Below are 260,165 nucleotides of genomic sequence, written 5' to 3'. Positions count from 1 at the left end.
GCGAGTGCAGCCAATGGGGAAGCAGTGCGGTGGGGGGTTTAGTTCATGTTCATGGGGGGTTTAGTTCCCCACCCGCCATGGGCCCCAGTGCAACTGCCCCCCCGTCCCCCCAGTAGTTTCGCCCTTGACCCTGACCCGGAATGGGATAAAGCATTGGTAAACAGATAATGAATGAATGAATAAATGAATGATTTCTTTTTAAACAGGGCAGTTGTAGCTTAGCGGTTAAGGTAATGTACTAGTAAGCAGAAGGTTGATGGTTCAAAACCCCACCACTTACAGGTCGCCTCTGTTGGGCCCTTGAGCAAGGCCCTTAAGCCTCAATTGCTTAGACTGTATAATGTAAGTCGCTTTGGATAAAGCATCTGCTAAATGCTGAAAATGTAAATGTAAACAAATTATGAGATATAGCTGATACATTTCACTATACAGTGGTACCATGAAACTCAACGTCAATTGGTTCTGGGACTAACACTTCTAGTTTAAGGTAAAAGTAGAGTTTAAAGGTACGAATTTCTCGACGAAGGGCGTAGAGTTTTAAATATTGCACACAATCATTCAGATTGATATTAATATTTAAATATAATTATGTTGTTTAAGGCAATATATTTTTAATAAAATGTGTATATTAATAAAATGCTTATAATAGCAAAATGTAAAAAAATAGAAATTTTAGGAAAGTTATCTATACTTGACCTGTGATTTTCACATACTGTGTAATGTTTAAAAAATATGTTTGATTTTGGACAGGCCAGATCATTCAAAATTTGTTTCTTTGGGTGGTGCGTTTTCATTTAAATTAAAAAAAAAAAACATACCAGTAGGTGAACTGGCTACTCCAAATGGTTTTAAGATGAATAGGTAATTGAATGGGTAAGTGTGTGGTGCCCGTGATGGATTGGCACCCTATTCAGGTTGTAGTCCTGCATTTTGCAAAGTTTCTGGTGCCAGACTCAGAGCGAAACTGATCTAGGTTAAGGGTTATTCAAGATAAACACATTACTAATCAGATAATTTACTGTAACACATGTTATACTACACACCCAATATATTTTATACTAGTTATCTAGTGAATTTTATTTAAAAATAAAGAAGTCTGTGAGCTGGAACCGTAGCAGACTTGACTGTTTCAGATTTGATCATATATCTAAAAGGAGTGCAACTGCTGGTATTCAAATAGAAGTGCAATAATTATATACAATAGCTTTTCAGGGAGAAATGTTCCCTTTATGATCATACAAACACATCAGGAGGAACGTTAATGTTGTTTCCTTTCCCTACAAATGAATGCGTTTTAATGGGATCAAAGTAGTCTGCCTAATAGCTTCTGGTACGGGTGATATGGTTACATGTCGATACTGAATCTGAAATGAGAAATCAATTAGCTTTACAGATGGCATAGTTTAAATTACTCTAAATCAATATGTCAGACTGCTTATACAGCATGTGCTTCAAAGTGTGATTAATGTAACACTGATTAATTATCTTCAGCGAAGACCCATCCCTCTGTACTGGACACTCAAGCAAAGATTTGTGACTGTGGCACATGGAGATAACCACTTTCCTAATATTAGTCTTCCTGGATAATTGAAATACTGTATACGATGCTTCCTGCCACAAATCTTAAATAGATTTTTTCTTTTATCACCACTCAATATAAAGACACTGTAGTGTACTCTATAGGATATGACTAATTGGGGCAGGAGCTTTGCACTGTTTTTGCATGTGTGGGGATTTGAATTTTGTATCAGGCATTTATGAGGGTTCTCAATACGTTCTAATAATCAAAATAAATACATGAAATATGGAACATGCAACAAATACGTACTACATTGCTGAGAATCATCATTTTCTTTAGAGGCAGTTAAAACATTAATTTGTAGTTATTATAGCAATTCATACTAGATGGTCCTAAAAAGCTTTGTACATGTGTACTAAAAAGCAATGCTACGATTTCATCTCCAAAAAAGACAATTGGCGATTTAAGGTCACAAAAGTCAACTCCAAAGCTTGATTCAGCTTAACTAGGGGATGGGAGGTTTAATTAAGATAAGCAAACCTATTTTGTCAAATTATCTGCTTTAATGAATCAGATGCTCCTAATTGAACACAATAACACAAAACTTAAAAAACAAATTTTTTTGCAGTTTAAATAAATTTTTTTATAACTTTACATAAAGTGAACATTATTGGTTTTATTTATTTATTTAGATTAGATTATTTAAATAGATAGATAGATGATAGATAGATAGATAGATAGATAGATAGATAGATAGATAGATAGATAGATAGATAGATAGATAGATAGATAGATAGATAGATAGATGTCCAGCACATTCTACAGATGCTCGATTGGATTGAGATCTGAGATAACACCTCAAACTCATTGTTGTGCTCCTCAAACTATTCCATTTTTGCTTTGTGGCAGGGCGCATTATTCTATAAAAGGGTGTACATGGTCTGCAACAATGCTTAGGTAGGTGGTACGTGTCAAAGTAACGTCCACATGGATAGCAGGACCCAAGGTTTTCCAGCAGAACGTTGCCCAAAGCATTACACAGGCTTGCCTTCTTCTCATAGTGCATCCTGGTGCCATGTGATGCACAAGCACCCGGCCATCCACGTGATGTTAAAGAAAATGTGATTCATCAGACCAGGCCACCTTCCTCCATTGCTCCGTAGGCCGTGATCAGGTAAAGCAAACTTTACCCCTCGTGATCTGTTCACACTGATTTTACTGTTCTTTGGGATCCCAGAGACGTCAGTGCTGTGTAGGTACGAGGGAGAGAAATAGAAATGATATATATAATGAAGTTACCAATTTTTATTTAGAACTACATTTTATTTAGAACTACACTGCTTCTTCAAGCAGCAAAATAAATAACAGCATAAAACAGGATTTTGTTAACATTACTAGTGGGTAAAAGATAAATGTGTCCTCCTGTTACACAGACAATACCATCATCTATCCATCATGGAAGTAGTTTAAATCATTTGAGTGGCTTTAAAAGACATAAATTAGACTTTTAACGTGTGATGTCTTACTTAAATGTTACATGGCTACATAAATTATTTTAAAGCAGAGGACAGCTCTTCCATATTTTTGTACTAATGTAATCCTGCGGATACAGACAATTGATTTTGCACTCAAACGTGCAATTGATTATAGGGTGCATTTCAATTACCCTGATTATTTGCCTTCATAAAACTAACCAACCTCTTCACAGCAGAGCTGTGTAAAAATGTGTGCTGAACGTTGAGTGACATAATGATAGTGCTGCTCTCTGTTAAATGGCTGGTGAGCTTCATCAGCATTTATTAAAATTTTTAAATTAAACATTTATTTGTTTATTTAATTAAACATGTTTTGTTAAAAATAGTGTGTATAGATGTGTATTATTTACGTATCTGTTTAATTACGTATATGTGGTTTTTGATGTGTACAGTACAGAGAATAGTAAAATAATAATAATTTTTAAAAAACCTGTTTAAAAAGGGGGGTTAGCCTGTCAGGTAGAAGTTTCTACAGAGACCACATTTAAATTCACAATGCTCTCTGGACACACCGCCAGTCAAACGTAGGGCTAGAATACAGAGCCCCAGGACTTTTGTTGCTTGTTCAACCCCTTTCTTAAAATGGTTTTAGGAATCTGGGTGCCTGACAGAAATTCAGACAGACTGTGACCAGAGGCCTGGATCAGTACCTGCAGTTGTGCAGCACTGACATTACCTGATGGGTCACTGTGCATTTTGCAATAAATACAGAAATGACAAGAGCTCCTATGTCAACTATCAAACCCTTGCAACTCATTCAAAATGCAGCTGCTTGCCTGGTTTTTAACCAACCTAAACACTGCCACATCACCCCATTGCTGCGTTCTCTTCACTGGCTTCCTGTAGCTGCCCGCATTCAGTTTAAAACACTGATGCTCGTCTACAAAGTCAAAAATGGACCAGCCCCAAGCTACCTTCAAGGTTTGATCAAGCCCGTTCTGTACCACGCAACCTCCAAGCCACTAGTCTCGCTCGACTTGATCCTCCACCCAGAACTTGAGGAAGACAAGCATCAAGGCTTTTCTCTGTACTTGCACCCAAGTGGTGGAACGAACTTCCTCTGTCTGTCCGAACATCTGAGTCTCTTGCTGTTTTTAAAAGACGATTAAAAACTCATCTCTTTACTAAGCACTTAAGCTGACATGTACTTACTTACTAACACACGTATTCATTTCCTGCAAAAAAAACACCTTTGGTTCTATCAGGGTTTCAGTAGATTTGTGTTCTTGAACTGTTGTCTACTTAAACTAGAGTAAGGTAATGTTTACTATGGAAGCTCTTCTGTAAGTTGCTCTGGATAAGAGCGTCTGCTAAATGCCAAAAAAGTAAATGTAAATGTAAAGTCTTCGATAAACTGTATGGATAGTGTGCATCTCTTTACAATCAGCTTTTATCAGCAGTTAGCAAAAGCCCTTTTGATCCACTTACGTTTACAGCACACTTCATCTGATCATTGATCAGGATCTTGAGCAACATTTTTTTTCCTGGCATAACGGACTTCATTTCCTAGAAAGCTTTCCATCAAGAAGACATTTACTTCCAAAACCAACTTTGAAAATTGATCAACTATTGACTTCTTTAAGTAAGGCAGCGGTTTATCGAATCTTATTTGCCTAATTGATTACATCTCAAGGCATCAAACAGTACTGATTTCAATCACAAATGCGTTATGCTTTTCTACATTTCATAAAACACAGAAAATCATTGATCTTAGATAGATTTTAGTTTGCTGACATGGTTTTGAGAGGTAATTACAACCAGCCTGGAGATTAGCACCACAAATCTGGATCAAAACAACTGACTGCATTGAGACTTGCATAAGTAAATATGCCTATTTCTATTCAATATATGCTGCTAAATTGGAATTTAGCAAGGCAGCAGAGTTTGTTAGATATACAAACTTTTTACACATTATACTACTGATATTTACTGATATTTACACATATTAATGTCAAATGTTCTTTGAAAATAAAGCATAAAATAAATTAGGGATAAAGTACAAATTATGCATCACTCTGGATCCAGCAGAAGAGCCCCTAATTATGTGATTTTGCTTACTCAGCATTGTTCTAAATCCCTGCATGATAAACTGAACATTTCATCAAGATTTGGATTTATTTCTAATAAGACTCTACATTCATTACTGGTTACATTCAGTGCTGTATGACTCAGGTAAGACCCTGTTTTCCTGTTAAACGATGACTTTCTTACTGCTGCTTAACCTGTCAAACTTACAGCTCAAAGTCTTTACACAGTTAAAACCAAGGTTTGTTTACTTTTACACTTACCTGTGTTAAGCTGTGCTACAATATGTTGCTGCCTCTCAGAAACTTTCTTCTATCAGACCTATTGCTGTCAGTTTCCTCCAGTTTCCGAGTACTTTTAATTGTGTTGAACATTGTGTTACTTACATCTTGGCTTTCATTGCGATTTGTTTCTATTAAAATAGTCTTTAGACCTGTAAAAGCAGTGTACTATTGTCAAAGTACTGACATGGAGAGTGCAGTAACACTATCTGTTCCAAAATTGCTTTTAACAGACAGGGGGTTTGTAAGTCATTAACAAACTGTTGGACACCTGTAAAGGTGGTTTGCATTAATTTTTAAAGCTTAATTAACATCCATTACATCTGTAATTTGCTAATCAATTACCCATTCAGTTTTAATCATCATATTTGTTTACCTCTGGCAGTTTACCACATACAAATGAGGCTGCTCTAAAATGTTTGACTAGTAATATACCTATTACATGTTTATTTGCAAAGGTCCATGCACCATTCTACTTCCATTAGTGTTTTATTATCAGTAAAGAAATGTATTAGAGTAAATACTGTAATAAACTACATTGTCCTAAGCCATACATACTGTATGTAGATGTATGTATTTGATCATGAAATGGAATGTGACAAGCAGGTGACGCTATTGCTCCCTGTGCTGAAGATAAAGTGAACAGAACACAGCCTGATGAAACTTGTCTGTGTGGGGTTGGGGATTGGGGGGGGGGGGGGTGTAAATAATTGGGCAGACAGGGTAAGCAGAGTAAAGTGGTGCAGACAGTAGCCAATCCAGGAGCAGCGCTGTGTGAGGTGACGTCGCTGGTTTTAGGAGAAGCGGCGCATCACTTCAGTTGCACCGATCCAGTGCACACCACCACCTCCACCACCACTACTACTACTAAGTTCCTGTGGGACACTGGAGTCAGTCCGAGCTGCTCTTACTCCGGCTTCACAAACCGAGGATTAAAAACTCGCCTTGTTTCAAAAAATATTTGGCTGAAGTACAACTGAACAGACTGTGGTCAGAGGAAAGTGTAAGAGGAGAAGCGGCGCATAAAGAACCTCTTCAAATTATTTACCAAGCACCATCCATCCATCCGTTCATCCATCCAGATCGTACCTCTTACTGAGATGGAAACTGGCACCAAAACACTTTGCAGTTTGGAAGACTTTTAATAAGGCGTGCAGAAGAACAGACCAGGAATGCCAATTACGCACGGACTTTTCTACCTGTACTGGAAGCTGAATGGTTGTAATTACTAAAAACGTGATTTTCCAGCAGTTTTACCAGCTTGTACCAGTGCACCAATGATGCGTAACTGGATTGCCAGTGTGGATGTACAGCTCCAGCATGTGTGATCATCACCTGTTTCGGTGCGCTGCGCAATCAGCGCGCAGAGGATTTATCCCAACACTGGTTCACTTCTATTTCTAACAAAGTTCATCTACTGCGAAAAAGGTTCCCAAATTACCAATGATGCCACTCTTAACTCTGTGGATATTATTTCCTCTTTTGGGTAAGTTCACATTTCATGCTTGGAATCCATGAAACTGAGACTATTGACTAATGAATCCATGAAATACGACTTACAGTAAAGAGCATGGATTTTTCATTTTTGACACAAGAATATGTCTAGGTAATAAAGCTTCAGCATTTCTGTTAGAATTTTGCTCTTAAATATGCAGTTAAAATGTTTTCTTACCATGCATAGTCTTCTATATTAGTTTTTTTGTTTGTTTTTTGATAAACATGCATTCCATGATCAAACTGAAAAATCAAACTGTAATTAGTACTTCTTAACAATAATAGCATTATAAATTTGTGTATATATATATATATATATATATATATATATATATATATATATATATAGGTAAATCAGTCGAGTGATTAAGTCTATGATTTTAAGTCTATGTTGTGTTTCACAGGAACTGTATATTATGCTTTCTAATAACCTAGCAAATAAAACTTGACATTCCAACAACTCTCCAAAAACAGGCAAACAATAGGGGTTGGTTGCTACATAAAAGGAACTTGTTAATACAATATTAAAATGCTTTCAACTGAAATAATGAAGCAACAAATGTCTTAGTGTCATCACTGCAGTGTTTAGGAATCATTCACGATCCCTTTTCAATTAAAGTACACTAAATATATACATACATTTTTCTGTTATAAAATGGTTTGTCATTACGAATAATATAATCAGAATTACAGACTTTGTTTAATTTGAAAAACATACGTGAATTTCAGGATTTCTTAGTATTTTGTAAGTTCTCACTATTGCTGTAATGACAGCATGCACTCAAACTGACAGGGACTCCACAGATTTGTGCAGAATCTGATCATTCATGTTCATAAAATTCAAAAAGGCATCTTGTGATGGGGCTTTGGAGTTTGTCAGGTAACTGTGGAAGAAAGTCCATAACAGTCAGCACTTCTTTATACTTGTTGGTCTTCAAGTAGTTGTTCCAAAGGTTGTTGAGATTTGTAATAAAAAACAGTGTTACATTTGTGATAAAAATGCAAAATAGAACCATTGTACTAGTGGTCTAAGACTTTTTTTTAAATTTACCAAGTACTTTATTTGATACACCTGTCTGACATATAGATGCAGATTATTTTTCTGGAAATGTGATGACCGATTGTAGCCCATCTTTTTCTCTGTGTATTGTGTCACCCCCTGTACCTCATTTATCAATTAAAAGGGACCTCCATTGGGGCTCTCACTGTGTGTTGATTAGTAAAATGTTCTGATCACAGGATTTTGTTGCCTTTATATTTTTGTTTGGATCATTATTTTAACCCAACATTGACACACAAATGATTAAAAATCCCAACACCACTGCTGCACATGATATACCACTATACGACACACTACCATGTTATTAAAATGTCAGTGTCATTTCAGTGCTGAGAATGACTCACTACCCAAGCATAACAAATAACAAAGTGTACAAAGTGTACAGAGAAAAAGATGGCTACAGTCAGTAATTGTATTACCACAAAGTGTATCTGTACGGTAGTTGTAGCTTATAGCTTAAGTAATCAATAAATGTACACACAGTATTTGCCATGTTTAAATTTCTTCTTTTATTCTTTCTAATTTTCACACTTATATTTCTCTTTTACCAATTTGACAAAGACAACCCAAGTAAACACAAATTGTTTTTGCTTAAATAGTTGTTTAATTTATTAAAGGAAAACTCTACCTGGCCCTATGTGAACCATGAATCCTGTTATCTATCTGAAAATTATAAAGGAGAATGTCTACCCATCAGTGTGTGACTTTAAGCTCAAGCATAGTTGGACTATTCAGTAGAACAGTGATCCAAAACACACAAGCAAGTCCGTTTCTTAATTGCTCAAAAGAAACAATCATGGTTTCGAGTGGCTGAGTCAATCCCAGTGACTTGAATCCCATTGAGATGATGTGGCAGGACCTTAAACAAGCAGTTCATTCTCAAAAACCCTCCAGTGTAGCCGAATTGAAACAATTCTGCAAAGAACAGTGGGCCAGAACTCCTTCACAACTCCTTCACAGCAATCTGTGAAGACTCATCACAAGTTATTGCAAACGTTTAATTGCACTTGTTGCTGCCAAGGTTGGCACAACCTGCAATTAGGTTTAAGTGGGCAATTTCTTTTTTCCCACATGAATGATATATATTTTGAATAAATCTTTATCTTCAATAAATGGAATAATCATTTTTAAAGCTGCAGTTTGGGCTTACTCATTTTTCTTTATCTTTAATTAAAATTAGTTGAAGGATCTAAAAATATCTGCCAAGCATTTAGTATTTAATAGCATTGCAATATGCTCTTTGAAATTTTGTGAAATTATCCTGGGATATCTTGAATCATCAGATTCTGCACAACCTTGCGTATTCCATTCCAGCTTGGGTGCATGCTGTCATTACAGTAATAGTGAGAACTTAATAAATACAAATAAATTATGAAATTTATGTATGTTTTTGTAAGATTTAAAGGGGGTGACAAAGTGTACAGAGCAACAGATGGGCTACAGTTGTTATTATATAGCCTGAATAGTAGATAGTCTGAATAGTACATAAAGTATATGGTTCCTGAGTATAATCAATTAGAATCCTTTAAACTACATAAACATATTGGGCCATTTTTCTGTAGTTTCTTATAAAATGTAGCAGGAAATAGAACGCCATTTTTCAGAAGATGTTCTCTAAACTGGTGTTTCAATGATAGTGGCAGAGTGAGGGCTATCTAACACTGCAGTCCATTTACATTTACATTTTTGGCATTTAGCAGACGCTCTTATCACAGAGCGACTTACAGAAGTGCTTCCATAGTAAACATTACCTTACTCTAGTTTAAGTAGACAACAGTCCAAGAACACAAATCTGCTTAAATGAACCAGAATGTCCCTGGTGTTTAACTGGGTTGAGATCTGGTGACTGAGAGATCATAGCACATAATTAACATCATTTTCAAACCCCTCAAGCCATTTAGATATCAGGTGATCAGGCAATCCTTCACAGTAGTTTTGTCTTGATTGTCTGGCATTGTTCATTACCTAAAGAGCAGTTGCTTTACTCTTGATGCAGTTATATTGCATTATTGCGTATGGATCACACTCATTACACGTGCACTTTCAACCCTATTTACTGATGCCTGTTTCCATATATCTACATGTAAGTGCCACTTTAGTTATTGTTCCTAATGGAACTCTAGCCAGCTTATCAGTCTTTTTTTTTTAAATAAAGCTCCTCCATTTAAACCTGCTCATTTATTCAGGCTTTTACTTCGTCACAAGTGTACATAAAACATGGTAAATTTTCCACCCAACAACTTTAAATGTACAAATGCACTTATGTTGCCTGGATTTACCTGCATAAATACATTTTGTTTTGCACAGATGTACTGCATGTGGCAGTTCGTGCTGAGCTTGCACAGTCCCGTGCATCAAGACTGGACTGTGTCCGGGCTCATGAGCAGTGTTTGGGTCGGTATGACTGCAGCTCCGCTTTCCGCACCCTGAGGCAGTGCGTAGCGGGGACGGCGGGGAACATCAGCGTGCTGACTGAACCTGAGGCGCAGGACGAGTGTCGAAACGCCATGGAGGCCCTGCGACAGAGCTCTCTGTATCACTGCAAATGCAGAAGAGGCATGAAGAAGGAGAAGAAGTGTCTGCGCATCTTCTGGAGCATCTACCACAGTTTACAGGGTGTGTGAAATTCCTATGCTAAAATGATATTTGGTCTTATACTAAAGAGTGCCTGGGTATATATAGCACGTATGCATGAGGAGCACTTGACTGTTAAATGTACATATTTGAACATTTCAAGCTGGAGTATAAATAATTTTGAGGATCTTTACTGATTAAGACCACTCCTGAGTAGCGCATTTACATTTTAATTAGACTGATGCATCTGCAAGCTGCGTTCAAGTATGTAATGATTTGAAACTACACTAGCCTTCTGGCTTTTCCCCTAGTGTTATTTTCTTCTGTGCTAATTGAGCTGTTTGTTCTCATTTTCCAGGCAATGATTTGCTGGAGGACTCCCCGTACGAGCCAGTGAACAGCCGTCTGTCTGACATATTCCGCCTGGCTCCCATCCTATCAGGCAAGCCTGCTGTGGTTATAATGTAACCTGCTGAAATATAAAGTATCACAGATGCAATATCACAGACTAGAATTCTATATATCATAACCAGTAGTTATGAGACACATACCCAGCTATTTTTGGGTCTGTTTATCCTCTATTGACCTTTAACTTTTATTCTGGTGCTTTATCATCTTACTGGTGCCAAAGCTTTAGAACTATGAAGTAGGACTGAGTAATATGATGAAATAATATCAAGATCATTATATAGTTTACTGAGTTTTTTAGGTGTCAGGGCTGTTTCTTCTTTCATTCTTTATTTATTCAGCTTCATCTAAAACACTGAGGGCAAGGTGAGAATACTGATGAGGGTTCCAGTACATACAGATTATTCCACGCTTACTGCCCCTCAGTGCTTTTACAACATTTTTACTAATTGTAAAGAGCAAATGACCAGAATAAAATTACTTATTACTTACGGAATAAAACCTACTAAAATTAGCTTGAAGTAACTCGCCCGCTCATTCACTCATGCACTTATAGTTACCAGGCAAATGTTTATTTAGAGGCAGAGCTTCTGACACTGTAGTGATACTGATGCTAAGCATAAATAACATTGTTTCCTTCTTGTATGAGTCAATTAATCCCCATTTTCTCATTATTGACTTAGCCCATATTTGTCCTTAACAGACTCTCAAATCTCAATAAAACAAAATAGCATAATGCATACTGTACATTATGAAATGAAGTTATTAAAGTTAGTTTTTTGCCATATTGCCTACCCCTGTAAGTTTTTACTATATGGGCCAGTAAGAAAAAAAATTATGAACAATATTAATATTTTGTTTGTGTGTGTATATAGGCATACTGTCTTTATATTTGTTTTTTGTTTTTTTAGATTATATTGTTTTTAGATCTATATCTATCTATCTATCTATCTATCTATCTATCTATCTATCTATCTATCTATCTATCTATCTATCTATCTATACAGTATAAACTGTATATGAATGGAACAATGGAACAATATAAGACAATGGAATAGAACAATTGGACAATATAAGATAATAAGTCGTGGTTTAAATAGGTGCAGCAGGTAGCATTGTTGATGCACGGCACGAGTGACCAAGGCTCAGACCCTGTTTCTGGGTAATTTGAGGCAGAAAAGATTGACGGAAGGCTACTCTAGCCCCTAGATGTGTGTTGCTGTGTGATAAACTGGCACACTGTACAGAGTGTATTTCTTAATTTCCTCAGCCAATTCTTGAGTTGCATTTGAAGATAATAATATATGAAGACGATGGTATGCATGTAGCACTATTTGTTAGGAATAAAATAATGATAATACTAATACTAATATAATATAATGTAATATAAGCAGAATACACTGTATATTCAAAATTAATACATAATAGTTTTTACTATATAATGTATGAGGACACTTGACAGTAATATGTCTCACTTCCTGTTCTATCTATCCAGACAGGGCTTAGTTTAAAACCATTAACGGTGTCATTATGAACTTAGTTAAAATTACTTAAGACTCAGACTGGAGGATTCATGAAGCATTAACAGACTAATCCTTATACATTCTAATCAATAGACATTTAAGGGAAAATGTCTAACAGTTTAGGTAACAATCAATACAGGCAAAAGTTCAACTGCATTATTTCTGTAAGAAGATTAAATGATTACTCATACTTTGGGAGAAATGTATTTCCCAAAACTAGATTAGCAATTTATCAGCATTTGCCTTTTGTCACAGACAGTGCAGAAGAACACAACATAAAACCCAATAGGTTTAAGAAATGTGGTTCGAAATGCTCAGGCCACTACAACCCACGTAATTACTTTCACCCACTAGTGAAAAATAAATAACAAACCACCTAGATTGAAGTGTTCTCGTACCTCGGTAATGTTCAAGTCATTCCTTATATGTGCACCAGAGCACTACAGGCACTTTAAATCAAGCAAGTTCCAAGCACAGAGAGCGGAGAAATGCACTTAGCAAAATTATCTCCATATTTGGAAGAACTGAACTGATCCGTTAATCTGGAGTCAAATCCAATCATTGTTTCATTCTCCAAAGCACAGTTTTGATGAATAAAAGCCACTAAAATGCATGCAGTAGGCTGGTTACAGCAACATTTACAACAGTCACAGCGGGCCCATGCTGGAGCGAGCACCAGTTTTATGAATGTTGCCACATATCTCTTGTTCAACTGGCAGTACTTTAAATGACCTGTGAAGTAAGATTTCCATCCTTAACCCTCTCTCTCCACAAAAGGCAGGATATTTATACTACTGCTATATACCTGGAATAGACAGGCTTTCTGATACACAGTAGTGGAAAAAGAATTTTACCTAAAATGTTTATCAGTATCTTTATGTATAGATATAGCAGGGAGACGGCTCCACTGTGCAAACGTTCATGTATTAATGTATTAAAGTTCAACATTATTCAATAATGAGACTGGAAAAAACACATAAACTTTTATAAGATTATGAAGAAATAGTGTTAAACAGAACTTAGCAAAGTTACATGCTAAACATATAATTCAAATCAGTAATCCGAAGCTAAAGTCATACTTGTGTCAAACTGTGACAAATATCAGTTTGATAAAACTTTGCTAGCCAACTAACAATCCCAAATATCCTTGATTTATGTTTGGCTACTATTAATGTGTTCAGCTACAACTGCTAACAGGTTACTAATTATATAAAGGAAATTATATGCTTCCAACTTTGCAGCAAGACTGTGCTTCTGTTCCAGCATGACTGTGCCCCTGTGCACGATGCCAGCTCTATAAAGACATGAAAAAGTTTAAAGTTTAAAGAAACTCCAAGGGTCTGCACAGAGCCCTGACCTCAGCCTTACTGAACAGCTTTGGAATGAACTGGAACATCAGTTGAGGCTTTCTTACCAACATCAGTGCCCAGTCATATAAATGCTCTTTTGACCGAATAGGCAAAAATTCCCACAGACATACTTCAAAGTCTAGTGAGAAGTCTTCCAAAAAAGTGACCATTGTTATAGCTAAAAAAAGATCACTGTTTTAATATCATTTGTTTTTGAACACGCTCATGGTAAGGTGTCCAAATACTTTTGGCCAAATATTGTATGTGTTTTTTATCATTTATTTTTTAGCATCCTTTTACAGATATTTTCATTGAATATTTCACTGTCAATGTATTTCAATAATCTGAAAAAATAATCAGTCATACCTGCTACAGCCAGGCACCAGCCAATAGCAACCTTTTATAGCTGGGCAGTTTGTAATATTTGGGTAGTCATATCTCTCAGGTGCCTAACAACAACATTTTTAAACTTCAGCCACTTTATCCATTTCAAGAATCATTTATCGGCAAATTTGTAAGTACTATGTGTGTGTACATTTCTGCAAATATTTCATTATATCTTTTCATGGGACAACACTATAGACATGAAACTTGGATATAACTTAGAGTAGTCAGTGTACAACTTGTATAGCAGTGTAGATTTACTGTCTTCTGAAAATAACTCAACACACAGCCATTAATGTCTAAATAGCTGGCAACATAAGTGAGTACACCCCACAGTGAACATGTCCAAATTGTGCCCAAAGTGTCAATATTTTGTGTGACCACCATTATTATCCAGCACTGCCTTAACCCTCCTGGGCATGGAATTCACCAGAGCTGCACAGGTTGCTACTGGAATCCTCTTCCACTCCTCCATGATGACATCACGGAGCTGGTGGATGTTAGACACCTTGAACTCCTCCACCTTCCACTTGAGGATGCGCCACAGGTGCTCAATTGGGTTTAGTCCATCACCTTTACCTTCAGCTTCCTCAGCAAGGCAGTTGTCATCTTGGAGGTTGTGTTTGGGGTCGTTATCCTGTTGGAAAACTGCCATGAGGCCCAGTTTTCGAAGGGAGGGGATCATGCTCTGTTTCAGAATGTCACAGTACATGTTGGAATTCATGTTTCCCTCAATGAACTGCAGCTCCCCAGTGCCAGCAACACTCATGCAGCCCAAGACCATGATGCTACTGCTTGTCTTCAGCAAACTGTTTGCTGCCTTTCTTGTGCGTCAGCTTCCTTCTGGGATGACGACCATGCAGACCGAGTTGATGCAGTGTGCGGCGTATGGTCTGAGCACTGACAGGCTGACCTCCCACGTCTTCAACCTCTGCAGCAATGCTGGCAGCACTCATGTGTCTATTTTTTAAAGCCAACCTCTGGATATGACGCCGAACACGTGGACTCAACTTCTTTGGTCGACCCTGGCGAAGCCTGTTCCGAGTGGAACCTGTCCTGGAAAACCGCTGTATGACCTTGGCCACCATGCTGTAGCTCAGTTTCAGGGTGTTAGCAATCTTCTTATAGCCCAGGCCATCTTTGTGGAGAGCAACAATTCTATTTCTCACATCCTCAGAGAGTTCTTTGCCATGAGGTGCCATGTTGAATATCCAGTGGCCAGTATGAGAGAATTGTACCCAAAACACCAAATTTTAACAGCCCTGCTCCCCATTTACACCTGGGACCTTGACACATGACACCAGGGAGGGACAACGACACATTTGGGCACAATTTGGACATGTTCACTGTGGGGTGTACTCACTTATGTTGCCAGCTATTTAGACATTAATGGCTGTGTGTTGAGTTATTTTCAGAAGACAGTAAATCTACACTGCTATACAAGCTGTACACTGACTACTCTAAGTTATATCCAAGTTTCATGTCTATAGTGTTGTCCCATGAAAAGATATAATGAAATATTTGCAGAAATGTGAGGGGTGTACTCACTTTTGTGATACACTGTATATATATATATATATAGCTTACTGTTATTTTAATAGGGCTTAAATAATATAAAATAATATGTTTAAATGACATACTGTACTTCCCAAGCTTAAGGATATTTTACAAGATAATATAATATATATATAAAATCATACTGATTACGAGATAGAACTGGAAGAACAATTATGCTTTTAGCTGCTTGGCAATGTTCCAAGGTCATTACTAAATAACTAATTTCTGTACATATTGAACAATTAATGGTTTACATGACCTGGAGGTCAAGTTGTATCAATTTCCCACTTAACCTACACGTGACACGCTCAAATTCTGATTCTGCTACTCTCTATTCACGTCTTACAGAACATCTGTCACATCTTTGCTACATACTTAGTATAGTGATATATATTCCGGGATAATGAAGCAAGCCTTGAAAACAGGTCAATACACCACATCTTTAGAGGAAACCTAAGGCGAAATGAAGTAGCGATGGAGTCATCGGAAGATCTATTTTCACAGACTCTCTTTTTATACATGATCAACAAAAATGCCTTGTCCTCTAATTGCTAGAGTAAAATCGTCTAATGCAAAAAAAGACACCATTGTTTAAGTAAATGTCTTTACACATCCTTACAGGAATATAACAGAGTAAGATCAATACAAATAGCTGCATTAAGAAGCAGTTAATGCTGAGCAAGACAATTAAGTTGCAAACCATAACACATCGAACTTAACAAACCTGTTCTCCAGACAGTCATCAAAGACATAATGAGCGTTTATTCTAAAGCCTGTTTTACAGTTATACAGTTACAAGATAATGTTTAATTTATCTGGTTTTCTTCAATTAATTTCTTTAAAATGTGATTGATTTCACAATCATAAAGACATGAATACTTTTCATGTATTTGAACTAACTGACTAATCATTTGTTCAAGGCTGGAAAAAAATAGGTGAACATCTAAGCAAATGGCAATTAATTAAATTCGACTGGAGGTGTGGGCTGTATATAAGATGTGTCTATAAAAATCAGGAACACTTGCCTTGATTAAAACAAATTCCAAATCAAAGTTTGTAAGGTAACATGATGTTGAAGCACAAAAACAAACAAAAACAACAGTTGAAATCAGAATCTTTATTGTGCCAAGTACCAGATATACAAGGAATTTCTCTTGGTGTAGGTGTCAACATATAAACATCTAATTAAATAATAGAAAAAGGTACAGTGTATCACAAAAGTGAGTACACCCCTCACATTTCTGCAGATATTTAAGTATATCTTTTCATGGGACAACACTGACAAAATGACACTTTGACACAATGAAAAGTAGTCTGTGTGCAGCTTATATAACAGTGTAAATTTATTCTTCCCTCAAAATAACTCAATATACAGCCATTAATGTCTAAACCACCGGCAACAAAAGTGAGTACACCCCTTAGTGAAAGTTCCTAAAGTGTCAATATTTTGTGTGGCCACCATTATTTCCCAGAACTGCCTTAACTCTCCTGGGCATGGAGTTTACCAGAGCTTCACAGGTTGCCACTGGAATGCTTTTCCACTCCTCCATGACGACATCACGGAGCTGGCGGATATTCGAGACTTTGCGATCCTCCACCTTCCGCTTGAGGATGCCCCAAAGATGTTCTATTGGGTTTAGGTCTGGAGACATGCTTGGCCAGTCCATCACCTTTACCCTCAGCCTCTTCAATAAAGCAGTGGTCGTCTTAGAGGTGTGTTTGGGGTCATTATCATGCTGGAACACTGCCCTTCGACCCAGTTTCCGGAGGGAGGGGATCATGCTCTGCTTCAGTATTTCACAGTACATATTGGAGTTCATGTGTCCCTCAGTGAAATGTAACTCCCCAACACCTGCTGCACTCATGCAGCCTCAGACCATGGCATTCCCACCACCATGCTTGACTGTAGGCATGACACACTATCTTTGTACTCCTCACCTGATTGCCGCCACACATGCTTGAGACCATCTGAACCAAACAAATTAATCTTGGTCTCATCAGACCATAGGACATGGTTCCAGTAATCCATGTCCTTTGTTGACATGTCTTCAGCAAACTGTTTGTGGGCTTTCTTGTGTAGAGACTTCAGAAGAGGCTTCCTTCTGGGGTGACAGCCATGCAGACCAATTTGATGTAGTGTGCGGCGTATGGTCTGAGCACTGACAGGCTGACCCCCCACCTTTTCAATCTCTGCAGCAATGCTGACAGCACTCCTGCGCCTATCTTTCAAAGACAGCAGTTGGATGTGACGCTGAGCATGTGCACTCAGCTTCTTTGGACGACCAACGCGAGGTCTGTTCTGAGTGGACCCTGCTCTTTTAAAACACTGGATGATCTTGGCCACTGTGCTGCAGCTCAGTTTCAGGGTGTTGGCAATCTTCTTGTAGCCTTGGCCATCTTCATGTAGCGCAACAATTCCTCTTTTAAGATCCTCAGAGAGTTCTTTGCCATGAGGTGCCATGTTGGAACTTTCAGTGACCAGTATGAGAGAGTGTGAGAGCTGTACTACTAAATTGAACACACCTGCTCCCTATGCACACCTGAGACCTAGTAACACTAACGAGTCACATGACATTTTGGAGGGAAAATGACAAGCAGTGCTCAATTTGGACATTTAGGGGTGTAGTCTCTTAGGGGTGTACTCACTTTTGTTGCCGGTGGTTTAGACATTAATGGCTGTATATTGAGTTATTTTGAGGGAAGAATAAATTTACACTGTTATATAAGCTGCACACAGACTACTTTTCATTGTGTCAAAGTGTCATTTTGTCAGTGTTGTCCCATGAAAAGATATACTTAAATATCTGCAGAAATGTGAGGGGTGTACTCACTTTTGTGATACACTGTATATTATATACACCGATCAGCCATAACATTAAAACCACCTCATTGTTTTTACACTCACTGTCCGTCCATGTTATCAACTCCACTTACCATATAGAAGCACTTTGTAGTTCTACAATTACTGACCATAGTTCATCTGTTTCTCTGCATGCTTTGTTAGTCCCCTTGCATGCTGTTCTTCAATGGTCAGGAACCCACAAGACCACTACAGAGCAGATATTATTTGGGTGCTGGGTCATTCTCAGCACTGCAGTTACACTGACATGGTGGTGGTGTGTTAGTGTGTGTTGTGCTGGTATGAGTGGATCAGACACAGCAGCGCTGCTGGAGTTTTTAAACACCTCACTGTCACTGCTGGACTGAGAATAGTCCACCAACCAAAAATATCCAGCCAACAGCACCCAGTGGGTAGCGTCCTGTGACCACTGATGAAGGTCTAGAAGATGACCAACTCAAACAGCAGCAATAGATGAGCGACCGTCTCTGACTTTATATCTACAAAGTGGACCAACTAGGTAGGAGTGTCTAATAGAGTGGACAGTGAGTGGACACAGTATTTAAAAACTCCAGCAGCGCTGCTGTCTGATCCACTCATACCAGCACAACACACACTAACACACCACCACCATGTCATTGTCACTGCAGTGCTGAGAATGAGTCACCACCTAAATAATACCTGCTCTGTGGGGGTCCTGTGGGGGTCCTGAAAATTTGTGCAATGGAGATTATTATTCCAAGTAGATAAGGTGCATGTGTGCGTATGTGCATTGACTACATAAGGGAAAAAATGTGGGACCAAAACCAAAAGCACAATCTTAAGTGTTGAAAAAGGTGAAAAAGAACCAAAAGGTAATAGCATAATGTCCACACAAATCTCTTGCTAAAGTTTCTGTCTAGATGTCCGGTATTACAAAATAACAAAACAAAAATGTTAATAATTATAAAAGATTTTAAGCATGCTGTGAAGCATGGTGGCGGGAGTATCCTGGTTTGGAGCTGCTTTTTTGATTCTTGATTTATTAACCAAGTACAGTTATTGAGTGTATCAAAATATATGATATATTTTTTACCATGTGTGATTCAGGCTTGCATTATACAGAAGAGCTCTCTCTGTTATCACTCTCATAGAAAAGTCACTCTCACAGCAGTGGCGGTTCTAGACCATGTGAGGTGGGGGGTGCAGGCAGGGGCCAGAGGCTATGTTAGAGGGGCCAATTACTTTCTGCCCAAATGTGCATTGTGGGCATTAAGAGGAAACCGTCGATATTCAATAGAATTCAACATTTTATTTATGCAGTTTTCAGTCTACATTTTCTTGAGTTTGATGTAAACAGATCAACAAAGAATCACCATTTAAGGCATTTGCTCTGCTTAAATGTCATTTATTCAGTCCTTTTCTTTTTCATATTCAATTTGAGTTACATATACTGTATTCCTAGGGGGGGCGTAGGGGGGCCAAGCTGGTTGTCACAGGGGCACTGGCCCCCGCTGGCCCCCCAGAACCGCCACTGTCTCACAGTTTGTGTTGGGTAGCTACTTTTGGCTCTTTGATGTGACACCACCCCCAGCAGTCCACATAGCTTTCGTCAGCATTAGGTTTTAATAACAGGTTCAATGCAGTTATAAAACAAGGGATACAAATAAAGACAAGAGGAAGTAAAAGAAGCTTCATGTTCAGGGAGAAATGCTACTAGGATCCAGCTGAGCAAACTCTCTTATTAGAGAATGAATTGAAGACTAGTTGCTAGAAAGTCACCGAATTATAGACAGCTTAAAGAGTAAAGAATTGTGATCTATTACACATTTGTCTTTATTTGGAATGAATTGCCAAGGGGGTATGTCAGACTAGCCACTCGGGTGGCCTTTTTATAGATAACTTTATCATATCATTAATCCAAACCAGTGTGTGACAAACATACCTATAATCTTTAAACACATTTAAAAGGAAGTGTTTGAATTAAAAGATGCCTTCATCGTAAATCACCGGAGAAGCCGGCCTTTAGCTAAGAGAAATGATCTGTCATTGAATATGAATTGCTCTGTCATTCAGACACCTACAGTGGCATTATACCTCAATGATGAACGAGAGAAAAAGAGAAATACAGTGAGGAAAGAGACTGAGAAAGTAATAAGAGACTCATGAAATGACATGGCAGGCAATTTTCTGTTCAAGTGCTTTATAATAAGATTTTCAAAGATTTGTTTTTATTTTAAATAAGATTAAATACATTAAATTAATCACACAAGTCTACTTCATCTATGCATTAATGCCTTTTTTGCATTATCAGTGTATTGAAACCATTTATTCTTTCATCTGTTTTACCACCGCTTTATTCAATTCGAGGTCAAAGTGGGAAAACACCCTGGACAGGTCGCCAGTCCAAACACACTCACACACACACAATCATTTTAACGTAAATTTATGTGGGTTTGATGCCCAGGCAAGACGGTCCGGGTCCTTTCTGAGCGAAGTTTGCATGTTCTCCCCCTGTCTGCGTGGGTTTTCTCTGGGAGCTCTGGTTTTCTCCCACAGCCCAAAAACATGCAGTCAGGTTAATTGGAGACACTGAATTGCCATATAGGTGAATGGGTGTGTGTATGTGTGTCTGCCCTGCGATGGACTGGCACCCCGTCCAGGGTGTTACTGTGTGCCTTGCGCCCATTGAAAAGCCCCCCCCCCCCCCCCCTCCCGTGACCCTAATTGGATAAGCGGTTAAGAAAGTGAGTGAGTGAGTGAAATTTAGTATTTCCAATTAATCTGACTGCATGTCTTTGGACTGTGGAAGGAAACCCCCGGACCACTCCACCTGGGAATCAAACCCAGGACCTTCTTGCTGTGAGGTGACAGGGCTACCCACCATGCCATTAATATTTAAATCAGTTTATACATTTGCATTGCATCCTTATATCCATTTGGTGTTACCCTTTGCATATACAGTGTATCACAAAAGTGAGTACACCCCTCACATTTCTGCAGATATTTAAGTATATCTTTTCATGGGACAACACTGACAAAATGACACTTTGACACAATGAAAAGTAGTCTGTGTGCAGCTTATATAACAGTGTAAATTTATTCTTCCCTCAAAATAACTCAATATACAGCCATTAATGTCTGAACCACCGGCAACAAAAGTGAGTACACCCCTAAGAGACTACACCCCTAAATGTCCAAATTGAGCACTGCTTGTCATTTTCCCTGCAAAATGTCATGTGATTTGTTAGTGTTACTAGGTCTCAGGTGTGCATAGGGAGCAGGTGTGTTCAATTTAGTAGTACAGCTCTCACACTCTCTCATACTGGTCACTGAAAGTTCCAACATGGCACCTCATGGCAAAGAACTCTCTGAGGATCTTAAAAGACGAATTGTTGCGCTACATGAAGATGGCCAAGGCTACAAGAAGATTGCCAACACCCTGAAACTGAGCTGCAGCACAGTGGCCAAGATCATCCAGCGTTTTAAAAGAGCAGGGTCCACTCAGAAAAGACCTTGCGTTGGTCGTCCAAAGAAGCTGAGTGCACGTGCTCAGCGTCACATCCAACTGCTGTCTTTGAAAGATAGGCGCAGGAGTGCTGTCAGCATTGCTGCAGAGATTGAAAAGGTGGGGGGTCAGCCTGTCAGTGCTCAGACCATACGCCGCACACTACATCAAATTGGTCTGCATGGCTGTCACCCCAGAAGGAAGCCTCTTCTGAAGTCTCTACACAAGAAAGCCCGCAAACAGTTTGCTGAAGACATGTCAACAAAGGACATGGATTACTGGAACCATGTCCTATGGTCTGATGAGACCAAGATTAATTTGTTTGGTTCAGATGGTCTCAAGCATGTGTTGCGGCAATCAGGTGAGGAGTACAAAGATAAGTGTGTCATGCCTACAGTCAAGCATGGTGGTGGGAATGCCATGGTCTGGGGCTGCATGAGTGCAGCAGGTGTTGGGGAGTTACATTTCATTGAGGGACACATGAACTCCAATATGTAATGTGAAATACTGAAGCAGAGCATGATCCCCTCCCTGCGGAAACTGGGTCGCAGGGCAGTGTTCCAGCATGATAATGACCCCAATCACACCTCTAAGATGACCACTGCTTTATTGAAGAGGCTGAGGGTAAAGGTGATGGACTGGCCAAGCATGTCTCCAGACCTAAACCCAATAGAACATCTTTGGGGCATCCTCAAGCGGAAGGTGGAGGAGCGCAAAGTCTCGAATATCCGCCAGCTCCGTGATGTCGTCATGGAGGAGTGGAAAAGCATTCCAGTGGCAACCTGTGAAGCTCTGGTAAACTCCATGCCCAGGAGAGTTAAGGCAGTTCTGGGAAATAATGGTGGCCACACAAAATATTGACACTTCAGGAACTTTCACTAAAGGGTGTACTCACTTTTGTTGCCGGTGGTTTAGACATTAATGGCTGTATATTGAGTTATTTTGAGGGAAGAATAAATTTACACTGTTATATAAGCTGCACACAGACTACTTTTCATTGTGTCAAAGTGTCATTTTGTCAGTGTTGTCCCATGAAAAGATATACTTAAATATCTGCAGAAATGTGAGGGGTGTACTCACTTTTGTGATACACTGTATGTGCAGAAAATGTAAACTTTAGTTAAAGTCTTATTTATTTCATCACATATATCACATAATTATTCCTTCTGATCAGCTCATTTTCCGGTGCACATAGATACATAACATGATTGGCATGAAGAACGCAGCGGTAGGTGAAAAGACCCAGGCCGGTGTAAAGCCGATTAGGACCAGCTTTGCTAATCGACTGTTCTCGGCTGCTGAGACTGTAATGGATCTCACAACAAGCCCTGTTAATTGATTTGCTCATGTCTCTGCTTTAGTCTGCAAGCTTGTCAATAATGGACTAGACACAAATGGCTTTGATTTATACAACCAACCTGCACATCCTCCAATCTTGTTAATAGCATTTGTACGGGTATTTGAAAAAAAAGCATGTTGGCACAACTTGTAGAGTGGCCACACAGCAACATGGCTCCACCCCTCAGAAACATGAATGTGGATTGGCTGCTCTAAATTTTGTCTAAATGTAGGTGAGTGAGTGAATGTGTAAGTGTGTAATGCCCTGTACTGACTTTACTACACCCCAGTGTGTACTTCTCCTTGCATTAGGTGTTTCTGGGTTGTGCTGGAGATGCTGACCAGAATGAAGTGGTTATTAAGAATGAATGAATTAATTAATTAATGATACGTAACATTTTACCTACACATCAACATGTAAAATAAAAAGCAGTCTCTAACTAACTATTTACTAGATTAGGGTTTCCAAGACGAGGTTTTTGATGGAGGTTTATAAGCCTAATGGAAATCTTAATGCCCCTTTTTTCTCACTTTGTCATTAAAATGTTGTATGACATTGTATGTCATTGCTAGCTTGTAATAGTTAAATGTAAATTACAGTTCACATTTAAAGTATTTAGCAGATGCATTTTTACAAATCGGCTCACAATTGTGACTCAATACAGTCTAAGAAAATACAGGTTGCAACAATGGCAACCTGGCTTGAGTGGGGCTTAAGCTAGCAACCTTATAATTAATAGACCAGTATCCAAACCAGTGAGCTACCACTACCCAGTAATCCATGATAAATCATCAGCAATATATCCTCCATGGCTAAATACATTCTAAACAAACACAGTGGTACCTTGAAACGCAACGTCAGTTGGTTCTGGGAGTGGCGTTGAGTTTAAAATGTGTTGAGATTCAAGGTATTTATTCCCATAAGGATGTATGAGAAACCTGATAATGCGTTCCATGGTCCCATGGAACTGCATATAATTCATTATATGAATATTATATTGTAGCTATTAATAATAATAATATAATATTATATTCCATTACCAACAATTTATTCCTGTGGCAAATGTTGTTAACAATACCATACCAAATTTTTTGCTTCTAACTAATTCTGATCTGGAGTTATTGAAGTTGGCAATAAAAAAACTCTCTCTTTATTGGTTGTAAAGGTATAAGTGACAGCTTAGTTAAGGAATTACCAGTTCCAGCTTTTAACCGTGAAAGCCGAGAGAATAAATTATCCGCACAGTTGGAAATGGATTTCTATATTCCGGAAATATTCTGGAAGTATTCTGGAAACATACAAGATGGCCGCCAAGAAATAAAATTAATACATTATATCCCTAATAAAACAACATACGCTGCTTAGGTGGCGCGGCGGTAAAAACACACGCTGCAACCAGATCTGGGATCTCGAATACATCGTATCGAATCTCAGCTCTGCCTTGCCCGCTGAGGCTGAGCGGCCACATGAACAACGATTGGCCTGTTGTTCAGATGGGCGGGACTAAGCCGGATATGGGTCTCTCCCTGTCAGACTGGTGCAATTACGACTTCTGCTGGCTGATTAGAGGCACCTACACAGAGATGAGGAAAGAGTGCTCTAAGGGTGTGTCTCTCCATACACAACGCTAGGTGGCAAAACACTCTTCAATGTGTGGGTGATAAGATGCATACGGCTTGCTGCCCACGTGTCGGAGGGGGCGTGGGTTAGCTTTGATCTTCTCGGTCAGAGCAGGGATCGGCATAGGCGGAGAGGAAGCATGATGCAATTGGAGAAAATAAAGGGGGAGAAAAAAGGGAGAAAATGTATAGAAATAAAAAAAACAACATACGAGTATAGGTCTCAATTTGAAGAAGAGAAGCCCAGGTAAGCAGCGTTAAAAAATAAAGGAAAAGAAAAGAAAAGAAAAGGCTTCCAAAACATGAGACAGAATGAGCTGATAGCACCCTGCATGAACAGAAACTTTCTGGTAAAGTTTTCATGAGACAGAGAAAGTTCTGGAAACTATTGTATTCAGGTACATCATTGAGAATGCTACAGTTTTATTCTTAAAGCTACACTAGAGGAAGATAAACTCTGACTGATCATTACGTCAAAGGGATTCAGCTGAACAAAGAAGCTGGGAACCCTGACCTAGACCTAAACAAATGTATCTGAACCATAAATATTTTACCTTTTAAATATAACAGTTAAAAGTCTGATGACAGCTCAGGTGGCGCAGCAGTAAAACACACTAACACACCAGAGCTTACATTTCGAACTCGTCAGTTCGAATCTTAGCTCTGCCATATGGCAGGCTGGGCGCCTACACAAACTACGATTGGCTGTTGTTCATACAGGGTGGGAGCCGGAGCCCGGACCTCATAACTGATGCAATTACAACCTCTGCTGGCTGATTGATGGCGCCTGCACAGCATTGAGGAATAATGCAGGGGGCATGTGTCAGTCTCACTCTCCTTAATCATGAGTGGAGATCAGCATTGGTAGATAGGAAGTGTAATGCAATCGGGTAATTGGATACAACAAGATTGGGAGAAAAATTGGGAAAAATGCAAACAAAAAAAATAAGTCTAAAGACAGTTTTGTCCAATCCAAAATGTACCTGGATGAATAAATAATCAGTGCAATTTTATTCAAATACAGTCATATGTATCTTTACTGTCAGGCTTTGCAGATGTAAGCCAGCCAGCATTTCTGCTATCAGCTAAAGAGAAGCAATCAATGAGCAACCCTTAAAATACTCATTTTAAACAAATGTAAATTTTATAAATTACAAGAGGACCTGAGTACACTATGTACTTTTCTTGTTATTTGAACTGTAGCTTACTGTAGCTCATTAAATAATATGATAATTATTATAAGGTTCTGAACTATACAACGACTATAATCTCTGCAAGCTTTGCTTTCATTACGACAATTATCAGCATTATCAAATGTAATGTGCGTGCTCTGAAGTGCTTTTACAAAATACAAATTGTATATTGGGCAGCACATGATGCAGCTGGTAGAATAAGTGCCGCACAGCAACTTAGTTTCTACAGTCCAGGTTTGATTCTTTGGTAGAACATAAGCATGTTATCCTTATGTCTTCATGGATTTCCACACAGTATGTCACATTGTGTTTATTTCCCAAAAAGAACATGCAAAAGATGAATGGTCTTATGTAATATACCCTGATCAGCCATAACATTAAAACCACCTCAACTCACTGTCCATGTTATCAGCTCCACTTACCATATAGAAGCACTTTGTAGTTCTACAATTACTGACCGTAGTTCATCTGTTTCTCTGCATGCTTTGTTAGCCCCCTTGCATGCTGTTCTTCAATGGTCAGGACTCTCCCAGGACCACTACAGAGTAGGTATTATTTGGGTGTAATTCTCAGCACTGGAGTGACACTGACATGGTGGTGGTGTGTCAGTGTGTGTCATGGTGGTATAAGTGGATTAAAGACAGCGGCGCTGATGGAGCTTTTAAACATCTCACTGTCACTGCTGAACTGAAAATAGTCCACCAACCAAAAATACCCAGCCAACAGCGCCTCATGGGCAGCGTCTTGTGACCACTGATGAAGGTCTAGAAGATGACCAACTCAAACAGCAGCAATAGATGAGCAATCGTCTCTAACTACAGCTACAAAGTGGACCAACTAGGTAGAGGAGTGTCTAATAGTGTGGACAGTGAGTGGACACGGAATTTAAAAACTCCAGCAGCGCTGCTGTGTCTGATCCACTCATACCAAAACACACAGTAACACACCACCAACATGTCAGTGTCACTGCAGTGCTGAGAATGATCCACCACCTAAATAATACCTGCTCTGTGGTGGTCCTGTGGGGGTCCTGACCATTGAAGAACAGGGTGAAAGCAGGCTAAAAAAGTATGTAGATAAACAAATGGACTACAGTCAGTAATTGTAGAACTACAAAGTGCTTCTATATGGTAAGTGAAGCTGATAAAATGGACAGTGAGTGTAGAAACAAGGAGGTGGGTTTTAATGTTATGGCTGATCGGTGTATGTGTGATTAGCATCCTGTCCAAGGTGGCACCAGACCCACAGAATTCATGACCAGGACAAACCAGTTAAAAAAGATAAATAAATAAATAAATAAATAAAACATACATCATTGTTTTTGGCTTTTTTGTTGTTTTTTTGTTTAGTTAGGGTTTTTTATCTTTGTTTGTGTGTTGGTTTTTCAAGGTTTTGTCAGTAATTCGCTTTCTTCCTCTATTCTTCATTCTAAAGAGAAAAGCAGCATGTTTAGGTTCTCATAAGTATAGCTTTTAAGAAAGACTAACCTCCTGAATAATTTACATACCCTAGCTGAGCCTGAACAGGGTAACAAGTCTCATGAGAACAGTTTTCAGAACTCTTTTTGTCTTCTCATGCAAGATGCTGATAGCTGAGTGCTGACTCTCTCTCTTTCTCTTGTGTTGAAAGTTGAATTTCGTGAGCATTCCGTGTGCAACTGTCAGTCGGGCACAGAAAAGTGAATGGATCTAAAAGGCCTGAGAATATAATGATAGCAGCAATGTGCGGATTATTAAAAATACAGTATATACTGAATGAAAGTGAGCGCTTGTTAGCCTAAATAATGGTGAGTGTGAAGTTGAAAGGATTTCATTTTTCATTTTAAGTTGAAAAGCTATTGATGCGTCTCAAATTTAAAGCAGAATTTTAATATGAATAGAGCAGGATTTGATTTTCTCCATACTTACTTTTAAGGCTTGTGCTTGTGCTATGCTTGTGACGTACAGCATAAATTATTGCATTGTCTTAAATATTTAGCAGGGTTTAAATCATAACTCTCATTTTCTGTAGAATTGGCAGTTTGTTTGAGGGGAATGTATTCATCTTACTCTCTTGTACAGTCATGAATCATAGCCAGGCTATACCAGTCTGGCTATATAAGAAAAAAGATTTTATAAAATATGGAAATACGGCCCTGACAGCAGTTATTGTTTTGAAGTGCAATTCAATTTCCAGTCTCGTTTCCTATCACAGCATTGATAGACACCATGTTGTTCATGAATGTCAGCCAGTCAGAGTGTGAGTGGGTGAAAGGTAGAAAATTTTAGAACCTGGGAAAAAAGTTGAAACAAGCATTACAAGGGAGCAGTTTCAACACTTTAATGGTTTCAGGTACCCAACTTTATCTATTCAATTTCAGATCTCATCAATCATATGACAGCTACCAGTCTTCTGGGGTGAGGGCTAACGTGTGCCTTTACAGAATAAAGCTCGTGACTACACCTTTACAAACGTAACATCATAGGCAGAGGCTTAAATGAACTTAAATAAAGGCACCAATACTCATCAAATATACTGTTCAAGATTTTTTGCTTTTGTTCCTTGGCTAAAAACTCATTTCTTACTGCTACGCTACATAATAGCTAACAATACTGTGCAATGAAAAGCAATTTGTCACATTTCTTTCAGTTTTTATGTATTTGTCACTCACACTCAAATGTTCCAGAAACTTGAACATCATTTAACCAATCTGCAATTAAAGCAAATACAAGAAAATAAAAGAATATTGTTTTTCAGTCTGCAAATGGTACAAAACAATTTCCAAGGCACAGGGACTTTACCGAATCACTGTGAGAGCCATTATCTGCTAAACGACAAAGCTTAGTACAGTAGGAAATCTTAGAAGTGACCAGCCTACCAAAATCAAATGCTGGCCAGGTTATGCAACAGGAGAACAATTCAAAGCTAAAAATCCAACCATAGTCAAAGTTATGACTTAATTCCCATTAAGATGCTGTTAATGGTTGAATGTTAATGCTAAATGTGACTAAATTGAAGCAATTTTGCAAAACAAATGGGATGGAGCAAACTTTCTCCACAGAAATGTGAGGAACTATCATTATTATCACTTGTTATCGAAAGTGTTTGGTTTTAAGCTAAAATTGATGCTGCTAAAGGTGGCACAACCAGCTAATAAACTTAAAGGGGGCAAAAACTTTCCACACAGAAGTGATATTGGTTTATTATTGGATAACATTTTTTCCAATAATAAATAAAATAAAAATAAAAAAATTATCTCTTGTGATTTATTATATCAGACAGTGGTAGCCTAGTGGGTTGAGCTTTGGGCTATCAACTGAAAGGTTGAGAGTTTAAATCCCAGCTCTGCCATGCAGCCACTGTTGGGCCTTTGAGCAAGCCCCTTAACCGTCTCTGCTCCAGGGGCGCTGTACGATGGCTGACCCTGCGCTCTGACCCCAGTTTCCAAACAAGCTGGGATATGCAAAGAAATAATTTCATTGTACTGTACATCTGTATATGTATATATGACAAATAAAGGCATCCCTATCAGCTTTTTGAGGTCTAAATGTGCACTGGGTGATACATATGCAATATTAAATTACATAATTGCACCCTTTTAAACAATGCACAGGTAACTTTAAAAGTGCTCCTCAATAGATCTTCCTGTCCAACATTACTATTAAGATTGTCATCATTTCTCTAGCAGGACAGCAGATGGGGTAACTTTAAGCCCATCACACCATAGCACCAAACCCACTATTTTTCTTCTGGTGAGAAAAAAAGCAGTATGTTAGCCTTGATCAAGACAGATTATTTCTTTTTTAATCCTACAATTTGGCCCTGAACTTACACATTACCCTTTACAGTGAACTTTCTGACATGAGCTAATATTGTCTCTGTCAGCACAGTGTGGAAAAAGAGCACTGGACTGTATAAAAATACCTGATTAAAAAAGAATCTGTGTAAGTCTTACTGAATAATGTCCTGAATAATGTCCTTCGTCTGTGAGGACATGTTTACTGAGAATACACAGTACTTCTGTAAGTCCCTCTGATATAATCATCTGCCAAATGCAATAGACTTAGATATAAATGGCTAGTAAGTGTTAAAATAAAGTAAATATTCTGTTAAGAAGAAATTGTGTGTTTGATTTAGTTTTCCTGATAGATCAATTAACCAAAGCGATCTAGATTGAATAAGAAAGCTGACCATTCTAAAACCATATTGAGTGTTGTGATTTGGAGGTAGACAATAAACATAACATATCAGGAGTCCCTTTAGAAAAAGCCAGAGGTAAAATAATTACATTTGAGTATTAATGCTTAGGCTAATATTAAAAAAACATCAACTGTGATCTACACATTACAAAGGTCTACTTGCTTAGGGCATTTTCAAGATTTGTTGGCAGTAAAACACACTAGCACACCAGAACTCGTTGGTTCGAAACTTAGCTTTGCAATCCGGCTGGGCTGGGCACCTACATGAACAACGATCGGCTGTTGTTCATAAAGGATGGATGCCGGATAGGGACTCCTCATAACTGATGCAATTACGACCTCTGCTGGCTGATTGATGGCACTGGCACAAAAGTCGAGGAATAATGCGTTGATCAGGGTGTGGCTCATCGTACACAAAGCTGATCCACGTATGAACTCACCTCGTGCAGGTGAAAAGATGCAGTCGGCTAATGCACACGTGTCGGAGGGGGCGTGTGTCAGTCTCGTTTTCCTCAATTAGGGTGGGATCGGCATCGGTGGAGTATAATGCAACTGGGTAATTGGACGGGCTAAAAGTCGGGAGAAACGGGAGAAAATGCATAAACAAAAAACAAAAAAACAAAAAACAAAAATTCAAATTTATAATTTAATCCACAATCTGTAGTATGGTCCTAAACTGCAACTTGTTCATCAATGATATAATACCCGTTATGAAATTGAACGGTGATTTAAATCCCTCTGGTCATGTAAAACTTGCTGTGTAATAGTTGTAATGATTCCAGTTAAAGATTTTTAGAGCACTTTACAGGCTTTGAGTTTACAATGCACAAGATCATAACTCCTCCTGAGTTATAGCAATGTCGCTACATGCTGATTAATAACCAGTTATTAGCTTGAGTTAAATTGATGCAGTAAATAAAGTGGAGTTAGCATGGTGCAGACGTGGCAACACATTGTAATAATAATCAATATTGCATCTATCAAAGTGGAGCTGCTGTAATTGCATTGCAAGTTGTGTACTCGCTGGTAGTTACTTTGATCTTTAGTTCATAAAAAAAGATTAAAGAATGAAACATCATTTTAAAATCCATTTTTAGAGACAGTTTTTCAGGGTTAGACCAGATTTTTAGACCTTTAGACCATTATGACAAGCGTAATGTGATGTGCATAAGGTGTTTTTCGTGTGGAAAATATAGCAACATCTAAAGAAAACTGATTAGTATGTTGAATTCAGTATAAAATGATTAAGGTTTAATTTAAATAACACATAGCAGGAGTGGAAGTAAAATTCTCAAATTTCAGAAATTAGAGTATGAAGAATGAAGAGTCAACCAGAATCCTTTGGAGTTGACTCCACACACCAAAAAAGATTCTTTAGTTAATACACAGATGACAAACTAATAGTGATCTTCTATACAGTTATAGAAGAAACATTTTTAACTGATTTTGCATTGTTCCCTTATTCTCTCATCCATCTACTTGTTTCCAATTCACAGAAACACCCACGCATTCACTGGCGTGTTTTTTATCAACCAGTGGCAGGTTGCCACACAGAGCCTTATTGCATACATAATCACTCTTTGCTCCATGCTCCCTTCCACTTATGTTACTGCCTCAACCAGGAGAAACACATTCATTTTCTTCTTACCCAGGAGACCACTGTACCATGGACCACTGGATGTGTCACCTTACACCCAATATCACATTTATGCTTTATGTGCTTACTGGTAATCTCATTCCAAAACCATTGGGATTTATATGAAATCAGCCCTTTCTATTTTATTTGCTACCCTAGCAGACCAACAATCATGGAAAGCTCTCCACTAGAGACCAAAACTCGACCGTTAGGATTCAATTCCATTAAGCCACTGGATCATTAATTAGGTTGTTTATTGATGCTGGGTAAAAAGACCTGGCTCACAGTAAGAATTTAAATTCACCCAAAAGCAGTTTGTGCAGGCCTGTCAGTTCATTTTACACCATGCTTTGCACATCATTTCATTATAGACCTCACTTGTTGTCATGCTAAAATAAGTAAGGATCTTCCCTTACTTGAACTATGAAGCTGTTAAAAACAAAATTAACGCTATAGCATCATGAGTTGCCTTTTCTGGCACAAAGGGAACCAGCACAACCCAATACAACAGCTCTAGTTCAAAGTTTCTCCTTTACTTTTGACTCAGTGGTAGCCAACTGCAATATTTTCCTGGCATCCACCAAACCCATATTCATACATGCCAAGCATGAGTCTTTGTTTTCCATCATTCTTTTGATGTGCTTTACACTACTTCATGATGCCTGGCATTGCATGTGATCTTAGGTTTAAATGGTTATTTTGCTGATGATGTTTCAAAGGTGGTTAGAACTCAAATCAAAGCAAGAAAATCAAGAACAGATTAACCTTATATGCATTAAGTACCGCTTTACAATTGGATTGGTGTTGCTCCATGACATTTTCACTTTATATAACAGCATTTATTATTCAGGGATGCTCTAAAAGTAAAAAAAAAAAATGTTGTATTGTATGACTGTGTTGTTTGTTTGTTTATTAGGATTTTAATGTCATGTTTTACACTTTTTGGTTACATTTATGACAGGAATGGTAGTTACTCATTACACAAGGTTAATCAGTTCACACAAGGTTATATCAAACACAGTCATGGACAATTTAGTATCTCCAATTCACCTCACTTGCATGTCTTTGGACTGTGAGAGGAAACCGGAGCACCCGGCGTAAATCCACACATACACAGGGAGAACATCTATGACTGTGCATAAATAAAAGTCTCTGGACTCTTTAGTATGACCCACTTTACTGCCAGTGTTTCAGTATAGATTGCATGGTTGCATACTTGATTCCATTAAGTTTGTACTAATGAGTGTGGTTGAAATAGAAGGGACGTATACAGCGGACGTATTTAGCCAGTTTTTCCTAGGAAATGACTTTTGGTCAGCACTGTTGAGAGTGTCATCAACGGATCTAATTGAAATCAGCCATTGAAAAGTGACAATAAAAATACACAGTGACACAAAGTAAGAAATAAGATCTACGAAATTAGATAATAAAGTAATAAAATCACAATGTACATGGAGTCAATATTTGGAAAGTGTTATATATTTTTGCCTTTCAATTACTTTTTAAAATAGAAAAAGAAAATAGTAAGAATTTAAAAAGTCTTTATACACCTTATGGGCGGCACGGTGGCTAGGTGGATAGCACTGTCGCCTCACAGCAAAAAGATCCTGGGTTCGATCTCCAGGCGTGGCGGTCCGGGTCCTTTCTGTGCGAAGTTTGCATGTTCTCCCCATGTCTGTTCCGGGAGCTCCGGTTTCCTCCCACAGTCCAAAAACATGCAGTCAGGTTAATTGGAGACACTGAATTGCCCTATAGGATGGGTGTGTGTACAGTGTATCACAAAAGTGAGTACACCCCTCACATTTCTGCAAATATTTTATTATATCTTTTCATGGGACAACACTATAGACATGAAACTTGGATATAACTTAGAGTAGTCAGTGTACAACTTGTATAGCAGTGTAGATTTACTGTCTTCTGAAAATAACTCAACACACAGCCATTAATGTCTAAATGGCTGGCAACATAAGTGAGTACACCCCACAGTGAACATGTCCAAATTGTGCCCAAAGTGTCAATATTTTGTGTGACCACCATTATTATCCAGCACTGCCTTAACCCTCCTGGGCATGGAATTCACCAGAGCTGCCCAGGTTGCTACTGGAATCCTCTTCCACTCCTCCATGATGACATCACGGAGCTGGTGGATGTTAGACACCTTGAACTCCTCCACCTTCCACTTGAGGATGCGCCACAGGTGCTCAATTGGGTTTAGTCCATCACCTTTACCTTCAGCTTCCTCAGCAAGGCAGTTGTCATCTTGGAGGTTGTGTTTGGGGTCGTTATCCTGTTGGAAAACTGCCATGAGGCCCAGTTTTCGAAGGCAGGGGATCATGCTCTGTTTCAGAATGTCACAGTACATGTTGGAATTCATGTTTCCCTCAATGAACTGCAGCTCCCCAGTGCCAGCAACACTCATGCAGCCCAAGACCATGATGCTACCACCACCATGCTTGACTGTAGGCAAAATACAGTTGTCTTGGTACTTCTCACCAGGGCGCGGCCACACATGCTGGACACCATCTGAGCCAAACAAGTTTATCTTGGTCTCGTCAGACCACAGGGCATTCCAGTAATCCATGTTCTTGGACTGCTTGTCTTCAGCAAACTGTTTGCGGGCTTTCTTGTGCGTCAGCTTCCTTCTGGGATGACGACCATGCAGACCGAGTTGATGCAGTGTGCGGCGTATGGTCTGAGTACTGACAGGCTGACCTCCCACGTCTTCAACCTCTGCAGCAATGCTGGCAGCACTCATGTGTCTATTTTTTAAAGCCAACCTCTGGATATGACGCCGAACACGTGGACTCAACTTCTTTGGTCGACCCTGGCTAAGCCTGTTCCGAGTGGAACCTGTCCTGGAAAACCGCTGTATGACCTTGGCCACCATGCTGTAGCTCAGTTTCAGGGTGTTAGCAATCTTCTTATAGCCCAGGCCATCTTTGTGGAGAGCAACAATTCTATTTCTCACATCCTCAGAGAGTTCTTTGCCATGAGGTGCCATGTTGAATATCCAGTGGCCAGTATGAGAGAATTGTACCCAAAACACCAAATTTAACAGCCCTGCTCCCCATTTACACCTGGGACCTTGACACATGACACCAGGGAGGGACAACGACACATATGGGCACAATTTGGACATGTTCACTGTGGGGTGTACTCACTTATGTTGCCAGCTATTTAGACATTAATGGCTGTGTGTTGAGTTATTTTCAGAAGACAGTAAATCTACACTGCTATACAAGCTGTACACTGACTACTCTAAGTTATATCCAAGTTTCATGTCTATAGTGTTGTCCCATGAAAAGATATAATGAAATATTTGCAGAAATGTGAGGGGTGTACTCACTTTTGTGATACACTGTATGTGTGTGATGGACTGGCACCTCGTCCAGGGTGTTCCTGTGTGCCTTGCGCCCATTGAAAAGCTGGGATAGGCTCCACTACCCCTTCCCCACCCGACCCTAATTGGATAAGCGGTTAAGAAAGTGAGTGAGTTTATACATCTTATAATCAAAAAGTAGCTTTGATCCTGGCAATTCCTTATCTTTCGTCATATACTGTAGAAAAAACCTAATTTTTTTGGAGAAAAAGTTTGGAAAAAAAAATTAAATAACAAGTCTCAACACAACCCAAATCATGAATTAGCTTTCTGAAAACAAATAAATGTTTAGGAACAATAAATATTCATTTATAACAATGGGGAACATTAATCAAAGCACAGTATATAAGGTAATATTTTCATTTTGGTTTTATTAAAAAGTACAATATTGATATAAGTTCAAAACATTGTGATATTAGTTATAATACAAATGTTAGAAATTAGTTAACATAAATTAAAATATTATAACCAATTTATGGATCCCTAAAGATGAGCCGAAGTGTGTGAATGGTGATGGTAAAGCTAGAAGTGTTCAGCCGATCAGTGATGTGTTTGCATATTCTATCTGTGTCCATATGGGCTTCCTCTGGCTACATTCCACCTCCCAAAACATCTAAAAAGTGAATAGGTAAATGTGATTAGGTAAATGTGTTAGTGTGTTTTCCTCGGCAGGCCTATCCAGAGTACTTCTGCCGTGCATCATGTATTTGCAATTGACACAGAGCCCACTGTGTTGTGACCATGATGAAATGGTTATTGAAAATGAATATAATTTATAAGAAACATTGTAACAGGGCAGAGTGTGCCTCACTACGAAAGTGCCAGATGGAGCCTCGCACCTGTGAGATTTACAAAATAAACCCAATTTGCTGTGTGCTTAACCAAGAAAGAAAAATACTGTGGCTAAAAAGCAACAAAATAACAGAAACTAGTAACAAACCACAGAATTGTAGTACATAAGGAAAACCAAATCAAAATCCGCTGCCCAAAGTGGAGAGAGATGAGAAGGAAATTACAGAATGAGAACTACTTGTCACATAAATGCCAATCCAAGCACCAAGTTTGTAGAGATTGTAGAAAGGAAAAGCCAGCAAAGATGCAAACAAAGCTGAGATTTTAAAGACACTTCTCCAGGTGAAGCAAATTACGCTTAATGAGGTGCAGAGACTGCCTATTAAAGGAACCAGTACTGTCAGTCATCTCCATTACTCCTGCCGGCCATTAGTGGAATGGCAAGTGGGCATAATATTGTAATCCATGCCTCACTGCTGAGCTACTGTATATGGCAAGTGGGTCCATCCAGAATAGTGTGTTCAAAATTTAAGAAATGAACATACTATAGTTTAAAGATCTAATGCAGTATGCATACAACTTAGATTTGTAAAAAGCTTTTAATATTTAATTTTTCTCAGCTTATGGTCCAGTGTTGGCTTAATTTATCTGCTGATTAAGAACTAGTTAATGCTTAGAAACTGTAATAGATCATAACATAATAACATAAAAGTATATCTGTCATAACTATTTTGGGGGGTGGGGGTGGTTATGAAAACCATTTATTTACTTTGAACAGATATGTGGTCTTGCTTTACGTTTGTACACGGATGAACTGACAATTTTTATATTCATGCAGTCGGAATGTATGAGGAAAAATACACATACTGAAAAAAAACTTTCACCTGCTGTTTCTGTAAGATAGCATTAAGCTGTCATGCTGTGCAATCATCTTAGAAGCAGGATTACTCTATACATGCCTCATAAATACAACCACACACTCTCACTCACAACCACATACACTAGCTGTGGGCACTCCTCTGACCCCCACCAGTATGACTCAATGTTACAAAGGAATTTTCAGAAAGGGTAAATTATAAGGCTGCAGCCTAAATTGGGTGCTGCTCCTCTAGTTTCAGTGTCCAAAACTGCTCAAGGCCTGACAATTATGTGAAATTAGCGCTATGCGAGAACAATGTAAGAAACTAGAAACCTGCAGTCAAAATAGGAGTATTTTCAGTGTGCTTCAGACAAACCGGTTCTTGATATGGTAAATCTTTTGATTATAGAACTATAATTGCAAACAATATTTGCATACAAAAATAATGCCCAGTAATAAGTTTCAATCTGTGTGTAGCTTAGAGCAGAGATTGCTTTCTATATACTAATATATTTACATTTATATACACAGTTGCTGTTTTGATCTGTCAGGATAAAACTCCGCTGCTGGGAATCCTGATTGCGTTTAATAAGGATGTATTTGCCTTGTTTCTGTATTTGCCTGCTCCACGCCCCCTCCGACTCTTCTTTCTCGCCTGTGCCTCAGTGGATGCACACATGGGGCTCATTCACTTCTGCACAGATGACTCTGTCCGCTTACCAGGGTCCTTGCACAGCATTTGAAGTTCCCACCCACTTATTCAGGTCTCTTCTCACCCAGCAGACTTGTTGCCTATTTTTTGCTGCTGCAGGCACTGCTGCCGACCGGTAGCAGAGCCAAGATTTGAACCGGGGTGTTCAGAATCCCAGCGCTGGTGTGCTAGCAAAATACTAATCAAATGTAAACACAGGAACAAATGTTTAAACATTTAGTTCTGAAACCCTATGGCTTATATAAGCACTGTTAGATTGATGTGATTAATTTGTACCAGATCTACACTTTTGGGTCAAAAGTATGTGGACAACCCTATGTTGACAATTATTCAGGTGTTTCAGCCATATCAATTACAAATAGGTATATAAAATAAATTGTATAAAATACATTAATTAACTCCATATCAGCATTTTAAATGGGTGTTTGTATATTTTGTCCTTACCCAACTGAAACATGACATTTATTTAAGCATCGCTCATAATATAAACAGCATTGATAGCACTGGCAAACTATAAATAGGTCTTGTCCAAACTGTTATTTATACTTTAATTTACATCATGCATACAGGCCTAGTGCAGATTTGCTTGAAAATCAGAATATTGTAATTCTGTTGCCATGGTTTACAGATTGAAACAGATCTTATTCAACTGTCCAGATTTTAAGCCAAAAGTTAGCTGGTAATCAGCCTAAGTTCATTTGTAAACTGATACTCAGCATCCTAAAGCATCTCCATCAATAAATCAATAGCTCTTAATGCTCCAGATATTTTTTTCTATAGCTCAGCCATTGGCAGGATTCATTCCACGATGTTGGGTTTAATGTCCCCAGGCAGTTGTTTATTTAAATGACCATTTCAGCTTACAGTGCTGTTTAACTAGCACAGCCTCTTCATTAAAGCATGACAGGATGGCCAGATGAGGGATCAATCTCATAGCTAGCCTGAATGTGCTGAAACAGCACTCTCACTGATAGATGAAGACTTGGAAAGCATATTGACTCAATAGCTTTTTTTTAAAGATGTATATGTGTGTGAAACACTAATAAGTAACGTACGTAGAGAAAAGTAAGATACGGCTTAGAACTGGACATACAAAGTTGATGATTAAAGTGAATCTGCACTATCTGCCATTGCAGTCTACGCTTACTTTGCATTTGGTTTTGGTGTTTAATTTAGTAAAGCTGTAGCTCATCATACAAATGGTGCCTGGTAGGGCCAACTGAATTTTAAAGCTGCTGTCAAGTGATACAAATAATTAATCTGAGCTGTAAAACATTTTGGACCAAAGATTTTATAAATAAAACTTCATAAATAAAAATATAAGGCATTGTAATACAAATATACAACGATCAGCCACAACATTAAAACCACCTCCTTGTTCTTACCATATAGAAGCACTTTGTAGTTCTGCAATTACTGACTGTAGTCCATCTGTTTCTCTACATACTGTTTTAGCCTGCTTTCACCCTGTTCTTCAATGGTCAGGACTCTCCCAGGACTACTACAGAGTAGGTGTTATTTGGTTGTTGGATCATTCTCAGCACTGCAGTGACACTGACATGGTGGTGGTGTGTTAGTGTGTGTTGTGCTGGTATGAGTGGATCAGACACAGCAGCGCTGATGGAGTTTTAAAATACCGTGTCCACTCACTGTCCACTCTATTAGACGCTCCTACCTAGTTGGTCCTCCTTGCAGATGTAAAGTCAGACACGATTGCTCATTTATTGCTGCTGTTTGATTTGGTCATCTTCTAGACCTTCATCAGTGGTCACAGGACGCTGCCCACAGGGCGCTGTTGGCTGAATGTTTTTGGTTGGTGGACTATTCTCAGTCCAGCAGTGACAGTGAGGTGTTTAAAAACTCCATCAGCATGTCTGTGTCTTATCCGCTCATACCAGCACAACACACACTAACACACCACCACCATGTCAGTGTCACTGCAGTGCTGAGAATGATCCACCAACAAAATAATACCTGCTCTGTAGTGGCCCTGGAACAGTCCTGACCATTTAAGAACAGCATGAAAGGGGGATAACAAAGCATGCAGAGAAACAGATGGACTACAGTCAGTAATTGTAGAACTACAAAATGCTCTTGTATGGTAAGTAAAGCTGATAAAATGGTCAATGTGTGTAGAACCAAGGAGGTGGTTTTAATGTTATGGCTGATCACTGTATTTTCTAACTTTTGAGAGATTTATTACAGTTTTGCTAAATATAAATTAAGTAGTCCTTGTAACAGACAAGTAACGTTAAAACTTTATTGTCTCCATAAATAGTTCTAATAAAAATTTTATACTGGTTTTCACAATTTTAGAACACATAAGTAAAACATTTTTGTTGCCTATTCATTTAATCCATCTTTAATTAGCAGTACGAAGAATTGTGGATAAAAAATATTATCATCATCAGTCGTCATCATCTGTTGCCTCACAGCAAGAAGGTCCTGGGTTTGATTCCCACAGTCCAAAGACATGCAGTCAGATTAACTGGAGATACTAAAAGTCCCCCTAGTGGGTTAACATGTGTGTTTGCTCTATGATGGACTGATGATCTGTCCAGGGTGTTTTCTGCCTTTTGCCCAGTGAATCGCACCCATCGTGACCTGAATAGGATACAGCGGTGGTAAAACGGACAAGGAATCTATTGTCTGCTCCAATGAGACCAAAACAAAGTTTTATTGACAAACACCACATTTCAGTTTAGTGCCTCTGTACAAACAGTGCTGCAAAAAAGAACCTCAATCCAATGACAATATTTGTGGAAAGGACTGCATTTTCCCATTTCTAAAGAATATCTCTGAGGAGTGGTACCCCAATACACTGACACGAATATATTCAGAACTATTACTCTCTGCAGTCACAAAGTAATTCAATTTAGCAAAACTTGACATTCACTTCCACCAAAAGGACTCTGTCTGGTTTAAACATGGTTTTGAAAGGCAAAATAAATTAGATGCAAAACTGACTGTTGCTAACTGCCCAAGCATTCATCATACAACAGAATATCTAATAAGATGCACGTCCATTATCTCCACAGTTTTGTGTGGACTTCTGACTTTTTGTGCAATTCTCTGTCACTTTCATATGCATGATAAAGAGAGGCACAATGTGTATTCTGCCACGTACAGGTTGCATAGCCGGTGCCTTTGGGCGTAAAAGCTTAGAACATCTAGCCCTCAATGATGGAGCTAGCAGGACAATAGCTAATGTAAGACAGCTTGAATGATAGAGAAGAAAAAAGAGAAGAGTGACAGCAGAAAAGCATCAGATCTATTATGGAGGTTGAGTCCTTGAATGATTTGATTTGCTGCAGTGTTTTTATTTGAGTTGGGTAGAATTGGGGATAAGCAGTGAGACTATTAGGCATCACTCAGAGGAGCATCAGGTGCCCTCATCAGCACTTTCTGCTTCCGCTGCACTCTCAAGTCACTCAAGGAGCCAGCTGTGAAGTGCACTTATTATTATAAATCTACATTAATTCTGTCTATTATTTTACAGCCTGAGCACACAGCCAGCCAGCCTGCCGCACCAGCACTGTGCCAACACACACACACACACACACACTTGTGCATGACTCGTGTTATATTGGAGTGGGTTGGCATAGCCAGCAACTCTTTCCAGCTTTTTTCTATACACCAAGATGAAAGAAAAACAAGGCTGCAGAATAGCAGAGATACTCCAAGTATTTCCACGGTTTTACAACAATAGCTTATGACATAAAAACATCTGCTGGATCTGATTTAGGAAAGATGAAGTTTGTGTAACCTTGGAATTAATTAATTAGTGCGACCAGCTAAAATGTGTGGATTGTAAATTTGCCCTACCATTTAGTAGGCCACACAAGTCCAAAGTTATAAAATGGTACTTTTTAATGTAAACTATCCCCTCATCAAAAAATATAAAATAATTCTTTTCAAAATGCATTTCCCCTCAATTTTTCTCACAATGTAGTTGTATTTATTTACCCAATCGCATTCCGCTTCCTCTAATGTGGCTGACCTCCACTCCTGAGGACCTCTAACCGGCCTGCAAAGAGGACACAAAGAATGTGCACTGAAAATGAGGTGGTTGAAATATCTTGTTTTTTGGTCCACTTTACAAATGTATTAGTGAAACAACACAACAAAATGTACTGTTCCACTGCTGCACAGTTGAAGTTTGTGAAATACCTGGATTGTTTCAAAATGATGGCAGAGATGTACAGAAATATGAAAGAGCAAACCCAGCATGCTAACATCAAAATCTTCTACCAGCTAAATAGCCAGTGGAGGGAGTAATACTCCTGGAAGAGTGGATTAAGAATGCACAAATACAAAAACAATATGGCTCAAAAATAACCTAAAGGAAAATCTGTGTCAGAGTGCAGAACCCAACTGAAATGTAACGACATGAATAAAAGAGGGTCATTCATCTAAAAAGAAAGTGACATTTGTTTTCATTGTTTGCTTTGATTATCAGATGAGTACAGATTAGTACAATACAAAAAAAAACTTTATTACTTTATTACTTGTAATTAAACACTTATACACTTTTCAGCCTTGAAACAGAATGATTAATCAATAAGTTCGGGACGAGCAGTACAAATGGTTGTGTGTTATTAATTTTGGCAGAATGCTGGAAGAATTTATTCTTCTTTTATTTTTTTTATTTATGCATTTTCTCCCAATTTAGTGAAGTCTGTTTGTCTTCCGCTGCTGGGGGATCCCTGATTGCCGTCGAGGTGGATATATTGCTGCTCATGCCTCCTCTGACCCGCGTTTGAAGACCCCACCCATCCCGCCCTAGCAGAAACGTGGCTGCTGCAGTCACTGCCAATTATGCCCAGCCGACCGGTGGCAACGCCAAGTTTCGAACCTAGGAGTTCAGAATCTCGGCGCTGGTGTGCTAGCGGATTATCCTGCTGCGCCACCTGGGCGCCATTCTTTTTTTATTGAAACATCCTGTAGGGACAGTGGTAGCCTAGTGGGTAGAGCTTTGGGCTATCAACCGGAAGATTGGCGGTTCAAATCCAGGCTCTGCTATGCAGCCACTGTTGGGTCCTTAAGCAAGGCCCTTAACCCTGTCTGCTCCAGGGGCGCCGTACGATGGCTGACCCTGCACTCTGACCCCAGCTTCCAAACAAACTGGGATATGCGAAGAAAGAATTTCATTGTACTGTACATCTGTATATGTATACAAGACAAATAAAGTGTATCTTCTTCTTCTATAACATTTAGTTGTGATTTATAAAACAAACTGGTATTTTAAAAGAATTTACAAACTTGGCTTATAACTGTACTACTAACTAAATGAGTAATGATGTAATAGACAAAATAATGCAATAAACATTCATGCAGTAATAATTAAATTCCTAATCATGATCTTGACTGGACTTAGTAACGTTTTTTGGAATATATTCTTTACCTCAGGTTCAGACAGCATGCACATGTAATAATTTCTCCCTTAACAAATGATAATGTACAATAAATCTAAATTCCACATTAAACAGTATAATTAACTGTTTATATTTTATTTTTAGGGGTCTGCTAAATTAGTAAAGCAGTAATTACATTTACATTTTCAGCATTTAGCAGGCGCTTTTATCCAAAGCGATTTACAGTACTGTCACAGTATATTGTCCAAGCAATTGAGGGTTAAGGGCCTTGCTCAAGGGCCCAACAGCAGCAACCTGGCAGTGGTGGGGCTTGAACCAGCAACCTTCTGATTACTAGTCCTGTACCTTAACCACTAGGCTACAAATGCCCCTAATTAATGCTTTTAAAGAAAGACATCTGCTGCGTCTGTTTCTTGTATTACTGAGGTCTGCATGTATATGACCTAATAATATGGTATATGCACTCACAGGCTGTGCCTTTGACATTTTCATGGCATAAATGTTCAGTAAGATGGAACATGTCTAGTCTTAATGACTCCTTTGGTAACTCTTGTGGTGTTTCTCTGTTTGCGTAGGTGAAGCTGCCTTTAGCAAGGACAACAACTGCCTGAATGCAGCCAAAGCCTGCAATCTGAATGACACGTGTAAAAAATACCGCTCTGCCTATATCAGCCCGTGCACCAGCAGGGTCTCCACCACCGAGGTGTGCAATAAACGCAAGTGTCACAAGGCCCTGCGCCAGTTCTTCGACAAGGTCCCCGCCAAGTATAGCTATGGCATGCTGTTCTGCTCATGTCCATCTGAGGACCACTCTGCATGTTCGGAGCGCAGACGCCAGACCATCGTGCCAGTATGCTCCTATGAGGACAGGGACAAACCCAACTGCCTGTCGCTCCAGGCCTCCTGCAAGACCAGCTACATCTGCAGGTATGCCATGAGTCAGCTCAACGAGTGTGTGTGCCGCAGGTGGTAGTGACAGTAGATCAATTATAAACAAATGAATAGTGAGTCTGTTTCTAAGGGGAAATGATGGTTTGTTGCTCATAGCCTGTGAGGAGAGCCAGTCCAAGATTTTTACTCGTTCTGTGTGTGCTTTCTAGGTCCCGTTTAGCTGACTTCTTTACCAGTTGCCAGCCAGAAGCCCGTTCAATATCCGGCTGTCTGAAAGAAAACTATGCTGATTGCCTGCTGGCTTACTCTGGTCTTATAGGTGAGTCAAAATTGAAGAGAAATCATTTTACCTCATGCAGGTTTACCTCACTATAGCTGTCCGAGCTCCAGCATACACCATAAACTCAACTTCAATCACTTTTCATCCACTGCCTACAGCAAATGGTGTTTTCTGCAGTGTATCAAACAGTTCAAAACAGAGCCAGGGAAAGCAGGTCGCAGAAAAATCTATTTAGATTTTATTTAATATTAATTTATACATTATTAATACATGGTTAACACACAAATTAAGTCTACAGATGCAAAATACATTGCCATAGTCACTTATTATTTGCTAATATGCTAAAACACAAATCTGAGCAAAATTTATAAATACAAACCATGCAGCACCACAGTTGGCATCAAATGTGCTTCAAAGCATAAAGCAAAAGTGTGGTTAAATCATATGAGTATTTCACTACATAACCAAAATTATGTGGATGTGACACCCCATTTCAAAACCACAAGTATTAGTATTAAGTTGGTCCCCTTTTGAAACTATAACAGCCTTTTACAAGGTTTTGGAGTGGGTTTTCAAAAAAGATGTACCCATATGGAAGGGTTTTCCTCCAAATTCAAACTCATCAAACCATGTTTTCATGGACTTCGCTGGAAATTGATGGACAAAGAAATTTGATGGTTTGGCACACTGTTTTGGGTGTTTCCCCATGGGACCATTGATTAAAATGTAATGGAATATTAGCCTTAAATGTTATTCTATATCTTTTCAATGGTTACCCATTTATCTTTCAATACAAATGCATAACCCAGGCATGGGTATTTTTTTTTGCACTTTTGTACATTATTTTGCTGAATGACATTTTATGAAACCACCATGCAAGTGCATTTGCTGTTTCACATTTACATTTGTGGCATTTAATGGAAGCTTTTATTTAAAGCAGCTTACAATTATGACTGCAATTCAAGCAATTGAGGGTTAAGGGCCTTGCTTAGGGGTCCAACAGTGGCAAATTGGCAGTGGTAGAGCTTAAACTTGCAACTCTCTGATTGGTAGTACCTCAACCCCTGAGCTACCACTGCTAGATAATTATGTGGTCTTTAAAATACAGTCAGTTCCGAAGTAATAAAACCCTTGTGGAGTTGGTGAATAGCTAAAAGGTTAAAAAGTCTTTATGGTTAGAATATAAGAAAAGTACATTTATTCCAATATACCAAAAGAAAACAATGTAAATAAATTCCAAGTATTGGCGCCCCTTCACTTAGTTCTTTGTGTAGTTTCCCTTTGCCAACATTACAGCACAAAGTTTGGATAAACATGGAGAATACAGAGCAAGAAATCTGTTTGCACTCCTTAAGACAAAATTCAAATCCTCCAGACACCCTTCTTCTTTAGCTCATTCCACGTTTTCAGTGGGCCAGGGGTTGAGATAGCAGTTGCTAAATCTTAATTCTGTGGACAGTAAACCATTTTCATGTGAAAGTAGATAAATGTTGTTTACACTAGTACTTTACGTAGTTCCTATTGTCATTTATCCTAACAAGGTTCCCAGGGTCTATGGGAATTTGTGAAAGATATTAGTGTACAGTATAACCACACTTTATTTATCACTTTTTTGTCTTACTCAGCTGCAGAACCTAGTTTAAGTCATAAATCATCCATAATGTTGGCTCATTAACACCTAAACCCATTGCCTAATTCATAGGGTAAAAACATTTGTTTCATTTGTGTTTTTTTTATTTTCATATATTAATTAATTACTAATGTGATTTGGACTCTGTGTGACTTCATTTTATAGCTCATTAAAACAGGATGGCAACTGTGACTGCCCAAGTGTTCTTAAAAGTCAGAAACACTTAAGTAAATTAAGTAAAATATAAATGAAAATCTTCATTTTGCTTGGTGTTAATAATTATAACAAGTTACACATATACACATATAAATAATATTAATTAATAAATAAATAGTACTTAAAAAATTATGTGTGTATATATATATATACCGATCAGCCGTAACATTAAAACCACCTCCTTGTTTCTACACTCACTGTCCATTTTATCAGCCCCACTTACCATATAGAAGCACTTTGTAGTTCTACAATTACTGACTGTAGTCCATCTGTTTCTCTGCATGCTTTGTTAGCCTCCTTTCATGCTGTTCTTTAATGGTCAGGACTCTCCCAGGACCACTACAGAGCAGGTATTATTTGGGTGGTGGGTCATTCTCAGCACTGCAGTGACACTGACATGGTGGTGAAGGTGGTTTTAATGTTATATAATGTATAATGTTATATATACAGTGTATCACAAAAGTGAGTACACCCCTCACATTTCTGCAAATATTTTATTATATCTTTTCATGGGACAACACTATAGAAATAAAACTTGGATATAAGTTAGAGTAGTCAGTGTACAACTTGTATAGCAGAGTAGATTTACTGTCTTCTGAAAATAACTCAACACACAGCCATTAATGTCTAAATGGCTGGCAACATAAGTGAGTACACCCCACAGTGAACATGTCCAAATTGTGCCCAAAGTGTCAATATTTTGTGTGACCACCATTATTATCCAGCACTGCCTTAACCCTCCTGGGCATGGAATTCACCAGAGCTGCACAGGTTGCTACTGGAATCCTCTTCCACTCCTCCATGATGACATCACGGAGCTGGTGGATGTTAGACACCGTGAACTCCTCCACCTTCCACTTGAGGATGCGCCACAGGTGCTCAATTGGGTTTAGTCCATCACCTTTACCTTCAGCTTCCTCAGCAAGGCAGTTGTCATCTTGGAGGTTGTGTTTGGGGTCGTTATCCTGTTGGAAAACTGCCATGAGGCCCAGTTTTGGAAGGGAGGGGATCATGCTCTGTTTCAGAATGTCACAGTACATGTTGGAATTCATGTTTCCCTCAATGAACTGCAGCTCCCCAGTGCCAGCAACACTCATGCAGCCCAAGACCATGATGCTACCACCACCATGCTTGACTGTAGGCAAGATACAGTTGTCTTGGTACTTCTCACCAGGGCGCCGCCACACATGCTGGACACCATCTGAGCCAAACAAGTTTATCTTGGTCTCGTCAGACCACAGGGCATTCCAGTAATCCATGTTCTTGGACTGCTTATCTTCAGCAAACTGTTTGTGGGCTTTCTTGTGCGTCAGCTTCCTTCTGGGATGACGACCATGCAGACCGAGTTGATGCAGTGTGTGGCGTATGGTCTGAGCACTGACAGGCTGACCTCCCACGTCTTCAACCTCTGCAGCAATGCTGGCAGCACTCATGTGTCTATTTTTTAAAGCCAACCTCTGGATATGACGCCGAACACGTGGACTCAAATTCTCAGGCGAAGCCTGTTCCGAGCGGAACCTGTCCTGGAAAACCGCTGTATGACCTTGGCCACCATGCTGTAGCTCAGTTCCAGGGTGTTAGCAATCTTCTTATAGCCCAGGCCATCTTTGTGGAGAGCAACAATTCTATTTCTCACATCCTCAGAGAGTTCTTTGCCATGAGGTGCCATGTTGAATATCCAGTGGCCAGTATGAGAGAATTGTACCCAAAACACCAAATTTAACAGCCCTGCTCCCCATTTACACCTGGGACCTTGACACATGACACCAGGGAGGGACAACGACACATTTGGGCACAATTTGGACATGTTCACTGTGGGGTGTACTCACTTATGTTGCCAGCTATTTAGACATTAATGGCTGTGTGTTGAGTTATTTTCAGAAGACAGTAAATCTACACTGCTATACAAGCTGTACACTGACTACTCTAAGTTATATCCAAGTTTCATGTCTATAGTGTTGTCCCATGAAAAGATATAATGAAATATTTGCAGAAATGTGAGGGGTGTACTCACTTTTGTGATACACTGTATATACAGTGTATCACAAAAGTGAGTACACCCCTCACATTTCTGCAGATATTTAAGTATATCTTTTCATGGGACAACACTGACAAAATGACACTTTGACACAATGAAAAGTAGTCTGTGTGCAGCTTATATAACAGTGTAAATTTATTCTTCCCTCAAAATAACTCAATATACAGCCATTAATGTCTAAACCACCGGCAACAAAAGTGAGTACACCCCTAAGAGACTACACCCCTAAATGTCCAAATTGAGCACTGCTTGTCATTTTCCCTTCAAAATGTCATGTGATTTGTTAGTGTTACTAGGTCTCAGGTGTGCATAGGAAGCAGGTGTGTTCAATTTAGTAGTACAGCTCTCACACTCTCTCATACTGGTCACTGAAAGTTCCAACATGGCACCTCATGGCAAAGAACTCTCTGAGGATCTTAAAAGACGAATTGTTGCGCTACATGAAGATGGCCAAGGCTACAAGAAGATTGCCAACACCCTGAAACTGAGCTGCAGCACAGTGGCCAAGATCATCCAGCGTTTTAAAAGAGCAGGTTCCACTCAGAACAGACCTCGCGTTGGTCATCCAAAGAAGCTGAGTGCACGTGCTCAGCGTCACATCCAACTGCTGTCTTTGAAAGATAGGCGCAGGAGTGCTGTCAGCATTGCTGCAGAGATTGAAAAGGTGGGGGGTCAGCCTGTCAGTGCTCAGACCATATGCCGCACACTACATCAAATTGGTCTGCATGGCTGTCACCACAGAAGGAAGCCTCTTCTGAAGTCTCTACACAAGAAAGCCCGCAAACAGTTTGCTGAAGACATGTCAACAAAGGACATGGATTACTGGAACCATGTCCTATGGTCTGATGAGACCAAGATTAATTTGTTTGGTTCAGATGGTCTCAAGCATGTGTGGCGGCAATCAGGTGAGGAGTACAAAGATAAGTGTGTCATGCCTACAGTCAAGCATGGTGGTGGGAATGCCATGGTCTGGGGCTGCATGAGTGTAGCAGGTGTTGGGGAGTTACATTTCATTGAGGGACACATGAACTCCAATATGTACTGTGAAATACTGAAGCAGAGCATGATCCCCTCCCTCCGGAAACTGGGTCGCAGGGCAGTGTTCCAGCATGATAATGACCCCAAACACACCTCTAAGACGACCACTGCTTTATTGAAGAGGCTGAGGGTAAAGGTGATGGACTGGCCAAGCATGTCTCCAGACCTAAACCCAATACAACATCTTTGGGGCATCCTCAAGCGGAAGGTGGAGGAGCGCAAAGTCTCGAATATCCGCCAGCTCCGTGATGTCGTCATGGAGGAGTGGAAAAGCATTCCAGTGGCAACCTGTGAAGCTCTGGTAAACTCCATGCCCAGGAGAGTTAAGGCAGTTCTGGGAAATAATGGTGGCCACACAAAATATTGACACTTTAGGAACTTTCACTAAGGGGTGTACTCACTTTTGTTGCCGGTGGTTTAGACATTAATGGCTGTATATTGAGTTATTTTGAGGGAAGAATAAATTTACACTGTTATATAAGCTGCACACAGACTACTTTTCATTGTGTCAAAGTGTCATTTTGTCAGTGTTGTCCCATGAAAAGATATACTTCAATATCTGCAGAAATGTGAGGGGTGTACTCACTTTTGTGATACACAGTGTATCACAAAAGTGAGTACACCCCTCACATTTCTGCAGATATTTAAGTATATCTTTTCATGGGACAACACTGACAAAATGACACTTTGACACAATGAAAAGTAGTCTGTGTGCAGCTTATATAACAGTGTAAATTTTTTCTTCCCTCAAAATAACTCAATATACAGCCATTAATGTCTAAACCACCGGCAACAAAAGTGAGTACACCCCTTAGTGAAAGTTCCTGAAGTGTCAATATTTTGTGTGGCCACCATTATTTCCCAGAACTGCCTTAACTCTCCTGGGCATGGAGTTTACCAGAGCTTCACAGGTTGCCACTGGAATGCTTTTCCACTCCTCCATGACGACATCACGGAGCTGGTGGATATTCGAGACTTTGCGCTCCTCCACCTTCCGCTTGAGGATGCCCCAAAGATGTTCTATTGGGTTTAGGTCTGGAGACATGCTTGGCCAGTCCATCACCTTTACCCTCAGCCTCTTCAATAAAGCAGTGGTCGTCTTAGAGGTGTGTTTGGGGTCATTATCATGCTGGAACACTGCCCTGCGACCCAGTTTCCGGAGGGAGGGGATCATGCTCTGCTTCAGTATTTCACAGTACATATTGGAGTTCATGTGTCCCTCAATGAAATGTAACTCCCCAACACCTGCTGCACTCATGCAGCCCCAGACCATGGCATTCCCACCACCATGCTTGACTGTAGGCATGACACACTTATCTTTGTACTCCTCACCTGATTGCCGCCACACATGCTTGAGACCATCTGAACCAAACAAATTAATCTTGGTCTCATCAGACCATAGGACATGGTTCCAGTAATCCATGTCCTTTGTTGACATGTCTTCAGCAAACTGTTTGTGGGCTTTCTTGTGTAGAGACTTCAGAAGAGGCTTCCTTCTGGGGTGACAGCCATGCAGACCAATTTGATGTAGTGTGCGGCGTATGGTCTGAGCACTGACAGGCTGACCCCCCACCTTTTCAATCTCTGCAGCAATGCTGACAGCACTCCTGCGCCTATCTTTCAAAGACAGCAGTTGGATGTGACGCTGAGCACGTGCACTCAGCTTCTTTGGACGACCGACGCGAGGTCTGTTCTGAGTGGACCCTGCTCTTTTAAAACGCTGGATGATCTTGGCCACTGTGCTGCAGCTCAGTTTCAGGGTGTTGGCAATCTTCTTGTAGCCTTGGCCATCTTCATGTAGCGCAACAATTCATCTTTTAAGATCCTCAGAGAGTTCTTTGCCATGAGGTGCCATGTTGGAACTTTCAGTGACCACTATGAGAGAGTGTGAGAGCTGTACTACTAAATTGAACACACCTGCTCCCTATGCACACCTGAGACCTAGTAACACTAACGAGTCACATGACATTTTGGAGGGAAAATGACAAGCAGTGCTCAATTTGGACATTTAGGGGTGTAGTCTCTTAGGGGTGTACTCACTTTTGTTGCCGGTGGTTTAGACATTAATGGCTGTATATTGAGTTATTTTGAGGGAAGAATAAATTTACACTGTTATATAAGCTGCACACAGACTACTTTTCATTGTGTCAAAGTGTCATTTTGTCAGTGTTGTCCCATGAAAAGATATACTTAAATATCTGCAGAAATGTGAGGGGTGTACTCACTTTTGTGATACACTGTATATACAGTGCTCAGCATAAATGAGTACACCCCCTCTGAAAAGTAAGATTTTAATCAATATCTCACTGAACACAGGAACAATTTTCTAAATTTTGACAAGACTAAGTTTCATAGAACATTTCTTTAACCCATAACATAAAAGTAAGGTTAATAATATAACTTAGATTACAAAATATTCAGTTTTACTCAAATGAGTTGATGCAAAAATGAATACACCCCACATCAAAAAGTACTACATCTAGTATTTTGTATGACCACTATGATTTTTATGGACAGCATTAAGTCTTCTAGGCATGGCATGAACAAGTTGGCGACAAATTGCAACGTCTATCTTTTTCCATTCTTCAAGAATGACCTCTTTTAGAGCCTGGATGCTGGATGGAGAGTGATGCTCAACCTGTGTCTTCAGAATTCCCCGTAGGTGTTCGATTGGGTTCAGATCAGGAAACATACTGAATCACTTACACCCTGTTCTTCTTCAGAAATGCAACAGTGGCCTTAGATTTTCATGTTGGAAAAGTGCATGACAACCAAGGGCATGAAGTGATGGTAGCATCTTGTCCTTCAATATAGAGCAGCACATCTGTGAATTCATGATACCATCAATGAAATGCAGCTCCCCAACACCAGCAGCACTCATGCAGCCCCACATAAGGACACTGCCACCACCATGTTTCACTGTAGGCACCATGCATTCTTCTTTGTACTCCTCACCTTTGTGACGCCATACAGTTTGGAAGCCATCAGTTCCAAAAACATTTATCTTGGTCTCATCACTCCAGAGTATAGAGTCCCAGTAGTCTTCATCTTTTTCAGCATGGGCCCTGGCAAATTCTAGGCGGGCTTTTTTGTGCATGGGCTTCAGGAGAGGCTTCCTTCGTGGATGATACCCATGCATGCCATTCTTCTGCAGTGTACGCTGTACTGTGTCACGGGAAAAAGTCACCCCAGTTTGGCTTTTTACCTCTTTAGCTAACTGCAGTAAACTTGCATGGCGATTTTCTTCAACCCTTCTCATCAGAAGACGCTCCTGTTTGGGTGTTACCATCCGTGGATGGCCTGGACGTCTCTGTGAGATGGTTGCAGTTCCATCTTTGTAAAATTTTTGTATCACTTTTGCTATAGTATTCTGACTGATCAGTAAAGCTTTGCCAATCTTCTTTTAGCCTTCACCTTTCTTGTGTAAAGAAACAATTTTCTTTCTCAGGTCTCGTGACATTTCTCTTCCATGTGGTGCCACTGCTGACAGCATGAAATGGGATGGGGTTTTCTTTGTTAAGTAATGCCCTTTTAACTGTCAAGTGTCTGCTGGACACCTGTTTAATGAATAATTAGACTCACATGTGGTTAAATTCGTGTTAATTAGAATTTTGTAGTCTAAACTCCTAAGACTTTCATTGGGGTGTACTCATTTTTGCAACATGGTCTTGAATGAATTTGTTGAGAAAATAACTTTTTTGTGTGTACAAATGAACAAATCTTGTTTGCAATCAATGGCCCACATTTGTAGGAGTATTTTGTAGTATAGTACCCCATAGAAAATGTTGATTCTGTAAAGAAACTAAAGGTTTTCTGACAAATCTGTTGGGGTGTACTCATTTATGCTGAGCACTGTATATATATATATACCCATCTTAGTCAATGGTACAAAAACTCTCGTGCTGACTGTATGATCAGGTGATTTTAATAAACTGAAATTTTTATTATTTGATGGGTACTGGGGTTTAAGGTAAAGGATGAGTTAGTCACCTTCAGGTTGACCATGTTGACACTGTTTTTCGTGAACCAGGTACAGTGATGACCCCAAACTACCTTCGCTTGAGCATCAACGTGTCCCCCTGGTGCGACTGTAGCAGTAGCGGCAACAGCAAACAAGAGTGCGACAAGTTCTCTGAATTCTTCACCAACAACCGCTGCCTCCGTGAGTCCACCTGCTCTATTAAATTTAACACATCAGCTGGTTCACTCTGGCCTGACTGACAGCTCACTCAGCAGTCTCATGAGTCTCAGTCAGTCTTCTCATCTGTTGTACTACACTGTGTTTAATTGACAGCAGTCCTGCAGAACCACATGCACTGAGAACTGCTGTCTTAGTGCTTCCTTGTGATTAATCACCTGTAAATCTCATCTCTAAGCACTGTTTGAACCCAACTGTTTTGGTGAGAGACAGACCGCCAGCGGGATGACAAACAAACCACGCTTAAGTGGGGCGGTTTCTGAAGGCTTTGACAGAAAAAGGCAATAAAGCATTATTTGGGTGTCTGGAAAAAAGAAAAGTGGAAAAATAGATGTTATTTTGTCAGCCACTTATTCAACAATGTCTTGTTTAAATGGAGGAAATATGAGAAGATACACAGAAATGTAAAAATGGATCTGACTTCACAATTTTCAGGTCTTGGTTCAGACAGCTATGTCAGATCAGAAAGCCTCATTTATTATTTGGTTTTCTAAGATATCTATTTTTTCAGAATGAAGGTGTTTACCAAAGAGTTAAGTGTATTTAAGTCAGGTTTAAGTGATTTCTGCAACTGTTCTTTTGTGGTGACAAAATGATTAAAACACTTTTTTTTCCGAAAGAAATGTTTCTTTGGATTGGTGCCCTGTCTTGGGTATACCTGGATTGCACCCAGTGTTTAATGGTAAAACTAGACCTGTTGTGACCCTGACTAGTATAAAGCAGTTAGTAACTAAGGGGCTTTGTAGATAAGGTTCTAAACTCATGTTTGAGTCTTAGCTGAGCAATCAGCCTGGTCACGTGCTCTACAGGCTCAACTGCCAATGTCTGAATAAGAGAAGACCAGATGGGAATTCATCTCATTGCCATGTGGTTGTGGTGCCAGCACTAGCAGCAAAGGAATACAAATAATACTAGGAATCTGTTGTTGTTCTCTTAAATAAATAAAAACACTCCATATCAAAGTGTATATACAAGTAGAAGTACAAGTAAATGCAATTTTTGACTGGGAACTGTAACTTTTTGGGGGGTGGCACGGTGGCTAAGTGGGTAGCACTGGTGCCTCACAGCAAGAAGGTCCTGGGTTCGATTCCCGGGTTCGCAGTCCAGGTACTTTCTGTGCGGCGTTTGCATGTTCTCCTCGTGTCTGCGTGGGTTTCCTCCGGGAGCTCTGGTTTCCTCCCACAGTCCAAAAACATGCAGTCAGGTTAATTGGAGACACTGAATTGCCCTATAGGTGAATGTGTGTCTGCCCTGCGATGGACTGGCACCCCGTCGAGGGGTTGACTGTGTGTCTTGCGGCCATTATAAAGCTGGGATAGGCACCATTTTAAGTGAGTTTGCACCCTGCTCTAGCATTCCTGGAGGAAACTAAAAACAGCAACATCTTAGCTGTTAAGCAGTAGATCAGAAGCTCACAGAACAGGGGTTCTACGTGCTAGTGAACATAGCATTGCTGACCAAAGAATCGCTACCAAATGCTGAACTGCCTCTGGATGTTTGTCTAGAGCCTCAGGTATTGGAACCCATGTCTGTAAAACCACACACAATCATAAAAATGAACCATGCAAAGTATTTACTGGAATGGTGTAAAACAAACCCTAATGGGTTTAAATATGATCTCTGAAGTATTTTATCTCTTTCAGATTGTGTTGTGTCTCATGGTTGCTTTATAACCAAGACCAAAGGAAAGTCAAACAACCTTGTTGTTCCAGATATTTTAGCTACAATGCAGTGCTAAAAATGCTAATATTACCCAGCTTGTCTCATATGATTGATTACATTTAAGTTACAGGAAAGACGGTTTGAATATTTCTTTGTCAAACCATTCCTCTTTTTAGCATATAATAAATCTTCAGTGGAAAGATATTTTACATATTTTATCATTTAATCTTTAACCTCCTCTTTCTTTAAGAAAATATATTTGGCAAATCTCACAAATTAGAATTCTCAAACAAATAAAATGCATAAATCCGAGTCTCTTCAAATCACAGGAATATACCTAAAAACACACAACTTTCCTTATAAAATTATATAAATGCTGTACCAAGAACAACATGTGCAGCTATAGATTAATGAAGCATTGTGCCAGGAGGTGGACATTGCATTTCCAGAAGCAGCCATGCACAATGAAACTAAAATGCTTATCAGTCACAGTGTCTTTAAATATAGGGTGCTGTGCCTTTAGAAAGAAGAGACGTCATCTCAGAGGTCAAAGAGGGCTTCACCACTGGCACATCACACATCTGCTGCATTTACTCATGCAGACACTGTTGCATATTACAAAAATTTTAACGAGATGAGAACGTAGAACGACCTTTCAAGGTGGTTTTAAGAATAAGGTTGTTCAAAGGCATCTCTATTATAATGATTCTCCTTTTATTATATAAAATTACCCAGCACTCCTGAGGCTTGTACATTTAAACAGTAATGTTCCTGTCTCGAGACTGTGGATCTTTATCATCTTATCAGCTTAAGCACAGAATGGAGTGGACAAATCTATTCATATTAGCTCTGCATAAAACAAACTGAGATGAATGTAATTCTTTTGTTGCTGGGTATCTGTACGTGGCCAGCGTTTTAACTTCCATCTGGATCTGTGTGTGTAGGTAATGCTATCCAGGCATTCGGGAATGGTACAGATGTTGGAGTGTGGCAGCCTCAGCCACCCATCGCACCAACGTCTGCTCATTCTAGCACCCCTCAGAGAGGACGGGACAAGGCAACTAATGTTCTGGATGAGCGACCACTTTCTAATGAACTGGACCCCAGCGGTGATCACCACCTGTATAGTTTCTGCGGAAACCTGCAGGTAATATAGGACTAGAAATGTTCTTATAATACTTTCAAGCACTGTTATTACATTACATAAAATTTGCCCAGAGAAGGTGCAGAGAAAGTGCAGTTTTTTGTTGTTGTATAATTACTCCTGCCAGTAGCTGTCACTGTGTATCAGACAGAGGGGACATTAAGAAAGAGAGAAGAAGGAAGTTATTCTTTCATGAAATTACACCTACAAAATACAATGCTATTGAAATAAAAAAGGAGATAATAGAGAAATTTGAAAGTTATTGTTGTTTCTGGTAGATACAATGTATTATGGTGTATGGTACAGCACACGTACTGTACTGAAATGTGATGTGTGTTTATGTACAGTACAGTACTACTGTGTATTGTTGTCTATTATTGTTTATTACAGGAATGTCTATTCTATAATTTAAGATTTAAGGGCAAATATAGTTGTATTTATAACAAAAAAAGACCATTTAAGACATTAGAAAGGTTAGGTAAGGGGGTGGTTTGGGAAGTCTGGCACTAATTAATTCTATTTACATTATTTCTTATGGGAAAAATAGGTTTAACTAATGAACATTTTGACTTAAGAACAGCCCTTTGGAACCAATTAAATTCGTAAGTCAAGGGTCCACTGTATTGGGATATTTTGAGCATATAAGATGGGGGACCCACATTAATATAATTATTACAAAAAGAGACAGTGCTTTTAAGACACAGACTGACCAATGTCACTAAAAACCTACACACACCAATAACAGTGGTTTTTCACAGCTGACTCTCATACTTTACTGATATTATACTTTACTGATTGTGTATGATATTGTTCACTTGTCATTTTAAATTCACTGGTGAAATCGCTTCACATTTTGATTGATTGGTATGAGCCGTCAGAATGATCATATAATGATACCCCCTTTGGATATGAATAAAAGATGTTAAACTATCAAAACTGTCATGTCACAGCTAATTAACTGTTGCATTAAGACGAGGACCATCCTTTATCCAGAACTCTTCATCCATAACACTGCACACTTACACCAGCAAAACCTGAGATTCAACCCAAGCATGGCATATCACAAACTCATCATCTGCTTCAACTGCCTTTGCCAAGCCTGGTGGGCAGCTTTACACAGCTGAGAAATCCACACCAGGATACACCCATTCCCAGAATCTCGGTTTACGTACAGGGAGTACTGGACAATCAAGAGTTAAAGATTTCCAAATATGTCTGAGCAAATATCTGCTTGCCTAGAGCTTTACAGCTGAATCTGATTACGTTAAGATATAAACCCAATGCCTTTAGCACAGCTATTCATCATATTGTTTTAATAGTCATAATATGATTTAGTAGTGGGTACAGTTTCTTCAGTAGGATAGACCTCCGAGAAGACCATTAATCATTTTTGCCACAATCCTATTGCCTAGAATTACTTCCATTTTCAATTTTGCAGCAGGTTTGTGTTCTTAACTCTCAGAGGAATCGTTTTATCATGCAACTATCCAATGTGTATGAGGTGGGAACGGCGGGAGGGGGTATATACAGTATATCACAGTAAAGCTCTATAAAATGGCAATTATAATGCAGTGCTTTGTCACACAGTCTAATGCATACCACACAAACTAGATCAATTAAGCTGGAACCCAGACAGAGTTTACTGCAATTACATAATTGTGCAACTAGTTTACATTTTAGAGGGGCATTGCTCTGCAAGCCCCTTCTCTTACAAATCTCATAGGTCTCCTTCCTTGCCACTCAAAGTCTAAAAGGGCCAGCTGGACATAGAGTACCTTGTTATATGTTCAATAAAGGCTACCAGTTGGCTGATTAAACATCAGACTGTGTGGTGCCAAAGCTGTGTGGTGCCAAAACAGACCCAATAACATTATATCTCACTAATTAATGTGGCAGCAAACCCAGGAAATGCATGATTGATCAGTGAAATGCATGATTTATTAGTCAGGGCAAAATAGTTCAGGTTTTTTTTCTTTATTAAATGTTTTTTTTTTTCCAAAGTCCTGGCATTATATGGCCTTTACTGCTATTGTCAAATAACTATAACTGTTTCTACTTACGTTTCTGTATCTATTTTTTATTACCAACATCACTTGCCAATTTTGTTTAAAAATATTTTATATTGAAATACGTATAGACATTTCCCAACATAATAACATTTACACTATGCAGTAAGGTGATATAGAGAACATAAATAGTGTACATCATACATTTTTTTTTGGCAAATGGTAAAGCAAATGGAACACACAGAAACAATAATTGTTTGTGCTAATCCTTAAATTATTGAAAAGCAATTGAATTTTATCTAACTTATTTTTTCTCTGTCCCTCTATGTTTAGGCTCAGAAGTTAAAGATGAACATCACAGTGGATGCCCCATGTGTGGTAAGCAAAGCTCATACATGAATATATCTTAGGAGCATCAGTATTAACATGTAATATTTCAGTTACAATTATAAGTTAATAATAAATGTACACAATATTTACTTTCCTAACATGTCAGTCAATACATTTTAAATTGAACATAGTCTTACGTGATGTCACTCCAAGTTGGGTCGGCAACATGGCTAGATTTGGTGTAAATAAAAGAGGCACTTCATCTACAAGCTTTCTTAATTTTTTTAAGAAATTTCCTACTTAAACTGTTAGATCAATGCCAAACCATAATTTTTTTTTTTTCTAAATAATTATTTAAATACTGTATATTATAATAAGGTCTGGATTAAAGTATTTTCAGTTTCTATTAGCAATACATAGGTCAGTGTTAATTGTGTAGGTGGAGGAGTTCTAATTTTTCTTTACAAATGTGAATTTAAATGAAGGTATTCTTTTTATCAGTGCATAGGGAAACAAATCAAATAATTGCAATCGTCTGTTTTGAGCTAGTTAAAAAAAATAACAAGCTCTTTGTTTTGTGCTTTACAGGACCCACCCCTGATTGACCCAAGCAACTTTAATGCTATTGCAGGAAGTTCAGCCAAACTCATCAACTCGCTCGTCGTCCTCATTGTTGTTCAGCTTCTGCATTTGTAGCTTCCCAGTTCAGACTGCTCCTGTACCAGATATCATACATACACCCTTTTCCCCTGCAACTGTTTCTGTATGAAGTCTGACGTCTTGATGTGCTAGGCCACCTTTTTAAAGACTAATGGAAGTGCATTGCTGATGAACAAAACCAAAAGATGGTGTTAATGACGCAGACAGAAAAAGTCAATGGAAAAACTGATTAAGTAGACACCTTTGTTCAAATGTGCTCCCAGTGTGGTAAACTGTGTTGGAAATTACGTTTCATTTTGGTGCCAGGACACATTTATTAAGCAGATGGGTTTAAAAAAGAATTATTAGGTCCTTAAGATTATCCCCTCCCCACTGCAACAAGTCTCATTTGGTTAATGGGAGCAGACTTTACTATTTACAGATGTTCATTTCCTCAAAGTCGTGCGCTTATGATGTCCATGCTGCGGTTTGAATCCCACATCTCTCTGAAGAGCATCTGCCATCAAATCAGTCCATTACCTCTCTCAACATGAGCAGGACAAGTGTCCCCAGTGTGAATTCAGCATGATCTGCCTGATTCAGACTGAGCCTATGGATACAAGGATAAGACAGAAGAGAGTCAAGTATGTTAATATGGACCTTTCTGGTTGATTCATGATAAATGCTCGAGTGTCTATTTTGGGTACACCTGACTAAAGGATTATTATCATAGTCTTTATATTACATAAGCAAATTATATCATCTACATAAGTCATTCCTGTCAACTGAAATATCACTATAAACTGTTATAAAAGCTACTTTCTATTTGTTTGCACTCAGCAATTTTGATGTCAAGTTCACAACATCTAAATCGAGTCTGTGTTATGACACTTTCCTGGCTGGCTAATACATTTACATTTAAGACATTTAGCAGACATTTTTATTCAAAGCAACTTACGATTGTGACCAAATACAATGCAAGCCAATTGAGGGTTAAGGGCCTTGCTCAGGGGGCCCAACAGTGGAAAGTTGGCAGATGTACAGCTTGAACCAGCAACCCTCCATTTACTAATCCAGTACCTTAACTGCTGAGCTACCACTGCCTTATTAAAGAGCATAACTGGATTTGTAGCTAATTACATCAGATGTATAGTTAAAACAGAGGCAAACAAAATGTACTATTACATATCAGTAATATGCTTTCTTTTTATTAACTTAAAAATATATAAAGGTACACAAAGGAATCTAGTCTAATTTCTAAATGAACTTGTCTTTAACTTTAGACATTTTATTAAAAAGTACATTGTGATTCTTCAGTAAATGTTTACTAAAACTTGTTCAGTAAACCCAGAAGCAAAACACACTTAAAAGATGCACTACATGGCCTACAAGTATGTAAATACTTCTAACTGTTACCAAGTAAATATAATCAAATACATAAATTAAAATAGATGCTTTCAATATCATTCCAAGCTAAGTATGGAGGAATTCGAGTGGCCTGAATAGAGCCCTAAATAAAACCCCATTTAACAACCTTAGGGATAAATTTAATTGTCAATATCAAACCACACGATCTTGTTAAATATTATTGCCTGACCCCACAAATGCTCTTTGGATGCTCTGAAAACCCAACAAAAGTTTGTGTAAAGCCCTCCCAGTAGAATGGAGAATGTTGTTACAGCCAATACATAAAACATGGTCATTAATGTCATGGCAGTACTACATGTGGTTGTAAAAAAATAATGCCAGCTAAAATAAAAATCTGACTTTGCTTGGAGACTGAGAAAATCTCCCATAAATCCAGGTTTCATGTGGATGTTTCAGCCAGTGCAGAATGCACAACACACTGCGGAGGTTCTTTTGGAAATGCTTACCTTTGTTCAATTTTCCAATTAACCTCACTTGGCAGGCAAGCAATGTACTTGATCACATTACATTTGCATCGCTGAACAATCGCCCTTATACAGATCATATAAAAGAAGTGCTTTGTAGTTTTCTTGGCCAACGTTTCCTCACACAAGTACAAACAGAATACAGTCTTGAAATTTAGCTAAATTATTTAGCTACAACACTTGTAGACAGTGATTTCTCAGTTAAGTGCATGGTTAAGTCTTGCTTAAATCCTGACTGAAAAGCTTGGATGTTCATTCTACCAACTGTACTGGTGGAATAGTGGGTTCAATTCAACCATGCTAGTGTCTTGATGAAGGGGTACGTGGTACATGATAAGGATTGGCTCTGATGTAGAGAGAAAGTGGAAGGCACTGGAGGGAATACAGCAGTAAGGTAATGTAGATGTTTGGTAGATTAATAACAAGGTGTATGATTGAATACTGAGTCAGCTGAAAAAGTCTAAATATGATGAATCACTGATATCCCAGAAGTACACAGAGCTACAAATCCATTTCCATTGTTGTATTAATGCAACACATTGTGCAATTTTACTCAGATGTTATGTGAACGTGACCTTGTAAAAAGCCTTAATGGCACCTAAGATCTGTTTAAATGAACATTTATAAATGGCTATGTAGGTTTGTAAGATGCCATGTTCTGCAGTATTGTTTTGATTTTACGGTACGTACGCTTAGCATCAATTTCATTTTTTGAAGATGTGACGTTTTCTGTTTATAATGACGTTCAATTAATTTTATTTGTGCCATATCCCCACCATTGCAGAATTATTTATCAGCCAGTGTTTTAACAGTGTACAGAGTTCAGACTGTACAAATTGTTACGATATAATCTAAAAGGACTCATCTGTACAATGTGCTGTAAAATAAGAAAACATGGTTTCTCTCTCTTTTAACTGAGGTGTTCTAAAAGCATTCCGGCATTGTTGTGGTGTCGTGGACTGTATAAATCAATACTCATGTACAACAGGGCTGTAAGAAGTGTAAGAATATATTAAAATAGTCAAAAAGTCCATTTAATCTCCGTTCTATTGTTCTATTGTTCTCAGTTCTATCTTTTTGCCATCTGAAATGCTGCTCAGTCATTAAAAATATATACACTGATCAGCCATAACATTAAAACCACCTCACCTACACTCACTGTCCATTTTATCAGATCCACTTACCATATAGAAGTATTTTGTAGTTCTACAATTACTGACTGTAGTCCATCTGTTTCTATACATACCTTTTTAGCCTGCTTTCACCCTGTTCTTTAATGGTCAGAACTCTCCCAGGACCACTACAGAGTAGGTATTATTTGGGTGTTGGATCATTCTCAGCACTGAAGTGACACTGACATGGTGCTGGTGTGTTAGTGTGTGTTGTGCTGGTATGAGTAGATCAGGCACAGCAATGCTGATGGAGTTTTTAAACACCTTACTGTCACTGCTGAACTGAGAATAGTCCACCAACCAAAAATATATTCAGCTAACAGCGCCCTGTGGGCAGCATCCTGTGACCACTGATGAAGGTCTAGAAGATGACCAACTCAAACAGCAGCAATAGATGAGCGATCAGCTCTGACTTTACATCTACAAGGTGGACCAACTAGGTAGGAGTGTCTAATAGAGTGGACAGTGAGTGGACACCATATTAAAAAGTCCATCAGCGCTGCTGTGTCTGATCCACTCATACCAGCACAACACACACTAACACACCACCACCAAGTCGGTGTCACTGCAGTGCTGACACCGCCTAAATAATACCCGCTCTGTGGGGGTCCTGACCATTGAAGAACAGGGTGAAAGCAGGCTAAAAAGGTATGTACAGAAACATATGGACTAGTCAGTAATTGTAGAACTACAAAGTGCTTCTATATGGTAAGTGGAGCTGATAAAATGGACAGTGAGTGTAGAAACAAGGTTGTGGTTTTAATGTTATGACTGATCAGTGTAAGTTGGGAGTAATAGGATCCAACAAATTCTTCAGTGAAAAAGAGAAATACAGAGGCCATGGCAATTTAGCAGAGATGCAGAAGGTGTTTTGTGTTATCACCCTCTACATAACACTGTGGTTGTGTTGATGTATTAGCTATGATTACCTGAAATCTAAATCCTCTTAGTTTCTACTGTAGAAGTAACAAAGGCATCTAATGTTGCCCTATTGCTGCTAATTTGGCTTAGCAAAAAATTAGCTAGCCAACCTGCTAATTTGGCTTATGTTAAAAAAACTAAACAGAAATAGCCCTCCCCAATCAGCATACTAGATGTCAGAATAGTAACAGCAAAAAGTGACATTCTCTTTAGTATAGAAGATGGGTGGCTTAATGGGTAGCACTGTCACCTCACAGCAAGAAGGTCCTGGGTTTGATTCCCAGGTGGAGTGTGCATGTTCTCCCTGTGGCTGTGTGGGCTACCTTCCACAGGCCAAACACATGCAAGTGAGGTGAATTGGAGATACAAAATTGTCCATGACTGTGTTTAACATTAAAGATGTAAACTGATGAATAAGTATAAGTAATAAGTAACTACCTGTCCTGTCATAAATGTAACCAAAGTGTGTAAAACATGACGTTAAAATAGTACAGAAGAATGTGGTTTGGGACACAGTCAGAACTGTGAATAAAATAGTTTATTTCAAACAATAAATTTGTTTGTTTATTAGGATTTTAACGTCATGTTTAAACTTTGGTTACATTTATGACAGGAATGGTAGTTACTCATTACACAAGATTCATCAGTTCACATCTTTAATATCAAACACAGTCATGGACAATTTAGTGTCTCCAATTCACCTCACTTGCATGTCTTTGGACTGTGGGAGGAAACCGGAGCACCAGGAGTAAACCCACACGGACACGGGGAGAACATGCAAACTCCAGACAGAAAGGACCCAGACCACCCCACCTGGGGATCGAACCCAGGATCTTCTTGCTGTGAGGTGACAGTGCTACCCACTGAGCCACCGTGCCGCCCCTCAAAGAATAAATAACTCTGAATAAAAGTTGTAAACATAACAAGAGTTAGATACTTCAATCCCATTTGTGTTTACATGTGAAACATGCACTTACTTCAATTAGCTAGCTAGCCCACCTTCATAGAATGGCAGCAGGACATTGATTTTTGCATGTGATAAACTAAAGTTTATTATGTAAAGATTGTACACAGCTGATTCACAGCTTCCAAATACATCAGTTTTCAATCTAAGAACTACTACTATCCATCTAGTGAGTTTGAAATACAAAGCACAAAACCTTTAGAGAGAACCTTTAGAAAACCTCATTTTGTTCAGGCCAGAAACAGAGGCTCTGCCGATCAAAAACAGTAAAATCCCACCAGATGTCACACAATCGTTTCACAACATTAAGTTTTACAACATTCGACAGTTTAATGGGGTGTAGTAAAATGCCTTCTTGGTTTAGTGATGTCCTACCAGTGAGTTAAATTCTCCCCTCCTTAACAGTTGTAACAATATTAGCAACATTAGCATGCAGTAAAAACAGACCATGGGTCACTTAGCACTTTAATGGCTTTTAACCTCAATATATGGGAATGACATAGAAATGATTACGACAATGTCAGAAGCAACTATGAGTATAACAGATTTATTTTTGGCATGAAGCTCCTCACAGGGCATTAGGACTGTGTTACCGGGGGTGTTTGGTTGTGTTGTAAAGAATTGAGAATTGCGTCAGGATCAGCCCATGGGCCGCTTATCAGGCTTTGTTAACTCTGAGTCCTAGCGGGCAGGATTAAGAGATAATAGGGACAAGCCATGATTGTCAGTCAAATCGCATCTGTTTTGTCCACCAGGGACAAAAACAAACAAGGACACAGCATGTCCTCATCACACACTCCGTATGCAAGCGAGAGGTGTGGTGCCTTTTTTTTTTTTTTTTTTTTTTTTTTTTTTTTTTTTAAAACAGCTGCTGTTAGCCGTACTTTATTACCTTATTAACGGACAATCCAACTGTGCATTTCTCCACAAATGAGATTAACTTTTCACTGCAGAAAATGTCAGTTTATCACAAATATACTGACTTTATAGAAAGAGTCAAACATATGAGGTATGGGTGCTGTAGGTCTTCTCATTTGGACTCTCCTATTTTTTTTCTCAGATTTTTCCCCCCCAATCTAGTCATATCCAATTACCCTGGTTGCGTTACGCTTCACCTCTACCGATACAACCCTCCACTGCTGACTGAGGAGCTTTGCAACTGACACACGCCCGCTCCGACACGTGAGCAGTACCTACTGCCTCTTTTCACCTGCATGAGGCGAGTTCATATGCGGATCAGCCTTGTGCATGTAGAGACACACCCTGATCAGCATTATTTCTCGACTCAATCAATCAGCCAACAGAGGTCGTAATTGCACCAGTTATGAGGAGCCCTGGTCCGGCTTATCCCATCCCTGAACAACAGCCAATCGTTGTTCATGTAACCGCCCAGCCCAGCCGGATGGCAGAGATGAGATTTGATATGATGTATTCAAAATCCCAGCTCTGGTGTGCTAGCGTGTTTTTTTTTTTTTTTTTTTTATTAGTTGTGTAATAATTGCAGCTACTGTCATATTTATCGCCTGGAGAAAGAGGAAGTGTTAAATGACTTTCTAAATACTCAGATAGAGCTCATTTGTTTACCAAGGGCCAATAATACTAGAGCTGATTTTAGAAAACTGATGCTAGTCTATAGCTCTTGATATAGAACTCAGTAGGAATTAAACAGTTTGTGTTCTCTTAACACAGATCTCAACAGGTTACGACGTAATCCAATCCAGCACTAATTCTGAATTAAGACTAGTATTTGTTCTAGTCCCGATTCAGTGGAACAGCACTCAAAAAAGAAAGCGAAACTCTGGTCAGGAAAAATCTACACAGAGGCAAAATTTAATATCTAGCAAGTCTTCTGTGAGTCCAAGTGTTTTGTCATAATAACACAGCTTCACAGATCCTCATCGAACACATTATGAGCTGGGAAACCAGCCCAATGAAAAGCAAAAATGATACGGCAGCAAACAAATGAATAAAATTATGAACAGGGCGTCTGGTTTATTTCAGATAGCTGTTCAATAAAGCAATGTTGATTAAAAGGAAATATATTTCTTTGTATGAGTATATCAATAGCAGCCGCACAAACCTCGGAGCTGAGAATGACCCACGGCCCTGTTATAATGACTTTCTTCAAATAAAGAAAAGCAGCAAGCAGGAGAGACAATGTAATCAGAGTATACTGTGTGCTACAAGACAGGAAATTATATTTCATTACATCACCTCCGACCTTGTGCCTGCCATCAGCCACTTTTCTTTTTTTTTAAGAAAACTTCTCCAGCACTTACTGATACCAATTCATTTAGAAGCACTTCTTTCAACATAAGCACGTTTCTTTATTTTTTTTAGTTTATTGTGTGCAGTAAATGCCACGCTGTGTGTATCTGCGCTGAGAGATCTGCAGTCCGCGTGCCTGTGCGGAGATGATTTCCTCCAGAGCTGGAGAAGGGCACAGGTAATAAGCTGGGATAAGGATTTGACTTACTGATAATATTGACAATGTTTGACCCCTCGCCACCAAACCCAGACTAAAAGGGTGAGAGGGGGGTTTTGCAGAGACAGAGTGACAGAATAAGTGAAAGAGATGTTTTGAAAGTGCCCAGAAGTTTGAGTGAAGGCAGTTTGGAGGGAAGCAAAATGAAGGAAGGACTGGAAACATTCAGAAAGAAAAAAAGAAGTGGGGGACTGGTAATATGAATCACCGAAAGCCTTTCATATGTGTGATAAGAGCGACTTCTGCTACTTCATGCACAGAGTCACAAAAGATCAGACGCCAATTACAGAACACTCACAGCAAAGAGACCAGAAGAAAGCCAGAGAAAATAACTGGAGTGCAATAATAGAAAAAATCAACTTGGAGCGACACCTCTGCAATCATTCTGAAAGTCTAACCAAACAAAGTTCAGTGCCAAACGTTTTATATTCATCCCATTTCAGTAAGAGGGTCAGTCTGATCAGAACTGCGGTCGGTCCAGAGCCACAACCACTCCACAAAACATTTAGTGCAAGTGAAGTAATACACCTGGTGCCACATGGTGCAAATCCATCTAAAAGCATCAAAAATCCATCCACCAATGAAGTGACACCTTGTGGGAAAGTGGGACAGCTTACAGAAGCCCATCTATCCACTAGCAAGTTTTTGGAAGGATAGCCTGAGCACAGAGTACACAGAGACTAGAGGCGAGGATCAAACCCAAGTCCCCAGGACCCTGATGCTGATCTGCACATGTTAAACATGTAAAATGTGCAAATGGATATAGCAGTCTGATGCTTCAGAATGCAGTGATTTACTAGTTGTTATGATGTTTCTAAAACTCTCAAGAGTGGAAAGTTGAGGAAGTGCTCAGTATCATATTGTATTCAGATCATATTTTTAGAAAATCATCTGTAAGTACACAAACCTATTACATTTTTTATTAGCCAAACTGTTTTCATAATCCAGTACATCCATCATTTTGTTGCATCCCAAACTGTAATACATTGTTGTGGACATTACCAATGGTATTGTTACTATTCTAACTCACTGCGTAGTACATACTACTAAGATTAGGCTGCAGCCACTGTTTGCAAACACTTACATCACCAGACTAGCTTGGTAACTAATTTTGCATTTGTTTTAGTATCAGTGGTGTAACTAGGAGCTCATGGGCCCCAGTGCAAAAATTATTGGGCCCCCTCAACAAATTTAATACACACACTATATATATATATATATACGGGAGGAGCTTGTCAATGATCTCAAGGGAGCTGGGAGCAGAGAAATGCTGGATATGACCCCAAGAACACCATCCCCACCGGGCATTTCTTTGCCTCCAAACACGGCGAGTGGAGTTGATGCCAAAGAGCTCAATTTTGGTCTCATCTGACCATATCACATTCTCCCAAGCTTTCTCTGAATCATTCAGGTGTTCATTGGCAAACTTCAGACGGGCCTGTACATGAGCCTTCTTGAGCAAAGGGACTTTGCGGGCACTGCAGGATCTCAATCCATTACGGCGAAGTGTGTTACTAATGGTTTTCTTGGTGACTGTGCTCCCAGCTCCCTTGAGATCATTGACAAGCTCCTCCCGTGTAATTCTGGACTGACCTCACTTTTCTCAGAATCATTCTTACCCCACCAGGTGAGATCTTGCATGGAGCTCCAGAGTGAGGGTGATTGCCTGTGATCTTGTATTTCTTCCATTTTCAAATTATCGCACCAACAGTGGTCTCTTTCTCACCAAGCTTCTTGCTGATGGTCTTGTAGCCCATTCCAGCCTTGTGCAGGTCTACAATCTTGTCCCTGACGTCCTTTGATAGCTCTTTGGTCTTGCCCATGGTGGTCGAGAGATTTGAACGGAAGAAACTGATTCTGTGACAGGAGTCTTTTATACAGGGACAGGACTAATTTGTGTGCCTCATGGGCACATAACCGGTCTGTGGGGGTCAGAATTCTTGCTGGTTGGTAGGGGATCAAATACTTATTTCCCTTAATTAAATACAAATTAATGTATAACTTTTATTTAATGTTTTTTTTCTGGATTTTTTGTTGATATTCTGTCTCTCTCTGTTAAAATAAACCTTCCATAAAAATTATAGACTGTTCAAGTATTTGTAAGGGGGTAAACTTACAAAATCAGCAGGGGATCAAATACTTATTTCCCCCACTGTATATATATACTGTATATATCTATATATAGCTCACCACAGACAGATCCATTTGGTTTGCAGTAGTCACACATCAAGTTCGGCCTCATGTTCAGCAGGTTACACAGATTCCCAAAATCCCTTGCTGTGCACTCACTGTATATTTTGATTTTATGTACTCTGATATTTCATTGTCTTTTAGTTATTTCAATATTTTACTTAACGAAAATATTGTAATATAATAATAACGATCTGGCGAGAGCAGCCAATGGGGGGGGCAGCGAGGTGGGAGGTTGAGTTCATGTCGTGGAGGGACCCCCCATCACCATGGGCCCCAGTGCACCTGCCCCCTCCTGCCCAAATCCCAACCGGTAGTTACGCCCCTGTTTAGTATCATATTCTACGTATATTTACATACACTAGTAACAAGATGAATTAAAACTAAATTCTATGGTTTCCCTTTTCTATTGAAAAGCTGTTTTGGTCTTTATTTGCCTTTTTATTTTGAGAGACAGTTTATGTACTTATGTAGGTGCATCACTGTTTGCGCCTTAAACTCAAATCCCATTACAATGGGCACTTAAGCCATAACATTAAAACCACCTCCTTGTTTCTACACTCACTATCCATTTTTATCAGCTCCACTTACCATATAGAAGCACTTTGTAGTTCTACAATTACTTACTGTAGTTCATCTGTTTCTCTGCATGCTTTGCCCTTTCTCTGCATGCCCCCTTTCATGCTGTTCTTCAATGGTCAGAACTCTCCTAGGACCACTACAGAGCAGGTATTATTTAGGTGGTGGGTCATTCCCAGCACTGCAGTGACAATGACATGGTGGTGTTGTGTTAGTGTGTGTTGTGCTGATATGAGTGAATAAGACACAGCAGTGCTGATGAAGTTTTTACACACCTCACTGTCACTGCTGGACTGAGAATAGTCCACCAACCAAAAATATCCAGCCAACAGAGCCCTGTGGGCAGTGTCCTGTGACCACTGATGAAGGTCTAGAAGATGACCAACTCAAACAGCAGCAATAGATGAGCGATCGTCTCTGACTTTACATCTACAAGGTGGACCAACTAGGTAGGAGTGTCTAATAGAGTGGACAGTGAGTGGACACGGTATTTAAAAACTCCAGCAGTGCTGCTGTGTCTGATCCACTCATACCAGCACAACACACACTAACACACCACCACCATGTCAGTGTTACTGCAGTGCTGAGAATGAACCACCACCTACATTTACATTTTTGGCATTAGCAGACGCTCTTATCCAGAGCGACTTACAGAAGTGTTTCCATAGTAAACATTACCTTACTCTAGTTTAAGTAAACAGTTCAAGAACACACATCTGCCAAACTCTGTTAGAACCAAAGTTTTTATTTTATTTTAAGAAATGAATAAGAGTGTTAGTAAGTAAGTATTTACAAGTCAGTGTTTAGTAAAAAGGTGAGTTTTTAATCGTTTTTTAAAGACAGCAAGAGACTCAGACAGACAGAGGAAGTTCGTTCCACCACTTGGGTGCAAGTACAGAGAAGAGCCTTGATGCATGTCTTCCTCGAGTCCTGGGTGGAGGATCAAGTCGAGCGGGACTAGTGGCTCGGAGGTTGCGCGGTACAGAGCGGGGTTTGATTAGACCACAAAGGTAGCTTGGGGCTGGTCCATTTGTGGCTTTGTAGGCAAGCATCAGTGTTTTAAACTGAATGCTTGCAGCTACAGGAAGCCAGTGAAGGGAACGCAACAGTGGGGTGATGTGGCACAACATTATCATCAAAAAAAATGTTTAAATGATACAGAAGTGACTTTCATGTTATTATTTAGACTGAGTTGCATATTTAGTAGTATATTGTCTATTTAGTCAGTTTAGTTCTGATAATTAAAATCCTGCTCTAAACCTGCATCATTAGGCAGGACTGAGATCTGACATTAAGCAGATGGACTCAAAGCGGGGACAGAGACACAGGACAGCTGACGCTCACAGGGGACTCATTGTTACTATAAACGAGTAATGAGAGGCCATGGGAGCGTTTAGTCGTATGTCCTCCCTGCTCATTTCAAGTAACTTAAACGCAGAAGGACAAACAAAGCCTTTGTGAGCAGATCAGCTACGTCTATGCAATTTGCAGCCAGCAAAGCAAAGAAGACCAGACATAGGAAGGAAATGACAGCAGCGAATTGAGGGCTCAGACAGAGCATTCATCTTCTCAGCAAGGTCAGCTAGATGTGAATTTTCATTCTCGGTCTGAAACTCAGTTCAAAAAGCATTTATAAAAGATCAAATAATAAACCCCCCAGAGTTAGCAGCCAGAAAACAAAGCAGAACAAAGGGCAAGCTAAGCACATATCTGCACTACAGGGGGGCTGGGTGGAGGAAGAGAGAGAGAGAGAGAGAGAGAGAGAGAGAGAGAGAGAGAGAGAAAATTATTATGTAGGAGTCATTCTGTGATTGACCATAAGCACATTTTAGTTCACAGGAACGGATCTGACTACTCAGCCTACGCTGTTAGGTAAAATACAGCTTCGCACAAGATGATGGCATTTTAGTCAGATTCTCTACAGGATGCAGAAGTAAATGCACTTCAGTTTTAACCCTTCCACCCTGTTCAGATAATAAAAAGAAGCACTCAAAGTAAAAAAGCTACAATTATTTTTCAAAATGATATGTATGTTCTTTGTATGCCATATTTTTAAAGGACATGGATTAATAATTTTCTAAGTCATAATTAGATCACACAGATGAGATTACAGACATTTACACATGAAGGTAAGAAGGTTTCAATGAAGAATAAGTCTTTGCAAAATGGTCTTAACAGTCCCAACCACATCCCCTCTATTTTTTATTTATTCAGCAGATACAGTATATGCATACACACACCTGCCTGAAGGAGAACGTCATATTTTGGCTTCCATAAATGTTATTCCTATTGTAATGTAGATGTAAAGTCATACACTCACACTGAACACTCTGACAGATGTAGCCAGAGGTACAGAAGTCTGGGCTGATCTTCTGAGCCTACTGCCATCATGATCCTTCCCTGAAAAAGCAGTTTCATTACAGATTACATGAAACAAACCAAGTGCACTTGCAAGATAAAATTTGGGAACCTTTTGAACTTACCTGGATCTGTTCTACTCGCTCATTCAATCTTCATCCAAGTCATCATAATAGACAAATATTATAATATATAATATTGCTAATTCTACCCACCAATCTACACTTAAACCATTTGGGGATCATGGTGTTTGAAACTGTTATCCTTCTTCAAAGAACTGAATTCAGTTTCTGAATACTTTTGTGTTTGAGATTTCAGTTTTGGTTATTAATTAATTTTTGAAAACTCATGGTTTCAAAAATGGAAACTCAACATAGATCACTTTCTTAATCCCACAGGGTTTCACTTCATCAACATGGGTATTACTCACTAACTCACTCGCTTATCCAATTTACATTTTCAGCATTTAGCAGACGCTTTTATCCAAAGCGACTTACACAATGAGCGGAACACGATGAGCAATTGAGGGTTAAGGGACTTGCTCAGGGACCCAACAGTGGCAACTTGGTGGTTGCAAGGCTTGAACCGGCAACCTTCTGTTTACTAGTCCAGTACCTTAACCACTGAACTATCACTGGCCCAGTGTAATTAGGGTCGTGGGGGGGGGGGGGGATGGGGCGCCAGTCCATCACAGGGCACGCACACGCACGCACGCACGCACGCACACACACACACACACACCCCCATTCACCTATAGGGCAATTCAGAGTCTCCAATTAACTGCATGTTTTTGGACTGTGGGAGGAAACCGGAGCTCCCGGAGGAAACCCACGCAGACACGGGGAGAACATGCAAACTCCACACAGTTAATATAATTTAAATCGAACTCAGGACCTTCTTGCTGTGAGGCTACAGTGCTACCCACCGAGCCACTGTGCCACCCACTTGGGTAAATAATATAATTTAAATGTAAATTTACAAATAAATATAATTTAATCTCAAAATCAAATCAACAATAAAGTTTACACAAAATCACAGGGTCTGAATACTTTCTGTGAACAGTACTGTAAATGTACAGTTTGTTTTTATCGAACACACTGATAAATAGTTTATAGTTTTTGTATTTAGGACGCTTCTTCCAGTATGCTTCACAGTTGAGGTGATATTTTGACGTTTGGTGTGCAGGGTTTTTCTCATCTTGTTCCAAATGCATTGTGGAACATTAAGGTGATCTTTGCATATGATCCACTCCTGAAGAGAGAACCAAGAGTACATTGTTTGTATTAATTAGACCATTCTTTGTATGAACACATCACTTTTGAGAAAAGCAGCACCTTCGTGAAATGCTAAGGGTTGCTACTGTCATATGAACTATTTGCAACAGTTTGTCCACTCGCCAGTAAATGAGCTATAGTTTGAACAAGTTATCCGCAGTTATAGGACAGATGTTTCTAAATAAAACTAGTGGCTAAAAACTGGCTTGTCTGAAATACACCCCCGCCATATAACGAACAATACATGGCGTGTATCACCCATGTGCATAATTATATCACAGCTCTGCTCAGATCAGTCACAGATTTGCTTAACAGATTATCCTTTTCTCCTGAAACATGTTAAGAGTTGGACACACTGGTAACATCAGGACACATAAATAACTTTATGCGGTTCACAGACCATAAAAATAACTGATATAACCATCCCACTACTTAATCTCCCTCTCTCCCTCTCTGTATTACCAGTAAGCCACACACTCATTAATATCTCCTAATGTTAGAGGCAGACACCTTGATTTACAGTAGGTTCCTTCCACCCAGCCAAAGCAATGAAAAGCACAGGGCATCCCTCACTCCGCCCGTCTGCTGACACATCCAGCCGAGACATCCCCAACACACACTTCCAATGAGTTATACTGCTGCTACTGACAGATTCATCTCCATGAAAATGCTATTTCCCTACATTTCAGAGAGAGAGCGAGAGAGAGATTTCCGCTCATCCACATTATAACAGACAATTCGTAAAAGTCAGCAAAAACAGTTGATGGATGAATTATGGAGGAACAATGAAATTCATTAATTCATTCTCAGGAACCACTTCATTTGGTCAGGGTCACTATAAGTCCAGCACTACTCTGATGAACTGGTTGCAATTCTGTAATACACCATGGACAGGGTGTCAATACATTGTATGGCCACCTACCATCAATTTAGTAGACAAGGCACTTTTTGCATGTTCTTAAGAGGTGAAAGTACATGTATCAAATGTAGACACATGGGAAAACTCTCATAGGCAGTGACCAAAGGTGCAACAATCAAGAAATCATGTTTGTTTGTTTGTTAGTATTTTAACGTCATGTTTTACACTTCGGTTACATTCATGACAGGAACGGTAGTTACTCGTTACACAAGATTCATCAGTTCACAAGTTTAACGTCAAACACAGTCATGGACAATTTTGTATCTCCAATTCACCTCACTTACATGTCTTTGGACTGTGGGAGGAAACCGGCGCACCCGGAGGAAACCCACGCAGGTATGGGGGGGGGGGGGGGACATGCAAACTCCACACAGAAAGGAACCGAACTGCCCCACCTGGGGATCGAACCCAGGACCTTCTTGCTGTGAGGCGACAGTGCTACCCACTTAGCCACCGTGCCACCCTCAATAAATCATGTAAGAACCATGAACCATAAACCATCATTCATTAACTCATTGTATGTGTTACCACCGATGTATCACATTCAGACACAACGGACGGGTCACCAGCCCATCACAGAGCAAACACACACACACGCACGCACGCACACACACACACACACACACACACACAGGGCAATTTTAGTAGCTCCATGTAACCTGATTGCAGGTCTTTGGACTGTGGGAGGAAACCCACATGGACACGGAGAGCATGCAAACTCCACACAGAAAGGACCTGGACCACTCCAACTGGGAATTGAACCCAGGACCTTCTTAGTGTGAGGTCACCTTGCCACCCTGACACTGTATAATTTGTGAATTTGGCAGTTTAACGGCTGGGTAAAATTTTAAGATGATTTGCACTTACATGTGACTGTATGCTGCAAGTAGACGACAATCTGCTCCACAGAACTCACAAAAAGACACCCAAAACACCCAAATCATAAAATAAATATTTTCCTAAATCTGTAAGCTACACCTGTTGGCAGCTTTCCATTCAGTTCTTTGTGCAGAGTCCCTTTGCTAAGATAACGGCTCAGTCTCCTCTTACAATGCTCAGTGAGACTGGAGAACACATGGCACAGGATCTGAGACCGCTCCTCCATACAGCATCTCTCCAGAAAGTTTTCAAGGGGTGCCAATATTTGTGAAGGTGACTGCAGCCCTCTGTCAGCCAAATGGCATGATAGTAAATATAAATGCGCCACAAATAAAGCAGTATGGTGGAGGCACTGATCTCAGAGACAGGGGGAGCGAATACGTAACTAGTAGTGTTTAATCATCCATACTGTGAAACGACACGCAACACTCCAGACATCTCCGTCATTCTCCAGCAACAGCCTGTACATGTCCTTTCCATCTCTCACACGCGCACGCACGCACGCAAACACAAACACAAACACAAACACAAACACAAAACACAAACACACACACACACACACACACACACAAACCTGCACTGCGTTATTCACGCTGCTCTCCAGAGTGTACTTATGGACATTAGTCAGCAATGACAGCTCACTCAGTCTCTGTCAGTTCGGTCACTCAGCACACCTAAACAGATTCCCTGTCTAATTACAGTCCAGTAACACACACAGGTCACTCCATTACAGGAAGACACAGAAAGACCTCAAACTGTCCCAAAGTCAACTCACCTTCTGCTTAAACTACAAAGTCATTCATGTAAAGCAACAGTGAGTGATTCCAACACAACAGTCAATATATTATTTGATATATTATAAAATACAGTAGAATCCATAGAGCCACAGAATGTTGTTTTTCTCTCCATTTTCTACCAACGCTTTATCTTATCTAGTCAGAATCCCATTAGGTCCGATTTTGCTGGAACCCCCAGGGACAACACAGTAAAACACTCCGAACTGGATGCCAATCCACATTATCTGAACGTAGATGCCCAACTGGATGATAGCACAGCTGGGTATTTGAGCCTGGATCCCAGTGGTAGCGGGCTAGAGCAATTTACTGCTGCAGCCCCCAAGCTCAACAATAGTACTTAACAATAGTAAATCTTAATAAATCTTCAAAACATTTCCGCACTTTTTAAAACTCTATTCATTAAAAATTTCCAAAACAAATGACATCTATTTTCTACATAGTCACCCTCCTATGCATTTTTCCCAGCACCGTACCAACTTTTTAATGCCATTAGCAAAAATTGTTTTGGTTGAGCGTGTAGCCACTGATGCACCGCTGCTTTCACATGAAAATCTTCTTCCCCTTAAAGCTTCTTTGAGCGTCCAAAAAGGTGAAAATCAGATGGGGCTTAATCGGGACTATAAGCTCTCTCTCAGTCTCTCAGACACGACCAATTACTACTCCTACAGCCCTCACCGTTTCCAACCAAAATATAAAAGTGCGGAAACTTTTTGAAGATCCCTCTTATAACAACTATTAAAAAAACCTTAAAACTAGGTAAGTTTTCATTTTGGTGACATCTGTCCATCCTGTTCTAAACATTCCCCCATGAGCCTGTAAATTAATACAATTAGTAATTGTATTATTACTATGCTGACCCTATTGTTTCAGGATTTAGAAGTCGTTTATCATTCTATTTAGAAAAAAAAAAAAGACAAAGAAAAGCTTTTTTTTTTTTTGTGACAACAGTCTAAGAAAGCACCGGGTCTACTCCAGTTCATGAAGGAAGGTTAATTAAAAATGGTTTGGTATGGAGGAACTTGTGGCTGGCACAGTGCTGTTCGTTACCTTAAGCCCCCTTTCTGGATGAACTGGAACGTTAATTACAAGACAGACCTTCTTGTCTGACCTGTCAAATGCTCTTCTAATTACAAGGACACACTGGACAATCTTGTTAAAAGCCTTCTTAGATGAGTGGGACGAGTTAAAGCCACAATAGGAATGTCAAATTCATATTAGCACACATGGTTTTGGAACAGGATGCCCAACAAGCTTATGGTCAGGCGTCCACATACTTTGGGGTGTATAGCATAAGTAGCAGTAAATAGGGCAAAACCTTATAATTCTAAAGTGATTCATCAATGAGATTAACTCTGTTGTCTTTTTTAAATTGCTGAAACTCATTTATTTATGTATCTATATGATGAGGACTGCAGTCACACTTCTGTGTTTGTGTTAATGTGGATTGAATAAGTTCACTGCCTTTGGCATTTAATGTGTACAAATTTTAAATAAAACTGTCTGTCTGGAGTGGCATCATAAAAATGCCAAAAATCCAGCACATTGAGATTGTGTGTAATTTGCTGGCTGTCATTGGGTAGAAAAGCACTTTTGTTTTTTTAGTCTGAGATTCATTCAGCAATAAATTTAGAAATAAATTGTGAAGTCTAATTAAGCCAAACCTTAATACCTCTGATGTACTGTATATTGTACAAAGAGAATGAGCTCTTTTAAGCAGAGATGTTCACAAGTCACAAAATACGAGTCCGAGTCAAGTCACGAGTCTTTAGGCTAGAGTCCGAGTCAAGTCACGAGTCTTTAGACTAGAGTCCGAGTCAAGTCACAAGACTTTAGGCTAGAGTCCGAGTCAAGTCACGAGACTTTAGGCTAGAGTCCGAGTCAAGTCACGAGTCTTTAGACTAGAGTCTGAGTCAAGTCACGAGTCTTTAGGCTAGAGTCCGAGTCAAGTCACGAGACTTTAGGCTAGAGTCCGAGTCAAGTCACGAGACTTTAGGCTAGAGTCCGAGTCAAGTCACGAGTCTTTAGACTAGAGTCCGAGTCAAGTCACGAGTCTTTAGACTAGAGTCCGAGTCAAGTCACGAGTCTTTAGACTAGAGTCCGAGCCAAGTCACGAGTCTTTAGGCTAGAGTCCGAGTCAAGTCACGAGTCAATATAATATACACAAAACATATATTGGAAATGTAGAGTAGAAATAAACAAATAATATGTAAGTTCAGATAAAAAACAACAACAGATTAACAACAACTGTATTTTGCCGTTTTACTTAGTGCATTTTCTTTCATAGGTACCAGTTAAAAGCTTAAACTGATACGTTTTGTTTTCATTGCAAAACAAAAGCGTGCAATAAATCGGGCACAGCAGCCAAAATCCAAAACACAGCAAAAAAAATCCATAAGCACTGCTTACCTTAGCTTATGTTCTTCCAGATGCTATTAAATTTATAACCGTGTGTCTTATTAGAAATATAATCTGTTAGTTTGTAAATGTGCATATAATTAAAAACCTCCAAACTTTTCCCGGTTGTGAAGTAAAACACTAACTCAAGCATTTCATTGACGCATCATCTGAGTGACGCAAACTAAATAAATACAAATAACAGCATTACTTACTAATAATTAAAATCAGAAGGTCTGATTGGTTCAGAAAGCGGTTCTTCCAACCATTAGCGCCAATTCTGTGGGAGCGTTTCATTCAAACCAGCCGTTCCAGTGAAGTGCACTACGTAGGGTATTCCACCACTTTAAGTGAGAATCTAATCCAAAAGAGGGAGTAGGGAGCGATGCTTCATCACTATGCCGGAAGCTGGCTGGAACATTTACCCATTGTGTGCGTTGCTGGTTAAAACAGCTGGAACATTATTAGAGAGCAGAAAATGACACAATCAAAATGATGTTGGATCATATATATAATTGTCACCTGTAACTAGGGGCAAGCCATAGCCTAGTGGTTAGGGTACTGGACTAGTAATCAAAAGGTTGCTGGTTCAAGCCTCACCACTGCCAGGTTGCTGCTGTTGGGCCCTTGAGCAAGGCCCTTAACCCTCAATTGTTCAGACTGTAGCTGTAATGTAAGTCACTTTGGATAAAGGCGTCTGCTAAATGCTGAAAATGTAAATGTAACTAACGTTAACAAATGCTGCTGACTTTCGTTGACTTCAAGTCATTTTTTGCGAGTCAGAGTCGAGTCTTAAGTCGCTGCGTGTGCGACTCGTGACTCGAGTCCCCATCTCTTCTTTGAAGCTTAATATCCCCAGTCATAGCTGCTTGCCAAATCTTTAGATTATAATTTGTAGGTAAAAGAGCTTCCCAAGAACCTTAGAGAACAATGTTTGCTTGTAACGTAGTGAAAATATTGTTTATTTACAGTTATTTATTTACAGGCCAAGACACTGTGTGTTAGGGTTATAGATGAATAATCGTTCTGCGAGCAGATGCACTGCTTTACTGGATGTTATCTAGCTTATATCAGAATAAATGAAAGCAAATAGTATTACGTATCCAGACAACGTCTTCTAAGGAAAGTATGCAGTCTGAATGAGACAAGGCTATACTTTTTCCATAATTGGTTACACTGTTAGCCTAGGGTGGCATGGTGGCTAAGTGGGTAGCACTGTTGCCTCACAGCAAGAAGGTCCTGGGTTCGATCCCCAGGTGGGGCGGTCCAGGTCCTCTATGTGTGGAGTTTGCATGTTCTCCCTGTGTCTGTGTGGGTTTCCTCCGGGGCTCCGGTTTCCTCCCACAGTCCAAAGACTTGCAAGTGAGGTGAATTGGAGATACTTAATTGTCCATGACTGTGTTCGATATAACCTTATGAACTGATGAACCTTGTGTAATGAGTAACTATCGTTCCTGTCATTAATGTAACCAAAGTGTAAAACATGACGTTAAAATCCTAATAAATAAACACTGTAAGCCTCACAGCTTGAGTACAATTTCAAATACACCAAACATGTCTGCTGAATCTTTGTTGAACACTGGAGTATTGGGTTTTATTTTTGGTCCAGCTTCATCTACACTCAAACTGAATGATATGTACTGAGGAATGAGTATTTCATTCAGGCCAGCTGTAGTTTAGGGGACTAGAGATCAGAAAGTTGATGCTGACAAGCTGCCACTGTCTAATCCCTGAGCAAGGCCCTTAACCCTCAATTGCTTGGATTGTATTCAGTAACAATTGTAAGCTTTGGATAAAAGTACCTGCTAAATGTTGTAAATGTAATATGTCATTTACACTGATCAGGCATAACATTAAAACTACTTCCTTGTTTCTACACTCACTGTCCATTTTATCAGCTCCACTTACCACATAGAAGCACTTTGTAGTTCTACAATTACTGACTGTAGTCCATCTGTTTCTCTACATACTGTTTTAGCCTGTTCTTCAATGGTCAGGACCCCTACAGGGTTATTGCTTAGGTGGTGGATCATTCTCAGCACTGCAGTGACAATGACATGGTGGTGGTGTGTTAGTGTGTGTTGTGATGAGTGGATCAGACACAGCAGCACTGCTGGAGTTTTTAAATACCGTGTCCACTCACTGTCCACTCTATTAGACACTCCTACCTAGTTGGTCCACCTTGTAGATGTAAAGTCAGAGACGATCGCTCATCTATCGCTGTTGTTTGAGTTGGTCATCTTCTAGACCATCAGTGGTCACAGGACGCTGCCCACGGGGTGCTGTTGGCTGGATATTTTTGGTTGGTGGACTATTCTCAGTCCAGCAGTGACAGTGAGGTGTCTAAAACCTCCATCAGCACTGCTGTGTCTTATCTACTCATACCAGCACAACACACACTAACACACCACCATCATGTCAGTCTCACTGCAGTGCTGAGAATGATTCACCACCCAAATAATACCTGCTCTGTAGTGGTCCTGGGAGAGTCTAACAAAGGGGGCTAACAAAGCATGCAGAGGAACAAACGAACTACAGTCAGTAATTGCAGAACTACAAAGCGCTTCTATTTGGTAAATGGAGCTGATAAACTGGACAGTGAGATAAATAAATATAAATGGAAGTGATGGTATAATTGTACACTGGTTCTACACACTACTCTTATATTACATTGGGTTTAAATAGAAACTAAAACAACAAATGCCCATAATAGTCTACATTAAATGCTGGAAAAATATGCACCTGTATATAAAATAATAATAAAAAAATCACAGCTAAATTCAAAGCTATAAAAACCAGAAGAAACAAAGGAAATACCAACATTTCGTTTTCCCAAACATGTATTCACAAAAATGTAAAAGACATGGTTTATTATTTATCATCATAACAATAATGGGTATTTTACAGAGGATGGACAATATAAATGACCTTTAATATTGGCTATTAAAAACAGTAATAAAACAAAACATTAACAAACCCATTGTTATAGCTAGGTGAAAAGTAAAGTGATTCACATTTGATTCACATGTTCAAATCCGTACACAAAGACAAAGTAAAGGTACTGTACACTTCCTCGCCACAGTCCCGAACGCAACGCTTACCATAAAAAAAAGGTCCGCTGTGTTCTCCATCATCTCCTGCTCTGGTCCTGTGTTCTCCCTCAGGTCCTGTAATGCTAATGCATCTATTTGTGCTCGCCCAGCATCAGATGAGCTCTTTTAGCTGGTGGGGCAAAGTGCACTAAAGGGGTAGTGAGAAACAGGAGCAGGAGGGAGCATGAGGAGTTCCTATTACCAAAAGCCTGAGTGGATGAAAGTTCTTGATCATAGTCCATCTGCTTCATTCACAATATGTGAAACAGCCCATCGATCCGTTAGAAAGAAGTGATATTTTACTACAAAGCCACTAGACAGTTCTTGTTTTACTTGGTACCGGGTCGTTCTCAAGAGAAGAAAAACAACAACAAAAAAGACAAAATATCAGTAACAGCAAGCTTTTTAGTAGCGTATTCCCTAGTATTATGTAACAAGAGTACTACACAAGTGAGTCCCAATGTAAAATTGTATACTAAAAAGTTCATCAGGCCGTTTTTATGATCAGCGGAGGACCTGTGAATGGCTGGATATTCCCCACCTTCACTGAGAAAGACTCTTTGTGACGGTTTTAAAGCTAGTGTTTCATGCAAAAAGCTTTGTGAGAATGGCAGATGAGAGATAAAAGCTTTGCTAGTATATATGGTTTAGTCAGATGTAATTTCCCAACTCTACAACCAGCAGCACATTTTTAGTAAGCTTACACATACAAAAAAACAACCTAACAGCCTTTCCCTATGTACGACAGAATGTTCTTTTCGTCACGGTAAAAGGCCAACAAGCTACAAATGCATTTAATATGAATTAAGATGCTCTTTAGCAAGCACACACAGTCTACTTGGCAAGCAAACAAATGAGCTTTACAGTCGTATACAATATTATAAAAAGTCTATATTGTTAGCTTAACAGCTCTACCGCTAGGTGAGCAGTATATCTATATATCATACACTTCCTTTATTCACTCACATGCAGTGAATGAAATGGAGAGAATCTATTCACTGCATTCAGCAGCAAACTGGCTTCTAATCACCAGGTGGCCCAGCCAGCAGAATGCAGATTTACCAGACTTGAATTTGTGGACCATTGAAAGTTTAGACTTAGTCAGAAGAGGCCAGTGGTGAATTGCAGGTATGGGCTGAGCAGGAGCAAGAAATAAAGGTGCTGAAAGACACAGCCCTGGTACAGTTCAGGGTGTGTAGTGTGATAGGTTGAGTAAGTAATCTGCTACTAATGAAACCCATCACGGGGGAATTCTTTCTGGTTGCCGGTGGCCTGCGCTGGTGAAACTGAGCCGATCTCTCTGGAAAGCGAGAGTCCCAGTAGGATGGTGGCCCAACAGGGCGTGCGTCTCACACACAGGTGCCCTGGTGGGATGTAGGCAGAGCTTTACGGTTTTTGAAACCTTGATTCTTTTCCTTAAAGTCCATGGGCTTCTGCTGGGAGGTGTCGATCAGAGCGCTGGCAATGGCAATACCTGCAAATACAAACAGAAAAAGAAGAGGAGAAGAAATAAGTAACAGCATTTTTTCAATAATAAATTCAGCAAAACTATATGGTGGATCTGTCAAGAATCAGAATCAGAATCACTTTGCTGACCAAGTACAGTGAGTAGAAGTAATTTGGCTTGGTCTCTTTGGTGCAAAGCATTTAAGTGGGACAGTAGTAAATTATGCCAGCCAACTACTGCCGAGACCCAGGGTTCAAACCCCTGCGGTGCTATCAGCTGGTTGGGCGTTTACATACATGTACAGGGGTTGGACAATGAAACTGAAACATTTTAGTGTGGGAGGTTTCATGGCTAAATTGGACCAGTCTGGTGGCCAATCTTAATTAATTGCACATTGCACCAGTAAGAGCAGAGTGTGAAGGTTCAATTAGCAGGGTAAGAGCACAGTTTTGCTCAAAATATTGCAATGCACACAACATTATGGGTGACATACCAGAGTTCAAAAGAGGACAAATTGTTGGTGCACGTCTTGCTGGCGCATCTGTGACCAAGACAGCAAGTCTTTGTGATGTATCAAGAGCCACGGTATCCAGGGTAATGTCAGCATACCACCAAGAAGGACAAACCACATCCAACAGGATTAACTGTGGACGCAAGAGGAAGCTGTCTGAAAGGGATGTTCGGGTGCTAACCCGGATTGTATCCAAAAAACATAAAACCACGGCTGCCCAAATCACGGCAGAATTAAATGTGCACCTCGACTCTCCTGTTTCCACCAGAACTGTCCGTCGGGAGCTCCACAGGGTCAATATACACGGCCGGGCTGCTATAGCCAAACCTTTGGTCACTCGTGCCGATGCCAAACGTCGGTTTCAATGGTGCAAGGAGCGCAAATCTTGGGCTGTGGACAATGTGAAACATGTATTGTTCTCTGATGAGTCCACCTTTACTGTTTTCCCCACATCCGGGAGAGTTACGGTGTGGAGAAGCCCCAAAGAAGCGTACCACCCAGACTGTTGCATGCCCAGAGTGAAGCATGGGGGTGGATCAGTGATGGTTTGGGCTGCCATATCATGGCATTCCCTTGGCCCAATACTTGTGCTAGATGGGCGCGTCACTGCCAAGGACTACCGAACCATTCTGGAGGACCATGTGCATCCAATGGTTCAAACATTGTATCCTGAAGGCGGTGCCGTGTATCAGGATGACAATGCACCAATACACACAGCAAGACTGGTGAAAGATTGGTTTGATGAACATGAAAGTGAAGTTGAACATCTCCCATGGCCTGCACAGTCACCAGATCTAAATATTATTGAGCCACTTTGGGGTGTTTTGGAGAAGCGAGTCAGGAAACGTTTTCCTCCACCAGCATCACGTAGTGACCTGGCCACTATCCTGCAAGAAGAATGGCTTAAAATCCCTCTGACCACTGTGCAGGACTTGTATATGTCATTTCCAAGACGAATTGATGCTGTATTGGCCGCAAAAGGAGGCCCTACACCATACTAATAAATTATTGTGGTCTAAAACCAGGTGTTTCAGTTTCATTGTCCAACCCCTGTACATGTTTGGCTGTGTCTGGGAGGAGAAGGGGAAGCATCCTGTCCGGGATGTGTTACTGTATAGACCACTGAAGTCGTGCGTCATTCTGTAGTCCTCGTTATGCCCATATTTGCAGACCCGGGTCTAAGCCAGATTTCCTATGGCAAAAATGAATGGGGTTTTCAAAAAAATCGGCTCTAATGCATCCTGTGCTAAATAAACATATTCAGAACTCTATACGTTTTGTCCTATGCACTTTTTTCTCTTGTACATCACTGGATCCTCTGAATTACGAGGTTGTTAAAGGGTCGTAATAGTAATAATGCTACACGAAAGCTAATGTTACTGCGCATTAATTAGACGTCACTGAACTACAATGAGCAGCCCGCAATACCTCCAGTTTGGTGACTGCAATGAAAGGCGTAACACCCAACCATCCTTGCTTTCTACTTTAATGTAGCTAGCTACTAAAAATATAAACTAAAACTTAAATATCACTCCACTGTTACACTGGTGAATCGCGCTGCTTCGTGCGGTTATTTAAGAGGCTTCCAGTCTAGTGACGTCAATTCAGTGCGCAGTAGCATTAGCTTACATGTAGCAATATTCATATTTTGACTCTTTAACGACTTCATAAGTCAGAGGATCCAGTGATAATAGACAGAAAAATCTCCATAAAACAAAACGTAACAGCTTTGGAACATTTTTTATGGCTACAGGATGCGAGAGAGGCAATTTTCGAAATCTCCATTCATTTTTCCCATTCAAAATTTCTCTTAGACCCAGGTTACCAAATATGGGCATAACAATGGGCATGGGCATGGCGTGGACTACAAAATGACTACACGACTTTAGTGGTCTACTGCACCCAAGGTAGCAGAAAGTTGCAACTGTTGGGCAAACGTGGACTCATCTGACCGTTCCACTGTCTTTCAGTCCATCTCTGGCCACCAGTGTTTCTGTGCAAATTTCCTCTTAGCGTAACACAGTTTCAGGTTTTAATTCTTGATGCAGTGGCAATTGTTTCTGAAGTTCTCCTGAGCCCATGTAGCTATGTCTATGTCTGAGGGCTCGATGGTCACACACATTCAGCAGCAGTTTTCACCCTTGGCCTTTACACACTGAATCTTTTCAAGACATTATGAGTTTATAATATTAAAAGACCTCAATACTGGGAAACAATGTCTTTGATTAGACAGCTATTTTCTCACAAAGTCTGGCAAAAAGTGGTGAACCGCAATCTATCCTTGCTTGCAAATACTAAGCCTTTGGTGGATACTCCAGAAATGATCTACTGAAAACATAAATATAAATAATCTGAACTGGCTCTAAATGCCTGGACAAATTATTCTAAAATGTGCTCAGTTTGTGCAGATCTAATCAAAACACATTATTATTATTTTTACATTTTTTCTACCTAACCAATCACTAAATATTTCTCTCCAATTACACCACAGGACTGGCAAGGGCAGAACAGAGAAGAGAGGGAAATGCCATAATTCATCCAAAAAAGCAGTTTGTCCATTACACTCGCTCATATCAGCTTCTGCAAGCCGTATTTCAAAAGTTTAATGTAACAATACATTTTGTTATAAACAGTTTAGGAAAATCAAATCAGGCCCTGCATTCACACAAAGTATACAAAAAGGATAGAGATGAAACTGTCAGACATGTCAGTGGCAGCTTAATCCCAAATGTTTAGCCAAGTGGAGTCATTGTTCTTACTCCACATCTGTTTTAAGAGAATGCAATACACCTATTTGTATATTTATAAAAACATGAATGAAAAATGAAAATCTGAATCAGGTCTGAGCTGGCAACGTCCTTGGAAAATCAAATCAACATGACACTGGATAAACAGAGGGCTGAACACCAACACTGGGGCTTTAGTCCAGGAGGTGGAGCGGGGTGATTGCTCATGTAAAGCAGTACTACATTACCCACTCAAGCAATTAAATGCTAAGAGGAGCCCTCAGCTTTAATTTGAAATATCTGGCCAAGCCAACTTCTATTTTACACACACTAATTCAGATAAAGGTATTATAGTTATTTATAAATTATGCAATAAGAATTGAATTATAATACAAAAACCCATAAATAGTAAAAAGCACAAACAAAAACCCATTTACACCATCTAAACCAGCTTTTTGTTTACCTTTGAATCATGTCACTACATTTTAGTAAAATAAATGTATAGCTTTGATGGGTTATATGAACTAGCCTGGTGGTAAGTAAATATATACCACCTATAGATGCCTGCTGCCTCTATCTTTATTATTGGCTTCTTTAGCAATTATGACTTGATTTCTAACTAAATACCAAATATATAGTACAACATGCTATTGTCTAATATTTAGCTAATTACATTTCAGTTTTGTAGTAATCAATTGTCTCTCTACACCAAGAAGGTCCTGGGTTTCGTTTCCAAGTGGGGTCTGCATGTTCTCCCAATGACTGCATAAGTCTTCTTCGAGAGGTTTCTTTCTTTTTTTTTTAATGCATTTCTCCCGCTTCCTGTCTACTAGTGCTGACCCCGATTAAGAAGAGCGAACTGACACACGCCCCCTCCGACACGTGCAGTAACCGACTGCAACTTTTTACGTGCACAAGGCGAGTGCCACACCCTGATCGCATTATCCCTCAACTCCGTGCAGACGCCATCAATCAGCCAGCAGAGGCCCTATCCGGCTTTTCCCTCTGTTGTATGAACAACAAGCCAATCGTTGCTCATATAGCCGCCCAGCCCAGCCGGGTGGCAGAGCTGAGTTTCGAACCAACATGTTCGAGATGTCAGCTCTGGTGCGCATGCGTGTTTTACCGCTGTGCCACCTGAGCGGCTGAAGTCTGGTTTCTTCCCACAGTCCAAAAACATGCAAGTTATGTGGACTGGAGATACAAAATTGCCCGCTTGACATTGAACTTGATTTATCATGTGTAACCTGTAATTACCTGTCCTGTCATGAATGGAATCAAAGTGTAAAACATGACGGTAAAATACTAATAATCAAACAAACAATTACAGCTTTTAGAGACACTTTTCTCCAAAGCGACTCACAACAGTGACTGTAAACAATCCAAGGAATAGAAAGTTGGACAGGACCTTGCTCAAGGGCACAACAATGGCAACCTGGCAAATGTGGGGCTTGAACCAGCAACTTTCCAATCTCTAGTTCAGTATCTTAACTGCTGAGCTACCACTGTGATCCATGAAATCATTCTGGAAATACAGATTTTTAAGTCAGCATGTTCCGATTCTTAACTGAATCACTCAGATCTGAGCCAATATGTAAAGTGTTGCACTCCAGGATCTACAGATCCAACCAGACTGCTATCACCTGACTGAACAGCAGAAGGGGGTTCGTATTACCCCAATAACTCACCTGTCTGTTTGACATATGGTTTAGTCTGCACTGTCCATTGTAGTAGAGAACAAGGAGGTAGGCAGTTAAAATGTAAAATAATCACACACACACACACACACACACACAGAGAGAAACAATTTCATCACTAGGTAACAAGCAAGTCCCTCTGTACACGACTTCTCCTGTTTATGTGCTATGAGGGGCATTCCTTAGTTTATCCGCATACAGTAGAGAGCTTGGCCCAGTGCCCAGTGTGCCCTACCTACAGCTGAGCTCCCTGCCAATATTTTGTCAAAGGAGTTGGTGGAAAGAACCATGGCCGCAGTCCACTAGTCATTTTTCACAGCGGCGTCTCACAAATCATCCCTGAAACAAAACAGGCACTTGTGTTCTGCCCTGACCTGGCTTGGCTCCCTACTGGCTATTTAAGCAATACAATTATCTGAGGGGAACAATTCATTTTCTCAAAAACGGCTGGCCAAAAGGAATTAAATTTAGCACGCCAAGCTGAAGCCACAGCAGTTCCAAGCAAACAGGATTTACATCCAGGAACGAGCTGACTCACAGACAGCCACTCTGGTGTGCTCCGATTTATTAGCCAACACAGCTGGACTCGAGTAGGTGGGAGATGTCAACAGAGTGAATTGCTAAGAACCCATAACACTCCATAACACGGTCAGTTTCTGGTGCATTTCAAGGCAGTGTGACTCTGAAATCTCAGACAATCGGCACAATTTATTTTTTTCGCAGCCCATAACCCTAATTTCTAATCTGAATGCTGTTCTCCGGTGAAACACTGTCTGTTTAACCAAGAGCAATGTCAACCTGTATGAAGAACGGCAGGGGTGCTCAGGTGTGTTAGAGCATGAAAATAATGAAATGAGCTATGAGAAATTTGGGAAAACAAATGATGGTCCTTTTCTACTTTACTATTTTACCTATTCCACAAATACTGCTATCCAACAGGGCAAAAGAGCAACAACACAAAGAGAAAAATACTTTATGTTAACTTCTAATAATAAACACACAAATCATAAAGCATTTGGGGACTTCTTTTTATTTATTTATTTTTTATGTTTTACTTTTGAATTCTAAAATACACATTTTTATCGGTTCCCAATTATTTTTAAAAATCCAATTTCTAGGTTCCTTAATTTTGTATATTCATTTAAATATTTATATGTTAATTTTATAATCATTTAATTATTTATTTATTAGGATTTTAAAGTCATGTTTTACACTTTGGTTACATTCATGACAGGAGCAGTAGTTACTCATTACACAAGATTCATCAGTTCACAAGGTTATATTGAACACAGTCATGGACAATTTTGTGTCTCCAATTAACCTCACTTGCATGTCTTTGGATTGTGGAAGGAAACCGAAGCACCCGGAGGAAACCCACGCGGACATGGGGAGAACTTGCAAACTCCACACAGAAAGAACCTGGACCACTTCACCTGGGAATTAAACCCAGGACCTCCTTGCTTTGAGGCGACATATCTGAATACCCCAGCAAGTAATGGGTAAGGGGGACTATCTTTTAGGCTATGTCCGGAACATGACCGCCATCTTGAAAGCCGCCATATTGGATCAAGGCCAGGTTTTTTCCAATGGGAAGATGGTCATGTAGCATATCAAAGAAGACCAGAATTTTCTCAGAAATCAATTGCCACAATCAGATTTGCAATATCTCCTGTAATATAACCCTAATATATAACCCTAACCCTTCTTCAGACAGGTGTTGACATTCATTGACGAGGATGACAACCACTAGAGATGTAAACTAATATTGAAGTATGAAGTATTTACAAATATTTTACTAATGACTAATTGAGATCAGACAATATTTGAAACAGCTTTGAAACTGAACCCTCAGAAGAAGAGCAAGAGATACCGTCCCAAGAACATCTGGCAACAAAATCTTCAGGCAGGCATCAAGAGATTAGTAGTTACCTTGCATCAAAATAAAACTAATGACCGAGACCTCTGGAGGCCCCTTCAGAATGTCCGATACCCCAGAAGGGGTGTCAGGCAGAACTAACTAGCGTATGTAATTGTTATTAATTACATATAAAGATGTCTAAGGTGCATTTATCATCCCCATTAGCTTAAACATCAACTGTTACACCTAAAACCTGACAGAAATGACATATTAAAAGGTTTATACATGTTAACTGTTTTGTATGCTAGAACCTTTACTAAAGTGCAGACATTTTTTTTTATAGTTCGGAACTGTAAAAATATATAAAAGTATCACAATAGATGGACAGTGTTGACAGGTTAGAAGCAGCAACTGCAGTAATAAACATTGTTTAAAATATAATACAATTAAAAACCAAGCAGACCAAGAGTCCTAGTTATACATCCACCAAGAGCCAGAAGTGGAAAAGTGTTCTTCAGGGTTGTCCGGTTCATTTAGAAAAATCCGATGAAGTTGACAAAGTGAGGACGCAATTTTAATAGACAGTTTTTAATGGAAAATATATTTAAAGTTCATTTGCTATTTATATGTATGCATTTGTAGCATTTTAAACACTTTTCTGACACATTGACATAGTGAGCTCCTGCAAATGTCAACTTGTTACATGTACTTACCAGGTACAGAGCCTGCATTTTATCAAATTCTATTATGCTATCTAGTGCTGCTATTCGTCACTCTAGGATTCATTTTGTTACAATCTGTGACAATTTTGATAAAATCAATTATTAAATCAAATTAAACAATAACTAAGAAAATGTACGTCTGCAAGCAATAAGAGACAGATGTCAGACAGCCATTTGGACAGATGTGAAACCTGTTTTGTACACAGAGTTAAATACTGCTAAATAATTTAGTTGACTGAAGACAACCAATCATAAACAGTGCTGCAGACATAGCACATCATATAAAACTAACTGCTACTGTGTATAATCCAGCACAACTCCTAATGTGACAGATACTGCAGTGTAATCAGTGTAAAAGCCAATATAGCTAGCATGGGGCATATAGGACCTGCCTCGTCCTCCTAACTGCTACCTCACGTTTATGATTTGGGAAAAATTCTTACTCATCATTATTTTGTAAATTCTAAAGCTGGCACAAAATACCTATCCCATTTATTTAGTGCTCAAATGAGCTGTTCCCAAAACTGCATGCCAAAACAAAACAGGAAAGTTTATAGTAGCTTAATGTACTACCAAGGAACAGAATTGCTACATTGTCAGACACTATTTACCACTAAAATGATGAAACAGTATTTATGAGACAATAAATGTGTCATGTTAAGTAAGCTGTTTATGATTAACTTTAAAAAGAAAATACCCAATCATTGCATTATTGGCTAAAACTCCAAGCTAAAACAACCAATTCTTCTAAACTTTGACTTACAATAAACAATTATTAAGCAACAACTTGGATAGAAACATGTCTGTAAACGTTGTGCCATTTTTTTAAACACACATTACTGAGGGTAAATGCTGACTGGTATCTGGCACCTTATAGGGTAAATCATGTACCTGTTTGCAAATGATGTAAGCTTATAATTCAATGTAGCCCACCCACCCCCCCCCATGCCACCAAAACAGCTGTGACTTCTTGAGTCATAAACTTTACAAGATTTCTAAAGGTGTCCTGGGGTATCTGGCACCAAGCTGTTAGCAGCAGATGTGGGGCATCCATGGTTTGGACTTGGAATTGGAATTTGGAGGTCAGCTCAACACTGTGAACTCTTTGACACGTTCACTGAACCCTTCTTAAAGCATTGTTTGCAGTAAAGCAGGGTGCATTATCGACATTATCCATGTCATTAGGGAATACGACTGCAACAAAGGGGTGTACCTGATCTGATCTTGCATTTTCGGCATTTAGCAGACGTTACAGTTACAGTATACAGTCTAAGAAATTTACAGTTAAAGGCTTGGCAGTGGTGGGGCTTGAACCAGCAACCTTTTGATTACTAGTTCAGCACCTTAACCACTAGACTACAGCTTGCAACAATGTTTAAGTAGGTGGTATCAAAGTAACATCCACATAAATGCCAGGATCTAAGATTTCCAAGCAGAACATTCCCTAGAGAACTAACTGCCACTGCCGGCTTGCCTTCTGCCTGGTGCCATCTGTATGTCAGGTAAGTGATGGTGGAGATGCTGACTAAGTCATCTAGCCATCACAACTTGGCCCTTGTCAAAGTCACTCAGAAGCTTACACTCGAACACATCAATTTTAAGAACTGACTGTCCACTCGGTACCTTAAATATACCACTTGTGGACAGATGCCAGTGAAACAAGATAATCAATGTTTTTCACTTTACCTGTCAGTGGTTTCAGTGTGGTGGCAGACTGGTGTACAGAACTACCACCTGCTGTTACACCACATTTAAACTGAAGCTTCATTTGAGCTGCCTTGTAAACAGGTTTTTAAAGACTTTAATGGTGAAATAGGTAGTTTAAAATAGAAGAATTTAATATCACTGCATGTTTACAGACCTGTGAATAGATTAAGTGGGCTTCAACTCAATGCTCTAATGACTGCATGGTAACTGAAGTGATGAGTGTGCCCCAAACCAAACACTGCCTGTTTATACTGTATGAACAAAATAGTCTAAATGGCTTGAAAGTAGCTTAAAACAACGACCTTATTCTTCATTATTCTATTATCATTAAACACTTTATCCTGGTCAGGATCACAGCTCTTACGGCAAAAAAAAAAAACCTGGACAGAGAGCTAAATCCATCACAAGGCTTTGCCCCATATCAGACATAGCCAATCGTGTCTGTGTAGATGTCCTACCCGACCACCTACCAAGTACCACCGAATCACAATTTCATGTGATATCAGAGCTAATGTCCAAAAGTGAGAAGTAACCAGACTTTAATTACATTAAAATACATTAATGGGCGCTGTGGTGGCGCAGTGGTAAAACACGCTAGCACACCTCAGCTCTGCTACCGGCAGGCTGGGCGCCTACAGGTGGCACAGTGGTAAAACACGCTAGCACACCACAGCTGACATCTCAAACTAACGGCAGGCTGTCCGCCCACAGGAACAATGATTGGCATGTTGTTTAAGTATGGTGGCGCATCATAACTGATGCAATTACAACCTCTGCTGGCTGATTGATGGTGCCTGCACAGAGACAGGGAGTAATGTGATCAGGGTGTGACTCTCCTTTTCACAAAGGTGAAAAGATGAAGTCGGCTACTGCAAACGTGTCAGAGGGGGTGTCTGTTAGTCACGGCTCTCCTCAGTCGCAGTGGAGGTCAACATCAGTAGAGAGGAAGCGTAATGCAATCAGGTAATTAGATACAACTAGGAGGAAGGAAAACTGAGGAAAAAATATATTAATTACGGGAAGATTCATGAGATGAGTGGAATTCCATATAAATGTCACTTACATAATCATGAAGTAAAATGTCTGAAGGTTACAACTGAGTCAGCCTGCCAACTGTTGAGGAAGCTCTTTAAATAACTACTATGTGAATGTACAGTTAGTGCTGGTGTTAGCCCATTCACACCCATATAAAAGCCAACAAAAACCGAAACCCTGCCCCCGAGATGCTGTAATAAAGACTAAAACTGAATAAAGACTCCCAGACCGGAACTTAAAACCCACAACCAGTTATTGATTGCTCAATCCGTTCTGCAGAGGTTTTGCCCCTGGGACAAAACCAAACCTCAACATTGAGGACACAGACAAGCAGTTACAACATGTCTCTACATTTCCATGCAACAAATTAGCCACAAAGACTGCTAGAGCTGCTCTAACCCCGGCCAGAGAAGGAACCACCTCAGGGCTGTAAATGTAATAACCGCTACTCTTGTGTAAGGTCATGTTTTCCAGTCTCAGGAGCATTTTCTACAGCAATATAACCACGCTTAATAATATTTTTACATTGCGTAGGTAATTACACACGCGAAAATGATGTCCCAGTACAGTCCCTTTAAGCACCTATTTTACAGCTGCAAAGCTGGCTGTGACCATTTAACAACGACCATTTAATCAAATGCATTAAGTGGTGCACTGGCCACACAATAACCCAGCAGGCAAGGTTAGGCAATTAAACCCTCGTGAAAAATAAATTAGCAAAAAGATGTCAAAGCGAGTCAACAATTATTGCCGACTCCTCCATCTTTCACAGGAAGCGTGGTACAGTACATAAAATAGAAACATGTTTTGGACAGAATTTGTGACTCAATTGTTGCCAATCTGTTACTTATAAAAAGGTTTCAGTGTTAGTACTGAGCGCTGGCGAGCTGTTGATGGCGCTTTTAGCACCTTCAAGTCTCGTCGGGATCAGAAAAGTGCGGCATGGCACTGAATGTGCTATTCAAACCAGGCTTAGCACAAAACACATAAATTACAGAAAATGTGCAACTGTACTGGGAACAGTGTGTGTCAAACTGTTAGGCTTAGTAATTTTACTATTAACATGAACATTACAGCGTAGAAATGTAAAGGTTTTAGTTTTAAATGAAAGTGAAAAATGGCCATAACCCTGGCTAGTTAAAATGCACCTATTAAAATGACATGAATGGTGTCACTTCATGCTAAAAGAAAATGTGTCTTGATGGTCAGATGTTAAGGAAGTGAAGAACAGCCGCTCAGGTGGCGCAGCGGTAAAGTACGCTAGCTCGAATACATCGTATCGAACCTCAGCTCTGCCTTTCCGACTAGGCTGGGCGGCAGTGTGAACAACGATTGGCTGTTGTTCAGGGTTAGAGGGTAAGAAAGTCGGATCACAGGTCCTCATAACTGGTGCGCCTGCGGCCCCTGCTGGCTGACTGATGGCGTCTGCACAGGGCTGAGGAATAATGCTGATAGGGGTGTGGCCCTCCGTACACAGTGCCCGTCAGGTGTATGAACTCGACTCGTGCAGGTGAAAAATGCAGTATCTGTACTGACTATGCGTGCCGGAGGGGGCGCATGTCAGTTGAGAGGCGTCCTCAGTCAGCGGTGAAGGGTCGAATCAGTATAGAGGACGCAATCAGGGTAATTGGACACGACTAGACCGGGGGATAAAAATTGGGGAAAAAAGAAAATGAAGAGGGCTTAACGGCTGCCCTGATAGAAATAAGTTCCCATCCCAACATTAAACTTAAACCTCACCTCAGGGTGCCCAGGTGGCGCAGCGGGATACAGACCCTTGAGTTACGAACTGTTTACCATATGAACGTTTTGGGTTATGAGCAATCTTTTTCAACTAAACGTACGAACAAATTTGGATTACGAACCAAAATTCGTGAAACACATGACGTCACGAACAAGTTGTCTCCGACCGCCTCCCGGGGGTTAAGGGGGTGGTTTGAGAGGACTGGCACAGATTAATTCTATTTACATGATTTCTAATGGGAAAAATAGGTTTAACTTACGAACATTTTGACTTAAGAACAGCAAGAACAGAACAACCAATTAAATTCGTAAGTCAAGGGTCTACTGTAATCCGCTAGCACACCAGCGCTTGGATTCTGAACTCCCGAGTTCGAACCTCAACTCTGCTACCGGTTGGCTGGGCACCCTCTAGCGGGCATAATTGTCAGAGCCAGTAGCAGACAAAATTGGCAATTCAAAGTCTGCCAGGAAAGTAAAAGACCGAACTTATAGGTGGGGTGGGGTCTTCGAAGCCGTGTAAGGACCTTGGTTAGTAGCCCGAGGTGCCTGTACAGGAAGTGGAGGAGCACGGAAGAGTGTGTGGCTCTCCATGCCCGAACACTAGCCTCATGCACAAATTCACCGAATATGCGGGCGCATAAGAAGGGGTCAGTGCACTGCGCATGCTTTAGGGGGAGCGTAAGGCAGGTGAATATACCCTCCTCGGACACGACCGGAGTCTCCAGCAGCAGAAGACGAATTGACTATGCTAAATTGGGAGGAAAAGGGTAAAATGCATAAACAAATAGCAAAAAGAAAATCTCACCTTAGGTTTGTTCATAATCAAACAGGTAAAAGCAGGAAAGAAAAACTAATTACTACAACATCTATGAAGATGTGAAGCTCTCTTGATCATGAACAATGTTGCAGTCACTTCTAAATGACCGGTCATCTGTGGTGCTTGAAATACATGATGTCCATTATGATACGAATTTTTCTTCCAATATTTAAATGCAGGGTCTTCTTCTATAATGTTTAACTAATCAGTAAACTGCATAAAAAGGGGACAGTGATAGCCTAGTGGGTAGAGCTTTGAGCTATCAATCAGAAGATTGTTGGTTCGAACCCAACAGAGCAAGGCCCTTAACCCCGTCTGCCCCAGGGGCGCCGTACAATAGTTGACCCTGCGCTCTGACCTCAGCTTCCAAGCAAGCTGGGATATGCGGAAAAATACTTTCATAGTACTGTACTTGTGTATATGTATAAATTACAAATAAATGCATTCTTCTTCTAAAAAGGGACTTTTTGGATCCTTCAGAATGCTTCAGTCCTGATTTAAAACTTCTCCTCTAGTGTTTTCCAACAGGGTTTAGGTTAGGGCACTGAAATGGTTTATAAAGCTTGATTTGGTGGTTACAATGTTACATCTGTGAGCAACTGGGTCGAGACTTTTTGCTTTTGTCCTGCTGAAGATCAAACAATGGGTGTGTTCGAAAACTCAGTGAGCTCTCCACATAGACAGCATTTTACCTCATCCTACAGGCGCTCCCGAAAAGTATGCTGTTTGAATTCCTAGATGGCTTAAAATGCTCCCTAGTAAAATATCTTAAATCTGAACGGTATTTTGACAGAATAACGAGGGCGCATCTGATGCTGCCTTAACGGTAAAGGCAATCCCAGCATTCAGTGTGGCACAACTTTTCTCACAGAAAAATGAAAAATATGGCAGATGGTGCAGAGAAACGAATGAGTTGTTTTCAAACGTAACTAAATTATTATTGATGTTTAATTTGTATAAACTTTGCAAATTCGGGTTTGTCAGCAAATTTAACCGTTTTCAGTACACGGAGAGAGATGTTAGTTGACATGCTAGCGCGTTGTGCCACCTCATCCCATTGGTTTGAATGGCATGAGGCTAACTGTGTTAGCATAGTAAGCGAAAACTGATGGAATTGCTGTCTAATTAGCATACACTGATCAGCCATAACATTAAAACCACCTCCTTGTTTCTACACTCACTGTCCATTTTATCAGCTCCGCTTACCATATAGGAGCACTTTGTAGTTCTACAATTACTGACTGTAGTCCATCTGTTTCTCTACATACTTTTTTAGAGATCATCCACCACCCAAATACTACTCTGTAGTGGTCCTGGGAGAGTCCTGACCATTGAAGAACAGCATGAAAGGAGGCTAACAAAGCATGCAGAGAAACAGATGGACTACAGTCAGTAATTGTAGAACTACAAAGTGCTTCTATATGGTAAGCAGAGCTGATAAAATGGACAGTGAGTGTAGAAACAAGGAGGTGGTTTTAATGTTATGGCTGATGAGTGTAAGTCGATGACTTATTCAAATCCTCTCTGCTTAGGCAGCTGCCTATGTAGGCAGTAAGACAGCAAGGCAGCTTACTAGGTTTTCGAACACACCCAACGACTTCCCTCTTATTAAATAACTCTGAAAGCTTTTTTAATGATAATAGCTTGTTGGCGTGTGAAGTGCTTTCAAATCCAAATGATTACAAAATAATTGGCAATTGGTGAAATTATGGTTCATAATAAAACCAGATATTTTTATTTAATGTTTCTTGGTTCAACAATGATAAATACCTTAACCCTTTCAGACCCGAATTATGTTCCAGTATTAGAAAAAATAAATGAATGTTTTTTATTTTTTAATTTTTCTCCCCTAATCTAGTCATGTCCAATTACCCTGATTGCGTCCTCTATACTGATTCGACCCTTCACCGCTGACCAGGGATGTAACGATGCACCAATACATAGTTAAAAATCGATGCATTTTGCCACGATTTAAATCGGTAATTCAAGTAAAATGAATCGATATTGACTTTAAACAGCAAAGGGCACTTGCGCTAGCCACCTTGCCTGGTTGCCAAATCGAGCTTTGTTCAGAATGGGTGAAAATTCAAAGGTTGTGGTGGTGATTTATGCCTGACCTGGCAACCCGGTAGCACAACGAACATAATAAACATATAAACACCGGCACCACAGTGAGAAGCTCCGGTCACCCAGCATAAGCGAAAAACATTCATAAAAGGGCAAACCACGCTGACAGGCGCGTTTACATGAGGTGCATTGGTATTTTCATGGCAAAAGATATGAGGCCATTTTCAGTAGCTGAAAATGAGGGATTTCGATTGTTGGTTAACACACTGGATCCTAAATACTGCATTCCATCGCGCCCGCACTTTAGCCATACTGTAATGCCAGCACTTTACCAAGCTTGGAGGGAGCACAGGCAAAACCTTAGATCATTTATTTGATATTACTCTCTTTGTTTGTATTATTTATTCATTTATATAATGTCGGATTTGTTTTTAAAATTTCATTTGTTTTTTACACAAAATGTGAAGGGAAAGGCGCAGCATTGTTTTGATTGTTTTTTTATTTAGATAAATAAAAGATAAGCACACATACAGTATTCTGTTGTCTTTTTTTAAGAAAAATAATAAAAGGAATTTGTCATAATTTGTCTTTAATTTCATTTTGTTGAAAAAAATCGGGGAAAAAATCATATAGTGAACTCAGTATTGTGAATCGTTTCGTATCGTGGGTAGAGTGTATCGTTACATCCCTACCGCTGACTGAGGACGCCTCTCAACTGACATACGTCCCCTCTGGCACGTACAGTCAGTACAGACTGCCTTTTTCACCTGCATGAGTCGAGTTCATACACTGACGAGCACTGTGTATGGAGGGTCACACCCCATTCAGCATTATTCCTCAGCCCTGTGCAGGCGCCATCAGTCAGCCAGCAGGGGCCGCAGTCGCACCAGTTATGAGGACCTATGATCCGACTTTTTTACCCTTTAACCCTGAACAACAGCCAATTGTTGTTCATGCTGCCGCCCAGCCCAGTCGGAAAGGCAGAGCTGAGATTCGATGTATTCGAAACCTCAACTCTGGTGAGCTAGCGTATTTTACCGCTGCGTCACCTGAGCGGCTTAGAGATAGGTATTTGACAAATATCACAGAATGGGGTAGAGATTAATGTGTCAAATGAGTGTGTCCAATGCGGCATCTTGTATAAACCACCGGATCGATATGTTTCGCTTTGCTTTGCGACAAGCTTGGTCCTCTTTTCTTTGCTCGCACAAGAGCTTCTGCAATGTGCAGTAGATCCAGTATGTACCGTGAATGCCCTGGTGTTCTTTGTCTTTTCATGACTCAAGACAGCTGTTCGCAGCAGCCAGGTCAAGGGCATGTGTAATCATACTAAAAGGTCCATCTTGTACAGACTTATTAGTTGATCAAGCTTGTCCACACCACCCATGGCTTGGTTATATCTCAGTGTATCTTAGCACAAGAGAGAAAGTACATTTAACATACACTTTGACCCTTCCTCATCACATACTATCTCAACATCACTATCTGTCAATGGTACCTCCTCATCCCTGACATCTCATTTACATTTTCTGCATTTAGCAGACATTTGTATCCAAAGTGACTTACAGTTGTGACAGTATACAATCTAAGCAACTGAGGGTTAGAAGACTTGCTCAAGGGCCCAACAGTGGCAACCTGGGAGTGGTGAGGCTTAAACCGACAACCTTCTGATTACAGAACCAGTACCTTAACCACTAGACTACAGCTGCCCTGGATCTGACAACAAAGGTAGCTATATACTGTATCTGTAAATTTCTTTATAATTTTTTTAGGAACACACTTTGAGGTAATAATCTTTCAGAGATACTCACATTCTACTGAGATACTAACAGACTGTATCTTCATTCTCATCATTACTATCCAAGCGTTCAATTTCTGAGATGTTTCCATTGTCAGTTAACTGAAGCACGTCAAGTGCTGTGTTATCTGTAGAATAAATGTTGATTCGTCTTACTACACACTATATACATACTAGCCTAAACATTATACGTTTAGACCCACTGCAATGGACAATAAAATGTAAAAAATCCTGTGTTGATTGTTTTTTTATAATAAATATTGAAGCTTATAAGAGTAAAGAAAAATCCTAACATGATAAAAACAGTGCTCTAAATCAGATAAAATAAGTTAAATGAGTGCTTACTCTGCCTCCTTGGCTGGAATTCTGTCATGCCTCACTTAAGTGTAGTGATTTTTTTTTCTCCTGATGAAGTGGGAGGGACTAAGCTGCTCTTTGATTGGCTGGTACATGTCTATTCTGGTGGACAACAGGTCTGGATTGATGTTAAGTGCAACAAAACCTTAACACATGATGTCCAGTACAATGGACACAGGGTCTGAAAGGGTTAAATTACCATCAATTATAGTAAACTAAAATTTATAACTGCCATGTAATAGGTAGCCAACCACCACCACCCAAAATATCAGACATTTTCAAACTCTCATAGTATGACAGTATGCACCAATTCCAGAACTGGTCTTACAATAGAACCTGCTTTTAATGAGATGCATACCTGACTGTCCTGGAGGTGGCACCTCTGATGGCCCTCGTGGGAGGCACAGGAGCACCGTCAGCACTGCAGCTTTGCCACCTGAACATGGCTCCAAGGCAATAGGTTTTGGAGGACCCTTCAGAAAGACAAAGAAGAAATGAATTATACATAAGGATTATACATCACACACACACACACACACACACACACACACACACACAGTACACATGGTAAGTCGTTAAAATAAGATGCTAACCACAATCGCAGATATAATTACTGCTTTCTTAACCCCCAATCCAGTCCCTCACATGAATCCAATTGAAAATCTATGGGGTGACCTGAAGAGGGCTGCACACAGGAGACGCCCCCCTAATCTAACAGATCCGAGGAGCTTTTGCAGGGAAGAGGGGGTAAAGATTGCCAAGTCAAGATATGCCATGCTGATAGACTCCTACCCAAAAAAACTAAATGCTGCCATAAAATCAAAAGGTGCTTCTACAAAGTATTAGTTTAAGGGTGTTCATATATACAGTATATATATATATATATATATATATATATATATATATATATATATATATATATATATATATATATACTGATCAGCCATAACATTAAAACCACCTCCTTGTTTCTACACTCACTGTTCATTTTATCAGCTCCACTTACCATATAGAAGCACTTTGTAGTTCTACAATTACTGACTGTAGTCCATCTGTTTCTCTGCATGCTTTGTTAGCCCCCTTCCATGCTGTTCTTCAATGGTCAGGACCCCCACAGGACCACTACAGAGTAGGTATTATTTGGGTGGTGGATCATTCTCAGCACTGCAGTGACACTGACATGGTGGTGGTGTGTTAGTGTGTGTTGTGCGCTGGTATGAGTGGATCAGACACGGCAGCGCTGATGGAGTTTTTAAACATCTCACTGTCACTGCTGGACTGAGAATAGTCCACCAGCCAAAAATATCCAGCCAACTGCACCCCGTAGGCAGCGTCCTGTGACCACGGATGAAGGTCTAGAAGATGACCAACTCAAACAGCAGCAATAGATAAGCGGTCGTCTCTGAATTTATATCTACAAGGTGGACCAACTAGGTAGGAGTGTCTAATAGAGTGGACAGTGAGTGGACACGGTATTTAAAAACTCCAGCAGCGCTGCTGTCTCTTATACACTCATACCTGCACAACACACACAAACACACCCCCACCATGTCAGTGTCACTGCAGTGCTGAGAATGATCCACCACCTAGATAATATCTGCTCTGTAGTGGTCCTGTGAGAGTCCTGACCAAAGAAGAACAGCATGAAAGGGGGCAACAAAGCATGCAGAGAAACAGATGGACTACAGTCAGTAATTATAGTAACTACAAAGTGCTTCTTTATTGTAAGTGAAGCCAATAAAATGGACAATGTGTGTAATGTGTGTCAAAAGTATTTTTTAAATAATAATAAAATTGTAGCCATCGTGGGCCTCAGTTCATCCAAAGCATTTCATGTGAAAAGTGAAATCTGGCTACAGAAAAGACTCACAAACAACAATATGGAATATTTCACTTTATTCCCACCTCCCCTCACTTCACTTTCTTAATCTCTCACGCTCTCAAAAACACATATCTATACACACTTTGTAGGGGTACTTATTGCGTTAGAAGGTCCAGTGATGGTGGGGCTTCTGAAAGGTCAAATTAAGCTTGTACTGACAGTGATGTCCATCAGGTCCTGCAGACAGAGGCTGTTATCAGAGCAATATCTGTCTCTTTGAGGGGAAAAGAGGCCACTTGTGCTGCACTTAAAAAGTTCAAAGCCATTGTTTCGGAGTGATGGGGGTGGCAGCGGGCGTCTGGCTTTCCTTTCAACCTCGCTATTGCTGCGTGTACAGAATTTGGCTCTTTCTATTTTCCTCTATGAATTCACATTTGCTCTTTACTGCACTATGTAGCAATCACAGAGTGATTCGTGACTTCCCTGACAAAAACCCTCCCTCACTCAACCGTCGCCTGGGCACATTCGTCCCCATCCTGACTTTCTTCTGCCGAGCCTTGAAATGACATTCTCCACCATGAAGTACGACCGTCTGTGTGTTTACTGTTGATAATGCCATCATGGGGGCTCTGGTTGATGATAAAAATTTGGGTCCTGCTTTACAGATTGCAGGGATCCAGCCACCACAAGAAGGAGAAAAAAATCCCCAGAATAAATAAGCTGCATTAAAGTCCGTTTATAGCTTGGGCAACTGACAAAAATGATTTCATGACTATTCTTTAGTCAAAAGTAAGTTTGGATGCTGTTCTCTTTCATTAATGTGTCACACTTCATTATTCCTCATACAACCTAGCAATCAAGTTGACTGAAATATCACAGTCAATTACCGCAAACCTCCACTCTCAAACCTCCACTTAAATGCCGTGTTCTGGCTGGTGCCATTGTATCAGCCCAGCTGGTAGGCATCATTTAAAATCCATTTAAATTACACCTACTGATCGGATCTTTCAATTCATAGATTTAGCAATTAGGAAATAAAGCAGACCACTTTTTAGCAGAACTTTTTAATCACGAAAATAATCCAATTCAAATATATTACCAGTGATTGGAATGCTCTGGTATTTTTAATTTAGCAAATCAGATTAGCCAGGAAATCTAAAGGAGCAATTAATATAAAGGGTCTAACATTGATAATAATGACTATTATTATGGCACCTTAATTGTATATTACAGGGCTTGGGTATTAATGTGGGAAACGTTGAAGCATGTTCTTCAGAGCCATAATGCTGGTCAGGATACTTTAGTGGAATCTGTATTCACAAACTCCAACTAAGTGGCATTAAAAACAAAGAAATTGGAACAATTGAATTACATGTATTTATTTTTTCTGAATTTTTTATCCAGTGACACTATTTTGAAGGCTCAAAAATTGCGCAACCCCATTACATACAAATGTAACTTGGTCTTATTAAATTGAATAAGAGTCAAGTGATAACCTTACAAATTGGTTGACTTGAATTATTACAACCCAACCCAAACAAACAAAGCATTTTATATATAGCAGATATTGTGTGACGAGTGTTGCAAGAGCTCCAAACAGAATAATGAGCCAGAATAAGTTAATAAAATACAGTGGTACCTTGTAACTCGACATCAGTTGGTTCTGGGAGTGGCGCTGAGTTTTAAAGACGTGGAGTTTCAAGATATTTTTTTCCATAAGGATGTATGGGAAACCTGTTAATGCGTCCCATGGTCCTATGGAATTCCATATATTTTAGGCTAATGTAAAATAATGGGGTTGTTTTTGACACATACACTTAAAATAACACTAATATAATATAAAAAAAACACTGAAATAAAAAACTGATTCTTACAATTTCTCAACACAAGTTTAAAAGTGAAACAGTTGTAGCAGTAGGCAGTTGTAGCCTAGTGGTTAAAATACTGGACTAGTAATCAAGAGGTCAATGGTTCAAGCCCCACCACTGCCAGGTTGTCACTGTTGGGCCCTTGAGCAAGGTACTTAACCCTCAATTGCTTAGACAGTATACTTTCAAAGTACTGTAAGTTATTTTTGGATAAAAAGCGTCTGCTAAATGCTGAAAATGTAATGTAAATGTAAACAGTAAAAACAATCCAGATAAACAGATACATGTGGAGCTTTCAGAGTGAATCTGACGGTTATTCCACAGAAATGCAGTTTCGTCTCATATGCACACTTTGATGACATATTACCGCACCGCTCAAGCCGAGCGCTGAACAAAGTGACTGTTTATTGTTAATTTGAAATTAAAAAAATATTTTTTTTTAAAACAAACTGAACACTGAGTTTAAAGGTAAAAATTTCTCAACGAAGGGCGTTAAGTTTAAAAGATTTTGAGTTTAGGGGACGTTGAGTTACAAGGTACCACTGTAATGCAATGCTAAAACAATAATTGGCTATTTTAATAAATGAGTTCAAATAAGGTCCTTTTTTTTTCCAAATAAGGTCTTTTGCTTTAAAGAAAAAGAAAAAAAAGCCTTTAGGGGTCTTGCTTCAGTGCCTGAACTACTCAGCAACTACATAAAAACAGAAATATATATATATATATACCTGGTGAACTTCAGCAGATGACTGTGTGTAATTTTTACTCATGGTCATGAACCGGTGCATATTACCAGTCAACTCATCATTTTTTTTTTTCTGAAATCAATAGCATTGCAAATTTTTGTGCTAAAAATGTTGTTAACGCAGCAAAGAACACATACACAGATTCGACAGCATAAGCACATATGCTGATGAAAAACATACACTCGTACAGTTTTAGGCATAATTGAATTTGCAGAGCTTCAAACGGAAAAGCAGAAATCTGAAGCTTCATTAGAAGTTTCATTGCTCTTTCAAGTAGAAAAAAAAATAAAATTGGAACTGATGACTTATTATAATATAATATACACTGATCAGCCATAACATTAAAACCACCTCCTTGTTTCTACACTCACTGTCCATGTTATCAGCTCCACTTACCATATAGAAGCACTTTGTAGTTCTACAATTACTGACTAGTCCATCTATTTCTCTACATACCTTTTTAGCCTGCTTTCACCCTGTTCTTCAGTGGTCAGGACCCCCCACAGGACCACCACAGAACAGGTATTATTTAGGTGGTGGATCATTCTCAGCACTGCAGTGACAATGACATGGTGGTGGTGTGTTAGTGTGTGTTGTGCTGGTATGAATGAATCAGACACAGCAGTGCTGCTGGAGTTTTTAAATACTGTGTCCACTCACTGTCCACTCTATTAGACACTCCTACCTAGTTGGTCCACCTTGTAGATGTGAAGTCAGAGACGATCGCGCATCTATTGCTGCTGTTTGAGTTGGTCATCTTCTAGACCTTCATCAGTGGTCATAGGACGCTGCCCACAGGGCGCTGTTGGCTGGATAATTTTGGTTGATGGACTATTCTCAGTCCAGCAGTGACAGTGAGGAGTTTAAAAACTCCATCAGCATTGCTGTGCCTGATCTACACACAGCACAACACACACTAACACACCACCACCATGTCATTGTCACTGCAGTGCTGAGAATGATCCACCGCCCAAATAATACCTACTCTGTAGTGGTCCTGGGAGAGTCCTGACCATTGAAGAACAGCATGAAAGGGGGCTAACAAAGCATGCAGGGAAACAGATGGACTACAGTCAGTAACTGTAGAACTACAAGGTGCTTCTATATGGTAAGTGGAGCTGATACAATGGACAGTGAGTGTGGAAACAAGGAGGTGGTTTAAATGTAATGGCTGATCAGTGTATATACTATATATATTATTTTTAGAATATCTTAGACCCTGATGGTTACCTTCTGAGTTTGATTAAAATTGTGTAATAAATACAAAAAATAAAAGCAGCCTCATATCATAGTTTGGACTAAGGTAATGGCATTAGTATAAAAAATATAACTGAATAGCATTATCCTTGAACTCCAGAAAATTCAATAATAATAGCAGAAGATGAGATAAAAAAATGAGAAAAAAGCTACATCGTGTTCTATACCATAATGATGTCTTAATAAATCTCATTAGGTTTTTACGGGTTAGAAGGAGTCATTGCCTTTCATGTAAAAGCCAGTTAATGAGGCCATCAAGTGGATCTGACAAGTTCAAATCAGGCGAATCCATTTTCATGCATTTGCTCATATCACGGATGGTTTTAAATGTTATGTGATATTCCTCGTATTCACATTAGTCCTGCTTAGATGGATCAGGGTTAATTCAATTGAAGCCCATTTAGGAAGCCGTGCAGTGACACAACTAATGAATAGAGATAAAGTTTAGGAACAGGCAGACTAATGCATCATGTTAGAAATGGGACTGTAGCTCATTTCATTATGTGTGCGCACACACACACACACACACACACACACACACACACACACACACACACACACACACACACACACACACACACACACACACACACACCTCCTATAATTCATCTAAATCTATAATAAAGGACATAATCCAGTACAACACAGCCCTATTCTTCTTCTAGATAAGGGTTTCTCAACCTGTGGCTAGTGGATGGATTGCATTCTGTGGCACACAGAAGTGCCATGAGGGACCCGAATTGACTTTTATCTTTTATAAATAACTGATATTAGCTATACTTATAGGTAATGGAAATCTGGAATGTCATGTAAAAATGAAACAATTATTTTATATATATTTTAAAGGACAGTGGTACCTTGAAACTCAACGTCAGTTGGTTCTGGGACTGGCGTTAAGTTTAAAAGGCGTTGCGTTTCAAGGTATATTTTCCCATAAGGATGTATGGGGAAACCTGTTAATGGTCCTGTGGAACTGAATATATTTAGGCTAATGTAAAATAATGAGGTTGTTTTTGACACTAATACACTGAAAATAACACAAATATAATATAAAAAAACACTGAAATAAAAAGCTGATTCTTACAATTTCTCAGAACCCTGAGCTGAAACACAAGTTTAAAAGTGAAACAGTGAGGAAAATCCAGCTAAACACAGATACATGTGGAGCTTTCAAAGTGAATCTGATAGTTATTCCACACAAATACAAATCTGTCTCATATGCACACTTTGATGACGTATTACTGCACCGCTCAAGCCGAGCGCTGAACAAACCGACTGTTCATTGTTAATTTTTAATTAAATAAATAAATGTTTTTAAAAACAAACTGAACACGTTAAGCTTAAGGGAAACGTTGAGTTTAAGGGTACAAATTTCTCGACAAATGGCGTCGAGTTTCAAAGATTTTGAGTTCAGGGGACGTTGAGTTACAAGATACCACTGCACTATAGTAACAACGGTGAAACACTGCACAGTGCTGGTTATCAACATTAGAGCTTTAATGCTGACCAAGCTAACTACATAGTCCAACAGCTGCCTGCTAAATATTAAATACATTTTCTTTCATGAAGAAAACACTGGTCAAAAAAAGGGAACACAATCATTACAGTATTAATGAATTAAATTGCAGGGATTCAATGTGTCTAGTTAGGAAGCATCAGCGACTGGGAATCAATTTCACCTGCTTTGGTGCAAATGAAAAGTGATAATAGGTGAACTCGAGAGGCAACCTTATTTATCTCCTTATTTCTTCTGACTGATTCTTCTGTAGTTTTGCATTTTGCAGTGTCACCACTGGTAGCATGAGGAGGAACCTTCAGCCCTGAATTCACGTCCTTCTGAAGTGCCAAAGATGGCCAGCAGAGGGGGCATGGAAGTGATGTAGCAGTTCCTTGGAACTGACAGTCATCTGCACCTGGTTAAGCATTAATCAGCACCAGGTGGAAGTGTTACCCGGAGAGGATGGGTCTCTGCGAAATCTGGTTCCTCTCAAGGTTTCTTCCTGTAATTTTAAGGGAGTTTGTCCTTGCCACTGTCGTCCTCGGCTTGCTCAATAGGGGTTTTTTGTCTGTTGGTCCTGAATTCTGTAAAGTTGCTTTAAGACAATGTCCATTGTAAAAATCGCTATATAAATAAATTTGACTTGACTTTTATTTATTAAGATTTGTTCATCACAGATTTGCCAACTTTGCCTGCTTATCTCTTAGAACCGTGATACTGGGGTTGATCCGGTCCATTTATTTGATGCCGCATGAGTCTTTTTCTGGGAACCGCCATGGATGAGCGAGCTGCCCCAGAGGTGGCGTGATCCACGCTGTTTGGCCTTCGCCAATAACTAGGATGGGGTGCCACTTGTGCATTGTTGTTCCTAGCTAGTTCTTGGTTTCCTTTCTTTTCTCTTTTTCCAGGAACGTGCTCGTCACAGGCATTCTGAGAAGCTCGCCATACTGTGACAGACAGACTTTTTATATCCACTGTATAGTACATTCAATAAGTATTTCAACTTACTGACCTTGTAGCCCAGTTGTTGATTTAAATGGATTTCAATGAATAGATGCTTTTATGGATCTTATCTACAGCTCAATCATATGTACAACCAATATTCTTTTTTTCCTTTAGTACACTTACTAAGTTGTCTTCTTATTATGCTCTCACTTTGTGCCTCACTATTTCCTCTGATTCATCATCACACAAGCATTAGGACAATCTACAATTTTTCAGGTTACTGCTTAGATGATGCCATAAGCTTGCTGGCAGAAATAGTAAAAGGCTGAAGGAAATGGAAAAGCAAATAAAGTCATAATGCTGAACAGAAGCTATACATCAGGCTTTTAAATCAATGTAGCGTTTTTCATTTGCATTGCTAACACAGGAGCACTCAGAGCGGTGAGTGGAGGAACGTGCCTCAGGTTTACATAACTGCTGCGCTACAGATAAGTCTTGTATAACTACACTTGTGCAGATTTTGACTTTTGTGGATTTCGTGAGGCTAATGTGCACATACATTTTGCGAGCCCTGCTGACAGTTTTCATTTATCACGCTCCATGAGTGTCGGTGGCTCCATATGCTGTGTGCTGGCAAAAGGTGATGGAGTAATATTTGTCATTACCACCATATTACATATTGGCTCAGTGCTGTGAGGATTTTGACCTCTACATTTAAATAACTAAAAGATCCTTCTCCTGCACTAGACTCTTGTGAAACATTGCACACACATGTACACAGGTCAGCCATAACATTATGACCACTTTCCTAACATTGTGTTGGTCCACCTTTTGCTGCCAAAACAGCCGTGACCCATTGAGGCATGGACCCTGAAGGTGTGCTGTGGTATCCGGCACCAAGATGTTAGCAGCAGATCCTTTAACTCCCGTAAGTTGTGAGGTGGGGCCTCCATGGATCGGACATGTTTGTCCAGCACATCCCACAGATGCCCGATCGGATTGAGATCGTGGGAATTTGGAGGCCAAGTCAACACCTCAAACTCATTGTTGTGCTTCTCAAACCATTCCTGAACCATTTTTGCTTTGTGGCAGGGCGCATTATCCTGCTGAAAGAGGCCACAGCCATCAGGGAATACTGTTTCCATGAAAGGGTGTACATGGTCTACAACAATGCTTAGGTAGTTTGTACATGTCAAAGTAACATCCACATGGATGGCAGGATCCAAGGTTTCCCAGCAGAACATTGCCCAATGCATCACACTGCCTCCGCCGGCTTGCCTTCTTCCCATAGTGCATCCTGGTGCCATGTGTTCCCCAGGTAAGTGACGCACACGCACCCGGCCATCCACGTGATGTAAAAGAAAATGTGATTCATCAGACAAGACCACCTTCTTCCATTGCTGCATGGTTCAGTTCTGTGGTGGACAGGGGTCAGTATGGGCACCTTGACTGCTACGTGGCTAAGCAGCCCCATACGCAATAAACTGTGATACACTGTGTATTCTGACACCTTTCTGTCAGAACCAGCATTAACTTCTTCAGCAATTTGAGCTGCAATAGCTTGTCTTGCCTTCGCTCCCCACGTGCATCAATGAGCCTTGGCCGCCCATGACCCTGTCGCCGGTTTACCACTGCTCCTTCCTTGGACAACTTTTGATAGATACTGACCACTGCAGACCAGGAACACCCCACAAGAGCTGCAGTTTTGGAGATGCTCTGTCCCAGTCGTCTAGCCATCACAATTTGGCCCTTGTCAAACTCGCTCAAATCCTCACGCTTGCCCATTTTTCCTGCTTCTAACACATCAACTTTGAAAATAAAATGTTCACTTGCTGCCTAATATATCCCACCCACTAACAGGTGCCGTGATGAAGTGGTCATAATGTTATGCCTGATTGGTGTATATAAAATGTTTACACTCAATACATTGTCCTGTACACTACAAACATGTTGCTGGTTCTATTTACTTACAATTTGTGCTACTAATGTAGAAAAGTAATTGTACCTATGTAGTCTATAGTTTTATTTAATTTCTATCCTATCTTTCATCTGTATTTATTCAGTGCTGGAGCTGCTGTACCACTCAAATAAAAGAATCTTATTTCCATCAAAGAACTGAAACTACTTTTTGCTTTACAACATAAGACTGAACTGAATGATCTAAATCTTAGTTTAACAGTGGCCGTTATGTAAAGTCTACATATTTTGTTTCACTGACATAAATTTTTCCTGACACAATTAGAGGGCACTGGAGAAAGCCGTCGCATCTGTGCAGCCAACCATCAACCAAGTGATTATGGCACAGTGACTGGGTAAAAAAATCCCACTTGTCTAAACAAAATATAATGTAAAAAATTTAATTACTATTTTTGAAAGAGTTAAATAAGAAGACACAATCAGCTAGCACACCAGCGCCGAGATTCTGAGCTTCCAGGCTTGAATCTCGGTTCTACTTCTGGTAGGCTGGGCGCCCTCTAACAGGCACAGTTGGGTAATGCCTGCAGCAGACCCAATTGGCCTCTAGTCTGCTGGGTGGGCAAGACCGGATAAAGGGGTTGAGATATTAACGCTGTGTACGGACCCTTGGTGCCCAGGGCGCCTGTTCCGAAAGTGGAGGAGCGCAGAGATTGGGGCGTGGCTCTCTGTACGTGAAGCTGACCTCAACCATAAATTCACCAATCTATGGATAAATAAAAGGGATTGGTGGACTGCGCACACATTGGAGGGAGTGTGTGTCAGGCAAATATGCACATGAAGTTCACTAGATGTTACTGGAACCAGGTTTCTATGGTTCTAGAGGAGGCAGAAGTAATGCTTCTAATTGATTTCCTGATGAGATACTAATCTAAGTGTCAATAGGACTTATGGGCAAATGATGAGGGAAACTGAAACTCTGATATTAAAATCCAACTTGTACTTGTCGTACCAGTGACAAATGGTAACAGCTATTGACAGCTACCCAAACAGCCCTAAATTAAATATTATAGCAGGAGGATGGGGTGCATTTCTAAACTGCTATACACCAATCAGCCATAACATTAAAACCACCTCCTTGTTTCTACACACATTGCCCATTTTATCGGCTTCACTTACTATATAGAAGAACTTTGTAGTTCTACAATTACTGACTGTAGTCCATCTGTTTCTCTGCATGCGTTGTTAACCCCCTGTCATGCTGTTCTTCAATGGTCAGGACTCTCCCTCTTACTACAGAGTAGGTATTACTTGGGTGGTGGGTCATTCTCAGCACTGCAGTGACACTGACACGGTGGTGGTGTGTTAGTGTGTGTTGTGCTGGTATGAGTGGATAAGACACAGCAATGCTGCTGGAGTTTTTATACACCTCACTGTCACTGCTGGACTGAGAACAGTCCACCAACCAAAAATATCCAGCCAACAGCGCCCCGTGGGCAGCGTCCTGTGACCACTGATGAAGGTCTAGAAGATGACCAACTCAAACAGCAGCAATAGATGAGCGACTGTCTCTGACTTTACATCTACAAGGTGGACCAACTAGGTAGGAGTGTCTAATAGAGTGGACAGTGAGTGGACACGGTATTAAAAACTCCAGCAGCGCTGCTGTGTCTGATCCACTCATATCTGCACAACACACACTAACACACAACCACCATGTCAGTGTCACTGCAGTGATGAGAATGATTCACCACCTAAATAATACCTACTCTGTGGTGGTCCTGTGGGGGTCCTGACCATTGAATAACAGGGTGAAAGCAGGCTAAAAAGGTATGTAGAGAAATAGATGGACTACAGTCAGTAATTGTAGAATTACAAAGTGCTTCTATATGGTAAGCGGAGCTGATAAAATGGACAGTGAGTGTAGAAACAAGGAGGTGGTTTTAATGTTATGTTGTAATTTGTTGTAATGTTAAATGTAATTTACCATGAAAAATAATACATTATTCAGCATAGACTATGTTCATTGTTTAAAATGACCCGTTCTGGGGTACTTTAGGGGATTATTTATGTGAGATTGAAGGCTGAAGCCAGTTGGCAAAAGGAAAGATGAAAGGATGAGAGAAGCTGAAGTTTGTTTAAAAAGAACCATGCTTAACAGCGTTTAGCTGAAGGCCAGAACAGCATGCTGTTTGCTCCACTCTTGTTCCCTGCTAGGTCCTTCACCAGCACATAATGTGCACTGAGTGCCAATGCACTTTTGTACTAATGGATGGAGGAGAGGCACTTCTCTGGCAGCTTGACATGTGATTCGAGCATCTGTGCTGTGCAGCAGGTTGGTTTGCTCCCGCAGATGTGTGGACGTGTGTGTTTGTGCTGTTACGGGATGAAAGGCAATCTTGTGTCGCTGAGGTGAGAGACGTGCTGCCATTTATTCACAAGCCAAATACTGTTCGGTAACGGTATGCATGTGAATAGTGGCAGACAATGCATTCTTTTTAATACACACACACACACACACACACACACACACACACACACACACACACACACACACTTACCTCAATTCCTCCCTGTAATGGCTCCACCTGGTCACATTCAGCATCTAGCGCCATGGCAACAGAAGCAAACGGCCGACTCGCCATTTGCTGCCTTTCCCTCATCAATTGCTATACGTGAGATATAGCAGGGTAGATAGATAGAGAGAGAGAGAGAGAGAGAGAGAGAGAGAGAAAGAGAGAGCGAGAGAAAGATTAGATACAATTATTAGATGCTTTCTGGTTAACACTTTTACTCAAAGAGACCTCCAAAACAGTCAGACAGACAAGAGGTGTACTCTTATATGACCAAAAACCTTAAAATTAGCTTATTAGACACCCCATTCCAAAACTAGATGGATGGATGGATGGATGGATGATAGATGGATGATAGATGGATGGATATATAGATAGATAGACAGATAAATAGATAGATGGATGGATGGATGGATAGAAAGATAGACAGACAGACAGACAGACAGACACAAAGATAGATGATAGATAAGATAGATTAGATAGATAGATAGATAGATAGATAGATAGATAGATAAATGGATGGATGGATAGATAGAGATAGATGGATGGATGGATGGATGGATGGGCGGGCGGGCGGACGGACGGACAGACACAAAGATAGATGATAGATAGATGGACAGATGGATAGATAGATGATGGATGGATGGATGGATGGATGGATGGATGGATGGGTGGGTGGGTGGATGGATGGATGATGGATGATGGATGATGGATGATGGATAGATAGATAGATAGATAGATAGATAGATAGATGGATGGATGGATGGATGGATGGATGGATGGATGGATGGGCGGACGGACAGACAGACAGACAGACAGACAGACAGACAGACAGACAGACAGACAGACAGACAGACAGACAGACAGAGACAGATAGATAGATAGATAGATAGATACAAAGATAGATGATGGATGGATAGATAGATAGATAGATAGATAGATGAATAGATGGATGGATGGATGGCTGGATGGATGGATGGATGAATGGATGGATACTTTATTAATCCCGAAGGAAATTAAGGCCTCTGTAGCAAGTTCGTAAGTCAAAAGTAATAGTACACACAACAGAGATTTACATTATACAAAGAAGCATCTGTATAATCACAACGACACACTACAACAACAGGACCTGAGGGTACATATGGAGGTGTTATTTTGGTTAACATTGTAACTATGGGCATCGATATAGGGTCTGTCAGAAATCCTAGTAAGCGCTCTACATAGATGCATTTTACATCACCCTACGAGCGAGAGCCAATTTTTGAGCCCTAAGCGAACGCCGAGTTGCCTCCGAGCTGCCAAATCTAGCAGCAACCTATCAGCAAGCGAAAATCAAGGCAAAAATCGTGTAGTGTGAACTAGGCATTAGCAGGACCAGAGAACAGATTGCACTTTCACCTGTCGTTTTGCCTGTTTAATGTTCACATGATGTTTGAAGAAATTCTAAAAACCACCAACTGCGTTTTCCCCCTCCAATTTTCACCCCTAATCTAGTCGTATCCAATTACCCTGGTTGCATTACGCTTCACCTCTACCGATACAACCCTCCACTGCAGACTGAGGAGCTTCGCAACTGACACACACCCCCTCCGACACGTGCGCAGTACCGACACCAACTGCATCTTTTCGTCTGCACGAGGCGAGTTCAAATGCGGATCAGCCTTGTGATCAGCATTATTCCCCAACTCTGCGCAGGCGCAATCAATCAGCCAGCAGAGGTCGTAACTGCACCAGTTATGAGGAGCCCTGGTCCTGCTCATCCCACCCTTAACCCTTTTCCATCAATGCGGAACGGTTCCGGTTCACGAACTTGATTTTAAACCGTTTCCACGTGTTTCCACCAAAAAAAAAAAGGTTCCAGACAGCGAACTATCGGGCCAATCTGGCACCACAGAATACTTGGTTTTTCAGTGCAAACCATGACGTAATCGGTGGGCGTGTCACAGTGTAGAGGTTTGGGTGCTTTGCTAAACCACTGTGCTGGTGTCTCGTATGGAGCTTGTCGCTGCATTTTTTATCTTTTAAAGTTCACCTGATTGGATTTTGATCCAGTTTGCCACTAATATTTTCAAAGAACCTTAAAAAAGATGAACTGTGTGATATGACGTGGTAAACATGACCCGGACAGTACGAACAACGCTTAATGTGAAAAATAAAGTGTAACGTGGCTTGTTGTACTAAAACAACAACCGATGAATTTGGGCAGTACAGAGAACTTATAAGCAGTAATAACGGAGAGAAATTTAGTGTTTCTAGGTCATACTTTTAGTACATTCAGCCACGTTACGTTTTATTTTTTACGTTATGCTTTTTCGACTCTCCCAAGAAGATTTAGAACCCCGAATTGCATAAACACCACACGTGAAGTAAATCCAGCTAACACAGATATGTGTATTGTATTTTAGACTGGATTTGATGGTTATTTCACACAATTGGATGTTTGTGTCGTGGAACTTTAATGATGTTTTATCACTCAATTTGAGTGCTGAGCAAATCGGCTATTTGCACCGAGGGTCGCGGTAAGAGCGAAGCGCAAAATGCTTCTCACGTCAGTGAACTAAAGAAAGCAACAACTGCGACAAACACGTCTACGTCTTCTTATCACCAATAGTTGAGCGATGCTTTTAGCATAAAAACGAACATCTGTAACAACAGCACAAATGTTTGCACATAATCTACACACTCCGCCATGATATTACTACTCTTTACATTCGTTAAGCGATGCCCACCTTTGACGATGCATGCTTGGTTCCCAAAAACTGATGGAAACGCAAGGCGGTTCTCTACAAAACACCAGGAAACCTGAACAGAACCGGTTCAGGAACCAGGGTTCTTTTGGTGGAAAAGCACTACCTGTGAACAACAGCCAATCGTTGTCATGCAGCCGCCCAGCCCAGCCAGATGGCAGAGCTGAGATTTGATACAATGTACTTGAAATCCCAACTCTGGTGTGCTAGCGTATTTTATCGCTGCGCCACCACCAACTGTTTTGATACAATTGTAACATTCCAGCATTTGCTAAATTAATGTAAAGTGTCTGGCTGATCAGAGTTAATGCATTCTCTAAAGGAAACTATATAATTTTACACAGTGCATGTTATTTTCTTTCACATACAAAACTAGCAGAACCTGGAATTAGAATGAAAGTCTTCTGCAGAAGTACTTTAATTCCCAGAAAACAGATTTACAACAAAGGCTATATGTAATATAGAGTACAACGTGACAGCATGTAATGGTTCTGCTCTGAAAGTGCTGCACTGACATTTAAGCAGGATGAGGGAAAAATCTACACGTACCCTAACAGAGGGTTGAAGGCATCGCTCAGACAGCGCTGTGAGCTGGAAACAAACGCTGATACATTTAAGCAAAGACAGGTGACTGGACGGAGGACAGCGAGCAAGAGAAATTAGATAGGTGACAGAACAGGATTGTTTTGTTTGTTGTTCCAAAAATAAAAATGTTCACGGAGACGGCGAGCAAATTTCTTGTGCAATAACGAGCATGACGAGCAATCGTTCCGCTGTTCATTGTGTGGTTACTGGTATTCCAGTGGCGAGGTTTAATTATTGAGGCATCTTGTTTATGTTCTACTGACCAGCTATTGTCACACCAGGAATATTTAAAAATATTAAAAAAAAAAAAAGTGTGAACAGAGCATTTAACTCTTACACAGGCTAGCAATTCAAACCACAGAATTTAAAATAAACTATAACAATGCTTTTTAGGGAGAAAAGTCAAACCACAGCCAAGCAATCTGCCAAATATTTAAATCCATTCATTTTTTAATAAAGAGGGTTTCAAACTAAATAATGAAACACAATACCTTGTAAAAAAAAAACCAACCTGAATATTTAACATTGCGTGCCACGCTGTTTAAAACTTGTTTTATAGGTTTTCTAAACCAATTAAGACTAAATCTGCTTGGCCAAATATAAATCCAGCAACTAAAATGCTGTACACAACGGTATACATCAGCATGAGCTATGAGATGACATTGGCACCCTTAAAGCTAGGACAAAGAAAAAACAGAAATAATTTGTGCACCCTGGCTTCAAACCAAACCCATATAGGTCAACGTAAAGCTCATTTGTATGTGGACTGCAACACCAACGTTCCAGCAGCTCATATTTTAAAGTAGACCTGTTTTTTTCCGGCTTGCATACACGTTTGACCATCCAGGCATTTTTTCCCTCAGTATAAGCCTTGGCAAAGAGAACACTGTTACATGAACTATGTAGTGGGTAAATCAAACTTTTTTTCTTTTTTTCTTTCTTAATGCATTTTCTCCCAATTTAGTGTAGTCAATTTATCTTCCACTGCTGGGGGATCCCTGATTGCAGTCGAGGTGGGTATATTGCTGCTCACGCCTCCTCTGACCCATACGCAGCCCTAAGCAGAACCCTTTTTCACCAATGCACTCTGCACTGGCGCCTCTCTATCTGCTAATCAGGGTCCTTGCACAGCGTTGGAAGACATCACCCACATAGACCGGTCATCCCACCCTAGCAGAAACGTGTCTGCTGCAGGCACTGCCAATTATGCCCGTTAGATGGCGCCCAGCCCACCGGTGGCAACATCGAGTTTCAAACCGAGGAGTTCAGAATCTCGGTTCTGGTGTGATAGCGGAATATCCCGCTGCGCCACCTGGGTATGTACAGAATGTACAGAACATAATTTTTAACCCCTTTCACTTTTAATTTCCTTCAGTTTTTTAGACTCAAGTAATTTTAAACTTAGAAATGAATAACTGAAGTCTCAAAAAAACCCAGGTTTTTTCAGGAAAAAATATACATACTGATGTAGATGATATTTACCCACGATGATAAAATATACCCACGATGCGATTCATGATACTGGGTTCACAATACGATTTTTTCCAGATTTTTTAAACAAAATGAAATTGAAGACAAATTATGCCAAATTTTCCTTTTATTATTTCTCTTTGAAAAAATAAAATACTGTATTTGTGTTTATCTTTTATTTATCTCAATAATGAATGCCCTTTTATTTCTGAGGTAGGTACAAACTATGCTGCACATTTCCCTTTTTGTGTAAAAAAAAAAAATGAAATGAAATTTCAAAACAAATCCCACATTAAATAAATAAATGAATAATACAAATAAAGACAGTGCCCTCACATAAATAAATCTGGCTGAAAAATTCAGAACCTGGCAACCCTGTGGTGACGTCAACCAAGCGAGCTGAAAAGCGCCAGTGACCTCTGCTGTTTAAAGTGAATATCAATTCATTTTACATGTAAACCCGATTTAAATTGTTACACATGGGAATCGATTTTTAACTGTCTTGTGGTGCATCGTTACATCCCTAATGTACAGGTTTCTTAAACCCATGTATTAAATATGATACGCTTGGCATTATAGGGTTAAGTAAGCAAGCTTTCCATTGTCAAAAGATTAAACATTAAGTTCAGACATTTCTGATGCAAACAGCAAAAGAAAAGGTTGAGATTCAGTTATAATTTATTAGGAGCTTCTCTGCTTCTGATGTGATTGAGTTGCAGGTGAAGCTTCTATCATCTGTGGTGAATCAATAGTGTAAAACAGCAAAATACAACAGTGTTGTTACTCGTTGCGAATCGATATGTAAACACGGGCCCGATCTGGGCGCCAAGGACGAGGCAGATTGCAATTGGATTTCTGATATAAAAGGGCGTGCTGCAGCACACGCTAATTGTTTCACAGATTAGCAAGCAAATGCCAAGTGCTGCGTTGTAGTCAGTCAACATTGTAGTCGAGCGCACGCGCACACGCACGAAACCGAACCAATACGCAGACAAACAGTAAAGAAGAATTTATAAAGCCAATAGACCGCTTTATCATCACTGTGCGCTAAAAAGCAATCAGTCCCATTCAGACAGAATACAGCCTGGCAAACAAAGAGACGTCGCTAGCAAACGCTCGTGCTGGCTGCTTAATAGGAAATTAAATACTGGCTTTTGGGGAGCATTTAGTTGGGCAGGGGATTATTTTTTCTCCTTTTTTCTATAAAGAAGTAGCACAATAAAATATCACGACTCAATAGTGTGCACAAAGCACTCGGGCGTAACAGCAATTTGCTTGGAGATAAATATGTTAAATGGTCTAGCACTTATTGTGAAGTATGGGAGATGGCAGGCAGAAATCAGTGAGCTCAAGGCAAGCTGGTGCAATTAATCAAGCTTGCCTGAAGGTAGTCAAGACATTAACACTGAGCACTATCAATCATACAACACACGGATAAACCTGCTAGCGATCAGGCCAGCATTACGAAAGAAACAACAACCTTGGGATGCATGAAGGCCCCCGAACTCAAAAACATGATATACGTACAGTCATGTTAAATTCTGACAAAAAGCTTTAAAAAGCTTAAATGCATGGCTGAATTACCTTTCACAAATCACATCAATGACCAGTATACTAGGCAAACAAATGAAATGACATTTTAGAATACATTATGGCATTTAGCAGACGTCTTTATCCAAAGCGATTTATTATTGCAGTCAAATGCAGTTCCAGACATCCCAAGTCTCCCGGAAGTTCCCGGAGTCTCCTGCATATACATATCGGCTCCCTGATGCCCGCAAGTCAGATAAAATCTCCCAGAATCTACAACGAGCGGCCAAGAGCGACACAAACGCGCACGCAGGCGACACAGACTTTATTCCCGATCGCGTATTAACTCCGTTATCTGATATACAATCTAGCTCACTGTGTAGGGAACATAAATCAGTGATCTGATATACAATTTAGTGCACTATGTAGGGAACATAATTAATTATGTAATACACTATCTAGTGCACTATGTAAGGAACACAAATCATCATCTTGTTATACTTTCTAGTGCACTATGTAGTGAACATGAATGCGTTATCTAATACACTATCTAGTGCACTATGTAAGGAACACAAATCATCTAGTTATACTTTCTAGTGCACTATGTAGTGAACATGAATGCGTTATCTAATACACTATCTGGTGCACTATGTAGGGAACATAAATCTGTGATCTGATATACAATCTAGTGCACTGTGTAGGGAATATAAACCAATTGTCTAATTCACTATTTAGTGCACTACGTAGGGAACATAAATTAATATCTAAAATACTATCTAGTGCACTATGTAGGGAACATAAATCCGTTATCTGATATACAATTTAGTGCACTATGTAGGGAACCTAAATCCGTTAACTAATACACTACCTAAAGCATTATGTAAGAAACATACACTTGAGGACAAAATTATTAGCCCCCCTATGAAATTTAAAGTTATTTCAAAATTTCCCAAAGTCCTTTTATAACAGAGCAAGGATTTTTCAATATAGCATTTCTAAACATACTAGGTTTCTTTAGAAAGCATAAATTATTTTTATTTGCTTACTATAACAGAACTATTTCAAAAGAAACAAAAATCACCGGGGTCAATATTATTAGCCTTAAGAACTGACTTTTTATTGAGCCATAGCACAAACCACTGTTGTGCAATGGTGTGCTTTAACTTTGTAATGATGAAAGCTCATTAAATCAAGTCACAGCTGAGGGTTATCTCCCAATTTACACACGGTATAAAAGCTTCAGTAAGCATTTGAGCTGTCACTTGAGAAAGCATCATGCCAAAAACTAAAGAAATCAGTTTAGACTTGAGAAAAAGAATCATTGATGCTTACAAAGCAGGAGAAGGATATACAAAGTTATCACAGCGTTTCCAAGTGTCAAGAACTGGAGTGAGAAGTATTATTAAAAAATTCAAAGAGAGCCACACAATACAGAACAAGCCTGGCAGAGGTAGGAAGCGCAAGATATCAAAGACCCTGGAAAGGAAACTAGTGAGAGATGTGTCTAAAGACCCCAGAACAACTGCCAAGACACTAGTGAATGACTTGGCCAAGTCAGGAATTATTGTCTCAAAAAAGACAATCACTAGAGCCCTGCACAGGAATGAATTGTGAGGTTGCAGACCAAGAAAAACTCCACTCCTGCAGAAAAGACACCTTCAAGCCAGACTGAAGTACGCTAAGGACAACCTGGAGAAAGATTATGCATACTGGAAGCATGTCCTTTGGTCAGATGAGACAAAAGTAGAGCTCTTTGGCCATAGAGACATTGCTTATATTTGGAGGAAAAAGGGGGAGGCTTATCACCCAAAGAACACCGTCCCCACAGTGAAACACGGTGGTGGGAGTATTATGCTGTGGGAATGCTTCAGTGCATCTGGACCTGGGAATCTTGTCAAGGTGGAAGGAATCATGAGGAAAGAAGGATATATGAAGATTTTGAAAGAAAACCTTAAGCAGTCAGCAGCAAAACTTGGTCTGGGTCGTCGCTTTCTCTTCCAACATGACAACGACCCAAAACATACATCGCGCCTGCTGAAGAACTACCTCCAGAAGACCAAAGTGAATGTTATTGACTGGCTTGCACAAAGCCCTGACTTGAATCCCATTGAAAATCTGTGGGGTGAACTGAAGAAGAAGATTCATGCCAGAAGGCCATCAAATCTGGAGGAGCTAGGGAGATTTGCCAAAGAAGAATGGGCTGGGATTCCTCAGGAGATGTGTCAGAGACTTGTTAAAAACTACAGCAAACGACTGCAGGCTGTTATCCAGCAAAAAGGATACACAATTGACTATTAGCATCAGGGAGGCTAATAATTTTGACCATGGTAGTTTTTGATTTTGTGAAATAATTTCATTTCTGTGGGCAAAGTAAAATTATGTAATCATTCAAAATAAAACTGGGATGTTTGAAAAAGCTGTGTTAAAAGTTATTTGCTCTATTTACCAGTACTTGGGAAATACATTTAAAACAATGAATTTTTCATAGGGGGGCTAATAATTTTGTCCTCAAGTGTACGTCTATTATCTAGTACACTATCTAGTGCACTAAGTAAGGAACATAAATTATTTTCCAATTTACAATCTAGTGCACTATGTAGGGAACATAAATCTATTATCTTTCACACTATCTAGTGCACTATGTAGTACACATTAATGTGTTTGTGACACAAACAGTTAGCTTAGTAAAATGATGTGGACCAGTGTTTGTTTTGCATGGTTGTATAAAGGCAAACAAAAGGCAATTTGTTTTTTGCTATTATTCATGCATTTTCTCCCCTTGTCTCCCAAATTAGCACAGTCAATTTGTCTTCCCCATGGGAGACTCCGGTTATGTCCAAGGGTCCAAGGAGGGTATTTTTGCCTGCCTCATGCTCCCTTTGATGCATGCGCAGTCCACCGACCCCCTCTTATTCACCCACACATTCAGTGAATCCACTGATCTCAGTGCTCCTCCACTTTCTGTACAGGTGCCTCGAGCTACTAACCAGGGTCCTTGCACAGCGTCAAACACCCACCCACGGCAGACTCTGGTCAGACTCTGCAGGCACTGCCAATTATGGCCTCTAGGGGGCGCCCCAGTCGACCGGTAGCAGAGCTGAGGTTTGAACTCGAAGAGCTCAGATTCCCAGCGCTGGTGTGCTAGCGGAATATCCCACTTAGCCACCTGGGTGCCCATATGAGGCAATTTTACATGACAACCTGTGCACCCTATGGTACATACTAGATTAAATATTTGTATACATGTCTAAAAAATATACACACACTGAATGAGCATTTAGCCCTTCACAAGTTTAATGTCAAATCCAGTCATGGCCAATTTTGTACCTCCAATTCACCTCACTTCATGTATTTGGACTGTGGGAGGAAACCGGAGCTCCCGGAGGAAATCCACGCAAACACGGGGAGAACATGCAAACTCCACAGAGAAAAGACCCGGACCTTCTTGCTGTGAGGCGACAATGCTACCCACTGAGCCACCATAATGAATCCGTATTAATATGGTCGATCTTGTCTGCACCAGGGTTATTATTGTTAACGAAAACGAACAAAATAACAAAAACTGAAATTGAAAAAACATTTTCGTTAACTGAAATAAATAAAAACGGTAATTAAAAGAAAAAAGATAACTAATTGGAACTGTATCACGCATTTACAAAACTAACAAAAACATACTGAAATTATAGAGAGAATACCCTTCGTTTTCGTGTTTGTCAATTTATTTATAAGTCTTGTGAACTGATATGAAATAGATTTTTTCCACTCGAGCAGTTTTACGTTAGCTGCCGGCACCGCATGGTACCTCATGGTCCCTGACGGCACTTCTTGTTTACATTCCGTTTCTGCTCACCACACTAGCCTGTAAAATGATGACAGCAAAAGTTGGGAGAAAGCGCCAGAGTCCTATATGGGATTTCTCTGAATATGACTGCGAGGAAGATAAAAGCAAGTGTCTTGTAGTGGAAACGGGTAAGACAATATGTGGAATAGTTCTCACACACACATTTTGGACTTAAGACTGCTATCTTGAGGATTGTTACAGTTTTTGTGGACAGTTGGTTGTTCAACAGTAATTGAATACATTTTTTAAATGGTATCTTTTGTTGAGTTCTTATTACACAATACTTACATAATACTCTGACCTTTTTGAATCCTGCACCTGAAATAAATCCCAAATTATGAAATGCTAGCTGGCACAACACTCGTCAATGTGTGGGTGATGAGATGCATACGGCTTGCTGCCCACGTGTCAGAGGGGGCGTGGGTTAGCTTCGATCGCCTCGGTCGGAGCAGGGATCGGCATAGGTGGAGAGGAAGCATGATGCAATTGGGCAATTGGACGCGCTAAAGGGGGAGAAAATGCATAAAAAAAAAAAAAAAAGTCGTCTGATGCTGGTCTCCTGGTTGCTCCTAGGTTTAGGTTGACCACCAAGGGTGGTAGATCATTTAGTGTTGCTGCCCCTATGCTGTGAAACTCTCTCTTTCTCTCTCTCTTCGTCTCTCTTCGTCTCTCTCCGAGTTTAAATCTCTTCTTAAAACGTTCTTGTTTACTCAGCACTTTCACTCGTCTTCTTTTGTTTCTGTTTGATCTTGTTTGTGATTATGATTCCTATGTTAAGGGTCCTTGGGTACTATGAAAGGCGCTATATAAGTTGAATTTATTATTATTATATTATTGTACATATGAGAACAATTTTGAAAACCCAAATTGACATTTGAGTTCAAATAAAAAACATTGTTCTCAGTACTCAAACCCCAGTCTCAGTACTTGATAGAGCACTTGTTTTCCCTTGATAGTATCTAATAAGTGATTTTTTTAAGTGCTAACAAGCTTTTGACACCTTTCTTGTAGAATCGACACCTGTTTTCCTTGTGCAAACGCCTCCAGCTAATTGAAATTTGATGGCCTTTGGGCTGCAACTGCTTCCTTTAAATCCCAGCAAAGATTTTCTACTGGATTTCAATCCGGAGATTGCATTCAGATTAAGGGTGCATTCACATGAGAGGTGGCAAAACTGCCTTTGGCTGCTGGCTGTGCCATTGTTTTCTATGGAGTGTGGCGGTGTCACTTAGCTTGTTGCTGAGCTTCCCTAAGCGGCGCACACTTTTGCCTAGCTGGGCTAGCAATTTTTGCACTTGCTGCGGCACTCAAAGTTCACCTCATTAAACGTTGACCCAGTTTGCTGCTGACCTTTTCAAAGTGCCTCCAATGAGACGAACTGTTTGACATATGTGACAGAGTAAAAGCGAATCAGGCAGTAAAACAATGCCTTATGTCAACCAGGCTTGATGTGACATTGTATTAAAACAACGAACAAGGCATTTAATTAGTGGAGAGACCTTATGAGCAGTAATACTTAAGAGAGGTTTAGTTTAGAGGTTTCCTGTGTCATTAAACCATGTTAAGCTTTTGTTTGACGATGAGCTTTATAGACTATCTAGGAAAAGCTGATTCTTACAATTTCTCAGAGCCCCGAGCTATAACACAAGTTTAAAAGTGAAACAGTGAAGAAAATCCAGCTAAACACAGATACATGTGGAAGCTTTCAGAGTGAATTTGACGGTTATTCCACACAAATGCATATTGATGACGTTTTACCATACCTCTCAAGCCAAGCGCTGAAAAAAGTTGCAGTTTGCACCAAGGCTTCTCAAGTAAATGGGCCCTAAAGAAGCCACTCAAGAATTGTCCAGGACAGATTCCTCAACCAAGCTTCAGTTGACTTGGAATTGGGCTTAAGATCATTATCTTGCTGAGAAGTCCCATCACCACCAAGGTTCAGTTTACCCATAAAAGGTATAACATCCTCCCTCAAAATTTCTTGGTATTTGTTTGAATCTGTGTTGCCAGATACATGGTTAAGATCGTGCAGCAGAAAAACATCCCACATAAACACTGACTGATTGTATTCTTCTGGTCATAAGTCTCACGTACTTAGTGCCAGACAAACAGATGAGCAATATGGTCAAACAGTTCCAGTTGAGATTAATCACTCCATAGAACTGCCCACCAGAACGCAAATTCCCTAACGCATATTCCATTTGGCCCTTTCTGTGCTTCTTTGTCAAGAGTGGTGTCCATCGTGGAGTCCTCAATAGTAAGTGATCATCTTATGGCTGCCACTGACACATTTGTCCCAGCCTTCAACAGGTCGTCCTGTAAATGTTTTGCAGTACTGAGGGTAATTTTCCCCATTGTCCAAATGAGACTGCCTGGGCTTTTTCATTATTGAGTTCACAATGGTTTAATCATGTTGTAGCCCACCTTTAGATCAGTTGAGGAATCAGTACTGGAAAATTCTTTCATTTGTGTGAAATTACCGTCAAATCCGCTCTTAAAGCGTCCACATGTATCTATGTTTAGCTGGATTGTTCTCACTGTTTCACTTTTAAACTTGTGTTATAAGCTCAGGGTTCTAAGAAATGATGAGAATCAGCTTTTCCTAGAGAGTCTAAAATGCCTATCGTTAAAAAAAAAGCTTAACATGGTTTAATGTACTAAAAGAATGACACAGGAACACTAATTATTACGAACATTAATTATTATTACTGCTAATAAGTTCTCTCCACTAATTAACAGTAGGTTTTAAGATCAGCAATACTGTATGGGAGTTAAATAATTCCAATTCCAGCTGTACATACAAGTAAGCAGAAACCCAGAGGCCCTGAGAAGAGTTTAACAATCAAACACTTACCCATGATTGACCAAAAACACAGGGTGAGAAACGATTAAGCTGGTGTAATGAGTAGCTTTGAAAGCTGCACCTCTTGTTGTGATTGAGAGAGAGCATGACCATTCATGAAATAGACGGAGACCGTGTGTTGACATTTAAACCAATCTAAAACCAGACTAAAGAGAAAACTTGAAGATCTGATATTATGAATAGGCTAAATAACACCAATCCAATACATGCCTACAAAAATAGAGAGAGATAGCATGAAAGAGAAAGAGAATGAATTGTGTCACAGGCTCATCTGTGCTAATAGACACTTTCTAAACAACAGTCTGCCTTTGTTGACAGCCAAAAAGAACCATCTGCAATTTATCCATCTCTCTACATCACCTACTATTACTCATCACGCCCATTGCCTTTAGCATTCAACATAACAGTCAGACAGACAGTTAGGCTGTCGCAGCTAAATTAGCTCATATATTCATGACCCACCATCACATCTTAGGATGTAGCTGCATTCTTAAACTAGGACCCCAGTGTTATTCATATGACTGTTAACTAAGGGATAGTTTAACTGTCAACAAGAGCGGTTCATAATGACCACCAAAAGCATAGTAAAGCATTTTGTCAGTTCAGTAAAACACTATAAGCTCACATAAGTATACTTCAAGATGTTAGCGATTACCCAGGTACGATTAGCAACAGATAAGCCATTGTTTATAGAATGCTGTCATTTAAAATGTCATTTAAACTCATTTTCAGGAGCTAATGCTTGATTCCATTGAAAGCAAAGCAACACGTCTCTACAGAGTAAGACTACTAAAGTGTAAAGCCTAATCACCCACTCTTAGTCTGCATGTGTCAGTTATGTTCACAACACATTTAGGTTTTTAAAAAATATATTATTTATGCATTTTCTCCCATTTTCTCCCAATTTAGAGTAGTCAATTTGTCTTCCGCTGTTGGGGGATCCCCGATTGCAGTCGAGGTGGGTTTATTGCTCATCACGCCTTCTCCGACCCACGCGCAGCGGTAAAATACACTAGCACACCTGAGCTGGGATTTTGAATACATCGTATCGAATCTTAGCTCTGCCATTCGGCTGGGCTGGGCACCTATATGAACAAATATGAACAAATATTTGAACAATGCCGAAGAATAACACTGATCAGGGTGTGGCTCTCTGCGCACAAGGCTGATCACATATGAACTCGCCTTGTGCAGATGAAAAGATGCAGTCGGCTACTGCACACGTGTCTGAGGGGGCGTGTGTCTGTCTCGCTCTCCTAAATCGAGGCAGGGGTCAGCACCAGTAGAGAGGAAGCATATAACCTTTGTTATAAACTATTGCTTATAACTATTGTTAGGAATTGTTGTGGCTCATGCACACATTTTTGTAATTTGGAAATGAATCATGTGAACAGCCGTTTTTACCAACTGCAACAACCTGTTTCAATAAAGCAAATTAATCATATAGTTTCTGAGTCCCTTCAGCCAAACAATAAACAATTAAAATATAACACAGTCTACAAGTATACACAACAGAAAAGAAACTTAAGGAATAAATTCCCCGCCAGCAGTAACAATGCCAGCCGCACCTTTTCTTTTCCCCCTGAGACTCACAGCGCTGTGAAAAGTTATACTAATATTAATACCTTCATATTTTCTAAACAAACAGATAAACTAAAACACTGCGGCTCAGGTCAGGCTAGGGGTCAGGTCATATTCCAACTGTTAGTCGTTTGCAGAAGCACATTTAAAACCTCGCTTAAGGGTAGCGGTGCAAAGACTTCACCAACGCGAAATTGAGATTGATTGCTTATCGATTTCTTCCGCGGGCTGCGTGTTAAGCCCACATAATGCTCTATGGAATTAGAACTTTGTTGTTACACATTTGACTGGGAACTATAAATCCAGCAGATTTCTTGATGTAAGATAGTAAAGTTTATACAAGCGCCTTGACCTTTTTTTAAAAAGTAAATAAAAAACAACTGCAGAGGTTTGCTCCAGGTTACACAGTTCCTAACAATCAACAAAATATATACAGTGTTTATACACTGATCAGCCATAACATTAAAACCACCTCCTTGTTTCTACACTCACTGTCCATTTTATCAGCTCCACTTACCATATAGAAGCACTTTGCAGCTCTACAATTACTGATTGTAGTCCATCTGTTTCTCGGCATACTTTGTAAGCCCCCTTTCACCCTGTTCTTCAATGGTCAGGACCCCCACAGGACCACCACAGAGCAGTGTGTGCTGTGCTGGTATGAGTGGATCAGACACAGCAGCGCTGCTGGAGTTTTTAAACAGTGTCCACTCACTGTCCACTCTATTACACACTCCTACCTAGTTGGTCCACCTTGTAGATGTAAAGTCAGAGACGATCGCTCATCTATTGCTGCTGTTTGAGTTGGTCATCTTCTAGACCTTCATCAGTGGTCACAGGACGCTGTTGGCTGGATATATTTTGGTTGGTGGACTATTCTCAGTCCAGCAGTGACAGTGAGGTGTTAAAAACTCCAGCAGCGCTGCTGTGTCTTATCCACTCATACCAGCACAACACACACTAACACACCACCACCATGTCAGTGTCACTGCAGTGCTGAGAATGACCCACCACACAAATAATACCTACTCTGTGGTGGTCCTGGGAGAGTCCTGACCATTGAAGAACAGCATGAAAGGGGGGCAACAAAGCATGCAGAGAAACAGATGGACTACAGTCAGTAATTGTAGAACTACAAAGTGCTCCTATATGGTAAGTGGAGCTGATAAAATGGACAGTGAGTGTAGAAACAAGGAGGTGATTTTAATGTTATGGTTGATCAATGTATTTAGTGTTTATAGTTCAGTTACTGCTCTTTTTAACTAGTGAACTAACCACGTTATTCCTGAACATTAAAAAAAGCGAATTACTCACAGCACTAGCAAACCCGGTCGCGTGCATGACGCACGCTCTGGTTGAAGAAGGCCTCAGGCTAACAAACATCATCTGCACCAGACCGCAAAGTGTCCTACATGTTTATTTATTTAATATATTATGTTTCTCTCCTTCAGCTTGTAGAGCATAATATATTATATTTAATATACCTTGTGTTTCTCCATTCGTAAAGCACAGCTAAGACTCAAGCCCAAGCCTTGCTGGTGCAAGCCCATCACTGCTAATTTTCCTCCCAATCTAGTTGTATCCAATCACCTGATTGCATTAAGCCTCCTCTCTACTGATGTTGATCTCTGGGGCTGAAAGTCTGTGGCTCTGCTCTGTCGGGACATGGATGGTACAAGGTACTGTACATAGGTGTTAGAATCTAGGAATTGGAGATGACTAAATTAATGCATAGCAACAATAGTATAGTAGTCTAACGTACAAGTTGTTCACAGAAATAAGAAACTCTAGAGTTATAAGACCAACAAAGAAGAAAGGTTACAAGTCTCAAGATATCAAATCCAAGAAATGATCCAGTTTCCTCCCACAGTCCAAAGACATGCAAGTGGGGTAAATTGGAGATACTAAATTGTCCATGACTGTGTTCGATATAACCCTTGTGAACTGATGAATCTTGTGTAATGAGTAACTACCGTTTTTGTCATGAATGTAAACGAAGTGTAAAACATGACGTTAAAATCCTAATAAACAAACAAACAGTCCCTCTTCCTATAGTAAACCATGTTCGTTTGGTTAGTATGGTTAGTTTGCCATGTTCAAAGAAAACAAGACCAAATTTAGCCAACAGAGACAACAGATGCCTCATTTTAAACAGATCAATTGATGGATCAAAGCAGCAAACTATGAAAGAGATGATTTTGACTATGACTGAAAAATGACCACAGCAAAACCATCGCAAAACCATAAAACCCACCAGGCATTAACACTTAACCAAACTGCCTTGCGTGACACATGAAAAGCATCTATCCTGAAATCCAGAATTCATAATTGCACAGAAGATATATTACATATTTTCCCCAAGTTTAATCTTTTAGTCCAGGCTTAGTCATAAATCAAAAGCAAGAGTGCACCCACCAGGAAGGCATTGCTATGCTTTAAGGGTTTAAGATACTGCACTGGACAACTGCCTTATGAAAGCCAAACCAATTCAAGTTCCTCCAATTGCAGGCCACACTGCTGGCGGTAAATCAGCCGAGCTGGATCCAGTCTAAAGCACGGACAATCAAAGAGGCTCTGAAGTCAAGAGCACCTCGTCAAATCCAAAACACAAATATTAGAGACCGAGCCATGACGGGCAAAACAGAGTTGAGATCAAAACTAAGTCGTAGCTGCAATTTTACTGGTTCTGGTTGAAGTGTTGGACGAAAAAATATGTGCACGTATTTATACAACCCCAAATCAGTTGGAACAGTATGAAAAATGCAGTGTTTCTTACATTTACGGTGATTTATAATTCATTGCAGACAGTTTAAACCCAAAATATTTCATGTTTTATCTGGTCAACTTCATTTCATTTGTTAATATTAGGACGGTAAAGTTGGAACAGTGTACCACTTTGTAATGTTGCCATCCTTCTCACAACACTTAAAAGACATTTTGGCACCAAGGATACCAAGCGATAAAGTGTTTCAGGTGTTTTGTCAAATTCCTCCTGCAAATTTGTCCTAAGGTGTGCAACAATAAAGGGTTGTCGTCACATTAGGTAAAAATTCTCCATTAATTTTCTATTAAAAACTCATTGTTTATTTTATCATTTTTATTTATGCTACATTTTAGTTCAACTTTGTGTGTGTATGATTTGTGTAAATTTATTCTTCAGGCCACCCAAGAAGAATGAAGGTCCCTACTCAGTCTGGTTCCTCTCAAGGTTTCTTCATGTATTTTTAAAGGAGTTTTTTTTTTCTTGCCACTGTCACCCTTGGTTTGCTCAGCAGGGGTTTTTGGTTTGTTGGTCCTGGATTCTGTAAAGTCGCTTTGAGACAATGTCTATTGTAAAAGGCGCTATACAAATACATTTGACTTGACTTGAATATTGGGCACATGTCAGGACTCTAAGCAGGATAGTCCAGTACCCGTACCGGTACCCTCTTTTTCCGCAGCCATGCCTTTGTAATGTGTGCAGCATGTGGTTTTGCAATGTCTTATTGAAAAATGTATGGACGTCCCTGGAAATATGACGTCTTGTACTTTTCTCTTGTATATTACATTTGCCAAGGGCACCGACACAACCCCATACCATGACAGACCCTGGCTTTAGGACTTGTTGCTGATAACAGTCTACATGGTACTTTTCGTCTTTGGTCCAAAGAACACGCCCTCCACTTCTTCCAAAAAAAGATCTGGAATACTGACCACAATACATGTTTCAACTGTGTGATGGTCCATTCCAGATGCCCTTTACGCACTGAAACTCCTCCAGAATCCTTGAACTGTTTAATGATTTTATGCACTGTAGATGGAGAACTATGCAAATCCCCTCCAATCTTCATTTAAGGAACATTGTTTTGAATCATTTTAATAATTTTCCTACAAATTTGTTGATAAATGCGAGATGCTCTGTCCATTTTTGCTCCTCAAAGACTTAAAGCATTTCGTAAACACTGCTTTTGCTGACATCACCGGTTTGAAATCACATTATTGTATGGATTTTTATCTTAATACTAGCCCTAAATTTTCCCCATCACACACATCCAAGACAAGACAGGACTTAAGTCATCCAGGAAAAGTAGGTGTAAAAGCCAGTTCAAGAATCAAGGGCATTTTTAACCAGAACAAGATATTCCACAACTCATTCACTTAAGCTCAGATCAACATATTTATTGCATTTTTGTTAATAATTCTGGCAGAATGATTAAAAAATAGGTTTTGTCTGTTATCCAACACAGACCTGCTAACTGACATAGCACTGTCATTGCTTCAGATTTGCATTTAGTATTGATCTGCTTCATATTGATATGTTACACTGTGCTGTGTGGCAGCACCCTGAACAGTAACCCTCACATCCATGTGTGTGTATTTAAGCATTAATGACCAGTGTGAATCAAGTGCAAAAGCCTTAAAGCCTGAATTTTCGAACCCAGCAGATACATTTGTCATAAATGTTACCTGGTGAGTGTGGGCTGAATGAATGAATGTTGTGACTCAGAGCAAATGGACACGGCCATACGCGAGATGCTTATTACTGGAGGAAACAATTCGACTGCCTGATTAGACCAGTCGTTTAGGATCACTAAAGACAGTCTGAAGGTCTGTCCCAGATCAATTTGGTCAAAATTACAGCAGCAGAACCAACTCTGTACAACAGTGATTCTAAAACTTTTTATAAGCTGATCTGAAATGTCACCGGCCTTATTTGATGCACCTATGGCCCCTTGCTCTTGGGCTTCTATTGCCAGCTGAATAATTACAAACGTTCCTGCTGTAAAAAGATGGACTAAATAACATGAACATTGGCATCCTTATCTAAACAGCTATTTCACCCCACCCGGCAATGCATAACATTAAGTACACAGCCGCAGGCAACAGAAGGGGCCATATATAAGCGTTCAGTGACTTCTATCTTTATATTGTCACTGGTACAAGCAATGTAATTTCCAGATCAACAGTTTGTTTGTTTGTTCGATTCTTAAAGCCATGTCAGCTGCTATGGCTATTATCATGGCAGAAAAATAGATTCCATCTTTAAAAGGTCAAAGTGGGGATTAATTTGTTTCTTTATAGGGATTCATCCACACCTAAATAATACCTGCTCTGTAGTGGTCATCTGGGGGGTCCTGACCATTGAAGAACAGGGTGAAAGCAGGCTAAAAAAAAAGTATGTAGAGAAATAGATGGACTACAGTCAGTAATTGTAGAACTACAAAGTGCTCCTATATGGTAAGTGGAGCTGATAAAATGGACAGTGAGTGTAGAAACAAGGAGGTGGTTTTAATGTTATGGCTGATCGTGTATATTATATGACATTATTAAATCGTACTGCTTCTAAGAATGTAAGTGGTGGCTGTAGTTGTTATTGGTATGAGTGAGTTTGGCGTGTCCTATGCAGCATCTCATGTAAATAATTTCTCCCCATAGTTTTTTGGGGGTATTGAGTCCAGATCAACTGTAAATGCTGTTGCTCTAAAATAACAATGTCAGCAGTGAGAGCTCCCACAAACCGGTAGGTATTACAACCTTGTAAAATTAGACTGTGCTGTGCTGAAGCGTGTAAAATCAGCCGACATTGCTTTTACACTCTCTCCCCTGGCTTATATGGATGGACCTTTTAGTTCCAGTGAAAGGAAATCGGGATGCTACAGCATATCATGCTGTTCTGGGAAACGATTGCGTACAATTATGGAAAAGCCCTCTGCAATTTTAGCATGACAATGTCTTTATGAAGCAAGTCATTACAATAAAACTGCCTGGATGATTTGGTGTTCTGAATAAATCTGGTGGGACATGTGTGCTACACTTAAAATGCTTTAAATCTTACACACTTACATTCTCAGTCTTACACATTAAAGAAGATTTTATTTATGCATTTTCTCGCATTTTCTCCCAATTTAGCATAGTCAGTTTGTCTTCCGCTGCTGGGGGATCCCTGATTGCCGTCGAGGTGGGTATATTGCTGCTTACTCCTCCTCCAACCCGCGAGCAGCCCTTAGCGGAACCCTTTTTATGCAGGCACTCTGCACAGGCGCCTCTCTATCTGCCAATCAGGGTCCTTACACAGCGTTTAGAGCCTACCCACATAGTCCGGTCATCCCACCCTAGCAGAACCGTGTCAGCTGCAGACACTGCCAATTATGCCCGCTAGATGGCGCCTGGCTGACTGGTGGCAATGCCGAGTTTCGAACGAATGAAGTTCAGAATCATAGCGCTGGTGTGATAGTGGAAAAAAAGTTCCAGTAGGAAGGAAACCAAAGCTCCCGTAGAAAACCCACGCAGACATGAGGAGAACATGCAAACACCACACAGAATGTACCCAGGATCTTCTTGCTGTGAGGCGACAGTGCTACCCTCAGTGACGCCCAAAATTTACTATACAAGCACAAGGACAAATCCATTCATTCTCATCTAAAAGCAGAACTGTGAGCTATACTTAGTATTGGAAGCAAAGGGCCAGAACTCCTGGTTCTTTTTCTCAGAGGTTTGCTGATGTCCTTGAAAGAAAAGTCACCAATAATGCATGGTCCTATCTCAAAGATGGGCTTTTACCCAAAAACCTTATTAATCTGCTTCATTTTTCATTACAGCTGTAGTTGAAAGTCTTAAGCCACTTTATACACGTTCCTGCCACTTTACTGAGTTTATCCTAAGTAATGTGGGACCTTTGTGCAGATAAAAAGATTACATTGGGAGAACTGCAGTAAAGCCTGAATGATATTTTGGTTCGGCAATGAAATCAGTTGAGAAGAATTCCCAGGCCTATACAGTGTATCACAAAGGTGAGTACACCCCTCACATTTCTGCAGATATTTAAGTATATCTTTTCATGGGACAACACTGACAAAATGACACTTTGACACAATGAAAAGTAGTCTGTGTGCAGCTTATATAACAGTGTAAATTTATTCTTCCCTCAAAATAACTCAATATACAGCCATTAATGTCTAAACCACCGGCAACAAAAGTGAGTACACCCCTAAGAGACTACACCCCTAAATGTCCAAATTGAGCACTGCTTGTCATTTTCCCTCCAAAATGTCATGTGATTTGTTAGTGTTACTAGGTCTCAGGTGTGCATAGGGAGCAGGTGTGTTCAATTTAGTAGTACAGCTCTCACACTCTCTCATACTGGTCACTGAAAGTTCCAACATGGCACCTCATGGCAAAGAACTCTCTGAGGATCTTAAAAGACGAATTGTTGCGCTACATGAAGATGGCCAAGGCTACAAGAAGATTGCCAACACCCTGAAACTGAGCTGCAGCACAGTGGCCAAGATCATCCAGCGTTTTAAAAGAGCAGGGTCCACTCAGAACAGACCTCGCGTTGGTCGTCCAAAGAAGCTGAGTGCACGTGCTCAGCGTCACATCCAACTGCTGTCTTTGAAAGATAGGCGCAGGAGTGCTGTCAGCATTGCTGCAGAGATTGAAAAGGTGGGGGGTCAGCCTGTCAGTGCTCAGACCATACGCCGCACACTACATCAAATTGGTCTGCATGGCTGTCACCCCAGAAGGAAGCCTCTTCTGAAGTCTCTACACAAGAAAGCCCGCAAACAGTTTGCTGAAGACATGTCAACAAAGGACATGGATTACTGGAACCATGTCCTATGGTCTGATGAGACCAATATTAATTTGTTTGGTTCAGATGGTCTCAAGCATGTGTGGCGGCAATCAGGTGAGGAGTACAAAGATAAGTGTGTCATGCCTACAGTCAAGCATGGTGGTGGGAATGCCATGGTCTGGGGCTGCATGAGTGCAGCAGGTGTTGGGGAGTTACATTTCATTGAGGGACACATGAACTCCAATATGTACTGTGAAATACTGAAGCAGAGCATGATCCCCTTCCTCCGGAAACTGGGTCGCAGGGCAGTGTTCCAGCATGATAATGACCACAAACACACCTCTAAGACGACCACTGCTTTATTGAAGAGGCTGAGGGTAAAGGTGATGGACTGGCCAAGCATGTCTCCAGACCTAAACCCAATAGAACATCTTTGGGGCATCCTCAAGCGGAAGGTGGAGGAGCGCAAAGTCTCGAATATCCGCCAGCTCCGTGATGTCGTCATGGAGGAGTGAAAAATCATTCCAGTGGCAACCTGTGAAGCTCTGGTAAACTCCATGCCCAGGAGAGTTAAGGCAGTTCTGGGAAATAATGGTGGCCACACAAAATATTGACACTTCAGGAACTTTCACTGAGGGGTGTACTCACTTTTGTTGCCGGTGGTTTAGACATTAGTGGCTGTATATTGAGTTATTTTGAGGGAAGAATAAATTTACACTGTTATATAAGCTGCACACAGACTACTTTTCATTGTGTCAAAGTGTCATTTTGTCAGTGTTGTCCCATGAAAAGATATACTTAAATATCTGCAGAAATGTGAGGGGTGTACTCACTTTTGTGATACACTGTATATACACACACATATACAGTGCCTTGCAAAAGTATTCAGCCCCCTTGAACTTTTCAACCTTTTGCCACATTTCTTCAAACATAACGATATGAAATTTTAATTTTTTGTGAAGAATCAACAACAAGTGGGACACAATCGTGAAGTAGAAAGAAATTTATTGGATATTTTAAACTTTTTTTAGAAATAAAAAACTGAAAAGTGGGGCGTGCAATATTATTCAGCCCCCTTGCGTTAATACTTTGTAGCGCCACCTTTTGCTGCGATTACAGCTGCAAGTCGCTTGGGGTATGTCTCTATCAGTTTTGCACATCGAGAGACAGAAATTTTTGCCCATTTTTCATTGCAAAACAGCTCGAGCTCAGTGAGGTTGGATGGAGAGCGTTTGTGAACAGCAGTTTTCAGCTCTTTCCACAGATTCTCGATGGGATTCAGGTCTGGACTTTGACTTGGCCATTCTAACACCTGGATACGTTTATTTGTGAACCATTCCATTGTAGATTTTGCTTTATGTTTTGGATCATTGTCTTGTTGGAAGATAAATCTCCGTCCCAGTCTCAGGTCTTTTGCAGACTGCAACAGGTTTTCTTCCAGAATGGTCCTGTATTTGGCTCCATCCATCTTCCCATCAATTTTAACCATCTTCCCTGTCCCTGCTGAAGAAAAGCAGGCCCAAACCATGATGCTGCCACCACCATGTTTGACAGTGGGGATGGTGTGTTCAGGGTGATGAGCTGTGTTGCTTTTACGCCAAACATAACGTTTTGCATTGTGGCCAAAAAGTTCGATTTTGGTTTCATCTGACCAGAGCACCTTCTTCCACATGCTTGGTGTGTCTCCCAGGTGACTTTTTATAGATATCTTTGAGAAATGGCTTTCTTCTTGCCACTCTTCCATAAAGGCCAGATTTGTGCAGTGTACGACTGATTGTGTCCTATGGACAGAGTCTCCCACCTCAGCTGTAGATCTCTGCAGTTCATTCAGAGTGATCATGGGCCTCTTGGCTGCATCTCTGATCAGTCTTCTCCTTGTTTGAGCTGAAAGTTTAGAGGGACGGCCGGGTCTTGGTAGATTTGCAGTGGTCTGATACTCCTTCCATTTCAATATGATCGCTTGCACAGTGCTCCTTGAGATGTTTAAAGTTTGGGAAATCTTTTTGTATCCAAATCCGGCTTTAAACTTCTCCACAACAGTATCTCGGACCTGCCTGGTGTGTTCCTTGGTCTTCATGATGCTCTCTGCGCTTTAAACAGAACTCTGAGACTATCACAGAGCAGGTGCATTTATACGGAGACTTGATTACACACAGGTGGATTCTATTTATCACCATCAGTCATTTAGGTCAACATTGGATCATTCAGAGATCCTCACTGAACTTCTGGAGTGAGTTTGCTGCACTGAAAGTAAAGGGGCTGAATAATATTGCACGCCCCACTTTTTAGTTTTTTATTTTTAAAAAAAGTTTAAAATATCCAATAAATTTCGTTCCACTTCACGATTGTGTCCCACTTGTTGTTGATTCTTCACAAAAAATTACAATTTCATATCGTTATGTTTGAAGCCTGAAATGTGGCAAAAGGTTGAAAAGTTCAAGGGGGCTGAATACTTTTGCAAGGCACTGTATATACATATATATATATATATATATATATACATACATATATATATATATATATATATATATATATATATATATATACACACATATATATATATATATATATATATACACATTTATATATATATTTATTAGGCTGTCGCGCAATTTTTAATCGAGATTCATCGCGATCAAAGAACCAAATTAATCGTGATTAATCGCGAACTAATAACTAAGCAAAATTTGAACAGTTATGCACATTTTTTATTGCAAGAACATGTTTACCAATAAAAACATTCATAAAATTATGATAAAATTATTCAATCAAAATTATTTTTAGCAAGTATAACAAGCAGAAATTGAAAAACGGCTCGTATTTTAATTTTCCGAAATCAACATTTTTTATCAGTTCAACCGGAAATAAACACACAAGCGTGACGTGTATATTTGCTTCATATATTCAGTGTAAATCAAGCATAAGTGTTAAGAAGATAATAACGTTACACTGCGTCCCGTTCTGACTTTTGTGTCTGCCGTAGTGTTTCCTGCCCTATTCACCCTAATTTTCCTTCCCTAATTCACAATAGTACTATTTTTCCTTAAAAAAGGGCAATTCTAAGAAAACGAATGTTGTTTTCTAACGTCTCACCTGTCATGTAATGTGAATTACAAATATATTGTCTGGCCCTTTAAGAATGTTAAGTGTACTATAGGGCATAGGGAGCAAGTGTGTAGGGAAGATATCAGAAATGACAGTCTCCGGCTGTGTTTATTTTGTTCTGTTAATCAGCGTTCTGCTTCATGCACTTTTAAGGAACGGAAATTATCACAGAGACACATATTTACATGGCACAAACAGCCCAATAAAAATAGTTTGATTAAAATTTTTAATCTTAATTAAATATTTAACGCGATTAACGACAGCCCTAGTATATACGTATATACACATATATATATATATATATTAGGGCTGTCAAACGATTAAAAATTTTTATCGCGATTAATCTCAGAATTTCATATAGTTAATCGTGATTAATCGCATTTAAAAAAATCTGTGTAGATGTTGTAGAAAACAAGGATTTTTAAGTGAAATGTTACAATTAAAATGGTGAACACATTTTATGCTAAATGTACTTATGTTAAAAACTGCTGGGACAAGAGAAAACTGTAAGGGAGTTTTATTCACTCACATACTAGGCAGTAAATGTCAGATTGTAGGTTAGAATTTCTCCATCAGCAAACATTGTAGATCAGCGGTGCTTTAGGTGGGATAAGGTGTAGTTATTGTATCAGACTTTTCTGTGGTTGTATCGTGACGATGGTTTGATGGACGTTTCTACACGAAGTGAGTGTGTTTTGACCCTTTGGGGCTTCCATAGTTCATGAACTAACGTGCTTGACTCAGCTTTCCGGTATTCGGTACAGAAGAAGAAGTTAATTAAGTGTAATAAAGTGTTCTGCTCCCGACAACTTGTGAATATAGCGTGTATTTATTTCTTTATTATGCAAGTGCATCACTACCACGATCGGTTACATTATGTTAACAAACTGCAAATGAAAAACGGTGGCCAGTCCGACATTAAAATGTTTGTTCTACCAGTCAAGTGTCAACATGAACTAGAATTTGCGTTAATGGCACTAATTTTTTTAATCGCGTTAAATTGAGGTCGCGTTAATGCGTTATTATCGCGTTAACTTCGACAGCCCTAATATATATATATATATACACATATACACACACACACACACACACACACACACAGGGGAAATGTTGTAACTTATATGTAACCTACATGACATCTGACGGACTAACTGTCTTTGGACTGTTGGACTATGGAAGGGAACCAGAGCTCCAAGAGGACACCTACACAGACATGGGTAGAAATTCCACACAGAAAGGACCCATTACACTCATTAATTAAGTGATAAAATAAATGTAAGCTACAATACACAGCACAGCCTACCTTAATGGTTGAATGTAAACCTAGAACATCCAGCAACGGTGCGAGGCTTTATGTTCTGTCTCAAAGACGAAAATTCTCGTCCGTGTTTTGACACCCCTCTCTGCGTCCACAGAACTGGTTGAAAGTTTTCCAAACTCAATTACCCGAGTCGTGTTTTTAGCTGCCTTAGACTTTAACATCTTGGACATTTTGAGTAAGCGACTGCTAACTGAATTGCCGTAGGATTGCTAGGGCCGCTTAATAGTGCAAATTAACCAGTAAACATAAATCACTTGAACGCTACATGAATAAAACATGTTGAATACAAACCTTACATTTTATTACATGGGAAAAGGCTCATTTTATGGTCCGTGAAGCAATTTTCACGAACATGAATTAGGTAGGGCGTTAGTATTAACTTGGGTATTAAATTGGGGACCTTATAATTCCATATAAAACTATCTAGCAGTTGTAGCACTGTTTGTTGAAGATTAATTAAGAGGGTTCTTCACAACGTTTCCACACTATTTATTAAGAATTTCAAAAACAAATGACATCACTTTTCTACAGTCACCTTCCCATGCATTTTTTTCAGCGTCGTACCAACTTTCAATGCCATCAGCAAAAAATGATTTTGGTTGAGCAATCACATGACAATCTTCTTCCCCTTAAAGCTTCTTTGAGCGTCCAAAAAAGTGGAAATCAGATGGCGCTAAATCCGGACTATAAGCTCTCGCTCAGTCTCTCAGACACGACCAATTACTACTCCTCCCACCCTCACCGTTTCTAATGAAAATATAAAAGTGTGGAAACTTTTTGAAGATCCCTCGTACATTGGATTCCATTGCTACAATAATATTGTCTTTTAAATAAATGAACTGCCATTCTAATTAGTCTGAATTGTGGAGTGGCTTTACTAATGCTTGTATAAGTACATCCATACACAAGGTGATTTCTCCAACAGTTCTAGCCAGAAACATTCAACCCAACACAACAATGCTGGTTTTCTCAAAACAACAAATCTGGGTCAAGTATACCCAATATACCCACTCTGGACTGCATAGATAAAGATGCTAAGCAGGAAACGATTTTGGCTGGCTTCCCTCAGTCTAGCAGGCAGCTGTAATAAAGAATGCTGTTAAGCTGTCACTTTTTAAAAAGATAAAATTAAAATTTTGCCAACAAAAACAAAAGATGCCTCGATTAAAAATGATCGATTGATGGTTAAAAGCAGATAAAATAATGATCTCCAGAGAAAATGAGATATGGTTCTAACGGTAGAAATGAGCTCTAACGGTTACAGAACCTTTTTGTGGAGAAGGAAAATCAGACCTACTGAACACCTTCAGCAACGACGCATATCAGGTCACATGACGCACAGATAAAAACCAATTAAAAAGAACAATATGGCAGGTGAAGATCACACATTTTAGGCAAACACGTTTTTTTCTAAACTTCTAATCACGGTTAGCTCAGAGACTGTCAACTGGAGCACATGTCCTTAAAACAGGCATAATGGGTAAACTTATTCTGGTCAGGGTTGTAGCGGGTGTGGTCCTAACTAAAAACACTGAGCACAAGGCAGGAGGACCCTAGATGGGGCGCCAATCCACTGGACAGCTTCAGTCATCCCTCTTCTCACAGACGTAGCCAGTCTTTTTTATGTACACCGATCAGCCATAACATTAAAACCACTCACTGTCCATTTTTATCAGTTCCACTTACCATATAGAAGCACTTTGTAGTTCTACAATTACTGACTGTAGTCCATTTGTTTCTCTGCATGCTTTGTTAGCCCCCTTGCATGCTGTTATTCAATGGTCAGGACTCTCCCAGGACCACTACAGAGTAGGTATTATTAAGTGGTGTATCATTCTCTTCTCAGCACTACAGTGACACTGACATGGTGGTGGTGTGTTAGTGTGTGTTGTGCTGGTATGAATGGATAAGACACAGCAATTCTGATGAAGTTTTTAAACCTCACTGTCACTGCTGGACCGAGAATAGTCCACCAACCAAAAATATCCAGCCAACAGAGCCCTGTGTGTAGCGTCCTGTGACCACTGATGAAGGTCTAGAAGATGACCAACTCAAACAGCAGCACTAGATGAGCGATCGTCTCTGACTTTACATCTACACGGTGAACCAACTAGGTAGGAGTGTCTAACAGAGTGGACAGTGAGTGGACACGGGACTTAAAAACTCCAGCAGCGCTGCTGTGTCTGATCCACTCATGCCAGCACAACACACACTAACACACCACCACCATGTCAGTGTCACTGCAGTGCTGAGAATGATCCACCACCTAAATTATACCTGCTCTGTGGTGGTCCTGTGGGGGTCCTGACCACTGAAGAACAGGGTGAAAGCAGGCTAAAAAAGTATGTAGAGAAACATATGGACTACAGTCAGTAATGATAGAACTTCAAAGTGCTTCTATATGGTCAAAGGAGCTGATAAAATGGACAATGTGTGTAGAAACAAGCAGGTGGTTTAATGTTATGGCTTCTAAATCATACTGAGATCCATTTTTTCTTCTGATATGCAAAAGCCACCTTGGACTTAAACATATGCTGGATTCACAGTTGAAGAGCCGCTGAATTAATATGTTCTCCTGTGCATCTGCATGTATTATAGCAGCCAGCAGGGAGGACAAACAAGTCACGAGTCAAGTAGGAGGAGGAATCTACAGTCCAAGAGATACTGCTGAAAAATACTGTGGCCAAGAACTAAATGGCAAGCGCCAACCAAACACCAAGGCCATAAATAAAAGCTGGTAACCAACTAAAGGAAAAATAAAAGGCTGTGAAAATGGGTCTGCACTAAAACACTTACATCTCAATCTCATTTCTCTTTCACTAATGACCGGTGCGACCTTGCAGAGTGATTTGTGACTAAAACTACAGGTGCTTTATTCTGACTCTTGCCTGATCAAAATTTAGACAACAGACAGAAGAAAATAAATGTTAAGAAGAAGCCATCTTCCCAGAATGTCTGTCCTGAAGCTTTTCAATCATTTCAAATTAAAAGATAAATTATTTATTTACTTTGGAAATGATGGGGGTGGGGGGGTTAGAGAATACTAGAGGGCAGAAACAAACAGATGATCTAAACAGAGGAAGTGGAGTGTTAAAACGAGAGGAATGCTAATAGCTGAAGCCCATCTGCCCACATTAGGCCTTATTGGCTTTAATTCTTTAGATGAATACGGTTCTGGATCACTGCAGTCATCGCTCATGTTTATCTTCATGTGTCAATTATCACAAAAGCAAAACAGATCAACCTTCCTGGTTACCAATGTCAGCCCCAGCCTTCGAACCGATCACGGACTACGGCGGTTATTAAGGAATCTCAGATCACGACTGGTTTGACTGGGAGGGCCTTTAAAGTCAAGCTTTCTTTATGAAACCAGATCCAGCAAGCGTGGCGATGAAAAGCCGGGGGTACATCGGTGTGCAAAAGCGAGGAACACGACAGACGTCTGCTGCGGTTGTTCATTTCTGCTGCATCTCTGCTTCTGATAACCACTGTCAAACTTAATTGGTTCATGAAAACCTCTAATTAGGATGATGAGCGTTGAGATCTTCAGGGCAGAGCAGCGTAATTGGAAAGCTTGGGTATACAATTAAGAACTGTGTCAGCAATCTCATCAAAACTTTATGAGGAGGATATATTTATTGTTTTTTTTCTCTCATATGAATATTTCAGACGTGTATGAAAGTGATCTATGAATTAGCGTATGCTGAAATTGTAGGAAATCCCTCATTATTTGAACAAATGTGTATTTTTTATCTTTGGACGTAAATTCTGACAAGCCAATGCGTTGAATAATTTAACATTCTGTTGACTATCAAGCCAACAAATATCTTCTGTTTCTATTTGTCTTTATTTTTATCAACCGCTTTTTACTGGTCAGGGTCACAAGCAGAAAACAATGGACACAAAACGCTAATCTAATACAGGTCTTCGGCCTCCCTCCTCTCAGCTCAGACATAGTCAATCAAGTCAAGTCAAATGTATTTGTGTAGTGCTTTTTACAATAGACAAGTCTCAAAGCAACTTTACAGAATCCAGGACCAACAGACAAGACCTCACATCTGTGTAGGTACGCGGCCGGCTGATAGGACAGCTGAGATCCAGGTTCTAATAGACTAGCTTAACAGAGTGCAGCAAGACTCAAGCGGCCATCCAACCATAATGTTAAAAGAACAGAAACACCAGGATACTTTACAGAAAATAAAACACAGCCCTAACAAGCCAATATGATAGATTAGTTAACATCCTGTTGACTATAAAGCCAACAAGTTTTCGCTAACTAAGCTAACACATTTAGCCTCATGCCTCCAGCAGCGCTGCTGTGTCTGATCCACTCATACCAGCACAACACACACTAACATTTCTTTTTTCTTGTGCCTATGATTGAGCTCGAAATTTTTGCCATTACCCTCATTTTACCATATTTCTTTTAGTTTTTCATGCTCTTCTAAATTGTAGTGTATATTTTACTATATTTTCTTTTAGTTTTCATGTTCTTAATTTTTTATCTCTCTTGTTTTAATTTCATATTCCCTAAATTGTAGGTTATACTTTACAATAATTTCTTTAATTTTTCATGTCCTTAATTTTTTTTATCTCTCTTGTTTGAATTTCATGTTGTCTTAATTGTAACTAAATGTTTGCAAGAAGTCTTTCTGAGGTTTTAGATCTCAGGAATGTTTTAATGCTTTTAATTAATTTTTTTCCTTATGTAAAGCACTTTGAATTGCCACTGTGTATGAAAGGTGCTATACAAATAAACTTGCCTTGCCTTGCCTAACACACCACCGCCATGTCATTGCAGTGCTGAGTATGATCCATCATCTAAATAATACCTACTCTGTAGTGGTCCTGTGGGGGTCCTGACCATTGAAGAACAGGATGAAAGCAGGCTAAAAAAAAGTATGTAGAGAAATAGATGGACTACAGGCAGTAATTGTAGAACTACAAAGTGCTTCTATATGGTAAGTGGAGCTGATAAAATGAACAGTGAGTGTAGAAACAAGGAGGTGGTTTTAATGTTATAGCTGATCAGTGTACAGTGGGGCAAAAAAGTATTTAGTCAGCCACTGACTGTGCAGGTTCTCCTACTTAGAAAGATGAGAGAGGTCTGTAATTTTCATCATAGGTACACTTCAACTATGAGAGACAAAATGAGAAAAAAAATCCAGGAAATCACATTGTAGGATTTTTATAGAATTTATTTGTAAATTATGGTGGAAAATAAGTATTTGGTCAATAACAAAAGTTCAACTCAATACTTTGTAACATAACCTTTGTTGGCAATGACAGAGGTCAAACGTTTCCTGTAAGTCTTCACCAGGTTTGCACACACTGTAGCTGGTATTTTGGCCCATTCCTCCATGCAGATCTCCTCTAGAGCAGTGATGTTTTGGGGCTGTCGCTGGGCAACAAGGACTCCACAAATTTTCTATGGGGTTGAGGTCTGGAGACTGGCTAGGCCACTCCAGGACCTTGAAATGCTTTTTACGGAGCCACTCCTTCGTTGCCCAAGCGGTGTGTTTGGGATCATTGTCATGCTGGAAGACCCAGCCACGTTCCATCTTCAATGCTCTCACTGATGGAAGGAGGTTTTGGCCTAAAATCTCACGATACATGGCCCCGTTCATTCTTCCCTTAACACGGATCAGTCGTCCTGTCCCCTTTGCAGAAAAACAGCCCCCAAGCATGATGTTTCCACCCCCATGCTTCACAGTAGGTATGGTGTTCTTGGGATGCAACTCAGCATTCTTCTTCCTCCAAACACGACGAGTTGACTTTTTACCAAAAAGTTCCATTTCTGGTTTCATCTGACCACATGATATTCTCCCAATCCTCTTCTGGATCATCCATATGCTCTCTGGCAAACATCAGACGGGCCTGGACATGTACTGGCTTAAGCATGGGGACACACCTGGCACTGCAGGATTTGAGTCCCTCTCGGCGTAGTGTGTTACTGATGGTAGCCTTTGTTACTTTGGTCCCAACTCTCTGCAGGTCATTCATCAGGTCCCTCCGTGTAGTTCTGGGATTTTTGCTCACCGCTCTCATGATCATTTTGACCCCACGGGATGAGATCTTACGTGGGGCCCCAGATCGAGGGAGATTATCAATGGTCTTGTATGTCTTCCATTTTCTTACAATTGCTCCCACAGTTGATTTATTCACACCAACCTGCTTGCCTATTGTAGATTTACTCTTCCCAGCCTGGTGCAGGTCTACAATTTTCTTCCTGGTGTCCTTCGACAGCTCTTTGGTCTTAGCCATGGTCGAGTTTGGAGTCTGACTGTTTGAGGCTGTGGACAGGTGTCTTTTATACAGATAACGAGGTCAAACAGGTGCCATTAATACAGGTAACGAGTGGAGGACAGAAGAGCTTCTTAAAGAAGAAGTTACTGGTCTGTGAGAGCTAGAAATCTTGCTTGTTTGTTATTGACCAAATACTTATTTTCCACCATAATTTACAAATAAATTCTTTAAAAATCCTACAATGTGATTTCCTGGATTTTTCTTTCTCATTTTGTCTCTCATAGTTGAAGTGTACCTATGATGAAAATTACAGACCTCTCTCATCTTTCTAAGTAGGAGAACTTGCACAATCAGTGGCTGACTAAATACTTTTTGACCCCACTGTATATCTCTACCTCCATCATTGCTAAAGCTGATTGTTTATTATATTGTTACAGGATTCCATTATTTAGTACAACCTGTGTGCATATCAAAATATTTTGTTCATCAGTCAGGAAAGTTAATTCACTGACAGATTGAGAAGCTGTACCAAGTTATTCACATGACATTTAAGAAAGCAGCAGAACTTATAATCTGCTTATTTGAGCCCTTGGGCTATTCATTCCACCGCATATATGTATAAAATGTTGACGTACCTCCCGTCGTCTTGAAGCCCAGCATGTCTGTTTGATCTTCCACACCACTGCAGCCACCAGCAACAATGAGAGAAAACAGCTGTAGAAGGAGAAAAAGTAGTACAGCATTAGTAATCACAGTGATGCATATTTAAAAACAACACTGTAAACCAAGACAGTGGGAAAACATATACCCACACTTACTCAAAGTTCTCTTCAAGCAGATGTGGGAATAATGATTCAGCTCATTTCTCTCCCTCTGTTTTTATTTTCATCTGCCAAAATGTTAAAAACACGACTAAGAAGCACTACAGCTTACTTACAGATAAACATCAGTAGCAGGAATGTTTATTTATTTATTAGGATTTTAATGTCATGTTTTACACACTTTGGTTACATTCATGACAGGAACAGTAGCTACCCATTACACAAGGTTCATCAGTTCAAGTTTTTAAAATCAAACACAGTCATTGACAATTTTGTATCTCCAGTTCACCTCACGTGCACGTCTTTGGACTGTGAGAGGAAACCGGAGCCCCAGAGGAAACCCACACAGACACGAAGAGAACATGCAAACTCCACACAGAAAGGACCCGTATCGATCCAACTGGGAACCAAACCCAGAACCCTCTTGCTGTAAGGCGTCAGTGCTACCCACTGAGCCACCGTGCCACCCGTAGATAAGATAAGATAAGATTCCTTAATTGATCCCCATGGGGGGAAATTCGAGTGTTACAGCAGCTCCAGTACAGTGTAAGTACAGTAAACAGAGTAAATAAAAATAGAGTAGAATAAAATAAAAATAAGAAAATTATCAAAAATATTAGCTGTGAGATGCAATTACTATTATACAACAGTATGGTAATTACAATTATATAATAAACCACTATATATTCTATATGTAAATACACTTCCTGGCCAAAAAAAAAAGGTCACCACCTGGATTTAACTAAGCAAATAGGTTAGAGCCTCCCATTGGATAATTACTGCATGGGTGATTATGTTTCAGCTGGCAACAAGTTATTTAACCCTAACTGATGAAGTGAGTAGCTTCTCATTTGTTAAACAACCATGTGGAAAGACACATCCTGTGGTTGTGGAAAAGATGTTAATCTGTTTCAGAAGGGTCAAATTATTGGCATGCATCAAGCAGAGAAAACATCTAAGGAGATTGCTGAAACTACTAAAATCGGGTTAAGAACTGTCCAACACATTTTTAAAAAGTGGAAGGACAGTGAAGAAACATCATCTTCGAGGAAGGAATGTGGTCATTTTTCTGCTTCTAAGACATCAACTTTGAGGATAAAATGTTCTCTTGCTGCCTAATATATCCCACACACTAACAGGTGCCAGGATGAAGAGATAATCAGTGTTATTCACTTCACCTGTCAGTGATCATAATGTTATGCCTGGTCGGTGTAAACACAAACTTTAAATTTTGAATTTCACAGCAAATAGCATATTACATGGGAACAGGCTCATTTCACAGTGTGTGACACGATTTCCATAGCCGTGATTTATATAGGACCTTAGATATAAGTAAATATCAAGTAGTTTTTGGTTCAAGCTTTAAAAACAGCAAATAATTGTACCATAATTGTATCTTTTCCTAATTTTCTATACTACCTTTTTATTCTTTCTTTAAAGCAACATGGAAAAAGTAATAAAACATATTAGCAAACACAGAAGACAGAGGTGGAAAGACACAATCAGGCTTTTATGAAGAAGTGCATCATGAAACTGATGAAATTCTCATGTAAGAAGATGATGACCACTGAGCAAGTGTACAAGATGGCCAGAACAGAAAAGGAGCTACTGAACCACATTAAGTCCCGAAAGCTACGTTACTTTGAGCTTGTGAAGAGACGTCCACATGACAGCATTGAAATCAGTTTTATGAAAGGACTTGTGGAAGGACTCGGAAGACGAGGATGACCAAGAATAAGCTATAATGAAAACAGGGGCTATTCTGTCACAGGCGACAGAGACAGAGGGCATTGGAGAAAGCTGATCCATCTGTGCAGCCAACCATCACTGACGTCGTAGTGTCGGGATGTGAATGAGAACTGAAGCTCACACTGGCTACAGAACTACTTGTTCTTATTAGGAGCAGTTGTAGCCTAGTGGTTAAGGTACTGGACTAGTAAGAAGAAGGTTGCTGGTTGGGCCCTTGAGCAAGGCCCTTAACCCTCAATCGCTCAGACTGCATACTGTAAGTCGCCTTGGATAAAAGCATCTGCTAAATGGAAAAAATGTAAATGTTTGTTTGTTTATTAGGATTTTAACGTCATGTTTTACACTTTGGTTACATTCATGACAGGAACGGTAGTTACTCATTACACAAGGTTCATCAGTTTACACAAGGTAATATCGACCACAGTCATGGACAATTTAGTATCTCCAGTTTACCTCACTTGCATGTCTTTGGACTGTGGGAGAAAACCGGAGCTACCAGAGGAACCCACGCAGACACGGAAAGAACATGCAAACTCCACACAGAAAGGACCCGGACCGCCCCACCTGGGGATCAAACCCAGGTTCTTGCTGTGAGGAAACAGTGCTACCCAACTAGCCACCGTGCCACCCAAATGTAAATTAACACAAAAAAAAATGTAAATTAACGCAAAAAAAAAAAAGTTAATTAACGCTAAATTGCCCCGTAATTAATCTTGGATTTTACTGGACATCAATGTAAGGCCAGTACCCTGTAGGGATGTAACGATTCACCACAAGACAGTTAATAACCGATTCAAAAATTCCACGATTCAAATCGACTTGACATGTAAAATTAATCGATATTCACTTTAAACAGCAGAGGGCACTGGCACTATTCACCTCGCCTGGCTGACGTCACTGGTGCTGATACACCTGGTTGCCAAAATTCGGGGGTTTTCAAAAATCTGGGCTTAATTCAAAATTGTTTTGCATAGTTTGTACCTACCTCAGAAATAAAAGGGCATTTATTATTATTATTACCCAGTACTGTGAATCGCATCGCATCGTGGGTAGAGTGTACCGTTACATCCCTAGTACCCTGTAATAGTGGTGAATTTTACAATAGGCCTGGTAACTGGTATTAATTTTTAAATATTTATTAATATTGATAATTACTATATAAATCTATTTGTCTAAACCACCTGCCCAAATTCCTCATTATTCAAAACCAACGTAGCAAAAATTGCATTGATCTTAAACCTCCAAGAATGTGTGTGTCTAAGATCAAGCAGCGCAGTCTGAAGGTCTTAGTGGAGAGTCATGCCCGGTGATGCACTTCAAAAAGCAAATTCTTAAAAGCGTGCCAACAGAGAAGCTGAGACGTGTTGGCAAATTGAGTCTTGGCATCTGTATTTGTGGAGATATGTTCCCATCCGTAAACATCTCTGGCTGAAATTAATTCATGCTTCACATAGGGAGGGAAAAAAAAAGGCACTGAATGATAAAACTCTTTTGATGCTTTTAACTGCGCACATCTCAGACTCGTTTGAAGATAACGCTGAACTAGAAACGAAGCAGGGAAAGAGAAGACTTGAATGGCTCAATTAAGCGGCCGTGTGAGAGAAATCCCTCTTTAGATCGGTCCCTTTCATCCTGGGATTTTTTTTGACAGTAAACAGGATTTAATCCGCTCTATAGTTCCACCTGGATTCGGCGCTAATACAGAAAATAAAGCAATTAAAAGTGCCCCACTCCTCTAACTGCTGCCCATAGGAAAAATGAAATGAATATATGAAAGAATGAAGCTAAACAGTTGCTAAACTGGTGTGACGTGGGAGAGTGAGAAACAGCTAAAAAAAGCCAAGCCTGAAGGCCTCTGGGTAAAGTGTTTGAAAACAGAGGCCTACACACAGCTATAGAGTTGTATTTATTGACCAGGAAACACCCACTGCCCCACTGTTGTGCAGGACTCACAGAACAAACCAAGATCAAAACAGCAGCGCAAACACGAGCAGCAGCAAAAGTGGTTTTCTGCTAATTAGCAAAACTATGCTAATATCAATTTACATGAATCTTAAAAGCACTTGCACACCACTGCGTTGTGACTGTGTTTGAGGGAGGGAAGGTCAAACAGGGTCTGTTCCAGCTGGTGGTAGGATACGCAATCTCTCAGGACTCTCAAACACTGGTAGGTGAAAAGAAGCGGCTGCAGATTTAGGGGGCATGTGGTAAACAGGCACATCTTGATCTGATCGGGGGTTGTGCAAGCAGATGCAGATTTACAATTGGGAATTGAAACTGAATAGATTGGGAGATAAAGAGGAAACCTACATATTTATTATTACCTTTATGTCCTGGACAAGTTACAAGGCAAACAATCATCAAGTGATTAGAGCTTCTTAAACTCCTAATTAACCTCACGTATGTTTTTCTTTACTTCATAATTAATGCCCTACCTAATTCACAGCCGTGAAAATCGTGCCACGGACCCTAAAATGAACCGTTTTTCATGTAATATGCAATTTGCTCTGAAATTAAAAAAGTAATGTTTAGCAAAATTTTTCATTCACATAGCATTCAAGTGCCTCAGATTTACTGGTTGATTTGCAATATTAGGCAATCCTACAGCAATTCAGTTAGCAATCGCTTAGTCAAAATGTCCAACACTTCAAAGTGTAACAGCTAAAAACACTACTCGGGTAACTGAGTTTGGAAAACTCCCAATTCATTCTGTGGACGCAGGGTGGGGGGGGGATCAAAACAGGGACGACGAGTATTTTCATTTTTGAGACCATCGCTGGATTTACGGTCAACTATTATGATAGGCTGTGCTGTGTAGCTATCATTTATTCTGTCATTTAATTTATGTACGTTACAAGGGATCTTCAAAAAGTTTCCGCACTTTTATATTTTGGTTGGAAACGGTGAGGGGGGAGGAGTCGTAATTGGTCGTGTCTGAGAAGGAGCTTATAGTCTGGATTAACGCCATCTGATTTCCACCTTTTTGGACGATCAAAGAAGCTTTAAGTGGAAAAAGATTTTCATGTGATAATGGAAGGGTTTTGCTGATGGCATTAAAAAGTTGGTATGACACTGGGAAAAATGCATCGGAAGGTGACTGTAGAAAAGTGATGTCATTTGGTTTTTAAATTCTTAATAAATAAAGTTTAAAAAGTGCTGAAAAACATTTTGAAGAAGCCTCATATTTAATGACTGCTGTGAAATGTGGCACTTTTCTGTAAAAATCTGTGAAATCTGTAATGGTCTGTGAAATTAAGCAAATTTACCATGAATTTAGTAGGACCCTATTCATAATAGAGCAGTTTCTGTAACTACTACTACTGTAACTACTACTAATGTGCATAAATGAGAGTAAACAGTAGGCTCTTGGGAAAGGGAAGGGAGCCATGTAACTGATTGGTGTATGTTAGCTGAGTGTTGGGTACATCAGGTGCACACGAGTGTGTGGGTGGCTAAGCCTAATAATCAGCCCATTCCAAAATATTGGTGAAATATCATGTTAAGTATGTGACATCTAATCCTAAACCACATGAGCGCACCCAAAAAGAGACTGAATCACACCCAAAACTGAGTATTCTGCTCTAATAACTGAATAAATCGTGCAAGTAATTTAGTGATATTTATTCATGCAGAGTCATTCATTATACTGAAGCTGAAAAATATTCGGTAGCCGTTATTATTCCTCTGCCCAGGCATTTATAAGGAGCAGTTGTCAACCAATGGAGCATAAAGTCACATACCAGTACTGCTGTCATGATGGATTTTGCCTTGCTGAAGCATGACATATTTTAAATAAAGCTGTTCCGTTTTACATTTACATGTCTGGCATTCAGCAGACGCTTTAATCCAAAGTGACTTACAACAACTGTGACCGAATACAATTCAAGCAATTAGGGGTTTAGGGCCTTGCTCAGGGGCCCAACAGGGACATCTGGAGTTGGGGAGGCTTAAACCAGAAACCCTCTAATGACTAGTCCAGTACATTAACCACTAAGTTAACTCACTACACACATATATATATATATATATATATATATATTTTATATATTTTTATATATACATACATATAATATATATTATATATATATATATATATATATATATATATATATATATATATATATATATATACAGTGCTCAGCATAAATGAGTACACCCCCTTTGAAAAGTAAGATTTTAACCAATATCTCACTGAACACAGGAACAATTTTCTAAATTTTGACAAGACTGAGTTTCATAGAACATTTCTTTAACCCATAACATAAAAGTAAGGTTAATAATATAACTTAGATTACAAAATATTCAGTTTTACTCAAATGAGTTGATGCAAAAATGAATACACCCCACATCAAAAAGTACTACATCTAGTATTTTATATGACCACTATGATTTTTATGGACAGCACTAAGTCTTCTAATCATGGAATGAACAAGTTGGCGACAAATTGCAACGTCTATCTTTTTCAATTCTTCAAGAACGACCTCTTTTAGAGCCTGGATGCTGGATGGAGAGTGATGCTCAACCTGTGTCTTCAGAATTCCCCATAGGTGTTTGATTGGGTTCAGATCAGGAGACATACTGATTCACTTACACCCTGTTCTTCTTCAGAAATGCAACAGTGGCCTTAGATGTGTGTTTTGGATCATTGTCATGTTGGAAAAGTGCATGACAACCAAGGGCATGAAGTGACGGTAGCATCTTGTCCTTCAATATAGAGCAGCACATCTGTGAATTCATGATACCATCGATGAAATGCAGCTCCCCAACACCAGCAGCACTCATGCAGCCCCACATAAGGACACTGCCACCACCATGTTTCACTGTAGGCACCATGCATTCTTCTTTGTACTCCTCACCTTTGCGACGCCATACAGTTTGGAAGCCATCAGTTCCAAAAACATTTATCTTGGTCTCATCACTCCAGAGTATAGAGTCCCAGTAGTCTTCATCTTTTTCAGCATGGGCCCTGGCAAATTCTAGGCGGGCTTTTTTGTGCATGGGCTTCAGGAGAGGCTTCCTTCGTGGATGATACCCATGCATGCCATTCTTCTGCAGTGTACGCTGTACTGTGTCACGGGAAAAAGTCACCCCAGTTTGGCTTTTTACCTCTTTAGCTAACTGCAGTGAACTTGCATGCCGATTTTCTTCAACCCTTCTCATCAGAAGACGCTCCTGTTTGGGTGTTAACATCCGTGGATGGCCTGGACGTCTCTGTGAGATGGTTGCAGTTCCATCTTTGTTAAATTTTTGTATCCCTTTTGCTACAGTATTCTGACTGATCAGTAAAGCTTTGCCGATCTTCTTGTAGCCTTCACCTTTCTTGTGTAAAGAAACAATTTTCTTTCTCAGGTCTTGTGACATTTCTCTTCCATGTGGTGCCACTGCTGACAGCATGAAATGGGATGGGGTTTTCTTTGTTAAGTAATGCCCTTTTAACTGTCAACTGTCTGCTGGACACCTGTTTAATGAATAATAAGACTCACATGTGGTTAAATTCATGTTAATTAGAATTTTGTAGTCTAAACTCCTAAGACTTTCATTGGGGTGTACTCATTTTTGCAACATGGTCTTGAATGAATTTGTTGAGAAAATAACTTTTTTGTGTGTACAAATGAACAAATCTTGTTTGCAATCAATGGCCCACATTTGTAGGAGTATTCTGTAGTATAGTACCCCATAGAAAATGTTGATTCTGTAAAGAAACTAAAGGTTTTCTGACAAATCTGTTGGGGTGTACTCATTTATGCTGAGCACTGTATATATATATATATATATATATATATATATATATATATATATATATATATATATATATATATATATATATATATATATATACAGTATATAAATGTATATAATATAAAACTCACTATTATGGCAAGCCAAACAGGAAATATATAGCAAACACTGATATATATGGAATGACACTCGATATATTTGGAATGATGCTGATATATAAGGAATGAAAAACAATATATATATAAAATGAAACTGATATATAAAGAATGAAAACATATATATGGAATGAAAACTAATATATATAATGAAATTCGATATACATATATGGAATGAATACTATAATATATAATACTAATATATATATATATATATATATATATATATATATATATATATATACACACACACACACACACACACACACACACACACACACACACACACACACATATATACATATATATATATACACACACATTAGGCAGCAAGTGGGACATATTAGGCAGCAAGTGAACATTTTATCCTCAAAGTTTATGTGTTAGAAGCAGGAATAATGGGTAAGCATAATGATTTGAGTGAGTTTGACAAGGGCCAAATTGTGACGTCAAGATGACTGGGTCAGAGCATCTCCAAAACTGCAGCTCTTGTGGGGTGTTCCCGGTCTGTAGTGGTCAGTATCTATCATAACTTGTCCAAGAAAGGAACAGTGGTAAACCGGCGACAGGGTCATGGGCGACCAAGGCTCATTGATGCACGTGGGGAGCGATGGCTGATCCAACAGATGAGCTAGTGTAGCTCAAATTGCTGAAGAAGTTAATGCTGTTTCTGATAGGAAGGTATCAGAATACACAGTGCATCACAATTTCTTGCATATGGGGCTGCATAGCCACAGACCAGTCAGGGTGCCCATGCTGACCCCTGTCCAACGCCGAAAGCGCCAACAACGGGCACGCAACAACTGGGGAACACATGGCACCAGGATGTATTATGGGAAGAAGGCAAGCTGGTGGAGGCAGTGTGATGCTTTGGACAATGACACGTACCACCTGCCTAAGCATTGTTGCAGACCATGTACACCCTTTCATGGAAACGGTATTCCCTGATGGCTCTGGTCTCTTTCAGCAGGATAATGCGCCCTGCCACAAAGCAAAAATGCTTCAGGAATGGTTTGAGGAGCACAACAACCAGTCTGAGGTGTTGACTTGGCCTCCAAATTCCCCAGATCTCAACCCAATCGAACATCTGTGGGATGTGCTGGACAAACAAATCCAATCCATGGAGGCCCCACCTCACAACTTATAGGAGTTAAAGGATCTGCTGCAAACATCTTGGTGCCGGATACCACAGCACACCTTCAGTGGTCTAGTGGAGTCCATGCCTCGACGGGTCAGGGCTGTTTTGGCAGCAAAACTATATTAGGTAGGTGGTCATATAATGTTATGTCTAGTCGGTGTACATCATTTTATTTTATGTTTATGTTATGTCCAGTAGAGTTTTTAAAAAGCTTGTGATGGGATCTAGTTTTATAGCTCAATATTAATTATGCTATGCTTCAAAGCATTTGCTTAATGATAAGTGGCAAAGACAAACTTCTTGTCAGAAATGTTTGCTAATGTATTCATGTGCAGACTGATTATTAAAATTAAATGAAAGAGCCATACATTTTATAATAAATGGCTTTGAATAGGTCTACTCATTTTATTCTGTTTGTATTACTTGCTCTCTTAGGAAAAAAAAAAGAAAAAAAACCTTTTGTGATAAGTACTAGGGGAAAAGTTAAAAAATGCTTGTATTTTTAAAGGTCTGGAAAAGAGATTTTAGGTCATTTCTTCGGTAGAAATGAATATAAATTGTACTCCACATCTTCTCTATAGTAGAAATATCTATACAATTATATCATTATCTACGTATATTCTGAAAGACAAGTGAACAGGTTGCATTCTTAATTAGACAAACACTTGACTGGTACGTAATTTAATACAAACCTGAGATCTTTCAGCCAGCATATACACTGATCAGCCATAACATTAAAACCACCTCCTTGTTTCTACACTCACTGTCCATTTTATCAGCTCCACTTCCCATATAGAAGCACTTTGTAGTTCTACAAGTACTGACCGTAGTCCATCTATTTCTCTGCATGCTTTGTTAGCCCCCTTTCATTCTGTTCTTCAATGGTCAGGACCCCCACAGGACCACTACAGAGTAGGTATTATTTGGGTGGTGGATCATTCTCAGCACTGCAGTGACACTGACATGGTGGTGGTGTGTTAGTGTGTGTTGTGCTGGTACGAGTGAATAAGACACAGCAATGCTGCTGGAGTTTTTAAATACTATGTCCACTCACTGTCCGCTCTATTAGACACTCCTACCTAGTTGGTCCACCTTGTAGATGTAAAGTCAGAGACGATCGCTCATCTATTGCTGCTGTTTGAGTTGGTCACTTTCTTCATCAGTGGTCACAGGACGCTGCCTATGGGGCGCTGTTGGCTGGATATATTTTGGGTTGGTGGACTATTCTCAGTCCAGCATTGACAGAGAGGTGTCTAAAAACTCCAGCAGCACTGCTGTCTGATCCACTCATACCAGCACAACACACACTAACCCACTACCACCATGTCAGTGTCACTCTGTAGTGGTCCTGTGGGGGTCCTGACCATTGAAGAACAGCATGAAAGGGGGCTAACAAAGCATGCAGAGAAACAGATGGACTACAGTCAGTAATTGTAGAACTACAAAGTGCTCCTATATGGTAAGTGGAGCTGATAAAATGGACAGTGAGTGTAGAAACAGGGAGGTGGTTTTAATGTTATGGCTGATCAGTGTATATATACTTTTTTCTTAATACTTGTAGAAAGGCACTTGTGTGGTGCAGCACTTGCATTTATTATGTTAACACACCGACCGAGCATTTACACAGACATGATTGGATTTTGAAGATGATTGGCTTCTGAAATAGATTGGGCACAAAGCAGGAATATTTCATGTGAGATATCTAGCAATAGCTGGTTGGTTGTGTAAGCTTAGTCGAGCTGTACTTATGATTTGCTTTCTTTCTTGTACTTGCATCACTACTTTGAATTAGAGCGAAAAGAATGTTTAAATCATTTTATAACAGGAGACTACTGCTAGTTTAATACTCCCTCAGTGTTGTGTGTACAAGGCATTTGAGTTTTAATGCTAAGAGAATGAGTTTTAAATCAAATCAATGGGATCTCATGAACATCTCATTTTAGACAATTCTACAGTTTAACCAGGAACTCAGTAGCACTGGAACTTTAACGAAATATACAACATAACGTCTTCATTTATTAACGTCATGTTTTATACATTCATGACAAAACAGGTAGTTATTCGTTACACAAGATTCATCAGTTCATAAGTTTAAGGTCAAACACAGTCATGGACAATTTTGTATCTCCATTTCACCTCACTTGCGTGTCTTTGTACTGTGGGAGGAAACCGGAGCTCCTGAAGGAAACCCCCACAGAAACAGGGACAACATGCAAACTCCACACAGAAAGAACTGGGACCCGCTCCACATGGGGATCGAACCCAGGACCCTTCATGCTATAAGGCGACAGTGGTGCCCATTAAGCTACCATGCTGCCTTTTCACTTTTTACTTGCATTACAGTGAAACAAATATTTATATCATTTTATAACAGGAGACTACTGCTAGTTTAATACTCCCTCAGTGCTGTATGTACAAGGCATTTGAGTTTTTATTACTGAGTTTTAAATCAAATTAATGTGATCTCAGGAACATTTCATTATAGACTCTTATTGAACCCTTTTATTAAACAAATCTGCAGTTTCAACCAAGCAACCAGTAGCACTTACGCTTTAAAGAAATACGCAATAACTTAATACATATGTAACATAATGCATGTCTTACTAAATATATTTTGGCCACAATATGAAAGCAAAAAAAAAAAAAAAAAACTGCACACATTAAAAATACCAATCATAAAGATTAAAATCAAAATGAACTAAGTGTGCATTAAGAATAAGTTTAGAACTGAACCGTTGCACTCTGAATCACAATCACACAACAAATAAATCAAAATTCTTAAAGAATTATATTTTAGCAACAAATTTTTGATACAAACCTATGACTGTGCAGCAATCATAGTATTCTACCGTCTCATTTTTTTGATGGTCTAGTCTATGTTTATTTGAAAGTCTAAGAAAATGTATGATCTGAAAATTAGACTACGACTTCCTGCTCAAGTTGCTTCTGAGCACTATCAGTTCTGTTGTAGGAGACTTGTGGGGGCTCATTCGACCACCAGTGCTCATTACAGGCCAGCAGGGAGAGCAGAAGATGAATACAGACTGAACTGAAAGCAAAGCTCCTTACTTTGTTTAATAGCCAGTGAATTTTCGCACCAGCCCGATCACACAGTTTGCAGTATCAAGTACCGAGAATTACGCACTGATCTCCTTTATTCACTGTTTCTATACAGGCTTCATCGACCAGCCAGCAGAGGCCACAACTGCAGCAGTAGGAATCCCTTCAGCCGTCCCACACTCGGACACAGCCAATCATGTCTGTGTAGGCTCCCGGTGACCAATAGCAGAACTCAGATTGGAACTCGAAACACCTTTTTTAATCACATCAAATATGTTTTCTGTATTACCGCCTCCTCCTCATTGTGACCGTGGGTCTGTCCGAAAACCTAGTGAGCATTTTACATAATTCTACACGCTCTTGAGAAGAAGGCTGTCTGAATTCTTAGATGCCTCAAAATGCTGCCTACTACTTCAAAGCTATAACCTGACTGAATAACGAGGGAGCATCTGATGCTTCTTTAGCGGTGAAGGCAATCCCAGCATTCAGTGCGGCGCAACTATGGCGGACAAATGAGGAGCAACGAATGGAATTCTTTTTAATGTAAATAAATTCTCACAGATTTTTAATTTGTATAAAGGTGTCATTTATTTGCAAATTCAGGCTCATCAAGGATGATGATGATGGTAGCTGGGATTTATTGCCACGTCAGCACAATTACGGCTATATATGTGGCATGTCAAGTTTCAGGTTCATATAATGGTGACGATGTTTTTAAAGGGCGGAGTGCGGCTTGGTACTCTCATCATTTCCTTTATTACATAAGGTGTACTAGGCTCATCAAGGACAATTTACCGTTTTTGGTACACAGAGCGAGATAGCAGCTTACTGATTTGAAAGGCCTAAGGCTTACCGTGTTAGCTTAGTAAGCAAAATGTGGTTACGTAATCACTGTCCAAGTAGTGTCTAAATAATCTGCCTTATAAGTTTGATGTTTTAGTAGAATCCTCTCTACATAGGCAGCGGCCTAGGTAGGCAGTAGACAGCTCACTAGGTTTTTTTAGAAAGACCCTATAAAAGACTAAGATTTAAAAAAAATAAATAAATAAAATAAATAAAAAAAAGCACAAGAGGTTGGGCTGTTGTTAGATAAAAATGCCTGACTCAAATAGAGTTCTTGATAAAGTTGTTTAATGTTGGTCTGCGATGAAGCCAGTCTTGGAGGCATTGTTGTAACTGAAAAAAAAACACTTCATGGATCATGAGCTGCTTATGTCCCATAGGCCAGGTTGAAAAAATCCTGATCTACACAAATGAAGAATAAATGAAGGATTAACGGCAGCAGCACACATGTTTACCATGCTGGGAAAGTGCACTTGTTGAAGGCTTAATAGCACAAGTCAGGCAACAAACAGGGCAAATGGGTTCCAGAAACTGAACCAATGCATTAGCTAACACAAATGACAGAGTGACTGTTAAAAAGCCATTCAGTCAGAGAAAATGGAGTTTGCCCTCAATCCTGTTAAACACTGGGTAATTTCAGGTTCCACAATGTCTGCTTCTTAATTATAAAAGCACATTTTCATTAGAAGCAGTGTTTAAATGCTGAAGTGCGCTTCTTTGCTAACCGTTTAATTACAATAAGCAGGAATAAATAACTCCATTTAACAGCCACTTACAAAACAAAGCTAGGGTCATCCATCAGCCAGTGAAATGCATTATTTAAAAGAGATACCGCCATCTATTTTTAGCTATGTTATGGCTGCGTGGAACTAAAGGAAAGATGAATGCCGAGATCAGTTGGTTACTGCGAGCGCATTACTTGACTGTTGGGACACATGATAAAAGAATATATACATATACAGATGTACAGTACAACTAAATTCTCAGATCGCAGGGACAGCCGTTGTACAGCGCCCCTGGAGCTGAGAGGGTATTTGTTTGTTTGTTTATTAGGATTTAACCTCATGTTTTACACTCTTTGGTTACATTCATGACAGACACGGTAGTTACTCATTTCACAAGATTCATCAGTTCACAAGGTTATTTCAAACACAGTCATGGACAATTTGTCTCAAAGTGTCTCCAATTCACCTCACTTGCATGTCTTTGGACTGTGGGAGGAACCGGCGCACCCGGAGGAAACCCACGCAGACACAGGGAGAACGTGCAAACTCCACACAGAAAGGACTCGGACCGTCCCACCTGGGGATCGAACCCAGGACCTTCTTGCTGTGAGGTGACAGTGCTACCCACTTAGCCAAGATTCAAACCTTCGACCTTTCGATTGACAGCCCAAAGCTCAACCAACTAGGCTACCACTGTCTCAAAAGTCTTGCTTGCTCATCATCGTTGAAATTTCTTTGGACCATGTCCCAGATGCAGGACCAGTCTTTGAAAATCGCATATCGGCAGAGCCAGTTGTGTTTGCTGAAGTCTGCCAGTTCAGTGGCTCCACTGACATTTGAACTTGTGAGTTTGAACACTCCGCAGTGATGTGTGAGCGTGTTAAACCCAAACGCCACGCCAAACAAATTGAACGCCATTAATATAGCCATTAGTCTTGGCACTTTTATTGGCAAACAACATTATATGATTTGTTGATCTGTTGTATAGGATATGCTATGGTATGACGGTTTATAAAAAATCCATACCATACAGAAGTGATTCTCAATCTTTTGTTCTCTTAGACCCCTTCACTTTCAGCAAGGATTACAGAAGGTATTGTGATCTGCATCAACAACTAAATTGAAATCTTTCATAGTCGCTGTCTGTTGACCTTTGCACTTTTGTGATGGGCAAATCAAATGTGTCCATTATCAAAGACCCAACATAGGCTATAGGCTGTTTAAAATAGATCTACAACAACACAAGAAATCTCCATATTCCAATAGCCTATTGATTTTCCTGTCCCATCATGTGTGACTCTCAATTAAATGCAACAGGACTAGCTCACAGACCATGGCCCCCAGCTGAGAACCACAGCCGTACAGTAACAGAGCCTTGGGAGCCCATGCCCAGTATGCCGGCTGACCTTCTTTGGACCACTTTTTGTGGGTACTAACCAACTGCATGCTAGGAACACCCCAACACTTGGAAATTTGGAAATGCTAGTCAAAATTGCACAGATCCTAAAGCGTGCACATTTTTACTGCTTCCAAAGCATTAACTTCAAGAACCAACTGTTTATTAGCTGCTTTATATATGCAAACCCTTGACAGATAGCACAGTAACCACTGTAAGACCCTTGACCTCTCAGTGGTTTCAATATTGTGGTTGTTTGTGTACAACCTTCCTAATTTTATATAAAAGTATGATTAATAACACCCACCTCACATTCATCTTATTTACATTTCAGACTTGTATAAGTGTAATCCAAATGTAGTAATGCTGTAATGTGGTAAGGTACCGGTTTAAGCCAAAAGTTCAACCAACAACATATTGCACACGTTTTCAGACGTCCTTATTTACACTCGCTTGCATTTTAAACTAGAGGAAGCAGAGATCAGGAAACCCAGTCACAAATCTTGGCCAATTGCCTCTGTACCTACTCGCTAATCTAAAGGGACAAGTCATGAGGTGTATCAGACACTGGGGAAATTAGCCATGGCGGGCTGCTGATAATTCATTCCGTGTTGATTTAGCAAATTACCAGACCTTTAAGATTTGGCCTGGCCTCATCAGTGAGAAACGGAACCTGGATACTGAAGAAGAAAGTGTGGAAAAGTGTTGACTCACCTGAAAAAAGTCACAAAGAACTGCACCAAGTCCATGATGCTGTTGTGCTGAGAGAAGGCAATCTGTAAAAAAGAAACCAACGAAGAAGGTCAGTAGGTACAGCTGCCTGGTCATGTGTAATTGTGTAATTGTAAATAGAAATGTTAAGGTGCAACAACGGCTCAGCAGCAAAACTAAAGACCAATTGTTTTTTTCACCCTTTATCTCCCAATGTAGTCATTTCCAATTTTAAATTGTGAATCCACTGCTGCTTGCACAACTCCTGATCTGATCAAGAAGAGCAGGATCACAACATGCTTTCTCCAAAACATGTCTTAACTGTTGCCACTCTTTTCTTGAAGATCGCATATAACTAAGGCCCTACCTAATTCACGGCAATAAAAATGAACTGTTTCCCGTGTACTATGCAATTTGCTTCAAAGTTCAAACTTTAAGGTTTGTGTTTAGCGATTTAATATAATTCGGGTAGCGTTCAAGTGCCTCACACTTTTACTGTGTCTGTGAAATTAAGCAAATTTTTCCATGAATTCAGTAGGGCCCTACATATCGCAGTGGCAGTAAGAAGAGTAAGAAGAAACACTGCCAATTGTGTTTGCATGGGCACCTGACAAGTTCAGTGGCTCCGCTGACATTCGAACTGTGTGAGCATGATATACTGCTGTGCCACCTAAACGTCATGCCACACAATTTAACGGCATTAATATGGCCATCAGTCTTAGTAAAGGGAAATCTTACTGCTACAGCATTTAATGAAATCAAAATGCTGAAGCATTCTTTAAATCATTGCACAAAGCGAGGTCTATTAAAAATGGAGCCCTGGCGGCGCAGCGGGATATTCCGCTAGCACACCGGTGCCGAGATTCTGAACACCTCTTTTGACTCTCGGCTCTGCTACTAATCGGTTGGGCACCACGCCAGAGGGCACGTGAGCAGCAGTATTCCCCTCCTCTAACGCAATCAGGTATTCACAGCAGCGGAAGACAAACTGACTATGCTAAATCAGGAGAAAAAGAGAGAAAATGCATAAAGAAATAGAAAAAAATGGAGCCCTGGTTATATTTCAATCTAACATCCTTAAAGAAATCAGAACGCCAGCTAAAAACAAGGCTCCGTCACCCAGCATCAGCGCCCAACCTCACCAATGCACTTGAGGCTAAATGAAAGCAAATCCCTGCAGTCATGTCTCAAATGAGTGGGAAAAAAGCAAATGCATAGCCACTCCATAGCAATGTCTATGGTTTTGGACCAAAATGTTCATGAGGTACAGTAATCTCCAGGAGGCTTGTGGTCTCCTATCTCACTGTCAAACGATGATCTGATTGACAAGAGTGACACTACAGAACATAAGCCAGCATTCCTGCGGTATGAGTGGGCTGAAATGTCTCTGTCCATAGCTGGAAGGGAGATTTAAAATGACTGATGGTCTGTATTAGATTTCCATTGACTGCAGGAGATGGAAAGCAAGTCCAAAGCGCTTTAGTTACCTCAAGGTTACGGCTGACAGTAATTGCTACGTTTGTGCAATGTTGTTCGATTCTCAAAGCACAAGTGGTTCAGTTAACAGAAAAAAAAACAGTTGTGCTGTGGGTTCTGACTGAAACAAGGCTTTCTGATGGTTTTACAGCACACAGCAGCATTATAACAACAATAAGCACAGCACCATTAATTCAGCGACAGCACACTTAAGGGAAGCCTGACAAGTCTGGTGTCAAAGTGGAGCCACGCGGCGTCTCATGGGACGACGTACTAGATTGCCTGGGTAAATACCCTCCGAGAGCAACAAATGACTGGATTAATGGTTCAGATGTAAGTCACCCTGAACTAGCAGATGAATAATGCAATGGTGGTTTGGGCAGCCCCTTAGAAGAGCCCATTCATTTCATTAGACACTTGGCTCCATGGCAAATCTACTGGGAAAGCAGGGGCAAGTTTTAACACTCCATTAAGACTGAACCGTCTCTGTAGCAAACAGAGTTCTACAATGCGTTTGAAAAGGGCAGTTATGCACTTCAGAAGGCTGTCGGCACCCCTGGGACAGTTGTCCGGCCGACGTGACGGGCAGGTTACGCTTGTGTGATAATTCTCTTGCTGTATGAAAGGTCAGTCAGAGTGGCCCCTGGGGGGGGGGGGGGGGGGGGGGGAGCTGTCACGCTAACAAAGATGTACATCATATCCAAAGGGGATAAAGCTCACTCTATTGGACACTTCTACATAAGCGTTGTAAATCCACATTCAGAACGAGTTTCTTCTTCTCCAAAATTGAAATCTTTGGTATGACCACCAGCAGAGATTGCTTTCAAATTGATTCCTTTAAGCGATTAAGCTCAAAGCAACCTAATTAAATATTGAACACATTATTCTAATATTTAGTTTAAAGTAAACAAAGATTAAAGCTTTGTTGAACAGGAAAAAATGCTTAATGTCTCAAAAGTAGATGAAAAGTAGAAAAGGAGCTAGATTAGAATGCAAAAGCTGAACTTTTTTAACCATATTTCCAAAGAGTATATTGGACACCAAAACAACACTGATCACCAAAAGAACACCATACCCACAGTGAAGTATGGTGGTGGCTGCATTATGCTTTGGGTCTGTTTTATTTTCTACCTAGAACTGGGGCTTTAGTAAAGGTGGAGGAAACAAATAGTCAGTTTTGGAACAAACCTTCTGCTAAAAAGCAGAAGATTACAAAAAAAATTCACCTATCAGCACAACAACAACCCAAATCATAGCCCCAGATCAACAAAAGAATGGTTCACCAGATAAAGATTAAAGTTTTGGAATGGCCCGGCCAGAGCCCAGATCTGAATCCAATTGAAAATCTGTGTGGTGACCTGAAGAGCCCATGCAGGAGCTCATGCATAGGAGATGCCCTCACAATCTGACAGATCTGGAATGCTTTTGCAAGAAAAAGTGGGCGACGATTGCCTAATCATGATGTGTCATGCTGATAGACTCCTCTCAAAAAGACTCAATGCTGCCATGAAATCAAAAGGTGCTTCAATGAAAATGCATATTTATTTAATTACTGGGACAGTGGTAGCTTACTGGGTAGAACTGTGGGCTATCAATCAGAAGACTGTCGGCTCAAATCTAGGCTCTGCTATGCAACCACTTGAGCAAGGTCCTTGTTTTATGCATTTTTCTCCAGTTTTTAGCACATCCAATTTTTACCCGATTGCATAAGGCTTCCTCTCTACTGGTGCTGACCCCCACCCCTGATCGACAAGAGCGAACTGACACACACCCCCTCCGACACGTGAGCCGTACCCGACTGCATCTTTTCACCTGCACGAGTCGGGTTCTCATGCCAATCAGCCTTGTGCACGGAGAGCCACACCCTGATCAGCATTATTCCTCTACTCTGTGCAGACGCCATCAATCAGCCAGCAGAGGTCGTAATTGCATCAGTTATGTGGTCCCTATCCGGCTCCCTTCCTGGATGAACAACAGCCAAACGTTCATATAGGTGTCCAGCCAAGATGGATGGCAGAGCTAAGATTCAATACAATGTATTTGAAATCCCAGCTCTGGTGTGCTAGCGTATTTTACTGCTGCGCCACCTTTTACTGCTGCGGCCAGCCTTGAGCAAGGTCATTAACCCTGTCTGCTCCAGGGGCGCCGAACAATGGCGGACCTTGTGCTCTGACCCCAGGTTGCAAACAAGCTGGGATATCCAAAAAGAATTTCCTTGTACTGTACACGTGTATATGTATATATGACAAATGTACAGTGGGGAAAATAAGTATTTGATACACTGCCGATTTTGCAAGTTTTCCCACCTACAAAGAATGGAGAGGCCTGTAATTTTTATCGTAGGCACACTTCAACTGTGAGAGACAGAATCTAAAAAAAAAAATCCAGATAATCACATCGTATGATTTTTAAATAATTAATTTGCATTTTATTGCATGAAATAAGTATTTGATCACCTACCAACCAGCAAGAATTCTGTCTCTCACAGACCTGTTAGTTTTTCTTAAAGAAGCCCTCCTATTCTGCACTCATTACCTGTATTTATTGCACCTGTTTGAGTGTGTGGACAGGTGTCTTTTATACAGGTTACGAGTTCAATCAATCACACTCCAACCTCTACCATGGCCAAGACCAAAGAGCTGTCTAAGGACACCAGGGACAACATTGTAGACCTGCACAAGGCTGGGATGGGCTACAGGACAATAGCAAGCAGCTTGGTGGGAAGGCAACAACTGTTGGCGCAATTATTAGAAAATGGAAGAAACACAAGATGACTGTCAATCTTCCTCGGTCTAATGCTCCATGCAAGATCTCACCTCGTGGGGTAAGGATGATCCTGAGAAAGGTCAGGAATAAGCCCAGAACCACACGGGAGGACCTGGTCAATGACCTGAAGAGAGCTGGGACCACAGTCTCAAAGATTACCGTTAGTAACACACTACGCCGCCATGGATTAACAAAAAGACCACTGTTTCATGTACTTTGTACTTACAAACAACTATAAAGTGGGGAATTAGAGGAGAAATAAAGAATAAGCTGAATGAATAGGTTCCTACACACTTTAAAGAGCCTCAGTACAAAAGAAAGGCAGACAGACTGTCTATAAAAGCATGATCATCTGTCGTGTTTCAAAACACGTGCACTTTTATAGAGGAATTCAAGGGTAATTAATCTGGAAGTAATTAAGTGTTTATGCAAGGCAAACTCAAGTACTAGTGAACTCTCATGTTCTTAGAATAAAAAAGCAAAGCAGAATGTGATGTTTAGAGAAAGCTATGGGGGTATCAACATCCTCAAGCCTACTGTTGCCATACATCACACTTACTTTTTTAAATGAATCCAAAGAGCATTTTCGGGAAGACCTTTGCATCCAGCATCAGTGCCTGACTTCACAAATGCTCTTTTAACTAAATGGGCACACTTTCCCACAGACACACTTCTGTTGAAAGCCTTCCTGGAAGAGTGGTGCTGGCATAGCAAGGGGGTGGGGGGCTAACATCAAGCATCTAACACTCACGATCAGGTCTGCTCATATAATGTGTGTTTTTATCAGCACAGCAAATACACTGAGGCATGTAGGACAACTGTCAGAATATATCATCAGCTTCTCACGATTTTACAGTGAAGGTACAGTGGTACCTTGTAACTCGACACCCCCTAAATCGAAAACTTTGAAATTTGTACCCTTATACTTATACATTTGTTTCCCTTAAACTTGACGTGTGTGCGACTGCAGCTTAATTCAGAGCTTGGCTTGTATTAAAAGATGAACATAGCAACACTAAACCTCTCTTAATTATTACTGCTCATAAGTTCTCTCCACTAATGAAATTCCTCACTCGTTCTTGTAGTACAATAAGTCACGATAAGCTTTGTGCACCGGCACGCTCCATAGGAAGTAACGGCACAGCCAGTACAAAAGTGATTTTGCCGCTTCTCATGTGACGGCGCCCTTAGTGAACTCGCTAAGGAATAACGGTAGTGCAAGATTAAGCATCTCCACGATTTACAAGTAGAGGTAAAGTGCAGGTTTTATTATTACTTTTTTTGTATCAGTGTTTTTTTATATTATATTTGTGTTATTTTTTGTGTATAAGTGACAAAAACAACCCCAGTATTTTACATTAGCCTAAAATACTGTATATGCAGTGTCACAGGACCTTGGAACGCATTAACAGGTTTCCCCCATACATCCTTATGGGAAAAAATACCTTACAACTCAATGCCACTCCCAGAACCAACTGACGTCGAGTTTCAAGGTATTACTGTATTTGCACTGAAAAAAAACATAGAAGCATACAGATGTACTTAAGAGAACTATAGAACTGTCCAAAAAAATTAGGAATACTTCCTCCTCATACAGTGACTCAACATCAATTGGTTCTGGGAGTGGCGCTGAGTTTAAAAGGCGTTAAATTTCAAGGTATTTTTTTCCCCCCATAAGGATGTATGAGAGACCTGTTAATGTGTTCCATGGTTCTGTGGACTTGCATATATTTTAGGCTTATGTCAAATAATGAGGTGACACTGACACTTGTACACTGAAAATAACACAAATATAACATAAAAAACCCTGAAATAAAAAGCTGATTCTTACAATTTCTCAGAACCCTGAGCTGTAACACAAGTTTAAAAGTGAAACAGTAAGGAAAATCCAGCTGAACACAGATTCATGTGGAGTGTGGAGTGAATCTGATAGTTATTCCACACAAATGCAGATATGCTCATATTCACACTTTGATGATGTATTACTGCACCGCTCAAGCCGAGCGCTGAACGAAGTGACTGTTGATTGTTAATTTGAAATTAAATTAATTAATTAAAAAAGAAAACAAACTAAAGACGTTGAGTTTAAGGGAAATGTTGAGTTTAAGGGTACAAATTTCTTGACTAAGGGCGTTAAGTTTCAAAGGTTTTGCGTTTAGGGGACATTGAGTTACAAGGTACCTCTGTATTAGGAAGGAAATAGCACAAAATCTTTTACAGAACAAAAATGCATGATTAACAAGCAGCTGCAGATGGTGGGCATTACAGGCAAAAATATTAGCACACAGGTTGACACTATTTCATTAGATTAAGAAACTAAGTGCAGTAAGCTGCTTACAGCTCTCTGCAGTGCAGTAATACTCCATCAGATTGAGTTCTCACCAAGCCAAAAAACTCAGAAAGATTTAAAATAGATTCCGGAGAAGCTAAGGGATGAGATGAGGTACTCATACGTAAATGTCTGCACTTTGATGTGCAGTATTAATTCACTAACCTCCCTCCCATTTCTCACTGGCAACTCTATTTCATTGGGGGGGGGGACATCAAACAGAACTACTTATATACTGTATATTACTAAGCAAAAAAGGGACAGTGGTAGCTTAGTGGGTAAGGTATTGGACTAGTGATCAGCGGCTTGTTGGTTCAGGCCCCATCACTGCCAAGTTGCGTGCCAGTTCACCCTTTTGCCAAAGATTCCACTCACTCACTCACTCTCTTAACCGTTTATCCAGTTAAGGTCTCGGGGGGTGCTGGAGCCTATCCCATCTTTTCAATGGGCGCAAGGCACACAGTAACACCCTGGACGGGGTGCCAGTTCATCGCAGGGCAGACACACACACACACACATCAATTCACCTATAGGGCAATTCAGTGTCTCCAATTAACCTGACTGCATGTTTTTGGACTGTGGGAGAAAACCGGAGCTCCCGGAGGAAACCCACGCAGACACGGGGAGGACATGCAAACTCCACACAGAAAGGACCCGGAGCACCCCTCACCTGAGGATCGAACCCAGGACTTTCTTGCTGCGAGGCAACAGTGCTACCCACCGAGCCACCCACCAAAAATTCCACCCCACTGAATTTTAATCTGAATTTCATTCTGCACAGTTGGTACAAAATAAGCATTGCCATATACATTTTTATGGGTGGTCCTTATGTTTTCGCCCATCAGTGTTCATACAACAACTTAAATCATTAATTTGCCATTTTGGATAAATATATAACACAATTTTACTTTGTGGAACTGCCTATTTATTAATTTATTTATTCATTTGGGTTTTAATGCCAGGTTTAACACATGTATGTTATTTAACTATTGTGTTTCAGTCTGCTTATTTTATCCTGACTTTATATTTTGGGCCATTTTATATTTTCCATCGCCTAATTTCTCCTTTTAATTAAAACTGACTAAAGCTAGCACTGTCTGTGTCTATACAAATAGGTCTAGTTTTACTGCAAACATTTTAATTTAAAGGTCTGAGAAGCTAATCAGTGTCAGTGGATCATGGAAAAATCCGAATTCTGCCTGCTACACAAACAATGATTGGCTTGTTGTTCATACAGGGCGGAAAGCCAGATAGGGACCTCATAACCGATGCAATTACGACCTCTGCTGGCTGATTGATGGTGCCTGCACAGAGTCGAGGAATAATGCATTGTGGCTCTAATGTGGCTCTTCATACACAAAGCTGATCCGCATATGAACTCGCCTAGTGCAGGCGAATTTATGCAGTCGGCTACTGCACACGTGTCGGAGGGGGCGTGAGTTAGTCACGGCTCTCCTTAATCGGCAGTGGAGATCAGCATCGATAGAGAGGAAGCGTAATGCAATCGCGTAATTGGAAACGACTAGACTTGACCAAGTAAGACACCAACTGTTTTAAGCTGGCCACATCTTAGGCTACATCACAAATTAAAGTTAAATAAGTGCACTAAAAATAGTGTGGGGGAAAGTTTCCTAAGAATATTTGGTATCATAATATTTTATAATTAAAGAGTCGAGAGATTCTTTAAACCTGACAAGAAAAAAACAAAACTCATTTCAAGAAATGCACAGGTTTATTTATTTATTTAGATTTTAATGCCATGTTTAACATGTATGTGTAATTTTATGGCAAGATAGGTATTATGTTTCTGTCTGCTTATTTTATCTTATTGTAATTTGAGCTATTTTATATTTTCATTTTTATGGCTGCAAGGTAGATTAAGAATTGTGTTCTTGTGCTGTCCTGTGTAAGAATGGAACACACGGATTGCTTTTAAAAGGAACTGACATGCTGTTTACTAATAAAATGTTTAACTTGTATCCATGATAGACAAATATCAAGTGGAGAAATCATTCCTGCACCGTCAATTCATAAACCGCTGAATGTGATACCCTGTCTGTATGTCAAAACATGCCGGACGGAAGCGTGACCCCTTCAGGGCAAAGCTGCAAGGCACGGTGACAGAAGATCAACACAGGAGTTCACAGTGCCAGATCAGATCTGCATCTGTTCCACTTGGCCAAGCAAGCCCTGACTGCCGCCTTATAGAGCTGCAGCCTCTACGAAAGCTGGTGCCACCTAGAGATGATGCCATACAGCCTGAGGCAGCACACTCAGCCCATCGTGGGGGGGTAACAGTAAGGAGGGAGTGAGATAGAAGGAGACTTTAGCACGGTCACCCCCCCTCAGGGTTTGACACCAGGCATGACGTGGCCCTTTGCTCCAGTCAGCGCTCTGACATTATGCTACAGTGCTTTCAGTCATTTCTGCTCCGGAATGAAAATAACTCGACAAAAATAACAGACAGAAGTGGTAAGCTGGTATGTTTTGGAATTTCAGAATGAAAGGATGAACTGTAATATAATAATGATGAGCTCAGCTAGTGAGGTTAACATCCTTTTTAATTGTATATGTAGATTTCCTTGGCTACACCTGGGGTCTGTCTGAAAACCTAGTGAGCTGCCCTACTGCCTACCTGGGCAGCTGCCCTAATAGAGATTATTCTAATGAGACATCGAACTTATCATAAAGCAGGTTATTTAGACGCACTACTTAGACGCACTACTTAGACGGACTTGCTGCAATTGCGTTACTAAGCAAACACAGTTGTCCTCAGGCCATTCAAATAAATGGGCTGAGGTGACACAAACCGCTACCATGCCAGGTAACGTCTCTCTTACCCAAATTTGCACACAATTGACACTTTTATAGAAATTCAAAATCAATGAGAATTGATTTACATTTGAAAAGAACTCGTTCGTTGCTTTAAATTCATCTGCTATATTAGTAATTCTTTTGCGTGAAAAGTTGTGCCATACTGAATGCTGGGATTGCCTCGGATGCTCCCTCGTTATTCAGTCAGATTATCCTTGGTATCTAAACTAAAGATAAAAAAAATATGTCCGATTTGTCAGTACATTTGATTATGTGCACTGCCAAAAATAGCAGGTTGCATTGGACATTTGTCCAGATATATCTCACTTAAACTTAAAATTGTCAATTTATGTAATGTATCTATTCTGTCTCTGTTTATTTTTATTTAATTCTATACACATAACTATAATACCTTCAGGGTGGTGGGTTGATTTTTTAAATGTATTTATTTATAATGATTTTAACGTTATGTTGTACACACTGGTTACATTCATGACAGAACAGGTAATTACTGGTTTTTAACACAGTCATGGACAATTTTGTATCTCCAGTTCACCTCACTTGCATGTATTTGGACTGTGGGAGGAAACCCACGCAGACACAGGGAGAACATGCTCCACCTGGGAATCGAATCCAATCGAATCAATAATAAATGAATGTGCAGGACCTACGTGCTGTGCTGTGAGGCAAAGGTCCTGCACATTAATTTATTATTAATTTGTAATAATAAAAATTATTTGTATTTATTTTTCAGTTGGGAAATCCTGATCCGGATTGCTATTGCGTGCACGTTCCTTCCAAGTGCATGTGCACTTTTTCAATTCAACACTATGAAGTAAATGTATGTAAATGTGTCTCCTATCTGCACTATAGATATGTACATTTGCTGGAGGGTGCCTGCAATAAAGATGAGAAACATATTTCATAAAGAAAAAAAGTAATGTACGGCACTTCAAATCCAACCCCACTGTCTCTTTGAACCATCATCTGTCTTTAGGCATCACTCTGAGACTGTCATTACACGGCAGTCATCTAGGCATCTGGCATCATAATACATTCGCATATGAGACCTGATTCAATTTTATGGATCATAAGACTAGGGAATGAATATTGTGGGGGAAACTGTTGCAAAACTGTCCCGGCGCATAGCTAAATAATTGATTCCCGCCTTATAAAGCCATGGATCTTCTCAGGAGTGCTTCTTTTCGTCTAAGTGCGTTTTAAAGTTACGGCAATCAATACGATTTCCGACAGAATGACGGCTGGATTTCCGTTTGGTTCGACGGTTGATGTGGATGAGCTACCTCAGCATAGCATTAATGGAAATCTTACCACAGGAGACAGATCCCTGTCTATTAACGATCTCTCTATAAGGTAAACACCATCTACTTCAGAGATTTTGACTACATGAAGCCTCTGGAATGGGCCGGAATATGTATCTGTATTTTATTTATATTCATTTATTTGGATTTTAACGTCATGCTTTACACACGTTAGTTACATTCATGACAGGACAGGTAAAGTCTTTAAGGTCAAACACAGTCATGGACAATTTTGTATCTCCAATTCACCTCACTTGCACGTCTTTGTACAGTGGGAGGAAACCGGAACTTACCTGTATTTTAATAGGCCAGGAAAAGTTGCTGACATAGACGTAGAAGGTGATGTTGGGATTGGTACGGAAGCTGAACTTCTCGCAGGAGAAGCTGTCCTTGTACTCCTTAATGTTGGTCTTGGACAGAATGGGCACTTCCTCTCCAGAGATGGTACCAGCTGTTGGGAGAATATGTTTAGACAGATTGTGATTACTTCAGCTGAATGAGTGCAAACTACACTGATCATTAAAACATTAAAACCACCTCCTTGTTTTTACACTCACTGTCCATTTTATTAGCTCCACTTACCATATAGGAGCACTTTGTAGTTCTACAATTACTGACTGTAGTCCATCTGTTTCTCTGCATGCTTTGTTAGCCCCCTTTCACCCTGTTCTTCAATGGTCAGGACTCTCCCAGGACCACCACAGAGCAGGTATTATTTAGGAAGTGGATCATTCTTAGCACTGCAGTGACACTGACATGGTGGTGGTGTGTTAGTGTGTGTTGTGCTGGTATGAGTGGATCAGACACAGCAGCGCTGCTGGAGTTTTCAAACACATCACTGTCACTGCTGGACTAAGAATAGTCCACCAACCAAAAATATCCAGCTAACAGCGCCCCATGGGCAGCGTCCTATGACCACTGATGAAGGTCTAGAAGATGACCAACTCAAACAGCAGCAATAGATGAGCGATCGTCTCTGACCTTACATCTACAAGGAGGTCTAATAGAGTGGACAGTGAGTGGACACGGTATTTAAAAACTCCAGCAGCGCTGCTGTGTCTGATCCACTCATACCAGCACAGCACACACTAACACACCACCACCATGTCATTGTCACTGCAGTGCTGAGAATGATCCACCACCTAAATAATACCTGTTCTGTGGTGGTCATGGGAGAGTCCAGACCATTGAAGAACAGGGTGAAAGCAGGCTAGAGAAATAGATGGACTACAGTCAGTAATCGTAGAACTACAAAGTGCTTCAATATGGTAGGTGGAGCTGATAAAATGGACAGTAAGTGTAGAAACAAGGAGGTGGTTTTAATGTTATGGATGATCAGTGTATATTTCAATATTTCAGGAATACTACTACAATTGTCAACTGCATTGTATGACCTCCTAAACCCAGTTCTAACTGGTATAGACCAGTTCCTATGTTCTAGCTAAGAAATCTCTGTAACAGATGGAATCTTCCACTGTCCTACAAGGTCACTGATGGGAGAATAAAGGGTGATTATTTTCTTTCCTTCATATCGCACTCTGAGTTTCTATGTGAGACTTTGTCAGTGCGATCCTTCTCTGCAGACAAGATTAAAACTCTTTTCTACTCATAATCCAGTCTCTGAGGTATTTCATTAAGGGGTTTCTACCACACTTGACAAGCTTGCAAAACTTTGCAAATCTCTTAATTTGAACTGCTTCAAAACTTTCTGAACGTACAAGACCCTGGAAAAGTTACATTTTAGCCAATTTCAAGGCAGTGGTAGCGATCAGCAGGTACCACCGCCGCTGAGCAAGACCCTTAACCCTCAATTGCCTGCATTGTACACACTCACAATTGTAGGCTGCTGTGGATAAAAGCATCTGCTAAACGACGTAAATGTAGCCAGGCTGATTACTCGCCCACCCCAACCCTTTTAGATCAGTGAGACCAAACAAGTCTCCAACCACATATTTTAATCACACACACATCCCCATTCAAAACCAGCAATACGAAACAAAGCCCTCAAAATGACAGTGCGGGCGCCGCTCTGTGGGAACGGTTATCTTAATTGAAATCATTCAGTGCTCTTGAAGACGACTAAGTCCCAGAATTCGGAGAGGCGGCTCTGACTATTGTCAAGAGTCGTTCCCAGAGGAGGGTAACGTTAAGCGTGAAGCCGGCGCTCCAAATATTAATGTAGAGCAACAGGAGTTCAAGGGGAAGAGCGATGAACCTATTTTAGAGGCGAGAACGTGTCCAAGTCACGAATGCTGTCTGGTGGCTTTTTGGATAAAAAGAGATAAAAACAAACAAGCCGAGCAAATATAATAATAATAAAAAACATGCAGCAAAACAGAACAAGTGTGCATTGTGGTCACACAGGTAGATACAAAAACAATCACAAAGCCAAATGCTATACACATCCTATACACATTTACCAGCTACACAGTTATATTTATTTATTTATAAGGAAAAGAAAGTTAGGCTATTTACCTGTTGATCCGATAGACCAGGTGACGTTGAGATTAAAGTTGTTGGATGCGTTGATTAACATTTCCAGATTTTTGTTGGTCTTCACATACAAAAGAGAATTTAGAACCAGTTAGTCTTTGTTTTTTTCAGAACTACATTAAAGCTTTTTTCTTTTTGAAATGACATTTTAAACCTGATGGCCATTAATACTTAAATATTTAAATAGCCAAACACATCCAAGTCTTCGGGTGGCAAGTGTGGGTGCTGCACAGCATTAGGGTCTGTTAGTTTATTTTTGGTTACATTCAAGACAGGAAACGGTAGTTACTCATTACACAAGGTTCATCAGTTCACAAGGTTATATCAAACACAGTCATGGACAATTTAGTATCTCCAGTTCACCTCACTTGCATGTCTTTAGACTGTGGGAGGAAACCGGAGCTCCCGGAGGAAACCCACACCGACACGGGGAGAACGTGCAAACACCACACAGAAAGGACCCGGACCGCCCCAACTGGAGATCGAACCCAGGACCTTGGCATAAGGGTCTTTTTCCTCCCGATTTAGTGCAGTCAATTTGTCTTCCGCTGCTGAGGGATACCCGATTGCATCCGAAGAGAGCATGTCACTGCCCACGCCGCTTTCGACACCTGCACAGCCCTCCTCTTCTCGCCCCTGCATTCTGCATAATCAGGGTCCTTACACAACGTATAAAGATCCCACCCACATGTAGTCCGGTCTTCCCGCCCTAGCAGATACAGTGGCCAATTAGTATCTGCTGCAGGCACTGCCAATTATTATAGTTCTTTTTTTTTTTTTTTATGCATTTTCTCCCCATTTTCCTCCTGATTTAGCGCAGTCAGTTTGTCTTCCGCTGCTGAGGGATACCCGATCGCATCCGAGGAGAGCACGTCGCTGTCCACGTTTCTTCTGACATGTGCACAGGCGTCTCTTCTCGCCCCTGCATGCCATCCCAACCTACACATAGTCCGGTCGTCCAGCCCTTGCAGATACGGTGGCCAATTAGTATCTGCTGCAGGCACTGCCAATTTTGCCCGCCAGATGGCACCCTGTCGACCAGTGGCTACGGTGACTTTCGAACCGAGGAGTTAAGAATCTTGTGTTGGTGTGCTAGCGAAATATCCCACTGTGCCACCTGGGCACCTAAACCTTGTCAATTCTAAAGTCTTAACCAACAGCTCTAACTTTGGATATTATTACAGGCATGACATGTCAACAAACAACAGCATTAAAAATAATATTTTAGGTTAATTTAAACAACAAATAATTTACACACCACTGCTTAAATGTAGCATTTTTTTTAATAAGAGGTAAGAAAAGCCACAAAACTAATTCTAATGTTAATAATAATATAAAATAACTAATAATAGTATTAAAAGTATTTTCAGCGATAGTTATTAACTCATTTCACTATTACATGCCACAAGTAAAAGAAATTAGCTAGTAAAATAAACATTACAAGTGTCCAATTTGAGAATGCGCCATGACAATAATGAGGTCAAACCCTTTAAATGTACATAAATAGAGAGCAAAAGTAATTTATTGTCTCCAACCACAGTTGTCTGTTCTTTATTTTTAAACTACATATACACGTAATGTCTATGACTATAAATAGAGGCCAATATAAATAGAAAAAAAGCAATTAATGATTTTAATGCCACGTTTAACACGTGTGTCATTTTATGGCATTATTGGTATTACGTTTGAGTCTGCTTATTGTATCTTGTCTTTATATCAATCAATGATTAAGCCATTTAAACATGTAGTGGAACACTGAGCACTTACAGAGGGTACCAGTAAGTAAAACTAAAGATTTAATAAACACAAAAATACTTTATAACTAAAAAGCACATTCAGCAAAATACTAAGTTTTTTATTACAACTTTGTACAATGTATTGTGTTTTATTTATGCATTTCTTTTCCCTTTTTTCCCCAATCTAGTCAAATCCAGTTACCCCAGTTGTGTCTCCTCCACTGCTACAGACCCCTACCTTGAGTGAAAAGGGCTGTACCGAAGACAAGGCCCCGATGACACGTGTGCAGTTGCCGACTATACATTTAACCCACCAAAGACGGCTTAACAGAATGGCAGAATCGCATAACCGAGAGTCATGTATTGCACTCTATTATTCACCATTTCTGTGCAGATGCTTTCAAAGAACCAACAATGAGAAACCCCTTCCACCACCCCTCCCGACAGACACAGCCAATCGTGTCTTTGTAGGTGCCCGACCGGTTGATGTTCAACGTATTAAAATGGGGTAAACACAGCATGTTCCCACTTATTTCTGGTCATTTGGATTAACCATACTTCAGATTGTTCCTCAATTACACAAACAGCATTTTTATTTATTGTCCAACCCAGCAAACAGATGTTAAAAACTATTAATGACTGCAATGCATCACCTCCTACGGTACCCAGAATGCCTCCGGCTGATAAACAACACACTACTAGTTTGTCACCACACTGATTCATGAGATTCTAGTTCTCTCCTTGTTTAATATACACACAGTTACATAATCTGTCAATTTTCTGCTTCATATATGCTACATTATACAGAATACAGGCTTTATGCAGAATTATGCAGTGTTTTAACTATGTGAACTATTTGGATATTTAAGTGATATTTATTTATTATGATTTTAACATCATGTTTTACACACTTTGGTTACATTCATGACAGGACAGGTAGTTACTTATTACTAAAGATTAATGCTCCATATATGCTACATTATACAGAATACAGGCATTATGTAGCATTATGTACCTTGTAACTATGTGAACTTTTTCTGTAGATATGGAAGTGATATACATGAATATTTTACTTTATGAATAATGTATTAACAATAAAGACACGGTGCTACTGATGCAAAGTGAGTGAGTGGCTAGAGATTTATTCAACAGCAGGTACAGGGTGGTATTGTGTTCTTTGTCTGGTGAGTGGGGGATAACTGACCTGTTCTGGGGTTGCCATAAAATTGATGGCAGTGTAGTAGTGATCATCTTCCTGAAGCAAACTGAAGGTAAACTGGTAGTCAATTAGCAGATTGTCTATTAAAAAAAGCAAAAGCAACAGAAGATGCTACAGTTAAAGCTTTTACGTCTCAGTCCAGAACTACACAGTATCACCTGTTACACAATACAAGCTTTTAAAGTGTGATTCATTCATCCAGGAACATGTTTCCTGCCCTAACATTTACAAAGAAGTTCACCTAAAAAAAAAGCACCGTCACGGCTGTGCCACTGCTGACGAAAGTGAGGAGACTTGCATTCCTACTAACATTCAGCATGAAGTGCTCAATTAGTCATCCCTCACCCTTCATCTTTAATACTGACCCTTCATAGTGCATCAACACACTTCAGGATTGAAGGGGTTGTTTCCAAGACCTTTGATGAGGATGAGGATGATGATGAATTTATTCCATGATTAAAAATATATGCAAATACATTTTAAACCATTGAGGATTAAAACACAGTAAATCCATTTAGCTTGTTGGCAAAAAGAAAAAAAATCATACCAAGAAAAACTAAAAGGTTTTACTAATTAAATGACATAATTAATGAGAATGCAAAAAAGTGTAATAAAAATAATTCTTAGCGAGAAATGGAGAGCAAAAAGCTGTAATGAAAAAATAGAGATTATTATAGTGAGCAAGAAAAATACTATACAAACACATAATACAATATAGGTAACTCCTACAGTTATTAGGTCTGAGTGTGAAATTTAGAACGATAATGAAACTATTAGCTATTTATTATAACAGCCTAGCTATTGAGAGGGGCACCTGTCAGTGCGTTCTCACTGCTGTGCCTTAGTGACTTAAAAAATAAGGAGGTTGCATTAAAAATGGCATCCAACGTGAACACTGAGGCGAATCAGGTATGTGCAGGTATGTGGACCAGAATGATCCGCTGTGGTGACCCCTAAATAAGATATATACATGAATACATTCTAAAGGTTATGTATCTAGCTGAAAGCTTCATAGCACATCACAAATAAACATCTAGTAAATACAGTTTCCTGCACTTCTACTCCCGACGTACACATGGGGCAGAGAAGTGAAGCGAGTCAGTGTCAGAGTAGCTTGTTAATCCCCTATTGCTGCCAGTAAATGTTAGGTTGAGCTAAATTTCACTTTGGTTACATTCATGACAGGACAGGTGGTTACTCATTACACAAGATCTATCAGTTCAAGTTTTTAATATCAAACACAGTCATGGACATTTTGGCTGAAATCTCCAATTCTCTTTACTTGCACGTCTTTGGACTGTGGGAGGAAACCGATGCAGACACAGGGAGAACATGCAAAACCCACACAGAGAGGACCCGGGCCACCCCACCTGGGGATCGAACCCAAGACCTTCTTGCTGTGAGGCGACAGTGCCACCCACTGAGCCACCATGCAAAACCCACATTCTACACAATGGACTACTGATTTGCACTGATGGCAAACAACAAAAGTAACAAAATTTAGCAGGATAAACGGGGACCTGGCAACTGCTCCCAGCCATCCAACTTTGGGTGATGAAAGAAATTCTGTGGAAAATTGGCCACCACTGATCGCTTAAGCCTTGATAAAGTAAACAGAAAACAGCAACACCTCCACCCTGTTTCGCAGGATCATCCCACTTGCCCTTTGCTACTCCCTAATTTGCAAGCCGTATCTTTAAGCTTGTATAGCTAGCTAATGCGCAACATGGAAAATATATATGGAAAAATGAGACAAACAGCTTGATCTAGCTTTTACAGTTAGAAAAGCACTAATAAATGACTTTTTTAAAATCTGCTATTATAGACAGACATTACTACACTATATTTTACTGTGTACGCCAAAGGCACGTGTGAGCAGAGCTTGCATTAACAGTGCACACTAAGCTCAGCTGAACTGACCCTGCCTGAACTGCTATAGGTTTAAAGTGTGGCCTGTATAGATTTTTTTCTCCGGCCAGACAGAGTTACGCCACTCATATTGACATTCGGGGATTTTCCACTGTGGGGGACATTAAGCAAGCAATCCCATTAATGAGCTAGTTCCACAGAGGAAAAAGGACTGGACAATGGGTCAGACCATGGTTTGCCAGCATCGCACAAAAGAGGAAGGAAAAGCGGCTGATAGCGTTAGCGCCTACCTTTAATGTGTATGGCTGTAATGAGCTCAGTACTCTCACTTTCCCAGCCCACACGGAGTACAACAACACTGACCGAGTTGGTTCGCCCATGGGAACCCTAGTGCAGTTCAATCTTCTAATCAGAGCAACCAAAGCATTCGTTCAGCGCCCACGCACTCCGGCTAAAATACACCCTTACGCCGGAGTGGTGGCTGAGTGATTGATAAATTGACGGGTTTGTTTAATGTGGATTGGTGGTGGTTTATGGATACTGCTGGCAGCTTTTGCAGAATGAGCGAAATCTGATGTCCTGAACGCTCCCTCCACATTAAGGCTGGATGAGGTCCATGAGTACGTCTGTCTGCTAACGAATGCAAAACAGCATCCACGTGTGCATTTTGCATCATGCATCATGACACACCACAAGACTGCCACCTAGTGCTGATTCACCATGTCTTCCCACAGACGTTTTGCACAGCTTGGCAGGTCACACACTACAGTCACACCTTCTGTGACTTGTACGCTGAGTAAGTCGGCACCCTACCTCCGCTTCCTGTCCTCACACAGGATCCACTCACATGAACCTGCTACATTTTACTGACCCCAGGAAATGCTATTACGTCAGCGTGACGCGTTCTGGTGTATTTTTTTTCTATGGGCATGAATCATTTTGTTGCATGGGTTAAATCCAGCATATGGTCAAAAGTATGTGGGCGCCTAACAAATTAAAGTGCCTGTGTTTCAGCCACATTGCTGGGAATAAAATCAATTCTTGTAAATGTATTCATTCATTTATCAGGATTTTACCGTCATGTTTTATACACTTTGTGTGTACACATTGTTACACAAGATTCATCAGTTCACATTTTCGGCATTTACCAGACGCTCTTATCATATATATGCCAGAGCGACTTACAGAAGTACTTCCATAGTAAACATTTCATTACTCTAGTTTAAGTAATGAGTTAAGTTGAATGTCATACACAGTCATGGACGATTTTGTATCTTCAATTCACCTCACTTGCATCTATTTGGACTGTGGGAGGAAACCTGAGCTCCTGGAGTAAACCCACGCAGACACGGGGAGAACATGCAAACTCCACACAGAAAGGTCCCGGACCTTCTTGCTGTGAGGTGACAGTGCTACCCACTGAGCCAAACATGGTTTGACAAGTCTGACGCACCAAGCCCTGAACACAACTTCATCGAACACCTGTGGGATGCAAATTGCAAGGCAGGTAGGTGGGGGATGGGGGTTAGTAAAAAAATACCATCTTTTGGTGCATGCTCTATAATCCAGGTATGCAAATCCACAAAGTTGAATCAGTTCATCTGAACACAAAGTTTAGTGTGGAGATACGTCACGCCCAATTGCTCTGGTTTGAACAAGGAGTCAAAGAGGCCATCTATGTGAAGAGGGAACGACCATCCCTGAACCGAGGGGGGCGGAGGGGGTGTCTGAGAGTACATCTTTCATCATCTGACAATGCCGTGATTGCAGCTATACCCCAATGATATGTGAATGGCACACATGGTCATTATGATTTGCATATGGACCTGATCACCTGTTACATTGTTATGCAATGAGTTGGTTTCGATCGTTATGCAAATCGGCTGTATATTCACCACCAGCTCAGACTGCAGAAGTTACTTGGATGACTGACTAAACATATCTTCACACTAAACTTTGTGTCCAGATGAACTGATTCTACATTGTGGATACATAACACCATTCTAACAGGCACATCAGGTGTCCACGTTAGACCAGTTGTAGCCTAGCGGTTAAGGTACTGGACTAGAAATCACTAATTCAAGGCCCACCACTGCCAAGTTGCAACTGTTGGGTCCTTGAGCAAGGCCATTAACTTTCAATTGCTTAAACAATATACTGTCACAGTCCCGTAAGTCGCTTTGAATGGAAGTGTCTGCTAAATGCTGAAAATGTAAATGTAATGTAAATGACTGGCACCATATAATCAACGCCAACATTAATAAAAGGAACCAGTGACAGGTGAAGATGAATTTTGTGAAGGTGGTGACTTTTCCACAAATCTCTAAAGAGCAGGATCTTATACGGTACCTAAAATGAACTGAGCAGTGATAATTCACTGGATCGTAAAAGACTTTCGAAAGGTCAGTCGTCCAGTCTGATACTCCTGAAGTTAAATTAAAGTTACTCACAATAACAGGTTCCCCTCAGAGGATTTCCAAGATAACGGTTCTCTGAATCGCATCTGTAAAAGAGATTCAAGTGAAATGTTAAAATGACAGAACACAAACCAAATGTTTTATCATCCACTGCCTGACCCAATCATAGTACAATTAATCAAATTACATATCAAATTATGATGGATTACCATATTAAGCATTCATTGCATCTGAAAAATAATTCAGCAGATAATTGCGTTAATTGATTTAATTGCATTTTTTGTTGACTGTACGCCACTCAACATTATTCTGTTTTTTAAATATTTTGTTTATGCATTTTCTCTACCTTTTTCTCCCTTTTAGCTCTGATTGAAGAGAACAAAGCTAACCGATGCCCCCTCTGACATGTGGGCAGCATGCCATATGCATTTTGTCACCTACACTTTGACGAGTGCAATGCGGATCAGCACTGTGTACGGAGAGACACACCCTGACAGCACTCTTTTCCCGTCTCTGTGCAGGCGCCATCAATCATCCAGCAGAGGTCGCAATTGTATTAGTCACGAGAGAGCCCCTCTCCGGCTTTTAATATCCCACCCCTACCTGAACAACAGGCCAATCGTTGTTCGTGTGGCCGCTCAGCCCAGCCGACGAGCAGATCTGAGACTCGATACGATGTATTCGAGATCCCAGCTCTGGTTCCAGCGTGTGTTTTTACAGCTGCGCCACCTGAGCGGCCACTCAAAATTATTCTAACAGAAAAAGTATACAACCCCTGAAATACCCAAAGAGGATATACAGTAAAAGGGCTTTACAGGAATGAATACAGTCATGATTATCTAAAATGATCATAAAAATGTGATAGTAAACACTTAAACCAGTGCTGTGCAAGCTCCACAAGCCTAACATGTATTGATATCATTGAGGGAACCATTTTTTGAACAAGTGAGGAAATTGTCATGACCACTTTTTGTGGCTTTCCCCACAAAAAGGTCCCTAAATTATGTATAGAAAATACTCTTATCACCACTTCATTATTACTATTGCTTGCACATTGCATAGTGCTTTACATCATGCAGCGGAGTTACCACATTGAGGTTAACCAATTCGACCACCACAAACATTAAAGACGCCTACCATCAGCCAGTAAAGAGAGGTGGTGGAGCACTGTGGTAAAATGCATTTCACATACAGTGTATCACAAAAGTGAGTACACCCCTCACATTTCTGCAGATATTTAAGTATATCTTTTCATGGGACAACACTGACAAAACGACACTTTGACACAATGAAAAGTAGTCTGTGTGCAGCTTATATAACAGTGTAAATTTATTCTTCCCTCAAAATAACTCAATATACAGCCATTAATGTCTAAACCACCGGCAACAAAAGTGAGTACACCCCTAAGAGACTACACCCCTAAATGTCCAAATTGAGCACTGCTTGTCATTTTTCCTCCAAAATGTCATGTGACTCGTTAGTGTTACTAGGTCTCAGGTGTGCATAGGGAGCAGGTGTGTTCAATTTAGTAGTACAGCTCTCACACTCTCTCATACTGGTCACTGAAAGTTCCAACATGGCACCTCAGGGCAAAGAACTCTCTGAGGATCTTAAAAGACGAATTGTTGCGCTACATGAAGATGGCCAAGGCTACAAGAAGATTGCCAACACCCTGAAACTGAGCTGCAGCACAGTGGCCAAGATCATCCAGCGTTTTAAAAGAGCAGGGTCCACTCAGAACAGACCTCGCGTTGGTCGTCCAAAGAAGCTGAGTGCACGTGCTCAGCGTCACATCCAACTGCTGTCTTTGAAAGATAGGCACAGGAGTGCTGTCAGCATTGCTGCAGAGATTGAAAAGGTGGGGGGTCAGCCTGTCAGTGCTCAGACCATACGCCGCACACTACATCAAATTGGTCTGCATGGCTGTCACCCCAGAAGGAAGCCTCTTCTGAAGTCTCTACACAAGAAAGCCCGCAAACAGTTTGCTGAAGACATGTCAACAAAGGACATGGATTACTGGAACCATGTCCTATGGTCTGATGAGACCAAGATTAATTTGTTTGGTTCAGATGGTCTCAAGCATGTGTGGCGGCAATCAGGTGAGGAGTACAAAGATAAGTGTGTCATGCCTACAGTCAAGCATGGTGGTGGGAATGCCATGGTCTGGGGCTGCATGAGTGCAGCAGGTGTTGGGGAGTTACATTTCATTGAGGGACACATGAACTCCAATATGTACTGTGAAATACTGAAGCAGAGCATGATCCCCTCCCTCCGGAAACTGGGTCGCAGGGCAGTGTTCCAGCATGATAATGACCCCAAACACACCTCTAAGACGACCACTGCTTTATTGAAGAGGCTGAGGGTAAAGGTGATGGACTGGCCAAGCATGTCTCCAGACCTAAACCCAATAGAACATCTTTGGGGCATCCTCAAGCGGAAGGTGGAGGAGCGCAAAGTCTCGAATATCCGCCAGCTCCGTGATGTCGTCATAGAGGAGTGGAAAAGCATTCCAGTGGCAACCTGTGAAGCTCTGGTAAACTCCATGCCCAGGAGAGTTATGGCAGTTCTGGGAAATAATGGTGGCCACACAAAATATTGACACTTCAGGAACTTTCACTAAGGGGTGTACTCACTTTTGTTGCCGGTGGTTTAGACATTAATGGCTGTATATTGAGTTATTTTGAGGGAAGAATAAATTTACACTGTTATATAAGCTGCACACAGACTACTTTTCGTTGTGTCAAAGTGTCATTTTGTCAGTGTTGTCCCATGAAAAGATATACTTAAATATCTGCAGAAATGTAAGGGGTGTACTCACTTTTGTGATACACTGTAGCTGATTTTATAAATGTAAGGGGAGTTCACAATTACACTGAAGAACCAAGAAATAACCCATAACCTCACTTGTCGTCCCAAGTGTTGAGTATTTGAATACTATAAAGATGCTGTAGACTAGCATGTGCCCCATTTGACATGCTGCTTTATTTCACCTGGCCATCACGTATGGAGAGCCACACTATGCTATTTCTCAATCATCCAGCACACATGCAGACGCCTAGACTACACAGCAGAAGTCGCATTCTGCTTTTCCTAAATTGGGTAATTTTGTCTGTTAGACAGCTGTCCAGGTCAATAGCACCACTGAAACGACAACACTTCTAATGTTGTCTTAATTTAATATAAAGAAAGTAGCAATGTAATAAGACTAATGGATGTGTGTGGTCTGTTTTGTGTAATACAGGTCTATTATAAAATTTTTGTGTGAGCCAGAAAATAATAAATTCCTTCGCCTCACTTTTAAACCCACTAAATAATTAAAAGCCCATCACCTCCCAAGCTCTCAATCAAATTACCCATCCTTTTTACTTTACCGTGCAACAAAGATAAATTAGTGCATACAGCCTCTGATGATCAAAGATTCTCTCAGTGCTTCAGTGTTCTCGCTCTCTTTTAAAAAGTGCAGGCATAATTCAGATATTCTCCACCAAAGCAATCTAACTCTTAGCTTTATTTGCTTGTAAATTGCCCCTCAAGTGCAGCACTTGAACATTATTGTAGCTAATCATAAACTCAGCCATAATGAGGTTGTAAAGTAATGTGAAGGAGTTTTAATCTTGCATTATTTCAGCTAGTTTTTGCATTCTTTTTAGTTTAAATCAAACTCTTTGCTTTGTTAAACCATTTGCCATGCAGCCACTGTTGGGCCCTTGAGCAAAGCCCTTAGCCCTCTCTGCTCCAGGGGAACTGTACGATGGCTGACCCTGCTCTATGACCCCAACTTCCAAACAAGCTGGCATATGCGAAGAAAGAATTTAATTGTACTGTATATCTGTATATGTATATATGACAAATAAAGGCATCATAACGTGCATTAAATACTCATGAACTGTTTTTTTTCTCAACTTATTAGTGGTTTGTACACCGATCAGCCATAACATTAAAACCACCTCCTTGTTTCTACACACATTGTCCATTTTATCGGCTTCTTTTACCATATAGGAGCACTTTGTTGTTCTACAATTACTGACTGTAGTCCATCTGTTTCTCTGCATGCTTTGTTAGCCCTCTTTCATCCTGTTCTTCAATGGTCAGGACTCTCCCAGGACCACTACAGAGCAGGTATTATTTAGGTGGTGGATCATTCTCAGCACTGCAGTGACACTGACATGGTGGTGGTGTGTTAGTGTGTGTTGTGCTGGTATGAGTGGATCAGACACAGCAGTGCTGATGGAGTTTTCAAACACCTGTGTCACTGCTGGACTGAGAATACTCTACCAACCAAAAATATCCAGCCAACAGTGCCCCGTGGGCAGCGTCCTGTGACCACTGATGAAGGTCTAGAAGATGACCAACTCAAACAGCAGCAATAGATGAGCGATCGTCTCTGACTTTACATCCACAAGGTGAACCAACTAGGTAGGAGTGTCAAATAGAGTGGGCAGTAAGTGGACACGGTATTTAAAAACTCCATCAGTGCTGCTGTGTCATACCAGCACAACACACACTAACACACCACCACCACTGCAGTGCTGAGAATGATCCACCACCTACACAATACCTGCTCTGTGGTGGTCCTGATCATTGAAGAACAGGGTGAAAGCAGGCTAAAACAGTATGTAGAAAAACAGATAGACTATAGTCAGTAATTGTAGAACTACAAAGTGCTTCTATATGGAGCTGATAAAATGAACAATGAGTGTAGAAACAAGGAGATGATTTTAATGTTATGGCTGATCAGTGTATAAATACAAAGAAACCAACTGCAATACATACGTCACATTGTTTTATAACGCAACTGCAACTACATGACTTTACTCATTTACATTAAAAGGATATGAATTAGGCATAAATACATTTTAATAATAACCAATGCAAAATGAACGATTGGGACATAAACGGGCAAAAGTGCAGAAGATAAGAATAAAAAACTAAATTAGAAAAGACATAACTAAAGAAAACATACAGTGTATCACAAAAGTGAGTACACCCCTCACATTTCTGCAGATATTTAAGTATATCTTTTCATGGGACAACACTGACAAAATGACACTTTGACACAATGAAAAGTAGTCTGTGTGCAGCTTATATAACAGTGTAAATTTATTCTTCCCTCAAAATAACTCAATATACAGCCATTAATGTCTAAACCACCGGCAACAAAAGTGAGTACACCCCTAAGAGACTACACCCCTAAATGTCCAAATTGAGCACTGCTTGTCATTTTCCCTCCAAAATGTCATGTGATTTGTTAGTGTTACTAGGTCTCAGGTGTGCATAGGGAGCAGGTGTGTTTAATTTAGTAGTACAGCTCTCACACTCTCTCATACTGGTCACTGAAAGTTCCAACATGGCACCTCATGGCAAAGAACTCTCTGAGGATCTTAAAAGACGAATTGTTGCGCTACATGAAGATGGCCAAGGCTACAAGAAGATTGCCAACACCCTGAAACTGAGCTGCAGCACAGTGGCCAAGATCATCCAGCGTTTTAAAAGAGCAGGGTCCACTCAGAACAGACCTCGCGTTGGTCGTCCAAAGAAGCTGAGTGCACGTGCTCAGCGTCACATCCAACTGCTGTCTTTGAAAGATAGGCGCAGGAGTGCTGTCAGCATTGCTGCAGAGATTGAAAAGGTGGGGGGTCAGCCTGTCAGTGCTCAGACCATACGCCGCACACTACATCAAATTGGTCTGCATGGCTGTCACCCCAGAAGGAAGCCTCTTCTAAAGTCTCTACACAAGAAAGCCCGCAAACAGTTTGCTGAAGACATGTCAACAAAGGACATGGATTACTGGAACCATGTCCTATGGTCTGATGAGACCAAGATTAATTTGTTTGGTTCAGATGGTCTCAAGCATGTGTGGCGGCAATCAGGTGAGGAGTACAAAGATAAGTGTGTCATGCCTACAGTCAAGCATGGTGGTGGGAATGCCATGGTCTGGGGCTGCATGAGTGCAGCAGGTGTTGGGGAGTTACATTTCATTGAGGGACACATGAACTCCAATATGTACTGTGAAATACTGAAGCAGAGCATGATCCCCTCCCTCCGGAAACTGGGTCGCAGGGCAGTGTTCCAGCATGATAATGACCCCAAACACACCTCTAAGACGACCACTGCTTTACTGAAGAGGCTGAGGGTAAAGGTGATGGACTGGCCAAGCATGTCTCCAGACCTAAACCCAATAGAACATCTTTGGGGCATCCTCAAGCGGAAGGTGGAGGAGCGCAAAGTCTCGAATATCCGCCAGCTCCGTGATGTCGTCATGGAGGAGTGGAAAAGCATTCCAGTGGCAACCTGTGAAGCTCTGGTAAACTCCATGCCCAGGAGAGTTAAGGCAGTTCTGGGAAATAATGGTGGCCACACAAAATATTGACACTTTAGGAACTTTCACTAAGGGGTGTACTCACTTTTGTTGCCGGTGGTTTAGACATTAATGGCTGTATATTGAGTTATTTTGAGGGAAGAATAAATTTACACTGTTATATAAGCTGCACACAGACTACTTTTCATTGTGTCAAAGTGTCATTTTGTCAGTGTTGTCCCATGAAAAGATATACTTAAATATCTGCAGAAATGTGAGGGGTGTACTCACTTTTGTGATACACTGTATATGTAACTTAGAATACAGGAACAGGAATAGTAAAAGGTACAAAAACACATAGACAAGTAATAAAAAAGTAAATACTTGCCAGATAGATAGATAGATAGATAGATAGATAGATAGATAGATAGATAGATAGATAGATAGATAGATAGATAGATAGATAGATAGATAGATAGATAGATAGATAGATACTTTATTAATCCCGAAGGAAATTGAGGCCTCAGTAGCAAGTTACATAAATCAAGTCAAAAAGTAAGTAATAGTAAGTAATAGTACACATTACAGACATTCACATTATACAAAAAAGTATCTGTATAACCACAACACTCGGACAACACAACAACAGGACCTGAGGGTACATATGGTACATATGGAGGTGTTATTTCAGTTAACATTGCGAGGCTAGTATAGATTATAAGTCATAAGTCACAGTTGCAAGATATAAGTTATGAAGTAAATTATAAAGTGAATTATAAAGTGAACATACACAAAAAAAGCATAGAGACCAAAAAAACCACTTAGTAAACACAAGATATAATGAATGGGAATTGTGTCTGTTGAATTATGTAATTTTTAAATTTAACATGGTTATGAGAATGGAAAACTCATTTTGTAAATTACATTACTGTATCAGTAATGGTATGCCATAAAGGAACCATTTGTGCTGTTATTACAGGGTGATTAGGTTTCAAATTTCCCAGGGTGTGACACACACACACACACACACACACACACAGACAGACAGACAGACAGACAGACACACACACACACACACACACACACACACAGACACACAGACACACAGACACACAGACAGTGCTGTTTTCTACCTGTGCCTTGCAGTGCAGGTCTACTTTTCTAAACAGTAAGAGAAAACAGTGTGTGCTGTACTGTTGCAACTAAAAGTGCCTAAATGCATTTCCTGAAAAAGATGCATGATGATCGCACAGCTTAAGCAATTCCATATTATGTGTAGGTAGTGCTAGTTGTATGGGTATTCCAGGTCCTTGATGTGGTGTTAGTGTTACCAGGTGGTTTATGGGGTCTGTTAGAAAACCTAGTGCGCTGCCTTGTGACCTACTGCCTACCTGGGCAGCTGCATAAGTTTGTTTGTTTATTAGAATTTTAACGTCATGTTTTACACTTTGGTTACATTCATGACAGGAACGGTAGTTACTCATTACACACAAGATTAATCAGTTCACAAGGTTATATCACACATGGTCATGGACAATTTAGTATCTCCAATTCACCTCACTTGCACGTCTTTGGACTGTGGGAGGAAACAGGAGCACCGGGAGGAGACCCACGCAGACACAGGGAGAACATGCAAACTCCACACAGAAAGGACCTGGACCGGCCCCACCTGGGGATCGAACCCAGGACCTTCTTGCTGTGAGGCGACAGTGCTACCCACTTAGCCACCGTGCCGCCCTGCTGTGTAGATCACTTTATTAACCCCCCAGGAAAAGTCAGTTGGGTCTGTTAGAAAACCTAGTGAGCTGCCTTGCGACCTACTGCCTACCTGGGCAAGTAGAGAGGACTCTAATAAGACATCTGACCTACAAGGCAGATTATTTAGACGCACTACTTAGACAGCAATTACGTCACTGTAGTTTTAGCTTACTAAGCTAACACAGTTAGCCTCAGGCCATTCAAACCAGTGGGCTGAGGCAGCACAACCCGCTAGCATGTCAGCTAACATCTCCCTCCGTGTACCAAAAACAGTTCATCTGTCACAGACAAGGCCGAATTTGCACATAAATTACACATGTTCACTTTTATACAAATTAAAAATCTGTCAGAATTTATTTACATTTGAGAAGAACTCAGTTCGTTGCTCTGCATCCATCTGTAGTATTTGTATTTTTGTGTGAGAAAAGATGTGCCGCACTGAATGCTGGGATTGGCTTTACCGCTAAGGAAGCATCGGATGCTCCCCCTTTATTCAGTCAGACTATAGCTTTGAAATAAGGCACCTTAGTAGGCAGCATTTTAAAGCATCTAAGAATTCAAACAGCCTTCTTCTCGGGAGCACGCATAAGATGATGTAAAATGCTGTAGAGAGCTCACTAGGTTTTCGGACAGACCCCAGAAAAAGTAATTAAAATGTTGCTAAACAGTTGCTGTGCAATCACTACTATGCACTATATGTATACAGATAAACAAACGTCAGTAAATAAAAAGTGCTTCTCAGCTAGTTTTCCTTCAGGAGTCGAATTTAATAAGGTTCCTAAAGTCCCAACTCAATACACACATTGATTTGCAATAAATTACTTTAGACTTAACCTTTAATTTCATTGGACTTTGCTTACAACTAGTTCACTGTAATGCCTGTAATGCTTTTAGGGTCTTTGTACGAGGATTCATTAAGTAAATATAATCACAAATTTAACTGCACTCCTGACGTTTTCCCTCCTTACATACCCATAATAGCCCTATGTCCCATTCTGACAGTGTCCTTGATAAAATGACACGACGTTTATTAATACTGCGTTTAGACAGTGCAAGCTGTGATGGCACACTGATGCTTCACTAATAGCAATTGTTCTGGCTGGAGTTATAATGGCTCTTGTGAACTCGCTTTGAACCAAGAGAAGTACGAGTTCTACTTGACATGGAGCACAGCCGACGACGCATCAAACAGAGGTTGACGTATACAGACGAGCCAAACCCATAGAACCTCCCACTTGACGTGCATAATATGCAGTTAAACAGCTCTGACTGCTCAGATTTGAACTCCACAAGACATCTGAAGGTGCTATCAGGAAATTACAAGCAGGTCCTTCCATCTCTATGCTGTGAGATGGATTGTCCAACAGTGCATTCTGGAGCGCTCTCATCTGAGATGAAACAATACACACATGCCCAACCTTCCACATGATGATGGTGAGAACATGATCATGAACCAGTCGACCTTCTCCCATTGCTGATGTCCAGTTTTGATGCATGTAAGCCCACTGTAGGTTCTCTTAATGATGGAGATAAGTTAACGTGGCACTTTGGGTGGCCTGCTACTATTATTATTATTTATTAGGATTTTAACGTCATGTTTAACACACCTTGGTTACATTCATGACTGGACAGGTAGTTACTGGTTACACAAGAGTCATCAGTTTAAGTTTTTAGTTGTCCAATTTACCTCACATGCATGTCTTTGGACTGTGGGAGGAAACTGGAGCTCCTGGAGGCTTCTGGAGGAAACCCACACAGACATGGGGAGAAACTCCACACAGAAAGGAGCCGGACCGCTCCACCTGGGAATTGAACCCAGGACCTTCTTGCTGTGCGGAGACAGTGCTACCCACCGAGCCACCGTGCCACCCTGGCCTGATACTATACAGAAGGATTTGATGTTCTGTGACATTTGCCTCCTCATCAGTATCACCAGTAATTATCTGCAATTGTTTTGACCCATCCCAGATGCCATGGCATTTACAGGGGTTGGACAATGAAACTGAAACACCTGTCATTTTAGTGTGGGAGGTTTCATGGCTAAATTGGACCAGTCTGGTGGCCAATCTTCATTAATTGCACATTGCACCAGTAAGAGCAGAGTGTGAAGGTTCAATTAGCAGGGTAAGAGCACAGTTTTGCTCAAAATATTGCAATGCACACAACATTATGGGTGACATACCAGAGTTCAAAAGAGGACAAATTGTTGGTGCACGTCTTGCTGGCGCATCTGTGACCAAGACAGCAAGTCTTTGTGATGTATCAAGAGCCACAATATTATTGAGCCACTTTGGGGTGTTTTGGAGAAGCGAGTCAGGAAATGTTTTCCTCCACCAGCATCACGTAGTGACCTGGCCACTATCCTGTAAGAAGAATGGCTTAAAATCCCTCTGACCACTGTGCAGGACTTGTATATGTCATTTCCAAGACGAATTGACGCTGTATTGGCCGCAAAAGGAGGCCCTACACCATACTAATAAATTATTGTGGTCTAAAACCAGGTGTTTCAGTTTCATTGTCCAACCCCTGTATGTCCTCTGCCATTAATGAGTCTTGACCCGGCCAACAACCTGGCTGCAAGTACTCCACCATAGGTGCCTGTGAGCACCCCCTGCTGTTAGGGAGACTTTAGGCCAATCATTTGGCCATAACGATGTGGCCCTTATCAAACTTAAGTCATTACGTTGTCCATATCTGCTACATTCTTCTGCTGTATCTGAGTAATGACTATCAGCTCAACATAAAACCCTGACAGTAACTCACACAATAGTTACCAAATAGGTAAAATAGATTACTAGATTACTAATAATGAATAAAATACATATTGCAGGGTGTGTTATTGCTATATTATCCTGCTTAGTTCAGTCCTGTACAAAATTAATCCCGCTCAATTAACCACACTGCATTTAAAGCAATCTATGCGTCTGAGAGGGTGCACTTAAGCCTTTATAGAACACTTCTACATCACTTTCCCTGCTCTTTTTAAAATAAAAACATGACGCACCAAGTTTAATCACTTCCCGTGATGATAAAGCATCAAACATTTTAAGTCAAATTACAATATCTAGCAGCATTCTTATAGACCAGGAGGTCTAAACACATTTTTAACTGTCAGCATTTTTTGCTAAAGGGCAAAAATCTACTACAACTGACAGATCTGCCTTGACGTTTCTTTTAGCAGTACATGTTCTACTGAATACTATTTTAATATACCAATATTATATTAAAAACAAAGGGTGGCACAGTGGCTAAGTGGGTAGCACTGTAGCCTCACAGCAAGAAGGTCCAGGGTTCGATCCCCAGGTGGGGTGGTCCAGGTCCTTTCTGTGTGGAGTTTGCATGTTCTCCCCGTGTCTGCGTGGGTTTACTCCGGGTGCTCCGGTTTCCTCCCACAGTCCAAAGACGTGCAAGTGAGGTAAATTGGAAATACAAAATTGCCCATGACTGGTTCGATATAACCTTGTGAGCTGATGAATCTTGTGTCATGAGTAACTACCGTTCCTGTCATAAATGTAACCAAAGACAACAAACAAACATATTAAAAATAAATAAATAAAAAGCACTGACATTTTGTTAACCTATTATGAGAAATCTGCAATACAATATTTATTTTAACGTCACGTTTTACACACTTTGGTTACATGCATGACAGGACAGGTAATCACTGGTTACACAGGATTAATCAGTTTTTAATGTCAAACACAGTCATGGACAATTTTGTATCTCCAGTTCACTTGCATGTCTTTGGACTGTGGGAGGAAACTGGAGCATCCAGAGGAAACCCACACAGACACAGGGAGAACATGCAGACTACACAGAAAGGACCCAGGCTTCTTCACCAGAGAATTAAACCCAGGACCTTCTTGGTGCGAGACGACAGTGCTACCCACTGAGCCGATACTACCAATCTAACAGTACATGAACTTCAACATGTACATTTTCTGTATAATACTAAAAAAGTGATTTCCTCTGAGATGGTATTAAGGCTCTACTTAATTCACAGTCGTGAAAATTGTGTCACGGATCGTGAAATGAGTTCAAGTGCTTTATGTTTACTGGTTAATTTGCACTATTAGGCGGTCCTAGCAATCCTACGGCAATTCAGTTAGCAATCACTTAGTCAAATTGTCCAAGTTGTCAAAGTGTAAAGCAGCTATAAACACTACACAAGTCACTGAGTTGGGAAAACTCCCAACCAATTCTGTGGATGCAGAGCGAGGTGTGTGTCAAAACACGGATGAGAATTTTTATCTTTGAGACGGATGTTCAAGGTTTACATTCAACCATTTAGATAGGCTGTGCTGTGTATTGTAGCTTCCATTTATTCTATCATTCAATTAATGAGTGTTATTTAATGACTGCCGTGTAATGTGGCACTTTTCTTTAAAAATCTGTGAAATTGGGCCGCTCAGGTGGCGCAGCGGTAAAATACACTAACACACCAGAGCTGGGATTTTGAATACATCGTATCGAATCTCAGCTCTGCCATCCGGCTGGACTGGGCGGCTATACGAACAACGTTTGACTGTTGTTCATCCAGGTAGGGAGGATAGGGAACTCATAACTGATGCAATTATGACCTCTGCTGGCTGATTGATGCCGGTTGCACAAAGAAAGGAATAATGTTGATCAGGGTGTGCCTCTCCGTACACAAGGCTGGTCGGCATATGAATTCGCCTCGTGCAGGTGGAAAGATGCAGTCGGCTACCGCTCATGTGTCGGAGGGGGCGTGTGTCAGTTTGGTCTCCTCAATCCTCAAACTGGTCAGCACCAGTAGAGAGGAAGCATTACGCAATTGGGTAAAAAAAAATGGATGCGCTAAAAATTGGGAGAATAAGGGGAGAAAATGCATTAAAAAAAAGTCTAGTCTCTGCCTTTCATCTGGTTGACATTTTAAAAATAAACCTCTATGCACACGTGCACAAACACACACACACTCACACACACACACAAACACCTATGTAGACAAAAAAAAATGCAACATAATGCACTCTACTTTCTTTATCTTCATTTAATCTTTACTGAGTGCACACCCACACAGCCGACATTCACCAACACTCAAGCTTTTTTCCTCACTATAATCTAATCCCCACTCAGCTCCCAGATATGACTAAAACAACATGCTGTATGGGACACTTTATAGAAAACAAGGGTCTTTTAAAGATTACTTTTGATTGTTTCTACTGTATTATTATTATTATAAGGTGAGTCTGTTAGTCAGCCGTTCAAAAATATACTTAATATACAGTGTTACCTTGAAACTTAACGTCAATTGGTTCTGGGACTGGTGTTGAGTTTAAAAGGCGTTGAGTTTTAAGGTATTTTTTCCCATAAGGATGGATGTATGGGAAACCTGTTAATGCGTCTCATGGTCCCATGAAACTGCATATATTTTAGGCTTATGTAAAATAATGGAGTTGTTTTTGACACTTATACACTGAAAATAACACAAATATAATATAAAAACACTGAAATAAAAAGACATCAGAACATCGAGCTGTAACACAAGTTTAAAAGTGAAACAGTGAGAGAAAATCCAGCTAAACACAGATACATGTGGAGCTTTCAGAGTGAATTTGACGGTTATTCCACACAAATGCAGTTTCGTCTCATATGCGCACTTTGATGACGTATTACTGCACCGCTCAAGCCGAGCGCTGAACAAAGCGACTGTTCATTGTTACTTTCAAATTAAATCAATAATTTTTTTTTAAAACAAACTGAACACGTTGAGTTTAAGGGTACAAATTTCTCAACGAAGGTAGCTGAGTTTCAAAGATTTTGAGTTTACAAGGTATCACTGTATAGTTAAACTGGTCAGTCCATTCCATGTACCTTTCACAGTTAAATAAAGGATCAGGAGAATGAACACATCACAGGTTTTTGTTTTTTATTGCATTTTACAAAATGTCCTGACTTTTCTGGAAACAGGGTTTGTGCTTACATAAATTGTACATTCCCCCATGTCACTCAAGCTGTTAAATATTTGTTTTAATTTCAATTTAAACTTTCTCTTTTATTGCAAAAACCTAATTACGTAATATTAATCAGCCAGATCAATCAAGTGTATACTAGGATCCAGAGATGTTCACAAGTCACAAAATACGAGTCCGAGTCAAGGCACGAGTCTTTAGGCTAGAGTCCGAGTCAAGTCACAAGTCAACATAATATACACAAAACATATATTGCAAGTGTAGCATAAAAATAAACAAATAATAATAATAAAAAAAAAACAGATTAGAGAGTGTATTTTGCCATTTTACTTTCCAAAGCTTAAACTGACGTTTTGTTTTCAAAACACACAATTGTCACACGTAACTAATGTTGCTGACTTTTGTTGTCCACAAGTCATTTTTTGCGAGTCATGAGTCGAGACAGAGTCATTTGAAATGAGTCCGAGTCGAGTCTGAAGTCGCTGTGTGTGCGACTTACGTGTGACTCTGACTCGAGTCGCACAGTCGAGTCCCCATCTCTGCCAGGATCTGCTCAAACGTTCATAAATTCAAATAAATGTGCTTATTGCATATTTGTAGCTGTTGGCTTCGGCCCCTGTGCTTTATCATAAGAGTCTTGTTGGGGGGGCTGGGTGATGGAGTTTGGCTGTTCTAAGTGATGGAGAAAGAGCATGAAAGGGGAAGACAGATCTCCTAATATTATGTACACCTCCACAAACCTGACTACAACCTGACTTCCATCAACTGCATGAAAAGCTTTTAAGCTCAGACTCTGGGCCAAGCGAGCCTCGAGATAGGAACAAGTGTCTGTTAGAGATACTTACAGGTTACACTGGTCTCCTTTAATTCCCTTGGTGGTGCAGAAACACTTCCCCGTCAGCACTTGGCACACGCTGGCATGGCCATTACACTTACAGGCTAAAGGGAGGGAGAAAAGGGGGAGAGAGAAAGGAAGGAGGGGGACTGTTTAGTCGGCATGAACATCCAGTACTTTTTTGCAATTAAACTAATTAAACCTGCAGAAAACAAGATTCTCACTAAGTGGAAGCTTAAAAGCAGAAAATTTGTCACCCATCTATTTTAACACCCAAAGCGTGTGAGAGACAGCTGCAGACCTTACGCCAAGAGACATAATTATACATTACGGTCAATAAGCATAATTAGTGAGGAGACAAACTCGAGTCAAGAACGTCAACCATCAATCTCCCAATACTACAGTCAGGTCTGAGATCTACAGACGTGTCAGTGGCTTCGTTTTTGCACAGCTTTGCTAAATGATCTGCAATGCAGACCACACAGAGAATCAGTATGAGAAAATTCAACAGATGACCCTGTTTGAGCAAAACCAGAGAATTAAACATGATTCTGTCCCCAGTCACATTAACAAATGTCTGCTCACCTATCTCGTCATCATGGCAAAGGTTAGGGTATTCTGGGAATCACTCAACTACAGCATTATGTAAAACATGGAGGTATTACATAAAACATTACATTAGATAGTAATAAGACCAAACCCGTGCTGGGACATTTGCGAATGATCCTTGTGATACATTTCATATTCTCTCCTGATCTCGACTTGTCCTGACTCTAAGAGCATGCTAATAATCCTACCAAACTGGGATATTTAATTAAACCCTTGCAACTCTTTGAAAATGCAGCTGCTCGTTTGTTTTTTAACCAGCATAAACACTGCCACATCACCCCACTGCTGCGTTCTCTTCACTGGCTTTCCATAGCCGCACGCATTCAGTTTAAAACACTGATGCTCGCCTACAAAGCCAAAAATGGACCAGCCCCAAGCTACCTTCGAGGTCTAATCAAACCCCGCTCTGTACCACGCAACCTCCGAGCCACTAGTCTCGCTCGACTTGATCCTCCTCCCAAGACTCGAGGAAGACGAGCATCAAGGCTTTTCTCTGTACTGGCACCCAAGTGGTGGAACGAACTTCCTCTGTCTGTCCGAACATCTGCGTCTCTCACTGTCTTCAAAAGACGATTAAAAACACACCTTTTTACTAAGCACTTTAGCTGACGTACTTATTTACTAACACTCATTCATTTCCTGCAAAAAAAAAAAAAATAATAATAATATAAAAACACCTTTGGTTCTATCAGGGTTTCAGTAGATTTGTGTTCTTGAACTGTTGACTACTTAAACTAGAGTAAGGTAATGTTTACTATGGAAGCTCTTCTGTAAGTCACTCTGGATAAGAGCGTCTGCTAAATGCCGAAAATTTAAATGTAAATGTAATTTTTAAGAAAGTGTATTCTGTCTTTGTCAAAATGACAAGGTGACATGGCCTGACCCTTCATCTGAAATTCAATTCAATCTATTTTACATAAGTGGACTATAGATTCTACCCGCTCTGTTTTTCATAATGGACAGCAGCACAGCTTGTCCAGCTAATCAGGACTAGACTTAATGGACTTCAGCCATCACACAAGACATAATTGTACCTAAATAGTATTTTAGCTTTTACTTATTCCACTGTAAGCTAAGATGTTAAAGAAGTCTCCTGACAAACATTTAAACAGACAGTCTCTAGGAAGTGCTAGTTTAACATCAGTGCATGTCCAAACTGTCTTGTTCTGTATTTTCCCTGTGCAACTCATGATTAATAACAGGAAGTAGAGCACTGATGTTTTTGTTTTTGCATTTTTTCCCAATTTTCCTCCCAATCTAGTCGGATCCAATCACCCAATTGCATTAAGCTTCCTCTCTACTGATGCTGATCCCCACTTCTGATTGAGGTGAGCGAGACTGTCACATTCCCCTCCGACACGTGTGCAGAAGCCGACTGCATCTTTTCCCCTGCACAGGGTATATGTGGATCAGCTTCATATGTTGATCAGCTTTGTGTATGCAGGCGCCATCATCCAGCCAGCAGAAGTCATAATTGCTTCGGTTATGAGGTCCCTATCCAGCTTCCCGCCTTGTACGAACAACAAGACAATCGTTGTTCATGTAGCCGCCCAGCTCAGCTGGATGGCAGAGCTGAGTTTCAAACCAACGAGTTCGAAATGTCAGCTCTGGTGTGCTAGGGTGTTTTACCGCTGCACCACCTGAGCCCCAAGTAATTATTGTTTTTAACACCCTGCTTGCTCATCTGCTACTTCATGTCAGCATCAGTTTTTATTTTATTTAAGATTTATAATGATGTTTTATTATGATCTTCTCACATGTTTTTTAGTTTGTGTCTGCTTTGTCTTGGTTAAAAATTTCCAGCAATGTTTCGGATAGAGACACTTTTTGTAAGTATTTAGGACATTCAGTAGGTGTTTGATAGTGATCGGCATTAGGCAGTTCTGAAAGTTTGTTTATTAGGATTTTAACGTCATGTTTTACACTTTGGTTACATTAATGACAAGAACGGTAGTTACTCATTACACAAGATTCATCAGTTCACAAGTTTAATGTCAGTCATGGACAATTTTGTATCTCCAGTTCACCTCACTTGCATGTCTTTGGACTAAGGAAGGAAACCAGAGCTCCCGGAGGAAATCAACGCAGACACGAGGAGAAAATGCAATCTCCACATAGACAGGACCCGGACTTGAGGATCAAACCCAAGACCTTCTTGCTGTGAGGCGACAGTGCTACCCATTGAGCCACAGTGCAGCCCTCAACCAGAATCTAATCCTTGCCTGCAGTTACTGTCTGTGTAATGTTTTGCATGCTACCCCACCTGTATGTCCACATGGGTTTCCTTCAGGAACTTTGTTTTCCTCACTGTAGTTACCTCTGCAACTATGGCTGCAGGTAAACTGGCTACTTCAAATTGCCCCCAGGTGTGTAATGTGCTTTGGTGGCTTGGCACCAGGACAGGGATATAATAACCAAGCAATTAATAAACAAATAAATTAATGAACAAGCTCAAGGATATTCAGGTTAGATCACATCAACTGGAATTTTCTAATTTAACACAGTGCACTTCAGATGTTTTCTTGCCAGATTCAGAGGAATCTTGAAATCATGTGAAAATAATGTAAAATAGGTTTGTGCCAGTGTGTTGCTATGATAAAAGTATTTCTCATGTCCCAGTTCTGTGTTAAATTTAGTTCATTACTGTAAGGCTGAGTGCATATTGTTGCTTATCGCAGCATTAAAGCCATTCACATGATATGCCAAAACATTCTACTTTCTGCTGGCTTGGCAACTAAGCAATAAGCTTGATATAGTAAAGACTAATTACATTAAATGGCATTACAGGCAGTCTATTCACATGCAGTTTTGCATAAAATACACTATATGGCCAAAAGTATTTGGACACCTGACCATGAGCTTGGTGCTTGGAGCTTGAAATTTGTGGCCATTTAGTCAAAAGGGCATTTTTATGGCTGGGCACAGATGTTGGTCAACAAAGCCTCAAATGAAGATATTGCTGGCCACTGGAGTTTTCTGTACCAAGGTTTTGTTCATCCTTTTTAGACTTTGCTTTGTGCACAGGGGACACTCATGCTGGAACAGAAAAAGGCCTTTTATAAACCATTGCTGCATAGTTGAAAGCAAGTTCTCATATAATTGATTAATCACATCTGTTAGCAATTGTTGTTGGTGAAACACACAAATTTAAAATTTAGAAGGGGTGTCCCAATACATTTGCCCAAATAGTGTGATATAAACAATTTGTCTCATTATTGATGCTTTGAAGAGGTCCGTGGCAAACAGAGGTCAAAGATCAGTCAGACTGATACTAGGGATGTAACGATGCACCACAAGACAGTTCAAAATCGGTGCACATGTGCCACGATTCGAATCGGTTATTAATTTAAGATGAATCGATATTCACTTTAAACAGCAGAGGGCTCTGGCGCTATTCACCTCGCCTGGTTCACGGCACTTTACAAAGTTGCCAGGTAGGGGGATTTTCCAGTCAAATTTATTTAAGTGAGAATACTTTCTTTATTTGTATTATTTATTTACTTATATAATGTTTAATGTGTTTTAAAATTGCATTCATTATTTAGATAAATAAAAGATAAGCACAGATATAGTATTTTATTTTATTTTTTGTAAAGAGAAATAATAAAAGGAAACTGTCATAATTTGTCTTCAATTTCATTTTGTTTAAAAAAAAAACATATCGTGAACCCAGTATCGTAAATCGTATCGCATCGTGGGTAGTGTATCGGTTACATCCCTAGTAAAAACCGAGCAACAAAGTGGCAAATCTGCACAGCGAGTGGCACTCAGTGGCAAAGTAAGCAGCACCGTCCCGCCAGGTATCATGTGTGCAGCCTTACGAGCACATTTAAAATACTGACAAATGTAAACTATATTCACAGTTTAGTAATTTACTCCTTCTAATTCTGATTCTAATTTAATTTACTCCTTTACTAATTCTGCATTTCAACATATCAAGTAGACCAGCTAGTGGAATGTCTTCCACTTCCACGTAAACATTAATTATTTAATTTACTTGTTCTTACTAAAGCAAAAAGCGCATGCCCATTTAGGTTCCATTACATACCCTGACAGAGTGCAAGCATAATGACACTCATAGTAGGCAAGGAAGTATTTGAACTACTTAAAGAAACAAAGGATAGACTTCTCCCAGATGTTTAAAATCCACTGCTGCTTTGGGTTGATTGTTTGTAATGGAAACCACAGGTGAACGGTACAATTACTAGGTTAAAAGTGCTAAATAACCCAATTAAAATGCAGAGCTGAAATGCAGATGCCCTCCTCAGATTTCATAAAATCAGATATCAGCCCTACTCAGGTTACAAACACTGGTGTTTGCTGTTTATCAGACCACTTTAACAGTCAGATAACTGTAGAAATCTGATGATGGTCGCATTATCATTAGTGTTATCATATGTAAGTGCATCATCACAGACTGGGCGAGATCAGTCACTGGAAGCGTGGCTTGTACCTCTAACACCTACAACACATTCAGAACAAAAAGCGGTGGTGTGGAAATGCTGACTGGCTCTGAGCAAAACAGGCACTGACAGGAGACCTGGTTTACTGTATTGTTTTAAATAAACAAAGCTAGAGGCTGTACGACACCTTTCACCTCGACTACACAATGTACTGCTGCAGCTACACCAGCCTCGAGCAACGACAAGAGCACTGAGACTCCGAACACATGTAAATGTGTGTTTACACTCATGCTGTAATGGAAGCACTATTGTGTAAAGTTCAGATGTGCACCAAAGTTGTAGGTCTACGCATATTAGTAGTGTAAAACACACATACGTACAGGGGTTGGACAAAATAACTGAAACACCTGGTTTTAGACCACAATAATTTATTAGTATAGTGTAGGGCCTCCTTTTGCGGCCAATACAGCGTCAATTCGTCTTGGAAATGACATATACAAGTCCTGCACAGTGGTCAGAGGGATTTTAAGCCATTCTTCTTGCAGGATAGTGGCCAGGTAACTACGTGATGCTGGTGGAGGAAAACGTTTCCTGACTCGCTTCTCCAAAACACCCCAAAGTGGCTCAATAATATTTAGATCTGGTGACTGTGCAGGCCATGGGAGATGTTCAACTTCACTTTCATGTTCATCAAACCAATCTTTCACCAGTCTTGCTGTGTGTATTGGTGCATTGTCATCCTGATACACGGCACCGCCATTGGATGCACATGGTCCTCCAGAATGGTTCGGTAGTCCTTGGCAGTGACGCGCCCATCTAGCACAAGTATTGGGCCAAGGGAATGCCATGATATGGCAGCCCAAACCATCACTGATCCACCCCCATGCTTCACTCTGGGCATGCAACAGTCTGGGTGGTACGCTTCTTTGGGGCTTCTCCACACCGTAACTCTCCCGGATGTGGGGAAAACAGTAAAGGTGGACTCATCAGAGAACAATACATGTTTCAATTCATGAAGATTGGCCACCAGACTGGTCCAATTTAGCCATGAAACCTCCCACACTAAAATGACAGGTGTTTCAGTTATTTTGTCCAACCCCTGTATATGGCCATGATATTAAAACCACCTGCCACCTCTTCAGGTGTCCTGTAGTATCTGGCACTGAGATGTTAAAAGTAGATCCATTAAGTCCAGTAAGATGAGAGATGGGGCCTTCAGTTATCAGACTTGTTCAGCCAGCACATCCCACAGACGCTCGACTGAATTGAAATGTGGGGAATTTGAAGGCTATGAGGAGGCCACTGGAATTAGTGAATAATGCTGCCAGGACCCAAGGTTTCCCAGGAGAACATTACTCGGAGAATCACTGCCATCTCTGGCTTCACCCCTCCCCACAGTGCATCCTGGTGCCATGTCTTCCCCCAGGTAAGTGACTCACATGGATCCAATGACTACATGATGTCAAGGAAAATGAGACATAACAGCCCAGGCCACATACTCCTATTGCACTATGGTGTTGTTAGCAGTAAACAGGAGACAGCATGGGCACTCTGAGCAGTTTGTGAAGCACTGTGTTGATGACTATTATAGTCAGCCGGATTTGTGCTGCAGTAGCTTTTCAATGGGGTCAGACTGAGCTTCGATCCCCATGAGCCTTTGGAGCCCATGTATTTGTCATTGGTTTAGTGATTGTCCTTTGTTGAAACACTTTCATAAGTGCTAACCCTTGCATACTGGGAACACCCCAAAATACATTTAATTTTGGGCATGCACTGACCCAAACTCTCTGGCCAGTCAATCTGGCCTATGTCAAAATGCAAAAATCTTTCAGCTTGTCAATTTATCCTGCTTCCAACACATCAACTTGAATAACTAACTGCTCACTTGCTGCCTAATATACCCCTAAATAGGTGCTACCACAACAAGATCACCTTCACCTTCGTACACTCCTTTTGCTGTGCACTTTGCTGCATGACACCTTTACTAGCCCTTGCAGACTAGCACACACCTCTTCCGACCTCATCTTTACACCTGCCAGTGGCAAAACTATACACACAGTCTTACCAGTACCATGCTACTCCCTTCACGTTCTTTCGTTTTTCATAGAGTTGAAAGCATTACTGACCTTGGCACTTTCCTCCATTGGTGGGGTCTCCATGATAACCGGGCATGCAGGTTTCGCAGTGTGGACCGGTGGTGAGGTTCCGACATTGCTCACACACGCTGCCGTTTACACATGTGCTGTGGCCGTTACACTGGCAAGCTGAAACCCAGAAAGAGATGAAATTAAACTTGTTGCATACTCATGTTCAAGGCTGTTCCAATGTTTTATTTATAGACCTGAATCTGGAGAAGACATTGCTGCTAAAATTCTTGCTATACTATGAAGGGCTCTACAGACCAAGTATGAAAAAACGATTTAATGTATTGGTTGACCAATAAAAAAAGTTAGACCAGGGCAAAAGTTTACAGAAAATTCCAGTTACACCATTTCAAAATATTCCACAATAAGCAAGCAACATGGTAACAAGTGATGGTATCATGATTGGGTATAAAAGGAGGCTTCGTCTTTGCAAAGATAGGTCAAGAATGCAAATAATTATGGTATTTTACCATCTACTGTACATAATATTGTGAGAAGATTCAGGGAATCTATAGAAATCTGAGTCCATGTAGGGCAGGGTCCGTGTCCACAAGCCAAATTGTTTTGACCCTTAACAAATAACCAAGACACGTTATTGTCACTATGCTGTCATCGCTTTGCAAAATAAATGTGAAAGTCTCTCATTTTAATGACATCATTATCAGGTCCAAACATGCAGCAGATAATAAGTACATTTTCCTTTAATTGCTATGGTGGCAATTTGGTTTAATTTGATGCCCTACCTTGTGTGTCAATGATCAAGTGTTAACAATATATGTACAGTGCACAGTGTTAATACAAACAATTGATTAAACTATTCGATTAACACTTATAATATATTGCAGTTGTTATTATGATTAAAAATGACACCACACTGGCTGTGACGAACACAGAAAAGTGACAGTCTACAGATGAAGTGTGTGTTATTGTGTTACTGTGATGGATGATGTGTTGACATGTGTATTTACCAGGGCACTGGATGAAAGCCCACTCGTTGCCATGATCCTTAGGGCAGATGGAGGGGTCGAGCAGCATGTCGTGGCTGTTTTTAGATGGGTTTTTCATCGGGCCACGGTACGAGCCCTCCACACACTGCCCTTTTCCCGTGTTGCTGGGGTCACCACACCAACCGCAGTCAGGCTGCTCCAGACACTGACCACATGTCCGAAAGCCGGAACAGTTCTGAGCTGGAAAGAGATTGTAAGAATGTTAGGAGTGCAATCACAGAATAGAATTTAAATAATATGTGTGAAATATTTTATATTATGTATTTTATAATATAACTATATATCATGGTGTTCAAAACTTTAACAACACTGCCTTATATAAATGCATTTGAGATTCCAACATGTTGCTTCTGTATTTCATACAAATCATGACACAAAGTGATGCGCCTCTTTATAGTACCCATTCTACCAACAATATTTGTCTATGAAGAAAACATAATGTGTGCTTGATTTTATGCACATTATTAGTAACAAGTGGAGGGAACTGCCAAACCCACAGGCAATCTAATCCACTGTGGTGGATTGGTGTCTGGTGGCATAATGTGTTTCTACCAGCAGGTGGGATGATGGCATTTTAAATAATAACAGTTTTGGTATTCATCATTTTTACACAGTAAAATGTCCAGTCAGCACTATAATTAATACAAATGTATGGAAAATAAAGGACAACCTAGTGCAATAAAACCAAAAAGAATTCACATCATCTGTGCGGAACAGGGGAAAGCAGGAGCATCACTTCTACATCGTAAGCACATCTACATCGTAAACCAGGAAAAAAGTGATAGTTTTTTTTTTTTATTACAAATAATCAATCAGTATAAAAATGGGTGAACATTTGAAAACTGACAAAGTTGACAAAGTATTTAGTATGGCCACAGGTATTATATAGGTGAACAATGGCAACACGTTCCTGATCAAATCCACATGTTCAAAGTCGTCTAAGCATGTGCTTCAATGGAAAGGCTTGTACCTTTGTACCATCTGTACAAAAAAACTGACCTGATCAGCTTAAATGTATTTAAATGTATTAAATAAGAAAAAAACGTAAAATAAAACACAATTTTTCTTAAAATTGTATGTATATCTGTAACTATTTGTATATATCATACTTTTTTGTTATTATTTTCTCTAAATATGTAACTAAGCTTTGGCAATACAGTGGTACCTTTAAACTCAATGTCAGTTGTTTATGGGACTTTAAAAGGCGTCGAGTTTCAATGTATTTTTTTCCTATAAGGATGTATGGGAAACCTGTTCATGTGTTCCATGGTACATGGAACCGCATACATTTTAGGCTAATGTAAAATAATGGGGTTGTTTTTGACACGTATACACTGAAAATAACACAATATGTCGTTCTTTTAATACATTTAACCACGTTAAGCTTTTTTAGCTATAAGCGAAAAAAGCCGATTCTTACAATTCAGCAGAACCCTGAGCTGTAACACAAGTTTAAAAGTGAAACAGGAGGACAATATAGCTAAACACAGATACATGTGGAGCTTTCGGAGTGAATCTGACAGTTATTCCACACAAATGCAGATTGATCTTATATACACACTTTGATGCCGTATTACTTCACCGCTCAAGCCGATTTGCCAATTTGAAATTGAATAAAAACATTTAAAAAAAACAAACAGAACACGTTGAGTTTAAGGGAAACTGAGTTTTAGGATACAAATTTCTCGACGAAGGTCATCGAGTTTCAAAGATTTTGAGTTTAGGGGATGTTGAGTTATAAGATACCACTGCACAAATGTCCATATTTGTCATGCCAATAAAGCAACATTTGAGTCTGAAATAAAACCATGTTTACTAGTGTTCTCAGACTTTTGTTCCACATTGAAAGTTTATAAAAATGTATTAAACAATTTTAGGTGAAACAGCTGGTGGGGAGACGCCCTAAGTGCCCAAAACCTTAGTGCCTAAAACCCATAACATGAGACAGAAAAATAAAGTGCCTTCCCCAAAAAGTGGCACAAATATTGAAAGGACAAATGACACTGGTCTGATTGGATTTGAGCTGTTCTGAGTAACCGTCTCTTCGCAAGATGAAGAGATCCATTTTGGTGAGAAAAGTCTCTCTCTCAGTCAGACAGATTTACAGATTCACATCACCCACTTCGGGCTGAGAGATCTGAATTATTTTTCTGTAGCAGTGAGCACAATAGCAGCTCAGCATGAGTGACAGGAAGTGGCTTATACTCACACTCACTGCCTTTCTGTTTCTGACAGTATGAAATACAGAACATGAACAGCTCAATCTATGTGTTCTTTAAAATATGGAAGAACGGGTGCTCGGGTGGTGCAGCGGTAAATTGCTCTAGACCACTATAGCTGGGACCCAGGGTTTGAATCCCCAGGCAATACTATCAGTCAGACAGGGCCTACATACAGACATGATTGGTTATATCTGAAGGGAGGGGATATGGCCGATGCCCGCAATGAGCTGGGGTAATTGGTGTGTTACTGCACTGCGCCCAGTGTTTTCGAGAAAAGAGGATACACTGTGACTCTGACCAGGATAAAGCAGCTGTAAAACTTAAATGAAAACTATAAGAACTTTGCATTTTGGTTTTATAATCAATGGCCCTTTTGTCCAAGTTACTAATCAGACCTGAATAGGTTATTAAAGGGTAACAAGTCTACAGAGTATTTGTAAAATGTCAGAACCTCAGTGAATCATTTCCAAACATCCAAATGTAAAAAAGAGTGTTTTAACCAAAGCTCTCATAAGTATTTGTCATTTGTACAGACAATCCTGTGCATGCTTTACATGGATCAATTAAAACACTAATTGCTCATTATGAGCAGATCTGAAGATCAGAGCTTCAATGTCCGATCAATTCGAACAGCAGCAGGTGGACTGCTTGTGTAAAAGGGCAACAATGGATAGTAAAAATCCAAATCCACAATACAGTAAAGTGCAAAAAATGAAGGGGAATACTTTCTGAATCTACTGAATATTAAGTTCATCTCGCTTTGATGCAAGAACAGTCTTCACTTTTCTGGGAGGTTTATCATTTATTTTAAAACATGACTATGCAGACGCAGCATAACAATGAAGGAACATCTGACACTGACATTAAGTTCTTTGTATTTGGTATGGCCATTTATTTATTACACTTTATTACATTTATTATATGTATTATTTATATACTGAGCTAGCAATGAGATACAGAATGTCTGTATCTGAGCTAGCAATTATACTTTATTAAACCAGTAGTCACAGGGCGTCGATCCAACACAGGGCAGAATGCACTACCACTAAGTGAACATTAACAAAGTGATCATATCTGCTGCATTCAATACTTGGGCACTGAGTAACTACCATCAGCAAAAAATGTAATCTATTCCTGATCATGGTGTGCACATTTTTAGGGGGTGGTTCTAATGTCTTGACTCATAGGTGTATGTATATTTGTGGGGTGGTTCTAATGTTTTGGCTCATTGGTGTATGTATATTTATGAGGTGGTTCTAATGTTGTGGCTTATCGGTGTATGAATATTTGTGAGGTGGTTCCAATGTTTTAGAGGGCCTCAAGGGCCCAACAGTGGCAACCAGACAGTGGTGAGGTTTGAACCAGCGACCTTCTGATTACTAGTACAGTACCTTAACCACCAGGCTACAACTGCCACAGTTGTGAGGTGGTTCTAATGTTTTGGCTCATCGGTGTATGTATATTTGTGTGGTGTTCTAATGTTATGGTTCATCGTTGTATGTACAGTATATTGTGAGGTGGTTCTAATGTTTTGGCTCATCGTTGTATGTATATCTGTGAGGTGGTTCTAATGTTTTGGCTCATCGTTGTATGTATATCTGTGAGGTGGTTCTCACATCCTCTGTCTTTATTTGTGTTTTGTCTGGTTTCTGACAACCTCTCAAAAATAAAAAAAGATTAATTGACAGCCCAGAGGTGTAAGTAAGCGAGAGTAAAAGTGTGTGTGTGTGTGTGTGTGTGTTGCCCTGCGGTGAATTGGGGCCAAGTCCTGACAGTATTTCTCCCACAATCTTGTTTTCTAAAGGAAGCTGTTGTGTAATTAATTCCTCAAGCTGATCCTGAAACACAGATTACTAGACGTACATTACTTACTTTGGTGAAATTTACAGCTATAATGTTTTGGCCTGATAAAAAATTGCCCTTTTACGGCGTTCTTTGTGGATTGATGCAGTCAGTCAGATTGTTGATAGTATCATCAATTGACTCAAGCCTGCTGGGCTGTCCATCCAGTCCTAACGTATTTCCTACACACAGCTTTGAATGCAGGTCTTATTTCAGCACCAACACCAGCACTACTTCATTTCTAAACCATCACTCCAAGAAATCACTTCATTCTGCAGAAACACATATCTATTTAGAACTTATAGCAGCTACAGATCACCATCTCTCTCACTCCTACAGAAAACAACATCATCTAGCCTGTGTGTTTTGGCATAAATGATTACACACTTATGTGTAGTGTGCACTTTTGAAAACCCCTGTGCTGAGCTCACTGCTCAACTCGACTGCTAACATTTACTTCTGAGAATCAAGGGTCACTGTACACACCACATAATCGATCACTGAGGAGGAGTCCAACACTCTACAATGTATCAACTGCAAAAACAAGTGCATAACTGCCTGGTTTTGGTACAACAGCTGCCCAAATATAGCAAAAACGAGTAGGAAAATAATCAACAAACGAGCAGTTTAGACGCCTTTATCCAAAGCGACTTACATTACAGTTGTAGTATACAGTCTGAGCAATTGAGGTTTAAGGGCTTTGCTCAAGGGCCCAACAGCAGCAACCGGGCAGTGGTGGGGCCTGAACCAGCGACCTTCTGATTACTAGTCCAGTACCTTAACCACTAGGCTATGGTTTACCGGCGAACAGGGTGTGTGCTATAATTCAGGAAAAAAAACACCAATTGTGTCTCAGACCACCCACTGCTTACTACTCCCCTGTTATATCTAGTGCACTATGCTTGAATTGCATATGCTTGACAAACGTGCAATGACTTCCAGCTTCTGGAACTATCCACTAGAAAGCAGAGGCTGCATTTCTACAGTGTATCCCTATCAACCTTTCCTCCGTCAGGCACAGCCAACTGTGTCTGTTAGACCAGTGGTCCCCAACCACCGGGCCGGGGACCAATACCGGTCCGTGGGTCATTTGTTACCGGGCCGCACTGAAAGAATAAATAATTAGAGATCAATACAATAGTAATTACATTTACATTTTCAGCATTTAGCAGACGCTGTTATCCAAAGCGACTTACATAATTGTGACGGTATACACAATCTAAGCAATTGAGGGTTAAGGGCCTTGCTCAAGGGCCTAACAGCAACCTGGCAGTGAAGAGGTTTGAACCGGCAACCTTTTGATTACTGGACCAGCACCTTAACCACTAGGCTAGAGCTGCCCTGCAATTAAATTTCCAATACTCTTTGGGTGTTATTGTCCACAATTACCACTAGGTGGGAGCAGCGTCTAGTTGCAGCAAAAGAAAAGCTCAGGATTCACACTGATTTTCCATTCTATAGTTATTCTATTTTAAATCCCCCACCCTTGTCCGTCTGTGAAATTATATCTTATATGAATCCGGTCAGTGGTGCAAAAAAGGTTGGAGACCGCTGCGCTAGACACCCCACCAAAAGAACATTTAAACTCAGGACTTTTAGCGCTCTGTGGTGATGACCACTGATAGACCACTGCACCACCCAATCGCCAGTTTAAATGTTTTTTTTATTAAATTATGGGATTTTATGCTTCATGATTTGTTGTTTGTCAGAATGTTTATTGTTACATTTTAAGAATAAATGCTTCAGCTCTAAATGTATTGTATTTATTTATTTCGATGTTTTACGTCGTGTTTACACAATAGTTATATTCATGGCAGGAAGGGTAGGTAATTTTTATATTAGTCTATAGCCCTTGTTAAGCGTTGTTTAAGTATTTTGTGTTGATATGCGTTCTCAGCCTATCCCAGCTTTTCAATAGGCGCAAGGCACACAGTAACACCCTGGACGGACCGCCAGTCCATCACAGGGCAGACACACATACACACACACACCCACACATACACACATACACACACCCACACATACACACATACACACACCCACACCCATTCACCTACAGGGCAATCCAATCACAGTCTCCAATCAACCTGCCTGCATGTTTTTGGACTGTGGGAGGAAACCGGAGCTCCCGGAGGAAACCCACGCAGACACGGGGAGAACATGCAAACTCCACACAGAAAGGACCCGGACCGCCCAGCCCGGGGATTGAACCCAGGACCTTCTTGCTGTGAGGCGACCGTGCTACCCACGGAGCCACCGTGCCGCCCCGATATGCATTCTTTTAGACCAATTTTTTTTAAGAAACTGAAGATTTCTTTTTCTATTTTGGCTTGGTTATGCCAACCAGTCCTGCCTTAACAATTAGTCTTGACTTGAATTTCTTGATTTGATCCTTTATTTTAATTTATTTATTTATTTCTCCCATTTTCTCTGAATTTAGTGTAGTAAATTTGTCTTCTGCTGCTGGGGGATCCCCGATTGCAGTGGAGGTGGGTATAATGCTGCTCACGCCTCCTCCGACCCGCACACAGCCCTTAGCGGAACCCTTTTTCACCTATGCACTCTGCACAGGTGCCTCTCTATCTGCCAATCGGGGTCCTTACACAGCGTTTATAGACCCCACCCACATAGTCCGGTCATTTTTCACACTATTCTGTTCTTTGATTTGACTCGGACCGGCCCGCCCGGGGATCGAACCCAGGACCTTCTTGCTGTAAGGCGACCGTGCTACCCACCGAGCCACCGTGCCGCCCTGATAAGCGTTCTTTTAGACCAATTTTTGGACATTTTAAAATTGAAGATTACTTTTTCTATTTTGGCTTGGTTATGCCAACCAGCCCTGCCATAACAATTAGTCTTAACTTGAATTTCTTGATTTTATCCTTTTTGCATTTTCTTTCATTTTCTCCCAATTTAGCGTAATCAATTTGTCTTTCGCTGTAGGGGGATCCCTGATTGGAGGTGGGTATATTGCTGCTCACGCCTCCTCCGACCCGCACACAGCCCTTAGCGGAACCCTTTTTCACCTATGCACTCTGCACAGGCGCCTCTCTATCTGCCAATCAGGGTCCTTACACAGCGTTTATATATCCCGCTGCGCCACCTGGGCGCCGATTTGATTCTTTCTAAATGTACCCTTATCATTACTAGACTGGAATTTAAAAAAAATTATTAACGTGTCTGACTAGTTTTACTTGATATTAAAGTATTTTTCACACTATTCTGTTATTTGATTTGTAGTGGGCCAGAGAAGCTCATACATATTAGCAGGGTCTGTCCTTCGCTCCACATGGACTTCGGCCACAGTGACGCTTGGTGATTACACCTAAATATTACATGTCTTGATTCTTTTTTTCTTTTTCTTTTTTTTACCTCTTCATGCATTATTATTAGTTGTCGCACATCATTAGACTTGTAGTCATCATAAAGTGCACACTTCATGGCTGACTGCTAATTAATTCAGGCATGCTGGAAAAAATTAAAGCCTTAATGACCTGACAGAGCAGCTTAAACACCATTAGCAGAAATTGAACTAAATAAACATCTTTACCATCCCAACCCACACAGACCGGTGTTTTAGGTGGCGGAAAGACTTACCCACACAGTCCCCAGTCTGCCACTCCAGACACTGGCCGTAGGGAAATGAGATGACGTAGGCGTTGGAGTCTACGCAGCGCTTGGTGCTGCCACACCACATGCATTCTGTGGCCTGGCTGGTGCAGTTCTCGCAGGTGACATGCAGCGAGCAGGGGGTCTTACACGGACGTGCATTTCGACTCTCTGTCGAAAACAAAACATGCAGCAAAGATTATACACTGTCTAAGCATGGAAATGTAACAGTTTATTCCTAGACATGTTTAAGTGCACAGGTGGTGCAGTGTTTGAACTAGCAAACACAATTAGCCTTTTTTAAGGGGAAGCAAGGTCAGACAAGGGGTGTGTTCGAAAACCTAGCGAGCTCTCTACATAGACAGCATTTGACATCATCCTATGTGTGCTCCCGAGAAGTAGGCTGTTCGAATTCTTAGATGCCTTAATATCCTCCCTAGTAAGACACCTTAAAATTTTAACGGTATTTTCAGTGTAGAACAAGGGCGCGTCCGATGCTTCCTTAGCGGTGAAGGCAATCCCAGCATTTAGTGCGGCACAACTTCTCACAAAAAAAAAAAAAAACAAATATGGTGAACAATGCGGGGCAAAGAACAGAGTTATTTTCCAATTATTATTGATTTTTAATTTGTTTAAATGCGTACAAGTGTATTTATTTGCAAGTTCGGGCTTGTCAGTGACATTTTAATTCTTTTCGGAACACTGAGGGAGATGTTAGTTGTCATGGTAGCGCACTGTGCCACCTCGTCTCATTGGTTTGAATGGCATGATGCTAACTGTGCTAGCGTAGTAAGGGAAAACCGATGTAATCGCTGTCTAAGTAATGCGTTCGAATTAGTGGTGGTAAATCCGGTTAATTTTATGGACTCAGGTTAATCTGAGTCACTCAGTAATGTGATCCGGTTCACCTGAGTCACTTGGGTCCCGCCCCCACCCTTTCAATAAATAAAATAAATTACAACTGTAAGGATCCACAGACATATTATTAGATTACAGATGTTTATTTTAGATATTTAATAAATAAATTTAGATATTTTAATTTTAATTTAAATTACACACACCAAAAAACAAACAAACACAAATTAAACACAAATAACAACAAATGGATCATGGGGGATAGGAACAAGGATGGGGGAGAAGGGGTGGACTCAGCTACCAATCAGATGGGTATATTAATGGGTCAAGGGTTCAAGGGGGATGATCAACAACAAATTGCTATGGTAACTTCACCCAGTCAGGCAGCCACAATGGCACCAAAACAAACAGTTAATAAATTACCATGGTGAAAGGGCTATGATACTCCTTAAGTGGTACAGTCCTAAAGTAGCCTGTAAGCATTTGCACTGTAATAATAATATAACTATATTATGTTTTGTTTACAGGAAAAATATGCTGCATTACTAATCTATACCACTACTACTGATAATAATAATAAAATTAATAATACCATGTGCATAACATCAGCCACATAATGAACACCAGTGTGTTTAACCATCTGTTTATTGAAATATTTAACTTATTACTTAGATTCACGGACTGGAGTGAAGCCGGTTCATCCAAATCACAGTCCGCGGTGTTTCCGGTGAGTCTGCTCACTCGCCTTGTGTACTTAGCAGCAGCCAGTCAGAGGACTCATAGGATCCGGGTTAATTGAGATCTCGGACTCGTGATTTCTGATTCAGTATGAAGATTCGAATCATTAACCTGGGCGATTCAGGAACCAGCTCTAGTTCGAATAATCTGACTTATAAGGCGATGTTTTATTAGAATCCTCTCTATTGAGGCAGCTGCCTAGGTAGGCACTAAGACAGCAAGGCAGCTCAATAGGTTTTCGAACACACCCAAGGTCTCTTCCAGTGACAGCTAGCATATGCGATCTCAGGTACTGGTCCAGGTGCCTCCACAAGTAGGTGGAGGGGAGTCACATGGAGCTTAGCGTAACTCTCCATATGCGATATCCAAACACTATCAGGTGATAAGAAGTGTCCACATATTGGACACGTGTTGGAGGAAGCATGGGGTGATCTATCAGATCGGAGGTTGTGCGACCAGCAGCGGATTCACCGTCAGGAATCAGAAATGGCTAAAATGTGAGATTGGATGATGGAGGTCAGCATCCACCTACTAAATATTTTACAAACTGCATTCCTTAATTACCACACAATTAAATTAAACAAATCAGAAGAGCCACAACAAAGAATTAGTCAAACTATGTGTATCAGAACCTCACCTATTCCTTTCTCGCAGATAAAGCCATCTGTGAGGGCATTGCAGGGATTTGCCTTGAGTCCTGGGACCTGTGCTTTCTCCAGGTAAGCACAGAAGCCTGAGTCATTGGGTTCTTCAGGCAGCCACTGCAGTGATGTGTTAGTGAAGGGTGAGTTGTCTTCCCAGCCCCAGTAGGATACATTAATCTTCCTTAGGCCCACCCAGGGGGAAAGTTTCTATTAAAAAAATTTAAAAGCACACTTACAGCTCAGAGGTAAATCAGAAACGGAGAACGGCACATTGCATGACAAGAAGACACACACAGTGCTGCAAAGAAATATTAACAGCATTTTCTTAACATGAATAAAACTGATATTTTGTCCTGACATTAGGACCTAAATATCATTTGAAAACATAAGGTTCGCGTTTTAGGTGTCCACAATACAGGACTATCATTAGGGTTAATCACAATCCTGATGAGCTGTTTATTTTATTTTCCTGTGTTTGTATTTATAATTTATGTATTTATTATGATTTTAACATCATGTTTCACACACTTTGGTTATATTGATGACAGAACAGGTAGCTACCTGTTATACAAGATTCATCAGTTCCAAGTTTAAATGTCAAACACAGTCATGGACAATTTTGTATCTTCAATTCACCTCATTTGCATGTATTTGGACTGTGGGAGGAAACCGGAGCTCCCGGAGGAAACCCACGCAGACACGGTGAGAACATGCAAACTTCACACAGAAAGGACCCGGACCGCTGTACCTGGGAATCGACCCTAGGACCTTCTTGCTGTGAGGCGACAGTGCTACCCATTTAAATCTTTAATCAACACAGTTTTTGACCAACATACACAGATCAGGCATAACGTTATGACCCCTTTTAAATATTGTGTTGGTCCCATTTTTGCTGCCAGAACAGCCTGCAACACCTTTCTATCAGAACCAGCATTAACTTCTTTAGCAATTTGAGCTACAGTAGATCGTCTGTTGGATCCGACCACACGGGCCAGCCTTCGGTCCCCACGTGCATCATCTTGGCCGACCATGACCCTGTCACCGGTTTACCACTGTTCCTTCCTCGGACCACTTTTGATAGATACTGACCACTGCAGACCGGGAACACCCCACAAGAGCTGCAGTTTTGGAGATGCTCTGACCCGGTCGTCTAGCCATCACAATTTGGCCCTTGTCAAACTCGCTCAAATCCTTACGCTCGCCCATTTTTTCTGATTCTAACATCAACTTTGAAGATAAAACGTTCATTTGTTGTCTAATATATCCCACCCACTAACAGGTGCCGTGATGGAGATAATCAGTGTTATTCACTTCACCTGTCAGTGGTCATAATGTTATGCCTTTTCGGTGTATAATTCATATTTGAATTAAAGTTTAAAAGGGAACGAGCTAGCAATGGAAAAGCACTAGAACAAAGTCTACTGATAACATTCAGTAAAATATTATGACAAAAAAAGAAAAAATGAACCCTGATTTATCCCTAAACTTTACACTTCACTTTGAGTCGCGGTGCTCTTTAGTTCCACCTTGTCTGATATTTACTAATAATCCAGCTCATCAGACATTATCTCGTATTAGATCTATGACCTTGACCTGCTACCACTACTGAAAACGTACCTTTTCCTGCTGCTGGTACTTCTGCAGCTCCCCCAGTACAAAGTCCACTTGCTTGGCAGTAGTCAAAGAGGCGATGTTACCACCCAGGTTCTTGCAGTAGTGCTGGCCGTTGTCATGGGTCTCTCGACTGGAGTTGATGCGCAGACATGCCTCGCTCACGTGGCTCCAGCCTTCTCCACACAACTTGGCTGCAAACAATCACACAGGACAAAAAAGTACGATTAGCATTAAAGGAAGTTCATATCAGATCAGTTGCTCTTAGTGCGACGTCTGGAGATCTGATTGCATATATTTCCAAATTTCAAAACCAAACAGATCTATTTGTTTGTTTGTTTTTATAACGCCATGTTGTCATATCTATGACATTCATGGCAGGAATTGGTGTTTTATGCTAAATAATTTGTCTGTGTTTTACATTATGACCACCTTCTTAATATTGTGTTGGTCCCCCTTTTGCAGCCCCATATGCAACAAACTGTGATGCACTGTGTATTCTGACACCTTTCTATCAGAACCAGCATTAACTTCTTCAGCAATTTGAGCTACAGTAGCTCGTCTGTTGGATCAGACCACACGTGCATCAATGAGCCTTGGCCGCCCATGACCCTGTCACCGGTTTACCACTGTTCCTCTCCTGGACCACTTTTGACCACTGCAGACCGGGAACACCCCACAAGAGCTGCAGTTTTGGAGATGCTCTGACCCAGTCGTCTAGCCATCACAATTTGGCCCTTGTCAAACTCGCTCAAATCCTTACGCTCGCCCATTTTCCTGCTTCTAACACATCAGCTTTGAGAATGAAATGTTCACTTGCTGCCTAAAATATCCCACCCACTAACAGGTGCCGTGATGAAGAGATAATCAGTGTTATTCACCTCACCTGTCAGTGGTCATAATGTTATGCCTGGTCAGTGTATATGTTTTCAGTTTTAAATTATTAAGAAAATTGAGGATTATTTCTGAACTATCCTGGATGAAAATTTCTTTTATGTTTTGGACATATGTAGTTTTTGTCTTTCACTGTTGTCTTTTGGGCACTCAATCAGGATGTGTATTATGGTGATTGGGGTGTGGCAGTCTACGCCAAGTGTGGTTTCTTGTCCTAGTATTAAGTGTTTGCGTGTTAATCTGGTATGGCCTATTCTGCATCTATTGTATATTACTTGATCTATGCGTTTTCCATGGAAACGGATCTATTTCAGTCTACAAAGTAGTATACAAAGTAAGAAGTGGTTAAGTCACTGTACACAAACCATCTCTAGAAATGTCCAATTATCAATGGAAGCACTTTCCTAAATTTAAAAGTCTGTCTCCTTTTTTAAAAAGTGTTTACTGCAGAAAGCAAGGAGCCAGAACACAGACACCAGTGGCTTAGAACACAAATCTGCCATCACACAGATCATACTAACAAGCTCTCCCACAAAAGCAGAAACACAACGGAAGTGAAGCTACTCAATCGTTAGTCAGCAGAGACCCAGCTTCAACCCAAAGTACAAAACAAGCTTCTGACCCACTTACATGCATGAAAAAATTTGGTGGGTGTGTGATGTTCCTGGAAAATGTAAGTTAAATATTAAATACACGGTTTTAAATACTAGTTTAAAGTGAAATTACTTCCATTACTAATACAGTGGTACTTTGAAACTCAATTGGTTCTGGGTAGGGCTGTCGCAGTAACCGCGGTATAGACCAGCCAACCGCAACCGTCACAACCGCGATGTTCACGTTTTTTCTTTCTTTTTTTTTTTTCTCGCAGGGTCCATCTTGTTTTATGCTTACATTCGGGCGTAATAAATGTTAAATAAATTCATAATGAAAATGAGCTAAGAGCGTCATTTTCCCACCACCTGTTCACATCCGTTGTTGCTGAGTGTCAGGCTTTGTGTTTTAAGATGGAAACAATGGCAACATGAATTATAGGCAAGTTTATTAATGATCAAATTAAGTTCACACTCAATAAATACTTGTAATTTAGACTATATTTAAACAGCCTTGGCGTACTAAAACACTTAATGACGGTTAATATGGCATTGCAGCCTGCAAATATTCTCTTGCTGGCTTGCTGGAATGATTTAAATGTATTTTTTCGTTGAATAAAATTGAGATTTCCTCAGCTCTCTAAAGTCTCATGCAGGTACAGTACGTGTGTATTTGTGCAATGAGCACACCATCAGAGAGAGTTTTAGTGCTGCCGGGAACATCGCTACCCCACTCAGATCCTCTCTGAAACCACATCAGGTGAACATGTGGGTTTATCTAGCGCGCATGATAATGCAGGTTTAAGGTCTCACAGACTTTATTCTTTATTTTAAACGAAAGGTTTCGTTTTATTTATTTATTTATTTATTATCAAATTTTGATTAGATGTGCATTAAAAATATTTAGCCTAAACAGTTTGCTTTTTTTTTTTTTTTTTTTTTTTTTTTTTTCGTTTCACAGTGTATATCTAGTCTAGGCTAGAAGCTAAATTTAAACCTTTTTTAATAGAGAAAAGACGTGCACTCTTATTGCGCATCCCTGCTCTGTTCTGTATTTAACAATAAACACGCATTTGATTTGTCTTAAAGCTGTCTCATCTTTGTCATTAAAAAGCAATAATATACCGAATTATAGCTTAACAATAAAGCTTGTTTATATAGCTCTAAAATCCAGATAAATTAAGTAATTTTCAAAAACAAAAAAAAATTCCAGTAATACCGCATATCGCGGTGTTCAGCCACGCTAAATACCGAAAGGGGAAATTCTTTCACCGTGACAGCCCTAGTTCTGGGACTGGCGTTGAGTTTCAAGGTATTTTTTCCCCATAAGGGTTTATGGGAAACCTGTTAATGTGTTCCATAGTCTCGTGGACTTGCATATATTTTAGGCATGTGTAAAGAACCCAGACTGCTCCAGTTAGGGATCAAAGCCAAAGCTGTTTTGCTTAACCAAGCCACCGTGCCCCTCCAGTATGTTATAATAATGTACATAAAGACATTTACTGAGCTGAATTAGATTGTGTCTCAGAATAAGCAGAACAGAAAGCAAGTCTGCGTCTAAGCTTGTTTCTGTATTGCAGCACACACACACACACACACACACACACACACACACACACACACACACACAGTTTAGATCCTGACGTCGTCAAATTCGTCCAACACAGCATAATTGCACCTTAATAAAGTGTCCCTAAGCATAAATCATCTCCTCCTGTTCATGTTCATCTGCCAGTTGATTTAATAAGCTTGCAATTTTATTTGGCACAGTATTAACCACATCCACGCTTCAGGACAAGCCACCCTTCAGGGTGCCAAATAAAATGTTTCAATAAATCGACGCCAAGATGATTTAAACAAGACTGTGTAAATTATCCTCAAAATTATACAGCCCACTCAGCTTACCGGGCAGGGCACGGCATTCGTGCTGCTGGTGATCCCACTGGCAGTTGATGTTCAGGGAGCAGCTCTTGCAGTTGGCCAGCTTGCTGCAGATCTGCTCGTTTCTGATGGAGCACTTGGTGAAGTTCTTCACACTCTGCAATGAACACACAGAAACACCATCACATTGGACCTGAGCTTCACTACTCAGGGAGTACAGTGTGGCTCTCTGGCTCTCTCTATAGGACAACTTACGGCAGTGCAGTTGCTGAATGCAGAGATGCATTTCTTGTCATCACACCACTGGCACTGGTTTGTGTTTGCTGTGCAACTGGTGCAGTCGGGAAAGCGATGACATCTCTCATCTACCGGGGCTAAAATGAGCATAAGCATGAGACAAGATCAAACCAAGACACAAATAACAGTGGTATAAAGCTGAGAGATAAAGATTTGAAAGTTGGCTGACTGATGTACACTGATCAGCCAGAACATTAAAACCACCTTGTTTCTACACTCATTGTCCACTTTATCAGCTCCACTTCCCATATAGAAGCACTTTGTAGTTCTACAATTACTGACTGTAGTCCATCTGTTTCTCTACATACTTTTTTAGCCTGCTTTCACCCTGTTCTTCAATAGTCAGGACCCCCAAGGACCATCACAGAGCAGGTTTTATTTAGGTGGTGGATCATTCTCAGCACTGCAGTGACACTGACATGGTGGTGGTGTGTTAGTGTGTGTTGTGCTGGTATGAGTGGATCAGACACAGCAGCGCTGCTGGAGTTTTTAAATACCATGTCCACTCACTGTCCACTCAATTAGACACTCCTACCTAGTTTGTCCACCTTGTAGATGTAAAGTCAGAGACGATTGCTCATATATTGCTGCTGTTTGAGTTGGTCATCTTCTAGACCTTCATCAGTGGTCACAGGACGCTGCCCACGGGGCGCTGTTGGCTGGATGTATTTCTGGTTGGTGGACTATTCTGTCCAGCAGTGAGAGTGAGGTGTTTGAAAACTCCATCAGCATTGCTGTGTCTGATCCACTCATACCAGCACAACACACACTAACACACCACCACCATGTCAGTGTCACTGCAGTGCTGAGAATGACCCAGCACCCAAATAATACCTACTCTGTGGTGGTCCTGTGAGGGGTCCTGTGAGGGGTCCTGACCATTGAAGAACAGCATGAAAGGGGGCGAACAAAGCATGTAGAGAAACAGATGGACTACAGTCAGTAACTGTAGAACTACAGTGTTTCTATATGGTAAATTTATTTTTAATGTTGTCGTATATAAAAGGTTTGATGACCGTTGGGGTAAATATTTTATCCTATATTTAGAAAACATATCAAAGTTTTTCTCAGTTTTTCTGTGACACAAAAAGAACAGGGATCATTAAAACTGAAACACTGTAAAGTTCGTGGTCATCAGAGGAAGTTTTGACATTATGAATGGCTTATCTGAATGGTTGTTTAAACATGTACCAGGCTTGGTGGGGCAGAAGGAGGCTGGTGTGCTGCTGGAAAAGCTGGGTTCCCAGGAGACACAGCGGTTCCGTCTCCACGCACAGCGCACGCCCGGACCAGCGGCCTCACATCGCACCTGCCCTACAAACGCCTCGCAGCTGGGCGGCCTGTAGATCAGCACATCATTTAACAGCACGCTGGAGAAGCCACCAAACACGTACATGGACCTGCGAGGAGAGACCAGACAGAAAGCTTATTCTATGTTTTACACATGGGCACAAATTCAGCACTGTTACATGACATTCAGATTAAATATTTAAGATTTTCAATAATTAAAATATGAAATGTTCAACATTACACTTACCATCCAAAACAAGCTCAAATTATAAACATATTACTGAATTAACATGGTGCAAATGAACAGCTTTTTGTGCCTGTGTGAGAAAAAGACACATTATCATTTAGCTACTAACCCATTACTGGTGACGGCAGTGTGGCCGAAGCGATTAACATCTCTGTGCAGGTTTGGTTTGGGAAGGACTTTCCACTCATCACAGGCTGTAAAAACAAGAAAACAATCTCTCTAAACCAAGGGTTCTGTATTTTAGATTCATACAGTCTACTAAGGAAGAGTTCTAAATCCCAATTACATGATAAAATAGGATTCATACCAGTCATTGAGGTATGAAAGCACAGAAAATACAGACACATTGTTGCATGGGTTGTTTTTTTTAAGAAGAGCGAACTGACACATGCACGAGTCGAGTTCATATGTGGATCAGCCTTGTGCACGGAGAGCCACACCCTGATCAGCATTATTCCTCTTCTCTGTGCAGACGCCATCAATCAGCCAGCAGAGGTCGTAATTGCATCCCTATCCGACTCGCTCCCTGGATGAACAACAGCCAAACGTTGTTCACATAGCCGTCCAGCCCATCCGAATGGCAGAGCTGAGATTCGATACGATGTATTCTAAATCCCAACTCTGGTGTGCTAGCATTTTACCGCTGCACCTCCTGAGTGGCCGCATGGGTTGTTTTGATGAAATTCCTACATCTGGTGTTTATTGAATGTCTTTATTTTCTGTTTTGTTCTTTCTTGACTTTTAAAATCTTAAAACCACAATAAAAATCAAACCAAGCATTAATAGTTTCATTTCATTTCAATCCCGGCTTTATCATGGTCAGGGTCACGGAAGGTCTGGTTTCAGATCTCAGCGGAGGTGGGCTAGTGTAATAGACCACTGCATCACTCGAGCGCCTAGAACTCATAATATTGGGAAAACTTTATTGCCAACTGGGGAAATGCTTCATGACCCACACAACAAACGAGGTCAGGACAAAAATGGTAAGCCTTTAAAATCAGGTCACTGGCCAGCAAACATTGAGAACCTCATTTTTTCATCTTTGGTAACTGCTTCATTCTGGTCAGGGTTACAAAGGGTCCAAGGGGAAACAATGAACGCAGTGCAGAAATACCATGAACAGGGATCCAATCCATCACAGACACAGTCAATTATGTCTGACCAGCTGACAGCACAGCTAAGATAAGGTTTAGGTGTGACCACTGAACCACACAAGCGCCCAAGTTGAGAACTGCTATGTAATAAGGACTAAGAAGAGTAAGACTGAATTGGGATTAATCCAAACAAAATAAGAAGTCTAAAATACTAAGATGACAAGCAAATGCTTTATTTTGTCAAGGCTAATATACCTGTATGTTTATGTCCAAACTGATTCCTTACTGATTTCCAAACTAAATTTAGTCTGACACTACCAATTACAATGTTTATCATAAGTGTTTAGGGCTCTCTATGAAACGAAATGGAAGAGATGGAGCACACTGTACCCATCACGAGCTAAGCGTTATGGGTTCAGGGAGGAAGCAGTGGAAAGCTAAATCTACAGCATCCATACATCACATATACAAAGATAAACCAATGTCATATATACATACCAATGTCATAAGCCAGAAAGTCAGCAGAGAAGCACTTGGCACCGTTGCTTAGTGACGTGTCGTTATGAGTGTTCCCACCAAAAATGAGCAGAGTCCCTCCCAGCAGCACAGCTGAGTGAAGATACCGGGGATAACTGCTCTCCTTCAGAATGGTCCTAAATAAAGTCAGTGAAATTTGATTATTATATACTCATATTTGAAAAACCGATGAGCAGTGCTTTCATGTGAGCTGTGGTGTCAAAGCTGGAGCAGAGGCCGCTCAGGTGGCGCAGCGGTAAAGTACGCTAGCGCACCAGAGTTGGGTTTCTAGATACATCGTATCGAAACTCAGCTCTACCTTTCCGACTGTGTTGGGCGGCAGTATGAACAACGTTTGGCTGTTGTTCACGGGCTTAGGGGTAGAGTCGGAGCATAGGTCCTCATAACTGATACAACTGCGGCCCCTGCTGGTTGACTGACGGCGCCTGCACAGGGCTGAGGAATAACATTGAGGGGGGTGTGACCCTCCGTGCGCAGTGTCTCTCGGTGTATGAACTCGGCTCGTGCAGGTGCAAAATGCAAGTCTGTACTGATTGCGTGCCGGAGGGGGCGCAAGTCAGTTGAGTGGAATCCTCAGTCAGCAGCAAAAGGGTCGAATCAGTACAGAGGACATAATCAGGGTAATTGGACATGACTAGAATAGGGATAAAAATTGGGGGGGGAAAAGTGGGAAAAAATAGATAATTTTTTTTTTTTTTTTAATAATAAAAAAAAAAAAAAAAAGCTGGAGCAGAATACTGGGGACAGTGATTAATTTAATGAAAATGCAGGGAATGAGAAACCATGGTGAGTCCAGTTGTACTGGGACTGTACACTGGAAGCACAGCTTCAGCCCACTTCTCCTGGTCAGACATAGCTGACCAGCCAATGGTGGGCTAGTGTAATAGGCTAATGCACCACCCAGTGCAAGAATGATGAATCAATTTGCAAGTTTAAACGTTTGATCGATGCTATTTAACATATTTAATGTACGGCGCGGCAGGATAGTCCACTAGCACACAAGCGTGAGATTCTGAACATCTGTTTGAAACTCGGCTGTGCCACCGGTCGGTTGGGCGCTATCTAGCGGGCACAAATGGCAGTGCCTGCAGCAGACAATAATTGGCCACCACGTCTGCTGGGTGGGGAAATGACAGGACTAAGTGGGCAGGGTTAGCAGATAGAGGCACCTGTGCAGAAAGCATGGGTGAAAAGGAGTCCGCTAGGACTGAGCACAGGTTGGAGGAGGCGTGAGCAGCAATGTACCCTCCTAGAATGCAATCAGGGATCCCTAGCAGCAGAAGACAGATTGACTATGCTAAATCGAGAGAAAATACATAAATGTTTTATATATATATATATATATATATATATATATATATATATATATACACAGGTCCTTCTCAAAAAATTTGCATATTGTGATAAAGTTCATTATTTTCCATAATGTAATGATAAAAATTAAACTTTCATATATTTTAGATTCATTGCACACCAACTGAAATATTTCAGGTCTTTTATTGTTTTAATACTGATGATTTTGGCATACAGCTCATGAAAACCCAAAATTCCTATCTCAAACAATTAGCATATCATGAAAAGGTTCTCTAAACGAGCTATTAACCTAATCATCTGAATCAACGAATTAACTCTAAACACCTGCAAAAGATTCCTGAGGCTTTTAAAAACTCCCAGCCTGGTTCATTACTCAAAACTGCAATCATGGGTAAGACTGCCGACCTGACTGCTGTCCAGAAGGCCATCATTGACACCCTCAAGCAAGAGGGTAAGACACAGAAAGAAATGTCTGAACGAATAGGCTGTTCCCAGAGTGCTGTATCAAGGCACCTCAGTGGGAAGTCTGTGGGAAGGAAAAAGTGTGGCAGAAAACGCTGCACAACGAGAAGAGGTGACCGGACCCTGAGGAAGATTGTGGAGAAGGGCCGATTCCAGACCTTGGGGGACCTGCGGAAGCAGTGGACTGAGTCTGGAGTAGAAACATCCAGAGCCACCGTGCACAGGCGTGTGCAGGAAATGGGCTACAGGTGCCGCATTCCCCAGGTCAAGCCACTTTTGAACCAGAAACAGTGGCAGAAGCGCCTGACCTGGGCTACAGAGAAGCAGCACTGGACTGTTGCTCAGTGGTCCAAAGTAGTCTGGAGTCTGGAGGAAGACTGGGGAGAAGGAAATGCCAAAATGCCTGAAGTCCAGTGTCAAGTACCCACAGTCAGTGATGGTCTGGGGTGCCATGTCAGCTGCTGGTGTTGGTCCACTGTGTTTTATCAAGGGCAGGGTCAATGCAGCTAGCTATCAGGAGATTTTGGAGCACTTCATGCTTCCATCTGCTGAAAAGCTTTATGGAGATGAAGATTTCATTTTTCAGCACGACCTGGCACCTGCTCACAGTGCCAAAACCACTGGTGAATGGTTTACTGACCATGGTATTACTGTGCTCAATTGGCCTGCCAACTCTCCTGACCTGAACCCCATAGAGAATCTGTGGGATATTGTGAAGAGAAAGTTGAGAGACACAAGACCCAACACTCTGGATGAGCTTAAGGCCGCTATCGAAGCATCCTGGGCCTCCATAACACCTCAGCAGTACCACAGGCTGATTGCCTCCATGCCACGCCGCATTGAAGCAGTCATTTCTGCAAAAGGATTCCCGACCAAGTATTGAGTGCATAACTGAACATAATTATTTGAAGGTTGACTTTTTTTGTATTAAAAACACTTTTCTTTTATTGGTCGGATGAAATATGCTAATTGTTTGAGATAGGAATTTTGGGTTTTCATGAGCTGTATGCCAAAATCATCAGTATTAAAACAATAAAAGACCTGAAATATTTCAGTTGGTGTGCAATGAATCTAAAATATATGAAAGTTTAATTTTTATCATTACATTATGGAAAATAATGAACTTTATCACAATATGCTAATTTTTTGAGAAGGACCTGTATATATATATATATATATATACACACACAGTATATACATATACAGTGATAAATCATTCTATTTTATTTTATTATATTACTTATTAGGATTTAATGTCATGTTTTACACACTTTGGTTACATTCATGATAGGACAGGTAGTTACTGGTTACACAAGGTTCATCAGTTTAAGTATAAAGTGAAACACAGGCAATTTACAATCTTTAATTCACCTCACTTGCACATCTTTGGACTGAGCGAGGAAACCGGAGCTCCCGGAGGAAACCCACACAGACATAGGGACAACATGTAAACTCCACACAGAAAAGACCCATACCCGTTCCACCTGGGAATTCAACCCAGGACCTTCTTGCTGTGAGGCGACAGTGCTACCCACCGAAAAGTGTTTTACAAAAGTGGTGTATTTGAACAGCACCACATTTCCATAAGGCTATTAAAAAACGAGGCAAATTTGTGAAGGTTCATGATCACTTACCAGGTGCGAGACTGAACCTCATAGCGGTACATGTCATCCACAAGGCTGTATTTATTAGCTGGCAGGGACTTGTAGCCTCCGTGGACATACACGCTCTCGCTGCCGCTATCGTACACGCTGCTGTGGCCGTAACCCCCCTGAACTGTGGCGCCTCTCGTTTCAGGTACCACCCACATGCGTGTTTCTGTGGACAAAGTGCATCAGGTTTATTAGATGGAGACAATTCTAATGGAAAAGAAATTAATGTATGTGCATGGTTCAGTAAAGGAAGGAAAGGAAAAAACATGAAGAAAAATATTACATCAAACTGTGAGGATTTCAAGCTAAGGGTGATGGTGAGGAAGGAAGAGCTTATTTGTTGCTGCACATAACAATGACCTTTGTGCTCAGCTGTTTTTTTAATTCTAACAGTATGTTGCTCAATAAGTAAAATAATAATGAAATAGTACTAATACTCCTAGGTAATCTGATTATTTAACCCATGTTGATCAATAGCAGCTCTTATGTTGTAAATGTTTGATTTTTCTAATTATTAAAAGTATTATTGTATCATTTTATTTTAAAGTTTTACTACTGTATCCTGGTTTGGATTGTGGTAAATTTAATTTTCCTGGAATCCCTTTAGCCAGAGCAACCCCCCATTCCACAACACATGGCCAATTAGCTAATCTCTATTAGAACCCTGGATCCCAGCAGTAGTGGGCTAACGTAATTTATGTGCCACATGAGCGACCAATTAATTTTATATTACTCTATATGTATATATTTAATTATTTTTAAAACGTGGCATTGTTTATGCATAGTAGACTTCATTTTACTTTCATGTGTGTGATTAAAAATTTTGCACTATGTCAGACATGCTCAGAAAGTAATTGCTTTTAGGGATAAATAAAGTTTATTCAGTTCAATTCAATTCCGTTCATGAGTTGCATGAGAACCACTAAGAGAAAGTGTGGTTTACTCTCCAGTAGTACACTTACACACATCATTTAGCACAATATTTTACACGTTTGGTTACACACATGACAGGAACGGTAGTTACTCATGACACAAGATTCATCAGTTCACAAGGTTATATAGAACACAGTCATGGACAATTTTGTATCTCCAATTCACCTCACTTACACATTATGCACTTCCTAACTATAAGCATCCTGCCAGATCCAGACTTACTGATATTGTACTCCTGCACGTTGCTGATGTAGCTGTAGATGGAGGAGTAGCCGAAGATGACCACCATCACAACGTCTCCTGTATCTAGTTCAGCTATGTGTGCAGAATGGCCCTCCACAGCGTAGACCTGACCGTGGGTGGGTGTGCTGGGAAGGCGTCGATACCAGGTCTTACTCTGAATATTAAACACCCACAGCTCATCCGTAACGTTACCCGAGCCCATCTCCAGCTTTCCACCGAACATGTAGAGCTCATCCTGTAGAGAAAGACAGGGAGAGAAAGAGTGAAGTATGACCCAGACAGATGACCTTTTTCTGACGCAACCCTTCTAATATTATCTGGGCTTGGGACAGGCACTGAGAGCACAGTGACAGGGTCACCTGCCAGTGACTAAGCTTGGTAGTATCATTAGGTATTATTTAGGTGGTGGATCATTCTCAGCACTGCAGTGACAATGACATGGTGGTGGTGTGTTAGTGTGTGTTGTGCTGGTATGACTAGATCAGACACAGCAGCACTGCTGGAGTTTTTAAAATACCGTGGCCACTCACTGTCCACTCTGTTAGATACTCCTACCTAGTTGGTCCACCTTGTAGATGTAACATCAGAGACGATCGCTCATCTATTGCTGCTGTTTGAGTTGGTCATCTTCTAGACCTTAATCAGTGGTCACAGGACACTGCCCACGGGGTGCTGTTGGCTGGATATTTTTTTGGTTGGTGGACTATTCTCAGTCCAGCAGTGACAGTGAGGTGTTTAAAAACCATCAGCATTGCTGTGTCTTATCCACTCATACCAGCACAACACACACTAACACACCACCACCATGTCAGTGTCATTGCAGTGCTGAGAATGATCCACCACCCAAATAATACCAGCTCTGTGGTGGTCCTGTGGGGGTCCTGACCATTGAAGAACAGCATGAAAGGGGGCGAACAAAGCATGCAGAGAAACAGATGGACTACAGTCAGTAATTGTAGAACTACAAAGTGCTTCTATATGGTAAGTGGAGCTGATAAAATGGACAGTAAGTGCAGAAGCAAGGAGGTGGTTTCGATGTTATGGCTGATCAGTGTATATTAACACTAGCATCTGTAATCTATTAAAAAAAACTCATTTTTGAGAATAATTATTTAGAATTCTTTCTTAGCCAATGCTTATCCCTGGTTTAGCCAGGAAACCATTCAAAATTATGCTGCAGTCTGTCTATTTAAGAAAAAAAGTACAAAAACGATGTTCCTCCAAAATAAAAACCAAGTATGTACCAACATGTCTGTTTATAATTACAGGCACTGTTAGTCAGATTGGGTAATAAAAGTTAATGGGTCATAAAAATGCCTGTCTTGTTAATGAGCTCAATCTCACATGAACCTACGGTACCTGGATGCATTCACAAGATGTGCGTCAAAACCTTCTTAGCACTGACTGTGCCATTGTTTCCTGACACAGTTCTGTTCTGTATGCCCTGTATATATTCTATTCAAGATGACGGTGCCCACTGACGCAGATGCTCGGCTCGCTCCATCTTCCCTTTATTCTACTATTTTTTTTTGCTGCTCTGATTTTGTCGTCCTAATTTGGTTAAACTTTAACCCAGTTTGCTACTGACTTGTCAATAAATCACCAATGAGATACCTGTTAATATGCCATGTCTAAAAGCAAAGCACAGACATGGCGAAGAGAAACTGATTCTCACTGTTTCACAAAACGCTGAACAGCTGTTTTCTGCTTTAAATGAGAGCCGTTGTGAGTAAAATGCGACATGGTGACCAGTGAGCTGTGAAACCAAGAAGAGCAGGTTTGCATTTTAGAGCACTTTGTAGTTCAACAATTACTGACTGTAGTCTATTTCTCTACATACCTTTTTAGCCTGCTTTTACCCTGTTCTTCAATGGTCAGGACTCTCCCAGGACCACCAGGGAGCAGGTATTATTTAGGGGGTGGATCATTCTAAGCACTGCAGTGACAATGACATGGTGGTGGTGTGTTAGTGTGTGTTGTGCTGGTATGAGTGGATCAGACACAGCAGCGCTGCTGGAGTTTTTAAATACCTGTAGATGTAAAGTCAGAGATGATCGCTCATCTATTGCTGCTGTTCGAGTTGGTCATCTTCTAGACCTTCATCAGTGGTCACAGGACGCTGCCCACGGGGCGCTGTTGGCTGGACATTTTTTTGGTTGGTGGACTATTCTCAGTCCAGCAGTGACAGTGAGGTGTTTAAAAACTCCATCAGCATTGCTTTGTCTTATCCACTCATACCAGCACAACACACACTAACACACCACCACCATGTCAGTGTCACTGCAGTGCTGAGAATGACCCACCACCCAAATAATACCTGCTCTGTAGTGGTCCTGTGGGGGTCCTGACCATTGAAGAACAGCATGAATGGATGAAATCCAACGTTTTCTAATCCTGGAATCGCTTGGTTTGGCTTCGTAGCTCTTTAAATGATTTAATGCACCCTTAGATTAAGGCAATAAAGTTTTATTAACTCATTTGTGCTTTTTATCTTCTCACGTCTACAAATGACACTGCAGAGCCTCCTTATTTTAAACTGAAATACATTTTATATAAAACTGCATGTGAAGAAACTGTCAAAACTGTCAGTTAATATTGTTTTTAAGCTTGCAGCTCAGTGGCACAGTTAGCAGAAAGTGATTATCATGTGAAAGGTGTAAACACTGTGGTAAGCGTCAAAGTTCCTAGCCTCAGGGTGAATGAAGATCAAAATCCTTATTATGTATAAGCTGCCATACAGATATATTTATATATTTAAACAAAACCACATTTCATGACTATTATCAGCCCTGGATTTAGCACTTTGTGAAACCTCTTTAAATCTTCTGGTACTGTATAGAGCAGCGCTTCCCAACCTTTTTTGCACCACGGACCAGTTTAATATAAGATATAATTTCATGGACCGGTGGCAGGAGGATTTAAAATAGACGAATTTTAGAATGGAAAATCGGTGGGAAATGTTTATTTTTTTTGCTGCAATGAGACACCCCACGAGTATTGGAAATTTTATTGCTCGTAGCGATTTCTTATTATTTATTTTTCTGTGCGGTCCGGTAATAAATGACCCATGGACCGGGCTCGGAACCACTGGTATAGAGTACATGTATTCTAAAAAAATAAAGATGAAAGATTTGTAAACATCACAGATCCATCATTATACTTAACAGTTGGAACAAAATCCTTTTTTACATAACCATCCTACTGTTAATGCCAATTCCAAACTCACCTTAAGTGTCCACAATACTCAGTATATAGTGTGACTGGAAATTTTATATTTTATTAGTTATTTGCATTAAACTCGTAAGTTTCTGCTTTCTTAGTTCAATTAGCAGAGCTAAAAGAGACTTTTGGAAGGTTTCAGAATTCCGAAGGATGATACTGACCTTGACACACACCCACACATACACACAGCCATGTTCCTAACAAACTGACCATTCTTGTAAAATGAACAAGTTTAATGTGGAAAGTTGGGTATAAATACTGCGATAGGGCGGACGGTATCCACCTTTCTCTTCTGTAAAGCTGTGTGAGAGTTTGCATTATGAGATTGGTCCTCAGCTGAGTAATAAATTGATTATTTTGCTTTTATTATCACCCCGGTTGTCTGTGTCAATCTTTAAGGGTTATTTTCAATTCCCACAACATTAGCCAGAAAACCTGGTTCTGGGCATCTAGAAACTTCGGCTACTTATGTTGGCAGCTGGATTAAAGAAAAGACTGAATTGCCGCTCAGATGGTGCAGTGCTGAATTCTGAGTACATCGTATCGGGGTGGGACAAAGAACCGGATGTGGGTCTCTCTCTGTCAGAATGCGATTATGACCTCTGCTGGTTGATTAGAGGCGCCTGCACAGAGATGAGGAAGAGTGCCCTCAGGGTGTGTCTCTCCGCATGCAACGCTAGGTGGCGCCACACTCGTCAATGTGCGGGTGGCAAAAATGCATCCGGCTGCTGCTCATGTTTCGGAGGGGATATGGGTTAGCTTCGATCTCCTCGGTCAGGGCAGGGTTCGGCATAGACAGAGAGGAAGCGCGATGCAAATTGAACAATTGGATGCGCTAAAGGGCCAGTTTATAACATCTCTGGTTGTTTTCAGTTTTTGACAGTTTTTATTTTGTTTGTTTGAATTTTAACGCCATGTTTAACACATTTGTGTCATTTTATAGCATGATCGGTCTCTGTGTGTCGTCCTTAATGTACGATCTGACAGTATGTTTTAAAACTCTATTGCTAAATGTTAATTGCTTGTTAATTGATTGATTTATAAAAGTTAAAATGTTTAATTTCATTTGATGCATGTTCTGTAACATGTTATAAGCACTCATATGAACTACCCTTTACTATCAACAAAATATAAACGGAAAAGTAATTTCCATAAATAATTTGGACATATGAACAGGGCTTTTGCTATAGATCCCAGTATAAACCTGCCTAAAGAATACACAGATGTCCAAAGAGTTGTTACCTGATAGAGTGCAAGAGAGTGGCCGTATCTCGACACAGGTCCGGCACTGCTGGCCACGGTGTTCCAGGTACCAGTGTCCAGATTATAACTGAACAGAAAAAAAATCAAGTCTTTATCTTTTAAACTAAGAGCTGACCATAAAAGACAAATGCGGGTTCATGTACTCACTTTAGAATCATCTGAAAGTTACTATAGTTGAACGTGTACCCTCCGACAACCCACATGAACTTCTCCTGAACTACGGCCTTATGGGATGCCCTGCCTAGTGATGTACCAAAAGGCTTAACTGTAGGCATGACCCAGTATGACTCCGTAGAGGGCACCGTGAGGGAACAATCCGGACCTAGGAAAGCCAGCAAAACACAGAGTGATGAAACATGAAAGCCTTAAAACTCCTGGTGTTGCTATAATCCCATCAAATCATCCCAGAGCAAACAACATTGTTATGCCTCATTGCTATGTAACAATAACCAGCATGTTTAGCCATTTTTACAAACTAATTCATTATTTTTCACATCTCCTTCCCCTCAGGGCTTTGGCATTACAATGCTGCAGGAGCCTTTCTACACCAGCTCTCACAGGACTGTGTTATGCAACATATTTAGCAGGATTAATTGGGGCTTTGGAACATTGTTATCATCAGGGGACAGTAAGGATGCGCCCGCATGGCAGTGCAGGTTGCTGCAGTGGTGCAGAAGCTAAGGAAAACATATTACAGCAGCATCACCAGTAGAGGGAGACACACAGACTATTTAACTATCTACTGGTTTCTAGGAGGGGCTGAAATAAACAGATTGTAATTGGTTTGATGTTTCGTTTTAACAACATTTGCATGACTATAGACAATAAAAAAAGAGAAAGGTAAAAAAAGATACAGTTAATGAACTGCGATACCTTGCCAACTGTCATTGCACACACACAGCTTTTCCCCAGTAAGGTCACAATAACCATGATCAGGGCTGCCACAGTTGTTCCTGCAGTACGGGATGTCGCAGGCCTCGCCCTTCCAGTACTTGTCACACTCGCAGTACACCCGGATTGCTACAGAGTTCGACGTAGTGCACTTGCCGTGGCCTGAGCAGTTATTCGGACAGGAGTTTATGCTTTAGGAAAGATTCAGAAAGAAAGGGGACACAAAAAGAAACAATTTAGAGACTGAAATATCTGTTGAGTGAATTAATTGATTGAACTAATGTACAACGCTGGCTTTAAGTACACACTTTTTTTGCATTTCCCCCCAGTTTTCCTCCCAATCAAGTCGTATCCAACTACCCAATTGCATTACGCTTCCTCTCTACTGATGTTGACCTCCACTCCTGATCGAGGAGAGCCTCTTCAACATGTGTGCAGTAGCCAACTGCATTTTTTCACCTGCATGTGTTGAGTTCATAAGTGGATCATTTTCACACACACAGTCACGCACTGATCCCATGAACCCTTGTCCTACCTACGAATTAGCCAATCATTGTTTCTGTAGACACACAGCCTGCCGGTAGGAGAGCTGAGAATCGAACTCACAAGTTCGAGATGTCAGCTCTGGTGTACTAGTGTGATGTACACACTTATTAAACCAGCAGCTGCCAGCCAAACCACATACAATAAACTAAACAGTATAATAAAATGGTGTTTAACTTTTAGTGGTGTTTTAGTACAGCACTATACAAATCAGTATGGTGTGGTAGCTCACATCCACACCAACAATTTACTTGCTGCTCAGTCACAACCAAGGGAAAATGTTGAACTGCATCTCCAGCCTTCAGACTATTCAGATTCCATTTGAATGGAAAACAAATCTGTCTGTAGCAAAAACTTCTCTATACACCATATGGCCTCAAATATGGGGCAGTGGTGACTCAATGGTTAAGATACTAGACTAATAATCGAAAGATTGCTAGTTCAAGCCCTACCACTGTTGGCTCCCTCACTGTTCAATTGCTTGTACTGTCATTGTATGTCGCTTTGGATAAAGGTGAGGCGTCCACTAAATTCCATAAATGTAAACGTAAGAATGTGGACAAAAATTGTTTGCAGTGGATCCAAAATATATCCTTAAAACACGGGGCAATGTGTGTTCGCTCCAATTTAGTCAATCTACTTACCAGTATGTTTTCTGTAAGATGTAAGACCACCATAATACCCAGACATGGGCAGAATTCCAGCCAGACAGTAACGGTCATGAATCAAACCCTGAACCCTGGAGCTGTTCAACACCAAGACTACCTGCTGTGCTGCATTTGCTATACTAATTTAAAGAGGAGGCTAATACTCACGAGTAAAAAATCTCGAATCCAGTCAGGTTGTAGGCTGCATCGCTGAAAAAGTGCAGGAGAGCAAAGCCAGAGTTGGTCTGCACTTCAGGTACGGTCTCATTTCCTGGGAGCTCTGGCACAATGAGTCCACTGTAAGCCAGTAACAGGGAAACATTTTAGCTAGTCTGGCACATTTCGTCCATACGGTTACAACACACCTAATTTAATATAGAAAGCTGTTAAGGGCCATTCCGCCGAATCTGTGCTATTTCCGTTCTCAGGACATTATATGTATAAATGTGAACTCCATGCTGCTATATTTCATGTATTTACTAATTATATGCTAAAAAACTCAGTCCTGTTACTCATATACACCCATCTTTCACTTAGAAACCTTGTAAAAATGAAACAAAATTGCCTGAAATTGACCAATACACATTCTGAGTAGTTACGTATGTGTGATACAGTGGTACCTTGTAACTTGACGTCCCCTAAACTAGAAATATTTGAAACTCGACACCCTTTGTGGAGAAATCTGTACCCTTAAACTCGACATTTTCATTAAATTTGATGTGTTCAGCCTTAAAAAGTTATTTATCTAATTTTAAATTAACAATGAACAGCCGCTTTGTTCAGCACTTGGCAAATATGAGATGAATCTGCATTATAGCTCTGGGTTCTGAGAAATTGACCTTTTCCGAGTTTAAAATGCTTATCATAAAAAATAAAGCTAAACATGGATTAATGTACTAAAAGAACAAGACCGGAACACTAAACTTAATTATTACTGCTCATAAGTTCTCTTCTCTAATGAAATTTTTCACTCACTGTTTTAGTACAATAAGTCTATATAAAAACACTGAAATACAATTGAAACAGTTAAAAATCAATATAAAAATACAATTAAACCTGCACTTTACCTTTACTTCTTTATTGTTTTCTTATGCTTCTTAATGTGGAAATGCTTCATCTTGGAATACTGTATTCCGTTCAGTAAAGGTGGATTCACAGGCGGTGCACAAACGGTGAATAAAGCGGAAAAGCACAAAAGCTATTTTGTCATTACTCACGTAAATGCGCCTTTACTGCATGGAATACAGTATTAAAAAGCATAAGGAATCGATGAAGTAAACGTAAAATGCAGGTTTATTGTTTTTTATATTGATTATATTTCAGTGTTTTTATTATACTTGTGTTATTGTCAGTGTATAAGTGTCAAAAACAACCCCATTATTTTACATTAGACAAAAATATATTCAGTTCCACAAAACCATGGAATGCACTAACAGGCTTCTCATACATCCTTATGGGGGAAAAAATACCTTGAAACAACGCCACTCCCAGAACCAATTTACGTTGAGTTTCAAGGTACCACTGTACTAGATTAAGATGAACAAAGATACACGCAAATGGCACCTATTCGGTGGATTGGCCTTTAAAATCAAGCATCAACAAAGTCATTTCTCAGTTTAGCAATAACACAAAGCTAAAAGAGCAGAGTCTGCTGTGTAGAACATGACTCACCTGAACACAGCTACTAAAGGGGCGTAAATGGAGTCTCCATCATAGACGTACATGTGGTCCCAACTGCATTCGGTCGCAAAATGATTAAAGCGTAACCTCAAAACCGCATTTGGGCTGCAAAGAGATACAAATGATGTCATGTTGTTGGAACTTCCTTTATTTTGAATAATCTCTTCTAAGTCTGGATTACAGCTTGTTTCTGTAGGACTGACTGTCGCCCCAGACATATTTTCTAAAATGACTGCATGTAGATAATAATAGCTTGTGTATGATAGCCTGTGTGGATTATAATGGCGTCTGCAAGTAACTGGTAAACAGAAGAAGGTGAAGCATGAGAGATTCAGAGAAGAAAACCTACTAGCCCTCGATCAACCAGGTGCACTTGGTTTTGTACTTGTAGTTAATGGGGCCATCAGTTAGGTACCCGGATGGTTCAGTCAATCTGAAACACAGAAATAGAGTTTTTAATTAGAGACCAACTCAATCACAACAGAAAAGCAAAATGTGACATCAGGTAAAGTGAAATGCTAGAAGACACAGCATGTTAAATATTTTAATTGGATATATTTAATGAAAGTTAAATCTTTATTTGTCATATATACATATACAGGTGTACAGTACAACAAAATTATATTTTCACATATCCCAGCTCATTTGGAAGCTGGGGTCAAAGTGCAAGGTCATTGTACTGCACCCCTGGAGCCAAAAGCATTAAGGGCCTTGTGGGTCCAACAGTGGCTGCATAGCAGAACTAGGATTCAACCTTTCAACCTATCGCTTGATAGCCCAAAACTCTACCGACTAGGCTACCACAGTCCAGTGTTTGGATGTCTGTTGTGCATCTTCACAGACATGACAGACTAGGTCTGAGGAAAAAAATGGAAAGGTTTGGCTGTACACCCTAGCCCTTGGGAGGTGCACTTGTCAGTGCACTCTCAATACCGGTCCCAAGTCGGGATAAAAGTAAGGAGAGTTGCGTCACGAAGTACATCTGATATGAAAACTGTGCCAAATCAGGTATGCAAACCAGATGATTACCTAAATGGTGACCCCTAAATAGAGGAGCAGCCAAAAAACTAATAACAGTATAATTAAAATGGCAATATGACAATATTTAACATTGTAAAATACATCAGACTACACAAAGTGTATTATTTGAATATACTTAGTACTAGTTACAAAGGGGGTTATTGGTATGGCCAAGCAAACACATTTTCAGGTAGACCAGTCACAATCATTAAATAAACACAATCATGAGCTATTCAAGACTGTTTGAAATGACTGCAATTATTTTCACCATCAACATTTGTAGGCATAGTCAAAAACAATGTCTTCTTTTGTAATATCAAACCATGACACTTTATACTTAAATGCTTACTGATGCTTGAGGCTTTTGAACTTTGTTTTATCAGTAATTGTGTTTGCTGTTTCTCGCTATAATATTTACCAGAGTTCTATTCTAGGGATGTTAACAATTAACTATGCTGTTGATTAAAAAGTCATTTAAATTCATAAAATCAAATCCACCCAACAGCTGAAGCTTGATTTAAACAGAGACAGAGTTTAGAGCGCCGATTTAAGACTCAACCCTCCTTCTGTGTGCATGTGCCAGCTCATTTAAAGAAAGAGCGTTGCCATTCTTATCCAAGCTATAATTAGGACACTAGTAAATTACTAGCTTAATTTCACGGACCTTGTTTTTCAAAAATCACACATTTCACGGCAGTCATTAAATAACACTCATTATGAATAACACTCAGAAAAAATGGAAGCTACAATACACAGCACAGCTACCTTAAGAGCTGAATGAAAACCTAGAACATTCAGCAATCGTGCAAGACTCCATCTTAAGTACGAAAACACTCGTGTTTTGACACCCCCCTATGCGTCATCAGAATCGGTTGGGAGTTTTTCAAACTCAGTTACGTAAGTAGTATTTTTAGCTGCTTTATACTTCGACATCTTGGACATTTTGACTGACCGACTGCTAACTGAAATGCTGTAGGATTGCTAGGACCGCCTTCTAGTGCAAATTCACCAGTATATGGGAGGCACTTAAATGCTACGTGAATGAAAAATGTTAAATTGCTAAACACAAACCTTAAAGTTTGAATTTCACAGCAAACAGCATATTACACAACAAAAGGCTAATTTTACGGTCCGTGATGCGATTTTCTCGGCCACGAATTAGGAAGGGCCTTAAGTATAATATAATTCATAAACAATAGAACAATTAAACATTAAAATCACAAGCAGAAAGTGTTCTGCGATATTATGGTATTATGTGGATCTATGTATAGTGAATATTTTTACAATTGGGACTATTTCGCAAACACTTTGTTAGCAGAGCAGAATATTATGATAAACTCTATATACATATCTTATATACATTTTTTTTAAATCACAATATTTCTTAGCATATAATAACACCCCCCCCCCCCCTTTTCCACGCTGCAACGTGTAGTGCAAGCTGGCAATTATAAGCAAAGAACTGATCTCTGTGCTTATTTATGACCAGATGGACCCAAGTTTGTTTGGAAGTGTGTCTAGGATGATTCACTAAACAGCACATCCATTCTGTTCCCATCCCCTCTGTTCTACACCAATGAGAAGCAGGAACCCTGTGGAGCAGCAGATCTCTGCTCTGCATTGCATCATCATGAAACATTCAACCTGTCTGTGCCATGGACTGCACTGCCCAAAGCCAGTAAGCACTATTGTTCACTCAAAGAGGGCCTATTGTCAGTGGAAGTCAGCTCAAGAGAGCAATTACTTATGAACAATGACCTCAATTCTGATGACACACTCGTCGTTTAACACATTTCTGGCTTTTCAGATAAACAAGGGCCAATCTAAAAGCAAAATCAATCGAAGAGACGTTGTTGTTTTACACACTTTGGTTACATTCATGACAGAACCTGTAATTACTGGCGGTTACACAAGATTCATCAATTTAAGTCCGACGCAGAAACGAGGAGAACATGCAAACTCCACACAGAAAGGACCCAGACCACTCCACCTGGGAATCAAACCCAGGACCTTCCTTTTGAAGGTGACAGTGCCACCCACTGAGCCACTGTGCCGCACTCTGTTCTGAATATAACATCTTTAAGTTGGATCGCTTTCACAGCTCAGCTAATCACATCATGATATATCCATACCTCCATATTCAGCAGGTGCCTGACCGTCAAACCCAATAAATACATGATACCATGAAAACAGAAGCAACTGACAGTTAAAAAAGTGCAAGGGAACAAAAATAAATAAAAATAGCCTCAATGCAGATGTAGATGCAGATTCAGACTAATTATACGATACCATGTAGGGTTGAGAAATGAAACTCTGTTTCAATTTAGAACCGAATACTAAACGGCAAGTACTGGGTGCAAACAAAATTTCAGTTCTGCCTGTGAGGTCCTAAACACAAAAACCTTTTATTATCGTAAACAAGGACACATATTTGCAAGGACATATGTACATGTCTGCCAGGACCTGTCTACATTACTATGTCACGTGTCAACACAACAGTCTGCCCGAGCTTGTGTGCATGGCTAACTAAGACAGTGTGCAATATGGATCGTGGTAAACTGGTTAAGAGTGTGGCTCCACTTTAGAAAACAAAACAACATGGCTGATGGCTAGTAAAGGCTGATATGCTGATTTTCCTTGAGTTGAGATGCTAACATCTTTCACACCCATTGTACTATGTATTGACTTTGTTTACTTGGTTGCGAGCAGCTACATGTTGTGCACTGAATACACTTTAGTTCCAGCATTTCACCCCGTTGCTGAACGATATGAACGATATGAGTCAATGATTATCATTTAGCACACCAGAGCAGGGATTTCGAATACATCGTATCGAATCTCAGCTCTGCCATCCGTCTGGGCTGGGTGGCTACATGAACAACGATTGGCTGTTGTTCACAGGGTGGGATAAGCCGGACCGGGGTTCCTCATAATTGGTGCAGTTACGACCTCTGCTGGCTGATTGATGGAATAAAGCTGATCAGGGTGTGGCTTTCAATGCATAAGGCTGATCTGGCTGATCTGCATATGAACTCACCTCGTGCAGATGAAAAGATGCTGTCGGTACTGCGCATGTGTCGGAGGGGGCGTGTGTCAGTTGCTAAGCTCCTCAGTCAGCAGTGGACTGATCGGGCATCTAAAAACAGACCTGACTGGTTATGTCCAAGTGGGGGGTGGGGGTTGTGGCTAAGGACCCGTGTTCAAGGCAGTTACTGCATTGAGCCTAGTAATTCTGCGAAAACCGGACCCACCAAGACCCTGTCCTAGTAAAGCGATGCTAAAACAGTGGGAATAATATTCCTGCAGTAATAATTCAAACTGCACCTTCCCTACCAGTCAACCCCACACAATCCCATCCTGTTAGCTGAAGATCAAATCAATACTATTACTTATTTTTACACAGATCTATACAATAAAGCAAAGTCCACAGTGATACTAATAGCAAACACATAAATCATATATGAAAGAGGAAGCGGTGTTCACTGTTCCCCAGTGACTATGAGCTATTAGTATTTAGGAGTGCAAAAAATTGCTCAAAGTTCTGATTATAGCTGATATTTAGTATTTAAGAGATGATTAGCCAGCGTTTAAACATTCCTGTTGACAGACATGATGTAAACGTGAGCCAGGTGCAGACACATCTGGAACAAGCACAGTTCTGTAGTATTATGTCAATAGCCAGTGTGTGATTGGAAGAAATACACCGATCAGCCATAACATTAAAAGCACCTCCTTGTTTCTACACACACTGTCCATTTCATCAGCTCCACTTACCATATAGGAGCACTTTGTAGTTCTACAATTACTGACTGTAGTCCATCTATTTCTCTACATACTTTTTAGCCTGCTTTCACCATGTTTTTCAATGGTCAGGACGCCCACAGGACCACCACAGAGTAGGTATTATTTAGGTGGTGGATGATTCTCAGCACTGCAGTAACACTGACATGGTGTGTTGTGCTGGTATGTGTAGATCAGGCAAAGCAAAGCTGATGGAGTTTTTAAACACCTCACTGTAACTGCTGGACTGAGAATAGTCCACCAACCGAAAATATCCAGCCAACAGCGCCCTGTGGGCAGCGTCCTGTGACCACTGATGAACGTCTAGAAGATGACCAACTCAAACAGCAGCAATAGATGAGCGATCGTCTCTGACTTCACATCTACAAGGTGGACCAACTAGGTAGGAGGGTCTAATAGAGTGGACAGTGAGTGGACATGGTATTTAAAAACTGTGTCTGATCCACTCATACCAGCACAACACACACTAACCATGTCAGTGTCACTGCAGTGCTGAGAATGATCCACCACCTAAATAATACCTGCTCTGTGGTGGTCATGTGGGGGTCCATTGAAGAACTAGGCTAAAAGAAGTATGTAGAGAAATAGATAGACTACAGTCAGTAATTGTAGAACTACAAAGTGCTTCTATATGGTCAGTGGAGCTGATAAAATGGACAGTGAGTGTAGAAACAAGGTGGTTTTAATGTTATGGCTGATCAGTGTATGTACTATGTTCCAGGAAAATCTATCGCCTCTTTTGTAGTCTGTCTCAATGCCCTACTCAGGATGTTGTCTGATAGGTCAAATAGCTTGACTTATAATTATTAAACGAATTGAATGTTTTAACTGAATGTCAGAGCACTTGGAAAACACATCTTATTAATAGACATAAGCAATGCCACTCAGAAAACAAGCCAATCCGCTTTCGGCTGTGACTGTGGACGACTTCTGGCATCGTTATAGGCTAAACTTGAGTGACCTCCAGGAATTTCCGTGCTGTTTACTCCATTAACTTCAGCAATTGAATGTCAGCCCAAAATATATAAAGGATCCAGTAAGTATTCATACCCCATTGACTTCAACATGTTGTGTTGAAGATTTATTTTAAAATTATATAATTGTCATTTATACCAGGGCAGTGATAGCTCAGTGGTTTAAGGTACTGGACTAGTAAACAGAAGGTTGCCGGTTCAAGCCCCGTCACCACCAAGTTGCCACTGTTGGCTCCCTGAGCAAGTCCCTTAACCCTCATTTGCTCATCGTGTTCAGCTCATTGTGTAAGTCGCTTTGGATAAAAGCGTCTGCTAAATGCTGAAAATGAAAATGTAAATGTAAATACCCATTAATCTACATTTAATCACCCATGATGATTAAATTAATAAAATGAATTAAACATACGTGTTGGCGCTCCAGTTACAGCTGTCTTTAGACACTTTAAACACAGCTTATCTTATTTATCATGACAGCTTCTTTTAAGCTCCATCAGACTAGACAGTGAACATCTGGAACCTGCCATACTCAGGTCAGATGCTCAGTGGAGTTTTAATGTGGGATTTGTTTGGGTCACTCGTGTTGTTTTGGCTGTATGTTTTGGGTCACTGATTTGGGTAAACAGTGAGTTTGCATGTGCTCTGGAGGAGGTCTTCTTCAAGGATGTTGCTGTGTTTGGTTGCATTCATCTGTCCCTTAATCCACCCCTCTTCTTTCCATTCTCCCTGTACCGGTCACTGAGAAGCACCAGCATAGCATAATACTGCCACCACCATGTTTCACTGTAGGGATTGTATTAGCCAGGTAATGAGTTCAGTTATATAAAAATGCCACATTCTAATATCAGATTCAATTCTAATAATGGGATTTAAGCAGTTTAGCCCATAGTTTTCAAGTGACCCACATGTTGTCCGTGACTTTTATCGCTGGGCAACACAAACAATGCATCAAAATGAAACACATAACGACATGTACTTAATTAATGAAATTAATGAAATCTGGTCCCACTGTAGTGTACAAGATGTAACGTAAATCCTCCACAAGAGGGAGTTTGTGTACAATTGTGTTCATGTGCCTGTTAAAATTCATTTATTTAATCTTTTATTTCCCCTTTTTCTCCCACTTTAGCGCATCCAATTTCTACCCGTCAATCATCCTCTCACTAATGCTGGTCCCTGCTCCTGATTGGGGAGGACGAGGCTGCTCCACGCCCCCTCCGGCACGTGCACAGCGATCGAACATCTTATCACCTACACTTGATGAGCGCAGTGCGGTACAGCGCCGTGCACGGAGAGCCACACCCTCTACCGCACTCCTTGCCCATCTCCGTGCAGGCGCCACCAACCAGCCAGCAGAGGTCGTAATCGCACTAGTTTGAGAGAGAGTTCCCATCTGGCTTGCCCCTTATCTGAACAACAGGCCAATCGCTGTTCATGTAGCCGCTCAGCCTCAGCCGGCAAGGCAGAGCTGAGATTCGATACGATGTATGCGAGATCTCAGCTCTGGAGAACAGCGTGTGTTTTACCCCTGCGCCACCTGAGCGGCTTAATCATTATTATTTTTCTCTGCGACCCATTTTTTTGGCTCCCGACCCACCCAATGGTCGTGACTCAAGGTTTGAAAAACCCTGGTTTAGCCTGATAAATCTAGTCATCTCTAGTACACAAATATGACAGTTGCACTGGTCCTAAAAAAAAAGTCCATATCAGTAAATGTTGGCCATTCAGTCATTTAGACAAAAAAAAATTCTCAATACTCACAACCCTTTTAATTCTATGTTTACATTTTTCCCATTTTTGCCCCAATCCAGACATTTCCAATTTACTAGCTGCACCATCCCCACCCAAAGGAAAGCCAACAACTATTACAAACTTCCTCTGATGTGTTAAGTACCACACAGAGCTTACCACCACTCATGCAAACACCTAGACCAGCCTGCAGAAGTCACATGCGCAAATGCAATGCGGAACCCTGTTAACCTTCCTCACTCAGGCATGGCAAACTGCGCCTCGCTTGATGCCCAACCAGGCTGACAGCATATCTGAGATAAGAAATCAAAAGCCGGGGTAGCGCATTAGACCGCTGTGCCAGACAAGCAACCACAAGACTCTCTCAGGCAGAAATGACCTTGTGCTGATACAAACATCAGATTAATGGGTGAAATCAGCAAACTATCACTTTATACTGCTTTACATTTCAAATGGTTCTCATCAGGCTGAGAGCAAGTTTTAAGAGCAATGGAAGGGCATAAAGACTATAATCAAGGCTTTCCACTTCCTCTAGCCTGCACCGAGGGGAGGATCTATTATTACAGCTTTGTCTGAATAGAGCACTAGAAACAGACTCTCTCGTGTAGCTGGATGAGAGAGTCGGCAAAACGAGCAGAAACAGTGAGGTGAACTCTAGGTGGGTCAATGGCTCAATTATTCAAAGTGTCTCTATGAATGTTTTATAGGCAGGTACTCTTGTTAAGAATGAAACTGTGTATTCTAACATACACAAAGTAGTAGAACACAGATCAGCGCTTATGATCTCTGTTGGGCTGTGAAAAAAGGTCAAGCTGGTAGTATGTGTGGTCGTATCACCTACAGCATGTCCACAGGGTGCTACTTTTAATGAGACCATTAACATATCAATACTTGCCATGTAAACTGTCTTTACTGAGGAAATAAAACAACTTTCTTTCTTACTGTGCCAGCAATTAGCCCCATTCTTCTTATTTTTGTTGCATATTTATTACACAGAATTATTGTATTAGATCATTACACTATGTCAAAGCACTTCTTTGAAAAACCTTAAAACTGAATCGTATATCCGCTTGATTTTCTTTTTATATTTAAATAAAAGGATAAAGTACTATTGCCAAGTGACATACTATACCCAATTACCAATGCTGAATTTGGGTATCCTCCTGGCCAGAGGCAAAAAAAGTACCAAAGCTGGCCATATAGGTTTGTTTGTTTGTTTGTTTATTAGGATTTTAACGTCATGTTTTACACTTTAGTTACATTCATGACAGGAACGATAGTTACTCATTACACACAAGATTCATCATTTCACAGTCATGGACAAATTAGTGTCTCCAATTCACCTCACTTGCATGTCTTTGGACTGTGGGAGGAAACCCACGCAGACACGGGGAGAACATGCAAACTCCACACAGAAAGGACCCGGACCACCCCACCTGGGAACCGAACCCAGGACCTTCTTGCTGTGAGGTGACAGTGCTACCCACTTAGCTACCATGCCGCCTGGCCGTATAGGTAGGGCAGGAAACAGTGCAGACCTACGATTGGTTAAATGCAATCCTCACAAAATCGCCAATGGAGCGAGACGGTGCAATATTTAAAACCCTTAAAAAAGAGGAGGGGGGAATCAAACAGCCTAGCCATTGGGAGACGCACTTATCAGTACGCTTTCAGTGCCAAACCCAAGCCTGGATAAACACAAGGGGTTACATCTGGAAGGGCATTAATCATAAAAATCTGTGCCAAATCAGATATGCAGCCCATAATGATTCTGTGTGGCAACCCCCAAGTACGGAAGATTTGAATATGAGTGCGATTTTGACACATCGGGTCAAGAGGAAGTTGTGTAGACTTGAATTCCAAAGAAAACTGTCACTCTGTGTGTGTGTGTGTGTGTGTGTGTGTGTGTGTGTGTGTGTGTGTGTGTGTGTGTGTGTGTGTGTGTGTGTGTGTGTGTGTGTGTGTGTGCTCATAAACTTCTGTTTAAGTGCAAAGAAGCTAAAGAAATGTCAGCAAAAACTATTGGGGAATTCCAATCTTGGCCAATACAATCCCTGCATTACTCCAGAGCACATACTGTATGTTAAGGCATTAGCTTATATTACTTTAGTACTCATTTATTTAGATAAAACGTTTTTTTTTTTTGTTACTTAGAAGTAATAAGACTTGTACTTGAACATTTTTGCTCTCTCTACTCACCTTTACAAATTATCTGAATACCATATTAAGTGGAAAAATACTAATGTGTTCAAATATTTAAACAACCATGACCTTCCTTAATCCAGTCATTCAGTGTTACTGTTACTGCATGAGGAATTAAGTCACTGCTGTTGGTGCTACTGTGCTCTCATTAGATCTAACCGTGGGCCTAAAATAAGTATTTTAAGGTCGCAACTCTCACTAAGCAAGCATTAGGCGATTAGTAATGTACATATAGGGCAGAATTACTGATGTCTTTTTTCCACCAACAAAGTGCTGGTGCCATTTCCTGCGAACAAGCAAACCTTTTTATAACGGATCCCCATTTACACTGGTTTGAGAGCCCAACGATTACGCATGGATGTGGGCATTCCATCATCTGGAAACAGAGATCGGAAGACACTATAAACATGAACGTGCTCTTCTCTAGCAACTTTTTCAGTGTCTGTGCGTGGCCCAAAAGGATTATCATAGACAAAGACGAAAAGAAAATGCTTTGTTTGCTTTAACTGTTATGATTGTGTTAAGCATCGACATCTGTGACCATTATGATGTGACCTCAATGGGCATGTTTCGTGATTTCTATTTATGTCCACAGGTACACAGTCACATAGCGACAGAAGCGTAGCTCATATACAGTAGGTGGGTATACACCAATAAGCCATAACATTAAAACCCCCTCCTTGTTTCTACACTTACTGTCCATTTTATCAGCTCCACTTTCCATATAAAAGCACTTTGTAGGTCCAGTTCTCTGCATGCTTTGTTGCCCCCATTCATGCTGTTCTTCAATGGTCAGGACTCTCACAGGACCACCACAGAGTAGGTATTATTTGGGTGGTGGATCATTCTCAGCACTACAGTGACACTGACATGATGGTGGTGTGTTAGTGTGTGTTGTGCTGGTATGAGTGGAACAGATACAGCAGCGCTGTGGAGTTTTTAAATAACGTGTCCACTCACTGTCCACTCTATTAGACACTCCTACCTAGTTGGGCCACCTTGTAGATGTAAAGTCAGAGACGATCGCTCATCTATTGCTGCTGTTTGAGTTGGTCATCTTCTAGACCTTCATCAGTGGTCACAGGATGCTGCCTAACTTTTCTCAGTCCAGCAGGGACAGTGAGGTGTTTAAAAACTCCAGCAGCACTGCTGTGTCTTATCCTCTCTTACCAGCACAACACACACTAACACACCACCACCATGTTAGTGTCACTGCAGTGCTGAGAATCATCCACCACCCAAATAATACCTACTCTGAAGTGGTCATGGGAGAGTCCTGACCATTGAAGAACAGCATGAAAGGGGGCTAAAAAAGCATGCAGAGAAACAGATGGACTACAGTCAGTAATTGTGGAACTACAAAATGCTTCTACTGTATATGGTGAGTGGAGCTGATAAAATGAGCAGTGAGTGTAGAAACAAGGACGTGGTTTTAATGTTATGGTTGATCGGTGTATAAGGTATGCGATAGGCTGTCTGCACATTTATCCCTTGTTGCTGTCATGGGTAAAAGTACCATGGGTAAAATTGTCTTCCCTGGGGCAGATGGGATCTTCCAGCAAAACAATGTGACAGGTCACACACGGCTAGAAATGTTTGACATTGGTTGGAAAAGCATGACCAAGTACTACCCTGGCCCCCTAATTCTCCAGACTTTAACCCAACAGAGCATCTGTGGGACCACCTTGATCGTCGTGTTCGTTCTGTGGATCCTCCACCATGCACCCTACGGCAGCTGTGGGATGCACTGCAGTCAGCATGGCTCCAAATACCTGTGACAACCTACCAGGACCTTACTGAGTCACTCCCAGCCCGTCTAGCTGCTGTCTGTGCTGCACACAGGGGTTACTCTGAATATTAGCTGGTGGTCATAATAATGTGACTTGACTGTGTAATTTAAGGCTATTACGTGTGGTTACACACATTGGGTTATGATTCTGAGTTTATCTTGTATTTTATGTGAGAATATCACCACAAGTAATGCATCGGTTTCTTCCGAGGAACACTGATGATTTACAGGTACATCCAGGCCAGGATGATTATAGGGTCAGAATGGCACCAATTTTTTTGGTGGAGAACCTGTGGTTTTGTGGTGTAATAGCACCGAACCATTTGAGATTTTGACACCAAAATGACTATGAATGTTTTTGCACATGCCAGTTCAAAATGCACTGACCAGCCATACCATTAAAACCACGTCCTTGTTTCTACACTCACTGTCCATGTGATCAGCTCCACTTACCATATAGAAGCATTTTGTAGTTCTACAATTACTGACTGTAGTCCATCTGTTTCTCTGCATGCTTTGTTAGCCCCCTTTCATGCTGTTCTTCAATGGTCAGCACCCCCACAGGACCACTACAGAGTAGGTATTATTTAGGTGGTGGATGATTCTCAGCACTGCAGTGACACTGACATGGTGGTGGTGTGTTAGTGTGTGTTGTGCTGGTAGGAGTGGATCAGACACAGCAGTGCTGATGGAGCTTTTAAACACCTCACTGTCACTGCTGGACTGAGAATAGTCCACCAACCAAAAATATCCAGCCAACAGCGCCCCATGGGCAGCATCCTGTGACCACTGATGAAGGTCTAGAAGATGACCAACTCAAACAGCAGCAATAGATGAACGATCGTTTCTGACTTTACATCTACAAGGTGGACCAACTAGGTAGGAGTGTCTAATAGAGTGGACACGGTATTTAAAAACTCCAGCAGCGCTGCTGTGTTTTATCCACTCATACCAGCACAACACACACAAACACACCACCACCATGTCATTGTCACTGCAGTGCTGAGAATGATCCACCACCTAAATAATACCTTCTCTGTGGTGGTCCTGACCATTAAAGAACAGGGTGAAAGCAGACTAAAAAGGTATGTAGCTAAATAGACTACAGTCAGTAATTGTAGAACTACAAAGTGCTACTATATGGTAAGTGGAGCTGATAAAATGGACAGTGAGTGTAGAAACAAGGAGGTGGTTTTAATGTTATGGCTGATAAGTGACATTTCTGACAAGTTCTCTAGAAAAGCCCCCCACCCCAAAAATAAAGCTAACATCTGTTAGGTTTTATTTAAAGCAGAACCTCTGGCTTGCAATTCCTGACACACCTCTGTTGATCTGGTAGGGTCCGAGCTCCAGCCGAATGTCTACAGGGATGACAGAACCGTTAAGAGACTGTTAACGACCCCTACATCTGGGAAGTAAAAGTGAAAGTGAGTGTCCTTAAGATATGAATCAGGGTCTGTCAGAGCTGACGAGATGTGTAATCAATGCCTGTGTCTAAGCAACACCATAAATCTGAAGAAATAGCATCGTGCTGTCTCCCTCAACAGTTCTGCTGATCTGCTCACACACTTCACTAGCCTCCATCCCAAGGGAACGACACTATAAAAAGAGTTTGGTCCAATTTTAGGAAAGGTCCTAAATAAATGAGTAAGGAAACGTGATGAGTGCAGATGCTTCCAGGCATGTGTACTGCATTAAAGAATTGCTCTGGCCTGGGAGTTCATCACTGTGGCACAGACAACCAAAGCTTTCGTCACCAGTGCCAGTGCCAGGGGCCAGTGATAGCTCAGTGGTTAAGGTACTGGACTAGTAAACAGAAGGTTGCCGGTTCAAGCCTCGCCACCACAAAGTTGCCACTGTTGGGTCCATGAGCAAACCCCTTAACCCTCAATTGCTCATTGTGTAAGTCGCTTTGGATAAAAGCGTCTGCTAAATGCTGAAAATGTAAATGTCACCAACACTGACGGTGTTTTAGTGATAACTGAAGAACAACATTTTAAAGACAGAGTCACAGATGTTAAAGATAAAAATGGATTTGAATATAAACACAAAAACGCACAAACGTTTGCACATTGGGGTATTATTAGCAATCTAAGGTATTGTGTAGGTGTTATTGCATCATGCTTTTGAAAAGCTTTCCATCTTTTGCACAGATGATTACACAAACACACTTCTTTACTGGCTTACTTGCCACTGTACATATAAAGTATATACAAATTGATAAGTGATGTTCATAACACAACCTACTGCCCCTGAAAGAGTCTATAACATCTGGCACGCCTACTATCAGAATTCCCAGTGAAAGAGCCAGTGAACGCAGCATCCACATCCACCTACATGAGGTGGGATCACACAGTGATCAGTATCGCCTATACAGAGTCACACACTGCTCTCCATTATTCCCCATCTCTGAGCAGATGACACAGACCATTCAGTGGACATTGTAGTGGACGGCAGTGATGAGGAATCTGTCTGGCCCTCCCACCAGACAGACATTAGCCAATCATGTCTGCGTGCAAGCACCCGGCCGGTCGTGACCTGGAGATTTACATTTACATTTGTAGCATTTAGCATAGGCTTGTTTCCAAGCCTGAATACAATTGGAGCAATTGAGGGTTAAGAGCTTTACTCAGGGGCTGGACAGTGGCAGCTTGGCAACCCTCTGATTACTAGTCCAGTATTTTATGAGTAGCTGCTGCTCTCAGCACATGGAGATCACAGAACAGGTGGGCTAGCGTGTATTATGGCGCTGGAATAGACTATAAAATGTACGAAGACTTAACATAGGGGCCGATCAATAAAGAATGTTAAGTTTTGCATTCATGCTCACCATGTTGTATTCAAAAACAGAGTGATGGATTTTAAAAGTGGAATTTTCTGTATAGCAAGAAAATATAGGCAAATAGACAATAGAGTTGGTCTCTGTATCCAGTATCAGTTAACCATATGCATCACTCAGCTTTACAGGTGTGATAACCGCTAATTAGATACATTAATTACGTACACCACAGCACCACAATGTTTGTTTGTTTATTAGGATTTTAAAGTCATGTTTTACACTTTGGTTACATCCACGACAGAAACGGTAGTTACTCATTACACAAGGTTCATCAGTTCACAAGGTTATATCGAACACAGTCTTGGACAATTTAGTGTCTCCAGTTCACCTCACTTGCACGTCTTTGGACTGTGGGAGGAAACCGGAACACCCGGAGGAAACCCAGACGTGCACGGGGAGAACTCTACACAGAAAGGACCTGGACCGCCCCACCTGGGGATCAAACCCAGGACCTTCTTGCTGTGAGGCAACAGCGCTACCTACTTAGCCACCATGCCGTCCCTCACTACAATAACATTTGATTTAAACTTTAAATGGTCAACAGGAGATGAAGAAAGGGAGAAAAAAAACCCTAAAAAGTTGACGACCATCCTTGGAGAGCATACAAGCAATGTACCATCTGACTCACTGGAATCATGCAAATAAATGTACATGGTACAAGTACAAATGTAGATCTAACCAAACAAATAAATCTAGTGTTGCCTGGCAACAGTCCAGGACTGTGTATGTTCACAGAGTAACAGAAATGCTAAAAGAAGAATGAAATTCTGATCTGTTGTCGTGCATTACGCTTGTATTAATGTTACATAAATGCACAGATTTGGGCTGATCTTTCCTAATGTAATAGCCTTCGGCCTACAATCAAATCTCTGCGTGCTGATATCCTGTATAACTGCACTTCCTCTCGTGTGATTTGCTTAGCTTTGCATCACAGTGGACCTGATTGCAGAAGCAGGACTCATCGGTCAAATTAGTAAACATTGGCTCTTAACCTAGCCTAGTGACCTGGCTTAACCTACTTCACACTTTGCTCTGTTTTAGCAACTACTCAGCAGTCTGGTGCATGAAGACTTACTCAGCCACAACACTGTCCAAACGGACTTTACACAAGTGTGTGTAGTGTACACACACACACACACACACACACACACAGGTTAGAGAACTGCCCGTTTGTACTGTAATTTATATTTCCTTCAGTGCTGCAACTAAGGTGGTAAAAATAGAGTAGTCTACTAAATAATTCATCAGTGCCTGCCCTGATAAACAGCCACTACGCAAATCCTGTTCTTAAAAGTATATGCTTCAGAGATTGCAAAAGTGGTGCAGTGGTTGGCGCTTTTGGCTACTGATCAGCCAGTTTAAAGTTCAAATCCCTTGTTGACTAGCCTAAAATCCATTAAAGCACTGCTTCATGGTGTTAAAAACAAGCACAGATAAATCGGAGAGTTGTGCGAGGAAGGGCAACCAGTGTAAAAACTTTACCAGTTTAAATATTACATACAACATAGGGCAGTGGTAGCTCAGTGGATAAGGTACTGGACTAGTAATCAGAAGGTTGCCGGTTCAAGCCCCACCACTGCCAGGTTGCCACTGTTGGGCCCCTGAGCAAGGCCCTTAGCCCTATTTATATTGCCGATTTTCATACCGTTACTAATGGGTCGTTCGCGAGCGATCCGATTCTATTGAACGGCTCTTTCAAATGAACCGAGTAGCATCTCTGGGAACCGTTATATATATGTTTTATATGTTTTCATTTTTGCGCCATTCTTACTGGCTGTAATACACCCATTCTGCTTCACATCAGTTCGGGGAATTAACTAGTCATAATGAAAGCTGTTTATTGCGAAATCCGAGTATCGTGAAGAGTGAGCGCGACACACACACACAGAGATAATATTATATTGTATAAACTTGCACAAGTGTGTTTTTTTGCAAGTTCGGGCTCGTCAGTGAATGTAACCGTATTCGGTACACAGATGTGATGACATGCCAGCGCGTTGTGCCACCCCATACCATGGTTTTGAATGGCAAGATACTAACTGTTAGCTTAGCAAGCAAAACCCGATGGAATCGCTGTCTAAGTAGCGCGTGTGAATAACCTGCCTTATAATAAGTCATTGACCTCTCTACTGAGGCAGCTGCCTATGTAGGCAGTAAGACAGCAAGGCAGCTCACTAGGTGTTTGAACACACCCTATGTAGAGCGCTCCCTAGCTTTTGTGTTATCACCTCAAAAAGTGAGCACCCCCACAACCAATCAGTGAGCTCCAACCACCTACAACTCCCGCCCCTCCCTTATTGTGTATGCGCGCAGGTCTTAAAGTCTCCGTTTTCAAGGTGGACCCTAAGCAGAAATTTGGCGCTTCACATTTTTAAAATACCGTCACCATTTTTAAATACCGCGGTATACCGTAATACCGCCCAACCCTAGTTCAGTCATAACTGTAAGTCGCTTTGGATAAAAAGCTTTTGCTAAATGCCGAAAATGTAAATGTAAATATGCAGATGCATGAACCTCTGTGGTGGTGACCCCTAATAGGAGCAGCCGAAGGGAATCATTCATTCATATATTATCCTAATCAAAACCTGTTCTTTATTATTTGTGCTCACTTAATATCAGGTGTCACTTATGAGCTATAAAGTCAATTGGAAAGATTATCTCTGCTAATTGTTAAACCAAAATATAATTGCTACAGCCATCAAGTGCCGGTTGGTTTAAGAAATAAGACCAACTGCTAGTGAAAAGTACTGTTTGCATCACGAGATAGGACAAAGCTCAAAAAAGTCGCGTCTCTATGTAAGTCTGAAGCTCAGTAATAATAATACACAATGTTACATAACTGAATTACAATTATCCTGCTGTTTGCAATACACCAAACAAGAACAATTTACAACAGCTGAACACAACTAATATTACAAGTGGATTCCTCAAAATTAAACAAAAAAAAGCCACTTAAGTAACGGGGAAAAATAACATTAGCTGCTTATTTTATTAAAATGTCCATTGTATGGAAATATTTCAGTCTGGAAATGCAGAAAAGCAAAACAGGTACTTGCAATGTGTGCAAAGCCAGCATGTCAAGGGGTGGAAGTAAGGTTTGTGTCATGGCTAATTTAATCAAGCACCTGCAAAAACTTTAAAACTTAATAGAGAAGGCCGCTCAGGTGGCGCAGCGGTAAAAAGAAACGCTGCAACCAGAGCTGGATTCTGAGTACATCGTATCGAATCCGGTTCGAGGCTGAGTGGCTGTATGAGCAATGATTGGCCGGTTGCTCAGTTGGGGGGCGGGACAAAGAACCGGATGTGGGTCTCTCTCTGTCAGAATGCGATTACGACCTCTACCGGCTGATTAGAGGCACCTGCACAGAGATGAAGAAAATTGCCCTTAGGGTGTGTCTCTCCGCATGCAACGCTAGGTGGCACAACACTCATCAATGTGTGGGTGGCAAAAATGCATCCGGCTGCTGCCCATGTTTCGGAGGGGATATGGGTTAGCTTCGATCTCCTCGGTCAGGGCAGGGATCGGCATAGACAGAGAGGAAGCATGATGCAAACTGAACAATTGGATGCGCTAAAGGTGGAGAAAAAGGGGAAAAATTAAAAAAAAACTTACTAGAGAAAACATTTTTTTTGCTCTTTTAATATGATGTTCTGTGTGGTTTCAGCCTCATAATGTAACCCTTAACACAATAACAATCATAACAATATTAAAGTATTGGTATCAGTATCGGCATCGGCAGTTGTGTATCGGAATCGGATCGGAACTGAAAAACTGTGAATCGGCCCATCACTACATTTTACCGCATGTTTTAAATATGACTAAGTCAAGAGGACTGACCAAAAAGTTAGGAGAAGTGATAATTGCCTTAAACAAGGAAAATACCAAAGGCACTGAATGTTCCTAGAGATACATTTTAAAGCATAATTCACAAGCTCGAAGGAACACTGGTTACACTACCTAGATGTAGCAGAAAAATCAAGTTATCCCCCATTGACACCAGATTCCTGAGAAAGCAGCTGGACAAAAACCCTCAGGTGACTGCAAAAGACCAGCAGCAATGTTTGGTGGGAGCAGGCAATGAGGTCTCAGTTTGCACAGTAAGGTGCATACTAAACGCTAAACTTCATAAAACTTCCCAAAAGCACAAGAAAAGCCAGCTCCAAACTGATCAAAAGCATATAATCCAGCCACAGAAGTGTTGGGATTCTGTTACTATTCTGGATTATGGATCAGCGGTAGGTCTAGAGGAGGTAAAATGAAGCATACGCTGAATAGAACACCCAGCCTAGAGTGAAGCATGAAGGCTCCGTGATGCTCTGGGGCTGCTTTCCTTCATCTGGCACTGAAAACCTGCAGCATATGGAGGGCAAGATGGATTCAATCAAGTATCAGAAAATCCTGAGAGAATACGTCATGCCTTCTGTGAGGAAGCTGAAGACTGGGCGTTATTTGACCTCTCAAAAGAACAATAATTCCAAGCATACCTCAAAATCCACTGAGGCCTGGTTTTAAAAGAAGTCCTGGAAGATTCTGGTGTGGCTGTCACAGTTGCCTGACTTAAACCCCATAAAAAATCTTTGGTGGGATTTAAAGAAGGCTGTTGCAGCATGTAAACTCAAGTATATTAGTGAACTGGAGGACATTGCCCATGAGGAATGAGTAAAGATTCCTCAGGAATGCTGCCAGAAGATGGTGTCTGGCTATGCATCACAGCCAAAGCATGTTCTACTAAGCACTTAAGGCGTTTATCATGAAGAAGTTAAATAATTTTGACACTGCAGTAGTGATTAAAAGTGACATTTTGTGTTGAATATGAAGAAACTGCTTGTCATATTAGTGTGTTGAGCTATTTAAATTGTTCTTGTTTGACTGGTTTAGTGCAAACAACTGACTTCTTGTTCCTCAGCCGTTGTCCCGTTTTTCGGTTACGGGGTGGGCACTTCTGGCTTCTTCCCGTTAGGGGTCGCCGGTGGGATTTGGCACAGTTTTTACGCCGGATACCCTTCCTGACACAACCCTCCCTATTCATCCGGGCTTGGGACCGGCACTACAATGCACTGGTTTGTGCATCTAGCAGCTAGGTATCTATAGGACAATTCAGTGTTTCCAATTAGCCTAGTGGCATGTTTTTGGACTGTGGGAGGGAACCGGAGCACGCGGAGGAAAACCACCCGGACACTGGGAGAACATGCAAACTCCGCACAGAAAGGACCCGGACCGCCCCACCTGGGGATCCAACCCAGGACCTTCTTGCTGTGAGACGACAGTGCTACCCACTAAGCCACCGTGCTGCCCTTAGTGCAAACAACTGACAATTTGTACATTTTGTTAATAATCGTAATTTGCAATGAAGGTTGGATATTATTATTGCAACTGTAAGACTGAAGCTGAAACTGAAAACAATTACTGAAAAGCAGATAGAAACATTACTGCACAACAAAAACCATCTACTTTTACTTTTTATTTTAAACAGGTCATTCAAACACAGTGGGTGTCCGCTGTACTTGCTAGTAGACAATTTTGGTGAGAGTTCCATTCCATAATGCTATATATATTAAGACCCTATAATGTAGAAGCATGGATGTACACCGATCAGGCATAACATTATGACCACCTCCTTGTTTCTACACTCACTGTCCATTTTATCAGCTCTACTTACCATAAAGAAGCACTTTGCAGTTCTACAATTACTGACTGTAGTCCATCTGTTTCTCTACATATTTTTTTTAGCCTGCTTTCACCCTGTTCTTTAATGGTCAGGACTCTCCCAGCAGCGTTGATGGAGTTTTTAAACACCTCACTGTCACTGTTGGACTGAGAATAGTCCACCAACCAAAAATATCCAGCCAACAGCGCCCCGTGGGCAGCGTCCTGTGACCACTGATGAAGGTCTAGAAGATGACCAACTCAAACAGCAGCAATAGGTATGAGAGTGTCTCTGACTTTACCTCTACAAGGTGGCCCAACTAGGTAGGAGTGTCTAATAGAGAGTACAGTGAGTGGACACGGTATTTAGAAACTCCAGCAGCACTGCTGTGTCTTATCCACTCATACCAGCACAACACACACTAACACACCACCACCATGTCATTGTCACTGCAGTGCTGAGAATCATCCACCATCCAAATAATACCTGCTCTGTGGTGGCCCTGACCATTGAAGAACAGCATGAAAGGGGGCTAACAAAGCATGCAGATGGACTACAGTCAGTAATTGTAGAACTACAAAGTGCTTACATTTTACATTTTCAGCATTTAGCAGATGCTTTTATCCAAAGCGACTTACAGTACCGTTACAGTATACAATCTGAGCAATTGAGGGCTAAGGGCCTGGCAGTGGTGGGGCTTGAACCAGCGACCTTCTTGTTACTAGTCCAGTACCTTAACCACTAGGCTACGGCTTGGTAAGTGAAGCCGATAAAATGGACAATGTGTGTAGAAACAAGGAGGTGGTTTTAATCTTATGGCTGATCAGTGTATACTGTCACAGTACTGTAAGTCGCTTTGGATAAAAGCATCACCTAAACACTCCTCATTAACTAACAAACAATTTAATGTACAGATTATGTCGAAAGTTGACATACAAAAAGCTGTAAGAGACAAGCATGTTAGAGCTCAAGGTTCTAATGATTTGTTATTGTTCTTTTACAAAATGCCTGAAACACATACTTCTGTAACCCGTGCAGCTGTGCTTCTAATCGTAACTCTAAAGTCAAGCTTATTTTCCATGTGGTTTCTATTATTTTCTCCACTGCCTGTAGTATCAAGGCATGACATGCCTACTTTGCTCTAGATCTGTGAAGTTAAAACACTTGCACATTTGACAAACCCAGCTCTGATCCACAGACTCATTTCTGGGCAGAGCTGTTTCTGTTTATAGAAACAATCAGACAGGAGAGGAGCACACAGAGTAAACCGCAACACTGGAGCAAATTCTGTACAGGAAGGCCATAAGACAGACACTTGGGACAAAGAAAAGACGGAAGGGGGTTAGAGAAAAACATCATAGTCATATGTAAGGTATTTACTCACTTGAATCTTCCATTGCAGTGCTGGCACTGGTCTCCAACCCATCCTCGGTCACACACACATGATCCGTTTACACATTTCCCAGATAGACAGGTCTTGTCGCAGGTCTTAGATGGAGAGGCTTCTGTGCCCAGAACCAAAACCATGACACAAAGCAGGACATATCTGTTCATTCCCTGTAGTCCAAACCATGACAGTGTGGCCTTTCTGAATGAGGGCAATCCAGTCCTGATAGGCTTTCTAACATCCATGCTTGCAAGTTAATTCTTCAGATCGTTTCAGTTAGCTGTGGGATCCATCATCCTGAACAAACCGAATCCGTTAACAGTGCTATAGTTGATCAAGTGAAAATCCTATTAAGATTCGCTTATGAAGTGTATATTCGTACGTCGTGTGTGTGTGTGTTTAAAACCCTGTATTAAATTAAAATCCTTAACAAAATCGTCTCATCTGGAAAACTGGTTTTGATGATTTGTTTCTGAACAAGGGAAGAATTTCCTGTTCGCCAGCGTTACCTCCTGCAGTGACAACTCTTCAAAACGAGCAATACTAAAATACATGGTATCATCCTATCGCCATCATAAGCACAATACATCCATACACTAGTACACGCTTACAGAAAATCTTCATATGGTTGTACAGATACCACCAGCAGCCATTTTAAAGTGTAAACAAGAGGCTAGCTAACATCCCGATTGGTCAACACTTCGCCTAATCGTTCCCTTTAACTTTCCTTTTACAATACGATAAGAAAATCGCTCAATTCTGAGGTAAACATGTATGTAAACAGCGAAATTAATTCTGAGTAATCGTCATTAATAAAATTCGCCGGACAGCCCTCGATAACACTGCTGCTGTTGTTTTTACTGATGATGTTCCTCACTGCAGATTTGCCCGTTAAACCAGTCACACGTTGTTCCGCTTCAGCTTTACTCCCCGCTGTATGGTTAATAATTCAGCAAAATGAAGCATTATGTTTCCTTTTCATTCACTAAGTTAAAACCACTGAGCAATGTTCGACCACACACACTGTACGACCCTGCGCTCCACCAGCCTACGACAGCAGCTGAGCCAAGCTAAGCTAAGCTAGCTAGTTAGCAAACTGCCTGGGGCGCTTGAGGTTGGAGGACCAACTGCACATGCGCACCATTTGTTTGCTCGGTTTTAAAGAGACAACGCCGAGCACGCGTCCAGATAAAAATAATAATAATAATAATATTTGGACACTTTCATGTGTCGGCAAAACTTCTGACTTATTTAAATTGCATTCCAAAATATTAAAAATTGCATTTACATTGTAGGCAAATATGGATCTATACCAAAAATCCTAAATGTTACATTCACACTGCAGGGTAAAATGGCTTAAAATTCAGTTATATGTTACATTTACAATGCAGGGTAAAATTGCTTAAAATTCAGTTATATGTTACATTCACACTGCAGGGTAAAATGGCTTAAAATTTAGTTACATGTTACATTCACACTGCAGGGTAAAATGGCTTAAAATTCAGTTATATGTTACATTCACACTGCAGGGTAAAATGGCTTAAAATTCAGTTACATGTTACATTCACACTGCAGGGTAAAATGGCTTAAAATTCAGTTATATGTTACATTCACACTGCAGGGTAAAATGGCTTAAAATTCAGTTATATGTTACATTCACACTGCAGGGTAAAATGGCTTAAAATTCAGTTATATGTTACATTCACACTGCAGGGTAAAATGGCTTAAAATTCAGTTATATGTTACATTCACACTGCAGGGTAAAATGGCTTAAAATTCAGTTATATGTTACATTCACACTGCAGGGTAAAATGGCTTAAAATTCATTTATAGGTTACATTTACAATGCAGGGTAAAATGGCTTAGAATTCAGTTATATGTTACATTCACACTGCAGGGTAAAATGGCTTAAAATTCAGTTATATGTTACATTCACACTGCAGGGTAAAATGGCTTAAAATTCAGTTATATGTTACATTCACACTGCAGGGTAAAATGGCTTAAAATTCAGTTATATGTTACATTCACACTGCAGGGTAAAATGGCTTAAAATTCAGTTATATGTTACATTCACACTGCAGGGTAAAATGGCTTAAAATTCAGTTATATGTTACATTCACACTGCAGGGTAAAATGGCTTAAAATTCATTTATAGGTTACATTTACAATGCAGGGTAAAATGGCTTAGAATTCAATTATAGTTTACATTCCCACTGCCGAGTAAAATGGCTTAAAATTCACTTATAGGTTACATTTACACTGCAGAGGAAAGCTGATCAAATTCAATTATAGGTTACATTTACACTGCAGGGAAAATGGGTTAAAATTCAATTATAGATTACATTTACACTGCAGGGAAAATGGGTTAAAATTCAATTATAGGTTACATTTACACTGCAGGGAAAATGGGTTAAAATTCAATTATAGGTTACATTTACACTGCCGAGTAAAATGGCTTAAAATTCACTTATAGGTTACATTTACACTGCAGGGAAAATGGGTTAAAATTCAATTATAGATTACATTTACAATGCAGGAAAAACTGCTCAAATTAATTTACAGGTTACATTTACCACTGGCACAGTGGCTCCGTGGGTAGCACTGTCACATCACACCAATAAGATCCTGGGTTCAGTTCCCAGGTGGAGCGGTCTGGGTCCTTTCTGTGTGGGTGGGTTTCCTTCAGATGCTTTGGTTTCCTCCCACAGTCCAAAGACATGCAGTCAGGTTAACTGGAGATACAAA

The 260,165-nt window shown here is 40.4% G+C and overlaps 2 protein-coding genes across 2 annotated transcripts; one reads left to right on the top strand and one right to left on the bottom strand.

Annotated features, from left to right (window-relative positions):
• Positions 1 to 6,806: 6,806 nt before the first annotated feature.
• On the top strand, positions 6,807 to 59,246 carry gfra1b (gdnf family receptor alpha 1b). The gene is made up of 9 exons (XM_063003745.1): positions 6,807 to 6,846; positions 10,222 to 10,530; positions 10,847 to 10,930; positions 43,693 to 44,044; positions 44,218 to 44,327; positions 53,241 to 53,372; positions 56,015 to 56,217; positions 58,554 to 58,598; positions 59,139 to 59,246. Exons 1-9 carry the CDS (start codon positions 6,807 to 6,809, stop codon positions 59,244 to 59,246), a joined length of 1,383 nt encoding a protein of 460 aa, XP_062859815.1.
• A 21,622-nt stretch (positions 59,247 to 80,868) lies between these two features.
• Positions 80,869 to 258,404, bottom strand: atrnl1b (attractin-like 1b). Its single transcript, XM_063003062.1, has 29 exons — positions 257,418 to 258,404; positions 236,364 to 236,447; positions 236,006 to 236,119; positions 234,503 to 234,631; positions 233,127 to 233,335; positions 232,401 to 232,575; positions 232,233 to 232,320; positions 227,748 to 228,003; positions 226,575 to 226,758; positions 223,126 to 223,280; positions 221,643 to 221,727; positions 221,188 to 221,396; positions 219,955 to 220,073; positions 219,724 to 219,856; positions 216,341 to 216,528; positions 214,717 to 214,930; positions 212,475 to 212,657; positions 204,775 to 204,993; positions 203,789 to 203,926; positions 196,661 to 196,754; positions 181,860 to 181,912; positions 177,526 to 177,620; positions 174,568 to 174,646; positions 172,386 to 172,543; positions 161,389 to 161,450; positions 145,684 to 145,762; positions 112,199 to 112,306; positions 99,949 to 100,063; positions 80,869 to 82,579 (listed from the first exon to the last, which is right to left on the bottom strand). Exons 1-29 carry the CDS (start codon positions 257,663 to 257,665, stop codon positions 82,455 to 82,457), a joined length of 4,098 nt encoding a protein of 1,365 aa, XP_062859132.1. The 5' UTR covers positions 257,666 to 258,404; the 3' UTR covers positions 80,869 to 82,454.
• Between the last annotated feature and the right edge of the window lie 1,761 nt (positions 258,405 to 260,165).

This window comes from Trichomycterus rosablanca, chromosome 10, assembly GCF_030014385.1.
Source record: "Trichomycterus rosablanca isolate fTriRos1 chromosome 10, fTriRos1.hap1, whole genome shotgun sequence".
In the NCBI taxonomy this organism is placed as follows: domain Eukaryota; kingdom Metazoa; phylum Chordata; class Actinopteri; order Siluriformes; family Trichomycteridae; genus Trichomycterus; species Trichomycterus rosablanca.
This window is presented reverse-complemented; position numbering and strand designations above follow the sequence as displayed.

Bases quoted from the DNA above. Each gene is read 5' to 3' on its own strand.
- gfra1b (XM_063003745.1), top strand. From the start codon at position 6,807: ATGCCACTCTTAACTCTGTGGATATTATTTCCTCTTTTGG. The intron at 53,373-56,014 runs GTGAGTCCACCT...CTGTGTGTGTAG, and splicing joins CACCAACAACCGCTGCCTCC to GTAATGCTATCCAGGCATTC. The intron at 58,599-59,138 runs GTAAGCAAAGCT...TGTGCTTTACAG, and splicing joins CAGTGGATGCCCCATGTGTG to GACCCACCCCTGATTGACCC.
- atrnl1b (XM_063003062.1), bottom strand. From the start codon at position 257,665: ATGGATGTTAGAAAGCCTATCAGGACTGGATTGCCCTCATTCAGAAAG. The intron at 221,728-223,125 runs GTATGTATATAT...TTGTTTTTACAG, and splicing joins CTTTCTGGCTTATGACATTG to CCTGTGATGAGTGGAAAGTC. The intron at 221,397-221,642 runs GTTAGTAGCTAA...CTCTCCTCGCAG, and splicing joins ACTGCCGTCACCAGTAATGG to GTCCATGTACGTGTTTGGTG.